General features: G+C 40.9%; 2 protein-coding genes and 1 non-coding gene across 4 annotated transcripts; 1 reads left to right on the forward strand and 2 right to left on the reverse strand.

Annotated features, from left to right (window-relative positions):
• The first annotated feature begins 383 nt into the window (after positions 1-383).
• Positions 384-153,725, forward strand: tmprss3a (transmembrane serine protease 3a). The gene is made up of 13 exons (XM_059029761.1): positions 384-467; positions 60,118-60,250; positions 78,422-78,535; positions 90,466-90,582; positions 91,578-91,701; positions 104,142-104,267; positions 112,943-112,989; positions 119,589-119,754; positions 144,960-145,129; positions 145,382-145,477; positions 146,840-146,982; positions 149,880-150,032; positions 152,238-153,725. Exons 1-13 carry the CDS (start codon positions 453-455, stop codon positions 152,256-152,258), a joined length of 1,425 nt encoding a protein of 474 aa, XP_058885744.1. The 5' UTR covers positions 384-452; the 3' UTR covers positions 152,259-153,725.
• trnal-uaa (transfer RNA leucine (anticodon UAA)) lies at positions 79,071-79,155 on the reverse strand. The gene has a single exon. It is a non-coding gene; the product is annotated as a tRNA-Leu (tRNA).
• Positions 153,726-175,868: 22,143 nt separating the features above from the next.
• On the reverse strand, positions 175,869-254,350 carry LOC117406093 (ribosomal RNA processing protein 1 homolog A-like). 2 transcript variants are annotated; one of them, XM_034009865.3, is made up of 16 exons: positions 254,136-254,350; positions 252,947-253,029; positions 239,657-239,714; positions 239,182-239,267; positions 238,540-238,601; positions 233,237-233,366; positions 233,040-233,104; positions 228,475-228,650; positions 228,217-228,317; positions 212,433-212,530; positions 208,811-208,830; positions 207,339-207,482; positions 191,602-192,227; positions 179,871-180,008; positions 178,379-178,436; positions 175,869-176,132 (listed from the first exon to the last, which is right to left on the reverse strand). In XM_034009865.3, the coding sequence occupies exons 1-16, from the start codon at positions 254,263-254,265 to the stop codon at positions 175,948-175,950; spliced, it is 2,160 nt and encodes a 719-aa protein (XP_033865756.3). In that variant the 5' UTR covers positions 254,266-254,350; the 3' UTR covers positions 175,869-175,947. The 2 variants fall into 2 exon arrangements, with proteins under 2 accessions (XP_033865756.3, XP_033865755.3); XM_034009864.3 differs by having other exon boundaries at positions 178,379-178,445; positions 254,136-254,349.
• Between the last annotated feature and the right edge of the window lie 27,132 nt (positions 254,351-281,482).

Raw genomic sequence — 281,482 nt, forward strand, 5'->3', positions numbered from 1 at the left:
AAAGCAACACGTACATGTAAAATTGTACTATGACTTTAACTAAGATTCACATGAAAAGCTGAAATACACATGATGCCTGTTGTACCTAATTTTACAAACATGAGCAGTAGACCCTAATCGTATCCTGGCTCGCTGATGGCTCTACCTTCTCTGTCACAAGAGTCTGCAATTTATGCTTTGCCTATAACCGAATATTAAATTACTTAGTAACCCTAACCAAGATTGCAACAGGCAAATAGTTACCTGATCTACAGACACTCAATACCCTTGATCGGGTTCTGTTCCCCTCATACGTAACATTGTTTGTCAGCATGACTCCACCTGGAACTGCATATTATAGTTAGGATGTTGAATCATTTACTAATGGGAAAAACACTGTCTACCTGTCATGCTCTCACTTTGCGCAAAGCTCTATCAGCAATGGGACTGAAATAATCATAACTACAGTTAACATGGCTTCTCAAGAGGTGAGTACACTGCAGTACAGCTTTTCAATGCTGTTATTTTGTTTATTTAATTACTGAACTATTGTTAGTAGGAACCAGAGTGCTGTAGTGTGTATCTTGACATTTTAAACTTGGTTTCTTGTTTTCTTGTTTAGAGGCGGTTGCTGTTTTCTTGTTTAGAGGCGGTTGCTGTTTTCTTGTTTAGAGGCGGTTGCTGTTTTCTTGTTTAGAGGCGGTTGCTGTTTTCTTGTTTAGAGGTGGTTTCTGTTTTCTTGTTTAGAGATGGTTTCTGTTTTCTTGTTTAGAGGTGGTTTCTGTTTTCTTGTTTAGAGACGGTTTCTGTTTTCTTGTTTAGAGGCGGTTGCTGTTTTCTTGTTTAGAGGGCGGTGGCTTCTTCTTCTCCCCTTAACAGGCAGGACCTGCGGCCAAATAGTCCATAATCACCACCCTCACCATATAATAATAAAACACACACAATTTACACGAGCAGTGCTTCCACCCTTCCACAATTTACTTAAAAATGATCTGTTATTATCCAGCACCTTTACCTCCCGCAAAAAAAACATCACGCAGCTACCTTCATTTCAGGAATAACGGCAAGTTAGGATCATGTATCACTTTAAATAATAAACTACACAGCCTTATGAAGACACATGGGAATACAAACCATTCACATTACTGGCAGCCTAGTTTTTATAGGACATAGTATAAAATGCTTTGCTGGAGAGAAGGACACATCTTGTGTCAATTGGAGCCCCCCTAAGTTATATTTGTGTATCAATGGGAGCACCAGTTTGTCGTACAAATATATCGTCAGATAAAATGCCAGAATAACATGCCCTATAAAACAGAGCCATCAATTACATTTAAATGACAATTGTTTTCTGTATATTGATGTCAGTAAATGGGACCTGTATTTGTACAACAGATTAAACCCTCTGTCGGTTGCCAACTGTAAGATTTTTTTTTTTTTATAGTTAAAAATGGATAAATCATGAGCATTAATAATCATATATTACTTGCGCAAAGATGGTTTTGAATTTTAAACTGATAGTATTTAAAAGCGCTAGGGTGACTGAGTATACCTACGTTTGTTTCGTATAAAAATACGAATCCGTTCAAAAGTTATTCACATTTACATCCCCCATTGTTTTCAATGGGATTTCCACTTTTTGGATAGATGTCTGATACCAAAAAAGAATGTGGCCATCAAGAAAAAAGATCTTATTTTGCCAGACCCTATTCTTTTGTCGTCGGAGAAAATTATTTTTTCAAATGTTGTGAGTCAGCAGCTGGGCTGCAGACAGACACAACAGTGGGGCGGTTGCACTCGTTTGGACACACGATGGTCTGCCATGTGTCTTTTTTTTAATATTATAAAATGTTAAGAAATATAGATTTGATTTTTTTTTTTGTGAGGCCAATTCAATTGGACCTGACAAAAAAAGATTTGGAACTTTGTATTTTTTTCAATTCTTTTTTTCGAGAGGCCAATTCTTTTTTTTGCAATCTTTTTTCGCTTAGCTCCACTTGAAATGCTCTTTGTATGACTTGCAGTGACTACACACTGAGTCACATACACTGAGACATACAAACACACACACACACACACACACACACACAGTCGCAGTGTGTGGGAGTGTGTCTCAGTCACTTCAAGTCATACAAAGAGCATTTCAAGTGGAGCGATAAAGTGGAGTGAAGCGATAAAAAAAGGCATCAAGTTAGAAGCAAGAATTGTGTGAATGTTGGGCCCCAGCATGTGCTTATTTGCTTGATGCTTGACAAGGTTGCCCCAATTGCTTCTCCTAACTTGGGCTTTTGTGTTTGATATCACCCCTTTAAACGGCTGTTTCGTTTTTCTAACTTGTTTTTTTACATTGACAATGTTTTTGTTAGAGATATCACTTCTTTTTTTACTTCAAATAATGAATAAAGCGAGGGAAAGATATTCGAGAAGGTGTATGGTAAATAGACAGACAAGCAAGCCAAGAGAGTCAATAAGTCAAGTAAAACAGTAATGAGAAGACTTGAAAGTAAGATAGTGGTATATAAGGGACTTTGACTGTGTTGAAAGTGTAAAGATGTTATTATTTTGGTTGCAAATGTACATCCATCAGTGGTAAAAACAATATGTATATTTTGGTAACTTGATTTTTACGCAGGTACAAAAGTAAAATGTTATGAACGGTTAAAAATGTGCATATGAATGTCAGTGCTAAAGGGCAGTATACTAAGAGATACTGCAATTGGTAGAATGCAGAAAATCCCTGAGGTTTTTCACCGAATCTCCAGTGCCAATACAATTCATACATTTACTTCATCAATCCAACGAAGAAATGTGTAATATGCAGCTTGCAGTGAAGAAGTCATAGAAGCATCCACTTTCTTCAAATCTTTCCCACAACGTGGTGTGTGTGAGAAACAAGGTTGTTTTCATAACAAATCCAACAAAACCATTTTTATTATTATTATTTATTTCTTAGCAGACACACTTATCCAGGGTGACTTAGACAAACAAATACATTTCAAGAATCACAGTACAAGTATTAATACAATTAAGAGCAAGATAAAATACAACGACTTTGGTACTAACAAGTACAAGTGTATATACACACACATCATATGACAAAATATGATTCAATAACGGAGCAGATAAGTGTCAGTGATAGTTACATCAGGATATCATTAAAAACAAAATACTACAGATTAAATAACACTTGTGACAGATTACAGTACTCAAATACAGGATTAAATGCAGTAAAATAGGGTGCAGATAAGAGCAAGTAAAGCGCATTAAGGAAGAGTGATAAAGTGTCCAGAGGGAAAAGATGAGTTCTACAGGTACTGTCTGAAGAGGTGAGTCTTGAGGAGGCGCCGGAAGGTGGTCAGGGACTGGGCAGTCCTGACATCTGTAGGAAGGTCATTCCACCACTGAGTGGCGAGGGTGGAGAAGGAGCGGGCTCTGGAGGCAGGGGAGCGTAGAGGAGGTACAGCCAGTCTTCTAGTGCAGGAGGAGTGGAGAGGTCGAGTGGGGGTGTAGGGAGAGATGAGGGTCTGGAGATAGCTGGGTGCAGTCTGGTCAAGGCATCTGTAGGCGAGTACAAGAGTCTTGAACTGGATGCGAGCGGTGATCAGGAGCCAGTGGAGTAGTGGAGTTGCATGGGAGAAGCGATGCAGAGTGAACACCAGACGAGCAGCTGAGTTCTGGATGAGCTAGAGTGGACAGGTGGCGGACGCAGGGAGGCCAGTCAGGAGGGAGTTGCAGTAGTCTAGGTGGGAGAGTACCAGGGCCTGGACCAGGAGCTGGGTGGCGTAGTTGGCGAGGAAGGGTCGGATTCTTCGTATGTTGCTCAGGAAGAAAAATTGGCAAGTGTGTGCCAGAGTGGAGATGTGCTGGGAATAAGAGAGGCAGGGTTCCAGGGTGACTCTGAGGTTCTTAGCTGAGCAGGAGGGAGAGAGTGTGGTAGATTCCAGAGGAATGGAGATAGAGCAGGTCGCAAAGTGAGGGGACAGAGGGAGTCAAGGGAGGAGAAGAGGGTGGAGGTAGCAGAGTCTACAGAGAGTTGGGAGAAGGAGTCAATAAGAGGGAGGTGAGAGAGCAGTGGAGGTAAGGACAGAAGGGGAGAGCGGAGGTTACAGTGAGAGGTGACAGTGGGGTAGGAGGAGCAGGAAGAGAGGGGAGAGACAGAGAAAAAGAGATGAAATAGTGATCAGAGAGGTCCAGGGGGGTGACAGAGGGTGGAGGGGCAGCAGGCCCTGGAGAAGGTGAGGTCCAGTTGACGGCCAGCTTTGTGGGTAGGGGGGGATGGAGAGAGACAGAAGTCGAAGGAGTGAAGGAGTGAAGGAGAGGGAGGAATCTGGCAGAGTGGCTGGGGTTGGAGAGATGGATGTTGAAATCACTTAACAGGACAGTTGGGGTAGACAGAGAGGGGAGGGAGGAGAGTAGGTAGTCGAGTTCATCGAGAAAGTGAGCGAGAGGTCCAGGAGGACGGTACAGTACAAGTAGCAGGAGTTGACAGTGAGAGGTTAGTTGGACAGCATGAAATTCAAAATGTGTTAACAGAGAGTGAGGAGAGGTCGGAAGGGACAGAAAAGAGTAAGGAGGGAGAGAGGAGAAGACCAGTCCCACCTCCCGGTCCAGTGAGACGCGGAGTATAGGACAGGACGTAGAGAGAGGACAGGGCAACAGGAGTTAGTGTTATCAGGGGACAGCCAGGTTTCAGTGAGAACAAGGAAATTGAGAGAGACGTGGGAGGCAAAGGCAGAGATGGAATCCGCTTTCTTAGCTGAAGAGTGACAGTTCCAGTGTGAGGGGAGGTGGGGGGGGGGGGGGGGGAGGCAGAGGGATGAGGTTAGTGGGATTGGAGGAGCAGCGGCAGAGAGAAGGCAGAGGACGAGAGTGAGAGGACAGAACAGGGATATGAGAGACAGTCATAGCAGGACAGGCGAGACAAATAAGCACAGTGGGAGTGGGGGGGGGGGGGGGGGGGGGGTACAGACCTGACTAGTAGATGGCATCTTCCAGAGCGCTGCTAGGTTTAGATTTTTTCCAACAGCGTCTCGACACAGGCCTCCCCTTGCTGGACTCCCACAGCTAGACTCCCAGCTCTTTTGTTGTGAGGCTCTTCGATTTGCTGGCGCACAAAATAGCCTAACTGACTAATATAACAACTAGGTGGAAAAAAGCTGTGTGGAAACAAATCAAATAGCAAATCAACCTCTATCCAATAGAGGAAAACATGGCAGCAGGCATGATAGGGGTTTTCAAGAATATGTTTCTCAGAGCCAAACGCTATATCAATTCCTTTGGGGCTATATGATGAATTGAAATATATATTATCACTAAGACATAGCCTATAAACCAGGTGTTTAAACACATAGGCTATTTGTCACACTTTTCAAACACATTACAGAATTTATGATTCTAAATGTGTTTAGGAACTAAACACCTTGTGGCTTTTATTTTATATACTCTTAGACCTGTTTGAGTGGTAACACTTTTAAAATGTTCATACGCGTTAACAGGGTTTTTTTTTACATACAATTACCAATGTTCATTTCTGGAGCAATGGGTAAAAAAAAGCAGTGTCCCCCCCACCTGGTATTGAACCTATGACCCAGTATATATATATATATATATATATATATATATATATATATATATATATATATATATATATATATATACAGTGCCTTGCAAAAGTATTCAGACCCCTGACCAATTCTCTCATATTACTGAATTACAAATGGTACATTGAAATTTCATTCTGTTTGATATCACTATGTAATACAATTTTTGTTCCTGGGTAATTAGTGTTATTTCCTAATTGCTTATGCCTCAAAAGTTTAGAAAATGGCTATTATTCCCCACAAACTTTGCTTTTGTGACCAGGACAGTGATATTTTGAAATTTACCTATTTCCAATGAGAAAACGGGCGAATTTGTGTCTTTTCGTTCACATAAAGTCAGAAAAAAACAACATATGAATCCAAATTAACATGTATTTATACTAAAGTAATACAAAAATGACTACAAAAGATTTAGAAGTGAGTAGTTTTTCGAGATTTACGATTATACTGTAAATCAATTTCATGAATCAGCCCCCAAATGTAGTCTCCCATCATGTTCTCGTTATACTGTCCTTGGTAGCGGCGTTCAAAGTCCAGTATATCCTGGTGGAAACGCTTGCCTTGCTCCTGCGAGTACGCTCCCATGTTCTCCTTGAATTTATCAAGATGAGCATCAAGGATATGGACTTTGAGGGACATCCTACAGCCCATTGTGCCGTAGTTCTTCACCAGAGTCTCAACCAGCTCCACATAGTTTTCGGCCTTGTGATTGCCCAGGAAACCCCGAACCACTGCGACAAAGCTGTTCCAAGCCGCTTTCTCCTTACTAGTGAGCTTCTTGGGGAATTCATTGCACTCCAGGATCTTCTTTATCTGTGGTCCGACGAAGACACCGGCTTTGACCTTTGCCTCAGACAGCTTAGGGAAGAAGTCTTGAAGGTACTTGAAGGCTGCCGACTCCTTATCTAGAGCTCTGACAAATTGTTTCATAAGGCCCAATTTGATGTGCAGTGGTGGCATCAGCACCTTCCGGGGGTCAACCAGTGGCTCCCACTTGACGTTGTTCCGCCCCACAGAGAACCCGGTCCGCTTGGAAGGGTCCACCATGCAGAAGTAGCAGTTGCTTGAGTGGTCAGTGGGTTCCCGCCAAATTCTTGGGATAGCGAACTTCATGGCTCTCTTTTCCCCTCTGTACCATCCTACAAAAATACATTTATTTCACCCATGACTAATGTGTAAGAGATTCTCGCAACATTTTTCATATATGATATATTTTTTCAATAACATTGGAAATTGTAAAACATTTTAAAATTAAAAACTTTTACAATTTTAAAAATTTTAACAAATTTTATAATATAAAATTCCGAGCAACAATTGTCCATCTTACCTTCAGAGTTTTTTTGCAGTGCTCGCAGGTGAAATGAGGTGCCCAGGGTTTGTCTTGATCCCCGGCAGGCATGCCGAAATATGCCTTGTAGGCCTCACACATCTTAGCAGATGCTTCCACTGAGTACTTTTTCGCTCTTGTCTTGATAAATTGGCCGCAGACATAGCAAAATGCGTCTGCCGGATGCTTGCAGCCTCTTGATGCCATCTCAGAAAAATGCAGATATGTATCCACTTAGGCAGCTGGAACTAAACTGAACTGGTGGGCTTAAGGCCCCTGTATTTATACTACTATTTATATTACTGGAAAGTTCTAGAAAGTTCTAGAAGTTACTCCAAGTTTACTCAGCACTGAAGCTATCTGGAATGTTCTGGAAAATAGGTAAATTTCAAAATATCACTGTCCTGGTCACAAAATTGTGGGGAATAATAGCCATTTTCTATACTTTTGAGGCATAAGCAATTAGGAAATAACACTTACTACCCAGGAACCAAAAAAAATTAAAAATTGTTACACGGTGAATTTTATTTTAAAACACTGAAACTCAAAATCAATTATTGTAAGGTGACATTGGTTTTATGTTGGGAAATATTTTTAAGAAAAATAAAAAACGGAAATATCTTGCTTGCATAAGTATTGAAACCCTGTGCTGTGGAAGCTCCCAGGTAACACCAATGAAAGAAATTGCCCTAATGAGGACACAATTACCTTACCATTGACCTCCACCTGTGAACCATTAAAGTTGCTGTCACATTTTCTGGATAAAAACACCACTGTTGAAGGATCATTGGTCAGGCTGTGAATCTGAAGGAAAATGAAGACCAAAGAGCATTCTACAGAAGTTAGAGATAAAGTAATACAAATGCATAGATTAGGGAAAGGGTACAAAATAATATCCAAGTGTTTGGATATCCCAGAGAGCACAGTTGGATCAATAATCAGGAAGTGGAAGCTGCATCACACCACCCAGGCACTGCCAAGAAAAGGCCATCCCTCAAAACTCAGCGCTCAAACAAGAAGGAGACTTGTGAGAGAAGCCACAGAGAGGCCAACAATCACTTTGAAGAAGCTAGTTGGAAAGCTACAGAGTTCAGTGGCTGGGAGTGGAGTAATGGTGCACCAGTCAACCATATCAAGAGCTCTGAATAACACTGGCCTGTATGGGAGGGTGGCAAGAAGAAGCCGTTAGTCAAAAAGTACCATCTAAAAGCACGTCTGGAGTTTGCCAGAAAGCATTACAGTGACCCAGCTCCGATGTGGGAAAAGGTTTTGTGGTCACAGGAGACCAAGATAGAGCTTTCTGGCCAAAACTCAAAGCGCTATGTGTGGCACAAACCTAACACTGCCCATGCCTCAAGACACCATCCCTACAGTTAAGTATGATGGTGGCAGCATCTAGCTGTGGGGATGCTTCTCATCAGCAGGGACTGGGCATCTTGTTAAAACTGAAGGAAGAATGGATGGAGCAAAATACAGGGAAATACTGCAAGAGAACCTGCTTCAGTCCGCTAAAAAACTGAAGCTTGGGAGGAAATTCACCTTTCAGCAGGACAATGATCCCAAGCACTAGGCCAAAGCAACATTGGAGTGGCTCAAGAACAAAAAGGTGAATGTCCTACAGTGGCCCAGTCAAAGTCCTGATCTCAATCTCACTGAGAATCTGTGGCACAAATTTGAAAATTGCGGTCCACAAGCATCATCCAACCAACCTGAACAACCTGGAGCAAATCTGCCAAGAAGAATGGGCCAAAATCACTCTGACACTGTGTGCAAAGCTGGTACATACTTACATACCCCAAAAGACTTAAAGCTGTTATTGCAGCGAAAGGTGTCTCTACCAAATATTAATGTGTGGGGGTTGAATACTTATGCAAGCAAGATATTTCAGTTTTTTATTTTTCTTAAAAATATTTCCCAACATAAAACCAATGTCACCTTACAATAATTGATTTTGAGTTTCAGTGTTTTAAAATAAAATATCAAACAGAACGAAATTTCAATGTATCATTTGTAATTCAGTACTATGAGAGAATTGGTTAGGGGTCTGAATACTTTTGCAAGGCACTGTATATATATATATATATATATATATATATATATATATATATATATATATATATATATATATATATATATATTGTGATGGGAGTGGGGGTTTTAAGGGATTAAATGCGTACAGAGAAGGACCAGAAACGACATTTCCCAAGGACCACCAGGAAACCCGGCAATGCATGACGGGGAACGGCGGTGACTTTAAAAGGCTGCTAGGTAGGCGTGAGGGGGAGAAGAGAACGGGGGATAGTAATATTACGGACGAAATTAAAATAGCAGACGAGAACGGAACGCTGCATTTGGCTCGAGTCTGCTATATTACAGAGTGGTGAGCATTAAGGATTAAAAACGGAATATCAAACGAGAACGGGACGCTGCACTCGGTTCGAGTTTTTCAATTTGACAAAAGGGGTGAGCAATAAGGATTACAAATAAAATATCAAACAAAACCGGGATGTTCCACTCGGTTTGGAATTACAACTTGTCGAAGAGGTGAGCGTAAGGAGCGCACAATTGATACCAGATGAGAACGAGACGCTGCACTCAACTCACGTTTGCTACCTAAAACAAAGGAATACTGTGGATTACAAATACCTTCCGGCAGAGGACCAACACGGAGGAACAACGCGTAAAACACGGACCCGGTCACAGTGAGTACAGCGTGTTGTGTTTTTGTTCCTGGATGTGTTGTGGTACGAGACTGGTATTTATTTTTAAGAAAACCCGGGCTGAAGTCACGGGGTACCGGGACGGTAACTCAAGCTCACAACGTACAGGGTATTTTAAGGGGTGCGATGCACAACGGGACTGATTCCCATAAAGAGAGGTACCCTGTAAGGAAAGAGGTAATGTGGAATTATGAACAGTACCTAGACTGAAGTACAGTATAGTTAATAGGTTAACCAACTTGAAGAGTAGTGTGTTTTTACCTTCACAAAGGGTTGACTGGGCTGTGCAGTTCTGCAAAGGACCACCGGACAATAAATAGTAAATACAAACCTGGACGTAGTGGAGCCAGAGGGACCTGACTCCACAGCGCCATCTGCTGGAAGCTCCACAGCACTTGGAAAGAGAGGAAAGGGGACACAGCAACAAACCTACAACAGAAACAGCCCATCCCTGAAGAAAATACTGTACTGTGTTCACTGTAGTGGTTGTTCATGGTGAAGAACTTCTGTGTGTTTTTGTTTATTTACTTTTGGAACTATTAAAGGAACTTAATACTTGCAACTTACGGTCTGGATCACATTTGTCTGCACTACAATACAGACACCTTAGCCAGGTCCCAAACTACGTGAACACATTTGTGTCACAATATACAGACGTGCTCAAATTTGTTGGTACCCTTACAGCTCATTGAAATAATGCTTCATTCCTCCTGAAAAGTGATGAAATTAAAAGCTATTTTATCATGTATACTTGCATGCCTTTGGTATGTCATAGAATAAAGCAAAGAAGCTGTGAAAAGAGATGAATTATTGCTTATTCTACAAAGATATTCTAAAATGGCCTGGACACATTTGTTGGTACCCCTTAGAAAAGGTAAATAAATAATTGGATTATAGTGATATTTCAAACTAATTCGTTTCTTTAATTAGTATCACACATGTCTCCAATCTTGTAATCAGTCATTCAGCCTATTTAAATGGAGAAAAGTAGTCACTGTGCTGTTTGGTATCATTGTGTGCACCACATTGAACATGGACCAGAGACAGCAAAGGAGAGTTGTCTGAGGAGATCAGAAAGAAAATAATAGACAAGCATGGTATAGGTAAAGGCTACAAGACCATCTCCAAGCAGCTTGATGTTCCTGTGACAACAGTTGCAAATATTATTAAGAAGTTTAAGGTCCACGGAACTGTAGCCAACCTCCCTGGGCGCGGTCGCAAGAGGAAAATCGACCCCAGAGTGAACAGAAGGATAGTGCGAATGGTAGAAAAAGAACCAAGGATAACTGCCAAAGAGATACAAGCTGAACTCCAAGGTGAAGGTACGTCAGTTTCTGATCGCACCATCCGTTGCTTTTTGAGCGAAAGTGGGCTCCATGGAAGAAGACCCAGGAGGACTCCACTTTTGAAAGAAAAACATAAAAAAGCCAAACTGGAATTTGCTAAACTGCATATTGACAGGCCACAATCCTTCTGGGAGAATGTCCTTTGGACAGATGAGTCAAAACTGGAGCTTTTTGGCAAGTCACATCAGCTCTATGTTCACAGACGAAAAAATGAAGCTTTCAAAGAAAAGAACATCATACCTACAGTGAAATATGGAGGAGGCTCGGTTATGTTTTGGGGCTGCTTTGCTGCGCCTGGCATAGGGTGCCTTGAATCTGTGCAGGGCACAATGAAATCTCAAGATTATCAAGGCATTCTGGAGCGAAACGTACTGCCCAGTGTCAGAAAGCTCTGTCTCAGTCGCAGGTCATGGGTCCTCCAACAGGATAATGACCCAAAACACACAGCTAAAAGCACCCAAGAATGGATAAGAACAAAACATTTGACTATTCTGAAGTGGCCTTCTATGAGTCCTGATCTGAATCCTATCGAACATCTATGGAAAGAGCTGAAACTTGCAGTCTGGAGAAGGCACCCATCAAACCTGAGACAGCTGGAGCAGTTTGCTCAGGAAGAGTGGGCCAAACTACCTGTTAACAGGTGCAGAAGTCTCATTGAGAGCTACAGAAAACGTTTGATTGCAGTGATTGCCTCTAAAGGTTGTGCAACAACATATTAGGTTAGCGGTCCCATCATTTTTGTCCATGCCATTTTCATTTGTTTTCTTATTTACAATATTATGTTGAATAAAAAATCAAAAGCAAAGTCTGATTTCTATTAAATATGGAATAAACAATGGTGGATGCCAATTACTTTTGTCAGTTTCAAGTTATTTCAGAGAAAATTGTGCATTCTTCGTTTTTTGTGGAGGGGTACCAACACATTTGAGCACATCTGTGTATTTTTTTTTTTACTTTTATATGGGTAGGCCTATACAAATATCAATTGCTTCAATCAATATCATTGGTTAATAACCATTATACAATCCTTTCAAATTCGTGAACTTTTTTCTCATGTAACATTGTTCTATGTACCTAGGTGTAGAAATAGAAACACTTCCTATTGAGATCAGAGATTATGAGCTGCTGTCTGTTATAATAGTGTTATAAAAATATATATATCATTTATACTTTTGCACTGTAACTGTAAGAAATTTACAATCGTAAAGCTTGTTTTGAGTGCTTCTGCCAAAAAGCCCTGATTTCAAATCTTGACATCTGTGACGTCACTAGGGGAACACAAACCATAAACAAAAAAGATGCAGGCATATATCTATGGCATAAACAAAACGATCATACATACAGGCCTATTTCGCGATGGTTAAACGGTGTCAAACATAAGTTTCACCGCAGATAGGCGCAAGGGAATGCATTGCATGAAAAAAAAATACTAATCCGTGAAAGTAAAATGAACGAGTTTGTCTGTGCACAATGCAATGATCATTTATTACACGGGACACAGAGACTAAAGCGTGTGTTTGTTGGTTTCTAGCAGGTACACATTTTATTTTCTCTTTTGTAAGATACTGGTACACAAGTTCACAGACACACGAAGACCTTTACAAAGATAGCTGTTCACGAAGGCAATCAAGTGACCATTGATTCATTTTACCCTGACAATTGCAGAACCATTTAGAAACCACATTAATTTATTTATTTATTTATTTATTTATTTTTTTACCAGCCTTAAACGATTTCGTACCGTTTATACACACACATATATATATATATATATATATATATATATATATAAACATTTTTAAATAGCTGCATCTGGCACTTCATACAGATATAAAAATGATTACCATAGATTTCTTTTTCTTACCCTGTGCACTACTGCTCAATACTAGGCTATCCACTGCGCAAAATCAGTTCTCTGCAAGTGTTGAATTTGTTTTTTTCACACGTCAGATTATTATCATTATTATACAATGTACCATTATCAAATAAACTATGTGGCCCAAAACTACCCAAAGAAAATAAACATAACATCAGAGGGGGCTGTCGCTCGCATTCCTGATGCTAGCATGGTTATTTTCTCCTGCTGGAGGTTCAAAAGGGACCAAAAACAAAGTACACAGAAAGAGTACTTGGAACTGCAAACACAAGTCAAAAAAGAAGTTAGTAAGGCCAAGAGAGAGATAGAAATCAATATTGCTAAGGGGGCTAAAACCAATTCCAAAATGTGTTTCCAATATTATAACAGCAAGAGAACATTCAAAGAGGAGGTTAAATGTCTAAGAGACACAAATGGCAAAATCATAGATGAAGAAAAAAAAATTGCCAATATATTAAATGATTACTTTTCACAGGTTTTTACAAAGGAGGACATGGACAACACACATGTCGACCTGTTCCTATCCAATTTTAAATAACTTTAGCATAACAGTGGCAGAAGTGTTAAAGGGACTAGGAGCTCTTAAAATAAACAAATCCCCTGGGCTGGATGAGATCCTCCCAATAGTACTCAAAGAAATGAGAGAAGTTATTTACAAACCGCTAACCAAGATCATGCAACAGTCTCTTGACACAGGGGTTGTACCGACAGACTTGAAAATAGCAAACATAATACCGATCCACAAAAAGGGAGACAAAACCGAACCAGGTAACTACAGACCAATAAGCCTGACTTCTATTATATGTAAACTTATGGAAACTATAATAAGAGCTAAAATGGAAAATTACCTACATGGTAACAATATCCTGGGAGACAGCCAGCATGGTTTTAGGAAAGGGAGATCGTGTCTAACTAACCTGCTTCATTTTTTTGAGGATGCAACATTGACAATGGATAATTGCAAAGCATACGACATGGTTTATTTAGATTTCCAGAAAGCTTTTGACAAAGTCCCGCATAAAAGATTAATTCTCAAACTGAACGCAGTAGGGATTCAAGGAAATGCATACACATGGATTAGGGAGTGGTTAACATGTAGAAAACAGAAAGTACTGATTAAAGAAGAAACCTCAAAATGGAGTGAGGTAACCAGTGGTGTACCACAGTATTAGGTCCTCTACTATTCCTAATCTACATTAATGATTTAGATTCTGGTATAGTAAGCAAACTTGTTAAATTTGCAGACGACACAAAAATAGGAGGAGTGGCAAACACTGTTGCAGCAGCAAAGGTCATTCAACATGATCTAGAAAGCATTCAGAACTGGGCAGACACATGGCGAATTAAATCTAATAGAGAAAAGTGTAAAGTACTGCACGCAGGCAATAAAAATGTGCATTATAAATATCGTATGGGAGATACTGAAATTGAAGAAGGGATCTATGAAAAAGACCTAGGAGTTTATGTTGACTCAGAAATGTCTTCATCTAGACAATGTGGAGAACCTATAAAAAAGGCTAACAAGATGCTCGGATATATTGTGAGAAGTGTTGAATTTAAATCAAGGGAAGTAATGTTAAAACTCTACAATGCATTAGTAAGACCTCACCTAGAATATTGTGTTCAGTTCTGGTCACCTCGTTACAAAAAGGATATTGCTGCTCTAGAAAGTGTGCAAAGAAGAGCAACCAGAATTATCCCGGGTTTAAAAGGCATGTTGTATGCAGACAGGCTATAAGAATTGAATCTATTCAGTTTTGAACAAAGAAGACTACGCGGTGATCTGATTCAAACATTCAGAATCCTAAAAGGTATAGACAATGTCGTCCCAGGGGACTTTTTTGACCTGAAAAAAGAAACAAGGACCAGGGGTCACAGATGGAGATTAGATAAAGGGGCATTCAGAACAGAAAATAGGAGGCACTTTTTTACACAGAGAATTGTGAGGGTACGGAACCAACTCCCAAGTAATGTTGAAGCTGACACCCTGGGATCCTTCAAGAAGCTGCTTGATGAGATTCTGGGATCAATAAGCTACTAACAACCAAACGAGCAAGATGGGCTGAATCACCTCCTCTCGTTTGTAAACTTTCTTATGTTCTTATGTTCTAGGAATCGGGCCTCAAACCACTTATTCTTCCTCCCCACCACCTTTCATTACACACCACACTCCGGCTGTCCTTATTGTAATACATACTACTCAAAATGTTGGAGAAATTTGTAATGATCGCTTTCACAGTCTGAAGCCATGTATATCTCTACTCCTGTTCCTGGTATGTGTTCCCCTAGTGACGTCACGCCTGCTTCGTACATCGGTGCGTCGTCTGTATTTTCCGGAATTATTGATAGTTTTACGTCTCAGTGCCATAAAATTGATCATGGAGATTTAATTTATTGCTCATTGTGAAAGTAAACAAAGTAAGACCTCAAAGCCAAAAAATCATTTTCTATGTGAGATATGGACTTTAAATTGTGTTTGGGTGCTATTATCGTTTTCTTTATATGCATTGCAAATGGCCGTGTTATGATATACTGTTTCTGGAAATGCAATAGTGAATGATGGGCATTTTTGCTATTTGGTAACTTATTGTGACAGTCTGGCTAAGTGTTGACGTCAGAACCAGGAAATGAACAACACAGACGGGATGGATGAAATGAACAACACAGACGGGATGGATGAAATGAACAACACAGACGGGACGGATGAAATGAACAACACAGACGGGACGGATGAAATGAACAACACAGACGGGACGGATGAAATGAACAACACAGACGGGATGGATGAAATGGTAAATGTGTTTGCTTGTGCCGGTTTATTGTAAATAAAAAGTTTGTACAAAACAGAACACAGCACTTTACGCCAAAATAAACAGACAAACAAAACGAATAGACACTCACAAACAGGGTGGACGAACGCTAAACACAAAACAAGTACTGTACTGGTTCTCCAACACGTAGAATTGTTATCTTTTTACCACTATCTCCTCTCTCACCCTTTCTCCACTCCCGAACACACAGCCCCGAGTGAGTGCTTCGTGCATCTATATATACAATTGTGCTGGGATTCAATTACCAATTAATTATTCACTTGAATCCCAGCACGTGAACTCCCGTGCTCACATATTATTCAATATTTTAAAAGCACGTGAAACAATCCCTGTGCCTAAATACAATTATACATTTTAAATAACTCGTGCTACACAGACCCATTTATATCCTGTGCAGTAATATCTATACACCAACATTTTCACACTACATACAACATAAAACACAAAAATACACACAGGGGCGGGGCACATTGCCACACTTATGTATATATTTGTGTCAATTAAGTAAAAGTTATCACATTGGTGTTGCAGTATTTTATTGTATAGTACTTAGCACTACTTTGTTTAAATGTATAACTATACTCCAGTGCAATTTCTCCTAGTTACTTATGTCTGAGCAAAACCCGTGTCCATCCTCCACTTACGTCTGTTGGAGCGATGAAGAGAGTTGGGTGTTAATATCCATAAGGGAAGGACATGATGAGGCAGCTTGATACAATGCACAACACGAACATGGGTTCCCAAGCTTTTTTACCTTTATTGATGACATTTCTTTATCTGTAGAAATGTCATCAATATAACCAAGCAAGATTGCTTCACCATAGTTGGTTTAAGAAATAGAAGATCTACATAAAAATGTATTTCATGCACATTTTATCTTTTTGCTGTTCTTCTGATCCACTTAAATGGTGTATCAGAAAATTATGCCTTATATCAGGTGTTGCCAAACATATTTTTATTCCATGCCCACCTGTTTAGCTGCATTAGGCATTGCGGCCCACTATTAGCATTCCTTGGGGAAAATGTCAAATTAAAAACATTTTATATGATTAAACCTATGACATTATAAATAAACCAATTTAAACTGTCCTTTATTCATTTGAATAAATATTGTGAAGGATGGAAATCACATAGAATATGCACTGAGTGAAAATAGAACTTTTTGAAACACTAATTTTAGTAAATAAAATAAATTGCAAAAACTAAAGATGTTTTTATCAAACCTTTTAAATTAGGTAGCTTGTATAGTTGAACATTTTAGAAATGCAGTTATTTTTCTTGGTCATCAAACAAGAAAGAAGTGCGTGTCTCTTATTCCCATTCATAAATACCTGAACAGTAATCACCTTGAGTAAAACCAGTGCAACGTGCTCAAAAACATAACTCTTAAATCCTAATTTCTGAACACTAACTAAACGTCCAGCCGTTACTTCTCACGCTGAACTGTCATACACCAAAAAGACGAATGTGCAAAATACAGAGGGAAATGAGAGCCTTGCATAAGTTACTTGCAACATTCCTTCCACGTATAATTCAGCATCATTCCTATAACCGATCACTCCTCGTCATTGCGCAAAATGTGTCCATTTGCTGTAGCCGTATTCCTTTTGGAAGTCTTCCTGGGCTCAAAATCCATTCTTCTCTGCTCACATAATTCACCTACAGTCTAAATCTTTAACAAGGTCGTTCATTCTCCCACCTGTAAAATCGCATACTTTGCATTCTCTACAATAAATATTTGTACTAAAACATTTTGTGATTGGTGTTTGTCCCGAACTACAGAACTAAAATTACACTGCAGAGCAGGTGTGCGCGACCCCATTTTTTATCGTGGCGACCCCAAGGTTGGGAACCACCGCCTTAAACACTGCTGATGGAATGAAAGACACAGCGGAGGAGAGGAGCGATCAAGCTGAGGTGGCAGGTGTAGCTGAAGGAAGCAATTCTGCATGTAAAGATACAGTGTTCATTACATTTCCTACCAAATAAAAAATAATAGGTCAACGATTGTTAATATAACGAAACTTGCTATAATGCAATTAATTGATTACAACTACCTTTGTGAAATCAGTAACTTTATTATTCAGGCTGATTTAAAAACATAGTATGGCCGTAGACCCAGTGATACTTGTCATATGCTACATGGAACTGTGAACAGGCTGGCTGTAGGGGTGACATCAGGCCAGAAAGAAAAACACAGACAGGCAGTAATGGCAAGTGAAACTGAGACGCTGCGTCGCTCAGTGTGTTTAATGAAACAAATAAAAGATTTAAACAAAAAAACAGCACACGACACTTGAGACCAACATAAACAGACAGATAACCAAAACGAACAGACACTAACAAACGGACGAACACTAAACAAACACGTACCGTGCTGGTCCTCCAGCACCACGTAGCAATTGCTTCTTATGGTTTATTTCTTTTACCTCCTCACTCTCTCCCGTTCCTTCGCCCTGAACACACAACCCCGAGTCAGTAAAACGTGCATCTATATATACTGTTGTGCTGGGATTCAATTACTAATTAATTATTCACTTGAATCCCACATGAACTAATCTGTGCAACCCCGTGCTCAGATACTATTAAATACTTTAAATGCACGTGAAGTGCAATGCCTGTGCCTAAATATAATTATACATTTTAAACACTCATGCTCATTATCCACATTATGTCCCGTGTACCAACTACAATACACCAACATTAACACACCACACGCAACATATAACACACAAATGCACACAGGGGTGGGGCACATTGCCACAGGAACGCATTTATGTGGACGTCTGTATCATTTATATTAAATAATGTATTGATATTTTAAAATGGAACATTTTTCTGAAAAAAAAATTATATTAAAAAAAGGTTTGGTATATGTGGGATTTGAACCTATACCCTCCAGTTTGCAAGTGTGTTGTGTTAACTGTCATCAGTGCTACACGATTAGTTGAGACAAGCAGTATTTTGAAAGATGAAGTCAGCCAGCTGAGAATTCTCTGGACTTTGTTATATTTTTGAGATTTTTCGAGTCATCATTAATCATCATTATCATCCTCATTCTGAGATTCTGATCTTGAGCTCTGAAAATGTTTGGTTTCCTGTCAGTGTAACGCTCATTGTGGTCCCTATTAGCAGAAGGAAGTATGGTTTCCTCTCTCAATACTGGTTGATGAGAGTAACACTATTTGTGGTCCCCACTGGACAAAAGAACATTCATTTCTGAGAATTAGCTATGCTAAAGAATAGCCTATATATTTGTTAAAAGCAAAACATAAATCAATAAATAAATACATTAATATAAATATTTAAATAAATGAATAGAGTATTTATCTATTTATGTATCTTGATATTTATTTATTTTCACTATCATATAAACACTACCATTAAATACTGTATGAAACGAAAATAAATATTCAACAGTTCTTGTTTAATTGTATATTAGTGAAGATTTTTGTACATAAAGATTGTCATACTTTCATATATTTTTACTTTCAAAATAAAAACTATGTATATATTGTAATGACCCGGACAATTGCTTTGTTGCAGACTTGTTGTCTGTTCAGTTTGTCTCGTCTGTCTTGTATATATATTACATGTATTGTAAGGGGAACGGGTCATGCCGTTAGCATGGGGAGTGAGTGAATGAGTGGGGAGAATGTTTGTTGTTGTTTATGGGGGTGTGACAGAGAAAGAATGAATCTGGGTTATAAATCTCACTCCCAACCTGCGTAAAGAGAACAGAGTGCCCAGGACTGGATGGTCAGACAATTCATTCTAAGGGTTAGGTGGAAGTCGGCCATGTAGAAAGGGGGCGGAGCTATGGTACACCAAGTCATCGCTCCAGAGGGAAAGCGATGTGGCAACCACGGATTGGAGGAGAAACGGCTGCACTCGCTAACCAAGGGGGCGTGACTGACAGTACAAAATGGGACGTGGCTAGGTGATCTGTTCCTTTGTTTATGGTTAAGAGAAACGCTGAAGGACCAAATATACAATAACCATGAGTGCTTAGTGTTTGTTTGTTTCTTCATATCTAATTGTACTGTTTGTTATTTATTTGATGACTAACACGATCCAGAGCTGTCACTTAAGGCCAGCACAAACCCAGACAACACTGCACCATTGTTCATGGATAAACTGTATATTCACCACTTCCACATTAGCACTCACTGTGGACTTGTGATCGTGTGTGTGTGTCTTGTATGTGTTTAATACTGTGTCAGTTATTTCGGGACTGTAACCCGTAGTTTAAACAGTGCAATACACATTGCTTGTGTATTGCCTGGAATTATTATTTGCGGTCACAAGCGCCCTGGATTACAAACCCTCCCCCAAATAAAACATTGTTTGGATAGTGAAATCACTTGTTTGTCTTTAGTTGCGCACCGCATCACTTCAACACCTGCGCACTGCAACCCACCTGGTCACAGGGAGTTCAACACCATCTCCCTGAGTTAGGGTTGCCACCTGCGGGTTTGACCGGACAGTCTGGGAATTGGCATCTGTGCGTGCGGCAGGAATTAACAAGCCTGGACGCCTAATGTCCGTTTAAGTGAAACGCATAAGAAACACCAACCTTCCTATAATATTTTCTTTGACATACATTAGTTGCTTAAACAATTTCCACTGTCTTATTAGAAATGTACTGTTTAGTACTGAGCTGTACATTCTACTTTGTCCCCAGCATTTGAATAATGCTGAGGAAAACGAATATATCCACATGTTGTAAACAATCCATGTGAGGGGTTGCAGTCACATGACCCCAGCAGGCTACATACTGGTGGTAAAAACAACCATGGCTAATGCAAAAATGGTATCTTCCACAGCAAAATGTAATGTATTTGCAACCACAGAGCATACTTCTTACCTCTAGTCACAGGAATTAGAAAGATATAATTTCAGATACTTGGAATTTGTGACCCTTACTGTGCACCACCGGTGAGCGAGCACACTTGGACGTAATTTTACCAAGTTTCTTTTTTCCTTTTAAGAAAAAGAAAACCAGTACGTTACCAAGAAAAAATACATTTTCAATAGTTTGCTACAAAATACAGTACTAATATGAATCATAGACAGTATTTCTATGTTGTTCTTATATAAACGTTTAACATCTTTCATTAGATAAGACTCGCAATTAAAACAATGTGTATGACATATTTGGTATAGAAATAGTGATTAATAAAGCGAGTGACAGTTAAACGGTTAAGCTAAGGAGACTGTACTAAAAGGACTATGCTGTGCAAAAAGGAGCACAGCATTAACAATATGTAAGATACGTGCATAACGATTGTTTTCAAGTTGCCTAAAGTTACAGGTAGATGGATGTTGTTTGCAATTATTGTGCTTTTAAATATGTTTTAAATGATGATGTTTTCGTGATTTAAAATGTGTATTAGTGTATTAGTTTGTGACACCTGTCACACAAAATGAATATTAATTGAGTGGTCCATTGATGTGCACCACTGTTAGCCTGGCCAGGTATTTAAAAATTTGTGTCTAAGAATAAAAAAAGAAACCTAAAGTTTCAATGTATGTTGGCTGTTTCACTTTTAAGTGCTGGTTTTAGGAATCGTTGCCCCTTTAAATGTGCTGGAGGACCTTGGCCTTTTTAAACCCTGCACTAAGGTACTTTGGGAGGGCACCTTTTCCTGTTTGGGAGTTCCTTTTGTTTTGTTGGCTGCTGAAGGTTTGCCGCAGGATATTTGAAAGTGTTCAGGTTTGCTAAGCTGGTTGTGTTTTAATGTAAAACTGCATTAAGTTAGAAAGTTCAATACGTTTTGACTAGTTTTTGTTTGTACAGTTTTAACCCTTTGCAGTCCATTTATTAAGTGCGTGTCTGGCGCGTCAGGTCCAATTTATTTTCACACGCGCAGTTAATTTTAGACGCGCTGTTTAAAAGTATTTTTTTCCACAGTCAAAAGGGTTTAAAAGGCCCTGCATATCAACAAAGCACTCACTAGGCATCTCCAGCCCCGCCCCACCCTTTCGTTCGCTATCGCTTTCACATATGCTAATAAATAAATAATAATAATAATAATAATAGTCGTACATACCGATCAATCATCTCCTGATCACTCATTTTATCACCAAACTCCTCAATAATGCGATCCAAGCCATTATTTTATTACTATAACATCTCAAAAAATCTCTGCAAATGTCCGTGATATTCTCTGTGCGCTGATTCAGTAACAGCCAGCTTGTTTCCTTATGGCCGCCCCTATCTGATGCCAGGGGCAAGTATGACTATTCATGAGATACGCCCTTTTTTTTCAGCTTGTCTTGGCTCCTGTCGCTCCCACTCGGCCATTGAATGGTTTTCTCGGCTTTTTCCAGAGAAAAAACAACTAGAAACCCGTTTTTTGTGTTTTTTTGATGATGTCGGACAGGGTACAACATTGGACCGGATAGGAATAATTGCAATGTCGGACCAAGTCCGACAATGGACTGCAAAGGGTTAAAACATTTTTCATTTATTTACAACTTTGCTGACACTTATTTTTTACCTTGCCATTTACCTTGAAAAAAGCCATTGTTTTTTCTAATTCGACTGCAAGCCGTTTTCGTTATGTGGATGTTTTGCTGTTGGACAGTACCTGTTCTTTTTCTCTTTTTTGCCAACTGATCGCCTATGGACAGCCACACCAACCAGTGAGGCCGAACTTAATATTATTATTATTATTATTATTATTATTATTATTATTATTATGACTTGTTCATGTTCTGCATTGTTTTTTGTAGGGCTGTAAATCTACGTTTAATTGACTACATGTTTACACCCATTGTTAATCCGGTCGTTTACCATTTAAACGGCCATAAATTTAATGTTTCACTCATTTCATATTTCTATATTTTATTTCCAATATTTGAAGTCATATTTTAACCTCGGTTTGTTATTCAAAGTGCGTACCATATAGAGTCACTTAAAGACAAACAATGGTAAACATAAAAACATAAAGGAGGACTGTAAATTAGCACTTCAATGTAATCTGTCTTAATAGCATAAAAAAAAAAAAACATTCATTGACGATTTTACAATGTACCATTTCTCCAGAAGCTCCATAAAAAGTGTGTGTATTCAACATCGAAAAAACATTAAAAAAAACATCCCTATTTAAATTAAACTTAAAACTACGGAAGCCCTGAAGGGACATGGTAAAAAAAAATATATATATACAGTGCTGTAAAGTAAGAATGCTTTCAAAAATAGACATGTTAATAGTTTATATTTATCAATTAACTAAATGCAAAGTTAGTGAACAGAAATAAAATCTAAATCAAATCCATATTTGGTGTGACCACCCTTTGCCTTCAAAACAGCATCAATTCTTCTAGGTACACTTGCACAAAGTCAGGGATGTTGTAGGCATATAGTCAGGTGTATGATTAAACAATTATACCAAACAGGTGCTAATGATCATCAATTCTATATGTAGGTTGAAACACATTCATTAACTGAAACAGAAACTGCTGTGTAGGAGGAATAAAACTGGGTGAGGAACAGCCAAACTCAGCTAACAAGGTGAGGTTGCTGAAGACAGTTTACTGTCTAAAGTCATACACCATGGCAAGACTGAGCACAGCAACAAGACACAAGGTATTTATACTGCATCAGCAAGGTCTCTCCCAGGCAGAAATTTCAAGGCAGACAGGGGTTTCCAGATGTGCTTTCCAAGCTCTTTTGAAGAAGCACAAAGAAACGGGCAACGTTGAGGACCATAGACGCAGTGGTCGGCCAAGGAAACTTACTGCAGCAGATGAAAGACACATCATGCTTAGTTCCCTTTGCAATCAGAAGATGTCCAGCAGTGCCATCAGCTCAGAATTGGCAGAAAACAGTGGGACCCTGGTACACCCATCTACTGTCCAGAGAAGTCTGGTCAGAAGTGGCCTTCATGGAAGACTTGCGGCCAAAAAGCTATACCTCCGATGTAGAAACAAGGCCAAGCGACTCAACTATGCACGAAAACACAGGAACTGGGGTGCAGAAAAATGGCAGCAGGGGCTCTGGACTGATGAGTCAAAATTTGAAATATTTGGCTGTAGCAGAAAGCAGTTTGTTCGCCGAAGGGCTGGAGAGCGGTACACGAATGAGTGTCTGCAGGCAACAGTGAAGCATGGTGGAGGTTCCTTGCAAGTTTGGGGCTGCATTTCTGCAAATGGATTTGGGGATTTGGTCAGAATTAATGGTCTCCTCAATGCTGAGAAGTACAGGCAGATACTTATCCATCATGCAATACCATCAGGGAGGCATCTGATTGGCCCCAAATGTATTCTGCAGCATGACAATGACCCCAAACATACAGCGAAAGTCATTAAGAACTATCTTCAGTGTAAAGAAGAACAAGGAGTCCTGGAAGTGATGGTATGGCCCCCACAGAGCCCTGATCTCAACATCATCGAGTCTGTCTGGGATTACATGAAGAGAGAGAAGCAACTGAGGCTGCCTAAATCCACAGAAGAACTGTGGTTAGTTCTCCAAGATGTTTGGGCCAACCTACCTGCCGAGTTCCTTCAAAAACTGTGTGCAAGTGTACCTAGAAGAATTGATGCTGTTTTGAAGGCAAAGGGTGGTCACACCAAATATTGATTTGATGTAGATTTTTCTTCTGTTCACTAACTTTGCATTTAGTTAATTGATAAATATAAACTATTAACATGTCTATTTTTGAAAGCATTCTTACTTTACAGCATTTTTTCACACCTGCCTAAAACTTTTGCACAGTACTGTATATATATATTATCGCGTGCGCACGAGATAGCATCTCAGATAGCATCATGTGCGCACGAGATAGCATTTCCTGTATTCACACCACGTGGTCAGAACAGCACGTGCACAGGACAGTAACCTTGTAGTCGCATTGATGGCTATTGAGCAATGTATTGAATTTTACTTTCACCTTTGGCTTAAATATAAAGACATAGTGTCTGTACTCTACATGGGTATGTGATAAGTGAAAGGCATTTAAAACGTATTTTCAAATCCAGAAGACTATTTCGCAGAAAGGGATACACGGAAATTGAGGAGGTTATCAATTTTATCCATGCACAGCTTCAAACTTCAGACCAACTCCATGGATACAGATGGATGTATGCAAAATGCAGAGAAAATGGTCTACATGTAAAAAAAGAAATAGTTTGTTTAATTTTGTTAGAACTTGATCCAAACGGTGTCAAACTCAGAAAAGCAAGACGTCTTCATCGAAGCAACTATTTTGCCAAGGGGGATAAATTAAAACCTTTTGGTATTTGCATTAATGGATGTATTGATGGATTCTCTAGAAAAATAATCTGGCTAAATGCATATACAACGAGTAGTGACCCAAAGCTAGTCGGAGGCTACTATATGAAAACAGTGGAGAGTTTAGGTGGCTGTCCTAGAATTGTAAGGGGAGATCCTGGAACTGAAAATGGACATGTCCGAGATTTTCAGCGTTTCCTCAGACGAGAAATATCCACGATGGAATGCTGATAGAGCTATGTGAAAGGTGCAAGCACGGCAAATCAGCGGATAGAGAGCTGGTGGGGTTTTCTCAGGAAAGAATCTCTGGAATTCTGGATTTCTTTGTTCGGCGATCTCAAAGATAACGGGGTTTATGACAGGGGTTTTTTGGACAAAAGTCTACTCCAGTTTTGCTTCATGGGCATAATCCAGGTGAGCCAATTGAAATCCAGAGAGTAATACCCCCCCCCCCCCCCTTAAGATAAATGCTAACAAACCCCTTTATCGCTGTTTCGTTGTATGCCTGTTTTTAATTTTAAAATACTGCACTCTAAAGTAAATATGAAAAATGGATAAATGTACAATGCTTTTTGTGAGTGATGGAGATTTAGACTTTTCAAAGGGTATTTTTTAAAATATAAAAAATAGGTATCACAACAGCAAATTGTGGACTATTAGGCTACTTTTCCCACATAATACTAAAGCTGAATTAAAATCCCACTTTTTGTTTGCACCTGCTGTCTTTTGTTTAAAATACTAGTACAACCAGTTTATATAATGATTGTTAATAAACATTTTCTCCTCGTTCGCATTTTTTTAATGCAGTTTAATTATTTTGTAAAAGTTGCTAAGTTCTGTGGGAGGGTAGTGGGTGGAGCTTTAGGGAAGGACCAGAAATGACAGCACACAGGAGCCGGAAGTGTTGTTTAGTCCTTGGAGCCCTGTACCATCAATGGTACAGGCAGGATTTTATTTTAACAAACAAAAATAGAACAGTCCAGCATTTCAGAAAATAAACAAGAAAACCACCTGGAATACCAGCGATGGTAAACTTAGGTTTCAAATAAAAAGAATAAACAAAAACGTCTTGTTACAAAACAACAATAAAGGAAGCACTGGGTTTCTCCATGCTACTGCAGTGGGTTTCCTCTCACCGCCTCTTGGCCCCCTTCCACGGATTACTGGCTTGTCCTGGGTTTCCTCCACTGCGGCAATCCACCAAAGTTCCTTAAAGTTTCAAGCTTCTGCGAATTACAGCAGTTTGATAAAACAAAACAACAACAAAGCACAGCACGTGTTTTCAGTTCAGGACAGGGCCGAATGGCAAAACCATACTGCTTAAATACTGCCAAGTCCCACCCCTGCAATCAGCACGCTGCCTCACGTCAGCCAATCGATGAGAACAACACAGCTGATTGCAATGATGGGACCTGACAGCCGCATGGTTCCACCTTGGTCCAAGATGGCCGCCTGACCCAGAACTTCCTGTATGGTCAGAGTTCAGCCTCCTGACCCAATCACGGTCAACCCTACACAGCGCTGCCGGTGGTCGGGAGGGCGAATTACAACAGGGACTCCTTTCAATCCTGTCACACATCCCCCCCCTCAGAGTGGAGCCGTAGGCACACTCGGCCAACCCTAACTCCCCTAAATGACCCCCCTCCCTTGAAAAAAAATCAGCATTTTGATGCTCCTTACCCGAACGATGTTTAACAGTGAAGTTAAAGGGTTGCAGCGCCAGACTCCACCGAGTAATCCGGGCGTTCGTGTCCCTCATTGTGTTTAGCCACTTAAGAGGAGCGTGATCTGTGACAAGAGTGAAGGACCGCCCCAGGAGATAATATCGAAGAGAGTTTGTGGCCCATTTAATGGCCAGGCACTCCTTCTCAATAACTGAGTAGTTGCGCTCCCTTTGAGCCATTTTCCTGCTAATGTATAGCACGGGGTGTTCTACCCCATCGATCTCCTGGGACAAGACGGCCCCCAGACCGACATCCGAGGCGTCTGTCTGGAGGATGAATTCCCTGTCGAAATCTGGTGAAACTAGTGCAGGGGCTTGGCAAAGTATCTGCTTTATCGTGTCAAACGCTTCCTGACACTCATCTGACCATTTTACAGTGTTTGGGGCGCTCTTCTTAGTGAGGTCAATCAAGGGGCTAACAATGGTGGAAAACTCGGGGATAAAAGGCGATAATAGCCTGCCAGCCCCAAAAGTGACCTCACTTGAGCCTTGGTTCGTGGGACCGGAGTGTCCACCAAGGCCTGGACCTTGGAAGCCACTGGTTTCACCCGACCATTACCCATGCTAAAGCCAAGATATTGGGTCTCTTGTTTGTCAAACGCGCATTTGCCTAGGTTGACTGTTAGCCCCGCCTCCCTCAAAGACTGCAGGACAGCCGCCAATCTATCAAGGTGCTCCTTCCAGGTAGAGCTAAAAATAACCACGTCATCAATATACGCTGCCGCATACTGATGATGGGGACGTAACACCTTGTCCATCAGTCTCTGGAAGGTAGCTGGGGCCCCATGCAAACCGAAGGGCATGGTCTTGAAATGAAACAAGCCATCCGGGGTAGCAAATGCGGTTTTCTCCTTGGAGCTGGGTGTTAACGGGATCTGCCAATATCCCTTTGTCAGGTCCAGAGTGGACAAGAACCTCGCCTTACCCAGTCTGTCGAGGAGCTCATCCACTCGAGGCATGGGGTACGCATCGAACTTAGAGATAGCGTTCACCTTTCTAAAGTCCACACAGAAACGAGTGGAGCCGTCCTTCTTAGGTACCATTACCACAGGACTACACCACTCGCTCTGGGAAGGCTGCACTACTCCCAGCTCGAGCATACTGGCCACTTCCCGGCGCATTACACCGCCGACTTTCCGGGATCCGGTAAGGCCTCTGACGCACCGAACACCTGGCAGAGTAATAATGGCATGTTCAATAATGTCAGTTCTACCGGGCAACTCAGAAAAAACATCACTGAATTCCTCAATTAATTGACCCAGCTCCTGTTTCTGACGGGGAAGTAACTGTTTCCCCATCGAAATCTTAGTTGTTTGACCAGATGGCCCTGCCTCAGGACCAAAATCCTCCTCGGGGCTATCATTAGCAATAAACAGGGCTTCTCTGTCTCTCCAGGGTTTTAACAAATTTACATGATAAATTTGGAGTGGTTTTCGATGGTCGGGCTGCCTGATTTCATAATTCACTCTCCCTATAGCCCGAACCACCTCATAAGGCCCCTGCCACTTGGCAAACAACTTAGATTCGGCTGTGGGAAGGAGCAGCAGTACCTTATCTCCAGGTCGAAAAGTCAGAATTCGTGCTTTTTTGATTGTACTGCTGCTGCTGCTGATGCTGAGCATTGCGCAGGTTCTCTTGAGCCAAACGACCGACTAATTCTAAGCGATCTCTTAGCAGTAGTACGTATTTGACTACATTTTTAGAAGTAGAGGTTTGGTCCTCCCACCCTTCTCGCACAAGATCGAGAATGCCTCGGGGTTGTCTCCCATATAGCAGCTCAAACGGGGAGAACCCTGTTGAACTCGGTGGCACCTCTCTCACTGCGAACATCAGGAAGGGGAGGAGTTTTGCCCAATGTTTTTGTTCCTGGTTCATAAATCGCCTCAGCATCTGCTTCAGGGTCTGATTAAACCTTTCCACCAGGCCATCTGTCTGCGGATGATACACAGAGGTCCTGATGGGACGGATTTTCAAAATTTTGTATACTTCTTTGAGGGTATCGGACATGAAGTTGGTTCCCTGATCCGTCAGAATCTCTTTGGGCACCCCTACTCTAGCAATGATCTTAACTAGTTCTTTAGCAATGGCGACGGCACTAGTGGAGCACAGTGGCACCGCCTCTGGATATCGAGTAGCATAATCCACCATTACTAGAATGTGCGTATATCCAGAGTCGGCGGGATGCACTGGGCCCACTATGTCCATGGCTATGCGATCGAAGGGAGTACAAACCAGGGGCAGTGGGACCAGCGGGGCTGGGCGAACCCGCCCCGGCGCTACTCTCTGGCAATCGGGACACTCCGCTACATATTTCCTCACATCCACGTGGAGTCCCATCCAATAAAACCGGGCCAGTATTCGTTCCAAGGTCTTTTCCCGCCCCAGGTGGCCAGAAAAGGGAATATCATGTGCCAACCGCATGACCTCCCGGCGGAAAGACCCCGGGACCAATAATTGGGTTACAGGCTGTCCTGTGCCCGGGGCTTGGGATATCCTATACAGCAAATGCCCCATCACGATGAAGTGAGGAAATGTGAGCGGCCCGCAGCCTTCAACTTCCTTCCCCTCGACAGACCGAACCCGCCCCCGGATGTGCACCAGAGTGGGGTCGTTACTTTGCTCCCACTCTAGGTCCACACCCCGGTCCCAGAATTGCGGTATGCCGAGCGGGGTCTCAGTAGCTTCTGCTCTAGGGATCTCAGTAACCCGCTCCCGCTGGTCACACTGGACACCCACCCCCTTCTGTGTTCGTTTGACAGGCAAAGCAGACTCTCCCACCAATCCCCAGCCTTGCCTCATTAATGCCCCCTCAAGTTTCTCGGCCCTCAGCTCTCTTTTAGTTTTATGGGGCCGGAACCTGGAAGTAAATATGTCGGCCTGCAAGGGGAAGATCCGGCCAATTGGATCCCCCGTTGCGACCACCTCTTCTACAATAGGTGGCCGAGCCGCATTGACCTTAACTTGTGTATAGTAAGGCCAATCTCGACCCAAAATTACTGGGTATGGCACCTTTTTAGCGACGGCCACGACTACGTGGCACGTCCGACTTTCCACAGTCATTCTAACTTTAGTGGTAGGATACGCCTTGGTTTCTCCATGAATACACGAGATGGTCACAGACCCCTGTGGCCGCCAGGGCGTACCCTCCAAGAGAGCAGACCGAATTATAGTGTGACTACACCCTGAGTCCACTAATGCGTGGGTACTCATATTACCAACAACTACATTAATAATGCAAGGCCCCTCCCGACCCCCTCCCCTGTACTCACCACCCTCTGCGTCCGGACATCGCAAGGCCATGTCACACTCCATTGCGGCAGGACAGAATCTCACGATGTGTCCCACCTCATGGCACCGGAAGCAGGTAGGGGAAGGCAACACTGTGGGAGACGACTGCTTGTCCCTTGGTCCACCACTGGGGGGGGGGGGGTCCAGGGATTCTCTCTGGCCCAGCTGGGAGCTAACCTCAGTCTCCACTTTGTAGTCGAGGTGCTCAAAGGGAAGGGGAAAACTGAAGGCCTCGCTGCAGTCCTTGGGTGCGCTGGTAAAGGGCGATGCTTCACTGGGACTGCTGGGGCTGGACTGGGGTCCACCCGAAGCAGTGAATCCTCGAAAGCCTCCGCCAGCTCGACGGCCTTGTCCATCGTCTCGGGACTGTGGCGAGCGACCCAGGCTCGAGTCTCCGGTTCCAACACCTCCAGGAACTGGTCGACCCCCACAGACTCCATGATTTGTTGGGTGGTCCGTTCAGTGGGACGCAGCCAGCGGATCAGATGGTCCCAGAGTTGCTGGGCCGCGATGCGGGGCCGGGTTCCCACTGGACGCTTGTAGGTCCGGAAACGCCGGCAATGCGTTTCCGGGGTGATATTGAGGCGTTGGAGGATAGCTGCCTTCACCTGGGGATAATCCTCCGCTGCCACATTGCTCAGGGCCCGGTACGCTGCCTGCGCCTCACCAGTCAGACAGGGGGCGAGTTGTGCCGCCCAACATCTGGCTGGCCACCCTGACACTGTAGCCACCCGCTCAAACGTGGTCAGAAAGGCCTCCGGGTCATCTTCTGAGGTCATCTTTTGCAGCCGGATTTTGGGCGTCGGCTGCGCTGGTCCAGCTGCTGCGGCCGGGACCTGGGCTTGGGCTTGGGCCTGGACCTGGGCCACTACCAGGTTCTGAATGGCCAGACACATGGCCGCCATCTTGTCAGCCATCGCGGTCAGATGGGCTGAACGCTCAGCATCCCTCTGAGCATCCCGTTCTTCCCGACGCCGCTCTACACCGTCACGGTGTCTCTCCTGATCCTCCAAGACGGCTTGCAGGGTGTGCCGGTCCATGCTCATCCCACTTCTTTCACCACCTTGTGGGAGGGTAGTGGGTGGAGCTTTAGGGAAGGACCAGAAATGACAGCACACAGGAGCCGGAAGTGTTGTTTAGTCCTTGGAGCCCTGTACCATCAATGGTACAGGCAGGATTTTATTTTAACAAATAAAAATAGAACAGTCCAGCATTTCAGAAAATAAACAAGAAAACCACCTGGAACACCAGCGATGGTAAACTTAGGTTTCAAATAAAAAGAATAAACAAAAACGTCTCGTTACAAAACAACAATAAAGGAAGCACTGGGTTTCTCCGTGCTACTGCAGTGGGTTTCCTCTCACCGCCTCTTGGCCCCCTTCCACGGATTACTGGCTTGTCCTGGGTTTCCTCCACTGCGGCAATCCACCAAAGTTCCTTAAAGTTTCAAGCTTCTGCGAATTACAGCAGTTTGATAAAACAAAACAACAACAAAGCACAGCACGTGTTTTCAGTTCAGGACAGGGCCGAATGGCAAAACCATACTGCTTAAATACTGCCAAGTCCCACCCCTGCAATCAGCACGCTGCCTCACGTCAGCCAATCGATGAGAACAGCACAGCTGATTGCAATGATGGGACCTGACGGCCGCATGGTTCCACCTTGGTCCAAGATGGCCGCCTGACCCGGAACTTCCTGTATGGTCAGAGTTCAGCCACCTGACCCAATCACGGTCAACCCTACACAGCGCTGCCGGTGGTCGGGAGGGCGAATTACAACAGGGACTCCTTTCAATCCTGTGACAGTTCACATAGCTCTTTGTTATTACCTGCAACTTAGTAGTAGTGTGTAACAAATGCCCCACGCCCAATTGTTCTGCACGTTTTCGTTATTGTATTCATTTTAAACATCCTTCATTATAGAGGTTAGCATATTATATTAATTGGATATATTCTTCTTCTTCTTCTTCTTATTTGCAGGATAAGTTAGATGAGACTGCACGAGTGTGAGATTCACATGTCATTAGGCCATCGAAGAATGACAAAGTACCCAGCAGATGGCCCAGTGTTATGTACTTGTTCCCTGAACTGTATAGGACCTATGACTACATGCCCCCCATTGAAAGTGTCGAACTTCAGGTGTGTAGGAGTGAATGCACTTTTCGACTACCAGTGCCATGTGACCCTGATGTCATTGACATATGCAACATTGTAATGGCTGAGTCACATCTGGACCTTCCGAATGAGCCCTATCAAGCGTTGGATTTGTACGTACGTTTAAGGAATGAAATAAATGCATCCCTGTAAAGTAGTACATGCTATAAAGAATTCAACTCGTAACTGAAAGAAACCAACTCGTAAATTGAGAGTTACGCCTTTGCTAAATTGTTGCCTAATTACCGCAAGGCAGCCTGAAGCTCACGTCTTATGAAATTCCCAAAAATGCAATGCATCTTAGAATATATATTTTGTAATTTTCGTTATTAATTTTAATTTCCCAATATTTTAAAGTTGCTTTTCATCTTTTAATAATTAATCATATATCACCCTAATGTGCAGTGACTTGCTCAAATAAGCAATATTGATCAAATGTTCACTATTCCTGCCACAGATCAGAGAGTGAACAGCTGATCAGTGTTGACTGATTTGATCTGGAGTCTGAGCAAATGTAAGTTGATATGTTGTTAACAGAAAATATTGCAACTGAGAAACAAAAAACAAATAAATAATATTAATAAAATAAAAATAATAAATGATATATATTTAAGATGCATTTTATTTTTTGATAAACCTCCACATAGATTTGTGTTGTACACTTATGCGTATAGAGCCCAATGCACTTGCATTGCTTTCTGCAATTGAAAGGAGTTCCTACTATCGTTACATCTGAAGCAACGTGTCGGGTGGATTTCCAGAGCATGTTTGAAACTGGAAATGAAGCACTCCACTAAATAGCTTGTGAAATGAGTAAAAGAAAACTACCATCTCTGAAACCCCTTTTCATTCTTTTAAGGAATGTGTGAATGTATTAGGAATACTTAGGAATAGGAATTGAAACCTCTGTAGGGGAAAAAAAACATTTAACATGGAGAAAACATATCTTTTTCAGTGTATTTACAGTTGATTGTTTCAAGTATGTGCTTTATATTATTCAGGGGTAAGTGTTTTTGTGTGTTAAAGTGTGAATAAATTTGCACGTGGGTGCTTTTTCACCACAGCCTATGTCAGACTCTCTTTTAGCGACTTTCAAACTGGGTTATAGCACTCTCTGGTTATCGCTGTGCTACTCCAATGCCAGAGGAACCCATGAGGATTCACCCTATAGTCAGATCAGGGGATTTCTCTTCAGATCTAGAAGAGGTTTTTGTGTTTCTGCTCATGCAACTTTCTAGTTTGTGGGTTTCTTCGATCCATATAGTTCCACTATGCTTTGCTTGGTTGGCAGATTCAGTTGCACACTAGTAATACTTGAAGAGAAACAATCAATTATGAATTTCGACTCTTGAAGAATAACTTTGTGGAGACATTATTTGAATGACAGCATGCATGTTTTCTTTGGGAGGCAGGTGGTGTGATCCCATCCTTGAAAAAAGATCAAGTAACTCCTCATCATCATTTTCATCCATATTGCCCAGCAGTGCCTTTTCAACAGCTGATTGCTCACCAGCAGAAAGATATTTCATAAAAGATATCATCAGGAGTTCTTCATCCACTGCAGTAACTCCATGATTACATGCAAGGATAAATGCTGGTGAAAGCCTGACAGGTATCAACCCATGGTCCATATATCCTTTAACCCAAATTCTGCCGATTGCTTGCCATTCCCTCTCAGAATAATCAGGCCGTAGTCTCAGAACTCGTTCATCTTCCCCTTCACAATGTTCTAGGAATTTTTCCCAAAATGCAGTTTATACATCTCTTGATACTCCATCATCATCAAGAGCCTTTTCATTTGCAAACTCCATTCGCAGGGCTAAATTTAGTACCTTACAATCCATGACAATTTCCAAAAGATCCCTGATAACCATTACCCGTCGTATTTTTACATATCGTGACTCTTTCACATTTGCTGCTTGCTCAGATGGTCCTGGTGGAAGACAATCATTTCTTGACGATGATGCCACAGATTCTATAGGTTGATCACTCAATATTGAATCCTGCAAAATTAAAATATAAGAATATACCAGTGAACAAAAGAAAACCAACAGCCAAGTCACTGTACTTCTCATTTTATTATTTATTTATACTTTTATCACCATAGACCATTTATCACCATAGACCATAATAGATTTTTTAATTTTTTTTTTTTTAAATCATGTATTGTGCTGTCATCACATTTTTGAAGCTAGAGAACACTGAAGCTCCTGACATTTAATATGCTGAAAGTGTTCTTCAGCATCACAAAATTGGTGACAGCACATCGAATGGTCTAGCTACAAAATACAAAACAATAATTTGGAAGAAAGCATCCATTAACGTGACATTAATAACCCAATTGTATTTCAGCAGATTTATATAATATGAGATGTACACTACAGTCTCTAATTTACAAATAACTTTAGTTGGGTATTAATAAAGTAGGCATATAACCATCTTAATAAAAAAAAGGTCCCTAAGGTGCAAGAAGAATTACTTTAAAATCCTGGTCAGATAGCTCATGTGCATAAATGTCACAGGGACTATTGAATCAAGGTCACCATCTTTGTCATCAACACAAGGTCCAAATTGGACCTCTGAGTCTTCCAGTGATGCGTGGATGGCACAGTCGAGAAAGGGGTCTGATTCCTCATTTAGATAGCCCATATTTTCAGCATCTGACTGACTAGAACTAGTCTCATGGTTTTGAATATCAAGAACTTGGCTGGCAATAGGCTGACATGTAATATTTGTGCCATTATCTTGATTGGGTGTTGAATGCTGAATATGCACATGATCAGTTTTCTTGTGTTTATTGCCTTTTGATTTTCTGCATTTTTTTTCTGACCTGTTAAGAAAATCTAAATTTAAATGTATTTAGGACTCAAATGAACATCCTGAGAGTACAATTAGGCTACACGTTACAAGTTCATGTTGTTTTCTTTGTCACGTTTTCACTTTTCACGTTCTCTTTTATTATATTATTCGCTCTGCACACACTCTTAACTCAGGGGAGACGTTGAGGAGGACAGAGATGTTTAAAACTCCTAGTGGTTTATGTTCGAGCACTGGACAAGTGGTGTGTCCATGAAACCTTTATTTAACCAAGAAAATCACTCAGACTCATTTATTTGAAGTTTTACGAATCAGAGCAACATCAGCGCTCCTTCGGTTTATTAAAATGCCTTTAATATTGGATTAGTGGTTTGCGCATACCACCAAAACCCAGAAACATGTAACAATATTTAGCAATCCTAAGTTTATTACAAGCTCAGCATTAATACTTCAATAACATAATACAATTATATGTATTTAGTGCAGCCCTCGGGCCGGCTAAGCACAAAGCCTACAAGCACCCACTGCTATATTTTAGCACATTCAATGTAACACTCTCTTAATACTAAAACATAGTTTCAAAACCTCATAGCAAAACAACCAATACATGCAAGATACAATAATACCATTAATATGCTTACCTCCTATTATAAGGGAGAGTAGCGTGAACAAAAGAGAAGGGCTGCCTTGTGAAGATCTGCAAAGGATGGACCACATGGCTCTGCCAAGCTGAGTCTTGATTTTGGTGGTCTCAGTGTGATCGGCCCAGGGTTTTTATACAATTTTTGTCCCATTGAAAGCAATGGGAGGCCCCAATTAGATCCAATCATCAATCTATATGGACAGTCCTTATCTCTTGGCGAACAGTAATCTCTAAGGAATTCAACCAACTCTTCAGACTCACTTGGAGTCACATGCCAATAAATCAGCACTGGCCCATGATCTTATCCACTCATTCTTGGCCCCCTCCTTCATCTAAAAAGTTAGGTGAAGCAGAGTTCATAAAATCTTTGCTACCTTGATTCACTACTTAATATGTGTGCATTATAGAAAGGAGTGGTATTTAAATATATGCAGCACCAATAATTGTGTGCATTATAAAAAGAGTGGTGTTTGAATATATGCAACACCAACAGTTATATCATAATATAGCAGTTATAGTTATAATGGTTATAATTGATTACATGAACTTGGCTTTCAAAAATATATTCCCTCATGGCATCTCACTCAAATTAGTTTCCTTCTTTCCTTACAGGTGTGTTTAGCAGGTATTATAGGGAACTTCCATTCTATATCTTGTTAGTGTAGAGTTTTCTTCTTATAGAAAACCTACCTATTTTACTGAGCTGTAAAGCTGTAATGTTTTTTCTCCTATGGGCCCCTGGTTGCCTGAACTCAATTGACATCCAGATGACCCTGTATTTTTCAGCTATACCCATACTGGCTAAATCCAGTTTGTTGGAGACACCTCTTTCCTTGTCAAATTTAGTAGTGATGGATGTTTCTATAAGTCTCCTTACACCTGTGTCTTGCGTGCCTCTTCTGCCCTTCGACTAGTTATTTTAATTAGGTGTTAAGACCATCCGTTCTAACTCCCTTTTCTGCAGTCCTGGGAATAATTCCGGCCCCTGATACCATAAGCCCTCTGATAAGAGAATTCCTGCTTCTCTTCGTCAAGGAGGCCTCCCAGCGCCTAGCACTAATCCCTCCAAGGGCAGGCTGATAGAGAGTTCAAGAAGACAGGTCACATAGAGTTTACTCTTCTAAAACCTATCTTCTGCTTTTATTCTTCATTATTTATTCAATCCTTTTATTTTGTATGTTAACCACAACTTATTTTTATGCTGTATCTTTTTAACTTCAGAGTCAAACTAGTACTTTACTCCTTATAGCATATGGCTGCTAACCTTATTACTTTCTGCTAGCAGCAGCATAGCAGCAATATTAAAATAGGATTCGTATTCAATTTTTCTGTTCTCTATTTGTGGTGTATCTTCTGAAATGTTTATTTTTTATTGAATTAGAGGCTGCTTTACTCTAGGTTGTTCTTACTCACCCACTTATTTTAAAACTGAATTACAGGCAGAAACTGACTCAAAGTGAGATCTTAGTCATTTTCTGTTTTTCTCTTTCCCTTAAGAATACTCCTAACTCCTTTTTCCTTTATATTCAGAAAGTATAATTCTTAAATGTAAGCACACAGCAATTCTTTTAATTGAATTAGGACTCTTTTCATTGAATTACCATGCCTATCTCGATAAGAGACAGTTTCATGTATGCTATCATATTAAGCAAAGTGAAGCACATGATCTTATACATAAAAATTGTTCATAATATTTCACACTAACAATAATGATCACTACCTATGATTATATGTTACCACACCAATCTATACTATTTAAAGCAAACATATTAACATGTATTTATTAGTATGGCATTATTCTATATTCAAGCTGAAAAAGTATTAGCAGAAATTCCAGCACTCAATTCTGGAGCTGTGCCCATCTTGATAAGAGACTGCTTGAGGCTGACTGGGTTAAGGTGTCAGGCCGTGCCTGCTCCTGCTAAAGGGTCATACAGAGAGAGCATTCTTACAGCAATGGTTACAAACTAAAAACTATGGTTACAGACTAAAAACTATTAAACATTACAAATGATTATATCACATGCATTTCATTAATATATTTAAATCATCCAATCCATGTCTAAGGCTTCAGCTCGTTCCCAGCAGGACTCCATTTCTGTTCTGCGTTCATCCCGAGTTTGTTCAGCGAAGACCACCACTGGCCCCTTTATCCAGCGTTTGGCATCACAGGTGTGGGTCGTCATGGTCTTGACCTTATACCTAAAAGACACTTGTACACGCTTAATAGGGACACCTTCTTCACATTCTAATTTGCCCAGATGTGCCCATTTTACCAGGTGGCCGTTCTCACAATCCATACATTCAACTCTTTTTACATCCCTGGGATTTACATTCAAATGAGAGAAAGAAAGTCCCTCGGAATCATCACATTCAAACAAAATTCGACAATGTCTTACTAAATGACTGCAGGCTGGACATGGCTTGGGCCCAGTCCGGGGTGATTCACCTCTGCATCTGTCACAGTCACACATAACAAAAGAATCACTTCTCATTTCATGAACCAGGGCTAACTCTGTACCTCTCACAAGCATTCTGGACCTGTACATGTTTCTTTCACGCATCTCCTTCTGCTCGCACAGAGACACCTTAGGAGGTATGCCATCCATCCAGAACACAGTGGGGGGCCAGAACTCACTGTTGTTCATATCAGCAGGCACCCAGCATTTGTTTTGCTCTGCATCATCAGTGGGCAAACTTAATACAACTGAATCTGACTCAATCGAGGAACCGTGAACTCTAGCCACTGAGACCCTCCATGCGAAGGGATCCAATGTCTTACTACATATGACAGCTGGTTCGGGGTCACCCGTGACATCTTATTAGTTATAAACAGGTGTAAACTTATGTTGGTGGTAAATGTTTTATGAATATTGCCCATAATATCAAGTGGAAACAATAAAAAAAGAATAAACTACCAACACAGGCTTTGCAGATTCATTCTTTGGGCAAAATCTATATTACTAGGATTGGGCACATATTTTGAAATCGTAAAATACATTTGCATAGGTTTGTATTATTATTACTGTCAGGTTATTTTTCAAAAGTATACATATGTCCTTGTAAATTGAATTCATCCCACACCTGATATTGGCTTAATACGGTTCTCAAAGTAGGGAATAGCTAATAGGCAAAACACAACAAACCACAGAAATGTATGTGAACATGAATGCTTTATACTGGATTTTGATAAAATTTACATAGTTTTTTTTTAAAAAAATACAGTATTTCCATCTCTACATTATCAAAACAATTTGTAGCCTAAAAAATATGTAGCTTACAAAACCAATTTCCACTCGTCTGCTTTCTTTTGCTGCATGTTTATTGCCCACCTGTTTATTGGACAAACCATCACCATTGCCATGATCTTTATGCTTTCGCCTTAGTTTGTCCCTTAATCTTTGTAAAACAGTTGTTTTCTCCATTGCGCCAGAAGTACTTGGACCAGCCATTATTTGGTGGCAAAAGGCTCTCAGTGCCAGTCGATCCCCCAAACTATTAATATACTTCTCCAGTTCTTCATCTGTCATAATATTTATGACACTTGAGTCGATCTGCAAAGATAAATGTTCACATGTCTCAATTCATCCTTACACGAATACCTTAATTTCAAAGTACACTTTGAATTCTTAATTATCATGATTTATTTTATTTAACAAATAATTGGACTGTGTAAATTGTATTTAACACTACGGGTGTACTTAGTTGAATAGTTTAAAGCCTTGTGAAGAAAATCTTCTTTAATTAAGAAAGAGATTTTCATTTTTAAGAGTCTTGGGACTTCATGGATGAGAAAGACAACCCCTATGCACAAGGAGGTATAGCGGGAGAGGTGCAGTTGATATTTGTGAATTAAAGTGTGTGAGGTAATGAGTTCTGTGCTAGAGTTGCTCCGTGATCTCTCAGTGTGCTTATTTTATTTTCGTTTCCATGTTAAAGTTAACTCAGATCTCATGCTGCGCTCCGGGGCGCACCGCACCCTTGTGTTTTCCAAAATCAGACAAAATCCAACTTTGCCCTCAGACCTGTAGTGGTGGACTTTGACACAAATAAAATATGTTTCACACTTCTTTGTGAAATTACGGCATTGCTGTAATATTTGTAATTAGTGCAGTAATAAAAATAACAGGGGGGGAAAGCAATGTAAAGTGGTTTATTGTTCTGAAAGTAATTATACAAAAAAAGCAATATAATTAGCCAAATAAATGCACATAATGCTCAGGGGGGAATTCTCTGGGACATGCCCTGGAGGCAGGGGCGTCATGCAGCCAACTTTTTGGGGGATAACAGTAAAAAAAAAATATATATATATATATATATATATATATATATATATATATATACAGACGTGCTCAAATTTGTTGGTACCCTTACAGCTCATTGAAATAATGCTTTATTCCTCCTGAAAAGTGATGAAATTAAAAGCTATTTTATCATGTATACTTGCATGCCTTTGGTATGTCATAGAATAAAGCAAAGAAGCTGTGGAAAGAGATGAATTATTGCTTATTCTACAAAGATATTGTAAAATGGCCTGGACACATTTGTTGGTACCCCTTAGAAAAGATAATACATAATTGGATTATAGTGATATTTCAAACTAATTAGTTTCTTTAATTAGTATCACACATGTCTCCAATCTTGTAATCAGTCATTCAGCCTATTTAAATGGAGAAAAGTAGTCACTGTGCTGTTTGGTGTCATTGTGTGCACCACACTGAACATGGACCAGAGAAAGCAAAGGAGAGAGTTGTCTGAGGAGATCAGAAAGAAAATAATAGACAAGCATGGTAAAGGTAAAGGCTACAAGACCATCTCCAAGCAGCTTGATGTTCCTGTGACAACAGTTGCAAATATTATTAAGAAGTTTAAGGTCCATGGAACTGTAGCCAACCTCCCTGGGCGCGGCCGCAAGAGGAAAATCGACCCCAGATTGAACAGAAGGATAGTGCGAATGGTAGAAAAAGAACCAAGGATAACTGCCAAAGAGATACAAGCTGAACTCCAAGGTGAAGGTACGTCAGTTTCTGATCGCACCATCCGTCGTTTTTTGCGCGAAAGTGGTCTCCATGGAAGAAGACCCAGGAGGACTCCACTTTTGACAGAAAAACATAAAAAAGCCAGACTGGAATTTGCTAAAATGCATATTGACAAGCCACAATCCTTCTGGGAGAATGTCCTTTGGACAGATGAGTCAAAACTGGAGCTTTTTGGCAAGTCACATCAGCTCTATGTTCACAGACAAAAAAATGAAGCTTTCAAAGAAAAGAACACCATACCTACAGTAAAACATGGAGGAGGCTCGATTATGTTTTGGGGCTGCTTTGCTGCGCCTGGCACAGGGTGCCTTGAATCTGTGCAGGGCACAATGAAATCTCAAGACTATCAAGGCATTCTGGAGCGAAACGTACTGCCCAGTGTCAGAAAGCTCTGTCTCAGTCGCAGGTCATGGGTCCTCCAACAGGATAATGACCCAAAACACACAGCTAAAAGCACCCAAGAATGGATAAGAACAAAACATTGGACTATTCTGAAGTGGCCTTCTATGAGTCCTGATCTGAATCCTATCGAATATCTATGGAAAGAGCTGAAACTTGCAGTCTGGAGAAGGCACCCATCAAACCTGAGACAGCTGGAGCAGTTTGCTCAGGAAGAGTGGGCCAAACTACCTGTTAACAGGTGCAGAAGTCTCATTGAGAGCTACAGAAAACATTTGATTGCAGTGATTGCCTCTAAAGGTTGTGCAACAAAATATTAGGTTAGGGATCCCATCATTTTTGTCCATGCCATTTTCATTTGTTTTCTTATTTACAATATTATGTTGAATAAAAAATCAAAAGCAAAGTCTGATTTCTATTAAATATGGAATAAACAATGGTGGATGCCAATTACTTTTGTCAGTTTCAAGTTATTTCAGAGAAAATTGTGCATTCTTCGTTTTTTGTGGAGGGGTACCAACAAATTTGAGCATGTCTGTATATGTATATATATATATATATATATATATATATATATATATATATATATATATATATATATTGTAAAAGAACTCACCCACTTGGGTTCGTTGCCCCTTTAAAAATACAACCCAGGACACTCAAATGGATTTTTTTCAGCGCGGTTGCGCTATTTTTTTAATAAACACAAAAGTAAAACAAAGCACACAAAATAAACACCTAGCTCTTCTGAGCACTAACTACACATGCAGGAACCTAACTACCACAGCACGGCTAAGCCGTTTCCCTGTTCCACAAAAACTTAACCACACAGGTTTGTACTATACCTTTTCCTCGGGACTGCCAGGAAGCAGAGCACTCCTTTCTGCCTCCTTCCACTTAGCAGCCCCGAGCAGACTGCCTGCTCTCCTTTTAAACCCCGCACCTGGGCCTAATTTCCAATAGCGCCCAGGTGCGGATGATAATTAATAATAAAACAATTAAACAAAACAATAAGACAATTAACAAAACTGATTAACTGAAAAAGCAGAAACAATCAAACAAAAAGGTGCATTTCTTTCGCAGGGAGGTTTTAACCCCCTCCCTGCTGTCTCTCACAACCCTCTATCTCACATATCCCCCCCCCCCTTGTCTTTACAAGACACAGGCCACGAGACGGCCACCTCCTCCCCTAAAACACAACCACCCACCCTCAAGTCCATAAATGTCCTTTCTTGCCCTCTTCCACGGGCAGGCTTGAGGGTGGATCGGTCCACATCCCGGCTCAGCCAGGTAAGGACCGCGCACCGGCGACAAGGGGACCCAACGGTTCGACAGGGGCGACCGGAGCGTAGACCGTGGCACTGGAGGATGCAGCAGTGGACAGAGATCTTCCCCTGGGAACCGGCGCAGTGATGTCCGATCACCCAGGGGAAGCGAAGCAGCGAACAGGGGGAGCGACAGCGACGTCTGGCAGCAGCCCAGCGACGTCTGGGTGCTCGGGGAGAGCGGAGCAGGGACCCAGGGGCAAAGCTGTGGCCAGTGCTGCAGACTCCTGGGCTCTAGGTCCAGCGCAGGAAGGTCCGGGAAGACCGGCCGGGTGTCCTGGAGCAAGGAGTGAGGGACTGGACGCAGCAGCGCCGGACTGGACCGTAGGGGTGGTGGTCGGGGCTGTGGTGGAGATATGCGTTCCCCCTCCTCCCCGGGCTCCAGAAGCAGCGGCTCCTCCCCTCTGGGCTCTGGCAGCGGCAGCTCCTCCCCTCTGGGCTCTGGCAGCGGCGGCTCCTCCCCTCTGGGCTCTGGCAGCGGCGGCTCCTCCCCTCTGGGCTCTGGCAGCGGCGGCTCCTCCCCTCTGGGCTCTGGCAGCGGCAGCTCCTCCCCTCTGGGCTCTGGCAGCGGCAGCTCCTCCCCTCTGGGCTCTGGCAGCGGCAGCTCCTCCCCTCTGGGCTCTGGAGCCTGCGGAGCTACACTAGCCTGCTCCCATTCCAGGAGTAACCGCTCCAATTCGGTTGGCTCCCGCTCCTGTCTCTTCCGCGGTGCCAACCCCATCTCTCTCTCCCATCTAAGTTGCTCTCCCTGAGCAACGGCATTCTTCGTGATCTGCTCAATCAGCTGTAGTAAATCCATTTTCTCTGGGTCTTAGGGGCGCCCACACTCTCTGCCACCATATGTAAAAGAACTCACCCACTTGGGTTCGTTGCCCCTTTAAAAATACAACCCAGGACACTCAAATGGATTTTTTTCAGCGCGGTTGCGCTATTTTTTTAATAAACACAAAAGTAAAACAAAGCACACAAAATAAACACCTAGCTCTTCTGAGCACTAACTACACACGCAGGAACCTAACTACCACAGCACGGCTAAGCCGTTTCCCTGTTCCACAAAAACTTAACCACACAGGTTTGTACTATACCTTTTCCTCGGGACTGCCAGGAAGCAGAGCACTCCTTTCTGCCTCCTTCCACTTAGCAGCCCCGAGCAGACTGCCTGCTCTCCTTTTAAACCCCGCACCTGGGCCTAATTTCCAATAGCGCCCAGGTGCGGATGATAATTAATAATAAAACAATCAAACAAAACAATAAGACAATTAACAAAACTGATTAACTGAAAAAGCATTAACAATCAAACAAAAAGGTGCATTTCTTTCGCAGGGAGGTTTTAACCCCCTCCCTGCTGTCTCTCACAACCCTCTATCTCACAATATATATATATATATATATATATATATATATATATATATATATATATATATATATATACTTTTGTTATCAATGGTGGTTATTTAGTGCAATTAACTGTATGTGCAGGGTATGTAAAGTTATTTTAAATTGTACAAATGGTTTAATTCACTGCTCTACATATACTCAATAATATCAGCCCTTACATGCATGCTCAATAATATTGCTTCTTACCACATTAACATTACGATATGGCCTATTAATATGCATGGAAATATTATTATTATTATCCTGCATCATCCTGTATTTTGTCACAGATGCATATATGATATACTATTGCCTCCAGCAGTAACTAGAAGCAACAACACAGATTATGTTCTGATTGTAAATTAATATTGCAGCAACCCTCGCTGGTTTTTAAAGGAGGAGACGAGGACATGGTGTCGTTGCAAGTAAAAATGGCACCATGCAACACAATAATAACGATTTAAAAAAAATAGCCATATAGGTTGCTTTGTGAGGAATAGATAACTTTATTAGTTTTTTCTTTGATTTGTGCAATGTGAGGAGTGATAATTTAACACGCTGTCATAGTCAGCAATCACAGAAAGCAATTCATAATTCGCCTTGCAAGGTAAATAACATAATCAATTATTGGTTTGTAGTGTTGTCACAAAGACGGCCAGAGTGGGTTGCGTCAGACAAGAAAGGATTTCAAACACAGAGACGGTGGTTGTGATGAGCTGAGTGCAATGGCTGCACTCAGCGTTTAATAACAAAATAAAAGGTTTAAACAACAGAATACAAAACAGGACACGGCACTTGACGCCAAAATAAACAGACAGACAAAACGACTGACACTAAACAAACGGTGCACGGACAGACAAACAGACACGGTGAGAACAAACACTTTACGTTTACGATCTTTCTATTTACTTTACTTTTACTCCTCTCTCTCTCACCCGTTCTCCTCTTCCGAACACCCAACCACCACTGAGTGAAAATGTGCATCTATATATACTGTTGTGCTGGGATTCAATTACTAATTAATTATTCACTTGAATCCCAGCACGTGAATTAATTACGTGAAACCCCGTGTTCACATATTATATTTTAAATGCACGTGCGTGATGTGCAATCCCGTGCCTAAATACAAATATACACTTTTTAAATACACGTGAAACACAGACCCGTTTATATCCCGTGTACCAATGACTATACACCAACATTAACATACGCACGCATATATACAACACAGAACACAAATGCACACAGGGGCGGGGCGCTTTGCCACATATACCCCCCCTTGTGCGCAGCACACATGGCCTCAACGGCCACCTCCCCCCTTAAATACCCAGCAGTCCAGGCCAAAGTCTCGGGCTGGGAAGGGAGGCTTCAGTGGGCCCATGGCTGGAAATGCTGTCAGCTCCCCTGCCGGTAGTGGCACGGCTGACAGCATGCTGGTCCCGTCCTGCAGCGAAAAAGCTGCGGGGGCAGGTGGTCCCCCGACCTCCCCCTTCTTCGTAGCCGGCAGCTCCCTCCTGTGGGGCTCCGGCCACAAGAACTCCTGCAGCGAAACTGCTGCTGGGGAAAGTGGTCTCCAGACCTCCTCCCCCTTCTTCGTGGCCGGCAGCTCCCCTTTCTGGGGCTCCGGCCACCGTACTCCCTGCGGAGGTACGGGCAGCAGAGGCAGCTCCTGCTCCTCTGCTCCGGGCGGTGGTGGAGGCAGAGGCAGCTCCAGCTCCTCTGCTCCTGGCGGTGGTGGAGGCAGAGGCAGCTCCAGCTCCTCTGCTCCTTGCGGTGGTGGTGGCGGAGGCAGAGGCAGCTCCTGCTCCTCTGCTCCTTGCGGTGGTGGTGGCGGAGGCAGAGGCAGCTCCTGCTCCTCTGCTCCTGGAGGTGGTGGAGGCAGAGGCAGCTCCTGCTCCTCTGCTCCTTGCGGTGGTGGTGGTGGAGGCAGAGGCAGCTCCAGCTCCTCTGCTCCTGGCGGTGGTGGAGGCAGAGGCAGCTCCAGCTCCTCTGCTCCTGGCGGTGGTGGAGGCAGAGGCAGCTCCAGCTCCTCTGCTCCTGGCGGTGCTGGCTCCCTCTGCTGTGGCGGCTGGGCATGTGCGCGCCGTGCTGCCTTCAGCAGCATAGCGAGAGGCTGCTGGGGGACACCAGCATCCTGCCCTTCTCCCCCCCAAAAATTTTCAGGGGGTTGAGCCTGTAACTCCTCCCCTTCTGGCTCTTGGGACGGCACCAGCAGGTATTCACCCTCTGCTGGTGGAGGTGGGACCAGCAGGCATTCTCCCTCTGCTGGCAGCTTGGGTCCTATGGCTGTGGAAGCCCCGACTTCCCTCTTTTTGGGCTGTGGACGCACCGACTCCTCCCTTTTGGGCTGTGGACGCACCGACTCCTCCCTTTTGGGCTGTGGACGCACCGACTCCTCCCTTTTGGGCTGTGGATGTTCGGGCTCCCCCCACTCAGGCGTAGGACGTTCTGGCTCCCCCCACTCAGGTGTAGGACGTTCGGGCTCCTCCCACTCAGGCGTAGGACGTTCGGGCTCCTCCCACTCAGGCGTAGGACGTTCGGGCTCCTCCCACTCAGGCGTAGGACGTTCGGGCTCCTCCCGCTTGGGCTGTGGACGCTCGGGCTCCTCCCGCTTGGGCTGTGGAGGCAAAACCAGCAGGCATTCACCCTCTGCTGGTGGAGATGGGGACAGCAGGTACTCACCCTCTGCTGGTGGAGATGGGGACAGCAGGTACTCCTCTGCTGGTGGTCCTGCTACCTGGGCTGCTGTTCCATTTATGGTTGCCTCCAGGTAGCTGAGGACAAACTCCACACCTTCCTCCAAGGTGTTTGGGGTGTGTTCCTCCTGATATGCCTCCCATCTCTCACAGTCCATCATCCACAGAGCCCGGACGACCATGGGCAGAGACTGGGCCTCCAGCCCAGCATTCTCCAGGAACCAGCCCCGCAGTTTGATGGCGTCTTCTGCCATTGACTCTCTTTTTTTTTTTTTTTCCCCCAAAACAATATTTGTAATCCTCAGCGTTTAATAACAAAATAAAAGGTTTAAACAACAGAATACAAAACAGGACACGGCACTTGACGCCAAAATAAACAGACAGACAAAACGACTGACACTAAACAAACGGTGCACGGACAGACAAACAGACACGGTGAGAACAAACACTTTACGTTTACGATCTTTCTATTTACTTTACTTTTACTCCTCTCTCTCTCACCCGTTCTCCTCTTCCGAACACCCAACCACCACTGAGTGAAAATGTGCATCTATATATACTGTTGTGCTGGGATTCAATTACTAATTAATTATTCACTTGAATCCCAGCACGTGAATTAATTACGTGAAACCCCGTGTTCACATATTATATTTTAAATGCACGTGCGTGATGTGCAATCCCGTGCCTAAATACAAATATACACTTTTTAAATACACGTGAAACACAGACCCGTTTATATCCCGTGTACCAATGACTATACACCAACATTAACATACGCACGCATATATACAACACAGAACACAAATGCACACAGGGGCGGGGCGCTTTGCCACAAGTGTCCATACAAATGCCTACAAATTCAGTGATGACAGAGAATGTCATGTTATTGACTGGCTTTTATTTTTACTGATTAAGCACTAGAAGCAAATTTAAACTACGTGTTGTACTCTCAAGTGAACAAAATTGAGCAAAAAGGGTTCTATGTCTTAGATGTGGAACCTTTTGTCTAGTGTTCTTTGAAACCACTTGTAAGATTCAGTATTTTTACTTCCTAATAACCAGTTTAATAGTAAATGTGGTATGCTGAGAACTCTGTACTCATTCCTCCAAAATGTCACGACTTGTGTAAACTGCTGAATGTGCTTAGCGTTGACCATTTCAGGTTGTGTTGGTAAGTTTGTGGTACACTGGATGTTGTTGTAGACTGAATGATGAGAATATAGGGGTTAGATAACATCAGCTTGCTCCTGGGTTCCCATGCACTTCTTCTTGGCAAATAAAGGTGGGTTCTGTGGGTTTTTTTCCATTAGTGTTATGTTGTCCTCACTTAGTTATTATTATTATTATTATTATTATTTATTTCTTAGCAGACACCCTTTCCAGGGTGGCTTACAATTGTACAAGATATCACATTATGTTTACATACAATTATCCATTTATACAGTAGGCTTGTTTTTACTGGAGCAATCTAAGTAAAGTACCTTAAGAAAGTTTACAAACGAGAGGAGGCCATTCAGCCCATCTTGCTCGTTTGGTTGTTAGTAGCTTATTGATCCCAGAATCTCATCAAGCAGCTTCTTGAAGGATCCCAGGGTGTCAGCTTCAACAACATTACTGGGGAGTTGGTTCCAGACCCTCACAATTCTCTGTGTAAAAAAGTGCCTCCTATTTTCTGTTCTGAATGCCCCTTTATCTAATCTCCATTTATGACCCCTGGTCCTTTTTTCTTTTTTCAAGTCAAAGAAGTCCCCCGGGTTGACATTGTCTATACCTTTTAGGATTTTGAATGTTTGAATCAGATCGCCGCGCAGTCTTCTTTATTCAAGACTGAATAGATTCAATTATTTTAGCTTGTCTGCATACGACATGCCTTTTAAATCCGGGATAATTCTGGTCGCTCTTCTTTGCACTCTTTCTAGAGCAGCAATATCCTTTTTGTAACGAGGTGACCAGAACTGAACACAATATTCTAGGTGAGGTCTTACTAATGCATTGTAGAGTTTTAACATTACTTCCCTTGATTTAAATTCAACACTTCTCACAATATATCCAAGCATCTTGTTAGCCTTTTTTATAGCTTCCCCACATTGTCTAGATGAAGACATTTCTGAGTCAACATAAACTCCTAGGTCTTTTTCATAGTTCCCTTCTTCAATTTCACTATTTCCCATATGATATTTATAATGCACATTTTTATTGCCCGCATGCAATACTTTACACTTTTCTCTATTAAATTTCATTTGCCATGTGTTTGCCCAGTTCTGAATGCTGTCTTGATCATTTTGAATGACCTTTGCTGCTTCAACAGTGTCTGCCACTCCTCCTATTTTTGTGTCGTCTGCAAATTTAACGAGTTTGCTTACTATATCAGAGTCTAAATCATTAATGTAGATTAGGAATAGCAGAGGACCTAATACTGATCCCTGTGGTACACCACTGGTTACCTCACTCCATTTCGAGGTTTCTCCTCTAATCAGTACTTTCTGTTTTCTACCTGTTAACCACTCCCTAATCCATGTGCATGCATTTCCTTGAATCCCTACTGCGTTCAGTTTGAGAATTAATCTTTTATGCGGGACTTTGTCAAAAGCTTTCTGGAAATCTAAATAGACCATGTCGTATGCTTTGCAGTTATCCATTTTCAATGTTGCATCCTCAAAAAAGTCAAGTAGGTTAGTTAGACATGATCTCCCTTTCCTAAAACCATACTGGCTGTCTCCCAGGATATTGTTACCATATAGGTAATTTTCCATTTTGGATCTTATTATAGGTTCCATAAGTTTACATATAATAGAATTCAGGCTTATTGGTCTGTAGTTACCTGGTTCGGTTTTGTCTCCCTTTTTGTGGATCGGTATTACGTTTGCTATTTTCCAGTCTGTCGGTACAACCCCTGTCAAGAGACTGTTGCGTGAATTTGGTTAGGGGTTTGTAAATAACTTCTTTCATTTCTTTGAGTACTATTGGGAGGATCTCATCTGGCCCAGGGGATTTGTTTATTTTAAGAGCTCCTAGTCCCTTTAACACTTCTGCCTCTGTTATGCTAAAGTTATTTAAAATTGGATAGGAACAGGTCGACATGTGGGGCATGTTGTCCGTGTCCTCCTTTGTAAAAACCTGTGAAAAGTAATCATTTAATATACTTGCTATTTTTTTTTTCTTCATCTATGATTTTGCCATTTGTGTCTTTTAGACATTTAACCTTGCTCAAGGGTACAGCAGCAGTATCCCCCACCTTGACTTGAACCCACAACCCTCCGGTCAAAAGTCCAGAGCCCTAACCACTACTCCACACTGCTGCCCAGTTGTAGTGTGTGTGTCATATTCATACTCTGTGCAGCTTCAGAACCCAGTGTTCCGGTTGGGTTTATTTATACAGCTGTTTATTGCACGGAATGGAAATGAAAGATCGGTTCGGTGGGTTTTTTCAGCAGTGTTATTGTTCCCACTTATTAGTTGTATTGTGTATCATTTTTATCATCTTTGCAGTTACAGAAGCAACTGTTCCGGGAGCTTTATGGTGATAAAAAGAGGGTTATTGGCCGGAACTGTTTAATGACAGCGCGTTATTAATCGGTTTTGATTGCTAAAATATTCTCTACATGTGTGTGTAACTTTCTACGCTGCTTTTTAATGCAATTCAATTAATGAAACTGCCGTCCTGTCTCGTTTCGGCTTTTACACCATCTCGAAAAGATATAATGCATTCCAGTAATAATACAATTATCAGTGGAGGAAAATACAAATATCACAAGAAATGTTGAGCTAGGGAGTAAAATACAACCTTGTCATCCTTAAGTCTTTGGAGGTCTTCTTCTCGAACATTTCGTGACTTCAAAAAGGCCACAATATCCTCTTCATCCATGGCATGAGGCGTTCTGAAAGAAGACCAGTATTATAATGCATTGATATAAGTCCTAAATAGCTTGTTTAACAACCCCAAATAATACACAGTATACCCTAATTAAAATCTTGTATGTATATATTGTTTCTTACGTTACAATATTAATAAATCTCTTACCTGAAAAAGCAAGATAACATTTTTATTTAATTTATTTATTTTCATAACGAGCACCACTTGCTTTGTTTACAGAGTAAGTCAACGATAACTGTCCTGAGTGCAGTTCCCCTTATCAGTACTCTGTACCAGGCCCACGACGCCATTTACTGGCAGGAGGTGGTCATGATTGCCCAACGTGCTATAATAATCTCGATTATGCCACATGTTCTTCACTACCTATAATACCTGTAATGTCACATCCTATACTTAAGTAATTTGACGTACACTAATTAGAAAATAAAGTTGGCTATATATACTGGAACCATGCATAAGTGTCAAAATATGAATTCGGATTATGTGTGGTGCAGCCCTTTGCCTCGTGTAAGGCAACACGATTCAGACAAACATTTGTACTTTGCAGTACTGTGCTCACAGCGATCCGAACGTTTCCAATACAGTATTTGCCTATTCACCGTTTTTCCAATACCATCGGTTTCTTTATCCAATTTTCATTCATTAAAATTACCACAACACCGCCATATTAGAAAATAAAATACACAAACTGAATGAAATAACATGTTTGAGTTGTACCTTCTGGTTGTTCCACAAGATTTATGGTGATCGTCTTTTCCTGTTCTGACCACACGTGGTGTGAATACAGGAAATACTATCGCGTAAGCACCTGACAGCAGGTGGACTGTATACAGGAAATGCTATTTGGTGGGCACGTGATGCTATCTGGTGCGCACGCGATGCTATCTCGTGGGCATGCGATGATATCTGGTGCGCACGCGATGCTATCTCGTGGGCACGCGATGCTATCTGAGATGCTATCTTGTGCGCACGCAATAATATATATATATATATATATATTTTTTTACCATGTCCCTTCTACATTTTTAGTTTCATTCACTTGTATATTGTTGGCAGGAAACAAAACATGTCCAGAACCAAAAACCTTTTTTTTTTTTTTTTTTTTCCATTAAAGATCAAAGCTGTCTGATACAATGCTAGTTCCCAGCGTCCCTCCCCTTCACAACGGTGCTTGCGCATTCACGTGAAAAAATAAATACTTCATTTCCCAGCATTCCTCTCTTTCCCAGCTTCTCGGTTCAGCTCGTTTGAATAATTAAAAGCTGTTCTGTAATTGCAGATGTCCTGTTGAACACACTCAATAAAATATGGACAAATAAAAAGGTGTAAGCACTTTGTAACAGACGTCTTATTCGCCGTTCTTTTTATAAATAAATAAATAAATAAATAAATAAATAGTAGCTACATGTTTTTCTTTTCCAATGCGTTAGTGTTTTACTGTGGCGTGAATGGAGCCGTGAGGTTAACTTAATCACACAGGCTATTCACTTTACTGAAATAATGTATAGTACTAAGACTAGGGCCCTATGGAATTCGTGTTATTTTGTTCTGATTCCCATTTTATTTTTTTCTGATTTCCGTTTTTACCATTTTAAATGCTAAAGGGTAGTATACTAACACATTTTAATGCTGGAAAAAAAAAACATTATTCTCCTTGATATAGTGGTCTTATGAACTTAGGCTAAGGCATTTGTAAAGCATTAGATCGCTTCATAAAAGGCCATATACATTTTGTTTGCATTTCTTGACCATGGTTTGACTTCAATAAGTGCATCATTTGCATGCACCATTTTCCAGTAGCACCCACAGCAAGAACAGACACATAGTGTCCTGAAGTAACATCCTGTCCTTGGAGTACGGTAATGGAATCTAATTGGTAATTCCTGTTGTCCACAGTAATTGTGCTCTTCTGCACAGCAGTAAACTTAGCATTGTGTCACTTTGTAACAGTCTCGTCTGGTTTGGTTTCCCAAAGCATAAGTTGGACTGCAATCAGTCTCCCTGCTGATTGAATAAGTTCACGTTTCATGATTGGAGAAATTTTGCATTGCCTACATTTGCTACCAGGAATCATTGCCCATTTATCATTTCTATAAATGAACTCTTCCAAACACATGGAATCTGTACCAGCAGGTACATGTAGAGGATAAATATACAACACCTCTCGGTTTGATGAGCAGTAGTTACATGTAATACATAGAATGCCATGACTTATTGTGACTGAACCCATGCAAGATACTTCAGGACAAATTTCAGACAATTTGGTGAGAAACTCTGCAACATGTTGCTGCTCACCTTTATTGAAAGGTTCTCCTAAGAAGTGACAAATATCCAGAGTAGTTAGAGACGCAGTGGATGGCAAGTGATCCTATTTGTGAACAAAGCTCCTGATAGCCTCTTGTTGACTGTGTTTTAATGAATCCTTCAGAGGTTGCAAGTGAAGAAGGCACTGCAATGTTGCATTTGCATAGCATGAGGTGAAATTGGGGTTGCTCAAGCCTCTGAATGGATGTGTAAGTGCAATGTTCTATTAGAAGACTGAGGCTTTTGCTGTTCCTAAACATTAATGATGGCTCAGTGAATGAAATGCGCATGATCTTTTACCTTGTGTCCCTTGTGCGTGTTAGTCTCCTTCAAGCTTTTCAACTTCGGACAATAAATCCCTCTGAGCCGATGGTACTCTTCAACTGCAGTTTGACATGCATAGATGCAGGTGGGGTCAAAGTTGAGAAGGTGGATACCGCTTAAGGAAGTAACTGTGGAAAGTGTAATGAAACTTTGTCCATAGGAGAAAATTGAGTTACCACGATCATAACTGTTTTTAGAGTCATCCCCTGACATTTGTGAATGGTGATTGCATGCGCACCAATGACTGGGAACTGCTCTCGAACAATGTAGACTCTATCCATGATTTCAAACTTTGAGCATAAATGTTGAAAGGTATGGGTGATGGTTATGGTTTTGAGCATACTTGTGTTTTCCAGGTAGTAGGAAATTGATGAGACCAGTGGCAATGTTAATGTTCTTGCGAATTTGATTAATACAAATGTAAATGTGATACATTTACTACCAAACTAAATACAAATGCAAATATGTGACAAATGCTAAATGGACTTCAAATACTTTCCCATACAACAAAGGTTAATTTATTAACATGAATTTGGCAGAGGCCTTTATCCAAGGTGACATACAAGGAAAGCAGTTTATATAATAACAACATAAACACAGTAATCACGTAGTTCATAATAATGAACAGGTATGTACCAATATAGGAAGCAAGTTACATAAAACAGTGTTTCCCAATCTTGATCCTGAGGACCCAGTGTTTGCTGATTTTTGTTCCAACTGAGCTTTAAATTCCGAATTGAACCCTCAGTTGAATGAGTAAAATGTCTAATCAGAGCATTTGAATTATTTGTAGAAATAGCTGCACAGGCCTCAATTAACACTAATCTAGGACTACCTAATGTTAACTCAGGTAAAGTAGTCCAAGATTAGTGCTGATCAGGGTTTGTGAAAGCAGCCAAAAGAGTTGGATATTTCAAGTTATTTCTAATATTGCATTATGTCACTAATTGTTAGTTCAATTGGGGGATCAATTTAATAATTGAGAACTCAGTTGGAACCCGCAGGACCAGGTTTGTGAAAAACTGACATCAATGATGAGATATATGTATATATTTATATATGTGTGCATTGCACAATTATTATTTTTACTTGTTTTGTTTATGTTTAATAAACATGAAGTTCTCAAAAGTGTCCTTTTAGTTTGCATCTTTCAGGTTAATCAACTTTACCAGCAATACTGAAAAGTCTCTCTACTTTATTATGAGCATTATTATTGAAAAGTGTTTACAATTGAAATATTTTTGAAGCTTTCCCATGATTTGAAATTCAAATGCAAATTCTTATATTTCAGAATATACAAATACCAAGTCAAATGCAAATAGTTCAGCAGATTGCATTTAAATTATTATTATTTATTTTTTAGCAGACACCCTTATCCAGGGCAACTTAAAATTGTCACAATTATATCACATTATGTTTACATACAATTACCAATTTTATGCTGAATCTAGGTAAAATACCTTGCTCAAGGGTACAACAGCAGTGTCCCTCACCCGGGATTGAACCCACAACCCTCCGGTCAAGAGTTCAGGTATAATGAGGTATAAACACTGCTGTTTAGGAATAGAGCACTTTTTTTTTTACTATACACACATTCCATTTACATACAAACGTTTCACACGTCTGTGGTTTTACAGACGAGGCTGAGGTTGACTTCTTATTCGCCAGCCTCTTATTCGCAAGCTTTTAAGTGCGTAAATGTATTTGTCTACATTGAAGAAGTAACCTTGCATTTAAATGGGTTAAATCACTTTCTGCCGGTCCCTGACAAGGGGCAACCCCTATACAAGCCCCACTTGTATTTATCCCGGCCCAACATGGTTTACTGGGGAAGAACAGCGGGTAAATATGCCACATATTCCAATCGATCAGGATCTTATTTGCTCTTTATGTATCTATGTTGAATAAGCATCCTTGCATTTAACAGGTTAAATCACGTTGGGCCACTGATTTCTCTGCAGATACCCGGCGAGGGGCACCCCCACTGCAAACTACACCGCATATGCCAATTGCACAGCTTCTTCGCTGGAAAAAGCCTTGCATTTAAAGGGTTAAATCACTTTGTGCCGCCGATTTCTGTACTTATTCAACGTAGATACATAAAGTGAATAAGAAGCTGAGCGATTGGCATATGTAGCAAGTGTACCCGCTGTTCTGCCCCAGTAAACCACGTTGGGCTGGGCTAAATACAGGTGTAGCTTTTAGAGGGGGTGCCCCTCGCTGGGTACCTGCAGAGAAATCAGCAATCCAACGTGATTTAACCCGTTAAATGCAAAGCTATGTATTCAACGTAGATACATAAATAGCGAATCAGAAGCTGAGCGATTGGCATATGTGGCATATTTACCCGCTGTTAACCACAGTAAACCACGTTGGGCCGGGATAACTGCAAGTGGGGCTTACAGAGGGGTTGCCCCTTGTCAGGTACCTGCAGAGAAATCAGCGGCCCAACGTGATTTAACCCATTAAATGCAAGGCTACTTATTCAACATAGATACATAAAGAGCGAATAAGAAACTGAGCGATTGGCATATGTAGCAAGTGTACCTGCTGTTCTGCCCCAGTAAACCACGTTGGGCCGGGCTAAATACAAGTGGGGCTTGTAGGAGGGTTGCCCCTCTTCAGGTACCGGCAGAGAAATCGGCGGCCCAAAGTTAACCCTTTAAATGCAAGGTTACTTCTTCAACGTAGACAAATACATTATGCACTTAAAAGCTTGCGAATAAGAAGTTGGCGAATAAGCCAACTTCAGCCTTGTGTTTTACAGTGTAAATGTATGAAAAGAAGACAGACGTAGCCATAATACAGTCAAATTTAATGTCACTTCTGTTAATGTCACACTCTGCTTATTCTCATCAAATTGAAATGTCCCGGCCCGAATATAATGCATGCTGTGACTTTGATGTTTTGTTTTTGAAATGTATTAATGATCAATGCATTGCTGAGTTTGTTGCTCTCACGTATCAGGTGGTGTCTGGAATGATCCAAATGCAATTAAAACAGCGGGTGGAGGCGTGGAATAAATGTATTTATAACTTCTCTTATGCAATTATTTCAATAGCGATTAATACCCTTTGCGGTGCATTTCAATAAATTAAAAGTAAATCCGCTCATTTTTGCTGTTTAATCTACTATTTGTTAATAATACAAGTAAAACTTCAAAGAAAAGTTTGAAGTATCTGGTATTGCCAGGCAGTCTCCCATCCAAGTACCAACCAAACACGCATATTATTGTTATTACACTTATCCAGGCCAACTTACAATTGTGACATACAATTACCCATTTATACTGTCGGGTTTTTTACTGGACCAATCTAGATAAAGCAGCAATGTGTCTCCACGTGATTGAACCCAGTCAAGAACAAAGTGCTCTAACCGCTGCTCCACAGATACTGCAAGCGACAGATCACTAGTGTCTCGTTGTATATGGCCACGTAAAATTCACGATTTCACAAATTTGACTGCCTACCGTGAAAAATGTAAATATTGGTAATTTCTGACTGAGGTATGAAATCAGATAACGAAACATGGCAAAAATCGCACGCTGTTTTTTGTCAATTCCACCAAACGCTGTGGATGCAGCACGAGCAGTTTCTGCATATGGACAGGTTTTTACACACCAAAGACAAACCACGAGTGTTGAAACTGCAACAAAATGCACGATTATTATTATTATTATTATTATTATTATTATTATTATTATTATTATTATTATTATTAATTTTAGTACAGCAGTGTCACCCACCTGGGATTAAACCCACGCCCCTCCGGTTAAGAGTCCAGAGCCCTAACCACTACTGCCCATACTAGCCTTCAACAAACAACTAGTTTTCTGCTCACGGGTCAGATAATTTTGTGGGTGTGCGCGTAAGTGTGTGTGTGTGTGTGTGTGTATGTGTCTGTCTGTCTGTCTGTCTGTCTGTGTGTGTGCGCGCATGCTTGCGTGCGCGTCGTATAGTGTGTGTAAAGAAAAACGGTTTTGTTTCTTGCATTAAACCCTGTCTAACATTTTGTTTTTCAAAGTCAGCATAACGCTATACAATACAGTCCGTTTAATTACTGTAAGTTTTAAATGTTTACAAAACTCGACAATGTTGCCAAATTTGTCATTCAAACTTGTTTAGTTTTAATCAGTTTTGTCTGCTTGTTACTTTTTTCAGCCAACACATTTAAATGACCCTTGTTTGTTACATTTTAAAAGATTGTTTTAAACGTTGCAATGTAAATGTTGACTCAGTAGCTACCATTAAATGTTTCAACCTCGGTGACTTTCTTTGATGCGCTATTAATTTTAGGCAACTTGCAATTTTTTTTTTATATAGGTATATAAATGTCAATTGCTGTGCATAAACGCATTAGCCAAATCAATTAATATGACGTAGTTTTCTCGCTTGCTATTTATTAATTTATTTATACATTTATAATATAAACATGTATTCATTTCTACATTTATCTATTTAAAAATATTTATTTCTAAATGTATTTATTCCTCTATGCATTTATTTAAATAATGTATTTATTTCTACCAAATAAGTAATTCCTTTATTTATTTTTAATTAAACGAGGAACTACAATTTATCAGAGATCAGCGATTTAGACAAGGAAGCTACATGCCACTCTTGTGTGCAATTCCATTCTATGGTATCTACCCTAACAAACAGGAAACCAGAAATTTTCACAGGAAATCGAAGCTGGTCAGGCTTCGATGTAAGCTTAAAAAAGGAATGCATTTCAACAACTGCGCAGTGGCGTAGCGGGCTAATGTCGTGTGCTCTTCAAGAACGGCATGTTGCAAGTTCAAATCACGTTATTTTTATTTATTTATTTATTTATTTATATTTTTCCCACTGCGATATGTGCTGTTTTAAAACATAAATAATTTGTTTAATATAAATGGTGTGGATATCAAACTGCTTACACTCCTGGTATGTTTTGACGCTTGCACTCCTGGTATGTTTTGACGTTGACCAACATGTGGAATCACATGATTGGTAGATGTCCAATTATTTAGCTTTTCTGTTTGAATAGTCGCTACACACCCTTAAAAAGTAGACGGAAGAGGAAGAGAAGGAGAATAACAATTTTACCTTAGTTTGACGACACATATCTCATTGTGTATAAGAGGTATGTACATTTTTTTCACATTTGAGGTAAGAAAGTTTCAGACTTTTGATACTGGTACAGATGGTAATTCTAAGTAATTTAGTTTTGCCGCTACAACATGGTAAAAACAGCTAAACTCTTGGTAGTTTCAAACTAGTTTTTCTAACTTGTATGAGGAACTACCGTTCCTCTCAATATATGTATATACAGTGCCGTGAAAAAGTATTTTATTAAAAAGTAAGTTATTGCCCCCCACCCCTCCAGTTAACTCATCCCAATTAAAGGGGTAATTAGGGTAAGCTGTTTGAGTACTTTGGTTAACATTTATATTGGCCAGCCCTGCCCAATATAAATCTGACTAACTTTGGCCCTTACCATCAGAGTGAAGTTGTCAGCACACAGGTTCTAGAGGCATATCATGCCACAAACAAAAGAAATTCCTGAAGACCTCCGGAAAAAAGTTGTTGCTGCATATCAGTCTGGAAAGGGTTACAAAGCCATTTCTAAGGCTCTGGGGCTCCACCGAATAACAGTCAGAGCCATATTGTCCAAATGGAGAAAGTTTGGGACAGTAGTGAATCTTCCCAGGAGTGGCCGTCCTGCCAAAATCTCTCCAAGAGCAGGCGTAAAATCGCCCAGGAAGTCACAAAGAACCCTAGAACAACATCCAGGGATCTGTAGGCCTCTCTCGCCTCGGCTAAGGTCAGTGTTCATGACTCCATCATCAGAAAGACACTGGGCAAAAATGGGATTCACGGTAGAGTAGCAAGGCGGAAACCATTGCTCACTAAGAAGAACATGAATGTTCGTCTCAAGTTTGCCAAAAAGCACCTGGATGATCCTCAAGAGTTCTGGAACAATGTTCTATGGACAGATGAGTCAAAAGTGGAACTTTTTGGCCAACATGGGCCCCGTTATGTCTGGCGAAAACCAAACACTGCATTCCACAGTAAGAACCTCATACCAACGGTCAAGCATGGTGGTGGTAGTGTCATGGTTTGGGGATGCTGCATCAGGACCTGGACGCCTTGCCATCATTGAAGGAACTATGAATTCTGTTCTGTATCAGAGAATTCTACAGGAGAATGTCTCTATGGTGGAATAATTCATTTCAGAAGTTGTTAGAGTTCGACTGGCATAAGCGAGGACTTCTTCTGAATCAGGAGAAACAATATAGCACCAAGACCATGTGCACTAGCATCAGTGTAGACAATGAAGGGTAAACCTACATTTTGGATGTCCCAACACTGGACTTGAAAGGCTGTCCTGCACAGAGGGATCCAGTTCAATTTGGCACCTTTCTTCTTCAACACATTCGAATGTTCAGCAATTTTTGAGAAATTAGATACGAACCGGTGGTACCATCCAGCAAATCCAAGAAATTGTTGCATTTCCTTTACATCTAAGCCAAACTTTTTTGAGCTGCAAAAAAAAGTCAAACTTAAAAAAATGTTGTCTAACTAAAATAATAGTTTTTAACCACTATTACTGTACACACTCATTTATGGTAAACATGATACTTACCATTGCGATACCAATTATAACACAGACAGAAATACCACGGCCAACTAAGTTACAAAAGACTCAACTTGCACTTTCTAAACACCTCCAACTTCTCCAGAAACAGATGGAGACTGTGCTGGGGTATCTGGGGGAGTGGCCTTCATCGTGATGTATTTCCGTTGTGAAATTTCTTCTGTTTTGTTGTAGGCTTTCTGTATGTGTGTTTCAATTTGTTTTTGTGTTTTGCACTTCAGGGCCACTGTAGTTTAACAATCAGAACTTGTGACCAACAGCAAAGCTACCAGGATGTAGCAGCTAATCTATAGTTTTGTATTTAAGAGCAAGTAGCTTCACATTGTAATTCATTTTTATATTTCCCTTACCATTTTATGAAGTTTGCAATCATTACGAGTTCTTCTTGTTTATGTTGTTCCAATTTTGAGTTAATGTATCACCATTTCTTGCTAGGGGCCTGTGATAAAAGTTTGGGGAAAATTCAAGGCAATTATATTGTTCACCATGTAAAGTGTGACAGCGGATATGATGCCACAATTTCAATAAGGTTCCTAAAGTGAACAACTAACAAGAAGTGAAGATCATTTAAAGTAAACTGCAACATTTTCCCTTCACAGGAACCTGTTGTGAAGCCAGATATAGCAACAATAGAAGTTGTATCTATTACAGAGGAGGAGTTGCCAGCCATTGAAGATTGTTTTACACAGGCAGATGGGCTTGAGGCAGCTACAGTTAAACCAGCTGAAAATGGTATGAAATCTTTAAATCTGTTAAGATTCATTTTGTTATCTATTTGTAGTACAATTAAAAAAAAAAAGAAATAAGTCTTGGTAAAGGTGTTGCGATCACTAGAGTGTTCTTAATAAAATAAATATGTCTTGTATATATTGCATATTAAAATGTTAGTGTTGTAAGACATTTGGTTGAATAACTTTCACATAACAGTACAGCATGAAAACATATGTTTGTAATAATCAGTGTCCTGGTGCATACTTGCCAACATTTGGAAACTGTTCAGCGGGACGCTCGGGGGTGGGGGCGGGGGCGGGGGCGGGGGCGAGAGGGGCGAGAGGGGCGAGAGGTATCATACGCATCATACACATGGAAGGAGTCATATGCAAAAAACACTCATCATATAATAGACGTATCCCCCCCCCCCCCCCCCAACTCAACACGACGTGACCATCATGACAGTAAAAATAGACGTAATGAAGCTGTGACGGATTGCTTTAGTGGTGATGTCAGGCCAGAAGCAGGAACAAAAACAAATGCAGTACTGCAGGGCAAAAGACGCTTGCGGCGCAGTTTATTTTTAAAGAACAAAAATAAATAAAATATTAAAACAAAAACACACTTGCGCACAGAGCGAAACAAAAGATGTAAACAAAACAAAATCACGAACACAAAATAATACGATCAGGCTGGGCAGATTGATTTTATTGATCCTATGTTTTTTTACTTTTTAATTCTTACATTCCTCTCTCGCTCTCGTTCACTCCTCTGAACACCCACCAGGTAAGCATCTCCTGATTAGCAACAACCAATCACTTAATTTGGGAGATGGCCACCTTCTACATGAGGTTTTTAATTACTATTGGCAGAGGACGAGCTGCCGATTTTATTTATATGTCATTTAAAAATACATATAAATAAATCATCATAATAATAATAACAATAATATTAATACAACAAAACAAATACAAAATAATAAATTGCCCAGGGGCGGAGGGGTACCCCGTTCTAAAAATAAACAAATACATTTATGGCAGGGCTCCTCGCCCCGTCACAGAAGCGTTCTTATCTTTGTAGAAGTTAGTGATCAGCAGATGAGTCAGCCGCACGAAGAGCTCAGCGTGTGGTTTCACTAACTCTGCTGTGTAGAATAATTTTTTTTTTTCTATGGGTAAATATCGGGATTTTCTTCCTATGCATCGGGACGCAGGACATTTGCTAGGAAATCGGGACCGTCCTGACCATATAGGGACTGTTGACATGTATGCTGGTGGTACTTGATAGACAGCCTGATGCTGCACTGCCAGCCTGTCGTCGGCAATGGCCGGGTTTCCACGCAGCTTAGAAAGTCGTCACTCTCTCTCCACAGTCATTAGTTATGTGTAGATTTTTTTTTACCAAATCGACGATCAACATCAACATTTATTTTAATAAGAATTTACTGTTTTTTATTTTTCAATTCAAGCAGAGAATGCATGCAATCAACCTTTATGCTTTAAAAAAACAAAAAAAAACATGACTTTTTATGCCATTGAGAAATGTCTCATTTAGCGAATCCCTTTATTAAATCCAACATGCAACAAAACCATGGTTACCAACATTCTAATTGAAATAACGTTTGGTCACAGTGGATGAGAAATTTGGTGGAATGTTGTATTTGAGTGTGTGAGTTAAGTACAGTCAAACTGGTATTAATAGACCACTCAAGGGACAATCAAACAGTGGCCCCTACAACTGCGCCACCAATGCAAAGAAGAGAGAGAATTGAAAGTTGGAAAAGAAAGTTGGTGATTAAATACAATATATATTCCACCGCTGAGGAAGGACTGGTTGAATTTAACTTTGGCTGCTGATGTTGCTGCACCTATATGGAATGAATGGGAGAATCGATTAGGGAGGAAGAACAGCTTTAGAATGAGCTGAAGACAGAAGATTGCAAATGTAAATTTAGTTGAAAACCAGTTTGCTGAATGGAGGAATGGATAGAGGGAAAGGTTGAGCTGAGGGAGCCAGACGTCTGAATTGCATGGTCTGTAAACTAGAAAGAGCGTCACCAGTGCCATTAGAGATATCTGCAAGGAGTAGGGCTTTCAAAATAAATTATTACTGAAATCCAGACTAGCCGGCGAAGAAGTTGCATAATTAGAGGGGGGGAGGAATGGCCTTAATTAATAATATGAACAGCAGATTGATTATCACAAAAGATTAATATTTCTGTCAAAATGGGCTACAAAGATAGGCTGCAACGACAATAGGGAATACTTCAAGTAAGGCTGTGGATTTAAGCTGAGGAGGAAGATTTTTGATTTCTGGAGGCCAGACATCTGAGAAGTCGACAAGAGACCTGATTTCTAGGAGTGCTTCAGCTGGAGGGGCTGTGTCACAAAGACGGCCGGAGTGGGTGGTGTCAGACCAGAGCCAGGAAGTAACACACAGAGATTTGGGGTTTGGTGAAGCTGAGCGAATGCTTTCGCTCACAGTTTAATAACAGAACAGAAAATAAAAGGTTTGAACAGACAAAAACACTGGACACGGCACTTGCGCCAAAATAAAAGGACAAACAAAACGTACTAACAAACAAACGGTGGATGCACAGACAAACAAACAAACAAACAAACACGATGAGTGAAAACACTATTTTTACGTTACGTTATTTTACTTTATTTCTCCTCCGCCTCTCTCCCGTTCCCCACTCACCGAACACCCAACCCCGAGTGCAAGAAATGTGCGTCTATATATACTATTGTGCTGGGATTCAATTACTAATTAATTATTCACTTGAATCCCAGCACGTGAATTAATTCTGTGCAACCCCGTGCTCACATATTACATTTATCCAGCACGTGAAGTGATTTGTGCTCTCCTCGTGCCTAAATACAAATCTACACTTTTTAAATACACGTGAAACACAGACCCGTTTATATCCTGTGTACCAATGACTATACACCAACATTAACACACGCACGCAACATACAACACATAACACACAAATGCACACAGGGGCGGGGCACATTGCCACAGGCTGTCATTCAGATGATAGAGGGCGGATGGAATGTGAATTAGAATTGCCACAGAAACTGCACATATGTAAAAAAATGGCATCCTTTAGAAATGCAGAATGAGGAACTGAAATTATTGCACACCTGTCTCCCGCCGGAATATTTGATGGGTCTTCTATGAGAATCTTTGCTGTGAAAAAGCAGGTGGAGCTGAAGAATGACTAGGAGAAACTGCAGATGGTACAAATTTTTTTAAAAAAGGAGTGTTGTTGAGAGCAGGGGGAGAATAATTTGAGGCTGATGGGGAGACTCAAGAGGAGTCTGCTTTTGGACACAGAGAGGTAGAATGGGCGGTAGAAGCACAAACTCTGCAAGCGTTAGCACTGAGACCACTGAAGAATCTATTAAAGAGATCAGGATCGGGTTGAGACCAATCAATCAGTGTATTGTCCAATGCTAACCAAGATGCTGCTTTGGCTGAAAAAGCTTTATGACACTACTTAAAAAAAAAAACGCCATATCTGATGTTAAAATAAATTAGTCCGGTTCTTGTCGTCGGTGAGCATAAACTTCACAAAGAACATTGCAAAAACAGAAAATGCAAGCACAAATTCTCCAAGAGTACTTTTTGTATATAGCCGAGGATCCCGAGATTTTAGAGTAACAGACAGATCGCCACAATCATCTATCCTGTGATCCAGAAATTCTGAATTTGCAATAAGAATAGAGACTAAATTAACATTTTTACCTTCAATTGTATTCGCTGAATCTGAGGCGAGTGCAGCTTGCAATGTAGCATGGGCGGAGCATGAACTGACTAGTTTGAATCTGCTTAGACTTTTGAGGAGGAAAGACAGGCTCAGACGATATGGATTTGCAATATGAAACAAATAAAGCAGCTCAATCGCTCCCTGTTTCAATGGGCAATCCTTTTTTGAAAAGAGCTTTCACAATTTTGTCAATGGGCCAATCTTTGTAAAAAAAAAGTTACGTTGTAGAATCACCACGAGGTCTAATGTGTTTAGAGCAGCGAAGAGGATGGTGGGCACAGCTGTATAAGCAGCAAGGTTGAAGCAGCAACGTTGTCAAATGGAGGAGAAGCAGGAAGGGCAGATTTCCTTGAAAGTTTTTCTGGTGGATTATTTGTTGAAGGAAGACAGCCAGAAGGTGAGAAAAATTTTTCATCCAAGTCAGATGGGAAAAAAAAACCCAGCTTCTGGTCAGTAGTCATTTTTAAACCGATTGAAAACAAGGTTTGTTTTAAGATTGGGTCTGCAAGTCTGAATGGTAACCGCAAACTGAAAAACAGGACGAGAATTAAGAAGCTGGCTACGGTTTAAATAGGGTGACTAACAGGTAATTAAAGGTTGACTGACAGATATTTTAGCGGGATGACTCGGGAGGAGCCCCGGCTCCAGCCCCCCGAAATACACAAAGGTTCTATTTAAATGAATGAGAATATTCTAGCACTGCTGCAGGCAACAAGATCTGTCAAAACAGGATGAAATGACTGACGGTGAAACTACAGTAGCCTACTAAGGGACCGCTAACCAAGATCATGCAACAGTCTCTTGACACAGGGGTTGTACCGACAGACTGGAAAATAGCAAACGTAATACCAATCCACAAAAAGGGAGACAAAACCGAACCAGGTAACTACAGACCAATAAGCCTGACTTCTATTACATGTAAACTTATGGAAACTATAATAAGATCCAAAATGGAAAATTACCTATATGGTAACAATATCCTGGGAGACAGCCAGCATGGTTTTAGGAAAGGGAGATCATGTCTAACTAACCTACTTGACTTTTTTGAGGATGCAACATTGAAAATGGATAACTGCAAAGCATACAACATGGTTTATTTAGATTTCCAGAAAGCTTTTGACAAAGTCCCGCATAAAAGATTAATTCTCAAACTGAACGCAGTAGGGATTCAAGGAAATGCATGCACATGGATTAGGGAGTGGTTAACAGGTAGAAAACAGAAAGTACTGATTAGAGGAGAAACCTCGAAATGGAGTGAGGTAACCAGTGGTGTACCACAGGGATCAGTATTAGGTCCTCTGCTATTCCTAATCTACATTAATGATTTAGACTCTGATATAGTAAGCAAACTCGTTAAATTTGCAGACGACACAAAAATAGGAGGAGTGGCAGACACTGTTGAAGCAGCAAAGGTCATTCAAAATGATCTAGACAGCATTCAAAATTGGGCAGACACATGGCAAATGAAATTTAATAGAGAAAAGTGTAAAGTATTGCATGCGGGCAATAAAAATGTGCATTATAAATATCATATGGGAGATAGGGAAATTGAAGAAGGGATCTATGAAAAAGACCTAGGAGTTTATGTTGACTCAGAAATGTCTTCATCTAGACAATGTGGGGAAGCTATAAAAAAGGCTAACAAGATGCTTGGATATATTGTGAGAAGTGTTGAATTTAAATCAAGGGAAGTAATGTTAAAACTTTACAATGCATTAGTAAGACCTCACCTAGAATATTGTGTTCAGTTCTGGTCACCTCGTTACAAAAAGGATATTGCTGCTCTAGAAAGAGTGCAAAGAAGAGCAACCAGAATTATCCCGGGTTTAAAAGGCATGTCGTATGCAGACAGGCTAAAAGAATTGAATCTATTCAGTCTTGAACAAAGAAGACTACGCGGCGATCTGATTCAAACATTCAAAATCCTAAAAGGTATAGACAATGTCAACCCGGGGGACTTCTTTGACTTGAAAAAAGAAACAAGGACCAGGGGTCACAAATGGAGATTAGATAAAGGGGCATTCAGAACAGAAAATAGGAGGCACTTTTTTACACAGAGAATTGTGAGGGTCTGGAACCAACTCCCCAGTAATGTTGTTGAAGCTGACACCCTGGGATCCTTCAAGAAGCTGCTTGATGAGATTATGGGATCAATAAGCTACTAACAACCAAACAAGCAAGATGGGCTGAATGGCCTCCTCTCGTTTGTAAACTTTCTTATGTTCTTATGTTCTTTTGGGGTACACACAAACACAAGACAAAAAACACCTACTCTGCAATCAGTGTAGGGGCACACAAAAACAAACATTTTTTTTCCTTAAATAAAAAATAATTAAAAGCAAAAACAAAGCAAACAAAATTAAAGGTCATTTAAAATAAGTAAACAAAACAAAACAAAACAAAACCTTCAACTGAAAAAGAAAACAGGGCAGACCAACGTGTCTTCTCTTCCCTTCCCCCACTCTGCACAAGGCAGAAGCAGGGGATTAAAACAAAACGATTTTTAAAACAGAAACTAAAACAGTTTTGTGATTTAAAAGTAAAAATAAAAGAAATTAAGAGTTTAAATGAAGAAAAAAATAAGAACAAACACAAAAATGGCAAAATGGCTGCCCTCCTGTACTTTCAAACAGTGCAAGTGCAGGGAACAAAAGAAAATAAACAAATGTTTTTTTTAAAAGAATAAACAGTAAAATGAAATATTTTTAAATCAAAAGGTGCACCACTAAGAAAAAAAGAAAATATGAAAATATTTTGAAAATAAAGAGTTTAGAGAACTGTTTTAGTAAGTGACCTCTCAGTAAGAACATAAGAAAGTTTACAAACGAGAGGAGGCCATTCGGCCCATCTTGCTCGTTTGGTTGTTAGTAGCTTATTGATCCCAGAATCTCATCAAGCAGCTTCTTGAAGGATCCCAGGGTGTCAGCTTCAACAACATTACTGGGGAGTTGGTTCCAGACCCTCACAATTCTCTGTGTAAAAAAATGCCTCCTATTTTCTCTTCTGAATGGCCCTTTATCTAATCTCCATTTGTGACCCCAGGTCCTTGTTTCTTTTTTCAGGTCAAAAAAGTCCCCTGGGTTGACATTGTCTAAACCTTTTTAGGATATTGAATGTTTGAATCAGATCGCCGCGTAGTCTTCTTTGTTCAAAACTGAATAGATTCAATTCTTTTAGCCTGTCTGCATACGACATGCCTTTTAAACCCGGGATAATTCTGGTTGCTTTTCTTTGCACTCTTTCTAGAGCAGCAATATCCTTTTTGTAACGAAGTGACCAGAACTGAACACAATATTCTAGGTGAGGTCTTACTAATGCATTGTAAAGTTTTAACATTACTTCCCTTGATTTAAATTCAACACTTCTCACAATATATCCGAGCATCTTGTTGGCCTTTTTTATAGCTTCCCCACATTGTCTAGATGAAGACATTTCTGAGTCAACATAAACTCCTAGGTCTTTTTCATAGTTCCCTTCTTCAATTTCAGTATCTCCCATATGATATTTATAATGCACATTTTTATTGCCTGCATGCAATACTTTACACTTTTCTCTATTAAATGTCATTTGCCATGTGTTTGCCCAGTTCTGAATGCTGTCTTGATCATTTTGAATGACCTTTGCTGCTGCAACAGTGTTTGCCACTCCTCCTATTTTTGTGTCGTCTGCAAATTTAACAAGTTTGCTTACTATACCAGAATCTAAATCATTAATGTAGATTAGGAATAGCAGAGGACCTAATACTGATCCCTGTGGTACACCACTGGTTACCTCGCTCCATTTTGAGGCTTCTCCTCTAATCAGTACTTTCTGTTTTCTACATGTTAACCACTCCCTAATCCATGTGTATGCATTTCCTTGAATCCCTACTACATTCAGTTTGAGAATTAATCTTTTATGCGGGACTTTGTCAAAAGCTTCCTGGAAATCTAAATAAACCATGTTGTATGCTTTGCAATTATCCATTGTCAATGTTGCATCCTCAAAAAAGTCTAGCAGGTTAGTTAGACACGATCTCCCTTTCTTAAAACCATGCTTACTGTCTCCCAGGATATTGTTACCATATAGGTAATTTTCCATTTTAGATATTATTATAGTTTCCATAAGTTTACATGTAATAGAAGTCAGGCTTATTTGTCTGTAGTTACCTGGTTCGGTTTTGTCTCCCTTTTTGTGGATCGGTATTACGTTTGCAATTTTCCAGTCTATTGGTACAACCCCTGTGTCAAGAGACTGTTGCATGAATTTGGTTAGGGGTTTGTAAATAACTTCTTTCATTTCTTTGAGTAATATTGGGAGGATCTCATCCGGCCCAGGGGATTTGTTTATTTTAAGAGCTCCTAGTCCATTTAACACTTCTGCCTCTGTTATGCTAAAGTTATTTAAAATTGGATAGGAACAGGTTGACATGTGGGGCATGTTGTCTGTGTCCTCCTTTGTAAAAACCTGTGAAAAGTAATCATTTAATATATTTGCTATTTTTTTTCTTCATCTATGATTTTGCCATTTGTGTCTCTTAGATATTTAACCTCCTCTTTGAATGTTCTCTTGCTGTTATAATATTGGAAACACATTTTGGAATTGTTTTTAGCCCTCTTAGCAATATTGATTTCTATCTCTCTCTTGGCCTTTCTAACTTTCTTTTTGACTTGTGTTCGCAGTTCCAAGTACTCTTTCTGTGTACTTTGTTTTTGGACCCTTTTAAACGCTCTGTAAAGTGCCTTTTTTCGCTGAATATTTTTTTTTAATTGATCTATTAACCATTTTGGCCATTTTGTTTTAGATTTAGATTTGTCTACTTTTGGGATGTAATTGTTTTGCGCCTCTAATACTACATTTTTAAAAACAGCCATCCTTTTTCTGTGGATGTTTTCTCTATTTTACTCCAATCTACTTCTGTTAGTCTCTGTTTCATACCTCCATAGTTTGCTTTTCTAAAATTGTAAACCTTAGCTTTAGTCATTATTTTTGGGGTTTTAAAAAATATTTCAAATGAGACCATGTTGTGGTCTGAGTTTGCCAATGGCTCTCTGACCTCTGTTTTAGTTATTCTGTCTTCATTATTTGAAAAGACTAAATCAAGGCATGCCTCCCCTCTACTCGGTGCCTTGACAAATTGTGTTAGGAAGCAGCCATTTGTCATTTCCACCATTTCAATTTCGTCTGTTGTGCTCCCCAACAGGTTCTCACATTTTATACAGGGGAAGTTGAAATCCCCCATTAGTATTGCTTCTCCTTTTCTACACGCATTTCGAATGTCACTGTATAACAGATTATTTTGCTCAGCGTCTGAATTTGGCGGTCTATAGCATGCCCCTATTATTATGCCCTTTGAATTTTTGTCCATTATTTTGACCCATACTGATTCTGCATTGTTTTCTTTTTCCTGATTTAATACCTGGCCTTCAAGACTATTTGTTATGTATAGCGCTACCCCTCTGCCTCTTCTGTCCTGCCTGTCTTTCCTGTGCCCACTAATATTATTTTCGTCTCCATCACTCTCAGACAACCAAGTTTCTGTAACACCTATCACATCGTAGTTACTTGTTAGTGCAGTAGCTTCAAGTTCTAACATTTTGTTTCTGAGACTTCTAGCATTAAGATAAATACTTTTAATAGTTGTCTTAACTGAGTTGTTGCCCTTGTTTTGATGTGGTCTCCCTTCTGTTTTTTGTTTTCTCCCCCCTTCCTTTCTAGTTTAAATGCTTCTGGACCTCCACAAGGATCCTTTCTCCGAGTAGATTGGTTCCCTTTCTGTTTAAGTGCAGTACGTCCCATCTATATAGATAGTCCTTGTTGTAGAATGTGCTCCAATGCTCAAGAAAGGTGAAGCCTTCCTGTGTGCAACACGATTTCAGCCATGCATTTTGATTTTGTATTTCCAGCTGTCCATATTGTCCTTTGCAAGGTGCCGGCAGTATCCCAGAAAATACCACAGTTTTGGTCTTGTCTTTTAATTTCCTTCCTAGCTCTCTGAATTTGTTTTGCAGGGATCTTGGCCTGTCTCTTCCAATGTTGTTTGTACCGATGTGGACGACTACTACCGGGTCGTCTCCTGTGCGTTCTAGAAGCCTGTCCACATTCTCAGTGATGTGCTTGACTGAGGCTCCTGGAAGGCAGCACACTGTTGTAGTAAGGGGGTCCAAACTGCGAACTGAATTGCTCACACACACACACCTGCACCAGCCTAACTGAAATGATGCAGACAATCTTAGAATATATCACATTAAGCTTATTAATGGTATATAGATTAAGTATATGGCAATGTGGGAGAGTGGTGAGTGGTTACAGGTGTGTGCAGTGCAGAATGGATACAAACAGACAGAAAAATGATTTCCAGCTGCAAGGTGTTTATTAATTATACAATGTCCAGAGCCTTAGGGCAAACACCTGTAAATAATAAATGATGGAAGTGATACAACGGCATGTATCACTTCGTTTGTAATCCTTCTTGTTTCACCCAAAACCATAAAACACAGTCCAGGTTCTATCCTCACCCACACGTAACACAGAACACAAAACACAAAACACAGTGTTTATTTAATGAGTGAAATTAGTGCTCATTATGAAACAGGGAAGTGCTGGTGTCCGGGTTTGTTGCTGGCCTGCGGCTGCAGCTCCGGATAGTGTTAGCTGTCTTTAGAAACAAACAGTTTTTACTAGACAAAACAAATAAACACAACACTCACATTTCCTTTTTTTCAGCGGTCTCCTTCTAGGTTGCTCTAACCATTTACAAAGGAACAGATCACTTACACTACGAACCCTATTTATACCCTCACTCATGACCCCTAGTTTAACGAGCGCATCCGCTCCTCCAGTCCTCGGATGCCACGCCGTTTACCGTCCGGGTCATTGAGTTTGGGTACCGTAGCTCTGCCCCCTTCCTAAATGACCGACTTCCACCTACCCTAAGGAATACATTGTCATGCCATTTAGTTAAGGGTACTCTGTTCCTTTTACCCAGCGTCCTCACAGGTTGGGAGGGAGATCTATCACCAAGAATCATTCGGAAAAAATGCAACTGGAATTATACTCATCAGTTCCTAGAAGCTTGAAGACTTTTGGTCTGCTGGCTTGGAAACTCAATCTGTTTAAGTGTCCAGTACAAAAACTATCCTCTCAGCAACAAAGTCTTCAATCCTACATTGGATCAACAAAGTCTTCAATCCTACATTGGGCTCTAGACTCTTGACCGGAGGGTCGTGGGTTCAATCCCAGGTGGGGGACACTGCTGCTGTACCCTTGAGCATGGTACTGTATAAGGGGTAATTGTATGTAAAAATAACGTGTAAAAAAATAATGTAATTGTATGTAAAAATAATGTGATATCTTGTAACAATTGTAAGTTGCCCTGGATAAGGGTGTCTGCTAAGAAATAAATAATAATAATAATAATAATAACAGCACCCGTCCACTATGTCCTCTTCGTTGAATCTTTTAGCTAAACAGGTAGCAGGGCACAGTTTATTTTGGATAGTGTGGTTTTAGGTGTACAACAGACCCAGATTGGTTTGTCTGATAACAGTCACTATAAGTTTTATGGCAGTACTCCAGCTTGGCCTCAGTCTCGTTGCTTGTGGTCGTTGACTCGCTTGCAGCTTGCTTCCTTGTCTTGGGGCTGTTTTCAGGCAGAGTCCTGTCTTGATTCCGTTTTTAGTTTGAGTCCAGGAGTTGCAGCTTTGCTCAGCAGAGTGACAGCACCTTGTTTAGCATTTGATGTGGAGCGCAAAATGTTTAGTTTTAAGAACATAAGAACATAAGAACGTTTACAAACGAGAGGAGGCCATTCAGCCCATCATGCTTGTTTGGTTGTTAGTAGCTTATTGATTCCAGAATCTCATCAAGCAGCTTCTTGAAGGATCCCAGGTTGTCAGCTTCAACAACATTACTGGGGAGTTGGTTCCAGACCCTCACAATTCTCTGTGTAAAAAAGTGCCTCCTATTTTCTGTTCTGAATGCCCCTTTATCTGATCTCCATTTGTGACCCCTGGTCTTTGTTTCTTTTTTCAGGTCGAAAAAGTCCCCTGGGTCGACATTGTAAATACCTTTTAGGATTTTGAATGCTTGAATCAGATTACCGCGTAGTCTTCTTTGTTCAAGATTCAATTCTTTCAGCCTGTCTGCATATGACATGCCTTTTAAACCTGGATATTTATAGTCTTTTTCACTCTGTAAATAGCCACTTTCATGAGATCATTTATGTATCTTGCTTTTTTTTAATCTCACAATCCTTTGATGTTTTAACCCTTTGCGGTCCATTGTCGGACCCTGTCCGACATCATTATAGAAACGCAAAAAACAGGTTTCTAGTCGTTTTTTCTCTGGAAAAAGCCGAGAAAACCATTCAATGACCGAGTGGGAGCGACAGGAGCCGAGACAAGTCGGAAAAAAACAAAAAAAAAAACAAAAAGGCGTATCTCATGAATAGTCATACATGGCCCTGTATCAGATAACGGTGCGATCATAAGTAAACAAGCTTGCTGATAGTGCGTCAGCGCACAGAGAACACGGACATTTGCAGAGCTTTTTTGAGATGTTATAGTAATAAAATAATGACTTGGATCGCATTATTGAGGAGTTTGGTGATAAAACGAGTGATCGGGAGATGATTGATCGGTATGTATGACTATTATTATTATTATTATTATTATTATTATTATTATTATTATTATTATTATTTATTTCTTACATAGGTGAAAGCTATAGCGAACGAAAGGGTGGGGCGGGGCTAGAGATGCCTAGTGAGTGCTTTGTTGTTATGCAGGGCCTTTTAAACCCGTTTGACTGTGGAAAAAAATACTTTTAAACAGCGTGTCTAAAATTAACTGCGCGTGTGAAAATAAATTGGACCTGACGTGCCTGACACGCACTTAATAAATGGACTGCAAAGGGTTAATGTCCTTTTCCACTGGGACATCGCTAGTTTATGTCTTCCTTGTGTCAGAACGATTGTTGTTGCACGTGTGAATTATCTGTACATAATTCAACTGTCCACTCAGCCTAATCCAGTCCAGGCGCCGGTCCTCTAATCAATAGGTCACATAGTTCAGTATGTCTGCAAGCCAGAGGCCCCCTTCTCAAGACATAGCAGTTTGCCCTGTTTCTCAAGACACACAGTTTCATTAGTAAATCCAGTTACATTTCTAATACACGTTCATGTATTATTATCATATTCAGAGAATATGTCCCACATCATCCCCCCTTTCATTTGGGAACTTATTTCTGAAGTTCAGGAACGACAACATAAACTGCACATGGACTTGTATTATAACACATTCAAATCACATTAACCCTTTTTAATGAAACTTGATAAATGTATGTGCATATCACACTAAGGTTATATATCCTGAAAGGATAAAGATAGAAGAAAGTAGCAGGATAGCACACATTGGGTTTATATCTGCTTTCATGCTTGTTACTGTGACTTTCTCCTTTACACTGTTGCCTACGCATTTTCACTCTGACCTGCTGCAACCCGAAGGGCATGGTCCGGAAATGGAACAAGCCGTCTGGGGTAGAGAAAGCAGTTTTCTCTCTCGCGCTCTGAGTGAGTGGAATCTGCCAGTATCCCTTCATCAGATCCAAGGTCGAAATTAACTGCGATGTACCCAGTCGGTCAAGGAGCTCATCCACTCAGGGCATTGGATATGCATCAAACTTGGAGATGGCATTAACCTTTCTAAAGTCCACACAGAACCGAGTAGAGCCGTCCTTCTTGCCCACCATCACAATCGGACTGCACTACTCACTGTGGTAAGGTTCAATGACTCCAAGCTCGAGCATATCCTCCACCTCCTTGCGAACCAGACTCCTGCGACTCTCTGGGATCCAGTAAGGCCTCTCTCGAACCCTGACACCTGGTGGAGTAACAATAGCATGTGAGATAACATTAGTTCTGCCGGGCAAGTCAGAAAAAACATCATTAAACCTTTCCACTAACTGGTAGAGCTCGCATTTCTGATCAGGAAGTAACTTTTTCCCCATCGGAATATGAGTTGTAGCTGGTGGATTGACAGTGGGACCAAAATCCTCTTCTAAACTGTCACCAGCTACAAATAGGGCCTCCCTCTCATTCCAGGGTTTTAGCAAATTAACGTGATAGATTTCTGTCTTATTCCGGCGATTGGGTTGTCTAATTTCATAATTTACATTACCAATCTCGTATCACCTCATATGGCCCCTACCACTTAGCATACAACTTAGATTCCGAGGTTGGAAGTAGCAACAGTACTTTATCACCTGGCTGAAAGGTCCGAATTCGTGCTGGTTTTTTGTACTGTTGCTCCTGGCAATGCTGAGCTAGTTTTAGATTTTTAGGGGACATCGTGAGCCAACCGCATGATCTCACGTCGAAAAGACTGAGGAACAAGTAGTTGTGTTACAATCTGGCTTGTGCTCGTGGCTTGGGATACTCTATACAGTAAGTGCCCGACAATAATGTGGTGGGGATATGTAAGCGGCCGGCTATCCTCTACATCCTTCCCCTCGATAGACCGAACATGCCCCCAGATGTGTACCAGCGAAGGATCGTTCTTTTGTTCCAATGCTAGGTCCATATCTCGGTCGCAGAATTTCGGGATATCGAGCAGAGCTAAAGTAGCTTCAGCACTGGGGGTCTCAGTAACCTGTCCCTGCAGGTCACACTGAGTCCCAATCCCCTTACCCTTACATTTGACCGATTCTGAAGTTTCCCCTACCAAACCCCAGCCTTCTTTCATTAATGTTCCTTCCCATTTTTCAACCCTCCGCTCTCTTTTTGTTTTTTTCGGGTGAAATCGAGAATGGAACAGATCAGTGTGCAGCGGAAAAATATTCCCAATAGCTTCCCCTGCTGCTCCCATGGTCTTACCGGAGACTGGCTTTACCGTTTTATAAATCATGCTGTCAAAATGCGGCCAGTCTCGACCTAAAATAACTGGATATGGTAACTTTTCTGCCACAGCCACGATTACGCGGCGGGTATGACATCCAACTGTCAAATCTAATTTGGTGAGAGGGTAGTCCTTGTTATCCCCATGGATACAGGAAATGACCACAACCCCCCGTGACCACCAAGGTACCCCCTTCAAAAGAACTTTCAAAATCAAAGTTTGCCCACATCCTGAGTCCATCATAGTTGCCATTCCCTCTTGAAGTCTTCGCTCCTGTGCCTCCAATATTGCTCCAAGCGCGGCGGCGGCCATTCTGGATCCCACTCTGACACCAACTGTGACAGGATGCGAGTGACGTGGTGCAATAAGTACAATGTCCAAACCAGATTCTCCCAAAATGTCCGTGATTTATTTAATAAAGTCCAGAAACAAAATAACAAAAATAACAAAAGAAAAACACTCCTAATCCACGATCCTCCGTGCACGAAAACTGTGACCTGATATTCCAGGGATTGTGGTGAGTGATTGGTGCCGTGCTGTGAGGGAAGTGCTCCGGGGATTGTGCTGGCTCAGTGGCTGCAGTCCCTCGCTCCTACTCCTCCGCTGTAAAGACAAAACACAGACAGCATGTAACACAAAACAAAACGAGAACAGCTCCGGCTGGTGGCTCATTCTCTCAGCGCAAAAAGCAAAGGTACTGACGTAGCTGCTCCCCCTTGTACCCAGCAAACACCTCCCTGCAGTCAACGCGTCGCCATGGTTTCTTCAAAAGAGGGCTGCCCCGCAGCTGACTGCAATGGAATCGTCCAGAGTACTTGCAGCTACGCGCCCCTCCTAATATGGTCACCTTCCGGTTTCCACATTCCACCGAGATGGCAGATCTAGGAGGCAGCATACCCTCACCTTTACACAGCACCCTTTCTAGTTGCGAGGGAGATTTACAGCATTGATCCTTTTTCTCTTTATCACAGTGCACCACGATTTCAGCCATGCATTTTGATTTTGTATTTCCAGCTGTCCATATGGTCCTTTGCAAGGTGCCGGCAGTATCCCAGAAAATACCACAGTTTTGGTCTTGTCTTTTAATTTCCTTCCTAGCTCTCTGAATTTGTTTTGCAGGGATCTTGGCCTGTCTCATCCAATGTTGTTTGTACCGATGTGGATGACTACTACCGGGTCGTCTCCTGTTCGTTCTAGGAGCCTGTCCACGTTCTTAGTGATGTGCGTGACAGAGGCTCCTGGAAGGCAGTACATTGTTGTAGTAAGGGGGTCCAAACTGCGAACTGAACTTGCTGTGTTTCTCAATATGGAGTCCCCAACAATCATGACCGCCCTTCTTTTTGCTGTAGCACTGTTTATAGGGTCCTGGATGTTGTTCCTTTCATTCTCTTGATGTTGGTTTTGGTCATCTAAATGTTGAAGTGGCTCAAATTTGTTGGATGTTTGGATTTCTGGTGGTTGTGTTTGACGAAGTTTCTTTTTTCCCTGCTTCTGCCTATCTGAACCCAGCTGTTTCGACTCTCTTCCATCTCCCTGGTGGCTTTCAGTCTACTAGGGGTGCAGACTTCCATGAATTGTAGGTGTGTCAGCTCAAGCTCCTGTTGCTGTCTCGTTTCTTACAGCTGCATTTCTAACAGACTTACTCGTTGAAGCAAGTCCTGGATCGTGCGGCACTTTACACAAACTTGGTTGAGCTCTGTTGGATTTTCTCGGATTTCCTACATCATGCAGTTGTCACAGATTACTGGCTTGAAGACCATGTTTTATTTATTTATTTTTTTTGGAAGTTCAGTTTAGCTTCTGCAGCTGTCAACCTGCTTTCAAATTGCTTCTAACTGTGATGTACTTGTCCACTCGTACTTCTCCCACGCTGTCGTCTCACTCGCTGTCACAGTGAACACTGGCAGTCTTTTGTTTGTTTCTGTGTTGTGTTGCTGGCTCCGCCCCTCCACCGTCTCTCAGAACGGCACGGAATTTGAATCAGCTGCTCCAAGTTTCAGCTTGTTATCAGAAAAAGACACGCAGCTGTTAGACTTTAAGCTGCAATGTTTTCTGATTAAAGCAATTCAAGATTTAATTTAAAGATGTAATTCCTACTTTCTGCTTCTAACTGCGCTGTACTTGTCCACTTGTACTTCTCCCATGCTGTCGCCTCACTCGCTGTTGCAGTTTCTCACTCGCTGTCGCAGTCCTTCTAGTAGTAGGGTGGGTGAACAGAATGTGATCGGGTTCATACCCTATGAGAAGAACAGTGTATCATCAATTCAGTAGTTTTGAAAATGATGTAAGATTATCTAAGTTATCATCATTCACAAAACATTTAGATGTAAAGCAGATTTGTACACACTTCCATTTCAATGTGTCCACTTCTGGTTGGCCCCACCCATCTTTGGTTAGGCCCTGAATCTGAATTCTGCACACCCTACTTAGCTTTGAAGCGAGGTAAGCGTTAAAGTGACAGTAGCAATATACTGAGTTTTACCTTTATTAACATTTGTACTGGCCCACTTTGTGTTGAGAATCTTTTGTTTCTTCACTTGTTGTTGTTGTTGTTTTGTTTTGTTTTTTTAGGATATGCAAATATTTAATATACAACAATGTAGAACATAATAAAGTTTACAATCAAGAGGAGTCCATTCGGCCCATCTTTCTCGTTTGGTTGTTAGTAGCTTATTGATCCCAGAATCTCATTAAGCAGCTTCTTGAAAGATCCCAGGGTGTCCGCTTCAACAACATTACTGGGGAGTTGGTTCCAGATTCCCACAATTCTCTGTGTAAAAAAGTACCTCCTATTTTCATGCCATGCCTTTTAAACCCGGAATAATTCTGGTTGCTCTTCTTTGCACTCTTTCTACAGCAGCAATATCCTTTTTATAGTGAGGTGACCAGAACTGAACACAATATTCTAGATGAGGTCTTACTAATGCATTGTAAAGTTTTAACGTTATTTCCCTTGATTTAAATTCAACACTTTTCACTATATATCCGAGCATTTTGTTGGCCTTTTTTTTTTTTATATAGCTTCCACACATTGTCTAGATGAGGACATTTCTGATTCAACATAAACTCCTAGGTTTTTCATAGATTCCTTTTTCAATTTCAGTATCTCCCGTATGGTATTTCTAATGTACATTTGTATTGCCTGCATGCAGTACCTTACACTTTTGTCTATTCAGTGTCATTTGCCATGTGTCTGTGCAGTTCTGAATGATCTTTACAGCATCAGGAGGTACCAGGAAGCAATAACAAATTATCATCTATTGCAGTGTCTTTAAAATATCTGCATTTTCAAAACTGAGAAAGGGGGACCAGTTGATGATATCACTATTCCTAATTAGAGGTAGAAAATAGTTGCAGTTGTAGTGTGAAAATAAAAACTCTTCCACTGGGACTCTATGAAGGGAGCTCAGTTCCATTCATTGCAAAAGCAAATCAAATGTGACTGGAAGCTTAGTGTCATTCCCAACTTTTTTCAAAAGGATACAGAAAAACTGCAAAAAAAGATTTTTTACATAATTACATTTTCTTTTTTTCTTATTTAACCAGGACTAGATGCGACAAAGACATTAAAGTGCTATATTCTTGCCTATAAGAAGGCTCTCCTCGTTGCCTGCTGCGTGCTAGTTGTATTGATCCTTTCCGTAGCGATTGGAGTAAGTGGTAAGTACAATTCCTTTTCAAATACATGTATAACAACCCCATTCTTCTGAAGATATTATTGTTATAATTATGTATGTGTGCTCATCCTTACATTAGAAACTGGTTGAAATAAGCATGTTTTGAATCTGAAATTATCATGGAAATTTGTAAAACACAATTTGTTTCTTGTGACACTGTTTGGTATGTAATTATTCATTCAGCAACCTTATTAGAAGTTTGATCGACTCTATCATTACAACTAATGTCACGATACAATATGAGTAGTAATATTACTATAGCTTATGTCAAAAGTTTGATTGATGAGCCTTTTGACCTTTTAGGGACCTTTTGACCGTATGTGTGAATATATGAATATATAATGAGGCATGTGGATTTATGAATTTATGAATATATAATGAGGGGGCGTGGATTTTATATATGAGTATGGAATATAGATATATATATATATATATATAAAAACAGACCCCTATGTATTTAACAAGCGCTTATAAACATTAAATATTTATAAATGTAAAGAGTTTGAAATAAAAATAATTACTGTTGGTAGGATTCAAACCCACGCTGACAATTGAGTCAAATGGATCTTAAGTCCATCACCTTAACCCCTCAGCCACAACAGTTTTTCTTAAAACAATAATAAATAAAAATAAGAATTAAGCTTACCAGGGTTCTGAGAATCATGACTCATCAAGACTCATATACGTTGCTGTGGCAATGTGTCCCGCCCCTGTGTGCATTTGTGTGTTATATGTTGTATGTTGCGTGTGTTAATGTTGGTGTATTGTAGTTGGTACACGGGACATAAATGGGTGTGTGCAGCACAAGTTATTTAAAATGTAAAATTGTATTTAGGCACGATGATTGCACATCACTTCACGTGCATTTAAAATAATTAATATGCGAGCACGAGGTTGCACATAATTAATTCACGCGCTGGGATTCAAGTGAATAATTAATTAGTAATTGAATCCCGGCACAACAGTATATATAGATGCACATTTTACTCACTCGGGGTTGTGTGTTCAGGGCGAAAGAACAGGAGAGAGTGAGGAGAGTAAATATAATCAATTGCTACGTCGTGCTGGAGGACCAGCACGGTACTTGTTTGTTTAGTGTTCGTCCCCGTGTGTCAGTGTCTGTTCGTTTTGTTTGTGTTTATTTTGGCTAAAGTGCCGTGTCCTGTGTTTTGTTAAAACCTTTTTATTTATAATAAACCGGCGCAAACAAGCGTCTTCATCTTTTCATTTCATCTGTCCTGTGTGTTATTCATTTCCTGGATCTGACGGCACCACTCAGCCAGCCGTGTGACAGCTGCATAAGCCCTCTAGAATAAACTTTAAAAGAAACACTGTGTTTTTATCTAATATCGATACTCAGTGGCAGGCTGATTTAGTGGATATGTCTAGCTTGTCAAAAGAAAATGGAGGTTACAAGTACATGCTAACATGTACAGATATCTTATCCAAATATGCCTGGTAATACCACTGAAAAATAAGTCATCTAAGACGGTGACAGAGGCGTTCAAGAGGATCCTCAGCACGGGTAGGAAACCTAAAAAACTACAAACTGATAAAGGGACCGAATTTCTAAACAGAACATTTCAGAACATGCTAAAAAAACATAATATTCTACACTTTACCACGGGGAACAAACTAAAAGCCTCTATTTTGAGAGATACAACAGGACTCTGAAAACAAAAATGTGGAAATATTTCACCGCCTTTAACACTCACAAGCATATGGATAAACTACAAGAAATGGTTCAGGCTTATAATAACCCCTTTCACCGACTGTAAACTTAAACTTTATATGTTCAGGGCTTTTCTTCTTAGAGTATAAAGTTTTAAACACTTTAAATGAATTGTCTTCATTAACTTCTGAAGGTTTCATTTGAATCCTATGGTAAAAATCCTGTTAGGACACTCTCAGAGACTTTAGGCCCATCAGACCCCAGAGCCCTTTGAGGAGTCTGTAAACCCCCTAAGCCCCCAGGATTTGAGGGATTGTAGTATATTTTTTTCATACGCTGAAGTGACATCTTTAACCAAAATAACACAACTGCGACAAGTATGTAGACATCTTCACACATCTGAGACATGTGTGAAGTTCAAAAGTTTTATTCACAGTTTATCAAGAAGATTAGGACATTTTAGAAGACATATAAAGTTCTTACACAAACATTCATGGTTAGTCACTAAGTAATCCACGGCATTTTGTACAACTTTTGATATATCTTCATCTCTTAAAAACCTAGCCAGGTTATGAAAACAGACATCAGTCACATAAGCATACAAAACAATGATATGTATACATTTGCAGTCTTCTATTTCATCAAACATTTTAGGTACTATATTCATTAAAAATGCATTTAAGGGGTGTGGCAATGTGCCCCGCCCCTGTGTGCATTCGTGTGTTATGTGTTGTATGTTGCGTGTGTTAATGTTGGTGTATAGTCATTGGTACACAGGATATAAACGGGTCTGTGTTTCACGTGTGATTTAAAAATGTAGATTTATATTTAGGCACGAGGAGGGCACAAATCACTTCACGTGCTGGTTAAATGTAATATGTGAGCACAGGGTTGCACAGAATTAATTCACGTGCTGGGATTCAAGTGAATAATTAATTAGTAATTGAATCCCAGCACAACAGTATATATAGATGCACGTTTCATTCAGTCGGGGTTGGGGGTTCGGTGAGTGGAGAACGGGATTGGAGACGGAGGTAAAAGTGAAAGAAAGAGTAAATAATAAGTGTTTTCACTCATCGTGTTTGTTCGTCTGTCTGTTTAAGTGTTTAGTACGTTTTGTTTGTCTGTTTATTTTGGCGCAAGTGCGGTGTCCTGTGTTTTTGTGTTCCAACCTTTTATTTTCTGTTCTGTTTATTAAATGCTGAGCGAAAGCATTCGCTCAGCTTCACCAAACCCCACATCTCTGTCTGTTTATTTCCTGCTTCTGGTCTGACGCCACCCACTCCGGCCGTCTTTGTGACAAGGGGTCACAGTGTTTTACATGTGTATCAACCAACCGTTGCCATTCTTGAGCATCAACATCTTTATGGATTAAATCAGTAACACTTTTTAAATTGTTGAACATTTTTACATTTACCTGGATCAGGTTTTGAAAGAGTCTCTTACAAGCCACTTTCTCGGCTATTAGCTCAAACAGCAGCCCCTCCATGGTGTTCCTCAGTTTTGCTGGAGTCTGGACGTTCCCCATTTTCAAAGTCACAGGCTCCGTAATAAGCTAAAGGTTGTTGGAGGTTAGTAAAACTGCGATGGTAGAAAGTTTTTTGGTTATTTTGTTGACAATGTCTCGAGTCTTGTCATCCAGGGCTTCTTGTAGATGGCTCAGTTTACGTCTAATGCTGTGTTCTGGTCTTAGCTCTGTTAAAATATCTTCCACCAGTTTCTGAAGTTTTGTCAAAGATGGATGGAAATTGAAACAAGCTAGAGCTTTAGCCATCAGAAGCTTCAGCCACGGGACGTGTATTTTTTCTAGTATTTCTTCAAAATGTTGATCGAAATAATCGGGGTCCGCTTCATAAAGGCAACTGTGTCTCAGCTGGCTTGGGTGGTCAACTTCGCAACCGCGGCAATTTTTCACCATATCACGGTCAATGATCACTTCCAATAGAGAAGCCAGGAGACCCCTAGATCTTTAATACTTTTTCAAAAGAGATGCCTAAAGGACCGTCGACGTCGTCAGACTCTGCAGGGTTGAGGAGGGGTACATTTTCAAAGTCTTTTATAAGCTGGGTCATTTCTTCAGTGGTCCAATCCATCTCAAGATCGTTAGTTTAAAGAACGGCATTTTCAGAGAAGTATCTAAAGTTTGCAGAAGACATGGCGTCAGACTCCTTCAATCAAAAGAGTGTGTGGGGACCCCTTTAGCATGTTCCCTTACAATCATCTGTCAGCCTATGAGGGGTGAGGACGCCTCTGGCCCCATGGGGATCCTTTGAGATGGCCCTATCAGAGATCTATGAATGTGGGGTCCAAGGGGCGTTTTCTGAGTTACCCTAAACATCCGCCCCTCTCTCTCATTTTGGGTCTATTTTCAGTTCAGTCCACAGAGGAGTATGTACAGTCCACAGAGGATCCTTGGGACGGATGCTTAAAGATCCCATGCTTTGGACTCTCTTGAACCTTTTTTGCAGTCCGTGGTTTCTTTAACCTCTGAGGAAGGGCTAATGTGAATTTTTTAAAAGGCTTTTGTAAGTTCAGACATTTACCGATCCTCAAGATCCACTTTCTCAGAGCGGGAACTAACGCCGGTATGAGACATCTTGTGTAACACTCTAATAAACTGCACAAATATTTTCCTCCTTTTATGAGGTCTGAAAACATGCCCAGACTTGCCCTTTTAAAAAAAAAAAAAAAAAAAAAAAACCCTTCGTAGTCTCAGTCATTTCAACCTTTTGCTCAAACACCTAACCACCATGAACCTCAGAACCCCAGTAAGCTTAATTCTTATTTTTATTTATTATTGTTTTAAGAAAAACTGTTGTGGCCGAGGGGTTAAGGTGATGGACTTAAGATCCATTTGACTCAATTGTCAGCATGGGTTTGAATCCTACCAATAGTAATTATTTTTATTTCAAACTCTTTACATTTATAAATATTTAATGTTTATAAGCGCTTGTTAAATACATAGGGGTCTGTTTTTATATATATATCTATATTGCATACTCATATATAAAATTCACGCCCCCTCATTATATATTAATAAATTCATAAATCCACGCCCCCTCATTATATATTCATATATTCACACATAAGGTCAAAATGTCCATAAAAGGTCAAAAGGCTCATCAATCAAACTTTTGACATAAGCTATAGTAATATTACTACTAATATGTATCACAATATGCAGGTTGCAATACAATATGTATCAATATACATTTCCTGGTCCTGATGGGCTGCTGATTTGATGCATAATAAGATCAAATGATGATTTTTGGAATTAATATTTTGTTAAACAATGGAACTTGAATGAGTCAGGGAGAGTATGTATTCATGCTAACTATAAAACTTCTTCATTAAAGAACCATTTGGTGAACTACAATGAATTGTTGTGTTTTTGGCCTTGTATCACAATGCAAATGATGTGATATATCATGTAAAGAAAGTATAACGATTCATAGCACCAAAGGGGCAAAGAAATATAGAATACCAAAGTCCACAATCGAAAAGATTTAGAAGCATCAGACATAATACTGCATGAAAGAACTATGCAAAGGACACAGAATACAGAAGTGTTGTATACACATAAGCAGGGTTTCAATCAGAGATGAAGTCTCAAGACCAAATCTTGGTCTCGAGACTGATCTCAAGATTACATTTTGAGGTCTTGTACCTCGTTTCCATGGACAGCTAACTCAAGTCGACTTGAGTTCATTCTCGAGAAGTTATTTACAAACCGCTAACCAAGATCATGCAACAGTCTCTTGACACAGAGGTTGTACCGACAGACTGGAAAATAGCAAACATAATACCGATCCACAAAAAGGGAGACAAAACCGAACCAGGTAACTACATAACCAGTAAGCCTGACTTCTATTATATGTAAACCTATGGAAACTATAATAAGATCCAAAATGAAAAATTACCTATATGGTAACAATATCCTGGGAGACAGCCAGCATGGTTTTAGGAAAGGGAGATAATGTCTAACTAACTGTGGCAATGTGCCCCGTCCCTGTGTGCATTTGTGTGTTGCGTGCGTATGTTAATGTTGGTGTATAGATTGGTACACGGGATATAAACGGGTCTGTGTTTCACGTGTATTTAAAAAGTGTAGATTTGTATTTAGGCACGAGGAGGGCACAAATCACTTCACGTGCTGGTTAAATGTAATATGTGAGCATGGGGTTGCACGTAATGAATTCACGTGCTGGGATTCAAGTGAATAATTAATTAGTAATTGAATCCCAGCACAACAGTATATATAAATGCACACAGGGACGGGGCACATTGCCACACTAACCTACTTGACTTTTTTGAGGATGCAACATTGAAAATGGATAACTGCAAAGCATACGACATGGTCTATTTAGATTTCCAGAAAGCTTTTGACAAAGTCCCGCATAAAAGATTAATCCTCAAACTAAAAGCAGTAGGGATTCAAGGAAATGCATGCACATGGATTAGGGAGTGGTTAACAGGTAGAAAACAGAAAGTACTGATTAGAGAAGAAACCTCAAAATGGAGTGAGGTAACCAGTGGTGTACCACAGGGATCAGTATTAGGTCCTCTGCTATTCCTAATCTACATTAATGACTCAGATTCTGGCATAGTAAGCAAACTTGCTAAATTTGCAGACGACACAAAAATAGGAGGAGTGGCAAACACTGTTGCAGCAGCAAAGGTCATTCAAAATGATCTAGACAGCATTCAGAACTGGGCAGACACATGGCAAATGAAATTTAATAGAGAAAAGTGTAAAGTATTGCATGCAGGCAATAAAAATGTGCATTATAAATATAATATGGGAGATACTGAAATTGAAGAAGGGAACTATGAAAAAGACCTAGGAGTTTATGTTGACTCAGAAATGTCTTCATCTAGACAATGTTGGGAAGCTATAAAAAAGGCTAACAAGATGCTCGGATATATTGTGAGAAGTGTTGAATTTAAATCAAGGGAAGTAATTTTAAAACTTTACAATGCATTAGTAAGACCTCACCTAGAATATTGTGTTCAGTTCTGGTCACTTCGTTACAAAAAGGATATTGCTGCTGTAGAAAGAGTGCAAAGAAGAGCAACCAGAATTATCCTATGTTTAAAAGGCATGTCGTATGCAGACAGGCCAAAATAATTGAATCTATTCAGTCTTGAACAAAGAAGACTACGCGGCGATCTTATTCAAACATTCAAAATCCTAAAAGGTATAGACAATGTCGACCCAGGGGACTTTTTTGACCTCAAAAAAGAAACAAGGACCTGGGGTCACAAATGGAGATTAGATAAAGGGGCATTCAGAACAGAAAATAGGAGGCACTTTTCACACAGAGAATTGTGAGGGTCTGGAACCAACTCCCCAGTAATGTTGTTGAAGCTGACACCCTGGGATCCTTCAAGAAGCTGCTTGATGAGATTCTGGGATCAATAAGCTACTAACAACCAAACGAGCAAATGAGCCCTCCTCTCGTTTGTAAACTTTCTTATGTTCTTTTGAATTGGCCTGAATTCTCCCAGAAAGCGAGTTGGTGAAAAAGGTGGCATTTCCTTGCTTTTCGAGTTACCCGAGTTAACATGTAAGTTGGGCAGGAAATACTACAGATTTTCCCCAGAAATACTTACGAGTTAAGTGTCAAGATGTGAATTTGCTGCAGACGGTATTATAATTATACTTACACCAATCAGACGGTTGCATACAGTGCTTGTAGTGACACCACCCTCAGCAGACTGGTATGCAGAACATGTTAAAGAAGCGCTGGACAAGATAAATAATGTGTCAGATGTCAAAGTGGATATGAGAATGGCAGTGATTAAGCCAATTTGCTTGAAAACATGAAAAGTAGACTGGACATTTCCATAAAAAGATTTTAAATTGATCTGATGTGATCAGAAACCCAGAGGCACTCTAAACTACGTCTGCTACTGTAGTAAAACTGTTCTTTTTTATGTTAAGCATTTTTGTGTTTTTTTTTTTTTTTACAAGGGTTTAATTCAGTAACATCCAAAATTGTTTGCCAACTTGTTAAGGTTGATTGTTATTGTTGATACATTGTAGATATTACTATTACTGAAGACACCCATAGTGTAGGTATCGCACAGTCCATAAACAAAACAAAACCTTAAAATAAATTAGTTCTGCACCATATAAAACAGAGCTGATTTTACCAGTGCTTGCTAGTCTATTAACCAGTTTGAAATTACTTCTAAGCACATTAAAACATTGTCGTCCATACTGCCCTACAGTTACATGATACCATGATCATTCCACTGTGTTATGTGGTGAACCATAGGTAAGTTTTAAAACAGATAGCAAATGCTTATCGTAAAAAAAAAAATTACTGGTACCTTACAATTCAGGCCATGTGACGGGGTACACCGCACCCGTGTTTATTTGTATTCTGTGTTGTATTATTATTATTTAAATGTATTGTTCAGTGTTTAAAAACACAATGTTTGTTCTTGTTTTACAGCATGGATGGAGTTAAAATTCCCCATCCTGCTAAACGCGTGTATAATGTGGCCATCTCCAAATTAATTGATTACCAATTTGGAGATGGTCACGTATATATATTTTGGCCACTGTGCTGTTTTGTTTGTAAAATTATTTAGTTTTGCTTTGTTTAAACCATTTATTTTTAATTATTTAAGAAAGTGTGCATTTGCGATTTACCCGTAGTGTCAACTTCCTGGTCTGTGACATCACCACTCGACCATCCTGGCACACGTGGTGTCGTACTGGGGTCAACATGGCCTCCACGTACCCACGCCAGTAGAGGTAGTGCGGGTACAATTTTTTTTAGTTTTGGAAATTGTGTTTTTTATATAAAAAAGAAAAAAATGGAAGACTTACATGACCATCAGCGCCGCTTAAGGGAAGGAGTGGCTCAGTGATGCCTCGCCTGTCTGGAGTACCTCGCAGACGTGTGTCCCTACGAAGACCCCCTCTTCATGAAGGCATTCAATCAGGGTGAGGTCGCGTCGACAGAGGAATAGATCCGCCTGACACAGACGGACCGGGACACCTTCCTCACCTGCCTCGAGGATCTAAATGGGCAAGACACAAGGTTCATTTCAAGGTCTCAAAATGCCTGTTATGTTTTGTCCATAAAGTCATCAATTAACCACCCAGCTGCTTATCCCGTGATTTCAACGTGGAGCACAAGTGAGTCCAAATTTGTCATTCCTGTGAGAATAGCGTGCAGGGAGTTATATGTGCATTGCAATTTAACACATCTTTTTGACGGAGATTTATTTCTTTGTTGGTGTTACAGGGGGTTGTAAGGAAACCTTGTTGGGATTGGTACTGGTCAAAAACGACTGATTTAATTATTTATTGTACATACACTGTAACAGCGATATAAACCCGTACCTTGAACTGTGAAAGATACAGTATACGACGTGATTGAAAATTTGCGACGAAAGTTTTCTGATTTATGTGTACTAGATAAAGAGGTTAGCATTGATAAGTTTGAAGGGCGTCTGCTTTCAAATCTATCACACACAAAAAAATGTGATATGACTGAATATGAGTGAAATACTTTTTGCCACGCTGTTCTTATAATGCTGCAAATGTAAAAAAAAAAAAAAAAAAGTTATTTATACGTCTACAATGCTGCCATTGGAAAAATATATACAGTAAGTATGTTATGTTGTGATCTATATTGTTATAATGCTACAATTGTAAACACATTGTTATTTCCGTTTTTCATAATAACAATAAAAAATGTGTATTTTTTAAAGATCTAGCAAAAAATGTTTTGAAAACTGTCCAAATTGCTTATTTGAGGGCTTAGAATGAAACATGGAAATTGCTAAAAATAAATGGGAAGACGGGCGGTTAATAAAACATTTATAATGCAATCTTCATTAACCGTAAAAAAAAAAAAAATCATGAACATGAAACATAAATGTAAATTATTGTTTTTACAATTGAGAGCAAGGATTTGACATATTGCTCATTCTTAACTAAAGTTAAAACTTTAAGTGATTCTATTAAATGTAATGTTAAACTGCAGTTACAGTGTGATTTTACTGCAGAATAGTGTTAATCTGCAGTTCCAATGTGTATTATTGTTCCTGCAGTTTATTGTTAAAAGCAGGAACAATTGGACTGCACTGCAGTGGGAGTTAGACTGCAGTTCCAATGGAATTGTTTATATTGTAGTATTAAACTGCAGTTCCAATCATTATTTCAGTCTAATGTAAAACTGCAGTTAGTGTAATTTTATTACAGTCTAGTGTTAAACTGCAGTTGCAATGTGTTTTTTTACTGCTTTTCTGGTGTTAAACTGCAGCTACAAATTGATTCTACTAAATGTAATCAAAAACTACACTTACAATGCGATTCTGCATCTCCGTTGAAAATGTGACAAAAATATTGTCTTGAAGGCAACGTGCATTTTTTTTTTTGTTATAAAAGACACACTCTGCTGAGGTACCAGTGTTGCTAATGGAAAACAAAAATTCATTTACACTTTTCTGATTTAACTGATGAAAAGAATGAAAAAACACAGGCTTATAAGTAAAGGTAGACAATCAGCCCAGTGTTTTAATCTGGAGTTTTAATTCCTGAAACGCGAGACAGTAATAAAGCTCCTAATCAAAATAAATCTTTTTTTATTATCGATCCTCATTTAACAGGAACTAAGCTTCACGCAGATTGTTTTAAATTCACTGGGTGTATTAGAGCGCTAGCATCCAAATAGGTTATAAATTCGGTGAGCGATCCCAATCAGCAGTCTAGCACTCTAGCACTCTATCTAACTTCAACTTCATTGGACCTGGAGAAATGTTTGTTATATCAGGTTTTTCACTATAGTAGGGTTTGGCAATTTGCTGTATCAGAATAATGAAGAAATGCCCAAATTGAATTGAACATCTTTATACAGTATACAGCAGTTCTTTCAAGACAACTTTACGTTGATCAACAAGGGGAGGGCACCCCGTCACACTCTCCCCCCTCAATGGCCACCTCCCCCTTTAAAATCCCCAAAGTCCAAGTCCACATTCTGGGGTGGGAACAGAGGCTTCCAAAGGCCCACAAATGGCAATCTGGACAATGGCACGCAGGCAGCATGGTGGTGGTGTGCAGACGTCCCCAGGTGACGGCGAGCAGGTGACCCCAGGCGAGGCAAAGCTGGTGACCCCATGCGACAGCTGCAGCTCTGGACCCTGGCCATGAAGGCGGTAGCGGGAGCTCCACTTCTCCCTCATGTTCTGTATCCCTGGGCGGTGTCTTGGCGGCATGTCGTGGAGGCGTCCCCGGGCGGCGTCGTGGAGGAGTCCCTGCGCGGCGTCGTGGTGGTGTCCCCGGGCGGCATCGTGGCGGTGTCGTTGCGGCATCCCCGGGCTGCATCGTGGCAGCATCCTGTGGCGGCGTCCCCGGGCGGCGTCGTGGCGGCGTCCCCGAGCGGCGTCGTGGAGGCGTCCCCGGGCGCCGTCGTGGAGGCGTCCCCGGGCGCCGTCGTGGAGGTGTCCCAGGGCGGCGTCGTGGAGGCGGCGTCGTGGAGGCGTCCCCGGGCGTCGTGGAGGCATCCCCAGGCGATGGTGAACTGGCATCCCTCTTGGACGCTGGATGCTCGTGCTCCCCCTGTCTGGGTGCTGGAAAACTCGTGCTCCGCCCGTCTGGTTGAAGCAACACTTCCTATGGCGGGAGGACTGCGCTACGTCACATTCTCACGGCAGCGGAGAGTGAATCTGGAGTTACTAAACTGCATTGAAACCTGCCATAGACCTCACTGCAAAACACTTTTAAAGAAAATGTATAAAATAAACTGCCTTAAATAAGCCTAGAAATATGTACAGGAATCTGAAGCGTTCTTCAACAAAATTATCTTGTCCGATGAATCTAAAATATGACTTTTCACCCAAATTTGACCATGCAGTTAAGAAATTGCAAATTCTCTCTCTATTGTCATGAGAATGTGACATAGCACACATGATTCGCAATAAGATGCAATTCATTGTACACTAGCCTTGAGTAGCATCTCTCATGGGTACCTACCAAGACAGGTTTTTTTAGTTTTTTTTTGTGTAACGCTATCTCTGGGTTTTCCCTGTTTCCCTTGCTTTTTTATTAAAAAAAAAAAATGTCGGTGGCCAAATGAGGTTACTGGTTAAGAATTATTATACATGTCTGAAAGCTACAATAAAAACAAATGAAGGACACACAAAATACTAAAGCAGGAGTGCCAATACTTTTGTTTTTTTTATAAAGATTGATATATATGTAAACTTTACATTTTTGGCAGTGACCTACAGCTGTACAGGAAAGTTTAGGTGTGGAACATCTTCCCAATGTGTCAGAAAGACAGCCCGATGTGATGGGGTGACAGACTGTGACCAGGGAGAGGATGAGTTTAGATGTGGTAAGAAAAGTAATTTACAAAAATGTTAATTGACTAAAGTTCAGAAAAATGTACGATTTTACCTTGTATTGATTTTCACATTCCGAAAAAGGTTTCACCATTGATGTATCTTGATACATTATAAACCACTGTCATTGTATGTATGCAGTATGGAAATCAATGTACTATAAATACTAAATCAAGTTTACTTTTTCATTGAAAATGTTCTGCTATTTTAAACAGCATACTTTAGAGATGGTTTAACCGTTCAGTATATTAAACATAGGTTTACAGCATTAGTGACCACAACATGGCCAAATTTAAATATGTTAGAAAAGTAAACCAACAGCATCTAAAACCCTGGTTTAGAACTTTAGAACAGTAGATGTTCAGAGCTTGAAAAATTTGAGAAGACTGGGGTAAGATACTGGAAGACAAGTCAATGGAGGGATTGACAAAGTTCAAGGATATTCAGTAATACTGATCAATTACATATTGTTATTGTTCCCTTACCTTTTATAATGTTTTTAATCAGCCCAAAGGACTCTTGTTGCAATATTTACTCAAATACTGTGTTTTATTTCTTTTTCTTTTTTTAAATGTGCTAACTATGTTTAAGGAGCTTTGAGCTGAGTTCAGAAGTTGCTCTTAACTCGTAATCTTTATTCCCAGCAATACACAGGGAAACACTTTAATTTCATGTATTCAAGTATACAACATCATCTGCTTTGTGCAAACTTTTAGATTAGATTCATGGACATTATTAATTTAAACTCAACTCTTGATGACAAATACATTATTGTGTAAATGAGAGTAATAATATATATATATATATATATATATATATATATATATATATATATATAAACTATAACAAATTAAAAAATCACAAACTTGTGGTATGTGCTTGAGACATCTATACAGTTTTTTGTTCTATTGCATTAACACCACTTACTGATGAAGTCTTAATGAAGAACATTTGTTTGTCATTTTGCTTGTATCGCTTTGTTTACCAGTCAGACTCAGTGGAAGAAATTCAGTGCTCCAGATTTATACTGGTGGATCATGGAAAACTGTTTGTTCAGAAGACTGGAATGAAACGTATGGAAATACAGCCTGCAGGCAGCTGGGATATTCCAGGTGAATTGAACAAAAAATAACAATAGTTTTAGTATTGCATCACTGATGTACACTGCATTGTTGTCACACTACCTATTAATGTAAGATCAGCACAGGTTGAAAACTGGATTGTCATTACAATCATCTTTTTTAACTTGTGCTTATAAACACTTTATGATTTAATGTAGATTGATAAATTAATTCTCAAATTAATTTATATAAAAATTAATTGTATTAACTAGTTGAAAAAAAATTAAGTTAATCCAAAATGTCATTTGGCTAAGACTTTTAACGCCTTAAATTCACTTAAACTAAAATCATTCAACAAAGATAAGATTATATAATCACACATTTAATACATTGCTGAAAGTTGCTGGAATGTGATTTCTTCAGAGAGGATAATGTTCATAACAGACATTAGAAAATGGATTGGAGATTTCCTTGAAACTGATTGGTCAATACATCTCTGATAGATAAATCTCAAGAGCCTTCCCCTGTCATCTCCATCCAGACTATCCCTATCTACAGACATCCTTTTCCAATTCATTTCAATTTTGCGCTCAGGATGTTTCAACCGATTTGATGACCTGGTGATGGAAGCTACGTGCCTGTCAGCTTTCTTCGGATTTCTAAAGCCCGCCGCACACAGCCCGACCTCATCTCAATTGGCCGTACAGAATCTGGAAAACCAAAGATTATGAAGATTTTCAGTCGCGATGCCTTCAGATTTGAAGATTGAACATGTTGAATATTTTTCAGACGCAGTTCCATTCACATGCGATCAGTCTGTCTGTGTGCGGCGGTTGCCAACCAAGACCGATTAGTCATAAGGGTGTCAACCAATGATGAAGCAGATTTAAGTGACGTAACTTGTCATACAAGATGGCAAAATATTGACAGCTTTAGTTCCACAGGTAAAAATACGTTAGTCTTGAATTGATCTGAGTGTCCCGAATTCAAAAATACTAGATATGTGCTCATTTGAATAGTTTTTTTACTAATCAAAAGTAAATTATCAGTTTACCTTTTTTATCATCAATCTACTAGCAGCCTATATTTTCTTACTGCTAAAACAGAAGTAACTGGTGTGTCGATCTCCAATAGGTCACAAATCACAGGCCCCTAGATCCACACACTGCGAAAAAAATGCCAAAGTCAAATAAAAATCAACAGATTGGATTTTATTTACCACAGGCTACAGTGTAGTAGATAAACTATACAAAAAGTCAAACACTGCCTGAAACATTTGCATGGTGTAAATGGTCAATAGCTAAATTAATAGGCTAAGCGCTTCTTTTGGTTGCCTAGCGGCGCTGTCTCCGCCGTCTAATCAGCATACGATGCCATGCATAATATGAGGGTCGCTATGTTGGGCTAAGTTAAAAAAAAAAAATGTGTACAGGGCAGTATTAATTAAATTTGCATACATAGTAATCACCAGTATCTAGCTGTGGTCAGTATTTCAGTCTTAGCAGTGTGCGACACCCATTCAGGAAAAACTAAATTGTGAGAGGAGGGTTTCACATAGCTCATTTTACTAACCATCTCTCTCTTTGTCCTCATTTCTCCCTATTACCTGTTTTATGTTGCGCATTGGCACGTGGTCTTTTTTTTGTCTTCACAGGTGCGGCTCTTGCGGGAGCCAGTGGTCCATTCTTTTGGGGGGTTAGTGAATCTCACTTCCTTGGCTTCGAGTCAGCCACAGCTACTCATGCCTTCGTTAAAAGGGGGGTCCTCACCACAGCGAGTCAGAGGGGACCACCGGCGACACTGTCCTTTTGCAGCTCATGCGCTATTTTCTTGTCTCACCCAGACTCTATTGTTTCTCTCTCACTGTACCAGTAAGAGCTGTAGTCATCTACAATACTTGAATACTAAAATCCAAATACTAACAAACTCTAACTTTCAGATACCCCTGCGGGCGCACTCCAGTGCCTGGCCTTGGAGGGTGGCTTCTGGAGACAGGGATTCTCTTTCCTTCCTTCTTTCCAGGTCTGGTCCACGAGGCAGCACCTCCAGGATTCTCCACAGAGTCAGAGGATTTCTATGTTTTTCAGGGGGCCTGGGGTTCCATGAGGCCGACCTCCGCAGTACGAGGTTCTTGTGGTATAGAGTCCGGACCCCGTCCTTTGCCCTGGCCTGCAGGCCATTAACAGCTCAAACTTTCCCTGGCCAACAGGCCATTAACAGTTCAAAACAAGCACTCCTGGCACACAGGCCATCATCATTCCTTCAAGGCTAAGCCTAAATACTAACCCATATTCTTCAAACCGCCCTTGCTCCCGCCCGTGAACTGCTTGTTGAAAGAAAATCTTCATTCTTGTACAGGCTCTCTGAATGTTGTCTATCAATGTAGACTATTCTACTTCCTCACTGTCCTATCTATCTATTTAAATTTAGTATAGCAAATAAAGTAAAAATAAAAAAAAAACATTTTAAAAATCGAGAATAGTGTTTGCTGTCAGCGGCAGTACGGTAACCACAATAGCAACTGAATTCAGTCGATTCCTTTCAGCAACTTTATTTTAGTATATTAAAGTAACAACACAGGCACAGTGCTTCTCTAAATCCAAGAAGGAGGCTTTGACTTTTTTGAAAACATGCTGTGAACAAGTTACTGAATAAACAGCACAATCAGGATTAACACATACTGTAGACAACTAGATATTTAATTAATAAAACTTCTAAAAAAATGCATTTAGCTAATAAATGTTAGGACAGTAACTTAAATACTGAAACTTACACAAATACACAAGTCAAATCCAATTTAAAAAATAATAAGTTAGCTGTACTTTTATTCTTTACATGTTTTGCAAACAGTTCAGAAACCTTGTTCGGTTTTGTATATCAGGTACAGGAACTGAAGAACTGCTCCATGTAAGTAGAAACTTTTTTTTAATTACAGTCGGCGCCACTTTATCGGGACACCTTGGGAGAAGTAAAAATATCCAGAATAAGCAGCTGTCCCAATTACATGAGGCATTTAATATGACCTTTGTCATACTTTTTTGTTTCTAAATGAAAAGAAGAAGAATGAAATCACATCATATTATGATGACATTTTAAATACATAATTTAAAAAAGGCAGTTGTTTTTTTATTCCTAAACAAATTAATTGCTGTTTTTTTATTTCTATCTGAAATGGAAAAGAATGAAATCATATCTTACCACAAGGCTACGCACCTGCAATGTTGACAAGTCAACTTTCTTTGCAACAGCACACTGAGAAACCACAGGAAACACAATTTATGCAAGTCACAGCGTAATCACGTACTCACTGCACTGTGCTACGCAAACCTGTCTTGCTCTGTAAAGTGATCTCCATTCATCATTTGAAAATACTGTATGCCAAAGAAATAGGCTGTGTGGTCCAGTGGTTAAAGAAAAGGACTTGTAACTAGGAGGTCCCCGGTTCAAATTCCACCTCAGCCACTGACTCATTGTGTGACCCTGAGCAAGTCACTTAACCTCCTTGTGCTCCGTCTTTCGGGTGAGACGTAATTGTAAGTGACTCTGCAGCTGATGCATAGTTCACACACCCTAGTCTCTGTAAGTCGCCTTGGATAAAGGCGTCTGCTAAATAAACAAATAATAATAATAATAATAATAAAATGAAGTGACATCCCAATTAAATGACATAAATAGCATTGGGAAGAACCGTCTCCTAGAGTTGTATCCCATTTAAGCAGAAATTCCAATTATCAGTATCCCAATTAGATGGCGCCGACTATCCTGTCTGTATTTAATACCGGTATTTAAATTATATCTAGAGTTTCTGGTTTTAGGAGTTTATTTCTGACGAATGTACCTGCCTTTTAATTTTGTTTTTTGCCGACTGCATGGGCAACAGTGATTTTTCATGGCTGGCTACGTCCCTACGTTTTAGTTTGGAATTTTATACAAATGTTAGTTTCGGTTTGGGAAAATCATAATTGTTGCATTCCTAGCTGAGTATTTTGAAAAGTAGATCAGTATGGACTTCCAGACAGACAGCCTTCACATATTCCTAGATATGTGAAATAGAGGATGTGTGAAACATCTCCACTTTATCAAAGTCTTTCTTCCCCAGCAGGGAACAGAATGCTTGGTTTGTACAGATGAAACATTTGCAACTTGACTGGAGATATTCAGAAAAAAGGGTAGGAGGCACTTTTTTTCCAAACAGAAAGGGGTGGATATATGTAAAAATGGTATTGCCAAGCCATATTGTCTGTTTATTCATTGGGATTTCAAGAACCGCACTGGTGGTGGTTCTAGGATCAGTTAGCTAATAGGAACTCAGCCACTACTGATTGAGTAGAATGTCTTCCTCATTTTGTAATGCTCTTTCATGTTCTTGTGTTCTTTGAATTATATTTATTATTAGTCTGTCTTAAGCATTATCATTAGGCTTGCTACTATTCGATTTTATTATTTTTGCGAAATCGATGATTAATATCAACGTTTCTTTTAGAAAGAATTTACTGGGGTTTTTTCCGATCTTTATTTTTCAATTCAAGCAGAGAATGGGTGAAATCGACTTTTATGCTTTTTTTAAAAAAAAAAAGGACTTTTATGCCACTGAGAAATGTCTCATTTAGCAAAGCCCCTTTGTCGTATTCAACATGCAACAAACCATAATTACCAACATTCTAATTGAAATAACGTTTGGTCACAGTGGAGCTATACCTTGTAAAGATAAAGATCCTACACAAATTAAAAAAATGTCTCAAATAAACCGTAGAAAATGCAGCATCTAAAAGTGTATTACATAAACGTATAGCATACACTTGAGTAAAAATAATATGCACAGAACAAAACATTAGATAGTTGAACAGAACTAACTTGCACTTATTATTCGGAGTCTCCTGCTTCAGCACAGCTGGACTAACTGAAAAGCAAGGCAGACAGGCCCGCTTCGTCCTGCTGCGGAGACTTCTGCCGTCGATCAGGGTATTGTGCACAATACTCGTAAAGTGTTTTCCTTTTGCGCCACATTTTCAAATCAAACTAGTAACTGTCACTGTATATACCTGTAATAGCAAACGCTTACCTACACCTTAACCTGCTAATTTCAAAGTAGGCGCTTTGAATGACAGGCTATAGCTGGCAAATGAAAGTGCACAGTCGGTATTTGATTGACAGTCATTTAGACAAAGCCTAATTATCATGGACAACCCTCCTGAACCCGAGGTACTATGTATTTTCAAGTTCAAATTATTTCTATAACAAGACAGAACTGTAGAATGAATGGAGACCTGCAAAATGTATGCTAGTAAGTACAACATCCTTTACAGTCAGCCAGACATCCATCATTTGTTATGTAAAGTGGGTGTTATAGCTACATTTAATATTCTAATTATTAAGGAATTTAATTATTATTCATTACAATATACAGTATAACTACTTTGTGTTGTCATCCTCTGAAAATAACATTTATATGCTATAACAAATAGGCTATTAATTCCCCTTTGATTCCAACTCTGGCCTGAGGTTAATATAAATAAGCAAGCTTGCAACTGAAACTATTCCGTTTGTTTAAATAAATAATGATTTATTCATATAAAATGGCAAAACAAACAATAACAGTATTCCAGTAATTAGTCAAAACAACTTATAGAATTGCTTATAAGAGATTCTTAAATTCCATGCAATTACAATGAGGGCTCTTCCCTAGTTCCCCATAAACAAACAATCAAAAAGCAAACATTAAGTTTTGGTTCTTGAAAAGCAAAACTTCATTCCTGAAATATTTGATTTTGTATCTAAGGTATTTTTCAGTACTATAGAATTACATATAAGACATTCTCTAAAATGACTTTGCAATGAATACTATATTACCAAAATTATAAAAGTTTTATAGTTTCCTAAGGAGACATCAAATTATACTGGAAACAATCACTTTAGAGGTACCTTAATTATTTCTAGAACAGCTTCTTAAAGTAACACATATATGATAAGATATTTGTTATTTAATCACATGCATGCACAGATTTCAAATCTATATCATGGCTCACCTCTGTTTTTAGGTACCTTAATAAGCATTAACCTTATGTAGTACTTGCGTGAAGTTTCCGTTGTATAGTTAGTGGACTCTAAAACAAACCCACAATGCTGAAAACACTATTCAGAAGCCCCGAAAACGGGAATCTCATCATGGAGCCGGCCAAGAACGCTGCCTGTGGATGCAGCCTGCACATGTGTGTCCCTTACTCATACTCCTGCTGAAAGCCCCTTCCAACTGCCCCCCACTCACCATGCACCCTGCTCCTACCACACTTGTATGGCATAGTGTCAGCTGTGCCCTTATACCTGAGTGTGGAATTAACAGGTGAGTGGCATGAAAAGGAAAGGGAGCCTTTGGAGAATGCAACTACAGGGATATTGAGCCCTTGGGCACTGCGGCCCTTTGCCAATATTGCTGAGGATAGGGCAATTAGCTAAACGCATGGAATGGCAACATTCACGCTTATTGCACACACACACACACACACATTATATATATATTGTAACACGATTCGCACTCACTCGGGTTCGTGCCCCTTTAAAAATACGACCCAGCACACAGAAATGGGTTTTCTTGCGCGGTTACGCAAATTTTTTTTAATAAAGACAAAACAAAACAAATACACAAAATAAACACCTAGCTCTGTACGAGCACTAACTTACACACGGGAACACCCTTCCTAACACGGGACAGCTAAGCTGTTTTCCCGACTTTTCACAAACCACAAACTTAAACCCCAGATTTGACACCGCACTTACTTTTCTCTCTGGCTACTCGGAGACAGAGCACCTCTTCTGCCTCCTTCTACTCAGCCGCCCCCAGCAGACTGCCTGCTCTCCTTTTAAATCCCCTAATAAAGCCCAGGTGTGGATAATCATTACTAATAAAACAATTAACAAATCAATTAGAAAATTAAATAAAACAACAAAGCAATACAAAACGGTGCATTCTCACATGTTTTTCTTTTGCAGGGAGGTTTTAACCCCCTCCCTGCCGTCTCTCACAACCCGCTATATTACAATATATATATATATATATATATATATATATATATATATATATATATATTCAGTAGCCTAGCCTACTACTGTATAAGCAGTGTCTCTTGATATTGAAATCTATGTGAATGCAAGGTAAGGAGGTGCAAACTGTTGCTTGATCAATCTAGGGTTGATATACTGCTGTATGTGTCTATTAAAGTAAAGCTTTTCTGTATTATACAGGTAGTTGATACCTGCTGTACTCTTGATTCTGTTTTGGGAGTTATTCTTTCAGAACCAAGAAATTCGCACATAAAGGCCATTTGCGACATACATAACCATCTGCGCGGTGTGCAAACCTTTCCAATATCTGGGCCTACATGTGTTCCCACTGCATGTGTTCCCACAACTTTAGTCAAATCTTATTTTTGTCACGCGCTTGGCTAGTTGTACCTTTTTTCATGAACGCCTGTGTTTGGCCTTAGGCTCAACTGTAATTAATCAGCACCCCAATGGACGGAGGTAAATCTAAAGCCAACTGGCCCCATAATCCCCAAGACACTTTAGACAGGACAAATTTTGTAAAATTGACCCTTAACTGAAAGAAATGTGTTAAACCTTTGCTACATTGATAGTGTTGCTTAATTACTGTGAGGCAGCATGACGATACAATAGTGAAATGTACGTTGAATCTTTTTATTTACATTATTATTTTATATGGGAGCTCAGATATGTAGAATAAAATGCAGAACAACTAGAGAGACTAAATATTAGTTGACTTTGGCACACAGCGCAGATCAACTGCACTTATTGCAACTTCAAAAAAAAAATCTGTTTCCTGCCAGTCAGCTCGCAACTCCTAGGTCTTTTTCATAGTTCCCTTCTTCAATTTCAGTATCTCCCATATTATATTTATAATGCACATTTTTATTGCCTGCATGCAGTACTTTACACTTTTCTCTATTAAATGTCATTTGCCATGTGTCTGCCCAGTTCTGAATGCTGTCTAGATCATTTTGAATGACCTTTGCTGCTGCAACAGTGTTTGCCACTCCTCCTATTTTTGTGTCGTCTGCAAATTTAACAAGTTTGCTTACTATGCCAGAATCTAAGTCATTAAGAACATAAGAACATAAGAAAGTTTACAAACGAGAGGAGGCCATTCAGCCCATCTTGCTCATTTGGTTGTTAGTAGCTTATTGATCCCAGAATCTCATCAAGCAGCTTCTTGAAGGATCCCAGGGTGTCAGCTTCAACAACATTACTGGGGAGTTGGTTCCAGACCCTCACAATTCTCTGTGTAAAAAAGTGCCTCCTATTTTCTGTTCTGAATGCCCCTTTATCTAATCTCCGTTTGTGAACCCTGGTCCTCGTTTCTTTTTTCAGGTCAAAAAGTCCCCCGAGTCAACATTGTCTATACCTTTTAGGATTTGAATGCTTGAATCAGATCACCACGTAGTCTTCTTTGTTCAAGACTGAATAGATTCAATTCTTTTAGCCTGTCTGCATACGACATGCCTTTTAAACCCGGGATAATTCTGGTTGCTCTTCTTTGCACTCTTTCTAGAGCAGCAATATCCTTTTTGTAATCAGGCAATATCTTGCCTGATTACAATCAGGCAATATCTTGCCTGACTGAGGAGATCCAAACGAAGTGGGTCGAAAACCATATTCTCCTGGGCCACTTGGAAGCCACTAGGAGAACTGACGCTTTTTCTAACCTGACTTTTCCTAGAAAAGCCGGGAGCAGCCGTATAGGCGGGAAAACGTACAAAAACGCTTTGGGCCATTCGTGCGCTACGGTGTCTACACCGAGTGGACCGCCTAAGCAGTGGAGGGAGTACCACAGGGGGCAATGTGTCATCTCTGCGCCTTCCCCATCCATTCCCAAATGCGCTCCACCATCTGAGGGTGGAGTCGCCACTCCGACATACGGGCTGCTCCTGGAGAGGAGGTCCCGCTGCCCAGTTCACAGCTCGTGAAATGTGCGTTGCCCGCAGGGACAGCAGGTTCCTCTGAGCCCATATCAATAACTTTGAAAGCTATGCAATGCAACCCCGGGGATCGTAGGCCTCCCTGGTGGTTGACATACGCTACTACTGTTGTGCTGTCCGTCCGGATCAGCATGTGTACTGCTCAGCACTGGGAGGAAGTGTTGGAGAGCAAGGAATACCGCTTGCAACTCCAGCATGTTCACATGCAGGGATGTCCAGCGGTCCGCGGACACCTCTGCCTTGACCGCTCCCCAACCCAGGTTGCCTTTTAAACCCGGGATAATTCTGGTCGCTCTTCTTTGCACTCTTTCTAGAGCAGCAATATCCTTTTTGTAACGAGTTGACCAGAACTGAACACAATATTCTAGGTGAGGTCTTACTAATGCATTGTAGAGTTTTAACATTACTTCCCTTGATTTAAATTCAACACTTCTCACAGTATATCCAAGCATCTTGTTAGCCTTTTTTATAGCTTCCCCACATTGTCTAGATGAAGACATTTCTGAGTCAACATAACTTCATAGTTCCCTTCTTCAATTTCACTATCTCCCATATGATATTTATAATACACATTTTTATTGCCCGCATGCAATACTTTACACTTTTCTCTATTAAATTTCATTTGCCATGTGTCTGCCCAGTTCTGAATGCTGTCTAGGCACTCCGCGCATAAAATAATATTAAACTGCGATGAGAAAGTTTTCATTGAAAGAAAGTTGTCATTGTTTTTAGAAAGCCTTATGTCTTAAATAAAACTAGACTTGAGGTTGTTGTCTTACTATATGACATGTTTTGAGTTCACACCTCATTACTGCAGACTGGATGAGCGCAAAGTATGACTTTAGACTTCGGAAAGTTGGTGGCTTTAAGTAGCAGTAGTGCATCAAAATCCATTTTGGTCCGGGATAAATACATATGGGTGACATAGAGGGGTTCCCGACTGAGAATCAACTTTGCCTCAGTGGCCCCGTAGCATACAACGCAAACAGACTCAGAATCGTTCATTTTTTCTTTTAAATTTTCTTTGTGTGCTGCATACACTTTATGGAGATATTATCTGAGTGTGTCACTGTTAGGCACAACTCAACAATTTTGTTATTAAAAAACGTTGTAATATTTTATTGACCAGTCGTCGTATGTTCACTACACTAATGGCTTCCACTTATTCAAACGTGTTGACAGTGCGTGTTTCTCCATTTTCTGTGCTCTTTTTAAACAATCCTGTGATTGACATGCTTGTTAGCTAATTGTTTAGCCTGAACTTCAAGTTTGATTTTCTTGTTTTTGTGTACTGCGCTGTCAAGATGCTTGTCAATAGTACCTTTTCTTAGATGATCCAAAAACATTACAAGTTTTATTTGTCAGCTGTCTGCATTTTTAATGTTAAGCATACACTGCAAACTAATACATCAACAATATCTAAACAACCATTTTAAACCATTCCCGCCTCGCATGTTACGTCATTGTACAGTATGAGGAATTCACCAATCATGAAGTTAGTATTTGTTTGACCTTGTTGCTGTAGTAACCAAATGCACGGAATTGACGCCGGAATGTGTACAGCCACTGTAGCGCTGCTTCTACTTGATAAAAGTATGAAATGAACAGGGAGGTGAAGAGTAGTATAAAATATTGTAAAGAAAAGAAAATGCATATTTTTCACGGTAGGCAGTCAAATACACGATTTCTGTGAAATTTGTGGGGCCCTAAATATAAGGCTAGAATGATCTGTGCTCAATATGTATCTAGTTATTACCTCCACCTGACACGGCCCTAGTAACGTTTGCCTGGTCCGAAATACTCTTTCCCTGACTGTTACTGTCACTCTCCTGTGCAGCTCTTCTGCTGGTTCTGTGACACCGCCTGGTTTCAGTAAGCGGTATTTTTAACACATGCTGAGGCACCTAGTAAAGTTAGCGCCATTAAGTGAATAGGGTTTGCATATCAGATACCTCCCAAGTGGCATTTTGTGACATAATTTGCATACATTTCCTCAAATTGACTTTATTTTCCACGCACTATGGTTGCCTTCTCCTCCAAAATCACAGATCCACAAACTCTTCACTACCTCGCCTCCTTCCCCACCCAGCCCCTGTCCTCTGCTCACCCACTCCTCATCACCCTCAGCAACCCCTACTATTCTACCCTCGTTCTCCTCCTTCTTGCCCCTCGGGCTCTGATCTTTGCTTACTGCTCCAGAGCCATTAACCCACCACGTGTGCTCTGGACCCCCAACCCACTCGCCAGACTGCTGCCCCTGCCCTACTCCCTTTGATTTCCTTTCTTCTCAACACCTCTCTGGCTGTTTCCCCTCTGTCTTCAAACAGTCCTGCATCGACCCCCATCTAAAAAAGCCCCCCCTTGATCCCTCATCCATCCAGAACTGCTCCATAACTTGCCGTATTCCTGCTCTTAATTATAACTACTTCCTGTATTTTGTATTTGACTTTATTCTTATAGATATCTGTATTCACGTTTCTTGTAATTGATTTTATTTAAAATCATTCTCATCCATTCATTGTACTTACTATGTGCTCATACTGGACTTCACTCGTATAAGCAAATAGTTTTAATATAAGTTTACTGCTCTCAGTCGAACCCACTCTTACATGTAATTATTTACTGTATTCTATATTTTTTGCTCTTATTTGAATTTGATCTTTTGCTACTGATTTTATTAAACTTTATAACTGCTTTTATCTGTAATGTGATATTCTGAAATGTGATACTTTACAATGTGATATTTTGTAATGTGATACTGTACTGTAATATTTTGTAACAATTGTAAGTCGCCCTGGATAATAAATAATAATACAAAGCATGTAGTAAAGGGGCTTACTGCGTGCCAAACACGTTGCCACTGTTTAATGAATGAGGCCCCAAGTCTTTTCAAAATTATTCCAATTACTATAGTAGCTGCTGAAACATATTTACTGCACACAGGCACCTTCTTAAAATTGCTTAAAATAATCAGAAATAATACATTTTCCAGTGTGTGTGTGGCACGTTTTGCTGTCAATTAGAATTGACAATCTAAAAATTGCTTGTGTAGATTACTTATCTGTCTGTATGGTTAAAATAAGGCAGTATGACCTACTATTTACTCTCTGAAAACCCACCTCTCGAGCTATAAGCAGCTCTGAAGGAAGTTTTCAAATGGCACAGGCAGCTCAGCGTTCTATTTTTCATAAAAGTAGCCTACTCCGTAAAATCAACAAAATCTAAATTTATTTATACCGTAAAACAAACAATTTGACAACAAACAGTATTGTGAATTATTAGCAACTGCTGCCTCCAGCATGTTTACATGTGTTGTAGACATTGCATTCAAATACTATTCACATTGAAGGACTTTTTTTGTTTTAAAAACAGCATGTTATCTATTTTACTTAGGTACAGCTACACAAAATGTACCAGGGAAATCCCAGACTTCTGTGCCAGTATTCCAGTTATACAAACAAAGCTTTAACTAATATGAACTTTATATTTTTATTTTCACAGATATGGAAATTCCAGTTCCCTTCTTGTATCTGAGATTGAGTACCAGTTCCAAAAGGACCTAATATCAATCAGTTTAAGCCAGCCTCCTGGCCATATTTTCAAGATTCACAATGTGACACATATAAGGTAAGGCCACATCATTAAGCCCAGCAAGACAGCAGGTTATCATTTGATTTGTTTGTTATGAATAAGTTAAAGTTTAATTCATTCATAAACCCTTGAGACAGTATCCACCTATCTGGTTTTAAGAGCTTTTCATGTGATGTTCATGATAATGGTCGACCACTTATGATAAAATATGCATATTTGCACCCCTTTAGGATATATATTTTTGTAAATCTGCGGGCTCTGTCACCACCACCTTTTCAATCTTATTAACCATTTGAGACATTAGAGATGTGACCTAATATGGGCTGCATATTCAGACTTGATCATGGGTATCATACAATTAAGCATTAAGACATGACAACGTGTGTGATTAACATGAGATAATCACACCCCTTAGGGTGTTATGAGGAACAATGTTTTATAATGATATTTGATTGTTTTGTTTTATTTTCTGAATGTCTTAATGTCTCAGTACCATTGAGAAAATACTGTGGTGGAGAAAGTCTGGATGCTACTGAGAACAGAAAGTTTACCATTTACTTTCAGTCTTTCTTGCACAACATCCACATCATACAGGATCTATGAAAATAACATTGAAGCACAAAATAGCTGACACCACTAAATAGAAATGTGAGAAGAGCTCTTTCTAAATCTAGCGAAACTAGCTGTAGCATGTACTGTTTTTGTTATCGATCTAAATGTTAGTTACTTTCCTACTTTAGCAGTTGTAGATTGATCGATTTAGTACTTCTAGCATTACAAAGCCATTCAGTCTGCTAAAATTGATCATGAGGGATCGATCATTTTGAACAAAGTTCCATTCCCTTTAACATCTTGGCTACCGAATATAAAACTTCATTCAAAATTATTTTGTCTACTGTACGGGATCCAATCCAGCACTCTTGTCTTGTGTCAGTTTTAATACGGCCTAACTAAATTTAAATGTTAATTTCAATATTTTATTTATAAACATTTTGGAAAAACAGGAAATGGTGGTATGCATCGCAAAAATGTTAAACTTACAAATACATAGGTCATCAGTACTCAGGTAAATTGAAAGCATTGCTTTAAATTGATTTTTTTTGTATGTGTTCATAGAATTGTAGTGCGGCAGTTGGTTGTCCACCAGAGATTAATCCACCCCTTTCTAGAATGTTGCTAGCCAATCAGTATGCTCCCTCAAAGCATGCAGTTGCATAAGAATAGTTAACCCTTCAATTGAGTCATTTTTTTCAAAACTCCTGTTGGCGTACTGTCAAAGCCTCATCTCAAACAGGCCTGCAGGAAGCCTTTTGAAAATGACGCCCCCATACCACGTGACTCAATAGCAATTACGTCATTGAATGCAGTTATTTTTAAATGATTTTCCCTGCCAAGCAATGTAAATGGTTTTTTTTTTCAGTGGAAAACACAAGTTGAAAAGTTTACGTTTAAGTGTTCAAAGTTATAGATTGCACCATTTTTTACTAAAAGGGGAAAAAAGCCTGTTATGTTTATTGCTAGATATATTGATATGATGTATATTTTCAATTTAGAAAAAAAGACATGCAAACTTTGTACTGCAGCAAAAGTTCAGTTAACATAGTACTTTGTTACAAATAATTACTCTACAAAAATATTAAGAACAAAAAATTGAAACTTTAATATAAATTGGGTACTTTGTCAAATGGTTTGTCCAGTGCCTGGTATATACTGTGTCGTTCTTTATTTGAAGTCTTCAACAGTGAATTTGCCGAAGACATGAAGGTGGGGCTTTAAGCCTTCTATAAACTCGTTGACAGCTTCCACTAGGTCCAAATTGTCTGTCAGTCTTGTTTTTTTTTCTTACTTTAGAGGGACCAATTATTATTTTTATTTATTTATCCCCCAATTTGGAATGTCCAATTATGTTTTTCTCCTCACCGCAGCAAGTCCCCACACAGCATGGACGTTCTGAGGGCGTGTGAGCGTCCTCCGACCTAACAAGCCTAAAGCCAAAATAGCTTTTGCACAGAACAATCCACAGCAGAGCTGGGCGGGCTACCAATCCTGGAGAACAGAGCTCAACCCTGCTTTTTATCCACTCTGAATGTGCATGGTGTCTGGCCAGTAGGGTTTGCTGTTGCGAGATGAGGAGAAGGAATCTCTGCCCGTTTACCATCCCTCACCCCGGGAACGTCCGAGCCAATGTGATGCCCCCTTCAGAGTCCCCAGCAAAGTTCAGCTTCTTTGCACAACTCGGAAGCGAACTGGCGCCGTCCAACCTGCGTGACTCATCCTGCACTCCCAGCGGCAGCGCTTTAACTGGATGAGCCACTCGGGGACCCTTGAGGATGTGAAGAAGCATTAGGTGATTCAGACGGGCTAGGCTTGTGGTTGTACACACTGAAAGACCATTCGCTGACTGCATTTGTGGCAGGTGTCACAAGTATCAACTGCATCAAAACCTTGACGTTTGAGAAAAATTCTGGTTCAGCCTGAGACAGATTCTTCATGAAGTCAATTACATCTCTGAGTAGTGCAATGTCTTTTTTCATCGCAAAGTTTGCAGCAAAGGTTTTTTAGTTGCAAAGGAGATGCATCCATATCACCAGTATACAAATTGCTGAAATTCCTCTTCGCATTCTTCACCCCAGATGGTCTTTAAGATCCGTTGTTCCAGTTTAGCATGTGTCCAATATCCAGGCTGCTCAAAACGCTCTTCAAATGCAAGATGTAACAACATTGAATGTCATGAAGTAGACTTGGCGGTAGTGGTTTGCTGGCACAGTGCCTTCCTCTTTTGGAAAGCTGTGGTTCACCCACGTCCAGGTTAGTGGCCATTCCTTTTGCATGTTTCCATAACCTCTGAAACTCAGCATCGCTTCTCGGTAATTTTAAAGTTACAACAGGCATTCTGCTAAACTCTGCTCTTTTGATGCACATATTCCTGGAGTTGTGTTGAGTTATCACAGTAATGAAATACAACCTCATCAAGGACAACACCAAGCAGGAAATGAATTCTCTGTGAAGAAACACCCGTGATTTTGCTTTTAGTCTCTGGGTTAGGAATATGGTCTTCATAGGCAATCCATGTGTTCTAAAGTATGTGATAGTTATCCAAAACAATCTTGAGTGACTTCCTACCTTCTTGGACAGCACACAAAGTTCTGGGACATCAGTTGCAAGATCTTTTTTGAGCTGTGCAAAGCAGCTTCCTCTGTTGGGAGTGTTCTTAATTTCGTTATTTCATGAGTTCTCAAAAGCAGTTTTTACTTTTCACTTGTTAACACAGGCTACATTTAAAGAATGTCCATGACAGTGTGTAAAGAGTGCTCTTGGTTCTGCATCAGATATCTGCTGTGTCACAACTGACTATTTTTCCAGCCATAGCAGCAGCTCCTTCACAACACTGCCCCCTGACTTTTGTGATGCCAAGGTTAACCTACATCAGAAGGTCTTTGACTACCTGCACTAGCATTTTTCCATCAGTTCCCCCAACTTTATACAGTTCTAAAATTCTTCATGATCTTCACCAATGTTCTTGATCTACCCATGTAAAACAAATTACAACATGTTCCTTGTTGGCAGAATCCCACATTTCATCCATCATTATAGAGAAGAATGTAGCTAAATGTACTTTTTTAGTAATTTCACGCAGGACACAAGCCTAAAACTTGCAGCATCTCATTTTGCATTTCTGCTGATGTGTATTCTTCTGTTTTTGTTAATTCCAGGTAATAAGCCTAGGGTCATCATTACCTGTTAACTTGATTATGTGCACAAAGTTTGAATCTGTTTCATCAACATCTTAGCATAAAGCCAAACCCTGACTAGCTAAATATTTTACATTCCGTAGTATTTTAAAGAAAACAGTGACGACAATCCCTCAAGAACTTTCTCCCAGTGAAAGTCCGGGTTGGAGAGGGACCGAGACCTGGCGACAAGGGACCCAAATGGGGTGGCAGGGGCAACTGGAGTGCAGGCTGGTGACCTGGATGTTGCCCCAGCAGGCAGAGGACGAAGCAACGTCTAAACCCCCAGAGGGAACCAAGCAGGAGGCAGTGGGAATCCCAGTGACGTCTGCCGACCACACAATGACATCTGGGGTTTCCGGGGAATGCAGTAGGCAACCAGGCGAATGATTGTGCCTGGTGGAGCATCGTCCTGGGACCCAAGCCCACCACTGGGAGGTCCAGACACTATGGCAGGCTGTCAAGGAGCACAAGGCAAGGGACCTGACCTACCGGAGCCAGATTGGTGTGTAGAGGTGGTGGTCGGGGCTGTGGTGGAGGTGGTCTCTTCACCTCCTCTCCCTCTCTATTGCCGGTGGCTTGTTTTGTCCCAGTTCTGGATGCAGCAACCCTTGCTCTGGCTGTGGAGACGCTGGGAGCGAAAATGCTGCCAGCGGAGCGGGGCACTCCAGCCATGGCAATGCTGGTAGTGGCAACGCTAACAGTGGAAATGCTGGCAGCGGTGCGGGGCACTCCAGCAGTGACAACGTTGGTAGTGGCATGCTGGCAGCGGTGCGGGGCACTCCAGCAGTGACAACGTTGGTAGTGGCATGCTGGCGGTGGCGCTGGGCACTCCAGCAGTGGTATGGGGTACTCCAGCAGCAGTGCTGGTAGTGGCAATGTTGGCCTCAACGCTGGCCCCTCCGGATGTGCAGCTGGCAGGGGTACAGGGTACTCCAGCTGTTCCTCCTCCTCCTGGAGGGGGCAGTTGACCATGACGTACCCCCACTCCCAGCAGGTGAGGCACCAACTCAAGGCCTCGAGCGCTGAGATAGGCGTCCCAGCTGCCCTCCTCATGTGTACCTGGAGACAGCTCCCTCTTCTTGGGCCCTTGGGATGGCAGCACCTCCCATGCTTGTCTCTGGGACCGGCCACACCTCCCCTTCTTCCTCTTTGGGGCAGGTGGAAACTCTGCTTCACCCTGAAAAGGGCAGCACCTTGTGTAGTGCCTGGGCTCTGCACAAGCGAGGCACCATGGACACCGTACCAGCCTTACTGGTTCCTATAGCCCTGGTCTCATAGACAATATAATAAAAATACAATACAATTACTGCAAATTCTTCCATAAAGTATTTAATGCTTGCAGAGTAATAAACAATGTTGTATAAATGTGTTGATTACATATGCCTCTTAACTATTATGACATATTTATGTTACTTTTTGGGTTTCTTCAGGATTGAGATTGCACACATGGATAATAGGGCTGATTTAAAAAGTCTAAGTAATAAACTGTAGACTGTGTAATTGACTGTCCTTAGAATTAGAGAATGACCTTAAGGCAACAACAGTCCATTTTAAATTCACCTTTTTATACTTATTGTTAGTGGTGTGCAAATTGTTGCAGTGTGACTGCTTCGACAGAAAGGTGAGGTAGGAGAATGGATTCCTGATGGAAGCAGATGAGTGTAGTTGCTGTCTGTAAGAAATCCCTGACAATTCCCACAATGCATTTGGGGGAAAATATTTTTTTATAAAAATAATTATTTAATTAACTATAGCAGAGATTTTCAACCAGGAATACAAAAGTAAAAGAAAATGATGATCTTGAATTTATTTTTCGTAACGGTATCATACATTATCGCTAAACCACTGTATATAAATATTCCATTTTTGTTTAGCAGCTCAAAGATTACAGTGAGGGATAAACAACGATAAGTGCCATTAGGATTATTTTCTTACCAATTCAACACTCTTGAGTTGTTTATGCCAATTAAAGTATGTCTTCCTATTCGATAATTCGATAATGAGATTCAACTGATTGTTAATTGGTTTTTGGTTTTGGTCTTTTGTTACGCATACTGTTCAAAAAATGTTTGCAAGACAATATTGTGGGAATGTTGTCATGAGTTCCTCAGAGTTTGAAATCCCACTTACACACAGACAAAAGAGTTTGTTGTAAGTGAAGACAGTAGTGAGGACTATGTTTTTTAGATCATGAAAGAGCATGAAAGTGGCATTAGATAAATACAAATGCAAAAAACAAAGGAGTGTAAACCGGGAAAGGAGAGTAAAGTAATTGGTTGTTTTGTCAAACCTAAAACAGACAAACCCCTAAATATCATTGCTAGTGATTGGTTTTTGAAAAATACTCAGAAAAATGTAAGTGGGCTGTAAGCTTGTTTGAACAATGTGATTGAAGCCAGGAAAGAAATGCAAAATATGACTTTAAATCTAACATCTGTGTAATTGATGAAAATTTACTGTGATGATGAAATTGCTGTTGTTCCAGAACCTGTCCAGAAGATATGAGAAATGCAAACTGAAAAGGGGGATGTTTATATGGAATTAATTGTATGGGGTAAAATTGTAGAATGGAGATTATGTTCTTATGTTCTTATTGTTGCTCTAGAAAGAGTGCAAAGAAGAGCAACCAGAATTATCCCGGGTTTAAAAGGCATGTCGTATGCAGACAGGCTAAAAGAATTGAATATATTCAGTCTTGAACAAAGAATACACGGTGATCTGATTCAAGCATTCAAAATCCTAAAAGGTATAGACAATGTCGACCCAGGGGACTTTTTTGACCTGAAAAAAGAAACAAGGACCAGGGGTCACAAATGAAGATTAGATAAAGGGGCATTCAGAACAGAAAATAGGAGGCACTTTTTTACACAGAGAATTGTGAGGGTCTGGAATCAACTCCCCAGTAATGTTGTTGAAGCTGACACCCTGGGATCATTCAAGAAGCTGCTTGATGAGATTCTGGGATCAATAAGCTACTAACAACCAAACGAGCAAGATGGGCTGAATGGCCTCCTCTCGTTTTGTAAACTTTCTTATGTAAGGAAACTACATTATTTATGTATTTCTCTGTGAAGGAGCGCACACAACAAGGTTTTAAGCAGCATATAACAAATTTCCTTTATGGATCCCATTAATCAAAAGTTATACTTTTGCAGCATATCATTATCATTATACACATGAGGTCACTAGTTATTACCAGAAATTAAGCAATGATATCAGTTGCCAATTTCTGGAAGAAGCAATTGGACACAGTGCTGCTGTGTGCTTCTCAAATGCACCTCCAAGTGCCTGCTGTTTTATACAGTTTGTACACCCCTTTGTGTGCAAAGCTTAGTTGCTAGCTTATCTCTGTGGGTCAGCAACAATTCCTACATTATTTCCCTAATAGCAGCCAGATAACAGCATGCTTTGCACAGCTGCACTCAGAATCATAGTTTTGTACTTATAATCTTTTCATTAACTCTCTACACTTGGGTGCAAAATATCATTCACCTGGTATTTTCAGATATAAGGAACTGATTCTTGACGCACTTGCAACTGGAGTTTTGCTTTCCAGTAGTATTTTTCTGACATTCCATTCCAGGAAGACACATTGCTTACCGTATTAAGGCAATGACTTCTGGTATTGTGACTCTGCCCCCTTCCTGGCCGGCCGGCTTCCGACTGGCCCTGGAATGAACTGCCAAATCATCTAGTACGGGGCACACTGTTCCTGTTATACCGTGCCCTCACAGGTCGGGAGGGCACGGTATAATGTTGACTAGGATTCATTCGGTATATTGTTGACTAGGATTCATTCACTCTCTGTCACAAGCACATATGCAATTTGTGTCACGGACATTCAGAAAAATAGGACATTAAAATAAAAACTGCAGAAATAAAATGCTTGGCAATAAATTACTTCGAGTAATTCTAAGAACATAAGAAAGTTTACAAACGAGAGGAGGCCATTCAGCCCATCTTGCTAGTTCGGTTGTTAGCAGCTTATTGATCCCAGAATCTCATCAAGCAGCTTCTTGAAAGATCCCAGGGTGTCAGCTTCAACAACATGTGTATTTATGCTTATTTTATTAATATCGAACTATAACTTAAAAAAAAAAAAAAAAAAAGAAACTTGTGTAGTGAGAAGGGGTAGTTAGTTTCTGTAGATTTGCTAACCTAACGGCATCCTAACCTCTGTCTGTCTGCACTAAAATTCCAGTTGTGTCTCTTGTCTTAATCCCTGTGCTGTGCTTCAAAAAGTTATTAGGGTTAAGATTAGTACCTGGATTTAGCAAGCTGTGTAATTTTGGTATTTATAAGACGTTGATTGCAAAACCATGTTACTAGCAAGAGGCATACAGTATTGGAGGCGTATATGATTCCTGGATGGAAATTGAGGTCTTTAGGACCCTGGGAGGAATCTGGAAATGGCAGTTATCTTGGCTCAGTATTAACTACTGTGTTTAAGCCAAGATGTCTGCAGTTTCCAAACAATAAGAAACACCTGTAGGCAGTTCATTGTCGGGGCCGGGCTTTATATAGGGTTAAGGTTAAATTGCCTGTTTAGATGTTTACCTTTGTTTGGGTATTGGACTCGGTTTAAGATTTGCATAATTTTACTGGAGTAGAAGGATTAGTTAGAAAATGATTTGTGTTGTTCAAGTAAGGGCTTGAAGAAGAGCTAGGTTTTTGTTTAACTTTTGTTGTGTTATTGTTTGAGAACAATAAAAGTGCGTTCAAACGCAGACTGCTTCACCACATGTTTTTGTGTTGCTTTCTTGTGTTGGTGTGCATGTGGACTTCCACCCTGACCCAACAGTCCAATACCTCACATTAGTTATTTCAGTGTCACCAAAATACAACTTGTATACAGCTGATCAAGCTCCACAAATGTTCTGAGCAGTGTGCTGAAAATTGAAAAATGTAGTTTTACTGTGTGTTTTTTCATCTCTTTATTATTTTTAATACATAAGCATCTCATTTTTTTGTATCCAGCAGGACCCATTGTACCTCTGGCAAAGTGACCTCATTAAAATGTTTAGGTAAGTTTATTTAAGCATTTAATTTGTACATGAAACCATGTTTGCAGGTCCCCAGCAGCTCACCAAGTTAAAAGCACAGACACTTGGAGTGCACAGTGAGTCACTAACTCTGAGTTGCTGATTTTGTCTTGTGATTTTGAGTTTGCACTTTTATTTTGAGCAATCTCACGAAGTAAAATTGTAAAATAAATAAATTCCCCAGATAAGCGCCATCAACCAAAAGTCTTTTCCCAATACCAAAACAGCATTTAAATGTTTTGAGAAAACCAAAGAGTTCACCTTGGAGTGTTGCTTTGCTCTTGAAACTATTTACTCTGCTGTTCAGACTCAAACACAGCTGGTTGTTCCAGACAGAGGCACAGCCTATTAGTAAACGGCAGTACACAGGCTTTGACAAGGCCACTTGTACATAAAACGTTTCTGTACAATTTAACTTTAACACTAGATTGTACGTTTTCAGATCTTTCCAATAAACTTGCGGTGTATGTCACTGGCAACACAAAAGTTACATAAAACATTTGTAAGCTCTATAGAATCAGTCAGATGTTTCTGAATAAGAAGGAAGAGGAGGCGGTTGAAAGCGTAAGCAGCAGGGTATTGTGTTACACGTCCCCACATGTTGCTACAATGGTTTAAATAACATACTTGTCATTTCTTTTCATTGTTAACATCCTGACAACTTTTTAAACTTAAGTCTGTTGCAAGGTTCTTTTCAACATGTCAGCTCTGGATGTATATATTTAACATTTATATATTTGGTTTCAATATTGTGATGTACAAATGGTTATTTTATCTTTCTATTTGTTTTAAGTATGCTGCTTTTAAATTGTATGTTAATTCATTTTAACCTAATTTAACATAGCTTTTTAGTTTTATATGTCCTATTTTAACAAGGCTTATTAACAGTGGGAGACAGGGTGGCTAGTGGGTTATAGTATAATAGTGGGTTATAGTATGCGGGTCTCACTTAGTTAAGTATATTTATATCTATACACAGATATTGCTTTTGTTTTTTATATTAATATGCACTTAGTTTGGTTTCCTTTTTTGTACTGAATATGTAATCACAGTATATGCTTATGTTTTTCACTTTTTATGTTTATTAGTGTGTATTTTTAAGAATCCTATTAACTTCTCCAACTAGGAACCCTGTATCACTTCGACAGATAAGCCTTAATTGTCTATCTTTTATATGAAGTCTACTTTGTAGTAGCTACATCATATTCTTCAATTCACTGTAAAAAATGGATCTGCTGCCCAATTAACCCTAATTTAGAACTTGCCATTTTTCATGAAAACAAAAAAAAGAAATGTTATGCGAATATACTCGTTTCCATTTAATTCATGCATCTTAATTCAGACAAACTAGCTAATTGAATTTCCAAAATACTTTTTTTGAAATTTGCATAATAGCTAAATTTATGAGAATGAAGCCTGTTTCCATTGGACTAATCACACCTTTTTTTTTCATTTAAACATTTCCTTTAAGCTAATTAACAGCTCCAATGGAAACACAGCCGGTGTCTTGTCTAAGAGGCTGAGTCAATCACTGATGGCCATATTTAGAAACAGTTAAGAGTGCCAGATGATTGTTTATATTGAGAGAGCACATTTAAGTGGGAATGCACAGTCGAGTGCTGCTTCCGAATATGGCTGTTAGTCTACAGTACTTAGAGTGATGTCAAGAACTAAGTCTTGTGTGATGAATGAAGAGCCACTATCACATCTAGGTTTTAACAATACCTGTGAGATGTAGCAATCCTTGCTGTACTTTTTTCATAGATAACTTGAAATAACATTCAATACTTTTTGTGGATTATGAGCAGCTTCAGGCATGGTTCCAGTGATTACATTCATTCTCATGTCCTGGAATTAAGGTCTTATTCTTTCCAGTCAGGTAGCAGCACGGTGGACCACAATAAAAGTGACTTTTGAAATTGCAAGCTCGAGACAAGTAGCTGCCATTTCTCTTGGATACCTTTTCCGGCAAGTGACATCTCTATGATTTGATCTAAAAAGTATCAAAACATCCCAAAGCACTTTACCAAAATTACCTTCAAGCCCCAACCAAAAGTTACTCCCCTTACAAGTACTCTATGCTGCCTGCATTTAAACCAGTTGTGCAATTTCAGTTTAGAGATTCTTCCACAAGGCACTTGGTCAAAGTCACGCCAAATGCTCTGTTTAGGGCAAAATGAGGGACCCTAATGCAGTGATCATGTCTGTCCACTACACGGTGAATATGTTAACTGCCTTGATATTCACCAAACTTAAGGAGGGGCATGTTAACATTTCATATAGTGTACATCATAAGAACGTACCAATAATTAAACTCGCATTGCATTAAAAAGGGTTTTTACAATGACTTTGTAAGATTTCAGAATGATATTACAATAATGTTCACATTTTTTTTTAATATCTGCAAGGATGATTTGTTAAATGTTTCTATTAAGATTCACTCATAGCACGAAAGGGATTTCTGGATGTGCTGCGCTAAAATTATGTCAACATGCTACCGCTACTACTGATTAAATGAAGTTTATTTTTTAAACTATGTAAGTTTATGTCACAAAGACGGCCAGAGTGGGTGGCGTCAGACCAGAAGCAGGAAGGAATACAAACACAGAGACTTGGATTTTGGTTAGGCTGAGCGCGTGATCGCGCTCAGCATTTAATAAACAGACAGAAAATAAAAGGTTTGAAACAACAAAAACACAGGACACGGCACTATACGCCAAAGTAAAAAGACAAACAAAACGCACTAAACACAAACGGTGCACGGAGACAAACAAACACGGTGAGTACACACTTATCTTTACTTTTACGATCTTTAACTCTCCTCTCTCTCTCTCTCTCTCTCCCGTTCTCCTCTTCCGAACACCTAACCCCCCAGGTGACTAAAACGTGCATCTATATATACTGTTGTGCTGGGATTCAATTACTAATTAATTACTCACTTGAATCCCAGCACGTGAATTCATTACGTGCAACCCCGTGCCACACATTATACACATTTTATCTGCACGTGAAGTGATGTGCCATCCTCGTGCCTAAATATAATTATACACTTTAAACACACGTGAAACACAGACCCGTTTATATCCCGTGTACCAATCTATACACCAACATTAACATACGCACGCATACATACACAAAACACACAAATGCACACAGGGGCGGGGCACTTTGCCACATATACCCCCCCTTGTGCGCAGCACACATGGCCTCAACGGCCACCTCCCCCCTTAAAAACCCAGCAGTCCAGGACAAAGTCTCGGGCTGGGAAGGGAGGCTTCAGTGGGCCCATGGCTGGCCATGCTGTCAGCACCCCTGCCGGTAGTGGCACGGCTGACAGCCTGTTGGTCCCGTCCTGCAGCGAAAAAGCTGCGGGGGCAGGTGGTCCCCCGACCTCCCCCTTCTTCGTAGCCGGCAGCTCCCTCCTGTGGGGCTCCGGCCACAAGAACTCCTGCAGCGAAACTGCTGCTGGGGAAAGTGGTCTCCAGACCTCCTCCCCCTTCTTCGTGGCCGGCAGCTCCCCTTTCTGGGGCTCCGGCCACCGTACTCCCTGCAGAGGTACGGGCAGCAGAGGCAGCTCCTGCTCCTCTGCTCCTGGCGGTGGTGGAGGCAGAGGCAGCTCCAGCTCCTCTGATCCTTGCGGTGGTGGTGGCGGAGGCAGAGGCAGCTCCTGCTCCTCTGCTCCTTGCGGTGGTGGTGGCGGAGGCAGAGGCAGCTCCTGCTCCTCTGCTCCTGGAGGTGGTGGAGGCAGAGGCAGCTCCTGCTCCTCTGCTCCTTGCGGTGGTGGTGGCGGAGGCAGAGGCAGCTCCTGCTCCTCTGCTCCTTGCGGTGGTGGTGGCGGAGGCAGAGGCAGCTCCTGCTCCTCTGCTCCTGGAGGTGGTGGAGGCAGAGGCAGCTCCTGCTCCTCTGCTCCTGGAGGTGGTGGAGGTAGAGGCAGCTCCAGCTCCTCTGCTCCTGGCGGTGCTGGCTCCCTCTGCTGTGGCGGCTGGGCATGTGCACGCCGTGCTGCCTTCAGCAGCATAGCGAGAGGCTGCTGGGGGACACCAGCATCCTGCCCTTCTCCCCCCCAAAAATTTTCAGGGGGTTGAGCCTGTAACTCCTCCCCTTCTGGCTCTTGGGGCTGAACCAGCAGGCATTTTCCCTCTGCTGGTGGCTTGGGTCCCAGGGCTGTGGAAGCCCCGACTTGCCTCCCTTTGGGCTGTGGACGCCCCGACTCCTCCCTGTTGGGCTGTGGACGCCCCGACTCCTCCCTGTTGGGCTGTGGACGCCCCGACTCCTCCCTGTTGGGCTGTGGACGCCCCGACTCCTCCCTGTTGGGCTGTGGACGTTCGGGCTCCCCCCACTCAGGCGTAGGACGTTCGGGCTCCTCCCACTCAGGCGTAGGACGTTCGGGCTCCTCCCACTCAGGCGTAGGACGTTCGGGCTCCTCCCACTCAGGCGTAGGACGTTCGGGCTCCTCCCACTCAGGCGTAGGACGTTCGGGCTCCTCCCACTCAGGCGTAGGACGTTCGGGCTCCTCCCACTCGGGCACTGGCGAGCTGGCATAGGGGCATCCTGACCAGTCATGTCCCCCTTCCTCACATCGCCCGCACCAGCTCGGTGGCACCTCGGAGCAGTCCCTCCAGCGGTGATCCACCTCTCCGCACCAGGTGCACCAGGGGAACAGGTTCTCTGGCTCCTCTGGCCGCTGTTGCAGTTGTGGTTGGGGCGGTGGGAGCAGCAGTCTACCTCCCCCTGCTGGTGGTGGAGACTGAGGCGACCCCTGCTCCTCCCTCTCCTGATGGACAGGGCAGTGGGCCACGAAGTGCTCACCTCCGCAGATGGGGCATCGTTGGGGTAGCTGTCCGAGGGGGTACCAGGGGCAGTTGGTGCGGGAATGCCCAGGCTCAGCACAGCAGTAACACCCGGGCTGCTGTTCCTCCTCCTCCTCACCTTGGAAGGGGCAGATCGCCACCGTGTGTCCTTGGACCCCACAGGCCATGCACCAGCCTTGGTCCTCGAGGCCCCCGAGGAGGTCCTCCAGGTCCCGGCAGCCGTCTCTCCAGCCTTCCATTTTCCCCTCGGGGTACACCAACCAGTCACATATTTCTCGGGACGGTGGGGAACCCGGTGGCAGTGGGGTGGCTACTGCTGGTTGGGGTGACCACTGCTTCTGCTGCTTCCTGCAGCTCTTTCTCCCCATCCCTCTTCTTGCTCTTACTTTTTTTTTTTTTTTTTTTTTGTAATCCAGACCCCTCCTGGTCTGACGCTTGGAGGCGCGGCTATCCCACGAAGACACCACGTGTCACAAAGACGGCCAGAGTGGGTGGCGTCAGACCAGAAGCAGGAAGGAATACAAACACAGAGACTTGGATTTTGGTTAGGCTGAGCGCGTGATCGCGCTCAGCATTTAATAAACAGACAGAAAATAAAAGGTTTGAAACAACAAAAACACAGGACACGGCACTATACGCCAAAGTAAAAAGACAAACAAAACGCACTAAACACAAACGGTGCACGGACGGAGACAAACAAACACGGTGAGTACACACTTATCTTTACTTTTACGATCTTTAACTCTCCTCTCTCTCTCTCTCTCTCTCTCTCTCTCTCTCTCTCTCTCTCTCTCTCTCTCTCTCTCTCTCTCCCGTTCTCCTCTTCCGAACACCTAACCCCCCAGGTGACTAAAACGTGCATCTATATATACTGTTGTGCTGGGATTCAATTACTAATTAATTACTCACTTGAATCCCAGCACGTGAATTCATTACGTGCAACCCCGTGCCACACATTATACACATTTTATCTGCACGTGAAGTGATGTGCCATCCTCGTGCCTAAATATAATTATACACTTTAAACACACGTGAAACACAGACCCGTTTATATCCCGTGTACCAATCTATACACCAACATTAACATACGCACGCATACATACACAAAACACACAAATGCACACGGGCGGGGCACTTTGCCACAGTTTAATATGTGCTTTGTTTTTTGGTTTCTCAGCATTGAGTATTAAGTCGCTACTTTGTAACCTGAACTTTATAAAAAATATGTCCGGTAAAAGATGAATGATTCTTAATTTCAAGTCAATTTAAAAAAAAGGCTATAACTAGAATTATTATGAGAGTAGTATTTTTCAACAGTGGGATTCGATGCTATGTTATATAAGCTAAGGGTTTAATGCTTGATCTAAATGGAGGGCTCAGCTTGTTGCTGAGGTTTCAGTGATTTATCAGCCACAGCCTGGAGGTATGTATATCAACTTGTATGTTGTAGTTATAATTTATATGTATAAAAATGTACAGCATAAGCAGCTTAACCTGTTTTGGTGCTGGACTTTTGATTTCCTCTAAGGCTTGCTTGAACATTTTGTTGCAGGGCCTTTACTCACTGTGCTGCTTGTGGAATTTTCAGATTCTTTGATGATCTTTAAACCAAGACTTAAGCCTTTTTTTGTTAAGGCTTTCTTAGCGTAATCATGTTTACAGTGCTTTCAGATGGTTCCACAAAATGTGCTATGTATGTAAATATTGTATTGTAAAAACACCAGTATTGTTCTGTAATGTATGAATATATAACTTTTTGAATCCTTGCAGAGTGTGGTTCAAGGCCCAGATACAGCCCCCGGATTGTTGGAGGCAATGAATCCAAAGTGGGGCAGTTTCCATGGCAGGTTAGTCTGCACTTTGAGAGGGAGCACCTCTGTGGAGGTTCAATCATAACATCTAGATGGATACTAACAGCAGCTCACTGTGTTTACGGGTAAGAATTGTTTTTAGTTAACTGTGCATGTTGTACTGCTATAATTTAGCTTAGTAGCAATTCTAAAGAAGGCCTTATAAATAATTTCATGGGGGCCAACATTAGAAAGGGGCATCTATACCAGACAACCCCCATGGGCCCTTTTGAATTATGAAGTAGGTGATCTGACCCCTAATATGCAAAATAGGGAAGGACAAAGATTTGTTTGTTTTTTTCCTAGCAATTTGTTATGCCAAAATATAGGCTTTTCACACAAAGGATTTTGGAAATATAGTGTAACAATTTCCCCTATAATGTTTAAATATTAAGGTCATATTTTGATCACAGCATAAGGTGCAACACAATTAAAACTACCTTTTTTTAAATATCTTGTTACCTTTTAAAATGTAAAAAATACTACATACAAAAATACTACATACAAAATACAAGACAAATTTGGCACTGTGTCTTTCTTACTTTCTTTCATGGAATGACTACAGGGCACATATTGATTTACTGTGTCCTTGTGTAAAATACACAGATATTTTGGTGTACAAATAAAAGTAAAATAAAAAATAAAAAAACAGTCCTGGTTAAATAATGCTGGAGATTGAACGCTTAATTAGACAACGGAGGTAACTGAGGAAGCAGTGGAGGAGGGCTGAAGAAAGTCAGAAAGTTCTCAGTATTCTGCAAAATTACCTAAAACAGAAGCTTGCAAAGTTGGAGCGCCTACATACGTGCTGTAAAAAGGAGCATGCTAGAACCAGCTTTTATTAAGATCCATATACGTAAATAAGTAAAGAACTTATTCACCAGCAAAAAGAATGTTATAATTACAGCAACTAAGCCCGAGCTGGAGAGATATCTTGAAGAAATGCACACTTATCCAAGAAGAGGGGAGCTGTCACATGTGTCTTCTGTGACCGAGTGCACAAGCCATAAGCTTCAAGGCATGAAGAAATGTAAACAACAAGCTGGTAGATTCAAGTTGAAAAGTATTTATTTTTGAGTGCAGCACCGCAGTGAAGAATATTTATCCAACAGTGAATCCAGTTTCATAGACAAACAGCAACGTAATAGTTTTTGTAATCCAGTTTTTATAGACAGACAACGTGTAATAGTTTTTGTTCTGCAAGGCAGCATTAACACAGCTCAGGGGTAAACACAAGTCCATTCACAATTTCCCTTAACTGGCAGAACGCTTACTCATTCCTTTTTTTCAGGGAATCAAATAGATCTTCTTCTATTTATAGAGGTTCAGTTTAGTTGGGAGTCAAACCAACTCTCTCTTTTTCCAAACGATAGTCTGTAACGTCTTCTTTTAAAGAGTAAGTCAGTCTAATTAAAATATCTTTGCAGGATTTATACATTTTAAAGGGGCTAAGCTATAAGCTTTAGTTAATACATAAACCCATTTTCCAATAAACAATAAATCAATATACATTTTCAATACACATATTTGCAATAAACAAAAAGGAGATACGATACACAATGAATAAATGTATTTTACCAAGAGACCAGCTATCAGTTTAGGTAATTTTTAACCTGTAGAGGTTGCCATACTGCCAGGCTATTGCAGTACTTAACAATCACTGTACCTAAATTAATATTGGTTAACAATTTATTTTATTTGCAGGCTTGCATTTCAATGATTAATTTAAGTGCACTTTAAAATAATTATATTCATGAGCTCATTTTATAACAAGAATCTTAATTTTTTTCTTTCTTCTCTCTTTTATGTTTTCCCATGGGAACTTCACTTTGATTTTTGGATCCGACACACACAGGTAAGTAAACATTTTCTTTTACAGGTGTGTTTTGTTTTACAGCAGTGTGGCGGAGTGTCCCGCCCCTGTGTATTTATTTATTATTATTTGTATTTGTTTGCGGCGCGGATAAAAGTGCCGCGTCTTTTGTTATTGTTTTTTATATTTATATTTAAAAACCCCGTGAGGATGCATGACTGATCAGCTACTGATTATTTAACTAGCTGACAGTCATGCATCCTTACCAAACACGTGCAGACTGTGGCCGAGGGGTAATAAGATAATTAACAGCCAGTTAACCCCTCGGCCAGAGTATAAGAACCTGCAGCTGTCCGTGCTGCGGGGTTGAGTGTACAGAGGAGAGTACGGGGAGATAGAGAGGAATTTAACAATTGCTAAAACGTGCTGGATTAGCCAGCACGACACTTACTTGTTTGTCTGTCTGATTCGTTTTGGCCCTCGTGCCCTTTGGTTTTGTTGTCTTGTTTAAATCTTTTGTTTTTGTTTTGTTATTAAATCAGCTGAGTGCCGTAGCATTCAGCTTCAACCGCCCATCCATTGTTTGGTTTCAGTTACTTCCTGGTCCGTGACGTCACCACACCTCACCACTGCGAGCCAGCCTGTCACAAGCAGGTTTATTACATTTTTATTTCTCACTCCTGGTTTTCTTTTCTCAGGGAAGTAACTGGGTTAGCTCAGCACAGGTTTCAGTGCTTTTTGTCATGGTAAAGGTTTTACTGTTACAGGAGCCTATTTCAATAGTCAACCTATTAGTCCTCCAGAGTACCTAATGGAGGACTAAGTGGAAGGAGGTGGAGGTGTTGCAAGCAGTGAAGAAAGCAAGAGCTTCATTATCTCAAGGGGCCCAATGGTTGTGGAGGTTGATGGGTAAAACAAATAGTCCCAAGGGCATGTCACGGAGTAGGAGGGCTCTTTATTCTCCGTGAATATGGAGGGTAAAATATTCTTCAGCATTGTGCCACAAAGGTGTTAGGTCTTCTTCAGTTTGGTCTTCTTCCAAGGTTGCTGTGGCTGCTTACTATTTATAAGGTTTCTTGTCAACAGTAGACAGACTGGAGTCCTTGATTAAAATGCCTGGGAGTTCCACGATGCCTTAGCAGGGTAGCACTTGACAGTACCTGCAGCAGCCAGTCTGCAAGTGCATCCAGGTTTAGCTGGAAATTACACTGATGGAATTGCGTGACTAGTGTGTAAGGGAGGTAGTACCCATAGTGAGAACCGGGAGAAAGTAGACAGCAAAGGAAGCAGTTGAAGGCTGCCTTTTGCATTAGTGACAACTTGGAGCAACTACAACAGGGAAGTGGAGGCATTGGTCTCAGTTCGGCTCCCCTGAGATGGAACAAAGTAATTCCAGCTGAAAGGAGGAAGTTGGCAGTTACTGAAGTGCACAAGCAGGAGAGGATGAGGTGTGTCAAGGTAGTGCCTTAGGCTAAGCAGGGAAAATGGATGAAATGGAAGAACATGGAACAGCGTAAGATTGGCTGACTAGACCTATGGACAATGGAACAGAGAAGGCGCAGCTTCCAGATCAGGTCCACATATGATGTTCTGCCATCACCGTAGAACCTGAATGGGAGAACCCAACATCTCCTTTGTGTTCATCACCGGATACCCTAAAGCACATTCTTACAGGATGTAAGGTGACTCTGGGTCGCTTCACTTGGCGTCATGATCAGGTGTTGCAATGCTTGGCATTAGCACTGGAAGAACTGCGTAATAAGATCAACAGCTCGCCACTAATATCAGCAACAGCTGCACACAGAGCATGACATTCCTCTTTCCAGGAGAGCAACCAACAGGAGAGGTTGTTAGAACAAAGATTTGCTTGAGAGGTGCTAGAGATTACTGGGCTTCTCATTGATACTGGATTCAGTGGATAGGATTTACAGCATTTAGGAGGCAGAGAGATGTAGCAACTGGCTCTGGTTGAGGAGGAAAGAGGCCGGTTGGGGACCTCAAAAGAGAGGTGATGGAGGAAGTTAATATCAATGAAAATGACTGGATGGCTAGTAATTAAACTGGGCATGAGGAATGGAAGAAGTTAACATCAATGAAAATCAATGGATGACTAAGGTAAGTAAACCGGGCTGGGACATCAGCATCACTGTCAATCCTCCTTAAGATGTCATGGGCTAATTGATGAAACACCTAAGATGGGAGGTGTCCATCTGACCATCCCTGTGAAGTGCCCTACCCAGCCCATTCCAGACGGTTGCAATGCTGAGATGCTAGGTAGGCCACAGTTTGGCTGATCCTTGGAGACAGCATCGCAGGTGTGTGTGCTGATTCACCAGGGAGGCCACAAATTGACTGAGCCAGCATTACACTTAAGCCATCAATACTGGGCCAATAGGAAATCCACATTACCTGGCAGAGGAAAAGCACTGAAGGCTCATATCTTACTTCAATTTGTGCAGATGTTGCAGCGAAGCTACGTCTTGGTTGGTTCCCACCACTATCTTATGTTATCTTGGCGAAAGCATGAAGTATATAACAGCTTCTCTCGTGCAATAAAAAAGTTGCATCTCAATGGATGGGACTCTAATGCCTTTAGACAATAATTATAGTGCTCATTTGACCTGTGGAACATGATGCATGGCAAAAGGAAGGTTCATAAAGTCGTTAATGAGAAAGTCATAAACACATTTTAAAGAGAGATTTCCTGTGTTTGCACATGCTTGCTGTCAAGTTTTATTGCTCAGAGACAAGTCAGTTGTTGGTTAAGTAATGAGGACATGAACAGGGGCAAAATGGGGCAACTTAATGTTGTCCACATACACATCCAGGAACAATTGAGATGGGCTAGAGATCACATCAGGTGGAACATCAGTGATTGGACTCTTCACTGACAAAGTGGTTTACAGTGCACAGGTGTACATTGCTCAGTAATAACAGACACAAGACAGTTCACAGTGAAAAGTAGTTATTTTATTTGGCTGGGTTGCATGCTCACAACTCTTAAATAATAATAACTGGCTCTAACACCAATGTGTATCGCTCAGTTAAACCATGGGGTTCAGTCCCGAAATAATAAGACACTAAACAAGACACACACAAACACAACACAGTCACAAGTCCAGAGTGAGTGCTGTTAGTGAAAGTGGTGATTTACAAGTTTATACGTGCTGTGGCAAAGTGGTTAATTGTGTACAGGTGCAGGTGATTAAAGAACAGACAGACAATTGTAATCCAGGTGAAAAGGTTTGTTTTTATTAGTTGTTTTTGTCCAGTGCCTGACGGCAAAACAAACAGGAAATAATAATGATGGTAAGTAATACAGCGGCGTGTATTACTTACATTTATAATCCCCAAGCTGGTCCCAAAATAATAGTCCCGTTCTTGTATCCCCAGTCCGGTTAGTGCGTGAATTAGTGTTTGTGGTGCAATACGGTTTTGCAGTGGTACGAGTGAAGTGCTGTTCCGGGTTTGTGCTGGCCTCTGGTGACAGCTCCGGAACGTGTTAGCCGTCTAGTGAATACACTCAACAATAGACAGTACAAACAAACACTCACGATTTATTTCACCAACAGTGTGGGTCCTTCCAGGTAAATGACACAACCAAAACAAAGGAACAGATAACATCGCTTCGACCCCTATTTATACCGTCACTCATGACACCTTGGTAAACGTTTGCAGCTGCTTTTTATGATCTGCAGCTGCCACATCATTTCCCCTCCGGGTCAATGAGTTAGTGTACCGAAGCTCTGTCTCTTTTCTACATGACTGACTTCCTTTTACCCCTCGGAACGAAGTGTCAGGCCACGTAGTCTAGAGTATTCTGTTCCCTTTACTTACTGTCTTCACAGGTCGAGAGGTTTACCACCAAGAATCATTGTCTTTCTGTCACAGTGCACAATGGTGAAGTGTAGTCTGGGTTTAATTGCTGGCTGTTTAGCTACAGCTCCTGGAGGTTAGCCATCTATAATGACAAGTATAACAGTTAAATAGACAGGCAAAGTAACACACAAAATCTCTTAATAGATTCAGCCCATCTTGCTCGTTTGGTTGTTAGTAGCTTATTGATCCCAGAATCTCATCAAGCAGCTTCTTGAAGGATCCCAGGGTGTCAGCTTCAACAACATTACTGGGGAGTTGGTTCCAGACCCTCACAATTCTCTGTGTAAAAAAGTGCCTCCTATTTTCTGTTCTGAATGCCCCTTTATCTAATCTCCATTTGTGACCCCTGGTCCTTGTTTCTTTTTTCAGGTCAAAAAAGTCCCCTGGGTCGACATTGTCTATACCTTTTAGGATTTTGAATGCTTGAATCAGATCACCGCGTAGTCTTCTTTGTTCAAGACTGAATAGATTCAATTCTTTTAGCCTGTCTGCATACGACATGCCTTTTAAACCCGGGATAATTCTGGTTGCTCTTCTTTGCACTCTTTCTAGAGCAGCAATATCCTTTTTGTAACGAGGTGACCAGAACTGAACACAATATTCTAGGTGAGGTCTTACTAATGCATTGTAAAGTTGTAACATTACTTCCATTTATTTAAATTCAACACTTCTCACAATATATCCGAGCATCTTGTTGGCCTTTATTATAGGTTCTCCACATTGTCTAGATGGAGACATTTCTGACTCAACATAAACTCCTAGGTCTTTTTCATTGTTCCCTTCTTCAATTTCAGTATCTTGTGGTGGAATTTTCTGCATACAACCGAGCAGGCACCGGTCCCGTACCGAGAGAACGATTGAGACAGAGACAAGTCGGAGCAACCCACACTTTATTAGTCCGCAGACTGGAGCATTCAACAAAGTAACACAGACTCTGCAAGCAACCGCAAAGAAAGCTCAAAATACACTAAGTCAAACAGTTCCTTATATAATCAGTTTTTGCACAGAGTTCATGACTTGTGGTAATTCCTATCCTCCTCAGTCAGCTCAAACCAACCCTGTGGTATTCTTGACACTGTTGTCTACCGACTTTTTTGATTGGCTGATTTTTCTAGTTGCTAGGGAGAGAGTGTCTGTGAGGTCTCACAAAGTTGATTCCCCCAATACAAGAATATTAGCTAAGTGACTGGGGAGAAAAGAGGAACCATCGCTGTCTCAAAATATTATCATTTGAGACAGTGTCCTATTCTCATGTCGCTGACTCATGCACTTCTCTGAAAACAGGGCTGCTGACCCTTGGCCACATTCCAGTGTGTTAGTTCAACATTGTAAATCTAATACTTTGTTAACATCAAACTTCATATAATATCATTATTCAGGTTATACAAATCACAGAGATCACCCAAACATATTAGATTAGAACTCTTCATGCGATTATTCTATCATTCTTCTATCACAATCTCCCATATGATATTTATAATGCACATTTTTATTGCCTGCATGCAATACTTTACACTTTCCTCTATTAAATGCCATTTGCCATGTGTCTGCCCGGTTCTGAATGCTGTCTAGATCATTTTGAATGACCTTTGCTGCTGCAACAGTGTTTGCCTCCTATTTTTGTGTCGTCTGCAAATTGAACAAGTTTGCTTACTATACCAGAATCTAAATCATTAATGTAGATTAGGAATAGCAGAGGACCTAATACTGATCCCTGTGGTACACCACTGGTTACCTCGCTCCATTTTGAGGCTTCTCCTCTAATCAGTACTTTCTGTTTTCTACATGTTAACCACTCCCTAATCCATGTGTATGCATTTCCTTGAATCCCTACTACATTCAGTTTGAGAATTAATCTTTTATGCGGGACTTTGTCAAAAGCTTTCTGGAAATCTAAATAAACCATGTTGTATGCTTTGCAATTATCCATTGTCAATGTTGCATCCTCAAAAAAGACTAGCAGGTTAGTTAGACACGATCTCCCTTTCCTAAAACCATGCTGACTGTCTCCCAGGATATTGTTACCATATAGGTAATTTTCCATTTTAGATATTATTATAGTTTCCATAAGTTTCCATATAATAGAAGTCAGGCTTATTGGTCTGTAGTTACCTGGTTCGGTTTTGTCTCCATTTTTGTGGATCGGTATTACGTTTGCAATTTTCTAGTCTGTCGGTACAACCCATGTCAAGAGACTGTTGCATGAATTTGGTTAGGGGTTTGTAAATAACTTCTCTCATTTCTTTGAGTACTATTGGGAGGATCTCATCCAGCCCGGGGGATTTGTTTATTTTAAGAGCTCCTAGTCCCTTTAACACTTCTGCCTCTGTTATGCTAAAGTTATTTAAAATTGGATAGGAACAGGTCGACATGTGGGGCATGTTGTCCATGTCCTCTTTTGTAAAAACCTGTGAAAAGTAATAATTTAATATATTTGCTTTTTTTTTTTTTCTTCATCTATGATTTTGCCATTTGTGTCTCTTGGCTGAATACACCTGCAACCAATGCAGATTAAGCAAGATAAACAAAAATTACAAAAGGTAATTTTGAAGTACATAGAGTAGTATTAGTCGTAGTAGTAGTCGTAGTAATAATAACTTTAACCCTTTGCGGTCCATTTATTAATCGCGCGTCAGGCACGCCAGGAATAATTAATTTTCACACGCGCAGTTAATTTTATACGCGCTGTTTAAAAGTATTTTTTTTCACAGTCAAACGGGTTTAAATGGCCCTGCATATCAACAAAGCACACACTAGGCATCTCCAGCCCCTCCCCAGCCTTTTGTTTGCTATAGCGTTCAGCTGTGTAAGAAATAAATAATAATAATAATAATAGTCGTACATACCGATCGATCATCTCCAGATCACTCGTTTTATCACCAAACTCCTCAATAATGCGATCAAAGTCATTATTTTATTACTATAACATCTGAAAAAAGCTCTGCAAATGTCCATGATAGTCTCAGTGCGCTGACGCACTTAGCCAGCTTGTTTATTATGGACGCCCATTATCTGATACCTGATACCATGTATGACTATTCATGAAATACGCCTTTTTTTTTTTTTTTTTTTTTTTTCCGACTTGTCTCGGCTCCTGTCGCTACCACTCGGCAATTGAATGGTTTTCTCGGCTTTTTCCGGAGAAAAAACGACTAAACACCCGTTTATTGCGTTGCTATAATGATGTCGGACCCAGTCCGACAAAGGACCTGTGAGGAATAATTGCAATGTCGGACCCAGTCCGACAATGGACCGCAAAGGGTTAAACATCAGTGTCATTTAGGATTCAACCTATTTTTTTTTTAAAGCATCAGATTAATATTCTACTCGCAGTTCATTGTTGGATTTAATGTAGCATGAAGTCTGTTCTGCTGCACACAGCTCGCTATCCTATTGTTGTCTGATATTTAAAAAAAAAAACTCAAAAAACGAAGCACTGTTCTTTTGATACTTATTTACTGTAGGGTGATCACATGTTACACAGCACTGGGAAAATGAGTGTCTCAGTGTTCTTGGTTCATTACATTAGTAAGTGCGCCTGACCAAACATTAAATTCTGTGCTAGAAGAAATTCAAGCATGAATATCAGTGTACATTATCAGCTAAAATAACAAAAACTGCCGATCACCGATTGTTTGTTTTTTTTTGGCTACCGATTATCGGTGTACCCCTAATTATATATATATATAGTGCCTTGCAAAAGTATTCAGACCCCTGACCAGTTCTCTCATATTACTGAATTACAAATGGTACATTGAAATTTCGTTCTGTTCGATATTTTATTTTAAAACGCTGAAACTCAAAATCAATTATTGTAAGGTGACATTGGTTTTATGTTGGGAAATATTTAAAAAAAATAAACTGAAATATCTTGCTTGCATAAGTATTCAACCCCCACACATTAATATTTGGTAGAGCCACCTTTCGCTGCAATAACAGCTTTAAGTCTTTTGGGGTAAGTATGTACCAGCTTTGCACAGTGTCAGAGTGATTTTGGCCCATTCTTCTTGGCAGATTTACTCCAGATTATTCAGGTTGGTTGGACGACGCTTGTGGACCGCAATTTTCAAATAGTGCCACAGATTCTCAATGGGATTGAGATCAGGACTTTGACTGGGCCACTGTAGGACATTCACCCCCACTGTCACCTCTCGCCGTAACCTCCGCTCTCTCTCCCCCTCTGTCCTTGCCTCCACTGCTCTCTCTCACCTCCCTCCTATCGACTCCTTTTCACAACTCTCCGTAGACTCTGCTACCTCCACCCTCTTCTCCTCACTCACCTCCTCCCTCGACTCCCTCTGTCCCCTCACCTCCCGTCCTGCTCGCCCCTCCCCTCCCCATCCCTGGCTCTCCTCTGCGCTCCGCTCGGCAAGAATCGCACTGCGATCTGCTGAAAAGAAATGGAAGAGAACCAAACTCCCTGCTGCCCTAGACCTTTACCGCACTCTCCTCTCCTCCTTCTCCTCTACTCTCTCCTCTGCTAAATGTGCTTATTTCCAATCTGTAATCCAAGCCTCCACTAACAACCCACGTAAACTATTCTCTACCTTCTCCTCCCTCCTTAACCCTCCCCCCCCTCCTCCTCCCTCCTCTATCTCCCCTGATGACTTTGCCTCCTTCTTCTCTTCTAAAATTTCAGATATCCGCAAACTCTTTAACACCTCTCCCTCCCCCGCACCCCCTCCCGCTCCAACTCCTACACCCACTGCAACCCCTACTAACTCACCCTCCTTCTCCACCTTCTTGCCCCTCTCAGACTCTGACCTCTCCTCCCTGCTCCAGGGTCACAAACCCACCACGTGTGCCTTGGACCCCCTACCCACTCACCTCTTTCAAGCTGCTGCTCCTGCTCTACTCCCCTTCATCTCCTCCCTCCTCAACACCTCTCTACTTTCTGGTATCTTCCCCTCTGCCTTCAAAAAAGCCTCGATCACTCCCCTCCTCAAAAAACCTACCCTCGACCCCACCTCCCTCCAGAGCTACCGTCCTGTCTCCCTCCTACGCTTCCTCTCCAAAACCCTCGAGCGGACTGTACACCGCCAGCTCTCTGCTTTCCTGTCCAACCACTCTCTGCTTGACCCTCTCCAATCTGGCTTCCGCTCTGCTCACTCTACTGAAACCGCCCTCCTGTCTGTCACCAACTCACTTAAATGTGCCCGAGCTGCCTCTCTCTCCTCTGTCCTAATTCTCCTCGACCTCTCTGCTGCCTTTGACACTGTTGATCACTCTATTCTACTATCATCTCTTGCTGACCTGGGGATCTCTGGCACTGCTCTGGCCTGGTTCTCCTCCTACCTCTCCAACCGCACTTACCAGGTAACCTGGCGTGGAGCAACCTCCACACCTCACCCTCTCTTAACTGGAGTCCCCCAAGGGTCAGTCTTGGGTCCTCTCCTGTTCTCTCTCTACACCCGCTCCCTGGGCCCCCTCATCGCATCCTATGGTTTCTCATACCATTTCTATGCTGATGATGCTCAGATTTTCCTCTCCTTCCCCACCTCTGACTCCACCATCTCCTCCCGTATCTCTACCTGTCTGTCTGCTATTTCCTCCTGGATGCACTCGCATCACCTCAAACTCAACCTCTCTAAATCTGACCTCCTTTTCTTTCCCTCCTCCTCCCCCTCCTCTGATCTCTCCATCTCTGTTCCTCTGGAATCTACCACACTCTCTCCCTCTTCCTCAGCTAAGAACCTTGGAGTCACCCTGGACCCCTGCCTCTCTTATTCCCAGCACATCTCCACTCTGGCACGCACTTGCCGATTCTTCCTGAGCAACATCCGAAGAATCCGACCCTTCCTCACCAACTATGCTACCCAGCTCCTGGTCCAGGCCCTGGTACTCTCCCGCCTAGACTACTGCAACTCCCTCCTGGCTGGCCTCCCTGCGTCCGCCACCCGTCCGCTCCAGCTCATCCAGAACTCTGCTGCCCGCCTAGTGTTCTCTCTGCCTCGCTTCGCCCACGCTACTCCACTACTCCGCTCGCTCCACTGGCTCCCGATCACCGCTCGCATCCAGTTCAAGACTCTTGTACTAGCCTACAGATGCCTTGACCAGTCTGCACCCAGCTACCTCCAGACCCTCATCTCTCCCTACACCCCCACTCGACCTCTCCGCTCCGCCTGCACTAGAAGACTAGCTCTACCACCGCTACGCTCCCCTGCCTCCAAAGCCCGCTCCTTCTCCACCCTTGCTCCGCAGTGGTGGAATGACCTTCCTACAGATGTCAGGACTGCCCAGTCCCTGACCACATTCCGGCGCCTCCTTAAGACTCACCTCTTCAAAGAGCACCTGTAGAACTCCTCTGTTTGTATCCTGGGACACTATCACCCTTCATGTAAATGTGCTTTATTTTGCTCTTATCAGCCCCTATTTTACTGCATTTAATCCTGTACTTCAGAATACTGTAATCTGCCAAGTTTTTAACCTGAAGTACTTTGTATTTAATCACATCCTGATGTAACTATCACTATTTAATCATATCCTGATGTAACTATCACTATTACCTGCTGTATTATTGAATTGTGGTTTGTCAAACTTGTACTTTACTTGTTTTATTGTATTTCTTGCTCTTATTGTATTACTTGTATTGTAACGCTTGAAATGTTTTTGCTTACGATTGTAAGTCGCCCTGGATAAGGGCGTCTGCTAAGAAATAAATAATAATAAAAAATAATAATTCACCTTTTTGTTCTTGAGCCACTCCAATGTTGCTTTGGCCTTGTGCTTGGGATCATTGTCCTGCTGAAAGGTGAATTTCCTCCCAAGCTTCAGTTTTTTAGCGGACTGAAGCAGGTTCTCTTGCAGTATTTCCCTGTATTTTGCTCCATCCATTCTTCCTTCAGTTTTAACAAGATGGCCAGTCCCTGCTGATGAGAAGCATCCCCACAGCTAGATGCTGCCACCATCATACTTAACTGTAGGGATGGTGTCTTGAGGCATGGGCAGTGTTAGGTTTGTGCCACACATAGCGCTTTGAGTTTTGGCCAGAAAACTCTATCTTGGTCTCCTGTGACCACAAAACCTTTTCCCACATCGGAGCTGGGTCACTGTAATGCTTTCTGGCAAACTCCAGACGTGCTTTCAGATGGTACTTTTTGAGTAACGGCTTCTTCTTGCCACCCTCCCATACAGGCCAGTGTTATGCAGAGCTCTTGATATGGTTGACTGGTGCACCATTACTCCACTCCCAGCCACTGAACTCTGTAGCTTTCCAACTAGCTTCTTCAAAGTGATTGTTGGCCTCTCTGTGGCTTCTCTCACAAGTCTCCTTCTTGTTTGAGCGCTGAGTTTTGAGGGACGGCCTTTTCTTGGCAGTGCCTGGGTGGTGTGATGCAGCTTCAACTTCCTGATTATTGATCTAGCTGTGCTCACTGGGATATCCAAACACTTGGATATTATTTTGTACCCTTTCTCTAATCTATGCATTTGTATTACTTTATCTCTAACCTCTGTAGAAGCTCTTTGGTCTTCATTTTCCTTCAGATTCACAGCCTGACCAATGATCCTTCAACAGTGGTGTTTTTATCCAGAAAATGAGACAGCAACTTTAATGGTGCACAGGTGGAGGCCAATGGTAAGGTAATTGTGTCCTCGTTAGAGCAATTTCTTTCTGTCTTTGGGAAATTATTTTTCTTAAAAATATTTCCCAACATAAAACCAATGTCACCTTACAATAATTGATTTTGAGTTTCAGTGTTTTAAAATAAAATATCAAACAGAACGAAATTTCAATGTACCAATTGTAATTCAGTAATATGAGAGAATTGGTCAGGGGTCTGAATACTTTTGCAAGGCACTGTATATATATAAAATGTTAGCCTTTATGTGTAATTTGGGGGACACCATAGAGAGCGTTCTCACTGCATTTTTTCTCTATGCCGTCCACTCTAGGTTTACTCAGCCGCACTCCGCCTGTGGGAAGTGATCAGCCGGTTCAATCACATCTGGGTGGGGCAGCTCATTTCTAGTTATCTCTAAATAGCCTCACGCAGTGCTCGCCACGTCAGTCAAAGGGCGTGGCCAGGGCAGCGTCGGGAGTTCTGTTTAGCAGCTCCACCTGTCAATCTCCCCCTTTTTCTTATATTAACCTAGCACTACTTCCTCTCTTTGTCTTGTGTTTGTTTTTTGTTTTATATAAAACGCTCAGACTCCGTCATTCATGCTTCAGCTTAACATCTCCGCTAATATTTAAAACCTCACTCCTTTCACTGCAGGTCATTTCTGTGCATACTGCTTCCACGATATCAGATATTTTCCTACCTGCTCCGGTGATTCTTCATTCAGCTTCTCATTCAACTTCTCTATTCGGCTGCAGGAGCTCCAACATTAGTCTTTCCTGCTCCATCCAGTCTCCAGCTCAGCAACAGTGCCATCCAAAGTGCAGTTCCATTACTCAACTTGGTCTGCGTTTTCATCAGAAAGAATGGCTCCAACGACACTGCTGTACTGCAACTCTTTTCCACCGGCGCCTCACAGACCATGGTTACCAAGGCAATGCCTCATCGAGAGACTACTGGGAGTGGTGAGTTGCCATGGCGACCAGGCAGCTTTAACAGCCACTGCGAGCCTGTGCCTCACTACTGCAATCTTCTGGCTCCTGCTGCTGCTTTTTCACAACGTGAGAGTGAGTTCAACTCGCCGAATTGTGACATCTAAATACTGCAGGCTCCCTTTGTAGACCTACGTTAACTTACTTATATACATCTGTGACGAGGTCTTGATCGTGTCACGTGTGGGGGTAGCCGCTGTTCAAGCAATACAGAGAAACAACTGGGGATGGAGTTGAAATGCCGGCACAGGCGCGCAGGATTTATTAACAAACAAAAAATGAAAGTAAATAAAGAGGTAATGTGACGTTACCAGCCATGGTAACGCACAGACGACACATACGGCAAGCTGTACAAAAATACAAAATAAAACACAGTACAAAAACTACAAATAAAAGGTGCCACAGAGGGTGAGCGCTAGCCTTATAAACGAGGCGTCCTGCTCCAGGAACCGGCTACACTACGTAAACCTCGCTATACATCACATGGGATCACTATCCCCTAAACTAACCTACTCATGAGCCGGTATTCATACAACGACTCCTGCTGCTTCATACGGTCTTGGCTGGGCATTGCCTTCACAAGCACCGCTTGCAGTCTCAGGGTTGCGTAGCTGTCGTTCCTGCAGCGCGGGCCCTCTCTCCCCTGAGTATACGCCGCTCCCCTCTGGCATGGCGTTGCAGTCGCCTCGAGCCATCTCCCGCGGATGTTTTTGAACTGACAGACACTCGGTCAAGACTCGGTCAAGACCCGCCCACCTGCTGATTTGAGGACCAGCACAGCCAATCACTTGCTGCCCTTCTCCTCAACCAAGCCTAGCAGGCAGCAAGTCTCAATTGAGCGCCTGTCTGTAAACAGTAATTCAATCATACAAATCAACTCCAAAAAGACACACAATAAACCCATTTCCCCATACAAATTATACCAACATTGACTTACCATTGTGCAGGGCAATCGCCCTGCCACATCACATAACTGTTCTAAAGCAAATGTTTTATACATAGACAAGGATTTTAATCGCAATAACCAATCGCAATATATGCTACCCTGCTTCACTGAAGCCAATAGTTTCAATTCCAATCACAACCTCTAGATGGCAGCATATCAGTCCTCTCCTGCCTCAACCTTTTTTGCTACCTATATTAACTTGTATTCTTCAAATCACTTGGCCCCCACTACAGTTAAAGCCTACATCTCCGGAATTCAGTATTTCTACCGCCTCAACTCCGTCCCTTCCCCAACACTCCTATCCTTCCCATCAGTTTGCTTGACACTCTGAGCGATCCTCAAGAGCCACCACCGCCTTGGGGTTCCTGCACTGCTCTGTTTTCAGTACCATCAATCTCCAGTTTCCCAGTCATCAACCTGCGGCACTCCGACCTCACTCAAGTCCCCAGAAATCACTTCGTCCTATTCATCAGGACTTCAAAAACAGTCCAGTTACATCAAGGTCAGTGCTTTCAGTTTTCAAAAAAAAAAAATGAACTCTCCTCTCTGTCCCAGCACTGCCCTAATGAAGTACCTCACCACCAGGAACTCTTGTCTCCCTTCAGATCCTCTCTTCATCGACTCTTTAAGAACTGTCATTACAAGACATTGGTTTGCTTCCCATCTCAACACCCTTCTGTCCAGGTCCGGGCTCTCCCCTCAGGATCGGAGCAGCCACTTCTGCAGCATGCACCGGAATCAAGCAGCACCTGATTAAAACCATGGGGCGCTGGTCCTCTTCAGCAGTGGAGGCATATATCAGGTCATCTCCCACGGACATTGCAGCAGCTCACCAGTCCCTCGTTAGTATGCCAAGGTCCACCAGAGGTTTCCTCCCAATGGGGGGGGGGGGGGTCCGCCCCACAGCGCAGATGGCCTCCAATCCACAGCCTGTCATACTAACCTCTCTTTGTTTTGTTTCTCTTTCCAGCCTTTTCTATCATCTATGTGCTGCTCTGCAGTCCCTTTCCTATCTACACAGTGTTGTTCTGCGGGGAGCCATGGGTCATTGTTTTGGGGGAGGAAGTGAGTCTCACTCCCCCGACTGACCGGGTCGGCCTCCTGCCCAAGTCACTGCCGTCCCCGGCAGTTCCTTGCCGGTCAGAGGAGACCCCCGGCCACATCTATACTTTCGCAGCTTATCTGAGTTGGGCCCTGGGGGGGGGGGGGTTCTCTTCCTTCGTCTCTCCTATACGGACCCAAGACACTTTTCCCTAACTCTCCACGTGACCCAGCTGCCAGCTGATGCCACCTGAGGATGCTGCCTGAGTCGTGATGGGATCTGTCCTTTTGTCCTCTGTCTCATTCTCCTTGTCACCCGGCAGCCAGAAAATGCTGCCTCACCCAACCTGGACTTGAGAGTGTCCTTCTTGTTTGTCTTCTCATTCTCCTTGTTGCCCAGCAGCCAGACGATGCTGCCTGACCCGGCCTGGACTTGAGAGCTTCATCTTTCGTATGTTCTGTCTCTCATCCTCCTCGGTGACAGTTCAGAGTGTCTTGTTTGTATGTCTTGTCCTGGCCCTTATTCATCTCAAGCTGCTCAGCAGCCAGAGGATACTGCCTGACCCGGTCCTTTGAGTACAGGGATCTGTCCAGCCTGTCCTATGTTCTAACACTATTGTCATTCAGGCACTCGCATGCTTCAAGCTGGCTGCCTCTCACGCCTTTCTTTACTCTGAAGCTCTTGTAAGCACCCAGTGAAATATATATTACTGGGTTACACTTTTATTTAATACAAAAACCTTAAATTAATAAAAATGCACACAAATGTTTGTGTACCTGTGTTTCGTCAACTGTTTGTAAATTTAGAGACAGTCAGTAAAAAAAGTCACATTTAACACAGTCCGTATTAAAAGAATAATGTCAATTAACAATACTGTTCTGAAATTAGTATGCATTCTTCAACCAAGTAGCCAAAGCACAGCGAGCTCGGGAGACATTTCCCCTCTTGCGATGCTTTTCCCATAGATTGTTTTTGGAAATATGCTGGATAGCCTAGAAATTGAATTTATGCAGTACCAAGTGACTGACTTGACAGATCATAGACGGTATCTGGCAGCTGATGAATGCTACTTGCATTTGCATACTGGTAGCTAAAAGTGTGATTTAACCCGTTGCACTATGTCGGACCAGGTCCGACATTAAAATGTTTCCTTTCCGGTCCAATGTCGGACCGTGTCCGACCTTATCAGAAAGGCGTCAATCACAGGTCCCGAGTCGTTTTTTCTCCGGAAAAAGCTGAGAAAAGCTTTCAATGGCTGAGAGAGGCCAAGAGAAGTCGGAAAGAAAAATGTAGGCAGATCTGAGCAATACACATAGTCCCTTCACCAGAGACATAACATGGACATAAACAAACAAGATAGCTGCTTCCGCATTCAGAACTCAAAGAAAATCGCGGACATTTGACAAGCTTTTTGAGCTGTTATAATAAAAAAATATTTGGATAGCATTATTGAGGATAGTTTGGTGATAAATTGAGTGATCCGGAGATGATTTATCAGTATGCATGACTATAAAGAAATATGTGATAAATACAGCGAACAAGGTGTGGGGCAGGGCTGGAGATGCAATACTGAGTGTCATGTTTATATGCAGTGCCTTTAAACCTGTTTTACTGTTAATAAAATAACTACTGTGAAAATAAATTAGACCTGGCGCATCTGACAGGCGCTGAATAAATGGACCGCAGAGGATTAACACATTTTATGAATGCCAGTTGAAGTTTCGTTGAAAACCCTTTTAGCTAAACATGCTTAACTCCAATTTGCACATGCCTGATGAATATGGCCCTAAAATTTCTGGACATTTTTTGTTATTACAGTAGCGAATGTAGCAACCAAAACATACAAATAGAAACAATAGGTTACGGATATAACCCCGGTTCCCTGAAAGAGAACATGAGCATCAAAACAATACTTTTGGGATATGCCTGCTTCTCAGGTATTTACTGAGCATTTTATATCAAAGCTGCCGATAGGCCCTTCCGTTGAGTGACGCCCTCGGTCCTGCCTCTCCAGGTAATAAACAGTCACTGCACGGAGACTTCAGTCTCTTTTGCATTGAACCCGCGAATGCGAGTGATGCAACCTCACAAAGTTGGCGGTCATCTTCTCTTTCAGGGAACTGGGGTTACATCCGCAACCTATCATTCCCTTTCAATTCGAAGATGACCGCCAAAACAATACTTTTGGGAAAGTATACCAAAGCCGTCGAGAGGGAGAATGAGCGGACAGCATATGAGGGACATCTCACTACCGCGATCTAGTGTTGGTGGTGTGATCCTGCAACCTCAAGGACCCTAGTGCCTGTTGAAGGCATAGAGGGATCTATGACATTAAGTCGGTAGAAACTGATAAATGTATGTGGAGTAGCCCAGCTAGCCGCAGTACAAATATCTGTCAACAAGGCACCTCTAAAGAGGGCCCATGACGTAGCCACACCTCTGGCAGAGTGCATGGCCACCCTCCCAGGTGGGGGCAGGCCAGCATTAGTATACGCAGTCGAAACCGTGTCCACAATCCAATGGGACAGTCGCTGCTTAGAGAGGGCTTGACCTCGGTTCCTTTCACCATGACAGGCGAAGAGGTGGTCAGGCTGACAGAGCTCTCTCATTCTATCCAAAGCTGATTTCATCTCTGCCTTAGCCTCCCACCTCTCTCGATTTCCTTGCTCTCACTGAAACCTGGCTGTCCACTGATAACACTGTAACTCCTGCCGCCCTGTCCTCTCTCTACATCCTGTCCCATACCCTGCGTCTCACTGGACGGGGAGCTGGGACTGGTCTTCTCCTCTCTCCCTCCTTACTTTTTTCTGTCCCCTCCAACCTCTCCTCACTCTCTGTTAACACCTTTGAATTTCATGCTCTCCAACAAACCTCTCCCTGTCAACTCCTGCTAATTGTACTGTACCGCCCCCCTGGACCTCTCGCTCACTTTCTCCATGAACTCGACTATCTACTCTCCTCCCTCCCCTCTCTGTCTACCCCAACTGTCCTGTTAGGTGACTTCAATATCCATCTCACCAACCCCAGCCACTCTGCCGGATTCCTCCCTCTCCTTCGACTTCTGTCTCTCTCCATCCCCCCCTTACCCACAAAGCTGGCTGTCAACTGGACCTCACCTTCTCCAGGGCCTGCTGCTCCTCCACCCTCTCTGTCACCCCCCTGGACCTCGTTGATCACTATTTCATTTATTTTTCTCGGTCTCTCCCCTCTCTCCCTGCTCCTCTTACCCCCACTGTCACCTCTCACCGTAACCTCCGCTCTTTCTCCCCCTCTGTCCTTGCCTCCACTGCTCTCTCTCACCTCCCTCCTATTGACTCCTCCCAACTCTCTGTAGACCTCCTCCCTCGACTCCCTCTGTCCCCTCACCTCCCAACCTGCTCGCCCCTCCCCCCCCCCCCCCCAACCCTGGCTCTCCTCTGCGCTCCGCTCAGCATGAATCGCACAGCGATCTGCTGAAAAGAAATAGAAGAGAACCAAACTCCCTGCTGCCCTAGACCTCTACCACACTCTCCTCTCCTCCTTCTCCTCTACTCTCTCCTCTGCTAAATGTACTTATTTCCAATCTGTAATCCAAGCCTCCACTAAGAACCCATGTAAACTATTCTCTACCTTCTCCTCCCTCCTCTATCTCCTCTGATGACTTTGCCTCTTTCTTCTCTTCTAAAATCTCAGATATCCGCAAACTCTTTAAAACCTCTCCCTCCCCCACACCCCCTCCTGCTCCAACCGCTACACCCACTGCATCCCCTACTAACTCACCCTCCTTCTCCACCTTCTCTCCCCGCTCAGACTCTGACCTCTCCCTGCTCCAGGGTCACAAATCCACCACGTGTGCCCTGGACCCCCTCCCCACTCACCTCTTTCAAGCTGCTGCTCCTGCTCTACTTCCCTTCATCTCCTCCCTTCTCAACACCTCTCTCCTTTCTGGTCTCTTTTCTACTGCCTTCAAACAAGCCTCTATCACTCCCCTCCTCAAAAAACCTACCTTCGACCCCCCCCTCCCTCCAGAGCTACCGTCCTGTCTCCCTCCTACCCTTCCTCTCCAAAACCCTCGAGCAGGCTGTACACCGCCAGCTCTCTGCTTTCCTGTCCAACCACCCTCTGCTCGACCCTCTCCAATCTGGCTTCCGCTCTGCTCACTCCACTGAAACCACCCTCCTGTCTGTCACCAACTCACTAAGTTCTCTTTAAGAACTGTCATTACAAGACATTGGTTTGCTTCCCATCTCAACACCCCTCAGGATCGGAGCAGCCACTTCTGCAGCATGCACCGGAATCAAGCAGCACCTGATTAAAACCATGGGGCGCTGGTCCTCTTCAGCAGTGGAGGCATATATCAGGTCATCTCCCACCGACATTGCAGCAGCTCACCAGTCCCTCGTTAGTATGCCAAGGTCCACCAGAGGTTTCCTCCCAATGGGGGGGGGGGGTCCTCTCCACAGCGTGGATGGCCTCCAATCCACAGCCTGTCATACTAACCTCTCTTTGTTTTGTTTCTCTTTCCAGCCTTTTCTATCATCTATGTGCTGCTCTGCAGTCCCTTTCCTATCTACACAGTGTTGTTCTGCGGGGAGCCATGGGTCCTTCTTTTGGGGGATGAAGTGAGTCTCACTCCCCCGACTGACCGGGTCGGCCTCCTGCCCAAGTCACTGCCGTCCCCGGCAGTTCCTTGCCGGTCAGAGGAGACCCCCGGCCACATCTATACTTTCGCAGCTTATCTGAGTTGGGCCCTGGGGGGGGTTCTCTTCCTTCGTCTCTCCTATACGGACCCAAGACACTTTTCCCTAACTCTCCACGCGACCCAGCTGCCAGCTGATGCCACCTGAGGATGCTGCCTGAGTCGTGATGGGATCTCTCCTTTTGTCCTCTATGTCTCATTCTCCTTGGCACCCGGCAGCCAGAAAATGCTGCCTCACCCAACCTGGACTTGAGAGTGTCCTTCTTGTTTGTCTTCTCATTCTCCTTGTTGCCCAGCAGCCAGACGATGCTGCCTGACCCGGCCTGGACTTGAGAGCTTCATCTTTCGTATGTTCTGTCTCTCATCCTCCTCGGTGACAGTTCAGAGTGTCTTGTTTGTATGTCTTGTCCTGGCCCGTATTCATCTCAAGCTGCTCAGCAGCCAGAGGATACTGCCTGACCCGGTCCTTTGAGTACAGGGATCTGTCCAGCCTGTCCTATGTTCTAACACTATTGTCATTCAGGCACTCGCATGCTTCATGTTTGCTGCCTCTCACGCCTTTCTTTACTCTGAAGCTCTTGTAAGCACCCAGTGAAATATATATTACTGGGTTACACTTTTATTTAATACAATAACCTTAAATTAATAAAAATGCACACAAATGTTTGTGTATCTGTGTTTCGTCAACTGTTTGTAAATTTAGAGAAGTCAGTAAAAAAAATCACATTTAACACAGTCCGTATTAAAAGAATAATGTCAATTAACAATACTGTTCTGAAATTAGTATGCATTCTTCAACCAAGTAGCCAAAGCACAGCGAGCTCGGGAGACATTTTCCCTCTTGCGATGCTTTTCCCATAGATTGTTTTTGGAAATATGCTGGATAGCCTAGAAATTGAATTTATGCAGTACCAAGTGACTGACTTGACAGATCATAGACGGTATCTGGCAGCTGATGAATGCTACTTGCATTTGCATACTGGTAGCTAAAAGTGTGATTTAACCCGTTGCACTATGTCGGACCAGGTCCGACATTAAAATGTTTCCTTTCCGGTCCAATGTCGGACCGTGTCCGACGTTATCAGAAAGGCGTCAATCACAGGTCCCGAGTCATTTTTTCTCCGGAAAAAGCTGAGAAAAGCTTTCAATGGCTGAGAGAGGCCAAGAGAAGTCGGAAAGAAAAATGTAGGCAGATCTGAGCAATACACATAGTCCCTTCACCAGAGACATAACACGGACATAAACAAACAAGATAGCTGCTTCCGCATTCAGAACTCAAAGAGTTCTGTTTATGACTGTAAATCGCCCTGGATAAGGGTGTCTGCTAAGAAATAAATAAATAAATAAATAAATAATAATAATAATAATCCACATAACCCTAACCGGGCACAGGGAATTCAGTCTCCTGTCTTTCTCCTCTGCAAAGGGAGGGGGATGGAAAGCCTCTAGTTCCACTGACTGATTCAAGTGAAAAGCTGTAATCATTTTAGGGAAGAAAGCAAGGTTTGTGCGCAACGACACAGTTTCAATTGTCACAAATACCCATTTAGGAACTGTACACGGACAGTGCCTGTAGCTCACTGACCCACTTAGCGGAGGTGACAGCTAATAGAAAGGCTGTCTTCATAGAGAGATATTTCAACTCTATGAAATGTATGGGCTCAAATGGGGCCTTAGTAAGAGCCTCCAGTACCACGTCTAGACTCCATTTGGGGAGGACATCCTTTCTAGGCGGACGTAGCCGCCGAGCACCCTTTAGAAAATGGGTCGCCAGTATAGGAGCGCCTGGGGATACTGAGTCAATGGTAACATGGCATGCAGATATGGCTGCTAGGTACACTTTCAATGTAGAGGGGGATTTACCCACCTCTAGCAGATCTTGCAGAAGCTGTAAAATAACTGCTATAGGGCAATACATGTGTCATGGCTTCTGGCCATGCACCAATTTTGAAAATATTTCCACTTGTAGGCGTACAGCGCTTTTGTGGAAGGCGCCCTAAGGCGGACAGACGGTCCCATTCAGGGGCCAGACCCACAGTTGGAGTCTGCTCAGTTCTGGGTGCCAGAGGGTGCCTTTCGCTTGACTGAGAAGATCCATGCGCAGCGGGATCTCCCAGGGCTGGCCTCGCAGCAGCTGGCAGAGGATCGAAAACCAGATTCCCCAGGCCCATCTGGGGGCCACCAGGAGAACTGTCACTTCGTCTCTCCTGACCTTCTCAAGGAAGGCAGGGAGCCGCGGTTTAGGCTGGAAAGCATACAGAAGCACTTTGGGCCATCCCATGGGCTAGGGCATCGACATCTAGTGGACCGCCGCAGCTGCTGAGGGAGAACTACAGGGGGCAATGGGTCATCTCTGCCATGGCAAAGAGATCGACCTGGGCTTCCCTGAAATGTTCCTAAATGTGCTGCACCACTTGAGGGTGGAGTCGACATTCTGATGGGTGAGGACCCTCCCTGGAGAGGAGGTCCCCTGCCCAGTTCACCACTCCCGGGAGATATACAGTCTGGAGGGACAGGAAGTGTCTTTGTGCCCAGATCAGCAGCCGAAAGGCTATGCGGTGTAACCCTGGGGACCGAAACCCTCCCTGGTGGTTCACGTACGCAACTCCTGACACATTTTCCGTGCGGACAAGGACATGTTGGTTGGGGAGCACAGGGAGGAAATGTTGCAGCACAAGGTGAACCGCTTTCAGCTCTAGCGCATTTATGTACAGAGATGTCCAGTTGCCCAACCAGGACCTGTGGACTCCTCTGCCTGCCCAGACCACCCCCCAACCGGAGTTGGATGTGTCTGTCGTCACCACTTGAGACTTGTAAATCACTCCCATCCTTACGCCTTTGCTCAGGTGAGGGGCTTGCCTCCACCAGCGTAGTGCATTCCAGCACAGGCGAGACACTGTAAGCTGACGGTGTCTGTTCTTGAGGTGTAGCCGAAAGGCATTGCGCCACACTTGAAACAGGCGCATGTGAAGTAACCCCAATTGGGTGGCTGACGAAGCTGCGGCCATCAGACCCAGTCATTTTTGGCACAACACCAATTGTACTGTGGACCCTTGTTGAAACAGGGCCAGACAGTTGCGAATGGCAGCTACTCTGTCATCCGACAGGTAGGCTTGCATCATAAGGGAATCCAACCGGAGACCCAAGTAGACCGTACTTTGCACGGGTATTAATTGGCTTTTTGCATCATTGAGGGTGAGACCCAGTCTTGACAGATGCTCGATCACAATCGCCGTGTGGGCCACTGCACCTTCCTGTTTCCTTTGGGAACAAATCAACCAGTCGTCCATGTAATTCATCACCCTTATCCCTTGCAGATGCAAGAGAGCGAGGATGGCATCCATGCACTTTGAAAATGTGCGGGGGGCTAAGGAGAGGCCGAATGACAGCACGGAGAACTCGAAGACACTCCCCTGAAAGGCGAAGCGGAGATATGTGTGCTGGACAGATAGAAAAGTACTAATACACATCTTTCAGGTCCACTGTTTTAAACCATTATAATTGTTATCTCCCACCACAAGCACTACTGCACACACCCGGACTGGTGACCGTGTACTGTATTATTGTGGGGCGGATAACGTTTTTTTATTATTTGGGTAGCAAACCCATTTATCATTGTTACCTCCATGCTTTACACATTGGTGTGTATTGCCGGAGGTTTATCGTTTGGTCGCCAGACCAGGAATTACAAAATAAAGACCCCTTTTCCAAAACAGATTATAGTTTCCTGACTTGTGATTATTTATGCACTGCATCACCTCTGCACCTTTTTTCAATCAGCAGCCACTTTGCCACACTCCCCCTTCCCCATACCGAGGTATGGGAGGGGGGCAAATCTGTAATAAAGTGCCCGAGACCGTGCATAGCTCTGAAGCTAGCGGCTCGGGAAGGGTTATAGAGTGCAGCATGCCATCCAGGTAGGCCGTCATGTCTTCATAAACATTAGTTTAAGTAGGTTAAAAAATAGACTCAGCTACCTACACCTCACTTAACTGGTTAGCTACTGTAGAGATAGGATCTCTAACAGTGACAAATGAACTGGGTTCAAAAGACAAGATAATAAACCTATTTCTGAACCTTGGTCACTTGTGTCCAAACCTTTCCTGAATTACAGTGAAATTATAATTTATTATAATTATGTGTCTTATTATAAACCTCATTGCAGAAAATTATTTAAACATTATAGGGGAAGTTCTTACAGAATTGGTGACTGTGACGGGACCACAAAGTGGCTGGGAAATGTTTTTATTTGTGAACTAAGATTTTCGGAGTATGGCCCCACGCATTAGGTAATATCACTCAAAAAAATGATATACAGTGTATAAAAATGAAGAACTCTTCATGAGTCATACTAATACTAATTTCTGTGATATTCCTTTCAGATTTGCTTTCCCTTCTTCTTGGACAGTACATGTTGGTATTACTGACCAACCTGTGACAGGGGGCATGGCTTATACTGTAAAGAAGATAATGCATCATAGAAAGTACAGACCCAAATCTTTACATTATGACATTGCATTAATGAAGCTGACTACATCGATTATATTTGATGGTAAGTCATCTTATTCCATCATACTTAATGTTTTAGTGTAAACTATTGTAGTTTCTAAAGTTTTTGTGCTTTACAAGATTTAGTATTGGTATTTAGCTATTCTTTACACTATTATTTAATTTAGCAAAAAACTGACAAACAGGACAGCAATAGTTACAAAATGTGCACAGAATTTATTTTCAATCAGAATATACAATTATTTAAAATTGTAATGTACTGCAATGATCTGAGTTGTGAATCTGTTGTCTTAAGGTAATGTGGAGCCAATATGCCTTCCAAATTATGGTGAAGAGTTTGCAGATGGAAAAATGTGTTGGATTTCAGGCTGGGGTGCAATGTATGATGGAGGTAAGAGCATCAAGAAAATCAAAGCATGGAAATACTCCAATTATAACCATTGCCTTGACATTAAAAATCATACACTTAAATGTGTCCTTTTAATTTTGTATTTGTTCCAACATGTAAAGGGAAACAATTCAAACATGGTAGTCAGTGCCCTATACAGAATAATGCATTAAAGTCCAAAAGATTACAGTTTGTTTAGTTTGAAGGTGCTACTGATCTTGCTGGAGAAGCTGCTGAGCAATAAGTATATAGACTCTATTAGCCTTATTAAATGGTCAGGATAGCGGGTATCACAAAACGTAAATCCAAACACAAACAAGTATTTTCTATGCACTTTAATACTTTTCTAGATAAAACAAATAAGTAAATACATAAATAAACGATACTTCAAAACAAAAAGCTGTAGCTCATTAGCCGTATTACTTCCTTTGTTACAAATACCTGGTCTTTACAGTGGCCAGCATTAAATAAGGACAGTCCTTAGTACAGAGTACTGTAGTTTGCTTTCCTTTCGGCACTGACATGTGCAGATTGTAACTATAACCTTTTTACCTTTATCTTCCGTTATCTATTTAGTTTATTATGTTGAGGTGTCTGATTTAACTCAGTATCAAACTTGCTGGATAATATTGGCAATAATCACAGCAAAGCATATGCTTGTAAAACAGTGGAAGAGCATTTCTAATCCCATACTTACAGACTGGGCCCTTAATATGTCCTAATTAGCCAGTTTTGAGAAAATGTGTTAAATACATTTCCCACATTTGAATCTGGTTCCTTTCTACACTGGACATTTTCAAAGTGAATTCAATGAAAGTAAAAGGACATAGCGACACATGGCATATTCAGCATGTGTAGCTATGTTATTCATAGAGAAATTGCATCTCAATATCAGAGCAAATGAACTTAGAACACTTCAGAATTATTGCAATCATTATAAAGAGCGGTGAAACAATATGAGTGTTGCCCCTTTATGTTATTTAAGTCCTACAGAAAATCATTTTAAAATGTATTGCATTAGAGTCCAAAATCTAATTTAAAAAGTTTAAATAAAGGAAATTGGGTATCTGTGTTAACGAGCACTGTGGTGCGCAAAACCTTTTACTGTGTTAATTAAGCAATAAGCCCTGTTGTCTAATAATATGTCTCAGGTGAAAAATAAAACAGCTTAATTACATTTAATACACTTTGGATGATCATTATTAAAATATAGTGTTATAATTATGTAAAGCTTTCCTTTGTTACAACTCCATCAAGCCTCAAAATAATCCAAATGCTTCCATATACATGCTTTGACTGTATCCTAACTGATGCATTTGATTGACCTGCTATCAACACATTAATACTTAATTATTTTCATTACAGGAGAAGGTACTGTTGCTATGAACTACGCTCAGATACCTCTGCTGTCCAACAAAGTGTGCAATCAGCCTGATGTGTATCAAGGCTTTATAACTCCTACCATGATTTGTGCTGGATATTTAGAAGGTGGTATAGATTCCTGCCAGGTATGGTTTATTTAATTAATGTGGATATTTGGAAACCCAAAAAATCTATAAGATAAGAACATAAGAAAATATATGAACAAGAGGAGGCCATTCTAGTTTTTGATTAATCCAAAAACTTGTGTCAAGTTGGGTATTTAAGAATTACAATGATTTGCCACACTGTCTATGTAAAGTTCGTCTCCACTTAATTCCAACTGTGTCCTGGGGTCTGCACTGACGGTTATCTTTGACTTCAGTCAAGTGTTGTTGCCCCCCCCCCCCACCATCCTTCTTTGTTCTAGACTAAATAGAGTTGGTTCCATCAATGTATCTTCCTAACACATTCTGTTAAACCCTGATATTAGTCTTGTTGCTTATTCCTGGGCATAACATATTTGGTGTCTGGTTGTTAATAGCGATGTCTTTCTCTTGGTGGGCCTGTAGTAGTTAAATACAACCCACTTGGTATTTGAAATCTACATCCTACGAGCATATTTTCTCAAAAACATGTTGTATGATTCATGTACAACATGTGACAAAGCTCTTAATGCAGTTTGAGTGACATACAGTGCCGTGAAAAAGTATTTGCCCCTGTGACAGGGTGGTCGAGTTGTGACGTCAGGCCAGAAGGAAGGGAAACACTCTGACACCAGGCAGTGCTGCAGTTCAAGGTGCTTGCGCCGTTTTATTTAAATAATAAAAAAATAAAATAAAAAGTTTAAATGCAAAACACTTGCTCACAGAGCGAAAGTAAAAGGTTTAAACAAAACAAAATCACGCACACAAAATAAACAATAAATGATCCAGGTCAGGCTGGGCAGTAGCCTTCACTGATCCTGGATTTACTTTTAAGTTTAGTTTAGTTTTCGCTCGCTCTCCCCGCTCTCATTCCTCCTTTTGAACACCCCCCTCTAACTGAGAGCACTGCAGGCTTTTATGCAGGTGACCATCTCCCGATTAGCAACAAATTAATCACTTAATTAATTCGGGAGATGGCCACCTTCTGCACAAAGTTTTCAAATTACTGTGGATGGAAGTACCCATCCACGCTACTAAACAGTATAATAACAAACAAACAAACAAACAAACAAACACACAAACGGCTACGCCGTCACGTATATATAAATACAATAATAAATAAATATAAAAACAATACCAACGACGCTTTGCCGTCATATATTTTTAAATAACAAAACCATAATACAAAACAATAAATTGCACAGGGGTGGAGGGGGAGACCTCGTTCTAAAAATAAATAAACAAAACACTGTACAGGGCTCCTCGCCCTGTTTCAGCCCCCTGTCTGATTTTCTGCATTTTTGCATATTTTTGACACTGAATGTTAACACTTAACTAGGGGAGGCAATAACTTTTTCACACCTGAAGATTGCATGTTTGATTACCTTGCACACCAAACAAATGAAAGAAGCACCAAACTTTGGCACCAAAATTTTTTCTCTCAGACTCCCTCTATATACTACTACAACACACAAAAAAATCTGACCAAATACAATGTGAAAAATGTGCAAAAATGCAGAAAATCAGACAGGGGGCAAATACTTTTTCAGGGCACTGTGTAAGTATAGTCCCCATTTCATTGGGAAGTGCTGGTTTGCTAAGGTGAAATCTACTGTCAATGTAATGTGTTGATTTTTGAAAAATCAAACGACTTGATGTCAAACTTCACTGTTGAGTTTAAATAAATTTTATGCAAGGAGAACAAACAAATCCTTCATAATTTCAGGTTAGACAGGTTCACGTGTCAATTAAACAAATATGCTTGGGGCTGGAATATACTGTTTTTACTGGCATAAAAATCAGAACTGTAACATAAAACATTGGATAACGTATTCTTTACAAGATTCAGTGCATAAATTGTTACCTTTAAAATAAAAACTAAATTAAGGGGGGGGGGGGGGGGTTATGTGACTTTTTGGTTGGACCCATACTTAGTACACATACTGAGGTCAAGACAAACAAAAACATAAAAGTGTACACTATATCAATCAATGTGGTTACAGATGTATTCATTTTCATTACCAAGAATATTCCAGAAATACTACCTATGGTTTTGGTTCATAGGAATATTCTCAGATGATGATACAGACCAATCCTGCCACAAAAATGCCAAAATGTGTAACCCGAGGATCGCATGCAACAATACAATATTGATATTATTTGTTTATTTAGCAGACGCCTTTGTCCAAGGCGACTTACAGAGACTAGGGTGTGTGAACTATGCATCAGCTGCAGAGTCACTTGCAACTACGTCTCACCCGAAAGACAGAGCAGAAGGAGGTTAAGTGACTTGCTCAGTGTCACACAATGAGTCAGTGGCTGAGGTGGGATTTGAACCGGGGACCTCCTGGTTACAAGCCCTTTTCTTTAACCACTGGACCACACAGCCTCCTATATATCTAGCACCTAATGGTATTGTCAATGTAAGACTGGTTCAAGGGTGGTAAGGTGCTGTGCGTACATTGCATTAGTGTTATAGAAGCTGGTTTTGACATTAGAGAACACCATGACACCATGTTCATATCACTGATCCCAGGAACGTATAGATTGAGGCAGATTAGTGGTCAGTTCAAGGAAGCAGCAGAAACTTTTTATCAATAGAGTCTTTGAAATCTGTGCATAGTATTCCAAATTAAAGTAAAACACAAGCAAAGAACCACAGATCTTCAGAATGGGGGCCAAAACAATATGCTTAAAGAACAAGTAGCTTCATATACAATTGTGTTTTTTTTTTTTTTACACGTTCAGTGCTAAAGGATTTTAAAACCATGGTTAGCACTTATTCAGGGGTTAGTGAATAAATGGTGATTTACAGAATTATGCAGAAAGACAACCTCTGTTTGAGGCATCAGAGATTTCAACAGCTGCTGTTGGAACTCACTTTTTTCTGTGTAACAAAGGGAGACAGTGGCGGACCATTGGCTTGTGAAGATTCAAATGTCTGGAAGTTAGCTGGAGCTACAAGCTGGGGACTGGGATGTGCAGAAAAAAACAAACCAGGAGTCTACACCAGAATCACTGAATGCCTAGATTGGATCCATGAGCAGATGGAGGTAAAAACGATGGTGGCTTTTGGAGGAAGGAAAAGATCATTTTCAGTGGCTTTGCATGTCCAGTAACTTTTGAACCCCACACTTAACTACTGACTTTATTCAACACTAGTTGAATAATATTGAAATATAACAACAGGGCCCTATTTTAAAGCAAGTATAAATGCATTTTTTTACATAAAACAATTTCAAACTTAGTTGTAGGAAGGAACATGAACAACTGATCTGAGTAGTTTTTTGTTCATTTTATACCATTTATTTAATTGTATTCCTTTCAGGAAATTGGCCTTTGCACTTGTTTAATTCACATGAAATTCCCTTATCATTTCTGCATAAATACTTTATAAAGATAGTAAATGTATGTTATGAGTTACAAAAAATATGATAAAGATCATACATTTGATACTGTGGACAGTATTGGCACCCTACACTTAATATAAGATCATTCAAGAAAACATGTTAAATAAAAGCATTTCGTGAACATTAGCCACAATGACAAATACCAAAATACATAATTTCTGATAGTCTAACAAACAATCTATAAAATAGAAAACGAACGCAATTTCAAATATTTGTTCCTGACAAAAGTATTGGCACCTCTGCTTTAGTATTTCGTGTGTCCTTTTGCTTTTATTATGGCTTTCAGACATTTATGATACTGTTTAAGAATGATGTTACATCTCGTTGGTGAAATCTGGACCCATTCTGTCTTGCATATTTCCACAATGCTTGGCTACTACAGCTTTTTTGTTATGAATTGTTATCTTCAAGAATTCCAGAGGTGACTTAGCTGTATGCTTTGGGTTGTTGTCGTGTGGAAGATAAACTGCCAATCAGCGTATGAGCAGATGGTATCTACTTTGTAGAGTGTTTTGATACATGGCTGCATTAATTCAATCTTCAATCACATCCATGTCTCCAGTCCATGAACTGCTAAAACACCCCATATCATAATAATAATAATAATAATAATAATTTATTTCTTAGCAGACGCCCTTATCCAGGGCGACTTACAAGATATCACATTATTTTTACATACAATTACCCATTTATACAGTTGGGTTTTTACTGGAGCAATCTAGGTAAAGTACCTTGCTCAAGGGTACAGCAGCAGTGTCCCCACCGGGAATTGAACCCATGACCCTCCGGTCAAGAGTCCAGAGCCCTAACCACTACTCCACTCTGCTGCCATGCATCATGAATAAAGCACCTCTATGTTTAACTATAGGTACAAGGTTTTCTTCGTTGAAGGATTTCCCCTTTGTTCTCCAAACATACCAAGTGCATTTTTAGGGAAACATTATATTTTAGACTCATCGGACAATAGAATTTTGTTGAATGCTTCAGATTCCTGTTCATATTTCTTGGCTTATTTGAGACGGTTATGAATTTTCTTTAAAAGTGGTGTGCAGTGAGATCTAAGTGTATAAAATTCTTTCATGAAGTATTATGCCCGATGCTTCTAAATCTTTCTTTGAGTCCTTTGCTTTAAATCTTGGATTTTTTTAGCTGCTCGAATTATTCTTTTACCTGTGGTACTTGTAATGTTCTTTGGATGTCTGCTTATTTGAAGCATTTCAGTTGTATTTGTTCTGTGGTGCTTCTTGATTATTGCTCTGATTGTGGATTTTGGTATTCCATATTTCTTTGATACTGTTATGTAGCCATTTGTTGTAGTTTGCTACGAGTGCTGTTCTCAAATGTGAATCCAAGTCCTTTATCTTGACCATCATCTGCTGTGTTACCAAAATGTTCTTCTTCAACAGATGTTGAAATAATTGCCTCCTTGACTTTATAATGCAGTTTTTTTTTTTTGTTTGTTTTTTTTTTTTAATAAAGATTGTTTGTTAAACAACCAGAGATGGTGTATTTTGGTCTTTATCATAGTATTAGTGGCTAATGTTCACTAAATGCTTGGATTTGAGACTTTTTTTTTATGCTCTTATATTAAGTGTAGGGTGCCAATACTTTTATCTGTGACTGTACATTAATAATAATACATAAAGTACTTCAAGTTAGTTGACCAGCTTAAAAAGAAAGATGAAATAGACAATTATTTACTACTACTGACGAATACGAATAATTTAAAAAGTATTTGTGGATAAACTCAAATAGTTTATTAGTAATCAACCAAAACAAGTTAGTTGTTTCAGTTAAATTGGCAGGTTAAAATTTTGTTTTCAGTTTTCTTACATTTTTATTTTACAGAGAGAAGAGGCACTTTTCTGAATGTTCATCACCTATTCTTCAACTTCAATGTTACAAAGCATGTTTATTTTTTCACAATACCAAATTGTTTTGTAAATTGTATATATTTGTATTGTTCACTGAATTTATACAAAAGCAAGAATTGTCCTATTCTTTTCATTGGCAATATCTGAAAACATCCCCAAACAAATGTACCATTTTTTTCCATCAATGGTCATCTGGTTACGAGTAGCTAATTGATCTAAAAATTCTTAGCATCAACATCATGGCTAGGTAACCCATTCCAAAGCCTCGCCCCTGTGTAAAGAACTGTCTCCTACCCTCTGTCATAAGTCTAGTTCCACTTAATTTGTAAGTGTGTCCTTATTTCTGTGATGCACTTGAAGTATTGGTTAAAGTTAAGTTTGTCAACTCCTGTTATTTTTTTTACTATGAACATTTTCTTTATACAGCCAAGAACTAAAAATGGGAAATAAAGCTTCAAAAAAGGCCAGTTTTGGTACAGCACCATTGTGTAATAGAATTGAAGCTGATTTTCTACACTGATTTTAGTGAAGCTGAAATTTTCTGGACCCTGGTGCAAGAAAGTTAAGTGCCAGTGTAAAAAAAGTTTCTAGGTACTAGATATTGTTCAAATTAATCATGCCTGCTTGTAGACTGTACCTGTCTCTCTTTTATCATCTTGATCAGCATTTTCTAACAACATAAAGGCTTGTTTCAAAGAATGTTGTGGTAACTAATTAATGCATTAAAAATGTGTATAATTGAGACGGCTTTCTAAACAATAATGGGCATTCCTGAAAGATCTGTGCTGTCCACAGGCATACAAATGATTTGAATTCACCTCTTGCAGGAAAAAAGCTGTTGTACCTCCCTTATTGCTGTACCTTATGTACACTATGCATAGAGTATGTGATTTTGAGTTTGCCTGGATCACAACTCTGATGCTGTGTAAGAGAAAGCACACTGGGAAGCCAAACAATTCTTGCAGCTTCTCAGAACACATATGCCTTAGATTTAGATGTATCCTACTCCTCAGTTCACTTAATGTCTTTAGGTGGCCTTCTGTATTTTTATTTCTGATAAATGCTGCCAAAAACAAAACATGAATAATTTGTAATATTATTATTATTTGTTTATTTAGCAGACGTCTTTATCCAAGGCGACTTACAGAGTCTAGGGTGTGTGAACTATGCACCAGCTGCAGAGTCACTTACAATTACGTCTCACCCGAAAGACGGAGCACAAGGAGGTTAAGTGACTTGCTCAGTGTCACACAATGAGTCAGTGGCTGAGGTGGGATTTGAACCGGGGACCTCCTGGTTACAAGCCCTTTTCTTTAACCACTGGACCACACAGCCTCCCATAATAGAAAAGGTTAAGACTGTGCACTGTTTAGCAGTTATAATAATAGACTACATGCATGCTTCAGCTGTGGGTAAGACAGTCCAGAAGTGGTTCCTGGCTCGTATGCCCTCTTCAGTGGATCCTCACGCTCAACGACCCCAGGTGAGTTGTTGTCTTAGTACATTTTCCCCTGCATTGGCTTTGTACCACCAGATGGCGCTGTATGGTCAGGTAAGTACACTCTGGATCTGGCTCGAGGTTGATACCGGTGGCACTTTGCGATATTGCGCTGCTCCCTGCTGCGTGCCAACCTTTTGTGATGACAACAACACACTGCTGCACAGGTAAGTAACTGTAATTGGCTTAGGGGCCACTAAACAAGTTTAGTAATTTCAATCTTCTTACTAGGTTCCACTCTCTTCTGGATATAAGTTTGTTTTCCAAACCCAGCTGATCTGAGTTTTTATTTTTGTTTTTGGATTCCCAGCCAGGCATAAACAAAATTCAAACCAAATGTGCTGGCTGTTCAATATCCCTCATACATCCAATGCACCTCCCACTACACACCGGCTATTGCCGGTCCTTCTTAATTTTACACAGTCCCGTACGTATATGACTGCCTTGAGTGCAAAGGAAAGTAAATGCAGCATACTCACTGTTGACTTTCACTGTCCGTGGGTGTTTCTCTGTGGTCCAAGATTGCTCCGCGGCTATGCCTCCTTGCAGCTCTTGATGAATCTTCCCTCTGTATTGTATTCCAGTTTGTGTATTACAGCACCTGCACCTGTACAGCTTTTGTAGCAATGTTGTGTTTGCTCCGTTATTACCTTACTTCGTAAATTACAGCTGTGATTGAGGTTGACTGTTTGATTAGTATTCTTCGTCGCTATCTCTGGTAATGCAACAAACTCGAGCAGTGTACTCCTTTCCGCTCTCGTCCCGCACTGGAATGGTATTCTGCTGGCTTCTCCTTCTCGACCACTCAGTTCACTGGCAGCCCTTTAAAGTTGCCGTCGTTACCCATCATGCAGTGGTTGGTTTTACTTGGGCTTTTGGGAAGTGTAGTCTCTAGCTGGTATACATGTGTAATCTTTCTCTTTTCTGCTTCTTCCTGACTAAAGGGGGAGCTACAAGGCCTGTTTACTCCTACTAACTCGTGTTCTATTGATGTATCCAACCCCTTCAAAGCCCCTTTTCTATCACAGTAGTTAAATGCATAAGGAAAACGAAGGTGATAAAGAGGAGTTTATATTAGTCAGTATATGTGCTCATAATACAAAAAAATGTCTCTCTGTACAGTGTCCATTTTAGAACATCCTCATGTATCACTCCCTCTTGTGTCAGGCATCAGTCCTCCTCGAGTCAGTCGTCAGGTATCAGGCATCAGTCCTCCTCGAGTCAGTCGTCAGGTATTAGGCATCAGTCCTCCTCGAGTCAGTCGTCAGGTATCAGGCATCAGTCCTCCTCGAGTCAGTCGTCAGGTATCAGGCATCAGTCCTCCTCGAGTCAGTCGTCAGGTATCAGGCATCAGTCCTCCTCGAGTCAGTCGTCAGGTATCAGGCATCAGTCCTCCTCGAGTCAGTCGTCAGGTATCAGGCATCAGTCCTCCTCGAGTCAGTCATCAGGTACCAGTCCTCCTCAAATTTATTTTTTCAGGAGCAAAAAACGTTCGATGCTTCCATTGGATGACACAAATGTCAATCAATCGTTCGACAAGTAGCTGGTATTAAGTTATTGTGGTGGGTGAGTAAGAAGTTATTAAAGAAAATATGATTTAAAAATAATGAAAATGTAAACTAATTGCTAACAATGCAGTGTAGCTGCTGATTAGTTGATGCATTTTTACTGTTTTTTAGTTGCATTTAATCTAGCACATTCAACGGTCAGACATTATCGACTATATTTTTAATAATCGTTTTATTTCTATTTTTTTTAAGCTAAAAGTGTAAAACATGAACACGGTTCAAGTAAATGAACAGTATGACGAGCTTAGGAGAGAATTGCAGGAAGGTACATTTTTTTATGTTTAAAATATGAAGATGTAAACTAGTGTGGGCTAGTGGGCTCTCTGGTCAGGATGGAAGCCCACTAAACACCAGGCAAAGAAGGCAACAGTGAAAGTGGTGAAGCAGTTTGCTTAGACACACATATTTTCTTTCAACAAACAAAAGGAAAAACAAAAACCTAGCTCTTTTTCAAGCCCTTACTAGTATTACTTCATGAGGCAAGAGCCAGGCCTGCATAATGGACTACTAGAATAAAGACAAAGTGCTTGTGACTTAGTAATAGGTTTCCCCTTGACTACTTGGAGAACCGCCCTCGCTGAGGTGAGGCCCAACCGATCGACCTCCAAGGCTGGGAAGCGAGGACTTCCCCCAAGGGGAAACTAAGGAACCAAGGAGGACGAACCAAGGTCTCCCTGGCTTACTGGGTCATCTAGTCAAGAGAGGTGAGACTCAGCTAATGCTCCAAGGCCGCATGGAGAGCCTTGCGATCTATTATTATTATTATTATTATTTATTTCTTAGCAGACGCCCTTATCCAGGGCGACTTACAATTGTTACAAGATATCACATTATTTTTACATACAATTACCCATTTATACAGTTGGGTTTTTTTACTGGAGCAATCTAGGTAAAGTACCTTGCTCAGGGGTACAACAGCAGTGTCCCCCACTGGGGATTGAACCCACGACCCTCCAGTCAAGAGTCCAGAGCCCTAACCACTATTCCACACTGCTGATCTACACAGGGAGAACAAAAGTGCTGGAAAAGAGAATAAAAAATAAACACATAAAGAGGGCCAGGGGTCTCCCAGCTGTAAGAGCCACCTTTGATAAGTTGAGTCAAATGACTAGCTTGAAAGTTGGGAGCAGCTTGCTCTCTGAAAGGGGAGACTGGCACGGGTGCAAATGCATAGATCGACGATCCCCAACAAACTTATCAGAACTGGATCAATTTTCCCGTGAAGAATGGACCTATCCAAAAAGACTCATATCAGTAATTGCTAATGTAAATTTAGTTGAAAACCGTTTGCTGAATGGAGGAATGGGTAGAGGAAAAGGTTGAGCTGAGGGAGCCAGACGTCTGAATTGCACGATCTGTAAACTAGAAAGAGCATCACCAGTTTTATTAGAGATACCTGCAAGGAGTAGGGCTTTCAAAATAAATTATTTATTTCTGAAATCCAGACTAGCCGGCGAAGAAGTTGCATAATTAGAGGGGGGGAGGAACGGCCTTAATTAATAATATGAACAGTAGATTGATTCACAAAAGATTAAGATTTCTGCCAAAATGGGCTACAAAGATAGGCTGCAACGACAATAGGGAATAATTCAAGTAAGGCTGTGGATTTAAGCTGAGGAGGAAGATTTTTGATTTCTGGAGGCCAGACATCTGAGAAGCCGGTAAGAGAGAGCCGAGTTCTAGACTGTTTCAGCTGGAGGGGCTGTCATTTAGTTGAAAGAGGGCAAATGGACTGTGAATGAGCATCGCCACAGAAACTGCACATATGTAAAAAATAGCATCCTTTGGAAATGCAGAATGAGGAACTGAAATTATTACACAGCTTCTGACTGACCCTGGAATGAACTGCCCAGTCCGGGGCACACTGTTCCTGCTACACAGCGTCCTCACAGGTCGGGAGGGAGATGGTTAACTAGGATCCATTTGCTCACTGTCACAGTCTTCCATGAGAATCTTTGCTTGTTGAAAAAGCAGGGTGAGCTGAAGAATGACTAGGAGAAACTGCAGATGGTATGATTTTTTTAAAAAAGGAGTGTTGTTGAGAGCAGGGGGAGAATAATTTGAGGCTGATGAGGAGACTCAAGAGGAGTCTGCTTTTGGACACAGAGAGGTAGAATGGGCGGTAGAAGCACAAACTCTGCAAGCGTTAGCACTGAGACCACTGAAGAATCTATTAAAGAGATCAGGATCGGGTTGAGACCAATCAATCAGTGTATTGTCCAATGCTAACCAAGATGCTGCTTTGGCTGAAAAAGCTTTATGATACTCATAAAAAATGGTACCGCCATATCTGACAGAGAGAGCAACGATGTTAAATAAATATGAGTCCAGTTCTTGTCGTCGGTGAGCATAAACATGATTACAAAGGACTTAGCGAAAGACAGAAAATGCAAGCACAAATTCTTCAAGTTTTTTACACAACCGAGAATCCCAAGATTTAGAGTAACAGACAGATCTCCACAGTCAACTACTCTGTGATCCAGAAATTCTGAGGTTGCAATAAGAATAGAGACCAAATTACTGTCTTTACCTTCAATAATATTGCGTCTCAGTTGAGGAGAGAGAACATGAACTGACTAGTTCGGATCTCTGCTTACACTTCCTAGGAGGAAAGACAGGCTCAGACAATATGGATTCGCAATATGAAACAAATAAAGCAGCTCAATCACTCCCTGTTTCAATTATTATTCATTTCTTAGCAGACGCCGACGCCCTTATCCAGGGCGACTTTTGTTACAAGATATCACATTATACATTATATCACATTATACAGATATCACATTATTTTACATACAATTACCCATTTATACAGTTGGGTTTTTACTGGAACAATCTAGGTAAAGTACCTTGCTCAAGGGTACAACAGCAGTGTCTCTCAGTCCAGAGCCCTAACCACTACTCCACACTGCTTCCCTAATGGGCAATCCTTTTTTGAAAAGAGCTTTCACAAGTTTGTCGATGGGCCAATCTGAAAAAAAAAGTTGTGTTGTAGAATCACCCCAGAGGTCTAATGCTTTTAGAGCGACGAAGAGGAATGGCGGTGGTCACAGCTGTAAGCAGAGGTTGAAGCAGCAGCATTGTCAAATGGAGGAGAAGCGGGACGGGTGGATTTCTTTGAAAGTTTTTCTGGTGGATTATTTGTTGAAGGAAGACAGCCAGAAGGAAAGAAAAAATCTTCATCCAAGTCCAATGAAAACGAAAGCTGCCTCGGGTGAGTAGTCATTTTTAAACCGATTAAAAACAACAGGTTTGTTTTAAGATTGGGTCTGTAAGTCTGCGTGGTAACCGCAAACTGAAAAGCAAGACGACAATTAGGAAGCTGGCTAAGGTTTAAATAGGGTGACTGACAGTATTTAACACTAGCACCGCCGTAGCCGCTTTTGCAATTCAAATTTAAATATTTCCGCATCTCATGCATGTCTGTTCTTAAGTGTTACTAAATATTTGAATTAAATACCCATACGGTGTTTCAGCTGCAGAACATGAATAAGTTATAAGCACTTGCTTCTTCAACCACCAGACCCGCAGTATGGAAGGGTGTGCGAAAACACAAGGCAGACACCAGGCTCAAATATGAAACGCCGGCACAGGCGCCCAGATTTATTAGTCCGTGCTCAGTTGGCAGGTGCTTCTGTGACAGTCCGGGGCAGTCTACCAACAATGGTATTGTGCCCCGTCTTCATACAACACACATGCAGGTGTGTAAAACAAAAATGATTAAGGAAAAAGGAAAACAAAATACTGTAAGGCAAAACTACAAAATAAAGTGTGCAGGTTTTTTAACCGCGGCTTCTTGCTCCCTCTAGCGATGGGAGCCCCGAGAAACAGGCACTGCTCTATACCTCCTCCTACACACTGTGGGACAGCTCAGTCCCGTTAATCTAACTATCTACGGTAGTGATAAAGAAAATAACCGGTGCGTGGCTTGCTTGCACCACCGGGTCTGTGTGTCTCACACTGGAGTTGCCGCACAGTCTCCCCGACTCGCTGCTCCAGAGTTTCCAGTTTCCCTTCCGAGTCTCAGCAACTACCACAACTCCGGCTAGGCCGAGCAGCAAAAGGATCTGGGTCCCTGCTCCCAACACTGCTTTCACCCCCTATCTCCCTCTATACTTTCCCCAGTATGTGAAGGTTTTGATCAGGGACTAAGCTGTAAACAATTACTACTCCAACCACTATATCTACCAACTATTACTAGCACATAGTATGGGGATAGCTAAACAATTGTTAATTAGATTAATTACATCACAGGCTGGACTTGAAGGGCTCTGATTATATACATTATATATATAAGAGTATACATAATATACGTTTTTGTGATGTCATCATAAACTAGGAGACCTTTAGTTCACAGAGTCACAGAACCTGTAACTCACTGAAGACAATGTTTTATTTTTTATAATACCTGGATATTAGTATATGTTAAAAAAAAGACAATATAAGGTGTGTTTGCTTAGGTCAGAGGTCAAATCTAATCGTCTAGAGGAATATGTCTTTTGTTTTTGTAATTAAATTTAACATGAATGTTGGCTTAACTAATCACATAACAAATCCTCCTCCAAGACATTACACTGGAAAAAAATTCTCTGTGCTGGACTGTAGCTATCATGCTTCTTGGTGTACATGCCAATGTAGACACATCAAAACAAGAACGCTTTTATTGCGCTCACTGTCACTCAGGTCTCTCTTGATATAGTGATATAGGTGTTGCATAATTACTACTGTTACTTCTAATGCAAAAGTTGGCACACTTGCCACCAAGTAATATGACAGAATAGCAGCAGACAGAGTAAACAGCCAAGTAGCCTACTATCTATGGTTCGAGGAGGCTGTGTGGTCCAGTGGTTAAAGAAAAGGGCTTGTAACCAGGAGGTCCCCGGTTCAAATCCCACCTCAGCCACTGACTCATTGTGTGACCCCGAACAAGTCACTTAACCTCCTTGTGCTCCATCTTTTGGGTGAGACGTAATTGTAAGTGACTCTGCAGCTGGTGCATAGTTCACACACCCTAGACTCTGTAAGTCGCCTTGGATAAAGGCGTCTGCTAAATAAACAAATAATAATAATATGGCATTGCCACATCTATCCAAGACCATTGGTTTACCAAATGCTTTTTAATATGTATCTCACTCAGTAAAAGGAATGTTTGTTTTTTTCTAGAACAGTGCCATGGAGAATGAGGACCAAAATCTGCTTCTTTTTGTCATATGAGTTCCTAAGAACAGCTGACGGCACAATATTCTGCATACCAATACACACACCCAGGCAGTGCTTAATTTGTAAATCGGGAGGTCCCAGAACACATAAAGAGCGCGAGAGGGGGGGTGTTCCGGGGGGCTCTGAGGTACCAGAACACATGAGAAAAAAAGAGACAAACACAATGTAGCAGCGCAGCAGACAGAGTAAACAGCCAAGTAGCCTACTATCTATGGTTCTGAAATGGACAGCGCTCTCCAAGGTGCTGATTAATTCAAAGCATTTAGACAACTTCACAACACCTGCCATACGCATACTTACCTCGCCGGCCCGCCCCATAACCTCTATGTACAAATAAGAGAGCAGGTCTGGAATCGGTGTGGCAGGATAGGATGCACTTTTACGGGGGGCGGGAGAAATAATGAGGAGGCAGAGGCAACTTTAACTCTGATCGCTTTTATTAGAATGTTTACAGTGCAAACAGTGGAAAAAATAATAAATCATGCCACGAGAGGTACCGGATCCGGGCAAATTAGGTCAAATCTGAGAGGTGCCGGATCCTGTCGGAACAAATTAAGCACTGCACCCAGGTAATGTCCTTCTGGGCAGTCTTGATGGAGCATTTGTCATGTGATTAGTCATTGCTGATGTCACTACTTACATATCTCATACATGACATCATATCTCATGCATAGGCTAATAGGGGTGAGTTAAGGTTGCATGATTTGTGATTTTGAACTGCAACCTTAATGTTATTTTAACAAAGTTTTTGTTAATGAATTTCCACAGTTATTTTTTTTACCCGAATTACAGTATCAATTTTGTAACTTTTTTGTTTTGTTTTTTGCCGTTCTTGCCTTTCAAACGCAGTCAGAATATTTAAGCCTATATTTAGCAAAAGTAAAGAACGGATACGTTCCATGGAGGCACCCATGTTGTCCTCAGTGTTTATGGCGAATCTCATTGGCTTTTTTTCTCGGGGAGTCTGGTGACTCATCGATGAATTTAACAACAGTTCGTTGTGCTCCACCTGTTGACTTTATAGTTATTAATGTATTATTATTTTTAGTAGTATTAATATTATTATTTGTAATGTGTTAATCTGTAACTGTATATATGAAATTAACAGAATTTGTTAATAAAATTCATGAAATTGATACATCTATCATTTGTGGATTTTTTTAAATAAATCTTGATGCATAAAAACAATGTTGAGTTTTATTCTTAGACGATACATTTTAAATACAAGTAACTTAGAAATAAACGTATAAATAAATTGTACTACAGTAGTCTAGCTGTAAACAAAAGCAACGGTGTAGGCATTTAATAAATAATTATTTTATTAAAATCAAACTTCTAAAAAGGCTACTTGTGATGGATTGGGGTTGTTACCGCGGCTGAAGCAGGTAGGCAGCAGGTAAGAGCCGAAATGGAGGCAGAGAGGCAGAGATGCGGTTTGAACGTGCCGCACAGGCACGAAGTATTTATTTACAAGACATAAACACCACTCACGTACAATACCAACATTCAGTGCGTTTACATGAGCATATGAATTCCGATATTTTTCGGAAAACTTAAGTTTCAAAAGTCATGTAAACACAGTTTTCGGAAAATGTTTCAGAATATTCCGAAAGTCAGTTTTCGGAAAACAGCACCTAGAAATTTCCAATCTGTTTATCTGTTTTGACTGAAGTCCTGCTTTCCTGTCAAAAGAACTATGAAAAAAAGGAGATCAAAATTGCAAACAAAGAACTTTATTACAAATATATAATGCAGTTTGGATATAGTATTTACTTTTGGTTTCAAGTTAAACCATTGAAACTATTTTTATTTTCAATGAACTGTATTTGTCCCAGGTCTGTTGGGGAGTCACTCTGGCTCTTTCCTATATCTTCATACTACATGCCACAGTCCTGCGAGCAGTACCCAATGAAAGATTGGTCATTATGTGGAGTAGTGGTTAGGGCTCTGACCAGTGGGTCGTGGGTTCAATCCCAGGTGGGGGGACACTGCTGCTGTATCCTTTAGCACTTTACCTAGATTGCTCCAGTAAAAACCCAACTGTATAAATGGGTAATTGTATGTAAAAATAATGTATAGCAAATAATGTAATTGTATGTAAAAATAATGTGATCTTGTAACAATTGTAAGTCATCCTGGGTAAGGGCGTCTGACAAAATAAATAATAAATTATAGAAGCCCCTGAGGATTCCTCTTTTACCATTACCTACATAACCCGGTGGAGTGTCTTTAAATGTAGTGCTGCAATGCAGGCACTCGGAAATAAAAAAATCCTTGTAATACATAGCTTTTTTTTTCAAAATCTGTCCAATCGGAAATGCCTGCTCGTTTGGTTGTTAGTAGCTTATTGATCCCAGAATCTCATCAAGCAGCTTCTTGAATGATCCCAGGGTGTCAGCTTCAACAACATTACAGGGGAGTTGGTTCCAGACCCTCACAATTCTCTGTGTAAAAAAGTGCCTCCTATTTTCTGTTATGAATGGCCCTTTTTCTAATCTCCATTTGTGACCCCTTGTCCTTGTTTCTTTTTTCAGGTCAAAAAAGTCAGCTGGGTCGACACTGCCTATACCTTTTAGGATTTTGAATGCTTGAATCAGATCACAGCGTAGTCTTTTTTGTTCAAGACTGCATAGATTCAATTATTTTAGCCTGTCTGCATACAACAAACCTTTTAACCCAGGATAATTCTGGTTGCTCTTCTTTGCACTCTTTCTAGAGCAGCAATATCCTTTTTGTAATGAGGTGACCAGAACTGAACACAATATTCTAGGTGAGGTCTTACTAATGCATTGTAAAGTTTTAACATTACTTCCCTTGATTTAAATTCAACACTTCGTACAAAATATCTGAGCATTTTATTGGCCTTTATAGCTTCCCCACATTGTCTAGATGAAGACATTTCTGAGTCAACATAAACTCCTAGGTCTTTTTCATAGATTCCTTCTTCAATTTTAGTATCTTCCATATGATATTTATAATGCACATTTTTATTGCCTGCGTGCAGTACTTTACACTTTTTTCTATTAAATGTCATTTGCCATGTGCCTGTCCAGTTCTGAATGCTGTTTGCCACTCCTCCTATTTTTGTGTTGTCTGCAAATTTAACAAGTTTGCTTACTATACCAGAATCTAAATCATTAATGTAGATTAGGAATAGCAGATGACCTAATACTGATCCCTGTGGTACACAGCTGGTTACCTCGCTCCATTTTGAGGTTTCTCCTCTAATCAGTACTTTCTGTTTTCTACATGTTAACCACTCCCTTATTAATGAATCTTTTATGCTGGACTTTGCTCTCTTCCAATTCATTTAATTGTTCTTCACCCAAATCTACATTTCTACTTGCTACTTTTGGGATTCTTTTGCTAATTGGTCACTCAGTTTTATAGTTACAGCTGTACATCTGTAATTGTAAACAAGATGGCTACCGGTACTTTAAATTCTGTGAGGCAGCGCAGTGATTTCAGATATGTGACATGGCTCCAACTGTCCGTATCCATCCAATATAAGGAGAGCTGGGACCTTGCTCGACCAATCACACTGCTTGTTTCACATTCCATTGCCAGCCCTGGATTATAACTGTTCTTAATGTATGGTCAACGCTCGGCTCTCACACTGGAGAGTACATTGGACACTTTCATGGATATGCTGAAATACTGGGGGATCAGCACAGATCAAGTCCATCTAGTCCTGAGAGACAGTGGAGCAAACATGGTGAAAGGAACAAATTTAATTGAAATAACTAATCTAATCGATGCTGCACTGCACATGAACTACAGCTTGTTGTTAAGGAGGGCAGTAGTGGACATTCTGGTAAATCTAAAATGAACACTCAATCATTTCAATCACTCTGTGCTAGCCCAGCAACGTTTACAGGCTACACATGATGAGCTAGGTCTCCCCAAACACAGCATAATACAGTCTGTGCCAACACGCTGGAATTCAACCTTGCACATGCTAGAGAATGCTTGAACAGAAACGTGTGCACTTAATGTTTACTGCACTGAATATGGACAATATCCATGCCTGCGTGCTGGACAGGGGGACATTGTCGCAAATTTAGTAGAAATTTAGTAGAAACTTTGACTCCTGTTGAATAAATTACTTGCCATTGCCAGTAACTGTGCATCTTTCATAATTCCCAGTGTCACTTTTCTCAATGGCTACTTCAGAAGAGGGACCTTCCTCCAGAGGAATCCAGACTATGCGTAAGGTGATGCTGGAGAGCCTTACCAGACGGCTTTCTGAAATAGAATGCATTAAAAGTGTTGTACTTGCTGCCTGCTTGACCCCCACTATAAAGTCACCATCTTCAATACCAAGTGAGCGCGTCTTTAGCACTGTTGGCAACATCTATGATGACAGAAGAAACTGTCTGAAAGGAGAAACAATTGGAACAATTAGAAACAAATTAACTGATTTCTGCCATTTGTTTTACAGAAGAAAAACTGGACTGAAGTTTGTGGACTTAATGTTAAGATGTTTAAATGTTTATATACATGGTGTGTTGCTGTGGTAAACTTACTTTCTAAATCACCCTGTATATGTATATATTTACATTTTATTGTAACTGTTGTGTTCTTTTGGTTTAATAAAGCTCTTAATATCGCCATATTGTGATCGGCTATTGGCTGTCTTTTTTAATATATCGGTATCGGCTTTGAAAAATCAATATTGGTTGACCACTAATTTTAACCAAAACCCTAGATTCAATATTCCTATATTAACAGCAGTTTTGGCTCCTCAGAGGAGGCAAGTCTCTGTTATAAACGCCTATCTGCTATTAAGATCACGTGACCTAAGCACAGGTTTTAATTGAAGGAGCCCAAAGACAGTTTTTTTTACTTTTTTTTTACTTGGAGGAGGCAAACCTCAGTTACAAACACCTATCTGCTAAACCACACACAGTACAGTACTAGCAATGGCAGATGATATAGTCTGATCCCTGGTTTTAATTGGAGTAGCAACTCAAACCCTCCCGCCTCCTGCTGAATCACGGCTTTACTGAGTATGCGTGATTATGAGTGGCAGGAAGAGATTTTGACCAGAAGGTATCCATTAGGCTTGCTACTTTTCGATATTAATAGGTAAAGCTCGTGAATGTCAAATTTCCCCAAAATATGAGTTTGACTGAAATAAATTTATATACGATAAACGTCGGTAATACCACTTGCTGTTTTTTATTTTCTTACCAAAAATAATCATTTAGAAATCCTTTCTAGTTTGTATAGTTTTTATACTTGCTGTCTGTCTCGTCTCTGTTCCGCTCTGAATGGCTGAGGGTCGCTGTCAGTCAACTCAGTGGTCCGTTAGTACTGTAGTTTCATCCTGTTCTGACAGATCTCGTTGACTGAAGCAGCGCTAGAATGCTCTCATTCGTTTAAATGACTGTCAATCATCAAGACCTGCACCGACTGCACTTTCATTTGCCCGCTACAGCGCCTGTCATTCAAAGTGCCAACTTTCAAATTAGCGGGTTAAGGTGTACATAAGCTTTTGCTTTAGGTATATGGTGGCAGTTACTAGTTTGATTTTAAAATGGGGCGCAAGAGGAAAACATTTTCAATATTTTCTCTGTGGAAAAAATGAGTTTAACAGCTGAATTTTAGACTGCACTTGTAATCTCTTGCTCTACCCTGATGCACTGGACTTACCCGACCTAAGCACCAAGTTACTAGATCCTCAGCTGATGCCCTATACTTGCAGTACTGCACTATTAATATGTCATTGTAGATATAACTTGTTGCAAGGAGGCTACTTGAAAGGGATCTATGAGGTTAAACCCCTCAGAAGAAAGGACAGTCATTGATAAGGCCATGGCTCAACACTAAAGAACATTATGAATGCCATTAAAACTGTTTTCACCTCACATTTACCTTGTTTGCAGTCTATTCTAAATGGTTCCAAATTGAAAATGTTCTCTGTTGCTCAAACAGGTTGCCATTATGTTTCAGGCCTTTGTGTTCCTCTCTGACCTTTCACCTGCTTCATTGTAAAGTATAAGAACATAAGAAAGTTTACAAATGAGAGGAGGCCATTCGGCCCATCTTGCTCGTTTAGTTGTTAGTAGCTTATTGATCCCAGAATCTCATCACGCAGCTTCTTGAAGGATCCCAGGGTGTCAGCTTCAACAGCATTTCTGGGGAGTTAGTTCCAGACTTCCACAATTCCCTGTGTAAAAAAGTGCCTCCTATTTTCTGTTCTGAATGCCCCTTTATCTAATCTCCATTTGTGACCCCTAGCCCTTGTTTCTTTTTTCAGGTGGAAAAAATCCCCTGGGTCAACTTAGAATTTGGAATGCTTGAATCAGATCGCCGCATAGTCGTCTTTGTTCAAGACTGAATAGATTCAATTCTTTCAGCCTGTCTGCATATGACATGCCTGTTAAACTCAGAATAATTCTGGTCGCTCTTCTTGCACTCTTTCTAGAGCAGCAATATCCTTTTTGTAATGAGGTGACCAGAACTGAACACAATATTCTAAATGAGGTCTTACTAATGCATTGTAAAGTAATAATATTACTTCCCTTGATTTCAATTCAACACTTTTCACTATACAGTGCTCCCTCACTATAACGCAGGTCTCAGGGGACACACAATTTGAGCGTTATAACCAAAGAGCTTTATAAACGTGGGTGGGGGTGGGGGGCGCCGCGGGACACAACACACATCTGACAAATACAAAATAACTGCCTCTCTATAAGGCACATATAGTGAAGCAAAAATTTAACACTTCGTGAATTAACCAATAGGGTCCTGCGTTTTACGCGACCTGTTTTTTTCTATTGTAATTCAAGTGCTATCCCCTAGATGTCCCTGCAGCTACTCCAGTTATAATAATCGAATTCACAATTAAGAAATCAACACATTACGCTTTGACTGATTAGAAAAATAAACGCTAATTACGATGAGTATAAGAGACCTAAACATGGAGTCAAAGACATCGCAATCAAAAAGCATTTCATTGAGCGAACGCACGCAACAATATCCACCTGGTGTTCTGTATACCAATGGCTATAATTTATTTTGCACAACTTGCAATTTATCTTTGGACCACACTCGAAAGTCAACGATAGACCGACATTTATCATCAGAAAAACACAGAAAATGAAAGGCTGAGAAAAACGTAAGGGGAACGAAAATTATGAATGCTGACGAGATGTTATTTTCGATTTGACAGAGGCATTTGTTTGTGCTAATATTCCCCTGGAAAAAATTGATAATCCCAAACTACGTGCATTTCTGAACAAACATGTAATAAATGCGGGAGCAATTCCTACAGCAGGTCAACTGAGAAGGGAATATCTACCCCAAATTGCTGAGTTGCACAAGATAAAAATTGTACAACTGGTAAAGATGTCTGACAGTGTATCTGTAGTTACTGACGAGTCTACAAATGCAAAAGATCAGTATGTTTCGCACATTTTGTTTGTTCTCCAAGGACTATTGAACACCTTTGAACTGAAAGTAATATTGGCCGATACAGTTAATCTGCACTCTGTGAATTACTCATCAGTGGCACAGGGCGTTGTGAAATGTTTAAACGCATTTGAAGTTTTAATAATGTGACTGGATTTGTCTCTGATAATGCCAGTTACATGATCAAGGCATACAATGGCATTCTTTGCGGTTCCCTTTCAAGTCGAAGACGACAACGAACATTAAGTATGGAATATTCCCTGCTCTAGAGGTAGGTAATACTGAGCTCTCTATATCAGAGCTGCCAAAGGCCCCTTCCTGTGATGACGCACTCGGTCCCACCTACCAAGGGTACAAAACCGTCAATCACCGGAAGATCTCCCTCTAAGGTAAGACCTCTGTGTCTAGAACTGAGCATGTTGATAGGAAGAGCCCTCGAGTCGATTCGGGTCGGTTGTAGTTCCTAGCATTCATGCTGAAAGCTGGCTTGCCGCTTTCCTGGAATCAACAACTCTTGAAAAAGACTGAGTCTTTCATCTTTCTGTCTTTCAACGGCCCCACTTGGTGGGCCGCTCTCTTTTTTACTGTCTGTCATATGTGAGCGGCTGTCTGTGCAGCCACCCGCGAGTGAGTTGTCTTTTCCTAAAGAGAGTTACACAAGTATCCTCCTCGGGGCCAGGCCTGGCCATATCCCTGCTGTCGAGTGACCCAGCCGCGCTCCCTTCCTCGGGGCTAGGTACTGCCGTATCCCCGTCCGAGCGGATGTTACGCGCTGGTATCTGCTGTACTCGACAGGCTGTTCGGCTGGTCGAATGGTTTATCACACTGGACTGAAAGAAAGCGGATTCCACGTTGCTATTCGTCTTGTGCACAGGAAGTATCTCTGCTTCACCTCACAGGGGAGCGTCTGAGTTTTCTGTGCTGTGGTTCAACCTCTCCTTAGCCCCCGCACGTTTCAAAGTTTCATCCTAGCTCCCTTGCGGCTGAAAGTGATCAGGGTGATGAATTAGCTGAACGACTGGTTGATCTGCCCAGTCGCAGGAAGGAGCAGTGGCCCACACAGTGCAAGCCTACCTGTCGGACGACAGAGTGGCTGCCATTTGCAACTGTCTGGCCCTGTTCAACAAGGGTTCACAGTATAATTGGTGTTGTGTTAAAAACTATTGGGTCTGATGGCCTCAGCTTCATCACCCACCCAACTAGGGTTACTCCATAAGCGCCCGATCCAAGTGTGGCTCAGTGCCTTAGGCTGCACCCCAAGCGCGACAGACACCGTCAGCTGACAGTGTCTCGTCTAGGCTGGGAAGCCCTATGCTGATGGAAGCAAGCCTCTCTTCTGGGCGAAGGCGCAAGCATAGGAGTGATACACAACTGTCAATTGGTGATGACAGACACACCCAACTCTGGTTGGGGGGCTGGTCTGGGCAGGTGGAGGAGTTCGCGGACCCTGGACGGATCGCTGGACATAATGCATGGGAACTGAGAGCAGCCCATGAGTAGTCCAAAGCATTTTTTGTATGCTTTCCCGTCTATACCGCTGCTCCCGGCTTTTCTAGGAAAAGTCGGGTTAGAGAAAGCGTCAGTGCTCCAGGTGGCCAGAAGAATGTGGTTTTCGACCCTGTGCCAGCTGTTGCATAGCCAGCCCTGGGAGATTCCACTTCGTTGGATCTCCTCAGTCAGGCGGAAGACTCTCTTTGGCACCCGGAGCCACGCAGATTCCAGCTATGGGTCTGGCCCCTGTAAGGAACTGCTGGCTAGCCCTAGGGCTATTGGATGCAGTTGTGGATACCGTGCAGAGCACTAGGGCAGACTCCGCTAGGTTTTTTGTATACCTATAAGTGGAAATATTTTCAAGCTTGGTGTCTGGCCAGAAACCATGACCCATCACTTGCCCTGGGCCAGTCATATTGCAGTTCCTGCAGGAACTGCTTGGTGCTGGAAGGTCACCTTCCACCTTGCAGGTGTATTCAGCGGCTATCTCTGCTTGCCGTGCCCCCGTAGATTCTATGTCTCCGGGTGCACATTTTTGGCTACCCATTTCCTTAAAGGCGCACGGTGATTACGCCCTCCTAGGAGGACTGTTCTCCCCGAATGGAGCCTTAATATTGTACTAGAGGCTCTCACGAAGGCCCGTTTGAGCCCTTAAACTCCATTGAGCTGAAGAAGTATCTGTCTATGAACACAGCCTTCCTCTTAGTTATCACCTCCGTAAAGCGGATCAGTGAGCTGCAGGTGCTGTCTGTACACAGCTCCTGCACGCGTGTGTGGGAGGATGGAAGCGGAGTGTCGCTGCGCACCAACCCCGCTTTCCTCCCCAAGGTGATTACAGCTTTCCACATTAACCAGTCTGTGGAACTGGAGTCTTTTCATCCACCTCCGTTGCTTCATTGGAGGATGAGAGATTTAATTTTCTCTGCCCAGTGCGGGCTTTGAGATGTTATGTGCTGAGGACAAAAGCGCTGCGTCAATCTGACCAGCTCTTTGTCTGTCACGGAACACGGACCCTAGGACAGCCGCTCTAAGCAGCGTCTGTCACACTGGATTGCAGACACGGTGTCGACTGCATATGATGGTGCTGGGTTACCCCCACCTGGTAGAGTAGCTGCGCATTCGACTAGAGGGTTGGCTACATCGTGGGTCCTTTTTAAGGCCGCTTCGATGTCTGAGATTTGTACTGCGGCTAGCTGGGCTACGCCGCATACTTTCACCAGATTCTACCGCATTAATGTGGTAGATCCTGCTGTGCCGTCTGTGGGCACAAGGGTTCTTGAGGGTGTAAGTTCACACCGCTAACCTCTGGGTTAGACAGAACTTGTGCGTCTCTCATATGCTGCCGTTCCTTCTCCCTCGCGACGGCTCTGGTATCCATTATCCCATACTTAATGTTGGTGGTCATCTTCGACTTGAAAGGGAACGTTAGGTTACTTACCGTAACCCTGGTTCCCTGAAAGAGAAGACGACCACCAACCATGAGGTCGCTCTGGTCGCCCTCACGGGTCCGGCAGAAAAAGAGGGAGATCTTCCGGTGAGTGACGGTTTTGTACCCTCGGTAGGCGGGACCGAGTGCGTCATCACAGGAAGGGGCCTTTGGCAGCTCTGATATAGAGCTCAGTATTACCTACCTCTAGGGCAGGGAATATCCCATACTTAATGTTGGTGGTCGTCTTCTCTTTCAGGGAACCAGGGTTACGGTAAGTAACCTAACGTTTACTGCCAAATTCAGTACATTTGATTTGCAATGCCCACATAATAGCCCTTGCCAGCAATATCTAGGCAAATAATTTTCTGAAAGCAGACAAGCTGGTTGCAAACATTAAAATTGTTTCAACATTTCCCAAGCAGAAAACTATGTTTTAAAGACCACCTGACAGAAGCAATCCAACAAGAAGGCTGTACTTTACCCATAAAGTTGCCACCTGATCCACGCATAACATGATGGGGAACTTGGTATTCTGCTACTGAATATCATCCCAAATACATCCCTTTTTACACAGGCTTTGTGAAAAGGAAATGCACATTTCACCAAACACTGCAGTGTTAAAGGACCTCCAGAAATTGCTTAAAGATGTGCAAAGTTTAAAATCTCAACACTCGCTAATTGCGACGCATACCAAGGGACTGGTGGATCCGATTCAGTGGTTTGAAAGCCATGAAGTGAGTCCATCAAACATATAATAAAGTTACAGAATTTATAAATACATACCGAGCTATGGAACAAGAGGTACACAGCACAGACACCGCAATAAACAAACTGTAAAAACCTTCCATGACGTTTCTGAAAAACTGACTAATTACTACAACCTGGATCACTGCAAAAAGAAACCATGTTTTTTTCAACCAGCTCATAACTTTCTGATGGCAGTAAAAATATTTGACCCACAAGTGTGTAGTTTGGATCTGGAAGCCCTCCCATTATATTCTATTCCAGGATTTGATGCTGACTGTAAATCAGAAATGGACAAATACCTCCCATATGCAAAAGAAAACGGCAGTAGAATGACTTTGAATGAATTTTGGATTAAAGCTGAAGAATTATTTCTCAATTTAACACGAAAGGCTAAATATATAGTAGATGCTGAAAGACATGTTTCTTCTTATGGCCAAGTTTTTACAGAACAACATCAATCTATGAAAGAAGGCAGGGTTAACCAACTGATGATGATTAAGTTTAACAGCAACATTTAATGCATGGGACATTTTCTTTCATGAACCTGTGACACTTAATGTGCTGCTTGCAAACAACCTTGCATTATTATTATTAGGTTATATTTGTAATATGTATGTTACAGCATTGATGTTATGATTCAGTATTTTATATAAATTGTTCCGGGAATCAGTGCTGTTTTCTTTACTATTTTGTTGACAAACGATGTGTTCCTACTAGTAAATTGAAACATTTAAATTATTTACACAATCCAAGAAATAATATTGAATAAGACGTATTAGTAATAAAGGGATGCATGACTAAATAAATGTCCGTAGCTGCTGCTGCCGCCTAATCAAATTGCTAATGCTTGTTAATAGAAGGACTAATTGAGAGTAAAGGAATCGGGAGACTATTAATCAATAAGTGGTTTAATTAAGCAGACTACAGGAGGAACGAAGCGCAGCCTAAGAAAGCAGGTTGCGTTAAACGCAGGGCCCTATGCATAAAGCACCATTTAATAAATGCTATATTTTTTACAAAAAAAAAAAAAAAAAGAGAGATAACATTCCCACTTGTTAATCATTTTAATGAGCATTTTTAAAACTATAAATAGCCTGACTAAACGGCGGTCGGGAGTTCAGTTCAAAGTTACAGACAAGCAAACCAAGTGTGGGTCGGGCGAGGGGAAGAGGGAATGGGCTCGCCCCAGGTTAGGCTGCCGGAGCGGAGCTGAAGCGTCTCATCTCCCGGAGAAAGTCACAGTTCCTCTCGTAAATACTTTAGGAAAGATAACCATGTAATAGGCCTAACATTTATTTAGGTTCTAAAACGAATGCTGAATAAGATGTCTGTGTTATAAAGAGCCAGCGCAGCTTTTCTTCAGTTCAGATAATGTAAAGGGAGAAACAGAAACGGAAGTTAGACTCAGAAGTTGTTTACAGTTTAAACACCGGCACTGTATGTATTGTAGAAATATTGCATGAATCACTAGTATAGGGAATTGGGGGACATGCTGTAGGAGCGTTATATCTGAAGTGCGTTATAAGGGAGGGAGCACTGTATATCCAAGCATTTTGTTGGCCTTTTATAGCTTCCCCACATTGTCTAGATGAAGACATTTCTGAGTCAACATAAACTTCTAGGTCTTTTTCGTAGATTCCTTCAATTTCAATATCTCCCATATGGTACTCATAATGTACATTTTTAATGCCTGCGTGCAGTACCTTACACTTTTCTCTATTAAATGTCATTTGCCATGTGTCTGCCCAGTTCTGAATGCTGTCTAGATCATTTTGAATGACCTTTGCTGCTGCAACTGTTTGCCACTCCTATTTTTGTGTCGTCTGCAAATTTAACAAGTTTGCTTACTATTCCAGAATCAAGTCATTGAGCATACAGATTAATCTAATTACCATACATCCTAATTTCTTGTTGAAAAAAATAAGGTTTGTAAACAACATACATATCCCCCCACATAGGATATGAATAACACATGCACATTACTGATGTAAGTACCACTGCCAGAGATAATACATCTAGTAATAATTGGGTTCTGTCTACAAGATGTTATTTTCCAACCACCAAATTTACAAGGAACAATTTAAACTTTCCATCTTAAAAAAAAAAAAAAGTATACGCTCTTTACAGAAAATCTCTAAACATGAGGAAACTGGAAAAAAAGAAACAATACAAGCACAGCAAAAAAACAAAACCTTTATCTTCTGAAATCAGAAAAGCAAGCATTGGACGGAATTGGCTACAGCATGTCTGAATATTCAGTAGTGAAAGGAAGTGTCAAAGCAATTTTTTCTTGGATAGATATTGCAATATCTTGCATAGAGAACTGTTACCTGTTCTATCATTTGGGGAAATAAGTCATATAAGTCCTGTATGCACCCATAATGGCCATTTACTATAACAAAAATTTGATAAGTTGCATAACAAATTTTACAATGGGAAATGTCTCATTTCTATATCCTGTCCTCAAAATATAAATGATTTTGTATAAATGTTTTGTAAATTAGTTTTGGTAATTCATTGTATTTGCTTTTCTTGGATCAGATGTCATTTTAAAAATATACTTTAATATGTTCAAGAAATGGCATTTTGTCAAAAGGAAATAGGAGGATCACACTCATATATACCTTGCCATAGAACACAGTTTATAATGCTGTTAGTCTTTGAATCTTGTTATCTCCAAGCAAAAAACACATACACTTGGACTGCAGTTTTCCTTAGAATTGGGATAAAATGCATCCCTTTCTTGGGCATCCATATAGTGTACTATATACTGCAGTTTTTAATAAAATGTACCCATGGCAGTGGGTACACTCTTATCACTGTGGTTGTGACACTAGTTGTTGCTATGCTGTGCCATACTCCTGCATAAAAGCCACACCATAATATCCCAACTTTAACCTCTGTGCATTATACAAAATGTTTTCTAACACATATCTCAATGTATTAGTTTATAGAAAGACTAAGAGGAACTAAAATAGTTGTTCATGTCAAGATAAGATTATTTTACTTCTCCCCTCCAATCCTTATTGATGCAATATTTTACATCTATCAGAAAAACACAGCAGATTCTGACAAAGATATTACTTTAACCACTGCATGTATCCTTACATTTCATAAGGACAAGGGCTTTACCAGGAAAGTTGTTGCCTATTAACCTTACCAGAATCTATATGTCTTGATTGAAATGTATTTGGAATATTTCAGAGGGTCAATTTCCCACCGTAAAGGCACCCATCCTTTTCAGGACTAGGAGTATAAATATGGTGACCACCAGACTAAAGACGTTGATATTTGAAGAGCTGTTGCATCAGTAGTATTTTTGTATTTCAAGGATAAAGTCTAAGGTTCAAGCCTATTAGAGGTTCAAACTCCATTGATGTCTGATAAAATGATTAGTCACGTCCTTGTATTAATGGGTATACTATAAGAATGTACTGTTTAACTGGTGTTGGTCTATAGTGGAAGTGTGATTGTGATGGCTTCATACACTAAATTAACTTGGCTTTTGTTTTTAAAGATATCTGTTACTAGGTGCATATAGGAACTTTAGAATGTCACACAATACAGTTCTAATGATCCTTGTTTTGTTTCTATCCAGTTTGTGTGAGGAAAGTGTACACACATTTTCTGCAAAACATTTTATCACTGTCATTACTAGTTGGTCATACCATCTAGAGGGAAAAAAGCAGTATCACATCATTAAAGAATGGATCATCTAACAATAAACCAGGTTCACAGGTTTGGTGTCCAAACAAGACTTTGAATGAGTTTGTAACAGTGCCCTTAAATGGTGTTAAACACAACTTGACCCACACATGTAAGTAAGCAGCAAGTCTGAGCTTGAGAGTGGATAGCACATGACTCAAAATAAGATTTCACACTTCAGACACGTGAAATGGTGTATATTTGAATTTTTATGGAATGACTGCCAGTTGAGCTCCAATGGTCAGTAAATCTGATTGGCCAGTTCCAAAGTTGGTTCAAGTTATGTTCAACAAGCTATAATAACTCATTGCTAACCTAATCCATTCATTCATTACAATTCCTTCTCCAAATGAGAAAGAATTCCAGGGTACCCGGTTATATTATTTAGTTATGAATTACAAATAATCCTACCACAATTAAAAACAGGGCATTGGAAAGAACCTGATAAGATGATGCATCCAGAAAATAACTGGATAAGAGTTGTGGTTTAATGATCTAATTATAAATAATGTTGGTTGGTTACAAAGAAAGTATTGGTTTCTTTTTATTGTTTCTACAATACATTGATTTAATTAGAAAGAGACCACTGTCAGAATAAGAAAAACAAAAGTTAAAAAAAGTCTGCAGCGGTCGCTCTTTTCTTGGTAGAGGCAGGGGTGTTCTTTTTATGCCTGGAACACAGCACGCTCAAGGGAGACTTGAGCACTCCGCAAAGGGGCTTCTGCTTGGGGTCAAAGGCCACTCGCGACGTTCCCTCTGGACTCACCAATATGCTTTTGTCAGTCTTTCTGAATTCTGTTTAAAAATAAAAAACAAAAATCCTTGAAAAACAGATACAAGTTAAAAGAGCAATACCTATAGAGGAAAACAATATGTATATTTGAGGGGGACTCTGCCCAGGGTGGTACAAACTAGACCAGGCACCACAGCTAAGGTCCGCGCCTAATAAAGCGCACAGCAAGGGAAAGGTACATTTTTTATATAAAAGTTTCTCTGATTATAATGAAATCCAAAACGTCTAGGAGGAGGCTAGGAGTGTATGAGAACGCTTAGTGAAGATTTAAGTAAAATCAAGGCAGATACTGTGTTCACCATGTACACTGTGGTCGACATACAGACATGTGGGTAAGTTTACTAGTTAAATTAAATGTATAATTTAAAAATGTGATACACAAGTCATACTAGATACTGCACTCAATACAGCACTAATGCTATCCATAACGCTTTTAATTTAGATGAATTATAAAGTATTTATAGTTTCTCATTGTATTGTACTGTACAATTAACTGTGCTGTATATTACACCAACAGTGAGAAAATTAGCGATAAAATAGTAGTTGCAAAAACTTGGGTAAAAAAAGGACATTAATAGTTGTTGTGACCAAACTACTACTACAACTACAACAACAACGGGTCTCAATCTGTTTACAATCTGGGGAATTCTCGAATACTTAAACAGATACCCTCTATTTAAATTAAAGACGGGTTAATCCAGCAAAAAGAAGAAAAAAACCAATGCCGATGAGAAACATCCCCATAACATGATGCTGCCACCACCATGCTTCACAGTAGGGATGGTGTTCTTTGGGTGATGCGCTGTGCTGGGTTTGCGCCAAACATAACGCTTTGCATTTAGGCCAAAAAGTTCCATTTTACCGCAAAACTTTTTGCCACATGGCTACAGAATCTCCTGAGTGTTTTTTTGCATACTTTAAAACAGGATTCGAGGTGGGCTTTCTTGAGTAATGGCTTCCTTCTTGCCACCCTACCATACAGGCCAGATTTGTGGAGTGCTTGGGATATTGTTGTCACATGCACACTTTGACCAGTCTTGGCCATAAAAGCCTGTAGCTCTTGCAAAGTTGCCATTGGCCTCTTGGTAGCCTTTCTGATCAGTCTCCTTCTTGCTCGGTCATCCAGTTTGGAGGGATGGCCTGCTCTAGGCAGGGTCGTGGTGGTGCCATACACCTTCCACTTCTTAATAATCGTCTTGACCGTACTCCAAGGGACATTCAAGGGCTTTGATATTTTTTTATACCCATCCCCTGATCTGTGCCTTTGTCCCGGAGTTCTTTTGAAAGCGCCTTGGTGCTCATGGTTGAGTCTTTGCTTAGAAATGCACTACCCAGCAGAGAGAACCTACAGGAACTGTTGAATTTATCCTGAAATCATGTGAATCATTACAATTTAACACAGGTGGAGGCCACTTAGTGTGTGATTTTGAAGGCGATTGGTTACACCTGAGCTAATTTAGGATTGATATTACAATGGGGGTGGACACTTATCCAACCAAGCTATTTCAGTTTTTATTTTTAATTAATTTTCTACAAATTTCTAGAATATTTTTTTCACTTGGAAGTTGTGGGGTAGGATGTGTAGATCAATGAAAAAAAAAACAACAATTTTAATGCATTTTAATTCCAGGCTATAAGGCAACAAAAGGTGAACTTTCTATAGGCACTGTATATGGATGAATGAACATGGATTATTTTTCACACCCAGCTGGTTTTATCAACATTGTAGTCCTGTTAAGTATTCAAGAACAAAAAGCAAAAACTGACAACAGTACCTCAGATAAATAAAGCATGGGTTTTTCTGCCTTTAAATTCCCCTGGCTTTTACTCTGGGAAGTAGTACGAGTGTAAACTAAACAATACTGTTCACTGTAGACAGTTAATGCCATGCAGAATGTGACATGTGTTCCGTTGGACACAATCATCCTATAAGGGTTCTGATTTTTCAATGAGGACCCTAAAAACACCAAAATGTAAACTTAGAGGCTTCTGTTTCTATCACATTCTGTATGTGCCTGTTCATTATCATTATCTGTTTAAGCACTGGGTTCTTCTGAAACACTGACAATAAAGAACAAATTCATTCATTTAAACATATTGCCAATATATTTCAGTCCTTCAGTAAACAATATATTACTACATGATTGCTCACATAAATGAGTGGTTTGTGAGCTGAACAGCAGTCTTCTGTACAAAGTATTTATAAATAAGAGAGGAAGAGGAGAGATGCAAACACACGGACTGTTACCTGCAGTCTTGTTGTTGTTCAGTCCAAAGGTGACTTTCTTTGAACTCGATTCTGGTGTCTGCAGCCCCTAAGAAGAAAACCCATCAGCTATTTCAATTATTATTACATATTTTTTTTAATTAAGATACCCAGTTTTAACTGCGCTAAGAAATCCCTATTGCTAAATTTAAATTTACAAACTCTCTTCTCTTACCAAGTGTGGATTGTTTATTCACCTACTGTACTTTAAAACATGCAGTCCAATGAAAATAATGGTTGGCTGCTTTTAAGTCAGAAAACCTCAAAGGCTTTCTTTTTATGCAAGAAAAGGGGAAACACCCATTTGTAATGGTTAATATTCCCTACTTTAAAAGGTGGCATTTAACATTAGTCTTTCATGATTCCAGTGGACTGTTTGCACAGAAGACAGAGAGGTTTGCCCTCCTTCTCTGTTACAAAAAATATTGACAGAAAGAAATGACAGAAAGCCACTGGCATCTCCTGATTTGCATAAATTATTCACATAAACAATAGTCAATCAAGTGTAATTAGGCATTTTTTGGGCTAATTCCTATTACCGACATTCCATATCAATAATTGGCAGATACAGAATTGATACCTAAAAACTACTAAACTACCATTAACAACAATAAAAAAGAAAAGACAGTAGATGCTAGAAATGGTAAATAATAATGTGCACCAAACACTTGTTTCTGAAACATAGCCTTTTAGAAAACACAAACACAACACGTTAACTATTCTGAATAATTTCTTCAAGATCCTTATATAGATTTTTGTTAAAACTACAGTTAATGTAAAAGCGTGTAGGCTACACTATACCACACGTATGCAGGCCTATTTATTATTACTGGTACCTAGTTCTGTTTTAAAAGTTTACTGCAGTGCAGATTGTCTCAAACTATTTGAAATTGGGCATTACTGTGTCATTGTGAAGAGTGAATAATAATAATAATAATAATAATAATAATAATAATAATAATAATTTGTGATGATAGGGAAACATGGATTACAGATGATGGCATTTTATTAATAATCTGTGCATCCCCAAGTGTAATCAATGACCTGTGCAGCAATTAGGACATTATTAACAATCTTCTTGTATCAGCATTCCCTGGTATGATTTCCTGTAACATGGTCACATGACAGCTATTTCATCATCCAGCAGTGATTAAAGCAAACTCATTTTGGTTACAGATATAAAAATGTGCAGTCAGAAATGCTTTGGAACATAAGTTACACATGAATTGTTCCAGCTAAACAATTTAAAATAAATATACAAATAAAATAACCAAGACAGAATGTTGAAGATATAGCAGATATAGTAAATGTGTGATTGATGTTTTCTTAACCCTAAAGACATTTGTGTGTAATTCATTCAACCGCTCTGGAGATATCGTTACCAAAAGCAAAGCTACAAGATGGCTGCTTGGCAGATAAGCAATTCATTTTGCAGTAGCAACAGTAGTCAGTCACAAAAATTAAATGACCATACCTGTTTGGCTGCTCTGGGCTTGCCACCTTTGGCATGCTTGAAAAATAATGGCACTGGGAAGGAGGAATTTTCAAATCTCACAAACTCTGTCTCTGTGCTTGCCTTGGTTTTTTGGAGTCGCTTCTTGGAAGTCACTTCCTATAAAAAAATAAATTAAAAAAAAGGAAAATACACATTGTTAGGATTGCTGAAGCACTATAGTATAGTTACTTTACAACCTAAAGTTTTTGCCTCAGGTCTTTAGTTGAAGATGTGCAGTAACCTTAGCACACATTCTCACAGTCAATATATTAAATGTTGTAAAAGGACATTAGAGCTCATGGAAATACACCCTATGTGAACCAAACAAGTACAATATATGGAAAACATGAGCTACACAAAATGAGGCCTATGGGGAACATATGGGGAGTGAGCAAATCTTTCCAAAACAGCCAATGCATCAATCTTCTCATAATAAGTCACCAAAACTAACAGAAGTATTACATTTAGAGCAACTGATAAGTGCAGAATAGCTATTACCGTGAAAACGTTGCATATGTTGATTTTCTAGGCATTTTTGCGGGACCCTTAAAAGGTGGAGAGCGACTAATACGCGGGTGCGACGTATGCGCCGGTGTGTCTCATATTAAACTACTGTACCAGTGACACAATGGGGTTACTACAGCCACGGTTATGTCTTACACAAACTTAACTGTCAACAACCTGATTATTTTTTCAGGATCTAACTCAAAACCACTGTTCTAATTAAAAGTTTTAAGTTGTTACTCTCAATACTTCATGTCGCTCTGAATGTTAAACGTAAGCGTTCAGACTAAAAACGTCACACCTATACTGCTTCTCTGTTCACACTAGCTGTCAATCTCTATGAATTTCTTTATTCCCACCCTCCCGAGCCATTGATTTGTTAACATTCAAACTAAACCCACCCCTAGGATCCGTAGCAAACAGCTATTTGTTGGAAAGCCGAGTAAATTTATTAAGTTTGAGTTTATTGTAACTGCAATGCTTTTTGAGATGGTGTGGCAGAATAGGGGGAGGAGTCAGACGAAGCACTTGGCTCAATTTGTTTTAACTGAACCCTGCATAAAGGCAGAGGAAACCCCGTAGAGAGGGCTGTGGTTGTGAAGGGTGCGTGCAGACGTGAGGAGACCTGCCTGGTCAGAATCAGCAAAGGTACTGTGGAGACCTGTATTGGATTGTGTGTGACTGGGAAACAGCTTAGCTGTCAAGTAGTTTTAGGTTAGGTTTAAATCAGTTTAGGTTAGGTTTAAACAAGTTTAGCACTCCCGGTTGTAGTTAGGTTTTTGTTTTTTTTGTTTATTTTATTGTGTGAATAAAAGCGCACAAGAGAAAAATTCCTGTGTTGGGTCAAATGACTCGGGCACGACGAACCCGAGAGCCAAAGGCTTGGTTACACTGGATAAAGTGCGCGTTGTTGTATTTGCTGAAATGCATCGCAGTGCTGAAAAAACAGTATGTGACTGGACAAAACAAACACAAACTTAAATATGGCTAAAGAAAAACGAGTGGATAGAGCAGGAACGTGTTTATGTCCCAATGTAGAAGACATTGTTTGAATGGAGTACTTTGAATGACTTTAATACATAACATACTGTAACTTGTTCTACACATCAGTGCAATGCAGTGCACTTGTAAAGTATGTGTATGGTTCTGTTTAACAAAATTAATATGTTTTTTACAGCTGGAAATGTAATGCAATTGTACTGCGCTGTATGCAACACTAAGATGTTTTCTTTACTGGTTATTAGGTGGTGCACGGTTTAGTTTATTGTTTCTTTGCTTTTTAATTGAGGAAGCAGCACTGTTTAATACTTTTCTTTTAAATTTGAATACAACACAATGAACTTGTAAAAGCCAATGCAGCTGCGACTATTGGTCTATGGTACGGGAATACAAACACAAAAGGTGAACACGCAATGGTGGAATACAGCGAGTAGGGAATAACACACAGCATGCAAACAGACAGGGAATACAGTACACAAATGTACGGATCACTACAGTATATCTATATTTGACATATTTTGACAGTGCATTTAAAATTTACTTGAACCAATTACTCAGAAATTTTGAAAAACAATAGTTTCTAGCAGTTTAACTAAAAACACTAAAATTATTAATGGAATAAAATTTTGCAAACAAGGGTTATTTCGAAACTAAACCCGTGTATCTTTCTTTGTCGATGTGGAGCATGTAGGGAAACAACCAAAACCAGGGTTCTGCTGATCTACGACATTCAGTCAGTAGAACCTGGTATAAGTATGGGGCGTGTCCCACACTGCAGAACTGCAAATGTCTGTGACAGATGCGTCCTGGAATAACGGCCAAGAGGTTGCAAGGCCAGTGCACGGGACTGACACCACGTCTGGAAGACACCCCATTTATAGCCATACTGGTCCACGTACACCAAGGGTGTCTAAAGCGCAGCCCGCAGCGTCTCTCCAATTGAACCTTTTATGTGGCCCACAATAAATGGAGCAGCTGCCAAGCACTTGATTTACAGCAGAGGTGCCCAAAGCGGCTTGTTGATAATAAGCAGCATGCAGGCAAACAGGAGAGCAGAATTACGTAGGAGCTCGCAAAACATAGGAATATATTTCTACGCATTAACACTAATGACAGAGTTTCTATGTGCAAGTCAGTTTGTGAGATAGTGAACTCTGCTACGCAAGCAAATCGCAGCAGTGGGAAAAAAATGAAAAAAGTGCTAGAAGAGTTTCGAACATTTCAAGACCAATGCTCAGAAAAATATTTTTAGTAATGGAAGAGGGGGGCAAACTTCTGTCTTCTGTGCAAACAGTCCACTGGAGTCATGAAAGACTATAATGTTAAACGCCACTACGAAACAAAACTTTTCCCTTTAAAGTAGGGAATATTAACCATTACAAATGGGTGTTTCCCCATAAAGACACCCAAACTGAAAACATAGCAAAAAGATTATCGCTACAGCAGGGTTGCGCTGCTGCGGCTCTGCCCCGCAAGCACAAAACAGCAGCATGCCCTACAAGCATTGTCATTTTCTTCAGAGATTGCGACCATGAACGCCACGACCCCAAAGTTAATGGATAACATTACTATTTCAGGGAACGTTCTCTTTCAAGTAGGGAATATTAACCATTACAAAATGGGTGAGTATATCCAAGCTGTCGCAAGGACATGGCATACAATCCAATTACAAGCTAGTAATTGCTTGTGTCACAGTAATGTTCCATAATGAACACATTAAGATGGACTCACCTCTAATGTTCTATCATGAGGGTGCACTGGGAAGCCGCCCTCGGTACTCTTGTGCCAAATCCAAGATTCTGCGGGTCCATGACATTCAGCCGATAGAACCTGGCAAACGTATGGGATGAAGCCCAAACCACTGCACTGCATATCTCCTGGATGGATGTACCCTGGAACAAAGCCCATGAAGTCACCTGATCCCTGGTGGAATGGCCGGTGAGCTTCTCGGGCGGGGGCAGATTGGCCAGTTCATACGCAGTCTGTATTGCGCCTGTTATCCATTTGGATAGACGCTGTTTAGACAGAGCCTGTCCCTGTCACTTAGCTCCGTAACAAACAAAAAATTGTTCTGTCTCCAGCTTTTAGTTCTGTCCACATAATAAACTAATGCCCACACTGGACAAATCACATGTAGCTGGTGCTCTGTCAGATTGGAAAGGAGGGGGATGGAAAGCCTCCAATTCCACCAACTGGTTAATGTGGAAAGCCGAGATTGTTTTTGGAAGAAAAGCCGGGTTAGTACAAAGTGTAACCTTCGTTCAGGCCTCTGAAAAAAATTAGACAAGCTTTCGATATTGAAAATGCTTGCATTTCACCTCACCTGCTTAGCAGAGGTGATTATAAGCAAGAAAGCTGTCCTGAAAGAAAAAATTCTGCCCAGCTGAATGCTTGGGCTCAAATGGAGGTTTTGTCAGTACATTAAGTACTACATTTAACCTCCAACAAGGAACTAAGTCCTTCACCGGTGGCCTAAGCAGCCGGGTGCCTTTTAAAAATTGACCCACCAGGAAATGAGTTCCTGGGGAGACTGAATAGTTTTTTACATGGCGCACCCAAATTATTATTATTATTTTTTGTTTATTTAGCAGACGCCTTTATCCAAGGCAACTTACAGAGACTAGGGTGTGTGAACTATGCATTAGCTGCAGAGTCACTTACAACAACGTCTCACCTGTGAGACGAAGCACAAGGAGGTTAAGTAACTTGCTCAAGGTCACACAGTGAGTCAGTGGTTAAGCCGGGATTTGAACCGGGGACCTCCTGGTTACAAGCCCTTTTCTTTAACCACTGGACCACACAGCCTCCCGGTTATGCTGACCCCTTTGAGACTTGGTTGTATCACGGTTCAGGAATCGACCCATTGTCCTCGCTGGTTCTCCATAACAGGAGCCGGGGACCCACTGATGACAGATGCCTTGGCACACCAGTGGCGGTAGCAGGTGCTGTATGCCTTTCCATCGCTCGCCATGCTCTGTGGTCCAGTGGTTAAAGAAAAGGGCTTGTAATCAGGGCTTGTATCCGGTTCAAATCCCACCTCAGCCACTGACTCATTGTGTGACCCTGAGCAAGTCACTTAACCTCCTTGTGCGCAGTCTTTCGGGTGAGACGTAGTTGTAAGTGACTCTGCAGCTGATGCATAGTTCACACACCGTAGTCTCTGTAAGTCTCCTTGGATAAAGGCGTCTGCTAAATAAACAAATAATAATAATGCTCCCGCTGTGTCTGGAGAAATCTCACAGGACCGGGCAAGGGTGCTATTAGTAGCTCCTTACTGGCCAGGAATGTGTTTTTTCAGTTCTGATGCAGCTACTGAGTGGCCAGTCATGGAGCCTGCCCGAACGTTGCAACCTGCTCAGTCAGGTGCAGGGCACCTTGTGGCACCATCAAGCCTGCAGCTCTGGGTCTGGCCCCTGAAGGGCTGCATTTGGGCCGTCTGGGATTATCAAACCAGGGTGACTGACACCCTGCAAAATGCCAGGGCAGCTTCTACTCATTCCCAGTATTGTTACAAGTGGGGTGTGTTTCAGACGTGGTGTTTGGCTCGTGGGTTCGAACCCACAACATGTCCTATGGCAGTTATACTGCAGTTTTTACAGGACCTTTTTGATGAGAACCCCTCTCCTCTAAAGGTCTATTTGACAGCCATGGGGTAAGGATGCAGCCACCTCTCTATGAGAGAGTGATGGGAAAGAGTGCTCAGAGAGCTGCAAGAGAACATTTCTCCAACGTACGCTTGGAGAATGCACACAAACTCGCAGAAAGCGGTTTACCAGAGCTTCCTTGGGTGCTGCTGGCTCAGGCAGAAAGAGCTTCTGCTTGTCCACAGGCAGGCTGGCCTTGCATGTGTCACAGGGATAAAACCCAGGCATTATGCAAAAAGCAAGCAATGTACAGTAAGAATGTACAGCTGCTGCCTCAGCTTGCTAAAAACAGTAACTGGACTGTCAACAAGGCCTGCTTGGTACGAGACAGGCAGGCAGCCCAGATTGGGGATTATAAAACCCCATAGCAGGTCAGAACCGGGACTGCTGGAGCTGGTTTTGTGTCTGTAGCACAGTTGGTAGAGTAGTGTACAGTACTATCGTTGCCCACAAGGGGGCGTCTGCCCAAGCAGTAATGCCACTGTACAGCAATGCAACAGGGCAGACCCTCTGTAGACCAGGTCACCTGCAACACCGCAGTGGCCCTTTTTTTTTTTATCAACGGCATAAGCTCTGCTGTTACAGCAAGAGCTTAAACCGCAGGGGATGCACCATCTGACTCCACGTCCTCAGACGGGAACTACAGCTCCTAGAGACGCAGGACGCCTTGGAGAAATGTGCGCAACATTCGCAGAAAGCGGTTTGCTTGGAAATAGACAGAGAGGCTGGCTTTGCATGCTTCACCGGGATAAAATAGCAAGCAATGTATAGTAAAATGCACATTGTTGCCTCCGCATGCTAGACAATAACTGGACTGTCAAGAAGGCCTGCTTATTACTAGACAGGCAGGCTGGTTTGCATGTGTCACAGGGATAAAATCCAGGTAGAATGCAAACAGCAAGCAATGTACATTAAGAGTATGCAGTTGCTTGTTAAAAACAGTAACTGGACTGTCAATAAGGCCTGCTTGGTACTAAGCAGGTAGGCTGGCTTTGCATGCATCACAGGGATAAACCCTGGCATTATGCAAATAGCAAGCAATGCATAGTAAAAATGTACATTTGCTGCCTTAGCTTGCTAGACAGTAACTGGACTGTCAATAAGGCCTGCTTGTTACTAGATAGGCAGGCTGGGGACAGGCAGGTTGGCCTTGCATATATCACAGGGATAAACCCCAGCATCATGCAAATAGCAAGCAATGTACAGAAGAATGTACCATTGCTGCCTCAGCTTAAGATAGTAACTGGACTGTCACCAAGGCCTGCTTGGTACAAGACAAGAAGGCTGGCTTGCATGTGTAACAGGGATAAAATCCTGGCATTATGCAAATAACAAGCAATGTACAGTAAAAACTGTACCATTAAGACAGTAACTGGACTGTCAACAAGGCCTGTCTGGCACTAGACAGGTAGGTTGGATTTGCATGTATCCCAGGAAAAATAAATCTTGGCATTATGCAAATAAGCAATGTACAGTAAAACGGTACTGTTGCTGCCACAGTGAGCTAGGCAGTAACAGGACTGTCAACAAGTCCTGCATGGTAGGGGACAGGCAGGCTGGGGACAGGCAGGCTAGCCTTGCATGTATCACAGGGATAAACCCAGGCATCATGCAAATAGCAAGCAATGTACCATTGCTGCCTCAGCTTGTTAAAGCCAGTACTGTATGAACATTAGTGTGCAATGGGGGTTACACCTCCCCTACACCCCCCTTGCCATTCTAGACCACACCCCAGCCGAGGCTGGACGTGCCTGTTCAAGCAGCAATGCCGCTGTGGAACAGGCGGGAGCTGCAGCTCCTGTATGCTGTATTTACTGTAACAGGGCTGGCGCGGTATACAGTACTTGTAACCAAAACTTAACACATGCAGCAACACTGCTGTACAGTATGTTACAGCTGGTACTGGACCAGGGCTAGTACTGTTTAATCTATTTTTTATTTTATTTATTTATTTATTTTTTAAATTTAGTCGTTGCCAATCAGTTTTTATTATTTTCTCCCCAATTTGAAATGCCCAATTATTTTTAGGCTCAGCTCACCGCTACCACCCCTGCGCTGACTCGGGAGGGGCGAAGATGAACACCCGCTGTCCTCCGAAGCGTGTGCCGTCAGCCGCCCGCTTCTTTACACTCTGCAGACTCGCCGTGCAGCCCCCTCGGAGCTCCCGTCCACGGTTGGCTGTGGAATAGCCTGGACTCGAACCGGCGACGTCCAGGCTATAGAGCGCATCCTGCACTCTAGCGAGTGCTTTTACTGGATGCGCCACTCGGGAGCCCAGTTTAATCTATTTTTAATAGAGTACCCACAGCTATCAGTGCAGGCTGATAGTACAGCTGCAATGACACTGTCACAGGTGCACTCGGTACCGACAAAGTGCACTCAGTACCGACGTTCGGCACCAAAGCAGTAACCTCGAACTTGCAAGCGAGATCGGGGGCGATAAACAGCAGTTACTGCTACTGGCAGTAAAAAAAAGACCAGCAGCAGCCTGCACTGAAACAGTAACCTCGGTCCCTAAGGATCGGGGGCGATGAGTTGCAGTTACTGTATGTGGTAAACCAACACGGATGCCTACCTGCGAGTCAGCCACTGGCGAATTCTAAATCTGGCCACGAAAATAGAAAAATCCTTTGTAAAAGTACTGCAGAAGCAGGACTAAAACAGCATCAAGCTGCTAGTATTGATGCCTACAATAGCTGCTCAGAATTTTTCAATATTAACCTCTCTGCAAGAATGAAAAACAGAAAAACATATATACACACCGGCGGAAACAAAAGTGAACCCACACCGTCAACAAAATATTCTTATATTCATTTACATGTAGGCTTGCTACTAGTCGATTTTATTTTTTGACCAAATCGACGACTAACATCGACGTTTATTTGAAGAATTTACAGTTTTTTTGAGATCGTTATTTTTCAATTCAAGCAGAATGGGTGAAATCGACCTTTATGCTTTAAAAAAATAAAATCAACATGCAACAAAACCATGGTCAACAACATTCTAATAGAACAACATTCAAATTGAAATGACGTTTGGTCAATTCGGAGCTATGCCTTGTATAAATAAAGATCCTACACAATAAAAAAATAAAAATAAAAAAAACGTCTCAAACGTTTATATGCAGCTTTTTCTGTGGTTTATTACACAGACTTTATAGCACACATTTACTCATAAAAAATACGCACAGAACAAAACAGATAGTTGAACAGAACTAACTTGCACTTATTATTTGGAGTCTGAGCTTCCCCTCCTCTCACAGCTGGACTCAGATACCATGTTTCCACGGCACCTCCCTCAACTAGTAGCATTGAGCAGAATCGCTTCAAAAGAGCAAGCATTAAATCATGAGGGAAACCGGCACCAGATTCTTGTTTTTTCCTGCATTCTCACCAAGCAAGCTTCCATTGTACTTTAAGACAATTTTTATGACCTTGTGATTGCATGTGTTCAACCATTCGGTTTGCCTTTGCGGTGACTTCTGCTTTGCACAGTTACATAACAGTTTACATACCAGGACATTTTCTTCATCTCCTGTCCCACGTTTCTTTACAGTTTTCACTTCAAAGTCAGAGCATTCTACACAATACTCATTTAGTGTTGTCCTCTTGCACCACATTTTTAAATCTAACAAGTAACTGTCACCGTATTATAGCAAAAGATTACCTACACCTTACCCGCTAATAACCCGGTAAGAAAATAAAAAATAGCAAGTGGTTTTACCAACATTTATCCTATATAAATTATTTTAGTTGAACTCATATTTTTGGGCAATTAGATGTTTAACGAGCTTTACAAATTAATATTGAAAAGTAGCAAGCCTATTTATAATTAATAAATACATAATATTTAATAATATTTTATATACTCCAACTGGAGCGAGTTAGTCTAGCGTACTAGGATCCCAGGAAGGAACGGCTAATTCGAGCCGCAGACTTCCCACATACCGTGTATGTTATTATCACTGAAATACATAATGCCATGTGTTAATGTTTGTACAGAGGTATTGACAGAGGGAGTAAATACATTGATTAAGTTTGTGACTGATTAAAAAGTCGGCCTCAGAGATTAAAACATTTGCGGTCTTTGATGGTTGGGGTGGGATTTTCGAGAAATCTATTGCTCGAGTACTTGAGCATTACAATTTGAGTACTCAAATCCAACGGCACTCTCCTCTACATACTAGAGTACATAAACCTCCCAAACATTACCATGATATTATTAAATGCCAATCTAACACACAATCAAGTAATATATTAATTAATATATGCCTTCTTGTGCAGCTAATTGCATGTGGTCAGGTATTACTAAATAACCTAACATTCAAATTTACGTATTTCACACAACTTTACATTAAATTGTTAAGAGATGCCTGGCCTACCTGTTTGAAGTGTATCCTTTTCTTTAGAGCAGTAGTCCCAAAATTGTACTAAACATAAAACGGCTGTTCGGTCCAAGATCATACAGAACAATTCAAGTGAAAAAAGCCTTCCGCCTATGGGAAGATTGGGGAATGGGGTTCACGAGTCTGTGGTAATCACAGCTTTTTCTCCCTTTGAAAGTTTTGTATGAACAACTTTAAGTTTTTCCAGCCTTGTTATTGTTTTACGAGTCGGCACAGTATGGCTCAACAAATTTCATCACCTTCTACAAAGTGAAGTCTGGAAATGCAATGGCCTCTTAGAAAAATAATGTTTTTGTGCTGAATGTAATCTAGGTGAATTGTACAAGCCAAAGAATGATATTTTGTGAGATATGTGAATATTATGAGAAATTATTATTCCGATTAATACTATAGGTTTCATTGTCTTTTGCAATATGTAGTGACTTTAGAGCTCTGTAAACATTAAAACTACTCATACATACTTCAGTATTTTAAGACAGACGTGTAGTGGACAAAAAGTTGTATTAAATATATTTATTTTGCAATCGATGACTACTGTGATAATCTTACATCGATTTCAAAACTGCTGCATTCACGATTCACACACACTGTCCTCATAGGGGATAACGTGATCACGCCCTGTTCGGCCCACTATATAGCAAATGTTGTGATGGAGGTTTGCTTTTTACTGCCATCAGTAGCTCCATTCACAGTAATTTCTGAATGTTTTCCTTTCAAATGGTGAAGCATTGAACTCGTATGCCAATTTTGTTTGGCATGATTATTTACATACCACGATTACATACCAGCGGGCCAGCCTGCTTTTCAGAGCTGCAGTCTTTAACGGCGCCCTCCGCATGCTCCCTTCCCAGGCAGTAGGATGCACTTGTGCTTATACTCTGCCAGAATGTTTCTCTTGCAAACAGCACAAGGGTGAAACCCAGTCACGAAGCAAGGTTGAAAAAACAGTTCAGCCGTGCAATGTATGTGCACAAGAAACAGACAGCAACACTGACTGGTGCTGAAAACTGTTGTGTGCAGAGTGCACAAGAATGGAGCACGGTCTTGGTGCTGAACCGCACCGAACTGGGTCACTGATACCGACTCTGGTATGAACCAGATGACTGGAACTGACCTTGGTACCAATAAAAGGTGACTAAGCAGTCACTGGTACAGGCTCTGGTACCGGCTATGGCACTGACCAGGTCACTGGTACAGGCTCTGGTACCAATCTCGGTACCAAAAGGGTCACCGGTACCGGCCCCACACTGGTACTGGCTGGTACCAGGAGAAGTGGCGTGCAGGTGAAGACCTGAAAGAGCCACTGGCAACTGCAAGCATGCACTGTTAAACAGACAGGGGCTGCAGATCACCTACTAACTAGAAAAAAAAATCTAGTAGCCTTCGTTGGCAGCTACGCAAAAGCAGACACCGCAATGACTCAAATATTCAAAAAAGGCTCCTGCCACTTCGACAGCACAGTGCAGCTAAAAAGCCATTAACACTGCCAGGTTCTCAGCAGCGTAGGAAGCTGACTGGAAAAAAGTTTGCTTAAAGTGCTTAAAGTTTACTAAATGCTTGTCCTTAATCTGTTACCTTGAATTGTGGCATAATAAGCATAAGGTGCCAATACTTTTGCCTGCAATTGTATTACATCCACTTTTTTTGGGGTCAATACATTTCTCAATTCTGACCCGGACAGCATTAGTTACACTAAGTTTGGCCTCTGTAGGGAAATCTAAGTGGACCATTTCATTTACTTGTGTGGAAACAACGTGACATTTGCACAAAAGTCCCTGCCATACACTCAGCTTCAACTCTGCACATTCGAGATAAAACTGAAATGAACCCAACTATAATTACTTTGTCTTTTGAATTGCTTGCCACCATTTACCACACTAAAGACACCCACACAAGACTGAATATCACAGAAAATGCAACTGTTGTTAAGGAAGAGGAATGGGTTTTGAACGTTGTGCACAAAGTAAAAATTAAAGCAGGCAGAGGAGCGGGGTCCAAAGTAACAAATAAATTACATAAATAATTAAAAAAAAAAAAAGTAAAATCAGGGGATTTTTAGGGTCCACAAGTTAACCAAGACTTTGTCAGTGGTTTCTTAAAATCATGCAGCAAAGTTGGAATGTTTTTGGACATCATATTAGAATGCACAAATACTTACACAGCTCTTTTTCTTTTTCTTGCCACCATGTTCCCCGAGCCCATTGACCTCTGCAGGGTGAGCCGCCTCAATCTTTCTTTTCTTCTTTTTCATCATCTTTTTTGTCTGGCTGTTTTCCATCTGCTCTGCTGCTGGGTCCACCTGAACCAGCTCAACTGTCTTCTTGATATTCTTTGGTAATTCTGAGGAGGGATAGCCTTGTTCCAGTGGAGTGGCTTGCTCAAGGCATGGCCTTTCTCCGTTCACTCCCAGGACTCGCAACTTTCTCATTTTTTTGCCTTTGGAGGGGAGAATGGTAGCTTTGGTGTCAGCTGCTGTTTGCTCCAAGCAATCCTCCTGATCATGTCTGTCTTCCACAGCTTCCTTTGCTTTCTTCTTTTTCCTTTTCTCTCCTGTAGGTCTGTCTATGTGGTTGCTGCTGGGGTCTGCCTCAACTCTCTTGGGACTGGACTCCTTTAATTTCATCTTTTTCTTCTTTGCCTTGGTTTCTGTTGACTCTCCTGTTGCACAGGGTTGTTTCAGTTCAGTAGAGGTCCCTTCTGGAGAAGCCTCTGTGTTCTCTTTCTTCTGCTTTACTCCGCCATTCAGTGTGTTCTCTATCTTTTTTCCCTCTTTCTTTTTTTTATCTGTCAGAAGAAATATTAGAAATCAGTCATCTTAAAAAGTGACACAAACTTCCTGTGTCACAAACTCACAGGTAATTTTGTGATTATCTCAACAAAAGTATTGGCACCCTACAACACTTAAACCTTTGCGGACTGTAAGAATTCTAACATTGAGGGCAGACTGAGATACCTTAACTTTAGAGCATGTATCAGACCAAATATCTACTTAATGTATACAGTGTTACACATTTCTAAAAAGCTGTTGCTCTGCAGATTACTAAATAAAGATTTCATTATATGATCAAGTATACCCACACTGGCCTACTTTGAATGCGACACAAAATTTTAAAAATCCACTTATTTTTTCTTAATTAAACATAAGTGTAATTTACTGATGTCCTACTTAAAATATGTAAAGTTATCATTGGTAGCCACACACTGCAGGAACTAGAATCTGAAATCATTTTTTAAACATCATGTATGGTCTTGATTTTATACAAATTTGTTTGACAGGTGCACATTTTTACCTTTTTTGAGAAGTGATTGGCAGGGTTTTAGCTTATGTGAGTTAATGTATATATTCATTTAAAACATAGTGTGATACATTTTTGAAAAGCACATTGTCTTTTTTTGTATTGCTTTAAAAATATTTTTAATTCATAACAAATATCGTCTGTATACTTACGTACATACATATGTTAGAATATGAATACGTCTGAGCAACAGCAAACGAAAAAATATATATTTCTGATTTCAACAAAAAATACAGAAAAATACTTAACGTGCACTTTGTCCGTAAAATATTTAAAAAACACCACGTTTTCAATATAAATAAATAAATAAATAAATAAATAAATTAATTATAATAACTAATAGCTATACAAGTAATTCATAAATGGCAAAATGAAAAAGGAACCAATAATGTAAAAAAATAAAATAAAATAAAATAAAAGGGTAACACTAACAACCGAGGCTACAGCGGCCAACTAAGATGATGGCAGAGGATCGGCCAGAAGCCTATTTGGAGGTGTTCGAGGCCCCAGGCCCCAGGCTCAGTGGGCTGGCTACCTCCTGCCGCAGCTGACGGTGGAGGCGCAAGTGGCAGCAAAGGCCCTGGATCCGATGGTCGACGACCCCACAAAGAAGGCGGCCATCCTCAACTGCATAGGGGCGACTCCGGAGGGCTACTGCTGAAAGTTCCATGAGGAGGTCTTCTCAGTGGAAGAACATCCCAGGACCATCACTCACCTCTTAAAGGATTACACCATGGGCTGGATGAACCTGGACGCGACCACGAGGCTGGTAGAGGTAATTGTGGTCGAGTGGAGTGCTTGGCCCCAGAGCCGCGCCAGTGGGTGCACCGGCAGGCACCCACCAGTTTGGTTCAGGCAGAACCAACGCCCGCTAAGCTGCCTGGGAAGGTCGCTACTCCAGTAACACCCCTCACTACTGGCCCCAGGGAGGGCAAAGGGACTGGGGGAGGGGGAAGGCGAGGGAACCAGGTCTTTGGACGGGGTTTGGAGACGGGAGCTCCCGGCCCGGGAACCGGAGCAGAGTTGGGATACCCACGGGCTGCTGCGATGTTGGACCGGGGCCCCTTTGATGGCTCCGGTCTTTTGACCTAATACAGGACAGCTTAATCTCAACGGGGCATAAGCAAATATTGGGACGGATGCATATTAAATGTATTCATGGTGATCCCAAGATTAGTGTCAATTTAAAAATTGGCCAGCAGGTGACGCAAGTACAAATGGGTTTATGTCCTCAGTTGCCAGTGCCTGTAATTCTGGGGCAGGACTGCGAGCAGTTCAAAAATTGGTTGGCTGCTGTGACGGCCCCGTCCTCCCTATTGGCTAAGAAAGAGGAAGTAATTGGAGATCTTCCCGACCCAGTATGGTATTGCTATTGATTTAAACCCTGAAAAACTGAACAGGAACGCCGGGCCGCTAAGAATGAGGGCTGGCAATGAAGGAAGTCCGAGAAGTTTCAGATGGGGAGTGATTGGCGAAGAGTCTGGGGGGGGGGGGGGGGGGAGACATGATACATGCACCTATTGGTAATTTTGGATTATGCTACGCGTTATCCAGAGGCCATTCCCCTCCGCTCTGCATCTGCTAAATCTGTTGCCAACAAACTAGTGAAGGTTTTCTCCCGGGTAGGGATCCCCAAGGAAATACTGACCGACCATGCAAACTTTTGGGGATCAAGACCATTGGGACCTCGGTTTACCATCCTCAGACCAATGGTCTTGTGGAGCATTTTAATAAGACCCTCAAAAACATGCGCTACTGGGATCAGCTGATTCCTCCCCTTCTCTTTGCTATCAGAGAGGTGCCTCAGGCTTCCACTGAGTTTTCTCTATTCAAGCTGCTGTATGGGTGGAGACCCCGGGGTGTGCTCGATCTGGTCAAAGATGTGGGAGGAACAGCAGGATAATTCGACCAATACTGTCTGGTATGTGTTGGACCTGCGCAAATATCGAGTCTGTGGGAAAGTAGGTGCGTGACAATTTGCAGCAGGCTCAATGCTGACAGGAGACCCAATATAACAGGGGAGTCCGGTTACGCACGTTTCAGCCGGGGGATAAAGTGCTTCTGTTGTTGCTCAGTTCTGAGTCTAAACTTCTGGCGAAGTGGCAAGGACCTTTTGAGGATACATGCCGGATTGGGACGGAGAGAGAGAGAGACTATGAAATCTGTCACCCGGAGCGACAGAGAGAAAAACATATATAACAAACACAGAAATGTCAGGCCCGGGCGCTGGTGGCGGAATTTCCTGATGTGTTTCCTCCCATCCCGGTGCAGACTTGAGTAGCCCACCATCACATTGAAGTTGAGCCGGGGGCGCCAGTTCGCCAGAAGCTGTACTGTATACCTAATCTCAAATGACAAGTCATAAAAGTGGAAATTGATGAGACGCTCAGGCTGGGAGTAATTGAAGAGTCCCAAAGTGACTTAAACAGACCAATTGTGTTCGTGGATAAGCCAGATGGATCAGCTTGATTTTGCATTGACTTCAGTTTGATGCTTATCCCATGCCCCTGGTAAATGAATTGCTGGAACGTCTAGGCACGGCTCATTTTATGACTACACTGGATTTAATGAGGGGGTACTGGCAGATACCCCTGACCCCGGAATACAGAGAGAGGACCGCGTTTTTTGACTCCCTTCGGGTTGTACCAATTTAGGACCATGCCCTTTGGGTTGCAAGGAGCGCCAACCACTTTCCAGCTGATGATGGATAGCATCTGTGTAAGGTAGCGGCACTACTGCAATCCTTGCGGGAGGCTGGGCTCACTGTTAACCCAAAGAAACATGCCATTGGGAAGAGTGAGTACTTGGAGTATTGAGTAGGTATCGGCCAAATGACTGCAAAGGTGAAAGCCTTGGCTGACTGACCGATCCCTACGACCAAAACCAAGGTACGCTCCTTCTTGGGATTAGCAGGCTACTCCTTTGACGGACCTCATCTGGAAGGCTGCCCCAAATACGGTCCAGTGGACGGAGCCGTGTCAGAAGGCCTTTCTCGCGTTGAAGCGAAGACTGTGTAGCAAGCCAGTGCTGTGCAGTCCTGACTTCAGCACGTGGTTCACCCTGCAGATGGATGCGTCAGAGACAAGTCTCGGGGCAGTGTTCTCAGGAGGTGCGGGGAAGCAAGCAAGCACCCGGTCCTGTATATCAGCAGGAAGCTCCTTCCCTGTGAGAAAACTATAGTACCATCGAGAAGGAGTGCCTGGCAGTAAAGCGGGCAGTTGAGTCACTCCAGTACTACCTCCTAGGGCGACACTTCACCCTGGTTACAGATCATGCCCCCTTAGCATGGCTTCACCGGATGAAGGACACAACACCAGGATCACACAGTGGTATTTGGCGCTGCAGCCCTATGCCTTCACCGAGCAGGAAAACTGCATCAAAACGCAGATTTTCTTTTCTCTCTGGCAGGCATGGGGGTGTAGGATTTTCAAATGGACCGGTGGTGCCATTCTGAGGGGAAGGGTACATAACGGGGCGAGGTCTGTTAACAAACAATCTTTATATAAAAAAAAAAAAAAAGCGCTTTCAAATATTTGTTCATGACAAACGTATTGTCACCTTTACACTAAGAAAGTCTGTAAAAATGGTATAAATTAAATATGTTCATTGATTGAAACACACTACACAGTAATTAAGCTGCATTATAGTCACTAGCCAGAAAAATAGGTAATTAATTCCAACATCTGTTATAGAAGAACGTTTTGGCAACACAGCTGATGGTCAAGACAAAGGAATCTTTTCATTTTCATTTAAAGTAGGAGGCTAGAAATCCTAAGTAGAAGGCAGGGGTGTATGGGGGTCCTCCCCCAGCATGGGTGCAGGGGGGTATGGGGGTCCTCCCCCAGCACAGGTGCAGAGGGCAATGCCCCCCCACTGAAAATTAATTTCAGGGTTTTGCAGAGGTCTAAAACTGTATACCCTTGGCCTTAATATGTGCCTTAATAGGGACACAAAATTCAAAGTATATAACTTTGTTCATTTTTTTATGATTTTAGGTGTCCAGATTTAAAGAGCAAGTAAAAAGTTACTTATACAGTGGTTTGCAGAAGTATTCATCCCCCTTCAGAATTTTCACATTTTGTTAGCACCTGAGCGTACTCCACGACGCTTTCAAATTAGACTTTACATGTAGAATCTACACAAACTACTCCACATTGATCAAGTTAAAAAATGCATATAGAATATAAATAAGTAAGATTTACAGAGAAAAACAGATTCATCTCAGTTGCATAAGTATTCAACCCCTTTGCTACTGCAGCCCTAAATCAGCTCAGGTGCAAATGATTTGTTTGAAAGGTCACAAAATTAGTAAAATGGTTTCAGCCTGTGTGTAGTAAAAGTGGTTTAACTTGTAGATAATTTCCCTCAGGTATATAAAGACTTTCAAGTTGTAACTCAAATAGTGAGCCAACAAAGCAACCATGAAGACCAAGGAGCTTTCGAAACAAGTCAGGGATAAAGTGGTAGAGAGGCACAGAGCAGGAGCAGGGTACAAGAATTTCAAAAGGCGCTTATTATCCCTCTCAGCACAGTGAAGTCCATCATTAAAAAGTGGAAGATGCATCATAACACCCAGACACTACCCAGATCAGGTCGCCCTCCCAAACTGAGCAGCTGGGCAAGAAGGAAATTGGTTTGGGATGTCACTGGTTTGGGATGCCCTTGAGAGACCTGCAAGTTCTGTGTCTGAGTTAGGAGCCAGTGTTCACACATCAACCATAAGCCAGTCCCTACACAAAGCTGGGCTGTATGGACTGGTGGCAAGAAAGAAGCCATTACTCAAAAGGCCTCATCTTAAAGCACGTATGGAGTTTGCGAAAAAGCTTGTACTGCAGACATGTGGAAAAAGGTTTTGTGGTCAGACAAGACAAAAATTGAACTTTTCGGTCTAAATTCCAAGCGTTACGTCTGGCGCAAGCCCAACATTGCACATCTCCCAGTCAACACCATCCCAACTGTCAAGCATGGTGGTGGCAGCATCATGTTATGGGGATGCTTCTCTTCAGCAGGGACTGGAAGCTTGTCAGGATAGAGGGGAGAATGGTGCAAAGTACAGGCGTATCCTTGAGGAAAACCTGTTTGAGTCAGCCAAGACTCTGAAGCACAAAGCCAAAGCCACACTGAAGTGGTTGAACAAGAAGAGAATTAATGTTCTTGAGTGGCCCAGTCAAAGTCCTGACTTGAATCCAATCGAAAATTTATGGCGAGACTTGAAGATTGCAGTCCATCGATGATCCCCAACAAACTTATCAGAACTGGAGTAATTTTCCTGTGAAGAATGGGCAACAATTTCACCATCCTGCTGTGCAAAGCTAGTAGAGACCTATCCAAAATGACTCATAGCAGTAATTGCCGCAAAAGGTGCTTCTACCAAGTACTGACTTAAGGGGCTGAATACTTACGCAACCAGTAAATTTCATTTTGTACATTTTATTTGCAAGTTTTGCTGACATTTAACCTCCTCCTCACATAACAGTGTTCAGTTTAAACACTACAGCTTTAAATAAAAAAAAAGTTTGTTTAAAAGAACTGTGCATACATTATTTGTAATTCAACAAAATGTGACATTATTGGTATGGGGTGAATACTTCTGCAAACCACTGTATGTGTCTGAAAAGTAATTACAAAATTATTTATATTAATTTTAAAAACAGAAACTTGCCTTAGCACACAGTAATTTTCAAAGTAAAGTCCACATATTTATGTAAACTGTTTGGCTTTGCAATACACAGAAAAAAAAGTGGTGAAAGCCATGAAACAGAGGAATTATATTTCAGGCACAAAACCAAACAATGCCATATTATAAAGATACCATAATACCAAGTGAACCAGAAGAGAGAAATGTGAAGCAATTTCTAAATTTAAGATGCAAGATAAGAAGTAGTATTAATTGGTAGCAAATTTGAATACAGAAAAGGTAAGTGTAAGCTGCGTTTTGTTTTCTATTTTCTCATGTATTCCATTTTTTCTTTAGCATTTTATACAAAAAGACCAATTTTAAGTTTCTAAAAATATTAATGGAATCAACCAGTCCTTACATTTATTTTTCCAAGATTCTGCATATACATACCTTCCCATGTCGCCGTTTCTCATTAACTACAGAGTCCGAGAATGCGCACGTGCATTAATAAATAAATACTGATTTTACACTTTTCAGTTTGTTTCTGTTGCATTTTCTGTAAACATTAATTGTGATTTTTTTTTTAATTCTGTTAACTGTTGCTTGATTAAAATAAATACAAATAATAAATAATGTATTGGCATTTACTTGAACAACGTAGCTTGAATAATAAAATATTATAGGTATATGAAATGGAAATGACTATCAAATGGAAGAGACTATCAAATGGAAGAGTGTAATGTTGAAACGGAAAATCACTTTGGTCTACAAATGGCATTTATATACACAAATGGTTTTGGATATTTTTTATTAATTTTATTAATACAGATTAGCACAAACTGACATACCACTTCTTTAGGAGATTAGCATGAGCTACAATAGGAAATCTGGAGCACCTTCCCTTTTTGGCTGGTGCTTGCAGTCTGATATAAAACACTGCAATACATAGCTTACTAGCTTTAATTTGTATTAAAGTACGACTGCTTACTGTAGAAATCACATTAATGTTTATGTAGTACCCTGGACAAGGGTAGTACAAGTTATTAATGTAGATTGTATACACTATTTAAGATTTCAATGTAATACTATTGTAGTTTAATTTAGACAGAACGTGTCGCCACGAGAGGCATTAAGATCGATGAGCCAACTACAGCTGGGGAGTGCGTAGGTGTGTATCTATGTTTGCACCATGCCTTTAAAAAAAGGCCTGGACACCACAGCCTAGTGTCGCTTCACTTTTTTTTTTTGACGCGCAGTAGACAGTGGAGACAGAGGTAGAAGAGATTTGTACTGTACATACAGTGCCGTGAAAAAGTATTTGCCCTGTCTGATTTTCTGCATTTTTTGCATATTTTTGACACAATGTTATCAGATCTTCAACCAAAATCTAATATTAGATAAAAGGGACCCTGAGTGAACAAATAACAAACATTTGATACATATTTAATTTATTTATTAAAGAAAGTTATGCAACACCCAATGCCCGTGTGAAAAAGTAATCGCCCCCTTAGACTCAATAACTGGTTACGCCACCTTTAGCAGCAATAACTGCGACCAAATGCTTCTTGTAGTTATTGATTAGTCTCTCACAGCGCCGTGGAGGAATTTTGGCCCACTCTTCCATGCAGAACTGCTTCAACTCAGTGACAGTTGTGGGTTTTCGAGCATGAACTGCTCGTTTCAGGTCCTGCCACAACATCTGAATGGGGTTTAGGTCTGGACTTTGACTAGGCTATTCCAAAACTTTAAATTTCTTGTTCTTCGACCATTATGATGTAGACTTGCTTGTGTGTTTCGGATCATTGTCTTGCTGCATGACCCAGCTGCGATTCAGCTTCAGCTCACGGACGGATGGCCTGACATTCTCCTGTAGAATTCTCTGATACAGAGCAGAATTCATGGTTCCTTCAATAATGGCAAGGCATCCAGATCCTGATGCAGCAAAGCATCCCCAAACCATGACACTACCACCACCATGCTTGACCGTTGATATGAGGTTCTTACTGTGGAATGCAATGTTTGGTTTTCGCCAGACATAACGGGGCCCATGTCGGCCAAAAAGTTCCACTGTTGATTCATCTGTCCATAGAACATTGTTCCAGAACTCTTGAGGATCATCCAGCTGCTTTTTGGCAAACTTGAGACGAGCATTCATGTTCTTCTTAGTTAGCAATGGTTTCCGCCTTGCTACTCTGCAATGAATCCCATTTTTGCCCAGTGTCTTTCTGATGGTGGAGTCATGAAAACCTTAGCCGAGGTGAGAGAGGCCTGCAGATCCCTGGATGTTGTTCTAGGGTTCTTTGTGACTTCCTGGACAATTTACGCCTTGCTCTTGGAGAGATTTTGGCAGGACGGCCACTCCTGGGAAGATTCACTACTGTCCCAAACTTTCTCCATTTGGACAATATGGCTCTGACTGGTTCGGTGGAGCCCCAGAGCCTTAGAAATGGCTTTGTAACCCTTTCCAGACTGATAGGCATCAACAACTTTTTTCCAAAGGTCTTCAGGAATTTATTTTGTTGGTGGCATGATGTGCCTCTAGAACCTGTGTGCTGACAACTTCACTCTGATGGTAAGGGCCAAAGTTAGTCAGATTTATATTGGACAGGGCTGGCCCAAATCAGGCCTGGTTGTTAACCAAAGTACTCAAACAGCTCACCCTAATTATCCCTTTAATTGGGTTGAGTTAACTAGGGGGGGCAATAACTTTTTCACACCTGAAGATTGCATGTTTGATTACCTTGCACACCAAACAAATGAAAGAAGCACCAAAGTTTGGTGTCATTTTTTTCTCTGAGACTCCCTCTATATACTACTACAAGCCACAAAAAAATCTGACCAAATATAATGTGAAAAATGTGCAAAAATGCAGATAATCAGACAGGCGGCAAATACTTTCACGGCACTAAGCTTGAACATAACTTTCCATTTCACTTGAACTTCTTAAAAAGGGAATTTAGTTAGTCTTCTAAAATAAAGAACCTTTGTCTTTAATCATATTTAGTACCGTGCCTATTAAACAGATAGATAATCACAGTATGTGTTTATGCGTATTTGTAGGTGCGTGTTTGTGTGTGTGGGTGTACTTTTTATCTGTATATGCATTTTGTGATTATGCAGCAAAAGATCTAACCGGTACATCTTGTAGCTCATATTTTGCATTTAATAAAGACTGAAAATCAGCAAAACAAAGCACATAAAAATAAAATAAGTCACATTAATTAATTGAGCAATGCAAATATCATTTCCTGAATTAAATGTATATGCTAGGTTTCACATCGATCTTAAAGTCAATGCATGAAACATTTTACAATGCCATAACATAATACTCACTGTATTGCATACACTTCGAGTAAAAAAGACGGTCTTACATAGAAAACGTAGGTTGTTTGTTTAAAAAAAAAAAAAAAAAAAGTAGTTATACAATTTCAAAACTGTTGTTGCTGTAAGGTTACTGACTCGGGTGTATGATTGTACAGTTTGTACAGTTCGGCCTTCATCACCAACATCGCTTGTACGTTCGAAACTGACTGGTCCAACACGATTCACGGTGTCCATGGAAACAAGTCCAGAAACTAAATGCTCTCAGAGAAGGAATGTTTCACTCTACTTACATACGTAATAAATTGTGGAAATTGCTGCTATTTTACTGGAAGAAAATAAACATTTTGAATACTATTCACTGGAACATACGAGCACTGTAAAAACTTTTTATTTTTCTTTTTGAAATAATTTCAGGCAGCTCATCTGACAAAGTAGAATTAGTAGAACTAGAAAGTAGAATTATTCTGAGTTTAAAAGGCATGTCATATGCAGACAGGCTAAAAGAATTGAATCTATCCAGTCTTGAACAAAGAAGACTACGCGGTGATCTGATTCAAGCATTCAAAATTCTAAAAGGTATTGACAATGTCGACCCAGGGGACTTTTTTGACCAGAAAGAAGAAACAAGGACCAGGGGTCACAAATGGAGATTAGATAAAGGGGCATTCAGAACAGAAAATAGGAGGCATTTTTTTACACAGAGAATTGTGAGGGTATGGAACCAACTCCCCAGTAATGTTATTGAAGCCGACACCCTGGGATCCTTCAAGAAGCTGCTTGATGAGATTCTGGGATTAATAAGCTACTAACAACCAAAACGAGCAAGATGGGCTGGATGGCTCCTCTCGTTTGTAAACTTTCTTATTTTCTTAACACAGAAGAGTTGTATGGACATAGACGTCGCTGCAAACCACTTTTAAAGAAAATTAATAAAACAAACCATCTAAAATTTGCCAAGAAATATGAACAGGAATCTGAAGCATTCTTCAACAACATTCTCTGGTCCAATGAGACTTAAATATAACTTTTCTCCAAAAATAGACCACAGTATGCTTGGAGAAAAAATGGGAATGAAGAAAACAGTGTACCTACAGTTAAACACAGAGGTTTAACTGTGGTTCAATCATAATATGGGTGTGTGTTAGCAGTTCAGGGACTGGAGACATTCGTGTGATTGAAGACTGAATGAATGCAGCCATGTATTAAAACATTCTACAAATTAATGGCGGCCATGCGGCAATTGCAGTGAGTACCCTTCTCAATTGCCGCAATGCCCCTCAAAATGTATGTCTATTCACAGCAATTACGGCCGCAGTGCCCTTTCTTACCACAACAAAACACTTTATAAAAAAAAAAAAAAACTGTATCTTTATTTTAGTGCATCATCGTTCACAGTGGTGTTGCTTTAAAATAAGCTGCTTTCAGGAGATCCAGCTGTTCATCACTGTGAGACAGAGCACTCTCCATTGCTTTTGCCATTGCCTGACATGAAGTTTTTGCATGCAGCAGAAGAAAAAGGTGCTTTTCTTTTTAACCAGCATTCCATTTATTATTATTATTTTTTTTACTTTTTACACTCAGCCCTATTTCCGCCCGTTTTTCACTGTTATTAACATGAGGGGGGGGGAAGCTGAGCTTCTAAGCTTTCCAACAATACCGCCCCTTTCTGTCTAGCTGCTACGGAGCAATAGGCTCAAAACGAAACCTAAGCTGTGAACTCTGTCACATGATGAGAGGCTTAACTTCAGGTGATAGTATTTCCGGCTAGGAGTACCGCACACACACACTGAATATGTCTTTGGAAAGCCCTGAGTCTGTACTTTTAAACAAGCCATGAACCAGATGGCTGTTATGGTGCCCAAGTAATATGTGCGTAACCTTCGGTGCCCTGGCGCCCCAAAATGAATGGGGCTGAGTTTTAGAGTTAAAGCGAAAGTCATCGCTTGCAAACTGTTTACTTACTGCAGTGTACCGAGTTTCTATAATCCTGAAGATAGCGGCTGAGAATCACATACGAGTGAATAAAATCTCGTGGTACTTAAAATATCCACCACTACTTTTATTTATTTATTTTAACCAGAACTACTTGCAGTCTGGAGAAGGCACCCATCAAACCTGAGACAGCTGGAGCAGTTTGCTCAGGAAGAGTGGGCCAAACTACCTGTTAACAGGTGCAGAAGTCTCACTGAGAGCTACAGAAAACCTTTGATTGCAGTGATTGCCTCTAAAGGTTGTGCAACAAAATATTAGGTTAGCGGTCCCATCATTTTTGTCCATGCCATTTTCATTTATTTTATTATTTACAACATTATGTTGAATAAAAAATCAAAAGCAAAGTCTGAGTTCTATTAAATATGGAATAAACAAAGGTGGATGCCAATTACTTTTGTCAGTTTCAAGTTATTTCAGAGAAAATTGTGCATTCTTCGTTTTTTGTGGAGGGGTACCAACAAATTTGAGCACGTCTGTATATGTGTATATATATATATATATATATATATATATATATATATATATATATATATATATACACACACACACACACACACACACACACATACATACATACATACATACAGTGCCTTGCAAAAGTATTCAGACCCCTGTCCAATTCTCTCATATTACTGAATTACAAATGGTACATTGAAATTCCGTTCTGTTTGATATTTTATTTTAAAACACTGAAACTCAAAATCAATTATTGTAAGGTGACATTGGTTTTATGTTGGGAAATATTTAAGAAAAATAAAAAACTGAAATATCTTGCTTGCATAAGTATTCAACCCCTGTGCTGTGGAAGCTCCCAGTTTACACCGATGAAAGAAATTGCCCTAACGAGGACACAATTACCTTACCATTGGCCTCCACCTGTGAACCTTTAAAGTTGCTGTCACATTTTCTGGATAAAAACCCCATTGAAGGATCATTGGTCAGGCTGTGAATCTGAAGGAAAATGAAGACCAAAGAGCATTCTACAGAAGTTAGAGATAAAGTAATACAAATGCATAGATTAGGGAAAGGGTACAAAATAATATCCAAGTGTTTGGATATCCCAGTGACCACAGTTGGATCAATAATCAGGAAGTGGAAGCTGCATCACACCACCCAGGCACTGCCAAGAAAAGGCCGTCCCTCAAAACTCAGCGCTCAAACAAGAAGGAGACTTGTGAGAGAAGCCACAGAGAGGCCAACAATCACTTTGAAGGAGCTACAGAGTTCAGTGGCTGGGGGTGGAGTAATGATGCACTAGTCAACCATATCAAGAGCTCTGCATAACACTGGCCTGTATGGGAGGGTGGCAAGAAAGAAGCCGTTACTCAAAAAGTACCATCAGAAAGCACGTCTGGAGTTTGCCAGAAAGCATGAGAGTGACCCAGCTGCGATGTGGGAAAAGGTTTTGTGGTCAGATGAGACCAAGATAGAGCTTTTTGGCCAAAACTCAAAGCACTATGTGTGGCGCAAACCTAACACTGCCCATGCCTCAAGACACACCATCCCTACAGTGAAGTATGGTGGTGGCAGCATCATGCTGTGGGGATGCTTCTCATCAGCAGGGACTGGGCATCTTGTTAAAATTGAAGGAAGAATGGATGGAGCAAAATACAGGGAAATACTGCAAGAGAACCTGCTTCAGTCCGCTAAAAAACTGAAGCTTGGGAGGAAATTCACCTTTCAGCAGGACAATGATCCCAAGCACAAGGCCAAAGCAACATTGGAGTGGCTCAAGAATGTCCTATAGTGGCCCAGTCAAAGTCCTGATCTCAATCCCATTGAGAGTCTGTGGCACTATTTGAAAAATTGCGGTTCACAAGTGTCGTCCAACCAACCTGAACAACCTGGAGCAAATCTGCCAAGAAGAATGGGCCAAAATCACTCCGACACTGTGTGCAAAGCTGGTACATACTTACCCCAAAAGACTTAAAGCTGTTATTGCAACGAAAGGTGGCTCTACCAAATATTAATGTGTGGGGGTTGAATACTTATGCAAGCAAGATATTTCAGTTTTTTATTTTTCTTAAATATTTCCCAACATAAAACCAATGTCACTACAATAATTGATTTTGAGTTTCAGTGTTTTAAAATAAAATATCAAACAGAACGAAATTTCAATGTACCATTTGTAATTCAGTAATTATGAAAGAATTGGTCAGGGGTCTGAATACTTTTGCAAGGCACTGTAATTATATATATATATATATATATATATATATATATATATATATATATATATATATATATATATATATATATATATATATATTATATATATGCCAAGCGCTGATTTGTTCTGTGTGGTCTCAGTGATATCAGCTGTGTCCCTCCAAACAGTGAAGCCGTTTGCCAAAAATCTTATTTTCTGACCCTCATGCCAGCAGGCCAGTTGCACACATGACGCTTCATACAATTAAACATTAACAGAGGCAGCTTTTGCAAAAAAACCCAAAAACAAAACAAAACAAAAAAAACAGCATTTTCTGAACAAATACATAGTAAATTTAATAATTTAAGTTAGAATGTGTTGTTCTTTCTGTTGTTAATAATTAGCTATTTATATGAATGCTAAGCGAAATTACACAACATCCTACACTTTGGCCTTGACTGAAGTTTAGTGGCCTTGGTGCCTTCTACAAATTTATTAAACTGAAGGCCATTTTGGCCTTGCCCTTTCTTTTGCAAATTTGAGCCCTGCCATCTGCTTGTAGCCTGAAACAGTTTACCTTCCAACACGACAACGACCCAAAGCATACGGATAAGTAAACTCTGGAGTTCTTGAAGAAAACACAGATCTCATTCTGGAATGGCCTTCCCAATCACCAGATCTCAAATCAATAGAAATGCTTTGCACTCATCAGAAAAATCACTCATCACTGCTGCTGTACCCTTGAGCAAGGTACTTTACCTAGATTGCTCCAGGAAAAACCCAACTCTATAAAATGGGTAATTGTATGTAAATAAATAAATACATAAATACATAAATAATGTGTAAAAAATAATGTAATTGTATGTAAAAATAATGCGATATCTTGTAACAATTGTAAGTCGCCCTGGATAAGGGCGTCTGCTAAGAAATAAATAATAATAATAAACTTCTGAAAGCTATAATAAAAGTAAAAAGGAGGACCCAATACTACAGTAATTAGGACCCAATACTACGATAACATCTTATATTTTGTTTTTTGTTTTATTAAAAAGCGGTTAAAGGTTTACTAAATGCTTGTCCTTAATCTGTTACCTTGAATTGTGGTATAAAGGGCATAGGGTGCCAATACTTGTGTCTGCAACTGTATAACTGTCAAATTAAAAGAAAAAAGGAATCTGTGTTTTTGCCTTGTGACACAACAAAGTGCACTCACATACACATCGGCTCTTGACGCAGTGTACAGAAAACAAGCATTATAGTCTAATGTAGTCATCCCATGAGGCTCAGTAAAACCTAGAATATTTCAGGAGAGCACATTTGCCCCCCCCCCCCCCCCCCAAAGTCACAAAAAATTAAATATTATAACAGTATTTAAGTTTAAATGACATGCCTACCAAGACAGTTTCCAAAATATCTTAATAGCAACCACCACTGAATGCATGTTTGACATGACTGATGGACAGATGCTTACAAGTTTCATTACTTCACTGTGGTTTAATACATCAGATAAATACCTTTCCCTTTGGCAGCCTCACTGCTTTTCTCCAGCAGACTTTCTGTATTCTTTCTCTTTATCATTCTTCTCCTACTTCCAAATAACTCATCATCATCCTCGTCTGTGGATACCTCCTCAGGGTACTCATCCTGGGGAAAGATTCCTGGAGGGAGAACAAAGAGCTTCAGTCACCAAAGGCAATACTGAAGGATCATATCAGATGCAAACATTTCCTTCAACTGCTACTCAATAAAGGAGGGCTGGCATTAATCTCTGGCTCCAAAAGAAATTCATAACAAGTTAAATTAAATATTAGTTTACCAAATTTTCAGTAACAAATTTTCAGTGCAACCAATCGGATATTGTATCCTGAATGCCCTCAGGTACTCGCTTTACTTAGGTAAAGTTTAGTGCTGGGGTGTGAGGCAGGGTGAAAGCCCTGCCGGTTTGTGTTTGTGTGGGGAATATTAGATTGGCAGGGAAGGGGTTACATTTCTTCCTGTTAAAACACGTGGTGTATAAAATAGGCGCTCACGGGTGTTAGTTGAGAATGAGTAGTAGTAGTAGAGTAGTAACTGATTTTTTTTTGTTTTAGCTTTTAAAACAAAACTGTCTGCTTTAAAAACAGTATGAACTAAGCTTACTCATTTCTGCTTAGCGGAAGTGACCAACTACCCTGCGCTTCTGAGAATTAAACTATGGCAGCAGTAATGGTAAATGCCAGAGAAAAAAACTTGGTGTGGAACTATTTTTGATTTCAGACAGATGACAACAGCAATCTGGTTGAAGGTGGACAGCCAGAATGTCAAAAGTGCTTTAAAGAAGTGAAAAACAAGGGACGAAACACCACCAATTTATTGAAACAGCTTTCAGATCGCCACCCCGATCTCTTTGACGAAGTTTACTTTGACTGTACAGTTTTTTTATTTATGTTTTAACTGGAAACCAGGAATACTCTACACTGAAGTTACTTGGTTGCAATAGCGTATGTTTTGAATATATTTGTGGAGCTGGTCGGGTATGCAAATATTTATATATAAGGTCTCAGGCTCGGGTCGGGTTCGGATTGTGTTTGGTCGGGTTGGGTTCGGATCGGGTGTTAAGTTTAGGCCCGAGCAGACCTCTACCTTAAAATAATAATTCAAGTCTTCTGCCTTGTTAACTGTAAATTCATCCCATTAATATTTATACTATTTTTTTAAATTTTTTTTTATTAAACATAGGTTTGGCATAAGTATTCTTACACTAGGGTATTAAAATAATGCCTTAATATTTTTGTCATCACAAATATCAGAGGTCAACCAACAAATTTAAGTATGAACTTCCCATTGATCTTCAGCAGCCTTCTAAATCTACTTATGTCAAAATTCATATAAATAAAGAGTGGCTGCTACAAAAACAAACAGATGCACAAATTTGTTATAGTAACTTCTGGTGAAAGAACATACAGGTATTTGTTTATTACAAAAAAAAAAATAAAGGAATTCTTACCATCATTTAAATCTTGGAATCTGCAAGACAGAAAAAGAACATAACATTTTGAGCAACCAGATTAATTAAATTGTAGACCACAATGACCTACAGTTGTAGTCAAGTTTACATACTCCAGTGGAAACTTATAATTTCTAGAAATTTCTCGAAAAAATAATTCTAGGAAAAATCTTTGCTTTTGTGGATGTGGAAAAAAAGTTACAAGAAAGACATCTACAATACTTATTTGAGCAATTTTTTGCAAAACTCAAAAAATGCTAATTTAACCCTTTGTGGTCCTATGTCAGACCAGGTCCGACATTACAATTATTCCTTTCCGGTCCTTTCACAGGCTTTCACAGGTCTCTAGTCGTTTTTTCTCTGGAAGAAGCCGAGAAAACCTTTCAAACGGCCGAGCGAGACCAGTATAAGCCGAAATAAATAAATAAGAGGCGGATCTGAGCAATACACATAGTCCCTTCAGCGCTCAAAGAATATCACAGACATTTACCAAGCTTTTTGAGATGTTATAGTAATAAAATAATGACTTGGATCGCATTATTGAGGAGTTTGGTGATAAAATGATTGCTGTCATTACCAATAAGTAAATATGGGAAAAAATAAAGCGCTATCTGCAGAGCTTAGGCAGAAAATGAATTATTGTCAAAGCTGGAGAAGGACACAAGAAGATTTCAAAGCATTGGAGTATCCCAATTTAAAACTACGCTCTCAAGAAGTACAAGACAATCAGAAGAATTGTGAGGAGGTTAATAACAATGCGAGATTGACTGCCAAAGATATTCAAATTGAATTGGCTGCAAGTGGGACGGGGTTTCCATTTCAACCATTGGTCGAGTATTGCATGGTGAAGGTCTCAATGGTCGCAGGCCAAGGAAAAAGGAGAACGTCACAAGGACAATCGCTTAAAGTTTGCAAAATGGCATTTGAATGATGGATATGAATTCTGGTCAAAGGTTTTGTGGAATGACGAAACAAAAAAAAATTAGCTACACTACCGGTCAAAAGTTTTAGAACACCCCCATTTTTCCAGTTTTTATTGAAATTTAAGCAGTTCAAGTCCAGTGAATAACCTGAAATGGTACAAAGGTAAGCGGTAAACTGCCAGAGGTTAAAAAAAAAAAGTTTAGGTTACCAAAAACTGAAAAATAATGTACATTTCAGAGTTATACAAAAAGGCCTTTTTCAGGGAACAAGTAATGGGTTAACAACTTACAGCTGTTCTGCAGCAATGGAAGTAAATTAAGCCTTGAAAGTTGATGCTAACAATTCCTACAGGTGTCCCAACTTTTGTTGATTACTTACAAACCCTCTGTCTGTATAAAAGCAGTGTTGGAACAGACTGTGTTACTACACCCTCTTAAGCATTATTTGGACAGTATTGTACTGCAGGAAGTAGTATATTGCTCTCATAATGGCGAGAAAAAGGCAATTAACAAAGGAAGACAGACAGACCATTATAACCCTTAAAAGTGTAGGTCTTTCCTTTAGAGAAATTGCAAAGAAAGCCAAGGTGTCAGTGAGTACAGTTTCCTACACTATCAAAAGGCACTTGGAAACTGGAGGAAACTCTGACAGGAAGAGGTCTGGCAGACCCAAAGCCACAACAGAATCAGAAGACAAGTTTCTGAGAGTCAACAGCTTGCGTGATAGGTGGCTCACAGGACAACAGCTTCAAGCACAGCTTAACACTGGTCGAAGTAAGCAAGTCTCAGTTTCAACTGTGAAGAGAAGACTTCAAGCTGCAGGTTTGACAGGTCGAGTGACAGTAAGAAAGCCATTGCTAAGATGGCAAAATAAGAAAAAGAGGCTTGCCTGGGCCATGAAGCACTGCAAGTGGACTACTGAAGACTGGAAGAAGGTTTTATGGCCCAATGAATCAAAATTTGAAATCTTCGGTTCATCACGCAGGGTTTTTGTACGCCGTTGAGTAGGCGAAAGGATGGTTCCTCGGTGTGTGACACCAACTGTCAAACATGGAGGAGGAAGCGTGATGGTCTGGGGCTCTTTTGCTGGATCCAGAGTCGGCGACTTGCACAGAGTGAGTCTGAACCAAAACTGCTACCACAGCATTTTGCAACGCCATGCAATACCTTCTGATATACGCCTAGTTGGTCAGGGGTTCATCCTACAGCAAGATAATGATCCAAAACATACCTCCAGGCTATGTCAGAACTACCTTAGAAGAAAAGAACAAGACAGCAGGCTTCAAATCATGGAATGGCCAGCACAGTCTCCAGACTTAAACCCCATCAAGCTGGTTTGGAATGAACTGGACAGAAGGGTGAAAGCAAAGCAACCTACAAGTGCAACACATTTGTGGGAACTTCTGCAACAGTGTTGGGAAGAACTTTCCGAACAATATTTGATTTCCATTGTAGAAAGAATGCCACGAGTGTGTTCGGCTGTTATATCTGCAAAAGGTGGCTACTTTGATGAGTCAAAAATTTAGATTAAATTTTGTTAAACAAAACGATTCCATGATTTATTTTTTATCTCCAATTGTTTATTTGTTCTATGCTTTAATTTCAGAGTACATTGAGACATTAAACTGCGTAAATTTCAATAAACTGGAAAAATTGAGGTGTTCTAAAAGTTTTGACCGGTAGTGTATCTGGATACGCTGATAGATGTTACGTTTGAAGAAAGTCTGATGAGGCATACAAAGAAAAGAACACCATACCTACTGTCAAGCATGGAGGTGGTAATATCCTTCTATGGGGCTGTTTTCCTCTAATGGCACAGGAAACTTAGTTCCAATACATGGTAAAATGAACTCCATAGCATACCAAAAGATATTGGCCAATCATCTGAACGGTTTAACCGTACAAAACGGTTTAAAGCACAACTGGACATTCCAACATGACAACGATCCAAAGCACACATCAAAATCTACTTCAGAATGGGTAAAGAAGAATAAAGTCAAGGTTCTGAAAGGGCCTAGTTAAAGTCACAATCTAAGTCCGATTGAGAATCTTTGGTATGAGAAGTCCTCGGAATTTGAATGAACTGGAACAATTTTGCATTGAAGAATGGTCAAAACAAATCAACTAGCTATTAATTTCACTTTCCTTGTCAAGGTATGAATACTTTTGCAAATGCTTAAATAAATAAATTGTACATCTATTTCTTGTAACTTTTTCGTCATCCACAAAAGCAAAACTTTTGCTACAAAAGATTTTTCCTGTAATTATTTGTTCGAGAAAATTCTAGAAATTATAAAATTTCAATTGGGGTAGGTAAACTTTTGACTACAATTGTATATACACCATAGGGACCGACGGTTTACTCCAAATTGTTCACCTCCATAAACCTCCACCTTATCGGTATCAATAGGGGTCAGAAAGACCAGGACATCTCTACCACAGCACGAACAAGTAATTCTTTAAAAGAGATTTATATGTATATATAAAAAAATAATATAAATCAGCATCATCGCTATGTGGCCAAAGACTGAAAAAAATTCACATTGAGACAAACATGCCCAGTTGTCTTTTGTTCAATATTCTTGCCGTTAAAAAATAAGATGCTCCTCGTCTTGTGTCAGATAACAGCGAGACCAACCTGAAAAAATATCAAACACAGTACTTACTGCAGTAATCAAACATTTGATAGAAACACATACTTTTTGACCAGTCTGTAGATGATCTTTCTGTTCTGGGGAGGTGTGCTGGTTCGGCTAGCTAGCTCAAAGAGACGGTCCGCAATTGCCTTGTAGTCAAACTGGGGGGAAAAAAAAAAACAAAAAAAAAACAAAGTCTTTGAAGTTTATTTTCTCCAAGATTTTTTATTTGGCAGACACAAGCTGTCTGTTTAACATATTGTAGTACTGGTTAATTTCACCATCTTTACACTGCTACCCACACACAGTTGGCATTCACAGCTGAAAGAAGCAGGCAAGCCAAGCTTACATGTGTCCCCAAGAAAGCTAGGAAAGTAATCATTTGCATAGATTTTCACAAAAATATAATTAGGGCTTATAATTTTTGGTGCTTATTTTTAGCTATTTGAATTTAACGTAAATATTTTTTTTTCAGGGCTTTCACTTTTTATACACTGTATGCAATTATTGTTTTCGGTTACTTTCCAAAATGCTTGGGTGTTTTTTTTTTTCTGTCACAATATCAGAGATAAAAGATGATAAGAGAAGTAAACAAAAAAAAAAAAAAAAAAAAAAGCTGAAAAGTGGCAGGAATTTGGGATTCACTGCAGAGAGTGAACAAAACACTTTTTTTTTTGACAGTCAGGATGGTAATATAGCGTATGTGAAAGTATCCAGTAAGATAAAGTTGAGGTAAAATATATATATTTAGTTTCAAGTGACATCTTTTTTTTCTTACCTGTGCACAAGGGCTGAAATAAATGTTGTACAACATGTCTTATTTTAATGTTCTTGCTCCTTTGTATCTCAAATGCAACATCTTTACATCAGAAAGTCACTCCCTTTTAATTGCTAAAGGTCAAAAAAAGAATTACGTACACTTTCAGTTCTTCTTATTAATTTCTATTTTTGTGGCATCTTCCTTTCCCTCCTGTTTTTTTTTGCGCTACAACAAGCCTAAACATTGAACCTACAAAAGAAGCCACACAAAATACTTTCAGTGCAGCACACACAAGGCAATACTAAGCATTTAATATTGTAAATGTTTATTTTTAAAGCACAAAGTTGACATTTTCTGCTTCATTTTATGTTACCAAGGGAAAAAAATGTAAGAAAATAGTGCTAATAAAAACAAACACTAATTGCTTATGCCATGTAAGTTTAATTTAAAAAAATGTTTAAACTTAAAAAGGGTCCTTGTACAACTTATTAAAAAAAGAAAATGTGAGCTATGCATGCCTAAATTGTGGATTGTTCCAGGAGAGTGGGGGTCTACAGGCTTTGTCAACAATGTCCGTGATTATTATTATTATTTATTTCTTAGCAGACGCCCTTATCAAGGGCGACTTACAATCGTAAGCAAATACATTTCAAGTGTTACAATACAAGTAATACAATAAGAGCAAGAAATACAATAACTTTTGTTCAAGCAAAGTACAAGTGTGACAAACCACAATTCAATAATACAGCAGGTAATAGTGATAGTTACATCAGGATATGATTAAATAGTGATAGTTACATCAGGATGTGATTAAATACAAAGTACTACAGGTTAAACACTTGGCAGATTACAGTATTCTGAAGTACAGGATTAAATGCAGTAAAATAGGGGGCAGATAAGAGCAAAATAAAGCACATTTACATGAAGGGTGATAGTGTCCCAGGATACAAACAGAGGAGTTCTACAGGTGCTGTTTGAAGAGGTGAGTCTTAAGGAGGCACTGGAATGTGGTCAGGGACTGGGCAGTCCTAACATCTGTAGGATTAACCCCCCCCCACCCCCGTCGCTCGATGAATAATTGAAACAGAAAATAAATATGGATCTTAATTTTTCGCATGCACCTTTCTTTCATTCCATTATTTTTGCCATTTTCTGCAATGTGAACTGTAGAACTGCACCTTAACTGTTTAATTCACAGTACTTGTTTGTGGACCAATGAAATAGCAACTTGCCAAGACAGCCGTCTGCAAGCACCAATAGGGTACGCAATGTAAAATCAACCTCCTTAAGAAGTGAACTTTTTTTTCAGTTTTAAGCACAACTCACTTTCCTGTAGCCATTTTGTATTAGCGCTGTACAGTGGGTGATGTTTGTCTCTAGAATTTTTTTTTTTTTTTTTAAAAACCATTAAAATTTTGGGCAAAGTTACTTAAAAAATTAATAAATTAAAAAAAAAAAAAAACAGGTTCCTGTTTTTTTGTTGTTAAATGAGCCTTTAAGAAACACACTGAAAAAAATGTTATTATCCGACTTTAATTACAACCATAAATATAAACATTTCATATATACTTTGGTGTAGGTGTTTATTTTTTTTACTTTGTAGTTAAGTCTTTGCAATGTTAAAACGTTATTTGCTTATTTAGGGTTTATTTGCTTAGAACACACTAACCAGGGCTGTCAGTATCAGAATGTAATATAAAAGAGTGTGTGTGTGTGTATAGATATGGTTTAATCATTTAAACACTGACACTGCAAAGCGTTTAAACGCTCATAAAAATGTACCAAAAGCACATCCCTAATAGCAGCTTATCTGACTCGGCTGTCAGCTCTGTCTGCGTTGATGAGGGCTTTCATGTCCCCGCCTACCCAGACGTCAAGCTTACCACTTCCCTGCTTATACACACACCCACCCACCCACACAGGGTCCGTCGACCAGTTGTGTAACAGTATAAATCCCAATTACAATATATACAGTATAATAGAAACTGCTATTCCACCAATTTAAGATTTCCATTACACGAGAGTAGATGTTAAAACTTCATGCTGATTTGAACTCGGCTCTCGCCAAGATAAACTAATGTGATCCATAGGTGTCTCCATCCATTTGCGTTTCCTTCCATATGATGATGTAGATATCCTTCTGTCAGGTGTTGATGGCTAAAGTGTAATGCTGGCTCCAGGGATCAGCTTATTTGCCTCCCTGGTGCATCAGCACACACAACGGCTGCGATGCTGGCTCTGAGGATCAACCACAGTGCTCCATTTGTGACCCCTAGTCCTTGTTTCTTTTTTCAGGTCAAAAAAGCCCCTTGGGTCAACATTGTCAATACCTTTTAGAATTTTGAATGCTTGAATCAGATCGCCACGTAGTTTTTGAACTTTTTCTAGAGCAGCAATGTCCTTTTTGTAGTGAGGTGACTAGAACTGAACACAATATTCTAGAGGTCTTACTAATGCATTGTAAAGTTTTAACATTACTTCCCTTGATTTAAATTCAACACTTTTCACAATATATCCAAGCATCTTGTTGGCCTTTTTATAGCTTCCCCACATTGTCTAGATCAGCGGTCCTCAAAGTAATTGGGGCACGGGCATACATTTATGTTACTTGGCTGTTTGCGGGCATGCTGACTAACAATAACAACAACAATAACTTGATATATATATATATAGATATATACAGTACTGTGCAAAAGTTTTAGGCAGGTGTGAAAAAATGCTGTAAAGTAAGAATGCTTTCAAAAATAGACATGTTAATAGATTATATTTATGATTTCCATTACACGAGAGTAGATGTTAAAACTTCATGCTGATTTGAACTCGGCTCTCGCCAAGATAAGCACCAACTAAGACGTAGCTTTACAGTAAACTAATGTGATCCATATGCGTCTCCATCCATTTACGTTTCCTTCCATATGATGATGTAGATATCCTTCTGTCTGGTGTTAATGGCTGAAGTGTAATGCTGGCTCCAGGGATCAGCTTATTTTGCCTCCCTGGCGCATCAGCACACACAACGGCTGCGATGCTGGCTCCAGGGATCAACCAAAGTGCGGCCTCCCCAGCGCATCAGCATGACAACCGTCTGGATTGAGCTAAGTAGGGTACATCTCTGGGGTTTTCAAGTGGGCACCTTCCATCCTCAGTGTTTCGTCGACTAGCCCACGACACCTCAAGAGGGCTCGACGGTGATTCTGGCGTCCCAGCATCACCCCCCTCCGTCCCCCACTCAACTCAGCCCAGCTTACTTACCTGTCCCCAGCCAGAATCTTTCCGTCTCAACCACAGCCAGTTGCTGCTCCTCTCTGCCGCTTCAGATAAGTTCTTCACTGTGCGACGCAACTCTTGGCCACTGAATCCGACGTCTCTGAGAAACCGGGTTGTAGAATGTGCCACAAATCCTCGACAACCCACTTCCACTGGGTAAACCCGAACTCTCCATCCTCGCTGTTCCGCTTCAGTGGCTAGTTGAGCATACCGCAGTTTCTTCCTCTCATACGCCTCATCTACAGCGTCCTCCCATGGCACTGTTAACTCTACCAGGTGAACAAGGCGTGCTGATCCAGACCACAAGACAATATCTGGTCGAAGGTTAGTGGTGGCAATCTCAGGTGGAAAAATAAGCCGTTGACCAACATCTGCCAGCATATTCCAGTCTCTAGCAGCTTCCAGTTGTCCTGGGCGAGGATTGGTTTTAACACCTTTTCTTGGTGGTTGCTCTCCTGGGCGGAGGAATGTTGTCTTTTGTGTGTAATGTTTTGATGGAACAGGTGGCAACTTATTGGTCATGTTACGCTTGTCTTCCAATGCTAAGGCCAAACATCGCAGCACCTGGTCATGGTGCCAAGTAAACCGTCCTTGGCTAAGAGCCACCTTACATCCTGTCAAAATGTGCCTTAATGTTGCAGGTGATGAACACAAAGGACATGAGGGATCCTCTCCTACCCAGAGGTTTAGGTTCTGTGGTGATGGGAGAACATCATATGTTGACCTGATGAGGAAACTGATCCTGCTCTGTTCCATTGACCATAGGTCTTGCCAGCCAATCTTGCGTTGTTCCACACTCTCCCATCTCATCCATTCTCCCTGTTTGGCCTGGGAAATGGCCTTTATACACCTCATCCTCTCCTCCTGCTTTTGCACCTCGTTGACTACCAGCTTCCTTCTTTGAGCTGGGGCCGCCTTGTGCCATGTAGGAGGAGTTGAACTGAAACCAAGACCCCCTCTTCCATGCTGAACTTGCCCCATGATATCACCAATTCGAAGGGCAGCCTTTGCATCTTCCACAGCTTTCTTTGCCGCCCACTTTCTTCCAGTTTTCAACACAGGTGCTGCCTCCCTTACGCATTTATCGCGTGACTCTACTAATGTCATTTCCAGTCTGACCTTGGCGCACTTAAACTCCTCGGTTAGAGCAGAGACTGGTAGCTGCAGTATTCCTTTACCATAAAGTCCCACTCTGCTGAGGCAGCGTGGAACTCCCAACCATTTCCTGATGTATGAACTGATTAAAGCTTCCAGCTTCTCTACTGTTGTCAAAGAAACCTCGTACCAACTAAATGCAAAGTGAGTGAACAGAAGAAAAATCTAAATCAAATCCATATTTGGTGTGACCACCCGTTGCCTTCAAAACAGCATCAATTCTTCTAGGCACACTTGCACAAAGTCAGGGATTTTGTAGGCATATAGTCAGGTGTATGATTAAACAATTATACCAAACAGGTGCTAATGATCATCAATTCAATATGTAGGTTGAAACACAATCATTAACTGAAACAGAAACAGCTGTGTAGGAGGAATAAAACTGGGTGAGGAACAGCCAAACTCAGCTAACAAGGTGAGGTTGCTGAAGACAGTTTACTGTCAAAAGTCATACACCATAGCAAGACTGAGCACAGCAACAAGACACAAAGTAGTTATACTGCATCAGCAAGGTCTCTCCCAATCAGAAATTTCAAGGCAGACAGGGGTTTCCAGATGTGCTGTCCAAGCTCTTTTGAAGAAGCACAAAGAAACGGACAACGTTGAGGACCGTAGACGCAGTGGTTGGCCAAGGAAACTTACTGCAGCAGATGAAAGACACATCATGCTTACTTCCCTTCGCAATCGGAAGATGTCCAGCAGTGCCATCAGCTCAGAATTGGCAGAAAACAGTGGGACCCTGGTACACCCATCTACTGTCCGGAGAAGTCTGGTCAGAAGTGGCCTTCATGGAAGACTTGCGGCCAAAAAGCCATACCTCCGACGTGGAAACAAGGCCAAGCGACTCAACTGTGCACGAAAACACAGGAACTGGGGTGCAGAAAAATGGCAGCAGGTGCTCTGGACTGATGAGTCAAAATTTGAAATATTTGGCTGTAGCAGAAGGCAGTTTGTTCGCCGAAGGGCTGGAGAGCAGTACACGAATGAGTGTCTGCAGGCAACAGTGAAGCATGGTGGAGGTTCGTTGCAAGTTTGGGGCTGCATTTCTGCAAATGGAGTTGGGGATTTGGTCAGAATTAATGGTCTCCTCAATGCTGAGAAGTACAGGCAGATACTTATCCACCATTATCCATATCCATCAGGGAGGCATCTGATTGGCCCCAAATTTATTCTGCAGCATGACAACGACCCCAAACATACAGCGAAAGTCATTAAGAACTATCTTCAGCGTAAAGAAGAACAAGGAGTCCTGGAAGTGATGGTATGGCCCCCACAGAGCCCTGATCTCAACATCATCGAGTCTGTCTGGGATTACATGAAGAGAGAGAAGCAACTGAGGCTGCCTAAATCCACAGAACAACTGTGGTTAGTTCTCCAAGATGTTTGGGCCAACCTACCTGCCGAGTTCCTTCAAAAACTGTGTGCAAGTGTACCTAGAAGAATTGATGCTGTTTTGAAGGCAAAGGGTGGTCACACCAAATATTGATTTGATGTAGATTTTTCTTCTGTTCACTAACTTTGCATTTTGTTAATTGATAAATATAAACTATTAACATGTCTATTTTTGAAAGCATTCTTACTTTACAGCATTTTTTCACACCTGCCTAAAACTTTTGCACAGTACTGTATATATAGAGATATATATATATATATATATATATATATATATATATATATATATATATATATATATATATATATATATATATATATATATATATATAAATAAATAAATAAATAAATACACACACCCATAGCCTATATTATAATATATATATATATATATATATATATAATATATACACACACACACACACACACACACACACCGTGAATACATTAAAAAAAAAGGACGTGGTGGCGATCCTGATACAGTGCTCCAATCTGTTGCATCCCAGGCGATTCCGCAGTTTGTTTTTAACCACATTCACCACGGAAAACGTAGCTTCACTTAAGTAAGCTTGAGAACATACAAAGTATTTTTAGGCTTGAAGATGCCAAACATGGGTACTTCTCTCTTGGAACCTGCAGCTAAAAGTCTGCACTTTTGTTGCTGAATTTGTAGCACTGTTGCAAAGAAAGATCATTTTGAAACTCCAACAACTCTAGCTGCACAGCTGCCTTGTCAGAATAAAACGGCTTCAGACTGGAAACCGTTTCTCTCACATTCTGTTGGAAAGGAGCATCCAAAAATGTGAAAGCTGATTCAAACTGCAAAATGTCAGTGAAGCGACTGTCAAATTTCTTCTCCTCGGTGGGAAACTGCTCTTTTAAATCCTGATTTTCACTTGTTACACGCAACAGCTGGGGGAAATGTGTGAAGTCTTTGTTGTGCACATCATCTTTAAAAAATTGCAATTTTGCTTTAAATGACTTTACAGCAGAAAGCATTTCCATTGGGGTTTTGTCCTTTCCCTGCAGAGTAAGATTCAAGGCATTGAAGTGAACAGTTACATCAGTAATGAAAGCTAAATCCAAGTACTATATGTCCTAGTTTCAACTTAAATGGGTTTAAATACGGTAATGTAAAACAATAAAACCCAATGTTTGTGAGTCAAATTGCATTATGGGGGAAATGGGAGCCATGACCTTACCGTGTTATAACCGATTCCGCACTAGAACGGGTCACGTTATAACTAGTGCTGGGACGAACAAAGGATTTTCATACTTGAATATTCGTTCAGAATTGAAATATTTGTTTGGATATTTGTTCGTTTTTCAAAAAGTAATGAAAGCATTATATTTCTCTGAACGCAGGCAGAGACAGCATAGCAGTAGGGGCAGGGGGCGTGGCCGTGGGCCCTGCGTGTGTGCCTTTTACAGCAAGACCTTACAATATGTAACACGTTAAAATAGAAAAATCTCAGGAGTAAAGAATAAGTTGTGTAGGACTTGCTTTACACCAATTAACTACAAATCACAGAATGCCAAATAGCAGTTCAAGTTAAACGTTGTTTTATTTATTCCCGAAATAAATAGTACATAAAGCTGACAACGCATTTTATTTATTTTTCCCATTCCTTGCCATTGCCGTTTCTTCACAGTAAAGTGGCCATCGACATGTTTTCATAAAGTAGTAACATGAGGTTTACTTGTGCCTTTTTGTAGCTGAACACGCAAACGAAAACTGAAATTTAACTTTAAACACGAACAAGAGTCTTATTGAAAATCTTGGCTTTTATAAAAAATAATAAACATTATATTTATGTCAAAATGCCATGTTTAATTATTAAGTTGTAAAAAGGTGAAAAAACAGAATTGGCCATTTTTTTTAAATCTTGCCATTCAAGAATGGAAAGTCAGCAGCCCTATATTAGCCTCCTCTCCAGTCCATACTTACTGTATTTATATACCCAGACACACACACTAATGTTTATCATATTAAGACTCCTTCTACGTCATCACCGTCTTCAGTGTGCAGTGCCTTTTTGTCATTAAAATAATAATAATAATAATAAAATGGGAACTTTATCAAGTTTTCTCTGAAGCATAGCAGCTTAACCTGCGTGGACATAACTATGAATGCAGCACTTTCTACAATCGCAGGGGTGTGCAATTTTTGAAAAAAAACTTCGTCCATGGGACAAAATGCTAGAAAAATCTACTTGCCCCCTCACTGTCCCACAAAACACACATACACAAATAGAATAGAACTAAGAATTTTGCTTTTATTAACAATAAACAATCAATTAGTGGTTAATAACAAGTTTTGCGTCATGAAATCAAATAAAGAAAATATAATTCAGAACATACTTGCCAAAACTGAGCCCATCCATATTTTGTGTATTATACATGGCAAGTCAGACTTCACGCACCAGGCCGATAGAGATACCTTTTAATTTGAGGTGCAGCATTTCAGTATTTTATGTTTTGATTTCGATTACTGTATACACCATGATTTTAAAGCGCAGCATTAGCGGAGAGCTACTAAATTGCTTTACATAACCAAGAATGCTTAATGCTTACTATTTTCTGAAGATGTTGACAGATCTATCCGATGGCTAACTTCACATTACGCACCTGTCAAATAACTTGGTGTAAAATGAAAACCAGACACAGTACTTCACATTCTTTATGATCACTGATACTTTCACAGTTTTTAGGTATGAAATCACTAAATTACAGTTCCTAGAGCTGACTTCTGCAGTTTAGAATCGTCAGGACCAGGGCTTTATTTCAGCGCGGGATTGCAAGAATCGCACATTTTCTAAGTTGGTCCCGCATATCTGCAACTGTCAGTGTGGGAAAATCCTACAGAGATATTTTAAGACACCAAGCTACTGTATTTTTCACCCAATTTAGAATGCCTGAAACGCTACAACAGTATCTAAGGAAGTGGGTGTCAGTGACGAAAGCACTATGAGCCGCATTCTGAGTAGTTCTGGCTAAAATAAATAAATAAAAGTAGTGGTGGATATTTTAAGTGTCACAAGACTTTATTCTCTTGTACGTGATTCTTGGCCGCTATCTTTAAGGATTATAGAAACTCCGTACACTGCAGTAAGTAAACAGTTTTGAAAAAAAAAAAAAGAGATAATATTAAGTCTATTTAGGTGCTGTTTTGCAAGAAGTAGCTTTGCTTTCACTAAAGCTAAACCTCAAGGCTAAAACCAGCACAACAAAGGTTACGCACATATTACCAAGGCACCGTAAAAGCCACCTACTTGGTTCACGGCTTGTTTAAAAAAGTACAGACTCTGGACTTTCCAAAGACGTATTCCGTGTGTGTATGCAGTACTTCTAGCCGGAACTACGATCACCTGAAGTTAAGCCTTACACAGGGTTCACAGCTTAGGTTTCGTTTTGAATCTATTGCTTCATCATTGTAGCAGCTTAGACTGAAAGGGGCTGGATCGCTGGAAAGCTTAGACACTCACGTCAGGCAATGGCAAAATGCACAAATAATAAAATAAAATAAATAAATAAATAATTTCAATTTATTTTTTCTAGCTAGATTATTCTATTTGCTGCCTTTTTCAACTTGTGTGTCACTATCTTCCTTTCTTTTGGAATTGGAATAATGTTTGAATGTACCTGAAGTTTATAAGTAATGTGATAAGCAGGCTCTAGTGGTTACGTCAGACCAGAAAGGAGTACACAGACAGACGGTGGATGAAATGATAAATGCGCTTGCTTGCGTCGTTTTATTGTAAAATAAAAGGTTTGAACAAAACAAAAACACAGGACACGGCACTTGAGGCCAAAATAAATAGACAAACAAAACGGACTTACACTTAACAAACGGATGCACAGACAAACGAACACTGAGTTTAAACAGTTATTATTATTATTATTATTTTTATTCTCGTTTATTTTACCTTCTCTCCACACCCATTCTCCACTCACCGAACACACAACCCCGAGTGAGTAAAACGTGCATCTATATATACTGTTGTGCCGGGATTCAATTACCAATTAATTATTCACTTGAATCCCAGCACGTGAATTAATTATGTGCAACCTCGTGTTCACATATTAAATACTTTAAATGCACAGGAAGTGATGTGCCATCCTTGTGCCTAAATACAATTCTACATCTTAAATAACTCGTGCTGCACACACCCATTTATATCCCGTGCAGCCATCTCTATACACCAACATTAACACACGCAACATACAACACATAACACACAAATGCACACAGGGGCGGGGCACATTGTCACAGTAAGCTTCAAGTTCAAGTTTGTGGACATTGTTTTTCACTTTGAAAGAAGCTGTGATCTGGACTATAGAGCCGGTGTAATGTCAGAAAGTGGTACGCTGTCAGATTGCAAGTGGTACACTGTCAGATTTTGGTACATGTGCAATCAATTGCGATCTGATGGGTGTTTTCCTATTTTCAAAGAGGTACATTTACCATTAATTATACAATATTTTTTTGCAAACTTAAACTGGAAACAGACAATCAATTTCTTTAAAAAGATCAATTTGTGACAAGTCCACCACAAAGTTGCACATATAAAAAAAAAGTACATAACCCACTGTATTGCACATGATAAATATTTGTATACTATTTTCATAATGGTGGAAAAATATGATAAATTACATTAAAAACTATGTACAAGACTGGAAAATATGATCAATTCAATTAAAAATGATCTAAAACACAAAAACAGCACAATGTAACAGATTTAAATTGCCACTTCCCTGCAGAAGTTGTTTAGGCATGCGCGAGCAAGCACAATTGGGTTGCACCACTTTTTAACATGTACCTAAAGCCGGGTCCACACCTGAGCGATCAGTTGAGCAACCCAATTGCTCCCGAAATCGCAGCAATTGCTGTGTCCACATCTGAGCAATTACTTGTGCCACAAGGTTCCCGCGTCTACAAGATTCATTTTTTTTTTTATGATAACTGAGTTGTTTTTTTTTTTAACATTTTTATTCCATCTACAAGGTGAAATAGTTTTTTTGGTTTTGAAACCGAGTTGACAGTTTTTTTTTTTCTCCCGTATCTACAAGTTTAGAATTGTATTTATTTTATTTATTTTTTTACAACCGAGGTGACACAGGTCGTAATGTGTCCAGTAATTAACGACGAAGAGTTGGCTGTTATTGTTTTTTCAACTGTTATTTTAAATGCCATATTCCCTAAAGAAAAAAAACAAAGCCATGTAAAAGCTGGAGGAAACCGTTAAATTTTTTTTTTTTTTTACCGCCGACATTTTTAAAATTAGAGCTTCTTAATATGCAAGCCGTGCAGTCAGCATTATAAGAACCAATCAGAGTTTGTGAATTGCCACGTGATCGCCTGTGTCTACAGAAGTCGCTCAGCTGGCTGCTTGGAAAGTAGAGCACGGCTCTACTTCAAGCAACTGGTTGCAGGGACGTCCACACGTAAGCGACTCGGTTGCAAGCAACTAAGTTGCGCAAATGCGTAAATCAAAAGCTCGGGATCTCGCTGTACAGATGAGGCACACAGAGTTTGAACCAAACGATGGATGTCTTCCTCGCTGGAAGCAAAGACACCAGATAGTGTTTAGACGCGAGCATGGCAAAAAGCAGGTTGCTGATTCAGCACAGAACTGGTTAACGGAGATCCTCCCAGGTCTAATCAGTACTTACACTGCAGAAAACATTATGTGAATTATGTATTGCAGACACATAATATTTTTCAGTAAACAAAATTACAGCACTGAAGTAACACAATTAGCAATAAATTATTTTTTTTTGGCTTGAAATACTTGTTCATGCGTGTTTCTGTGTGCTTTAGCCGGTGTACTAATTGACTAATATGACTTCTCGTGTTGTTTAACTGCACTTTAGCGAGACGCCTGCATAAGCAGGATGGTTGTTCACTCCACCGGAGTGTCTCGCTTAAGCGGCTTCGACGGTGTATATTATATTAGGGGCTGTCAAGCGACAAAAAAAAAAGAATCACAATTAATCTTACTAATTTAACCCTTTGCGGTCCATTGTCAGACCTGGTCCGACATTGCAATTATTCCTATCCGGTCCATTGTTGGACCCGACATCATCAAAAAAACGCAAAAAACGGGTTTCTAGTCGTTTTTTCTCCGGAAAAAGCCGAGAAAACCATTCAATGGCCGAGTGGGAGCGACAGGAGCCGAGACAAGCAGATACGCCTTTTTTTTTAAAAAAAAATCTCATTAATAGTCATACCTGCCCCTGGCATCCCATATGGGCGGTCATAAGGAAACAAGCTGGCTGATACTGCATCAGCGCACGGACATTTGCAGAGCTTTTTTGAGATGTTATAGTAATAAAATAATGACTTGGATTGCATTATTGAGGAGTTTGGTGATAAAACGAGTGATCAGGAGATGATTGGTCGGTATGTACGACTTATTATTATTATTTATTTCTTAGCATATGTGAAAGCTATAACGAACGAAAGGGTGGGGCGGGGCTGGAGATGCCTCGTGAGTGCTTTGTTGATATGCAGGGCCTTTTAAACCCGTTTGACTGTGAAAAAAAAACTTAAAACAGCGCGTCTAAAATTAACTGCACGTGTGAAAATAAATTGGACCTGACGCGCACTTAATAAATGGACTGCAAAGGGTTAAAGTTCTTCCAATTACTTATAAGGCCTTACATGGTCTAGGAAAAATGTCTCCGCATATAGGAACACTTCCTAAGAGAACACTTTGCCTAAGGGAACACCCATTGTAAATGCTCCGGCTAAAGTAACAGGAACTTCGCTAAAAAGAACACCACCTTGGCACCGATAGTGATTCATTCACAACGGATACAGTACTGTTTTGTAACCAGATAACTAGGGGCCTACCTAGTTTCACGAAATTCACCTCTAGGGGCCAATGCGTACCAGACTAGTTCAGAGAGAAAAAAAAAGAAACTATTGCACACTGCAAGCGATCATAAACTACTACGTATCTTAATTCTGTAGATAGGCTTTTTTATATTCCTTCGCCGCCCTGTGTGCATTGCACTTAAGCAAAAAAAATAAAAAACAAAAAAAACAAAACAAAAAAACAACATTTAAAAAAAAATACAAGCATTTGTTCTCGTCTACTGTTCAGGTGACAGTGATGTTTTAAAATCAGCCTATCAGTGCATCTGTACTGGCTTTTCTGTGACCTGTACTGTACAGTACTACTAGGACGTGGGACAAAATTAGTGTTGCATTGTTATTTTCGTTTAGTTTGCTAAAATCTAGTTTTCAGCATTGGAGGTAAAATACCAAAAATGGACGACAAAAGCAAAAAACGCAAAAGTATATTTCGGCTGAGGATCGTGTCAAGAAATTCCCCAAAGAAACTTTACATGCAGATATACGAAAATTGTTTTGCACATCTTGTAATGTGACTGAAGAAAATACAAATCGATCGCTATTTAGCTTCAGAATCACACATTAAACGAAAGGCTAATACAGAGGCTGCTAAACAGAATGTAAAAACAAATAACAGCTTTCTGAAAACAAACTTGAACGTCAGCGCAGACAAAGTATTGCTGTTGGTTGTAAGTTAAATCGGTACTACTACAGGTATGATCTACTCTAGCACAGCCACCTCGCTTCAAACAACTTGCGGCTTACTTTTTAAAACGCAGCTAGAATTTTAGACCTGAATAGGCAAGTTTTCTTTCTTTTAACTCAGTACTAATAAAATAAATTCCTGGATGGTACAAACAACATGGCAACTTACATGCTGCATATGTGGCCTTTATTAAAGAATGCCAGATGCTCTTGATGGTAACCGAGTTATGGGACTGTTTCTAATTGATTTCCACATCTGTATTACTTGGCAAACAACTTCAGTAAATGCAGAATGTGAATTCTCAAATGGGGAAGTCTTCACACCACAGAGACCGAGAATGTCGGCAGCAACTGCTGGGGGATGTTGCATGCTTGTCTTTAACAAATGACAGCACTCTGTTTTAGTAATGAAGCAAGTACCACTATTTTAGGCTTTTGTAGTGCTCTAAAATATTATCTACATAGGTTTATTTAATGTTTAAACAGGTCTGCAAAATCATAATTATATTCCATAACCTACCCGGGAAAAATAAATAAATTCTCAGCGATTTAACTAGACCCCTACTTAACTTGTCATCGCGTGAGTGTCTTGAGGCACACAGATTGGTTTAGTAATCTTTCCACAACTGTCCATCAGCGCTCCCCAAGAAACTTGACAGAGCTTGAACAGTTTTGTAAAGAAGAGTGGTCAAATATTGCCAAATCTAGGTGTGGGCTCCCGAGTGGCGCATCCAGTAAAAGCACTCGCGTAGAGTGCAGGATGCGCTCTATAGTCTGGACATCGCAAGTTCGAGTCCAGGCTATTCCTTTGCCGACCGAGGACGGGAGCTCCCACTCGGGGGGAGGGAGGGTTAGGTCGGCCAGGGTTTCCTCGGCTCACCGCGCACCAGCGACCCCTGTAGTCTGGCCGGGCGCCTGCGGGCTTGCTTGTAAGCTGCCCGAGATCTGCGTTGTCTCCGATGCTGTAGCTCTTGGGTGGCTGCATGGTGAGTCCTCAGTGTGAAAAAAAGCAGTCGGCTGACGGCACACGCTTCGGAGGACAGCGTGTGTTCGTCTTCGCCCTCCCGAGTCAGCGCAGGGGTGGTAGCGGTGAGCTGAGCATAATAAAATAATTGGCCATTCCAAATTGGGAGAAAATAATAAAAAATAATTGGCAACGACTAAATTTAAACTTTTTTTTACGACTAAAAATCTAGGTGTGCAAAGTTGGTAGAGACCTATCCCAACAGACTCACAGCTGTAATTGCTGCCAAAGGTGCTTCCACCAAGTATTAACTCAGGGGGGTGGAGACTTATCCAATTATGATCTTTCAGTTTTGTATTTAATATATAATTTTTTTCTCAATAAAAACTTTTTTCCCCTTAACAGTGTGGAGTATGGTGTGTAGATAAGGTTCTGGCCTGGTTCTCCTCCTACCTCTCCAACCACACTTACCAGGTAACCTGGCGTGGAGCAACCTCCACACCTCACCCTCTCTCAACAGGAGTCCCCCAAGGGTCAGTCTTGGGTCCTCTCCTGTTCTCTCTCTAGACCCACTCCCTGGGCCCCCTCATCGCATCCTATGGTTTCTCATACCATTTCTATGCTGATGATGCTCAGATTATATATATATATATATATATATATATATATATATATATATATATATAGATAGATATAGATATAGAGACAGAGCTAGAGATATATATATATAAAATAAAACGCTTACCTGAAGAACAGGCCCAATATCCTCACCATCGTCTTCAGGCATTTCAACGGTACCTTCAGAGTCATCTTCAAAATTCTGCTCGTTTTTTTCAGCTTCTTTACCTGGCACATATAGAATACAACCAGATTAAAGTCTTCATTTGAAGCAACATTCTGCCAATTCATGGTAACTGGTTTTCAAATAAGACCACCAAACAAAGCCATTTCTTCAGTCAGTCAGAGCCCTACCAGGATTTCCTGTCAAAGAGATTGTGCTCACCATTTAGTTGCCGTCCTGTAGATTTTTTCGACTTGGAGAGATATTTATTTTCTGAGTCATCAGACACATTTCCTCCCTGTTGCTGCACCTCTTTCATCAAGTCTTCAATGGCAAATGGAGACTGGTCCACAATATCATCAAATATACTATGTGCTATTGCCTGCATCAGCAGGCGACTAGAATACAGGAAAAGCAAACAGAGCAGAGTTAAATGGAGGTCTTCTACTGTTGTCACTTTTTATATATCACATTCAAAATACAATGTCTGTTTAATTTCATTTGCAATTATGTGTGCAAGCTTTTTAATGCTTTCTTGTATGGACATATTTCTATGAAAGTTCTTGGCCAGTTGTTGGATTGATTTGAAAATGTCTACAGGTGCAGGGTGTACAAAAGTATGCAAACATATTGTTATCAGAAAGAATTCCCAAAGAGCAACAAACACACTCACCCACTGGTGATAAAGTGAACTATGAGCTAGGAACGCAACGGTTATGAATTTCCCAAACAAACCAACATTTGCATTAAATTCCAAATCGAACAAAACCAACAAACAAATCTGAATTTGTTTGTACAATGAAAAAGCGTTGGCACCTAGAAGGATCCCTTAATTTTAATATGGTATTGTAAATCAAACAAAGGACACAATTGTCACAGTGGTCACGGAACCAGTACATTTTGCCATTTATTTAAATTCTACTAGGAAAACAGTGCACAAGTCTTGTGTAAATAGAAAGGGATTGTGACTTACAGTGCCACCCATAATGGTTGACCTTTAGCTCAGTGCTTGCTGTAAACTTGAGCCAAATCAAGCTAAACGCCTTAACATTTGTGAGATCACAGTATTCGAAAATATCTCATTAAGAGAGAGAATACCGGGCTTACTGTGAAGCAAATCAAGAACGGAGGATCATTTTACAGTTCTGTAGAAGCATTAAACCCCGATTTCCAGCTCTTGCGGTAGTTGCCCTGGGATGCTTAGCAGTACCAGTCAACAGCGTTGACGCAGAATGATCCTTCTCATCTTTAAATAACGTGTTCGGGTCTAACAGACTATCAAAAGTGTATCAAAAGTGAAAATGGGACATTATCAAAAATAGTTTACGTTTTCATTAAACATTTGTTTAGTGGAAATATTACCGTTATAATATATTGTGTTAAATAAATGCCTACTGCACCAGTCACAAATACGCATTGCAAGTGAGTGGATTCAACCATATGTTTTAATATATATTATTTTTTTTAAATCGAAATCTTGGACTTTAGTCAGGTGTATCTGTGATCCCTTCTCTAGCAAATGCATGCAATATGTTCACAACTGACCACTGAGACGTTGAGCTATGCAGCAAAATTGTATTTGTTTCACATTAAATTTAAATATCATACGTAATATATATTTTTTCCATGCGTAAAACACCCATTACACAGCTTATTTGGAGCGATGAATAAAGACCCAGTAAGGTTTTATTTTTGTAACAAGACCCAAAAAGGTTTTCAAGATATCTTATTTTCATGAGTGGCCCTGGCATTGAGTATGGTAAATGCAGCTAAATCACCATGCAGTTTGAGGAGTTTAATTTTTTTTCTTGAGCAGTTGTAAGTAACTATATTACAGTTGAAACAAAGCTGAAGTTTCAATGCAAGTGCTAAAAATGTAAAAGAGAATGTATTGGTTAAATATTTGTATAAAATCAGCAGTTTATACCCAAATGCAAATGAAAGGTCAATTGGAGGCTATGATAAAAATCTGATGATGAAAATGTAAATAAGTTACCCTGTTCAGACATGTGACAGACATGCAGACAGAAGGGTGGATGGACAGCAGCAGTGTGGAGTAGTGGTTAGGGCTCTGGACTCTTGACCGGAGGATCGTGGGTTCAATCCCCGGTCAGGGACACTGCTGTTGTACCCTTGAGCAAGGTACTTTACCTAGATTGCTCCAGTAAAAACCCAACTGTATAAATGGGTAATTGTATGTAAAAATAATGTGATATCTTGTAACAATTGTAAGTCACCCTGGATAAGGGCGTCTGCTAAGAAATAAATAATAAAAAATAATAATAATAATAATAATAATAATAATAATAATAACAGATGGATGGGATCAGATCATATGGTCCCCATTTTGAATGAAGACCCTTAAAATAAGGAAACACTAACTACAGATATTCTTTGTAGTATAAATGAAAGAATAAATAAATAAATCCTAAGGTTTGTACTAATATTGGTGGAGCGGCTGATATTCAGGGTTGTTTCTTGTGTTTTTTCATTGCAATTAATAATAGTACTGGAGATTATCAGCATTTACACAATTTGGTACAGAACTATGGACTAACCTCTCACATTCGTTGCAATTGGCCAATTGTGACTATCCTGACAACTACATACCACAAGTGCCAGCCCTGAACATTTTAATTAGCTCTTGAACTTCACTTGGGTCCACAGACTATTAATACATCCTGCCAGTTGTTATAAGGAACTGAATTTCCAAATCTTAAAAGGCCCTGTCCACACTATGCCTTTAAACCATATTAGTTGCATTTAAACCGGCTTAAAAGTGCTAAATACAGTTAGCGTCCACACTACGCAGCGTTTAATACCGTACTCGAGAACCGTATTCGAGACCACCTCAGTGGGTATTCAAGTCTGGTTCTAATTAGATCGCATCAGGTAGTGCAGTTTCTCAGAAGTGTGGATATATCCAATATCCCAAAATGCTTTGTGGTATTGTGGCAGTGTGACCCTGCCTTGTGCGTATTGTTTGTTTATATGTTGCATGTAGTGTGTTAAATGTTGGTGTATAGTCATTGGTACACGGGATATAAATGGGTCTGTGTAACACGAGTGATTTCAAATGTAGATTTGTATTTAGGCATGAGGATTGCACATCACTTCACGTGCAGATAAAATGTGTATACTGTGTGTCACGGGATTGCACTTTATTCATGTGCAGTTGTACCGAGATTGCAATCGAGTCTCGGTACAACTGCATAAAAGCAGCATGTTTTCACCCACTTGGGGTTGGGTGTGTTCGAGAGTGGAGAACGGGTGAGAGAGAAAGGAGCATGTACTAAACAACAATTGCTACTTCGTGCTGGAGAACCAGCACGGTACTTGTTTGTCCGTTTCGTCCCGTTTGTTTACTGTTTTGTTTGGCCCTTGTGCCCATTTGTTTTGCATGTGTTTTGTTCAACTCTTATTTGAATTATTATTTAATAAAGAAACCGAGCACGTTTGCATCTCGGTTTTTCCCACAGCTGCTGTTTGTTTGTGTCTTCTTCCGGGTCTGACGTCACCACTGCAGCCAGCCTGCCACAGGTATGTTTGGCAAAATACTCGGAGCAGGCGCCTGAAGTACTTGCTGTCAGTGTGCAGCACAAGGAATATCTACTAGAAAGTGTCCTGAGGGCATCAGTTGACTTTTAATGGTTAGGTTTAGGGTTAGGTATTAGTTTAGGGTTAGGTTTTAGGGCTGTGGATGCTTAAGGTTAGGGTTGGGGTTGAGTTAGGGTCAGGGTGGGTTGATTTCGTAGAGTTGCCAAGCTCTGGAAGTGAAAGGTGGGAGTGTTTGGCAAATGCCCTAGAATCATCTGATGCCCTCAGGAAACTTTCTAGCGGATATTCCTTTACGCTGATATCAGTGTACACTCTGCATTCATTTTTATGTTTAAAAATAAATAAATCTGTCAGGACATCTCTCTATTGAACTTGTTGGGAAAATAACAAAATGCACAACGTTAAATTACAGGCAAATGTAAAAATGAAATGCAAGTTAAAAGTAGGATCAGGGATGCACAATTCACGTAATTTGTCAGCTCTGTTTGAAATACATTTAAGGGCACCAGAATTAGGCTCAGGCAAGATATGAAGGTAAAAACAAAGATTGTTTTAATTAACAATTTTATTTTAATTTTAATTCTCTTTTTTCTGAGTTTAATTATAAAAATATAACCCAAAAAGTTCAAGCCCTACTTTTTTCCAAAATACTTGTTTTATTTCTTTTTAGCAATATGCACTTCTATTAATATGAAGCATAACACATTATTTTGCATTACAGTGCATGGTGGGATCATTGCGCTGCTAGGAACTGTAACCGAACTACTTTAATAATAATAATAACAATAATAATAATAATAATAATAATTTTTATATAGCACCTTTCATAGTGAACCACCATAACAAAGTGCATTACAGAGGTAGGCTGTGAACTGTGCATTATATGCAGAGTCACTTACAATAGGACATTGATTTAACATCTCATCCACAGGATGGAGCACAAGGAGGTTAAGTGACTTGCTCAGGGTCACACAAGTGAGTCAGTCAGTGGCAGGGATGGTATTTGAACTGGTGACTTTCTGGTTACAAGCCCTGGACTTTAACCACTGGACCACACTGCCTCCTAATAGTGTGTGTACGCATTAAGCCTGACTAAACATGAAACCGTACTTCAGTGTGGACGCTTTGAGCTGGATTAATTAGAACGGTTTCGAATGCGGTTCTCGAGTTCGGTTATGTAGTGTGGACAGGGCCAAAGGATAACAAACAAAATTACAATAATTACTTACTCTTTTGTCTTAGCAGCGATCTTACAAAATGGATCAATGAACTTCAAATTCTGTTCTGCTGTGAGCTGAAATAAAAAAAAACACATTTACAAGAAAATTCAACACAAAAAACAGCTTACCTTTAAAACATATGGCTTCTTACCCTTCCCCTTATTTACACCAAATTATTGTCATGTCTACCAATATAGATTTTATACCTCCTCTGCTCCAACTGTAGCCAACTCCTCCATGTAAATGTCCAGGATATGGAACTGAATTCCTGATGGAGCACCACTGGCAGCACTCAGCACTTGGGTACTCAGTATAAACCCAAACCGCTCAACTAGACTAAAAAAAACAAAACAAAACACAAAAGACAAGGGTTTTAACAGCCATTCTCAGCCTGACTCCTTTACTATATAATCCCCATGCATATAAATATATAGAACTGGCATAAAGTTACTTAGTTTGGGTATATCCACAAACTAAGTATCTAACCTACATAGAATGGTGCACGTTGGTATTGGCAAGGAACAAGCCACTGGGAACACAATGATGGCGTACCAAATGCAAATAGGGAATGCTGTTGAAGCCGATTGCATTCACTTGGCTTTGGTGTGCTTGAGGCCTCAACAGCCATCCCTATAGCAGGGTTTGAAATTAGCACCTGCCAAATGCAGGTTGATTTGGTCTGGCGCAACCGTTTTTATTGCCTCGTTTTTTGGGCATAAGGATGTAGGGAGGGGTGCTGGAGGTGCAGCCTTTATGTTGTTAAACTTAGGCTTATGTATGAGCATGGTAGAGCTGCACTGCCTGCTGTAATGTTATGATTCTGAAAAACATTCCTTTAATTCATACATGTCAATACATATATATATATATATATATATATATATATATATATGAAAAAAAAAGATATAACAGTGCTGTGTTCCTTTTCGCTTTTAACTACCAATCCATGTTCCTTATGCAATATGTTATTTTACTTAAATCAAAGTTGTGGAAAGTAATCGTACTCTGTATTTGTAGTGCTGCTGTGTTCTCACACTGTTTATTTAGTACATTGTATGCTTTTTATATTATTATTATTATTATTATTATTAATTTCTTAGCAGACACCCTTATTCAGGGCAACTTACAATTGTTACAATCACATCACATTATTTTTTTACATACAATTACCCATTTAATCAGTTGGGTTTTTACTGGAGCAATCTAGGTAAAGTACATTGCTCAAGGGTAAAGCAGCAGTGTCCCCCACCTGGGATTGAACCCACGACCCTCCGGTCAGGAGTACAGAACCCTAACCACTACTCCACATACTGTAGTAGTCAGTGTTTTAAATAAAACTAAAAAAATCAATGTTAATATGTAACCACGGCATAAAACCTCCAGTAGTAAATAGTTTCTTAGCAAGTGTCTATCGCAGCTTTTACCAGTCTTGATTGAGTTACAGTAGCAACAAGCAATTTCAAATGGTTTATTTATGTGCTTGTTGATTTGAATAGGTTCTTATAGGTAATGTTTAGTATGGTAATGGTTTAGTTTATATATATATATAACACATCAGGGAGGGGGGCATAAATCCTCCCTGCAGAAAACATGAGCGTAGGTACATTTGTTTAATTGTTTTATTGTTAATTGTTTTATTGTTAATTGTTTAATTTCATTTGTTAATTGTTCTGGCAGTTGGCCTTGCTATTGTAAATTGAGGCCAGCTGCCAGGTATAAAAAGAAAGCAGCCAGTCTGCACAGGGCTGCTGTGTGTGAAGAGCCCGCTTGAGAGCGTGCCCAAGCGTAGTGGTATTGTGTAAAACCTTTGTGTGTTGTTTTGTTAGTTTGTGTATCAGGTAAAAAGCTTAGCCGTCCTGCAATTTAGTTTAGGTTCCTGTGTGTCTAGTTAGTGCTCGTATAGAACTAGGTGTTTATTTTGTTTTTGTGAATTAAAAATAGCGCATCCGCGCTTTGAAAACTCCATTCCTGTGTCCTGGGTCTGTGTTTAAAGGGGCAACAAATGACCATGAGTGCCGGCCGGTTTACAATTGTTACAATTTGCATACATAGCCTTGGCAAGGTTGTCAAGGTAAGTCGCTACATTAAAAAAAAAAAAAAAATGCAGTCGCAAGCCAATCAACTTTCAGCTATGATCAATTTGCATATATTACAGTATTTATCCAAGGTAGAATGTTGTAGACTCATGAATCTTCAGAGTATTAGAGGCCTGTAGGAATTAATGTGTGCTTGATTAAAAAATGACCTTGATCTTGACCTTTCACTTCTCCTTAAGGTCAAATGTAAAACTAGCCTATAACCCCTTACAGAGTGCAGATATGGTAATGGTTACTATGGAACACAGATTGGAACCCATATGCACTCTATCCAAAAATGACCTTGCCTCTGACCTTTGACCTATGAAGTTTGTTAACCCTTTGAGTAGCGCATTCTAAAATGTGGGAGGTTTTTTTTCTGTCTTCTGCACATGCTTGATTACACTATGTAACACAATTTTTGTTCCTGGGTAGTAAGTGTTATTTCCTAATTGCTTATGCCTCAAAAGTATAGAAAATGGCTATTATTCCCCACAAACTTTGCTTTTGTGACCAGGAGTGATATTTTGAAATCTAAGCTTTACAATTTTAGAAAAGCAAACTACGAAGGTATGAAACAGAGACTAACAGAAGTAGAGAAAACATCCACAGAAAAAAGGATGGCTGTTTTTTAAAAATGTAGTACTAGAGGCACAAAACAATTACATCCCAAAAGTAGACAAATCTAAATCTAAAACAAAATGGCCAAAATGGTTTAATAGATCAATTAAAAAAAAAAATTCAGCGAAAAAAGGCACTTTACAGAGCGTTTAAAAGGGACCAAAAACAAAGTACACAGAAAGAGTACTTGGAACTGCAAACACAAGTCAAAAAAGAAGTTAGAAAGGCCAAGAGATAGAAATCAATATTGCTAAGGGGGCTAAAACCAATTCCAAAATGTTTTACCAATATTATAACAGCAAGAGAACATTCAAAGAGGAGGTTAAATGTCTAAGAGACACAAATGGCAAAATCATAGATGAAGAAAAAAAAATAGCAAATATATTAAATGATTACTTTTCACAGGTTTTTAAAAAGGAGGACACGGACAACATGCCCCACATGTCGACCTGTTCCTATCCAATTTTAAATAACTTTAGCATAACAGAGGCAGAAGTGTTAAAGGGACTAGGAGCTCTTAAAATAAACAAATCCCCTGGGCCAGATGAGATCCTCCCAATAGTACTCAAAGAAACGAAATAAGTTATTTACAAACCGCTAACCAAGATCATGCAACAGTCTCTTGACACAGGGGTTGTACCGACAGACTGGAAAATAGCAAACATAATACCGATCCACAAAAAGGGAGACAAAACCGAACCAGGTAACTACAGACCAGTAAGCCTGACTTCTATTATATGTAAACTTATGGAAACTATAATAAGATCCTAAATGAAAAATTACCTATATGGTAACAATATGCTGGGAGACAGCCAGCATGGTTTTAGGAAAGGGAGATCATGTCTAACTAACCTACTTGACTTTATTGAGGATGCAACATTGAAAATGGATAACTGCAAAGCATACGACATGGTCTATTTAGATTTCCAGAAAGCTTTTGACAAAGTCCCGCATAAAAGATTAATTCTCAAACTGAACGCAGTAGGGATTCAAGGAAATGCATGCACATGGATTAGGGAGTGGTTAACAGGTAGAAAACAGAAAGTACTGATTAGAGAAGAAACCTCAAAATGGAGTGAGGTAACCAGTGGTGTACCACAGGGATCAGTATTAGGTCCTCTGCTATTCCTAATCTACATTAATGATTTAGATTCTGGTATAGTAAGCAAATTCGTTAAATTTGCAGACGACACAAAAATAGGAGGAGTGGCAAACACTGTTGAAGCAGCAAAGGTCATTCAACATGATCTAGAAAGCATTCAGAATTGGGCAGACACATGGCAAATGAAATTTAATAGAGAAAAGTGTAAAGTATTGCATGCGGGCAATAAAAATGTGCATTATAAATATCATATGGGAGATAGTGAAATTGAAGAAGGGAACTATGAAAAAGACCTAGGAGTTTATGTTGACTCAGAAATGTCTTCATCTAGACAATCTGGGGAAGCTATAAAAAAGGCTAACAAGATGCTTGGATATATTGTGAGAAATGTTGAATTTAAATCAAGGGAAGTAATGTTAAAACTCTACAATGCATTAGTAAGACCTCACCTAGAATATTGTGTTCAGTTCTGGTCACCTCGTTACAAAAAGGATATTGCTGCTCTAGAAAGAGTGCAAAGAAGAGCAACCAGAATTATCCCAGGTTTAAAAGGCATGTTGTATGCAGACAGGCTAAAAGAATTGAATCTATTCAGTCTTGAACAAAGAAGACTACGCGGCGATCTGATTCAAGCATTCAAAATCCTAAAAGGTATAGAGAATGTCAACCCGGGGGACGACTTTGACTTGAAAAAAGAAAAAAGGACCAGGGGTCATAAATGGAGATTAGATAAAGGGGCATTCAGAACAGAACATAGGAGGCACTTTTTTACACAGAGAATTGTGAGGGTCTGGAACCAGCTCCCCAGTAATGTTGTTGAAGCTGACACCCTGGGATCCTTCAAGAAGCTGCTTGATGAGATTCTGGGATCAATAAGCTACTAACAACCAAACGAGCAAGATGGGCTGAATGGCCTCCTCTCGTTTGTAAACTTTCTTATGTTCTTATGATAAAACTACTGTATGTATCACCTCTTGTCTCAATATTTGCCAGTAACACACAATCTGAATATTTTCCTCTCCTCCGTGGACCCAGGCAGGGGTGCCCTCATTCTCCACTTATTTGCCATCGCAATTGAACCTCTGTCTATTGCACTGTGCAGCCACCATGGCATACAGGGCGCTGTCAGAGAGGGGCGGACGCAGGTCTTGTTGAATGCTGTTGAACTTCTTTTGTACATTTCTGATCCTGCTTCCTCCCTCCCACAAGCACTTTCAACACTAGAATTACTTGGCAAATTCAGGCTATAAAATGAATTTCTACAAAACCGAACTTTTCACCATCAACTTGGCTGTTAGACATTATAACTATTAATTTTCCTTTTAAAATCACCCATAAGTTTACCTACCTTGGGATAACTGTGAATATAAGAAACTTTTTAGTGCTAACTTTAACCCGCTTTTAGAACATACTAGCCCTGGTCGCTAGTGGATGGAAAAGTTAATTGCAGTTCTATAAAGTAATAATTTTGTATTGCCTCATTCTGTTCCCAACGGCTTGTTCTGTACCAGGACCAAAATTCCGCCCTCTACCTCCCAAGCTTCATCAAATACAGACGACTGCTTCTCTCGATACATCAAAAATAAGTTGTAAGGACGTACAAGCAGCTCCACTGTGCATAACCCACAAGGGATAAATGCAGATCAGTGGATTTTACTGAGTGTACCAGCTATAATCTATACAGCAAGCTATCAAAATAATTAGCCCTTACCTCTCATCCCAGTTTCCCCTCTTCAGCATTTCAAAAGACTGCCTTAAAACCATTCGGATGAGCTGGAAAAAGAAAGCAAGAATCAAAGTCTGGAATATCAATTTGTAGGGCAATGCTGATGTTTATTTCAGTCAGGTAATCATTTGTATTGAACTGAAGACTGGCATTGTTAATATTAGACATGTGAAAATAACATTTACTTAAATGTAATGCAGTCCTTCTACATTAAAAACAGAACAAAATATGTATGTTGTGCATAGTATATGAAGTGTGCTTGCAGTTGATAAAAAAGTGTTGTTTATTTATAATACATAATGTAATACAAAAAAAAAGCAGTATGTGATGACAAAATACTACCAGAAAAAGACAAGTAGATGAAATATTAGTTTTTGATAATCTCAACAATTTATACTAAAGGATGGATGGACAAACGCCTCCATATATTCCCAGTTTATTACTCGTAATAACTTATGGGACAGTCAGCAATACTTTCTATAGTATATAGAAAATATACATAACATTTTATCTGTTAATGGCAGAGATGTAAAGCTGGATTACCGCTCTGTTGGTTATCTGAACAATTTTCAACTCATGCGAGTGCATGGCTGGATGGCGGAAATGTAGTAGCATGTGCAGTAGTACCTTGTAAAATTTATCAAGACGCAGTCTGTCTATGCCATTCCATTCCCGATTCATGGTCTGAAGGAAGGTCTCTAGAAATAAATACTCTGAAAATAGAAGAGAGTGGGTTAACATCCCATAACATTACTCCAACGTTGTTTTTCAATACTCTGAAAATCCCTGTTCATATGTTGAGGCGTACCGACTGGTTTAAACACGGTTATAAATATCTGGGGTCAAACAAACCTGTTTAATCTCTACTTTTTGGGGACAAGCTTCGAAATGCTTACTTAAAGCAATGACAGGTATACAATAGGATCACTCCCAGTATGTTCATTTATGTGTTCCCATGAGAAAATATCTTCATTTGACTTGTTATGGTCGTTTCACATATGGGTTGTTTCCAAGTGAACCAAATTGAGTAAAGACAGTTGGTTTGGTTTCTTTTTAACAAACAAAAAACGAGAGAAAAAAAAAAAAAAGAGAAATCACTTACGGGCATCAGTCTTCTGCAAGGAATGTATCAGCCGAGAAATAACAGCTGCCAATTCTTCCTGTAAGAAAAAGCATCCGAGGGAAGACAATATTATACAAACTAATCTAGTAATGACATACAAGTTATGATTATGATTTTTTTATTGTTTTAATCAACTCTTTCAGCTGTTTTTGACAAAACTGAAATGAAAGCTTAAAACCGAACTGCATTTTTTTAAATTGTGACAAATAAGCTCAATACAGTGTTACTGCAGCACTCATACCAATGGACTATACAGTTAGAATGTAGAAAGAATAACACAAGGTTCACAGTTTATTCCAGGTTCACACGATCGGACCTCAACTAATATTCGTTCAATACTGCATTTTTAAATCAGTTTAACATTATTGATACATTTTTTATTAGGTCTAGGGCTGTAGAAGGGTACATTTCGACCTTTGAAGGTTCAGAACACATTACCGAACAAAGGGTTTTAGTTTACTAATTTGCATAATTTACTGGTGATCGTTAACTTGGCTACTAGTTTATATTTGATTGAAAATACTATAAAACGGAATAAAACATCTACGTGTAGTTCAAAAATATGTTATGTTTTTATAATTTAAATAAAAATACATGTTTATGTACCCTCATACAGTAGTGTTGGGTGATAATGCAATTTTCTGTTATCTATTTTAGGCTGTAAATTATCACGATAAAATCAGGATTATCGGCCGAATAAATAAAATACATAAAACTTCTTGTCACATGTCTTGTTATTGCTAGTTTGTTTACAAATGAAAAATAAAAGCGTTTCAAAAAATGCTTTCCGGTTCCAAGTTCTAAATTGCGATTAAAAGACTATTTGCCCAATACAGGGTACCCCGATGTAGCTTTATAACATACTCTCCTGGTTTGTTGAAAATGAATGCTCATTTTCTCCAAAATGAAACACAGCTCAACGAAATACTTCAGACTGGGTGAACATCTTTTTACAAACTGCAGATAAACGAGAGGTTTCTCTGTTTTTTGTCTGTCTTCTATCTTTCTGAAACCTGCTTCAGGTCCACACAGAGTAATTTAACACACACGACAGACTCAACTTTACTTCTTATTTTATTCAAACGAGTGTTTGCATATGAAGAGCCAAAGACAAGTATGAAGCCACAGTTATCCCTACTGAGGGCTATAGAATCAATCACTTAAGTCTTGCCAACTCAACCAGTCCCGTTGCCCGTCCATCTCAGATTTTCCTAGAAAAATTCACCTGGGGGTTTTCAGACATGCTGAGTTCAGAAATGATCCCCCTCGACCTGTGACCTTGCAAAGGTCAACCTAAAGTGAAAAAGGGACCTTGACCAGAAAAATCACCCTAGGTGCAATTTAGATGCTACCATCATGTGTAGCACCTCGTTCTACTCATATACACACCGATCTCTGCAATAAACAGTGGCTCTCCAGCAAAGCACAGTGCTGTGACAAACTCATTAATACAGTCATTCTGCATGCTCTCTTTCATTAAAGCACATGTAAAAGCCAGAAATGGATTCCTCGTCTCTCAGTTCACTTTCTTGTTTTATACCCCTTCTCCACTGGCACATCCGACCCGCGAGGGCTTGGTACGGTACGGGTGGTTCTCCACTGGGTATTTGACGAGCCGAGTGAGAACCAAAAGCGTGAAACTCTGGCCTCAAGACATTTGAATCTGGCTCCGAGCCAAGCCGGGCCGGGGGGGTAAAGGATTTCCGTTATTACATTGCATCAGTCAGTACACTCGAGAGAGAAAAACAAGAAACATGGCAGTAGGGCTGTGTTCGAAGGTTCGTTCGCTAGCCAGGGATTGGAACAATGTGTGAATACTATATATCACACTAAATGTCACTCGCATGCAAAAATTGGATCTTTTGATTTCTATAATGCATATTAAGTAAACAAAAGTTGCATTAAAATCCAGTACTAAATCGTTAGGTAGCTGGGTATAGTATCCAAAGCACTGGGGGGGGGGGGGGGGGGGGTACCTATCGCAGTTGTAGTGTTTCAGTAAAATATGTACTGAATACCTAGTGTACAAGACAGTGTAAGAGAAGTGCTATGGTAGAATATGTTTGAAACATACAAAATATACGCTAACACTAGCGGTGTAACGATTCATCATAATAGATCGTGATCTTTTATAAAACGATCCGATCCATGATCTATGGATTATGTATCGTGATACAGCAGTAAACATGACAAATTATGTTTTCATTTGTAATCTGCCACATGTATTGATCAGCAAATAAAAAGAAAGGGGTTAGTTCCATTATCCAGTAGTTGAATGTAAATTGTATGGGGAGGGATTGAACTTCACTGCCTGCTTGTTTGAGGACGGAAACATTTTCAGGAAGTACGCAGAAACAAAACACGACACAATAACTTGTTTACAGCTTAGAAAAAAAAATGGACACACTGTAAATTCAATGCATTTGACTTACTATATTAGAACATTTGTCTCATGTTTTTATATGTTTTTGCAACATTTATAAATATCAATAAACGAGTGGATATAAGCATATCTATTTCATTAACTTTCATAAACTTATTTTCCTTATTACAGTACTGATGATAATGGAATAAATAACCACTTTATTTATAAATATTTATTTTGACAAAATAAGTGAAAGAAGTGTCCATTGTTGCTTATAAATAAGGCCCTGTGAAAATTGCAGAATTCTTTAATTCACAGCAGTGTCACAGGTAAAGTATCGTATTTCGCGGAATGTGCACAGAACTATTTTATAAATTAGATATATTTAACAATATATATATATATCAAATAGAGATAAATGCACTGACATCTTCAAAATCAACTTCCAAGTTATTTAAGCACTTTACAATAGCTTGTGAAATGGTGTTGTAATTAACAGCCTGTAGGTAAAGTGTATCTGCAAGGACAGCTTTCAGTTCTAGTACGTCAGATGCATGTTCACCATTTAGGTCTTGCAAAACAAATACAATGTGTAACCCATGCTGATCTTGGGCATCAGTCGACTTGTCAGTGACTACTGACAAGCAACCAGACTGGTTTACCAATTCCATAATCTCCTGCTTGTGATACTCAGCAACTTTAGGTAAGTATTCACGTCTCAGCTGGGCTGATGAAGGAATCGCTCCACCATTTGCTACCACTGTCCTAGAGTAACAAGTTTTTATACACGTATATCCAAGCAGAATAGATATTTAATGTTAAAAAAAATTAAAAAAGTCTCAAAACCCCTCTGCTGTTTGGGATTTTTCTGTTAAATGACCAGACGACCAAAAAAAAGAAAGTTGAATGCAAACTGGCAAGGGACTGTTGAGGCATCACGGGGGCACATCCAGGGTCACTTGACAAGCATAAATTCATATTATTATTAGTATTAATATCAGTAGTAGTAGTAGTAAAACATGACAGATAACCTGCTTGGAACAGTGACTGTTAAATAAAGCTTTGTTTTGCCTAAGGCTGCTGCAGTTGGTGCTGCTGCAATGCAAGCTTACTGTATTTATCACAAGCAGCATCAATTACGTGTAAATAAACAATATGTATTTTTATTTAAATATTTTATAAAAATATGATTACTGTTCTAGATAACATTTTTAAAACTCCATGTGAATGTTTTATTCCATTTATATGGCTTACCTGTAAAAGAACAGGATTTTATATAAATATAAACAAGTAGCTATGGTGACATCACCAGTAAATTATGCAAATTAGTACCACTGAAGGTTTGAACCTTCCTTCGGTAACGTGTTACGAACCTTCAAAAGGTCAAAATGTAGCCTTTGTTAAAGCCATACATGGTGGGCAGCAAGTGTGATGAGAGAAAAGTACAGCCTTGGGATGCTGAGGAAGTGCAGGCTTTAGTTTCTCTGTGGGCAGACAGAAGTGTTCAGGAAGATCTGGAGTCGTGAGTCAAATGAGAATATTTACGCCCGAATTTCTGAGGATTTGAAGCAAATGGACATAAACCGCGGGTACGGTATACTTAACTCACACACCTCAAACACAATACTCATCCTTGACCTTATTATATTACTATAAAAACAAAATGAGGAAATTATTATTATTTTTTTTTTTATAAATTTAGTCGTTGCTGGGGGCTCCCGAGTGGCGCATCTAGTAAAGGCGGCGCCCGGGACTCACCATGCAGCCACCCAAGAGCTACAGTGTCGGAGGACAACGCAGCTCTCGGGCAGCTTACAGGCAAGCCAGCAGGCGCCCGGCCAGACTACAGGGTGTCGCTGGTGCGCGGTGAGCCGAGGATACCCTGGCTGACCTAACCCTCCCTCCCCCTGGGTGACGCTCGGCCAATTGTGTGCCGCCCCCTGGGAGCTCCCGTCCACGGTCGGCTGTGGAATAGCCTGGACTCGAACTCGACCGGAGCCGGACCACTACATTAGGTATGGGATAATGTATACCAAAGCCGTCGTGAGGGAGAAGGAACGGCAGCATATGAGAGACGCACACGCACTGTCTAACCCAGAGGTTAGCAGTGTGAACTTACACCCTCAAGGACCTTGTGCCTTCAGAAGGCAAAGCAGGGTCTACCACATTAATACGGTAGAACCTGGAGAAAGCATGCGGTGTAGCCCAGCTAGCCACAGTACAAATGTCAGACATCGAGGCACCTTTAAATAGGGCCCAAGATGTAGCCAACCCACTAGTTGAGTGTGCGGCTACCCTACCAGGTGGGGGTAAGCCAGCACCATTATATGCAGTCGAGACTGTGTCCACAATCCAGTGTGACAGACGCTGCTTAGAGAGGGGCTGTCCTAAAGTCGGTGTCCTGTGACAGACAAAGAGCTAGTCAGATTAATGCAGAGCTTTTGTCCAAAGCACGTAGCATCTCAATGCCCGCACTGGGCAGAGGAAATTCAATCTTTCATCCTCCGTTGAAGCAAACGGAGATGAATGAAAGGACTCCAGTTCCAAAGACTGGTTAATATGGAAAGCTGTAATCACCTTGGGGAGGAAAGCGGGGTTGGTGCGCAGCAACACCCTGCTGTCATCCTCCCAAATACGCATGCAGGAGCTGTGCACAGACAGCATCTGCAGCTCACTGATCCGCTTAATGGAGGTGATAGCTAAGAGGAAGGCTGTCTTCATAGATAGGTACTTCAGCTCTATGGAGTGTAAGGGCTCAAACTGGGCCTTCGTGAGAGCCTCTAGTACAATAGTAAGGCTCCATTCGGGGAGAACAGTACTCCTAGGAGGGCGTAATTGCTGTGCGCCTTTAAGGAAACGGGTAGCCAAAAAATGCGCGCCTGGAGACATAGAATCTACGGGGGCATGGCAAGCAGAAATAGCCACAAAATACACCATCAAGGTGGAACGTGATCTTCCAGCATCAAGCAGTTCTTGCAGAAACTGCAAAATGACTGGCATAGGGCAAGTGATGGGGTCATGGTTTCTAGTCAGACACCAAGCTTGAAAATACTTCCACTTATAGGTATACAAAGACCTAGTGGAGTCCACCCTAGCGCTCTGCATCATACCCACAACCGCATCCGATAGCCCTAGGGCTAGCCAGCGGTCCCTTTCAGACCCATAGCTGGAACCTGCCCGGTTCCGGGTGCCAAAGAACATAAGAAAGTTTACAAACGAGGAGGCGGCATTCGGCCCATCTTGCTCGTTTGGTTGTTAGTAGCTTATTGATCCCAGAATCTCATCAAGCAGCTTCTTGAAGGATCCCAGGGTGTCAGCTTCAACAACATTACTGGGCAGTTGGTTCCAGACCCTCACAATTCTCTGTGTAAAAAAGTGCCTCCTATTTTCTGTTCTGAATGCCCCTTTATCTAATCTCCATTTGTGAACCCTGGTCCTCGTTTCTTTTATCAGGTCAAAAAGTCCCCCCGAGTCAACATTGTCTGTACCTTTTAGGATTTGAATGCTTGAATCAGATCACCACGTAGTCTTCTTTGTTCAAGACTGAATAGATTCAATTCTTTTAGCCTGTCTGCATACGACATGCCTTTTAAACCCGGGATAATTCTGGTTGCTCTTCTTTGCACTCTTTCTAGAGCAGCAATATCCTTTTTGTAATCAGGCAATATCTTGCCTGACTGAGGAGATCCAAACGAAGTGGGTCGAAAACCATATTCTCCTGGGCCACTTGGAAGCCACTAGGAGAACTGACGCTTTCTCTAACCTGACTTTTCCTAGAAAAGCCGGGAGCAGCCGTATAGACGGGAAAACGTACAAAAACGCTTTGGGCCATTCGTGCGCTACGGTGTCTACACAGTAAGCAGTGGAGGGAGTACCACAGGGGGCAATGTGTCGTCTCTGCGCCTTCCCCATCCATTCCCAAATGCGCTCCACCATCTGAGGGTGGAGTCGCCACTCCGACATACGGGCTGCTCCTGGAGAGGAGGTCCCGCTGCCCAGTTCACAGCTCGTGAAATGTGCGTTGCCCGCAGGGACAGCAGGTTCCTCTGAGCCCATATCAATAACTTGAAAGCTATGCAATGCAACCCCGGGGATCGTAGGCCTCCCTGGTGGTTGACATACGCTACTACTGTTGTGCTGTCCGTCCGGATCAGCACATGTGTACCGCTCAGCACTGGGAGGAAGTGTTGGAGAGCAAGGAATACCGCTTGCAACTCCAGCATGTTCACATGCAGGGATGTCCAGCGGTCCGCGGACACCTCTGCCTTCCCAGACCGCTCCCCAACCCAGGTTGGAAGCGTCTGTCATCCTCACTTGGCGGTTCAGTACTACTCCCATTTGCACACCGTTGTGCAGGCGAGAGGGAACCCTCCACCAGCGTAGGGCTGCTGAGCAGTCTGTCGCGTTTGGCATTGAGGTAAAACGAATTGAGCCACGCTTGTAGCAGGCGCATGCGAAGCAGACCCAGCTGAATGGCCGAGATAGCTGCGGCCATCAGACCCAATAGTTTTTGGCACAATCTGAGGGTGACCTACGATCCCTGTCGAAACAGGGAGAGTCAACCCTGAATAGCTGCAACTCTGTTGTCTGACAGGTATGCGCGCATCGTAGTGGAGTCCAGCTGGAGCCCCAGGTACGTGGTGCACGGCACTGGTGTAAGCCGACTCTTTGCATCGTTTATGGCGAGGCCAAGCCTGACCAGATGCTCCGTCACAACCGCCGTGTGGGCCAGTGCTTCCTCAAGTGACTTGGAACAGATCAACCAGTCGTCGAGAGAGTTTATTACTCTGATCCCCTGCAGTCGCAGGGGAGCCAGGATAGCGTCCACACACTTCGAAAACGTACGTGGAACTAGGGAGAGGCCGAATGGTAGCATAGGGCAGCAGTATGGAGTAGTGGTTCGGGCTCTGGACTCTTGACCGGAGGGTTGTGGCTTCAATCCCAGGCGGGAGACACTGCTGCTGTACCCTTGAGCAAGGTACTTTACCTATACTGCTCCAGTAAAAACCCAACTGTATAAATGGGTAATTGTATGTAAAAAATAAAGTGATATCTTGTAACAATTGTAAGTCGCCCTGGATAAGGGCATCGGCTAAAAAATAAATAATAATAATAATAATAGCACAGCAAACTCGTACGCGCTTCCTTGAAAGGAAAAGCGCAGATACTTTCTGTGCTCTGGACGAATGGGAACGTGAAAGTATGCGTCCCGTAAGTCCACAGTGGTAAACCAGTCGCCTGGCCGGATGGACTGGAGGATGTGACGGTGTGTCAGCATTCGGAACCTCCTTTCTTTTAAGAACCTGTTTAGAAGCCTCAGGTCTAAGATGGGGCGAAAGCCACCGTCTTTTTTGGGTACCAGAAAATACCTCAAGTAGGAGATGGGGTCTACGAGACGAATGGCTCGCTTGCACAGCAAGGCAGCCACTTCTTCCTGAAGTACCGAGGCTTGTAGAGGGTCTGTCACGAAAGTGTTTGTGACACCTCTAAAGGGAGGAGGTCCCGAGCGAAACTGAAGCACATAGCCGTTTTGCACGATGGTGAGCACCCAGGAATCTGAGATGCAAGCATGCCAGTACTGCAGCTGTTGTGCCAAGAAGGGGGTCTGAGGCCGCCAGGGGCCCTGCTGGGGCTGCTGAGGCTGGGGCTGGGCAGTTTGGGGTTAGAGTGTTTAGGGCGCTGGCCCTGAAAACGCCTCCCGAGACGCTGGTTTGTGGACTAACCACGACCTCCGTTCCTTCTACCTGCCGGTTGGGCTCGGTAACCTGCTGATGTGCCCTGAAGGCGATGCCTTAGGTCACCCAGCGGAGCCGTGGGGACTGGGACTGTTCTGGTGACAGTTCGAGTCTGAAGAGCTCGTCAGCAGCTCGATCTACCCTATATGCAGGGGCACGGGGAGGGAGCAACGCGGCCACCTGACGGGACTCCTCGTGTTCCCAGTGGGAGTTCTGCAGTATCTCCTCCACAACTGGCCCAAAAGTATGTCCTGGGGATATGGGCGTGTCAAGCAGTGCGGCCTTATCCGCATCAGGGACTCTGGCTTGTGACAGCCACAGCTGTCTATGAGCCACGATTAAGCTAGCTAGGCTCCGGTCAAGAGCTTGCCCCTGGAGGCCAGAGATCTGCAGCAGTGTACTGGACAGGAGACGCAGCTCCGCGGCCACAGGCTCAGGGAGCGGGGCATCACGCAGTACACAATCCAAATATGCGGTCAGCACACTCGCTGCATTAGCTAAGCGAGTTGCCTGCACTTCTGCTGCGTAAGCTCGCTTTAAATGCGTCTCTGTCACCCTTCATTGAGGGTTCAGGCACGCCGGGTCTCTAGTAAGACCACCCACTGGCGGGGCTTTAACCAGGACGGCGATGGTGGAGTCTACTAGGGGGAACCCCGCCAGGCCAAGCTTATCCGCGCCTTCAAAGGAGGCGAGCAGTGCAGCCTGTTTTAGTACGCTCTGACTGGGTAAGTCTGGGAAAGCCGGGAATCTTTGAGGGCTAGGAGCCAGCGCCTGTGTCCAGAAAACGGACCGCTGTGGTTCTGCCGCAGCATGTCCCACGAGTGCTGAGACCGAGGTGGACAATGGGGTGGTACTGGCTTCTGAGACACTCTCATAGCCAGGCTCTTCCTCCGCAAGGGTCTCACCCACTTGCATTTCGGAGGAGAAAGAAGCTCCGTCCCCCAAGGCCTCTTGCGTATCCTCTTGCACCAGCTGAGGCGACCCTTTCCACCTTCCTGCACTCCCTTGGGGGAGGGGGGGTATGGCAATTGAGGCTGCAGCGGGGCCTGGGCCAATGGCGCCTGTTTTTTTTTTTTCAAAAATTTAGTCGTCACCAATTTTTTTACCCCAGTTTTCTCCCCAATTTAGTATGCCCAATTATTATCTGTATCCTCGGCTCACCACTCGCAACCCCCCTGCCGACTCGGGAAACAGTGGCTGGAACACGCGCCCTCCGAAACGTGCTCCTGCCAAGCCGTCATTTTCCGCACTGCAGATCCACAGCAATGCCACCAGACCTATAGTGCCGATGGACAACACAGATCTGGCGGCTCCACTGCAGAACCACAGGCGCCCTATCGGCCACAGGGGTCGCTGATACGCGGCGAGCCGTGGATTCCCCTGCCGACCTAGGCCCTCCCTACCCGGGCAGCGTTCAGCCAATTGTGCGCCGCCCCCTAGGAACTCCCGGTCTCGGTCGGCTGTGACATAGCCTGGATTCGAACCTGTGATCTCCAGGCTATATGGCACATCCTGCACTCCGCACGGAGCGCCTTTACTGGATGCGCCACTCGGGAGCCCCCCTGCTGGCGCCTGTTTAGTCAAGAGCTCCAGGACCTGGGCCATCTGGGCCTTGAGATCCATAATGTCCCTCGCCTGCTTAGAACGTTTCACCTGGCTCGCTTGCGGAGATGGGGAGCGACTGCGGACAGCCTGCGCATTTGGAATGTCCAGCAGGAAGTCCTGGGACAGGACGTTTTGGGCACCCAGGGCCGCTGGGGGTCCTGCCGCGGAGGACACAGAGCTCTCCCTCATGGCTCTCTCTAGACAAGCCTCTTTCGGGGTTGAAAAGCCTGACTTTGTGCATTAGCACTGAGGCACTACTCGCACTGCGTTGAACACTGGTTAGTGCTAACGTAGTGTGTACACTCACTAGCATTACAGCAGAGGTATTAACGCTGCGCACCGAGTACCGTGAGCACATAGTGCACCGCAAACCGTGCAGCGTATGAGCACTAGTGTAGATCCAGTTTACGTGTGCAACGTGTATGCTGAGCCCCGTGCGCACCGAGTAAGGAGGCTGTGTGGTCCAGTGGTTAAAGAAAAGGGCTTGTAAGCAGGAGGTCCCCGGTTCAAATCCCACCTCAGCCACTGACTCATTGTGTGACCCTGAGCAAGTCACTTAACCTCCTTGTGCTCCGTCTTTCGGGTGAGATGTAATTGTAAATGACTCTGCAGCTGATGCATAGTTCAAACACCCTAGTCTCTAAGTCGCCTTGGATAAAGGCGTCTGCTAAATAAACAAATAATAATAAAGTATCCTGTTTTCACTAGGTACCGTGCAGCACTGTGAGCTATGCATTAGGTTGAGCAGTGCTTATGCAACAAGCGTGACGTGCACTGCTTGCCCCGTGCGTCCCAAGCGCCGTGCGCACGGGGTACCATACACTACGTGTACTGCGTACCATGCAGCACCGTGCGTAACCGCACTAGAGAGGTAGAGGTACTAGCAATTGCGCACCACGTGCACTGTGTGTACCGAGCACTGCGCACACCGCGTACCATGCAACGCTATTGTGCACTACCGCTGAGGTGCTGTATGCCGCTTACACTAAGCACCTGTGCACCGAAATAATATATCACAGGCTATGCGTGCGCTGCGGTACTGCAGCACCGGGGAGGCTGCTACGCAAAGTGCGTACCCTAACCACATGGTCAACACACACACCTGGTCAGCGCATAGCGTGTACCGGGGGGGATGCAGGGCTGAAGCCGCGGTGGGCAAGTTTAAGCAAACAGTAAAACACGTTTTTTTAGAAAGATAGTAAAGGAGAGTACACCGCTTGTTTGCAAGGCCCAACTCACCGAGGTGGTTGGGCGCGGCCGGCAGGGTCTATTCAACAGCAGGGATGTGGCAAGGCCTAGCCCCGTGGAGAACAGTGCAGCTGGAGGAGGCCTAGCCCCGAGGAGGACACGTGTACTCTCAGGAAGAATAGACAATCATTCACGGATGACTGCACAGGCAGTCGCTCACATACGACTGACAGATTTAAAGAGCGACCTACCACGCAAGCGGGGAGGCCGCTGAAAGACAGAAAGGCAAAAGGACTCGGTCTTTTTCATAAGTCGTTGATTCCAGGAAATCGGCAAGCCGGCTTTCAGCACGAATGCAAGGGAAATAAAACTGACTTGAATCGACTCGAGAAGCTCTTTTCTATCAACACGCTCAGCTCAACACAGGGGTCTTACAGTACCGTCTTGAGGGAAAAAGAGAAAGATCTTCCTGCGAGTGACGGGTTTTATCCCTTCAGTAGGCGGGACCGAGTGCATCATCCCAGGAAGGGGCCTTTGGCAGCTCTGGTATAGAGAGCTCAGCAATACCTACCCGAAGGGCAGGAATATTCCATATCTAATGTAGTGGTGGTGGTCTTCGAATTGAAAGGGAACACGTTTTATGAACTCTGTCGCAGCGCTCAGCTCCCTACTGGTGCCGCACACACTAAACACGTCATGCAGCTGCTGAATGCAAACATACCCCCGGATGCAACAGCACATTCACATCACACTTTTCATGGAGTAAAGTTATGCAGTAAACCTGTAATATATAGTAACAGCAAACTGTTTTAGACTTTTGTGCTTTGTTGCTTTGTCTGTCAAATGTGTTCTAGAGGTCAAAAAAAAAAAATTATCGGTGCACAGAAATATATATTTTTTGTAACTTTACAACTGTCAGATATGCAAGACGTTGTTGAACAATATGCTTTAGTAAAATAAAATTTTATGTTATTGTAATGTGCCAACACAAGTTGAACCATTTGGGAACTGCTGTGTTTTATTAAAATATTTTTTTTAACTATTTTGTAGCCTATTTGATATGTGTTACACACACAGTGCATTTAAATCAATGTGGGTTTTATTTTTTAGGGAGATTCAGGTCACTCATCACGGTAATTTTTTCCTCATAGCTCTTAGATGAGGTGACACAGATTGAAACGTCAGTAAAGAAAATAGAGGGTTATGGCAAAGATGCAGCTCTCCTCTCTTGTAAAGGTAAAGTAAATGGTTCTGTATTTTGACGTTTCTGTTGTGGGGGGAGGGGGCTAGCGGTAAATTGTGTTTCAAACTGAAGTCTTATTCAGGTATATATTTCCATTCGGTAATAAAAATACTATTAAATAAAAGGCTCAAAACTACAGCTTGTGTGCGTGTCCCTTGTAAGTAACAGTCAGTCTATTTTTCATTCAGCTGTTTCCTTCAGTTTTCTTCACAGTTTTTGTAGATTCAGTATTTGGCCAAATCTTTTGAGATGGATTCGGTATTCGGCTGAATCCCAAAAACTTGGATTCGGTGGATCTCTACTAAATATATTTACAAAATATAGCGATACAAGAACACCATTTGTGCATGTTTTGGCAAACTGAGTTAATTAATACCAATAATTAGTAACTGTCTTTCTGTGTGTGACGTCAGTAGCTCAGCTTTGCAGTGGAAAAAACAACCCAGGCTCTCGTTGACCACACTGTGAGGGCTCGGTACGGCCCTGGCGCGGCTCGGTTGTGCAGTGGAAAAGAGGCATTAGTTTAATGTGTTGCTTACTTTCAATATGTTATTTTATTCTGTCAGTGTGAACATGTACCTCAATGCAGCAGTATTTGCAACACTATGCATCCACTGCCTCATCTGGCCTACTTCTGCTATTTGGCTTTTTTTATATTTCGAAACATTTGTTTTCTTTTGAATATTCATAAACTGATTTATGTTTTCTCTCCATTCCTCATCCACTTAAAATATTATATTTTTATGCAAGTATTTCAATTTAGTTTTTTTATCAAGCTAGTTACTACGCCCAGCACTTGCCACAATAATCAGACTTTGATTGGCCAACAGAATCAGATGATAATGTGTTGGCGAACAGAGAACCAATGTGCGTACGTCTAAACGTACCTGCTGTATACAAGGATGCAGTGTAAGGCTGCTTATTACAATGGCCGAGTCAAAATAAAAAAGCATTTTAAATAAAATAGTGTGTATTACCTAGAAAATAGTACTGGGAAAATACTGAATAGCAGACAAAAGATCAAGTGTAAATCAGTAAAAACCAAGGTTAAAAAAAAATAAAAAATCCTGACATTTTTTGGTGAAATTCAGAAAAGCAGAAATGCGCAACACTACAAATGCAGAATTACTTACTTGCAAAAGAGGCTTGTCTTGCATCCACATGCAGTAGAAAAGGCCCTTCCATATCTTGAGCAGTTCATCATTACTAAACCCACCTGCACAGAATAAGAAAATACAAGTGAAGGTTAATACTGTAAATGTTTTCATGTAGCCCAAGGGCGATTCCATAAGCAGCCACCACACCAGCGTACTATATTGTGAGTCAGACTTGGGATTGATGAAACTGTATATTTTGAGTGCTCCCATATAGAAAATAATGTTCAAATGCAAATATAGGTGTCTAATTAAAGATCTTGAGGCGTTCCCGTGGAAAAAAAATAGTTGTCTTATCCTATAGGCTACAATGGCCAATAATCCATTTAAAAATGTAAAAAATGTTGTTACCAGGGCTTGACACCAGTTGAATTTACAAGCAGATAAATTAGCTAGCCTACATTTTAAGTTTAGTGGCAGCCTTTCTCCTGCAATGCAACAGGATATGTTTTACACTGATAATTTTGTCTTAAAGTAATACAGTAATTCATTTTTATCACAGATTAAAACACACCTATAAACCAGTACTTTGGAAGGAAAATTACATCATGTGATGATATTAAAAAAAAACAGAGCAATGCTCCGGTTCAGCACCTTTTTCTGTACGCCATTTGGGACAGCTAAGTAATTCCTGATGGAGTCACCTAAATTAATTGACTTTGTGTATTGTTTTAATTTAAAATATTCACTGCTTTACAATATTTTGATATTTTTTTAAACGCAGCCTTAACATGTGAGTCATTTACAGAATTAGAAACATACCAATAATAGACCATTTTGTGTTCATAATAGCATCACTGCATACATGTGTCGTGGAGACTGCATATTTTATCTTTTGTGTTTAAATATATACACATTACATAATATGCGCAGTCTGTATGGGCGGAAGTCTTGCCTTCCAGCAGCAGTATGCACGTGTGAGATCAACATGTGCAACACACTCAACACTATACACATCCAAATCATCTAATCTGAACACGAAAGTTTAAACGTCTTTTCTAAACATACTCTGAACAACAATTATGCCTGTAACAATTATACAAACATGTACCATCTGCACGCCTATCAAAATTACTAAAACACACTACTTCAGTATAGTCCAGGCAGTACTATGTTACTGTTACGTGAGTCTATTCCATCGCAAGGTGGATTTCCGAACCTAAGTTACCTGTTGGTTTCTGTGATCTGATGCTGAGATATTTCCTCAGTTTCTTTATGGCGCGGGTCCGGATAGGTTTTTCGTTCGAAGCTAGTCTCTGTGCAAACTGGATTTCTGGAGATTGTAACATCGGCGCCATCTTGCCTCTATGTCTTAGAACACTCACGTGGACTACGTTATTTCAGACGCGCAGTTTGATGACATAGTGGTGTGTGGAGGGTTGTCCAGCTGCAAATATACTGGCTGCGTTCGGGTTACTCGTACAAAGTCTGCGCCTGACGTCACGGTCTGCGGAGACGGAGCTAGGACAGCTTTGGGAGGTTTCCCAGCACAGTCGACTGAGCAAACATCATAACTAGACTAGTAAATACATTATGCAAACACTTATTTCAGTAACCCCAAGACCATCTTTTATTAGGAATCTGTTTAAGCAATTAAAGTTATGTACATCAGTTTTATATGGAGGATATTCCATGCCAAAGTTATAAATAAATAAATAAATAAATAAATAAACACAGGAATAAATAAATAAATTGACATTTATTTATTTATTTATTTATTCATTCCTGTATTTATTTATTTATTTATAATTTTGGCATTGAATATCTTCCATAGTTTTTCTAGTCCCGCTTGAAAATTAAATGCAAATATTGCAGAATATATGTGCCGGTATTTGTCATTCACAATACAATAGTTGTAATTTATACAAGCTATTTTTCTGTGTTGTTCACACCCCTATTCGAGGTGGCACTACCAAGATCACTGGGTGAGTTAACGATACGCATACTTTGCAAAGTCTGCGCAGATTCTGCGGAAAACCTGTCCAAATTCATCGTCTGCGTGAACTCAGCCGGAAAAGACGTCACCGTAGGTCAAGCATCCGCGGGCTTAAATGAGGTAGTGGGTGCGTTCACGAGAGGCAGACTTTGTTAAGTCTGCGCAGATTCTGAAAATTCATTGGCTACTTGCTCCGATTCTGTGCAGAATGACTAAAGTCTGCGTGTCGTGAACGCACCCACTGCGCTGGAGCAGCCGCGGCTCAAACAATAGACGAGCGTTGGCTGATAAAGAAGTGTGTAGGCAACCAGATACAATCCTCACTCCATGTGCTACTGCCACCTAGTCAGGGTGTGAATCGCCTTCGTGTCATTAATTATCTTATGAATGATTTGTAATACAAATTAAAATAATTTGAACTATTTTTGTCGCAGATCAAAATATAGTACTGTCTAACAACCCCTTTGTGAGAGGACGGGGGGTGGGGGGGGAATCCTGGCCGTTATAATACTCATTAATTTGTCTCACATCACAAAACATACATTTATATTATCTCTTTATAGCAGGGACTGTTTCTACTATACATTTTCTGATCATGCTGTAAGTTATGAAGCTGGTGGAGCACAAAGGGAACTTCAATTGCATCTACTTCTGCGATTAGAATTTCTCTCAACACCTCCTCCATTTTGGTTCTGCTCAGGACTGTTCATCTACCAAAGCTGGCCACGCTCCGTCTGCACAGACCGTGACGTTACGCGCAGACTCCAGTCGTGAACTCACCCAGTTTCTCACTCGTTCCATAAGCCCCGCCCCTCTCGTCACGTTTCAAGCCATGCCTCTTCATGACAGCGAAGAACACAGAACCAAACCTGACGTCACTGAATATTTCACGCGCCAGACGAGCGGGAACCAATGGAGTCAGGCTGATGTCAAGTCTCCGCCCCCCCCCTCCCCCTCCGTCATGTGACATGTCAGCGTTCTGTTGCTATGCGCGTCACTGCTTTGCTCCACTGGTCTTGACACTTGGAGTTTATTGACGCTGTCATACAATTGTCTACACAGAGAAACGAAACTGCATCAAATAATTTACCTGGAGTTCATTGACGCTGTCATACAATTGTCTACACAGAGAAATCTTTTTACAGTAGAAATTTGTAATACTGTGGGGGTTTTTTCAAGTACATTTATCAATTGACATGGATCACTTGAGAGCAGTATATCGCTACCTAAGCACAGGTCAGTATCCTGAAAAAAAAAACACCAAATAGAAGAGGGGTATCAGAAGGAAAGCCATTACATTTGTTGGAAAGGTAAAAAAAAGAGAAAGAATTATTGAAAAATAATATGAATATATTACAAGTTATTGAAGCTGTCTCGTATTTTTGAAGACATACATAGACATTTAAATGACATATATGTGTGTGTATATATATATATATATATATATATATATATATATATATATATATATATATATATATATATATATGTCACTTATTTAAATGTCTATGTACGTCTTCAATATATAACGAACTCAATATATAATGTTGTACATATCTTTCTCAAGGGAGCATGTTTTGAGACCTGTTGATTTGGAGAAATATTGTAGATGTTTCAGCACTTGAATTTGATTATTTCTAATCTTTAATTTTTAATTGGTACGGTAGTCATAGTTTCTGAGCTACTGAATTATTGCCTGATTTGAGTATTTATACATGCATATGAGAAAAGGTTTTAAAAATATGTACACAAAGGGTTTAATATATATATATATATATATATATATATATATATATATATATATATATACAGTATATATATAGATAGATAGATAGATAGATAGATAGATAGATAGATAGATATACACACACACACATACACACACACACAGACTCACACACACACATAGGTTATTTGGAATTGTTTAAATAACTAATAGCAGAAATGTGAGTACCAGAAAACATAATTTGTATTAAAGAAAGAAAAAATAAATATATAAAAATTACATAACTTAGGAGTCTGTGTTTCTAAGAAATGACCAGTATCAAGGGCAGAGATAGTTTTCCACAACATTTCAGTAGTGTCAGTGGTCTTTTCAAGGGCTGTATTACAATGAATGCTTTTCAGATTCCTTTGAATAGGTTTTAGCTCATTCTTTTTAAAAACATTCATTTAAAAACCTCCCTCATTGAAGTATTTATTGTAATATTATCTTTCCTTTTGTTTTATCTGTCACGTAAGTACCTGTATATCCCTGATCTCTTACGCCTTTGAGGTGCTGTGAGAGAACCCCCCTCCCAGAGGTAAATTTCTGTGATGTGGAGGTCTACTGCACATGCAAGAGACTATACAGGATTGCACTGGAGCTGATGGTGGAATGCGGGAGGTGTGGCGAATGGTTCCATGGCCCATGCCAAGATCTACGTCCAGATTACCTCCTAAATATGGAGTTTTACGTTCTCCATTTGCAGAGTTACACACATGGGTAAGTATGGTGTAAAGGTGTAACAGATTTATTATTTTGTTTTTTACTGTATATGTTTTTTTTGTAAATTTTATACTAAGCATTCTAGCTTGGTATATTATACTAACAGTAAAATTTGGTAATGCCTATCAAGCAACATTATCATAATACAGCTATTTACAAATGTACATTTCATTTTAATTGGTATGGTACTCTTAGTTTCTGAGCTACTGAATTATTGCATGACTTAAGTATTTCCGGGGCAGAGATATCAAAAGTAAATTGGATGTCAGTTTTAACACCCACCTTGTTTAATGTAGTTATTGTGAACCAGCTGGGGAGGTGCTGATTCACTGTATTTAAGTGAAATTGTGCAAAAGTCCCGCATAAATGATTAATGCTCAAACTGAACGCAGTAGAGATTCAAGGAAATGCATGCACATGGATTAGGGAGTGGTTAACATGTAGAAAACAGAAGGTAATGATTAGAGGAGAAACCTCAAAATGGAGCAAGGTAACCAGTGGTGTGTACCACAGGGATCAGTATTAGGTTCTCTGCTATTCCTAATCTACATTAATGATTTAGATTCTGGTATAGTAAGCAAACATGTTAAATTTGCAGATGACACAAAAATAGGAGGCGTGGCAAACACTGTTGCAGCAGCAAAGGTCATTCAAAATGATCTAGACAGCATTCAGAACTGGGCAGACAGATTGCAAATGACATTTAATAAAGAAAAGTGTAAGGTACTGCATGCAGGCAATAAAAATATGCATTATAAATATCATATGGGAGATACTGAAATTGAAGAAGGAATCTATGAAAAGGACAATGTGGGGAAGCTATAAAAAAAGCCAACAAGATGCTCAGATATATTGTGAGAAGTGTTTAAATCAAGGGAAGTAATGTTAACCCTTAGCGGTCCATTTATTCAGTGCGTGTCAGGCGCGTCAGGTCCAATTTATTTTCACATGCGCAGTTTATTTTAGACACGCTGTTTAAAAGTATCACAGTACTTTTTTCTTTTTTTTTCACAGTAAAACAGGTTTAAAAGGCCCTGCATATCAACAGGACACTCAGTACTGCATCTCTAGCCCCGCCCCACCCCTTGTTCGCTGTATTTATCACATACCTCTACATAGTAGTGCATACAGATAAATCATCTCCTGATCACTCGTTTTATCACCAAACTCCTCAATAATGCGATCCAAGTCCAAAATTATTTTATTACTATAACATCTAAAAAAAGCTCTGCAAATGTCTGATATTCTTTGAGCACTGGATGCAGAAGCAGCTATCTTGTTTGTTTATGTCCGTGTTATCTATGTGGTGTTAAGAACATAAGAACATAAGAAAGTTTACAAACGAGAGGAGGCCATTCAGCCCATCTTGCTCGTTTGGTTGTTAGTAGCTTATTGATCCCAGAATCTCATCAAGCAGCTTCTTGAAGGATCCCAGGGTGTCAGCTTCAACAACATTACTGGGGAGTTGGTTCCAGACCCTCACAATTCTCTGTGTAAAAAAGTGCCTCCTATTTGCTGTTCTGAATGCCCCTTTATCTAATCTCCATTTATGACCCCTGGTCCTTTTTTCTTTTTTCAAGTCAAAGAAGTCCCCCGGGTTGACATTGTCTATACCTTTTAGGATTTTGAATGTTTGAATCAGATCGCCGATTAGTCTTCTTTGTTCAAGACTGAATAGATTCAATTCTTTTAGCCTGTCTGCATACGACATGCCTTTTAAACCTGGGATAATTCTGGTTGCTCTTCTTTGCACTCTTTCTCGAGCAGCAATATTCTTTTTGTAACGAGGTGACCAGAACTGAACACAATATTCTAGGTGAGGACTTACCTAGAATATGTTGGGGCTATCTGTATTCATACGCCCCTTTTTTTTGTGTTAGCCATCTATAAACACACAGGTAACAATTATTGACAAGACAAACAAACAAACACTCACGATACTCTTAATACACAATGCACGGGTTCTTCCAGGTCTATTTCGAAACCAAAAACAAAGGAAAAGATTTACAATTCTCCAGCCCCTTTTATGCGATTATGCATGACCCCTTGGTAAACGATTCCCAGCAGCTGCTACCTCGTTTACCTTCCAGGTCAATACGTTCTTGCAACTGAGTCTTGTCTTTTTCCAGGCTGACTGACCTCCCAACCCAGGGAATGAACTGTCAGGCCAACCTGTCCAAAGCCTTTCTCTTTTGCTACTTAGTGCCCTCACAGGTCGAGAGGGAGATTTACAACCAGAACTCATTATTTTCGGAACTCATTATTTTCGGAACTCATTATTTGTCACATATCCCACCGCTCAAAGTGGAGCCGAAGGAACACTCGGCTGAATCTATCTTTCCCATTTCTCCCCCCTCCTGGGAAAAATAATCCGCATTTTGATGGTCTTTCCCTGCACGGTGTACCATATGGTACATGAAGGGCTGCAACACCAGATACCACCGAGTTATCCGGGCATTGCTGTCCTTCATTGTGCTTAACCACAAGATCAGATCAAATGAATGTCCCAGCAGGTAGTATCGTAAAGAGTGAGTAGCCCATTTAATGGCCAAACACTCCTTTTCGACTACGGAGTAGTTGCGTTCCCGAGGTAGCATTTTTTTACTGATATACAGTATCAGGTGTTCTACTCCATCTACCTTTTGAGACAAGACAGCACCCAAACCCACATCCGAGGAATCGGTGTGGAGGATGAATCTTTTGGTGAAATCTGGTGTGATAAGAGTGGGGCATGGCAAAGTCTACGCTTAATAGTATCAAACACCCCCTGACACTCAGCTGACCACTTAATTAAATTTGGAGCACTCTTTTTGGTGAGGTCAACTAAAGGGTTAACACTGTGGCATACTCGGGGATAAAGCGGCGGTAATAACTGGCTAATCCTAGTAGTGATCTCACCTGAGTCTTGGTTTTGGGGATCGCTGCATCAACCGAAGCCTGGATTTTAGTGACTACAGGTCTCACCCTTCCATTCCCCATTAAAAATCTCAAATATTGAGTCTTGGCAAACGCACATTTTCTAGTTAGCTGTCAGCCGTGTTACCCTTAGAGACTAAGGACGGTTGCAATCCTAGCCAAATGCTCTCGCCAGGTGTAGCTGTAAATGACCACGTCATCAATATACGCTGCTGCATATGGTCCATCAGTCTCTGAAAGGCAGTGGTTGCACTATGTAGCCCAAACGGCATGGTTTTAAAGTGAAACAGCCCCTCTGGTGTTGAAAATGCAGTTTTCTCTCTAGAACTGCGTGTTAAAGGGATCTGCCAGTACCCCTTCGTCAGGTCCAAAGTGGAGATAAACTTCGCCTTACCCAGTCTGTCTAAAAGTTTGTTGACCCGAGGCATAGGGTACTCATCGAACTTGGCAATAGCGTTTACCTTCCTGAAATCCACGCGGAAGCGGTTGGTGCCGTCTTTCTTAGCCACTATGACAATAGGACTGCACCACTCGCTCCTGGAAGGTTCAATCACCCCAAGCTCGAGCATGTCCCATACCTCTTTGCGAAAGCCACTTCGTCGACTTTCTGGGATCCAGTAAGGTCTCTCCCGCGTGATGACACCTGGTGGAGAGATAATGTCATATTCAACCAAATTAGTTCTGCTGGGCAAGTCAGAAAAAACATCGCTGAATTCAATAAGCTTACGCAGCTCCCGTTGCTGGTCTGGAACCAATTGTTCCTCCATCAGAATGATTTTTGTGCTAGGAGTCTCTGGACATGGGCCTAAATCATCCTCTATGTTGCCTGGGGCTATAAACAAGACCTTCCTTGCCTGCCAGGACTATAATAAATTGACATGATAAATTTCACGTTCATTACAGCGATCGGGCTGTCTAATTTCATAACTCACCTTTCCTATAGCCCAAATCACTTCATATGGCCCCTGCCATTTAGCACATAACTTGGATTCTGGTGAGGGACGTAGCAGCATTACCTTGTCTCCTGGTCGAAAAGTTTGAATTAGTGCATTTTTGTTGTAATGCTGCTGTAATGCTTTTGTTGTAATGCTGCGGTGCTGAGCCGATCTGAGGTTGTCCTGGGCCAAATGACCAAATCTAGGCGATCTCTTAGTAGGAGCACATGCTTCACTACATTTTTGGATGAGCCTTTGTGCTCTCCCACCCCTTTCTCAACAGATCGAGGATGCCGCGAGGCTGTTGGCCGTTCAAGAGCTCGAAGGGGGAGAACCCTGTCGAGCTCTGCGGCACCTCTCTCACTGCAAAAAGGAGGTAGGGATGGAGCAATGCCCAATGTTTTTGCTCTTGCGTTACAAACCGTCTCAGCATCAACTTCAAGCTCTGATTAAAATGTTCCACCAAACCGTCTGTCTGTGGATGATAAACAGACGTCCTGATGGGACGTATTTTTAATATTTTATATATCTGCTGTAACGTTTTAGACAGAAAGTTGGTTCCATGATCAGTCAAGATCTCCTTGGGGATCCCTACTCTAGCCATAATCTGTACTAACTCGGTGGCTATTGCAGCGGCACTAGTGGACCTCAATGGAACTGCCTCTGAAAATCACGTTGCATATGATCTACCACTACTAATATATGCATATACCCAGAGTCAGAAGGTAGCAAAGGGCCCACTATGTCCATTGCAATGCGTTCAAAAGGAATGGAAATAATTGGCAGTGGAACCAAAGGGGCGGGGCACACTCGACCCGGCGCTACTTGCTGGCAGTCTGGGCATGTGGCTACATATTTCGACACATCAGTATGAAGACCTACCCAATAGAATCGAGCCAATATCCGCTCCCTTGTCTTGTCAGCTCTGAGGTGCCCCGCAAAAGGGATATCATGCGCCAGCCTCATGACCTCGGTCCGACAAGACGGGGGAACCAATAATTGTGTTACAGGCTGTCCTGTGCCCGCGGCTAGATTTACCCTATACAGTAATTGCCCCTTGATACTGAAGTGTGGATATACTAGTGCCCCAGCGCCATCAACATCCTTACCTTCAATAGACCGGACCTGCCCCCAAGCGTGCACTAGTGACGGGTCATTATGTTGGCCCCACACTATGTCCGCGCTTGAGTACCACATGTCCGGTATATTGAGAGGGGCCGGAGTAGTTTCTGCCCTGGATGGCCCTGTAACCTCGCCCTCTCGGTCACACTGCATTCCGACTCCTTTTGACTGGCGTTTGTTACCATTCAAGCACTCTCCCACCAGACCCCAGCCTTGTCTCAGTGATGCTCCCTCCCATTTTGCGGGCCTTCTCTCTTTATTTGTTTTTCTAGGATGGAAAATGGGAGAAAACATTTCGGCTTGATACAGGAAATGGCCACCTGACCTCGTGGCCGCCACGACACACCGCCCAAGAAAGCTGTTCTAATTAAGGTTTGCTCACATCCTGTGTCCACTAATGCATGGGTTTTCAGATTGCCTAAAATCACATCAATCATACAAGGCCCCTCCCGACCATTTTCCCCACGCTTACCTATCTCAGGTGCCCAATTACACTAGGCCACATCACCCTCCATGGCAGCGGGGCATGACCTGGCCAGATGTCCCTGTTGGTTGCACCTAAAACACGTTGGGGGGACAGATGGAACATTGGTTATGTAGTTGTCCAGTTGCTGGCAGGGGCAGCACCTCTACCCCAGCTAGGGGCCAACCTTGGTCTCCATGAAGAGGAGGCAAGGGGGCCCATTGGGGTTGGCGGTCTCGGAGGTCTGGGTCCCGGGACTGATGGTAGGGGTAGTGTTGGAGGAGAGAGGTAGGGGTCGGCTGCTCCAAGGGGCGGGAACCGTCAGTATCCCAATCCGAGCGGAGACCAGCGAGTCCTCGTAATCCTCGGCCAGTTTTATGGCGGCTTCCAGGGTGTCGGGGTTGTGGCGCCGTATCCAGTCCTGAGTATCGGCGCCGACCACATGGCAGAATTGCTCCACCACCACTGCTTCCCCCATTTCTTCTCTTGGGTCAGCCAGTGGACCATGTGGTCACACAACTGCTCTGCAACCACCCTGGGGCGTGTCTCCGGGGATCTTCGGTACTCTCTGAACCGTACCCGGCGGGTCTCTGCCGTAATGTTGAGGCGGCGGAGAATGGCCAGCTTGACCAGGTCATAACTGGCGGCGCTGAGGTCGCTCATTGCCTGGTAGGCTGCCTGAGCCTCCCTGATCAGGCAGGGTCCCAGCTGGCTTGCCCAGAGCTCCCACGGCCATGACGCGGTGGTAGCCATCCTCTCAAACGCCACCAAGTACACCTCTGGGTCATCCTCCGCCGTCATCTTCATCGCCCGAGCCTTCGGTGCCGACATTGCTGGAGTTACGGTAGGGGCTGGTGCTGTGGAAAAACGAACGAAAAGATTTACAATTCTCCAGCCCCTTTTATGCAATTATGCATGACCCATTGGTAAGCGAATCCATTTGATTCTATTGCCTGCAGCTGCTACCTCGTTTACCTTCCAGGTCAATACATTCCTGCACTGAAGTCTCGTCTTTTTCCAGGCTGACTGACTTCCCGACCCAGGGAATGAACTGTCAGGACAACCTGTCTAAAGCCTTTCCCTTTCGCTACTTAGTACCCTCACAGGTCGAGAGGGAGATTTACAACCAGAACTCATTATATTTTCGTCACATATCCCACCGCTCAGAGTGGAGCCGAAGGAACACTCGGCTGAATCTATCTTTCCCATTAAAGTATTGTTTTGTTTTTGTTAACTGTCTCTAGAGCAGTTAGCAGCTGTTGCCAGTTACCGTGCAAAGTGAGGTTGGAACCTATTTAAGCTGAGTGAATCTACTAGTGGTCAGTCTACAGGTAACCGGAGTCTACAGGTAACCGTCACATGTGGTCATTTCTGTTAAAATGTCTGGCGACAGGAAAGGTAGAGGTGTTAATTCGTATACTTCTCAGATGTACTTCCACGAAGCGATCAGCCAAACGTCGTTTTGTTTCACCAATATATAGCTTGTTACATTTGATGCAGCCAATGCAATATACTATTCCTTTACTAATGCAAGTAAAAGTATCATGGATAGTAAATAAGGATTTTGCTCCCTTAACTACTGTGTTGCTGTGAATGTATTTACAAGTAGCACAGCGTGACCTATTGCATGGAAACGTACCCTTAAGACTGTCCAAATTGGGTCAAATGTTACTGTGGACCAGATGCTCTCTTAGATTTTTGTCTCTTCTGTATGACATTAGAGGAGGGTTATTGAAAATATGAGCTGTAGAAGGATCATCTTGAAGAATGCTAAAATTTCTTTGGATGATGTGTTGTACTTTTATGGTCATAGGATGATATGTAAGAACAAGGGGAATACGATTGTTGGTATTCTGTGTTTTGGTTTTGTACAAGGCATCCTTTCTGTTTATTGTCGATACACTTAACTGACTGTCTGGAAAACCACAGTTTCTGAAAAATGCACACATGTCATTTGTTTTATAAAAAAAATAAACTACCCTCACTGGAAATGGGTCTCAGTCTTAGTAATTGGGAGTATGGAATGGAGTTGCGACAAGCTTTGGATGTGAGGAGTCGTATCTTAGATATGAATGAGAGTCTGTTTCTTTGTAGAAAATTGTAGTATTGATGGTACAATTAGAAACCGTGATGGTAATGTCTAAGAAAGAAATTTGTTTAGAAATGTTCCATGTATACTTTAGAGCTGGATGAGACTGGTCAATAAAATGTATGAAATCCATTAAATCTTAATTAGTGTTATTTGAGATGCCAAATATGTCGTCAATGTATCTAAGATATAAAATTGGTGTATGTCCCTTGTACTGTTGAAAAACTTTATTTTCAATCCATCCCATAAAAAGACAGACATAAGAGGGCCCCATTTTTGTTCCCATACTGACACCTCTAGTATTTTAGTGCTTGTAAACCGTCACTGTTGGGGATAACTGTGTAGAGGCTTTTGACATCCATTGAGAAGAGAGTTATATTTTCACTGTTACCATTTAAAGAAAAATTATCTATTATTTGCAAAAAATGCTTAGAGTCTTTAACGTATGAAGGTATTGATTCCACAATGTGTCTGAAGACATCATCAAGAAACGTGGAAATTATTTCAGAGGGGCAGGAACATGCTGATACAATAGGACGGCCTGGGTTGGTAGGCTTATGAATTTTAGGAAGTAAATAAAAACGGCTACAGCAAGGGTTTTCAACAATAAGATTAGACGCAGATTTTGGTAATAAGTTATTCTGGATGGCAGAATGGATAGTAGATGTGACTGTAGTTTGTAACAGTTGGGTAAGATCATTTGGGACTTTTGTGTAGAAGTTAGTGTCAGAAAGTTGTTTAGATGCTTCTTCTATATATAGATCCTTTTTCCAAACTACTACAGCTCCGAATGTGTCAACAGGTTTTATTATGATGTCATTACATTTCTGTATATTCTGTAAGGCGTGATATTCATCTGTTGTCAAGTTTAAATGATTAGTGTGTTGTTGAAAATTAATTTGACTTATTTCTCGTTCACTTTATCAATAAAAAAATCTAAGGCTTGAAAAGCTCTGGAGGCTGGTGTCCAAGTAGAGTGCTTTTGTTTGTATTGATGGAAAATATCTAAGGAATCAGAAGCTGTGTTGAAGGATTGTGAAGCACCTAATTCATTTGTATCTGTGTCTGCATGAAAATGGGCATGTAAACGCATGCGGCGAAATAAATGCTGTGTGTCATTTATGACTGCAAATGTGTCAATGGATTTCTTTATAGGTACAAATGTGAGACCTTTGGATAAAACTGAGTGTTCAGCAGTAGTAAGTGCCAAATGTTCTGGGATTGTAACAACAGTTTTATGTGGTCTTTGCTGTATTATAGTTTGATAATTAATGGTCTTTAATGTCTTATAGTCTTTGAGCCTTGAGCTTAATCCATTTTTTTGCTTTATTTATTTTCATGAAATCATAGATATCTGCATTTAAATCCAATTTCTTGCATATGCAAAGAACAAATTTATAGCGCACACAAAATATCAATATTAAATACTGTAGTTTATTATATATTTTTAAAAAGGAATAGCAATCTTTTTAATAAATAATAAAGAAACTATTTAATATTAACATTTTGTGTGCGCTATAAATTTGTTTTTTGCATCTGCAAGAAATGTGATTTTATATATATATATATATATATATATATATATATATATATAGTGATGGATTACCTTCCAGTCACAGACCTTTTCTCCTTTAAACACAGACTTGACAGCCAGAATGGGGTGAAAACGCCATACCGTGTGTTTATTATTTACAATACACAAAATAAAAGAAAACAAAACAAAAGCCTAACCCGTTCTCGGGCCCTATCTAAACAAGTGTTGATACTATCTAAATACGAGGCAGGCTAAGCCTGTTACCTCATCATCAAAACCAAATCACAATCCAAAAGTCGAAATCCAAATACCTGTTTCAGTGTTCGTTTATCAGTAACCCAAACAACAAATAATTTCTTCCGCTCACTCTCCTATCTACCAATCACCAATCACCAATCACAAGCCAAACTCCTCACATTCTCCCTCGTCCAACACTCACAAACACATAGTTTTTAAATGCCAACCAATTACGTAGTTGAAGACAATTAGCAAAACATTAAATTGAATTATTAATTAATTTGAACTGGAGCCAGTCTTGACGCCCGTAGCTTCCACATGGTCCTAATGCCGCCATGTATTGTCTCTGCACAACAAGAAGTGTTTACCCACCAGTTTGTTTACATTGTTTTCTCGGCGAGAGCCGAGTTCAAATCAGCATGAAGTTTTAACATCTACTCTCGTGTAATGGAAATCATATATATATATATATATATATATATATATCTATATATATATATATATATAAGGAAAAAGTCATATGTGCACTCCAATGCTTCATAATTAATGATGTGCTGGCCAAAGCAAGACAATAGTATCGTATCAAAATGTGCATTACCGGTATCGGCCGCACAATCAACATGTCATTTAAAGACAGACATGACCCCTGTTATCTTTAAAATTCAGTTCATTTTGTTTATATATAAAAAAACTATAAACAACGCGTTTCAGCACGTCCGTGCCTTCATCAGGTTTCTGTAAGAACTACCTACAGCTGCACATATAAAGGCAGTTCAAACTATTAATCAATTAACAAGTCCATTACTGAATTGTGTTCATATTACATCAAGTATCCATTAATTAATCAAAATAAGCAAATTATATGATTTGATATGCTATCTTTCAGTTGCAGAATAAACTCTTAAGCAATACACACACACACACACACACACACACATATATAATATGCCTATACATACATATACACATACATATATACATGTCATTTTAAACACTAGAATACCGCATTTTAATTCACAATTATAGTTTTCAAAGTAAAAATCCAAAGAGATTCCCTTTGTAGTAGATGTTTAACTATATTGCCTCCTCTTGTAGAAATTGAAACATTTGCAATAGCTATGAATTTTAAGCTAGAAGCAGATTCATGGTTCAGTTTTTTTATAGTGTCTGGCTATAGCATAGTCCAAATTATTATTACAAATAGCAGCTTTATGTTCCGCTATACGTAATTTTAAATTTATTTTTGTTTGTCCTATATATGCTAATCCACAAGGACATTTAAGCATATACAGTGCCGTGAAAAAGTATTTGCCCCTGTCTGATTTTCTGCATTTTTGCACATTTTTCACATTGTATTTGGTCCGATTTTTTTTGTGGGTTGTAGTAGTATATAGAGGGAGAGAAAAAATGACACCAAAGTTTGGTGCTGCTTTCATTTTTTTGGTGTGCAAGGTAATCAAACATGCAATCTTCAGGTGTGAAAAAGTTATTGCCTCCCCTAGTTAACCCAATTAAAGGGATAATTAGAGTCAGCTGTTTGAGTACTTTGGTTAACAACCAGGCCTGATTTGGGCCAGCTCTGCCCAATATAAATCTGACTAACTTTGGCCCTTACCATCAGAGTGAAGTTATCAGCACACAGGTTCTAGAGGTACATCATGCCATGAACAAAAAAAATTCCTGAAGACCCCCTGAAAAAAGTTGTTGATGTCTATCAGTCTGGAAAGGGTTACAAAGCCATTTCTAAGGCTCTGGGGCTCCACCGAACCACAGTCAGAACCATATTGTCCAAATGGAGAAAGTTTGGGACAGTAGTGAATAGGGTTACCATGTGGCTCCAGATTAACCGGACGCTGTGAGACAGAACGGGATTTCAAACTTGCCCCTAAATTGAAATAAATGAAGGTGTAAATGAACCATCCTTAGCTACAATTAATAATGGTGCTTAAATACCCGCATGCGCGTCAAATAATTGTATTATACTAAGAATGAATTGCAGCCAGTCGCTATGTTTTCTGTTTGTTAAAATTCAATCGCCCATATTATTCAGCAAATACAATCATCTTGTTGCTCTATCGATAAATTAGCTATTCGTTCATTAAGATCTGATCAGAAGCAGCTGATCAGTGTGACTTGTTTGCTGCGCCCAAGCAATTCCACCACAGCAGGATTAATCTCAGCAAAGGAGGAGCTCATTTATACGTGAATTACTTTCAATTTAGGGGGAATTTTGAAATCCTGGTCTGTCTCAAAGCGTCCGGTTAATCTGGAGTCATATGGTAACCCTAGTAGTGAATCTTCCCAGGAGTGGCCGTCCTGTCAAAATCTCTCCAAGAGCAAGGCGTAAAATTGTCCAGGAAGTCACAAAGAACCCTAGAACAACTTCCAGGACAGAAAGACACTGGGCAAAAATGGGATTCATGGCACAGTAGCAAGGCCGAAGCCATTGCTCACTAAGAAGAACAAAAAGCACCTGGATGATCCTAAAGAGTTCTGGAACAATGCTCTATGGACAGATGAGTCAAAAATGGAACTTTTTGGCCAACATGGGCCCTGTTATGTCTGGCGAAAACCAAACACTGCATTCCACAGTAAGAACCTCATACCAACGGTCAAGCATGGTGGTGGTAGTATCATGGTTTGGGGATGCTTTGCTGCATCAGGACCTGGACGCCTTGCCATCATTGAAGAAACCATGAATTCTGCTCTGCATCAGAGAATTCTATCGGAGAATGTCAGGCCATCCGTCCATGAGCTGAAGCTGAAGCGCAGTTGGGTCATGCAGCAAGACAATGATCCAAAACACACAAGCAAGTCTACATCAGAATGGTTGAAGAACAAGAAATTTAAAGTTTTGGAATGGCCTAGTCAAAGTCCAGACCTAAACCCCATTGAGATGTTGTGGCAGGACCTGAAACATGCTCAGTTCATGCTCAGAAACCCACAAATGTCACTGAGTTGAAGCAGTTCTGCATGAGGAGTGGGCCAAAATTCCTCCACGGCGCTGTGAGAGACTAATCAATAACTACAGGAAGCGTTTGGTTGCAGTTATTGCTGCTAAAGGTGGTGTAACCAGTTACTGAGTCTAAGGGGGCGATTACTTTTTCACATGGGGGCATTGGGTGTGGCATAACTTTAATAAATAAATGAAATATATATCATATTTTTATGTTATTTGTTCACTCGGTCCCTTTTATCTAATATTAGGTTTCGGTTGAAGATCTGATAACATTCAGTGTCAAAAATATGCAAAAATGCAGAAAATCAGACAAGGGCAAATACTTTTTCATGGCACTGTATATCACATGAGTTGAATTACAATTAATAAAATCCTGAATTACATATTTCTGAATGTGGATGGTTAAAATATCTTGTATTGTATGTGTTGGAACAATGAATACATCTATGTGACAGAGTGGTTGCCGTGCGCAGGTGTGGTGACGTCACGGACCAGGAACACAGACTCAAAACAAGAAATAGTGGGGCAAAAACTGAAGCGTAGCGGCACTCAGTGTTTTATTAAATAATAAAACAAACAGTTTAAACAAAACAAAACACTGCAGAACAAAAAAGGCGCGTTGGCCAAACAAACAGAAATAAACAAGTATCTGCTGGTTTTTAGCCAGCACGTCTAGCAATTGTTAAGTCTATTTTAATAATTTTACCTAGTGATGGGTACAAAGCCTCACCCGCTTCGACTCGTCTCAAACCATTAGAAGCAAACAGTGTTGTGAATCAAAGGTTCAATTGGTTCGCATGAAGCAATACATCACGTGACGCAAACGCCAACAGTTCTACGGATCCTCTGAAGCTGCAGACGCTCGGGGTATTCAGTCATGCACACTCACGGAGTAAAATCTTGCTGAAGGTGTCATAGGTGCACTATCGAAACGTTTTGATGGTATATTTACAAAAGAAGACACAAACCACAAATACAACGCTTTACTTCGAATCAATAATACTTTGTTGACGTAGGTTAGAACTGGAAGGAAGAATATACTGTTTGTCAAATTACATTTAAAAATAATTTCAATTAATCTTTGTTAAATTAATATATATATATATATATATATATATATATATATATATATATATATATATATATATATATATATATTGTGATAAAGTAAAGGGTGTGGTTGTAGAAGGTAAATACGTCAGGGCTGAGGTTTTGACAGCACTTTCTAACATCACAAAATGGCAGCAGGTAAAGGACTACATGTCACAAAATGGCCACCCACAGCACACTACAATTCCCACAATGCAAGGTGCCCAGGGTGTGGTAGCCACACCTGCCCTAAATTAGACATAATCGTCCACCTATAAAAGGGCTGGGGCACAGCACGGGGGAGGAGGAGTACAAGGTGGTTAAGTGAGAGAGAGAGAGAAAGAAAAGTGCTGGTAAGAATTATTGCTTTAAAACTAAAAGGAAGAAAAATAACTCTGTGTATGACTTGGACTGTTTTGACCACCCTTCTGGCGGATTAACCTGGACTGTATGAGAACCTGAACTGTGTTTGACCTCTGTATGGATTATCACCTAAGGCTTTGGATTGTCCAATAAAAGAACAGGCACTGCCCTGTTAAACCAAACTGACAGTCTTGTGGTTACTGTTGATCTGGAAGAGGAGGGGGAACAGAATAAAAATATAGTACAGCAGAGTGTATTTGTTACAATATATATATATATATATATATATATATATATATATATATATATATATATATATATATATATATATACACAGTACTGTGCAAAAGTTTTAGGCAGGTGTGAAAAAATGCTGTAATGCTTTAACAATTAACTAAATGCAAAGTGAGTGAACAGAAGAAAAATCTAAATCAAATCCATATTTGGTGTGACCACCCTTTGCCTTCAAAACAGCATCAATTCTTCTAGGTACACTTGAACACAGTTTTTGAAGGAACTCGGCAGGTAGGTTGGCCCAGACATCTTGGAGAACTAACCACAGTTCTTCTGTGGATTTGGGCAGCCTCAGTTGCTTCTCTCTCTTCATGTAATCCCAGACAGACTCGATGATGTTGAGATCAGGGCTCTGTGGGGGCCATACCATCACTTCCAGGACTCCTTGTTCTTCTTTACGCTGAAGATAGTTCTTAATGACTTTCGCTGTATGTTTGGGGTCGTTGTCATGCTGCAGAATAAATTTGGGGCCAATCAGATGCCTCCCTGATGGTATTGCATGATGGATAAGTATCTGCCTGTACTTCTCAGCATTGAGGAGACCATTAATTCTGACCAAATCCCCAACTCCATTTGCAGAAATGCAGCCCCAAACTTGCAAGGAACCTCCACCATGCTTCACTGTTGCCTGCAGACACTCATTCGTGTACCGCTCTCCAGCCCTTCGGCGAACAAACTGCCTTCTGCTACAGCCAAATATTTCAAATTTTGACTCATCAGTCCAGAGCACTTGCTGCCATTTTTCTGCACCCCAGTTCCTGTGTTTTCGTGCATAGTTGAGTCGCTTGGCCTTGTTTCCACGTCGGAGGTATGGCTTTTTGGCCGCAAGTCTTCCATGAAGGCCACTTCTGACCAGACTTCTCCGGACAGTAGATGGGTGTACCAGGGTCCCACTGTTTTCTGCCAATTCTGAGCTGATGGCACTGCTGGACATCTTCCGATTGTGAAGGGAAGTAAGCATGATGTGTCTTTCATCTGCTGCAGTAAGTTTCCTTGGCCGACCACTGCGTCTACGGTCCTCAACGTTGCCCATTTCTTTGTGCTTCTTCAAAAGAGCTTGGACAGCACATCTGGAAACCCCTGTCTGCCTTGAAATTTCTGCCTGGGAGAGACCTTGCTGATGCAGTAGAACTACCTTGTGTCTTGTTGCTGTGCTCAGTCTTGCCATGGTGTATGACTTTTGACAGTAAACTGTCTTCAGCAACCTCACCTTGTTAGCTGAGTTTGGCTGTTCCTCACCCAGTTTTATTCCTCCTACACAGCTGTTTCTGTTTCAGTTAATGATTGTGTTTCAACCTACATATTCAATTGATGATCATTAGCACCTGGTATAATTGTTTAATCATACACCTGACTATATGCCTACAAAAACCGTGACTTTGTGCAAGTGTGCCTAGAAGAATTGATGCTGTTTTGAAGGCAAAGGGTGATCACACCAAATATGGATTTGATTTAGATTTTTCTTCTGTTCACTCACTTTGCATTTAGTTAATTGATAAATATAATCTATTAACATGTCTATTTTTGAAAGCATTCTTACTTTACAGCATTTTTTCACACCTGCCTAAAACTTTTGCACAGTACTGTACAAACAAACAAAAGATTTACTCACTCATAAAAGTGAGTCTCTTTCACAGACTTCAATTTAGGCACTTAAAATGTGACAGGAAACTTGACAACTAAAGCACAAGTGAAGACAACAGGTGCCAGTATTCCAGAGGATTCCAGCTGCATAGTAACACCTCACAAAACACACTGGTTGGCCAAGAGTGATATATATATATATATATATATATATATATATATATATATATATATATATATATATATATATATATATATACACACTGGCCAACACAAAGACGTGTATTTCATAAATAAGAGCCATTTTGTATAAACATTTATAGGCCTATATCGGCAAAGGAGTTGCAATTATTTATTCTCTTCTTAAAATAAGCCTAACAATGTATTAAAGAAAAGGCTTTCAGTGATCTGAGTAATTTAACTGAGATGCAAGCAGATATGTTCACGGGGATAATGTGAGAAAACAACCAAGATCATCAGAATTCCATTTCTTAAATATATGATAGATATGTAAGTGGTAGTTTGGCCCTCAGTGTCACTAGGTAAGCAAATTAGGTGTTCGTATAACGGTAATGTACATTAAAATGAAGGTACATGTACTGTAATTAAAATCGAAATGCAACATACAGACGGATGGCTGCACAGACAGGGAGACACCTATCAACCCACACAATCTTTATGCGTGACACACAGATGGACAATTGAACGGACAGAACAGCAAGTGATCTCGGGCTGGTTAGACAGATTAGCAGGGGGCAAATGATATCACTCAGCTCATTTTCCTGGGCTGTTTTCTCACTAACACTTGTCAAACCGAGCCTAGGTCGTTTTTAATACCCACTAATACACTGAATAACTTATGTTAAACAATGGTAATACCAAGTTTCATAACAATTGGATAAAATGTGCTATACGGTATACTAATGGACATATAACTGCCTTCTCTACTGTATACCTCCATCCCCTGCAGGGGATAAGTATATGAGCACCCAAGCAGCCTACAATACATGTTACTTGTATAAAATGTAGTGAGGCTGATTGTCAGCTTATTAGATACAGTATTCTCTCACCTGTGCAAAACTGTAGTATGATCGTAAGTTAGGGAACAAACAGTTCTGTCACTTACAGTACAGTATGGGTGTGGCATTAGTCAAAATGTATGATGGTTGAATTCAAAGTTATTTCTCACCTACTGCACTAGGTACTGCAGTAAATGTCTAGGCTATAGAGTCTCTCAGGCCTTTGTATTTATGAAATGTATTGTGTTTTTTTTTTTGTTTGTTCTTTAATAAATTTAGTGGTCGGCAATTATTTTTATTGTTTTCTCCCCAATTCAGTAATGTCCAATTATATTTAGGCTCGGCCAACCGCTACCACCCCTGTGCTGACTCGGTAGGGGCGAAGACAAATACACGCTGTCCTCCGAAGTGTGTGCCGTCAGCCATCCGCTTCTTTACATACTGGAGCCCGCAGGCGTCCGGCCAGACCACAGGGGTCGGTGGTCCGTGGTGAGCCAAGGACATCCTGGCCGACCTAGCCCTCCCTCCCACCAGGCGGAGCTCGTCCAATTGAGTGCTGCCCCCTGGGAGCTCCCGTCCTCAGTCAGCAAAGGAATAGCTTGCTCGAACTGGCGACATCCAGCCTACAGGGCGCATCCTGCACTCCACGCGGAGCGCCATTACTGGATGTGCCAATCGGAAGCCCCCATGAAATTTTATGTAAAATATTCAATATCATCATATTTTTCTACAGATATGTCTGTGCTGTTTCTTAGCATGCGGAATGTGTAGTGTAGCTCTCCTTCTCCTTCCCTGTCACATGAAATAAGCACTGCGGCCTGTGCTTTGTGCTCAGCTGTGCTCTCAGTAAGCAAGCTTGTAACTATTGAAGTAGGTGACTGTACACTAGATATGCAGATTGGCTGAAGTGACATGTAGTATGAATAATTTAATCTCAGGCTTAAAGGTTACAGTAACTACAGTACATTATGCATACTGTACTATAGTAGGTCTGAAAATGCTAAATAAGATCCATTCCTCTGCAGGGATATTTTCACAAAAATATGCAATGCACAGTATAAGTGAAGAAACAACTCATCTAAACAACAAAAACATGTAACTTCAGGGAACAGCCATGTTAATTCCTTCAAGGAATTATGTTTTCATCAAAAAAGAGATGAACAGACTCTTCATATGTACTGCAGTAATTTAAACAATGATAATGTTCCCAAGCATGGGCATTAAAACACACACACACACACACTATAAGATTTATGTATTTGATCTACAGTAAGCGGTGGTGGATCCAAATGCCACATTCCAACTCACAGATTTAACAAAACAGTCGCAAACATATATCTTGGAACCACTAGTCCAAAAATGTAAAAAAATAAATATTAACTGGAACACTAATAAGCTTAACCTTCTGGTAAATCCTTTACAAAATAAATTGAGCCAGACAAGTTTTGTTCTAACCTTTTAGTAACTAACTCCTATTAATAACCCTACAGACACAGAGCACATTTAGAGTTGGGGAACATTGTCAGAGCAGAAGGAAGCAAGTTTTCTTCCAGGACAACCTTGTACTTGGCTTGATTCATGCGTCCTTCACAAAGACAAATCTGCCCGATTCCAGCCTTGCTGAAGCACCCCCAGATGAGTCCAATTTTCAGCTTTGCCCAACACCTGGTCGTCTAATGGTTAGACGGAGACCTGGAGAGGCCTACAAGCCACAGTGTCTCGCACCCACTGTGAAATGTGGTGGAGGATCGGTGATGATCTGGGGGTGCTTCAGCAAGGCTGGAATCGGGCAGCTTTGGCATGAATCAAGCCAAGTACAAGGTTGTCCTGGAAGAAAACTTGCTTCCTTCTGCTCTGACAATGTTCCCCAACTCTGAGGATTGGTTTTTCCAGCAGGACAATGCTCCATGCCACACAGCCAGGTCAATCAAGGTGTGAATGGAGGACCACCAGATCAAGACCCTGTCATGGCCAGCCCAATCTCCAGACCTGAACCCCATTGAAAACCTCTGGAATGTGATCAAGAGGAAGATGGATGGTCACAAGCCATCAAACAAAGCCGAGCTGCTTGAATTTTTGTGCCAGGAGTGGCATAAAGTCACCCAACATCAATGTGAAAGACTGGTGGAGAGCATGCCAAGACGCATGAAAGCTGTGCTTGAAAATCAGGGTTATTCCACCAAATATTGATTTCTGAACTCTTCCTAAGTTAAAACGTTAGTATTGTGTTGTTTAAAAATGAATATGAACTTATTTTCTTTGCATTATTCGAGGTCTGACAACACTACATCTTTTTTGTTATTTTGACCATTTTCTGCAAATAAATGCTCTAAATGACAATATTTTTATTTGGAATTTGGGAGAAATGTTGTTAGTAGTTTATAGAATAAAACAAAAATGTTCATTTTACCCAAACACATACCTATAAATAGTAAAACCAGAGAAACTGATAATTTTGCAGTGGTCTCTTAATTTTTTCCAGAGCTGTATATATATATATATATATATATATATATATATATATATATATATATATATATATATATATATATATATTTCATATGCTGGCTACTACTATGTGAAATTGGGGGAGTTTAATTATTGTTAATTATTATAAAAATAAATGTAATGATTATTTCAGATGTTTTCCAGAAATAATTGTTAATAAAATGTCTTTTCAAACCTTTGTCAAAGAAGTCTTGAATTCAATATTATTTCATTGTGATAACATCAACAAAATAAATATAATTTATAAATATCAAATTGCTATACTACTGCACACACCATTACACCTTAAAGCACCATATGCTGTTGATGTTTGTGTTGTGACTGTGGGATCCGTGGCGGCTCTATGAGTTTATTGAGCTGAAATAATCAACCTCAATCCAGAGAGCTGGGTTTGTGTCCGCCAAGTCATATACGTAATATGCATTTTGTGTTTTTTTTTTTTTTTTTTAAATAAAAATATATATGGATGTATATGTAGACATCTTTGCATTCAAGTATGTTTTACTGAAATGTAATAAAATAAACATTATTATTATGTTATGTTTCTATATATTATACACTTTAAAAACACACTTTTTTTTTAATGTCCAATAGGCTTTAATTGACTTGGGGTTACGCTTCAAGTATGTTGTATGCTTAAAAATAATCTAGCCATCCAAGAGACAGCGATGAGACACTGAACTAATGACCCATTGATGCTATGCCTAATACTAGAATGCCTATGAGTTTTGGAGAGGGGTTTCAACTGATTCAACTACGTTAGTGCGGAGCTTCAAATCATTCACTAGGTTCATTGCTTCATTGAGGCTTCAAATCATACACTGGGTTCATTGCCTCATGAGGCTTCAAATCGCTCACAGGAGCTCATTGAGGCTTCGCAGCAGTCACATGATTCAGTGATTCACTACTTCAGGTGATTCAAATGAGCACTGCTTCATGTGAAGCAAACAAATGACGTAACCCGCCTCGAACCATCTGAAGCAAACAGTGTTCTGCATGAAGCAACACACCACGTGATCTGACTGAACCAGAATCAATACAATGCTTTGTTGAAATATAGCCTAGATTACTCCTGGAAGGAAGCATTTATTATTTCTTTCTCTTTTTTTTTCAATTTGTTTATTTAAAAAATATCAGCCAAATATGATTCTTTTAGTTTTGCATTTTGAAAAATGTAATTATTATTATTTTTTAAAATCTGAAACAAGTTCTCTACACGCACACTTCCTCGCAAGAGCAGGGATTCGATCCTACGCTTGACAAGCATTTCTAATTAAACAACTTACTAACTTGTTGCGCCACCGGGAAACTGGCTAACAAATGAGTACATCTGAGGTCAGATATTCCTACCTTTCTAAAGCAACGTGTTCGACTACAACAATTTTACATTTCAAGTATGATAATGCGTATGTGTGACTGGCTTTTTTTGTTGGGTAATCACATGTGTGGTTGATATATAACCAGATAACAGAGAAATTATAAAATGTAACTTCATTTTGTAAGTCACAAATGACACTGACAGAGCCTTAAAAAGCGTGCTTTACGGTGTCTTTCGTGTACATTAGGCTACAGATTATTATTTCTAAATGCCAAGTTCCAGGCAATAGCAGCCTGTGTGTAACTCGTATGTTCAAGTTCAAGTATGTTCAATGACGCGGCTCTACCAATAGATGTCACTATGGAGCACGAAGCGCTTCAACTCAGGGAATCTTTTATGAAGCAAATGGTTCAGAGGGTTCAGTGGTTCAAGAGGCTTCACTTTTCCCACCACTAATTTTACCTCCTAACTCCTCACTCGTTCTCCACTCTCTAACACCCTTTTCTCTGAGCGCAGACAGCTGCAGGCTTTTATATTCTGGCCATAGTCTGCACGAGTTTAATAGGGATGTGTGACTGTCAGCTAGTTCACTATGTAACACAATTTTTGTTCCTGGGTAGTAAGTGTTATTTCCTAATTGCTTATGCCTCAAAAGTATAGAAAATGGCTATTATTCCCCACAAACTTTGCTTTTGTGACCAGGACAGTGATATTTGTGAATTTGTGTCTTTTCGTTCACATAAAGTCAGAAAAAAACAACATATGAATCCAAATTAACATGTATTTATACTAAAGTAATACAAAAATGACTACAAAAGATTTAGAAGTGAGTAGTTTTTTGAGATTTACAATTATACTGTAAATCACTTTCACGAATCAGCCCCCAAATGTAGTCTCCCATCATGTTCTCGTTATACTGTCCTTGGTAGCGGCGTTCAAAGTCCAGTATATCCTGGTGGAAGCGCTCGCCTTGCTCCTCCGAGTACGCTCCCATGTTCTCCTTGAATTTATCAAGATGAGCATCAAGGATATGGACTTTGAGGGACATCCTACAGCCCATTGTGCCGTAGTTCTTCACCAGAGTCTCAACCAGCTCCACATAGTTTTCGGCCTTGTGATTGTCCAGGAAGCCCCGAACCACTGCGACAAAGTTGTTCCAAGCCGCTTTCTCCTTACTAGTGAGCTTCTTGGGGAATTCATTGCACTCCAGGATCTTCTTTATCTGTGGTCCGACGAAGACACTGGCTTTGACCTTTGTCTCAGACAGCTTAGGGAAGAAGTCTTGAAGGTACTTGAAGGCTGCCGACTCCTTATCTAGAGCTCTGACAAATTGTTTCATGAGGCCCAATTTGATGTGCAGTGGTGGCATCAGCACCTTCCGGGGGTCCACCAGTGGCTCCCACTTGACGTTGTTCCTCCCCACAGAGAACTTGGTCCGCTGTGGCCAGTCCCGCCTGTGGTAGTGCGCCTTGGTGTCCCTGCTGTCCCAAAGGCAAAGATAGCAGGGAAACTTGGTAAAACTGCCTTGGAGACCCATCAGGAATGCCACCATTTTGAAGTCTCAAAATGCATCTGCCGGATGCTTGCAGCCTCTTGGTGCCATCTCAGAAAAATGCAGATATGTATCCACTTAGGCAGCTGGAACTAAACTGAACTGGTGGGCTTAAGGCCCCTGTATTTATAGTACTATTTATATTACTGGTAAGTTCTAGAAAGTTCTAGAAGTTACTCCAAGTTTACTCAGCACTGAATCTATCTGGAATGTTCTGGAAAATAGGTAAATTTCAAAATATCACTGTCCTGGTCACAAAAGCAAAGTTTGTGGGGAATAATAGCCATTTTCTATACTTTTGAGGCATAAGCAATTAGGAAATAACACTTACTACCCAGGAACAAAAAAAAAAAAAAATTGTTACACGGTGTTATCAGTAGCTGATCAGTCACGCATTCTTACAAGGTTTTAAAATCACGTAATGACGGCAGCTTTCGTCTGCGCCGCAAACAATAATAATAGAAATAATAATGCGCATATATATATAGGGTCGGGACACTCCGCCACAATCTACCAGAAGGATAGTTACCTTTCAATTCGTTTGTTAGCCAATTTCCACTGGGCATTGGTGACTTATACATCGAGGAGACCACTGTATCTTTTATGTTTCTGCCACATTTAAAATAAAATCTGGGACTGAGGATCACATTCCAATATTTTCCAGTGTTTCAGGATAAACTTCTTAACATCATTAGCCATATGGTTATAGTCATCCATCTCTTCCTCTTCCTCTTCCTCTTCCAAAGAATCTCTTGCTCTACCTGCAGCGAGTCGGCTGCGCTTAGACCCCCCCTCTCAGTCTCATTGGGCGCATTCCTGGTACCTCATTTGCATACCCATTCCACCATTTACACAGTAGCTTCAGCCAGCACGTAGGGGGGAATGACACACAGACACGTGACAATAGACAGAGACACATACAGCGAACAGCAGGAAAATTACAGTGTACAATAATCATATTCCCCACCGGAAGTCTAACATTGAGCACACACTGTCCCACTCCTGGGTCGCGTTTGACCCGACAATATGTTTAGGATGATTACTGTCTGCATATAAAAATGTGTTTCTGTCAGCTGGCTTATGAAAGATTGAAGTTTTAAATTTACCATCAGTGTCTATAGAAATGCACAGATCTAAAAAGTGTATGTCAGTTTGACTGTATTCCATAGTAAATTTCAAGGTAGAGTAGGTGTTATTTATATGATCTGTAAACAGCAATAAATCATTTATAGAACCAGTCCACAATAGAAAAATCTCATCAATATACCTTTTCCAAAATAAAAAAAAATAAAACATTTTGAAGTGGCGGATTGGAGGCAGTGTCATTAATGTTTTGTTTTTCCCAATATCTCATATATAGATTCTCAGGAGCTGACTCTGTGGGCGTGTCAAAATGGCGGAGGTGAACTAGCAGTGTGCAAAGTGCGGTCACATTTGACCAAAATATCTGTGTTAAGTACATTATTGTCTATGCTTGTAGTCATTGTTAATGTGTAAATCTTGTTTGCTTTTAAAAAGTGACATTTTTCGTACGTTTCCACACATACAAGAAGTAAACAGTCTTATGTTTTGTAATGGCTGCACACATTTATAAATGTTATTGTAAATAAATATAAACTTATCGTCACATACTGTAGTATTTTTATTACGTTACTAAAGATAGGACTGTTAAACGCTATTATTCTCATAGTTTTGCTACCCCTGCAGTTATAAAGTTTCTTTTTCTTTAAAAAAGGGTGGGGGGACGGGGGGACGGACATTAACTTCATTATTATTATTATTATTATTATTATTATTATTATTATTATTATTATTATTATTATTATTATTATTATTATTATTATTATTATTATTAATATTATTAGTTCCCTTTCAATTCGAAGACGGCCACCAACATTATGTATGGGATATTCCTGCCCTTGAGGTAGGTATTGCTGAGCTCTCTATATCAGAGCTGCCGAGGACCAGGGGTCACAAATGGAGATTAGATAAAGGGGCATTCAGAACAGAAAATAGGAGAAAATAGGAGGCACTTTTTTACACAAAGAATTGTGGGGGGCTGGAGCCAACTCCCCAGTAATGTTGTTGAAGCTGATACCCTGGGATCCT

This window comes from Acipenser ruthenus, chromosome 9, assembly GCF_902713425.1.
Source record: "Acipenser ruthenus chromosome 9, fAciRut3.2 maternal haplotype, whole genome shotgun sequence".
NCBI classification, from domain to species: Eukaryota; Metazoa; Chordata; class Actinopteri; order Acipenseriformes; family Acipenseridae; genus Acipenser; species Acipenser ruthenus.

What these genes read in the sequence shown, in the direction of transcription:
- tmprss3a (XM_059029761.1), top strand. An exon ending in AGTTAAACCAGCTGAAAATG is followed by an intron (nt 60,251 to 78,421) that starts GTATGAAATCTT and finishes TTATTTAACCAG; the next exon opens with GACTAGATGCGACAAAGACA. An exon ending in TACATCGATTATATTTGATG is followed by an intron (nt 145,130 to 145,381) that starts GTAAGTCATCTT and finishes TGTTGTCTTAAG; the next exon opens with GTAATGTGGAGCCAATATGC.
- LOC117406093 (XM_034009864.3), bottom strand. Translation starts at nt 254,265, where the DNA reads ATGGCGCCGATGTTACAATCTCCAGAAATCCAGTTTGCACAGAGACTA. An exon ending in AGGGGAAACTGGGATGAGAG is followed by an intron (nt 233,367 to 238,539) that starts GTAAGGGCTAAT and finishes TGTTTTTTTTAG; the next exon opens with TCTAGTTGAGCGGTTTGGGT. An exon ending in ATCGCTGCTAAGACAAAAGA is followed by an intron (nt 228,651 to 233,039) that starts GTAAGTAATTAT and finishes CCTGTATTCTAG; the next exon opens with TCGCCTGCTGATGCAGGCAA.